Source organism: Melozone crissalis, unplaced genomic scaffold (genome assembly GCF_028551555.1).
Source record: "Melozone crissalis strain CALT ecotype California unplaced genomic scaffold, PUWL_Pcris_2 ptg000132l_1, whole genome shotgun sequence".
Classification (NCBI taxonomy): Eukaryota; Metazoa; Chordata; class Aves; order Passeriformes; family Passerellidae; genus Melozone; species Melozone crissalis.
The window spans coordinates 3,049,058-3,337,415 of record NW_026535905.1 but is presented as its reverse complement, the minus strand read 5'-3'; positions in this window follow the sequence as shown (position 1 = coordinate 3,337,415).

Below are 288,358 nucleotides of genomic sequence, written 5' to 3'. Positions count from 1 at the left end.
AAAACTTCAAGTTGAAGGAGCGTATAAAAAACAGGAAAAGATAATAAATAAGAAAACCTAAGAAACTCACCCTTTGCTTGACAATAGAGGTATAAAATTGAGGCCAGTTTTGCTGCCAACTAAAAAAGTGCAGCAGCTTATGAAAAGCAGGATCTTTTTCCAAATTCAAAGCACAAATAGATACTTCTCCACACGACAAGTTTAATAAGAAGTACCCTGTTATCTGCATTACATACAAAAGGAAGGATAGCCTGCTCATTAATTGTGGAAGAATAAGTCACAATATTTGCAATACTTATTGTGTCTATCACTCAGTCTGGAAAGGACATTTTTAGCATCTCATCACAGATTTTCTGCAAGGAAGTACACTGACACATTTACTTGTACAGGCAATATCCTGGGCAACAAAGAAAACAAACAGCAGACAGGATAAATCAGAACTAAGTTCAGGTCTGGAAAATATGCTTACAATAATGAATGCTGTGCTTGAAACAGATTAATCTGAAGGACTCCTTTACAGGGTACTAGAAAGAAAATATTGGAGAACTGTATGAAATCAGTAACATTTAATAAAAATATTTTTTTGGTTTATTTTCTAATGTGTTGATATATTTAAAGACCACATATGTAGTAATCATTAAGTAAGGGTGACTATTATGTGAGATATGAGATATCCAACTCCATGATGGAGGTTGTGGAGTCTCCCTCCTTCAAGATGATCACTGAGGACAGGCAGATTGCTCTGCAATAAACTTTGTAACTTCCATAGTTTTCCAGATCTCATACAAGTAATGTTGAAAAAAGTAATGAGAAAATGTGATGTTCAATATAATTTTTACTTTTCAATATAATTTTTACTTCTCAATCCCTTTTAGCTGTATAATGCTTGCCAATTGAGGAATAGTGCAGAGGGGAAGTACTTGATGGCATTGCCAACTCAAAATCACAATTCTCTTCTGAGATTTGCTGTTGTAACATTGAGGACTGAACATGTTTTTATTCCACCAATGAAAAATCAGCCTTTTTATAAAAATCTGAGTTATGAAGGAAGGTCACTGAGACGGTTTAAGCCACCAAAAACAGCTGTCAAGGCAGAAAGACAAGGTAGAGAATAAAAAAAAATAAAAGTCAGAAAAAGCCCTCCGCATATAAAGAAAAAAAGAAAGATAAGAAAAAAAGAGATACAGCTCAAAATAAGAAAATGGGTAAAACATGGCTTAAAGCTGAAGAAAGTAGTAAAAGTGTGAGCAGATTTTGCTACTGTAGGGATTTAGAAAAACCAAAAGAGCCTGATTTGATAGAATAGAAATAGATTTTAAGACAGAAAAGGCAAACCTTGCAGCAGTTCCTAATACAGCATTTGCCTCTGCCATAAACCTGATCTTTGCCTGAAGCAGAGGCAGATTTTCAAAGCCAGAGGGGAAAAAGGAAGGGAAAGATGGAGGAATTAAGGCCCTACATTTCAGAGCATTTCAAAGCAGTGCTCATCATCTCCTTGCCACAAAGTTCTTCTGTTAGCACCCTCTACTTCTGTCACAGAAACCCCACCACAGCCCAAACTATGTAATACAAACTTTTTCATATATTCACACTATTTTATAATTTCATGTAATTGATATAGGTTCAGAGGATAGCCTTCTCTAAATATATCAGAACTGTTAATTGCTCTGGAGCAGAATCCAGACTGCATGAGACCTGCTGAGATGGTGGTAATTCATTCAGCAAACTTCTCTGATCTATTCATTATGGATTAACTGTTTGGAAACTCCTTATAAAATATTATCAAGCTTTAGGTAAAATAAGCACTTCCTTAGGACAGCAATGCAAACACAGCACTTCTTGTGCAGTAATTTCAGATCCTTTAAAATATCAACCCAAACCACTAAGAAAAAATTAAATGCGTGGAATGGAAGCCATTACTGGGGCAGGGCAGGATGGGTTGAGGCAATGCAAAATCTGAAGGATTTGTTGCAGTGCTGGGATCTACAAGCTTTATCTTCTAAAGCTGTGCCCTATTTCCTTCCCAATTTTCCATCTGTCCTTTCAATACCTTTCTTCTTTCCCCAGAGAAATGAGAAAACGAGGTTTATCTGCTGGAGAGCTGGAGGATGCTTGCTTGGTTTTGATAATTTTACTGTTCAAAGAATCACAAAATGGTTTGGGTTGGAAGGAACCTCAAAATCTGTCCTGTTCCAGCCCTCTGCCATGGGCAGGGATGTGGCATTCACATTCCCTGAACAAGATTCCTTCGCCCAGGATTTTTCTCCTGGGAAGCTGAGATGCCTCAGAGAAAGGGAAAGCAATTCTTATCTCATTTGCTTCTCCTGTGTTGTGCTGATGCGGAATGTGTTTGGAGATTGTTCACCCACAGGCGATTGTTCCATTGGATTCTGTGTGAGTTGTTTTCACTCTTTGGCCAATCAGGGCCAAGCTGTGTCAGGACTCTGGAGAGAGTCAGGAGTTTTCATTATTATCTTTTTAGCATTCTGTAATTGTCCTTTCTGTATTCTTTAGTATAGCATTCTTTAATATAATATAGTATAATAAAGTCATAAATTAACCTTCTGAGAACATGGAGTCAAATTCATCGTTCTCTCCTCTCATTGGGGCTGCCTGAATTTACAATACAGAGACAACTTCCACCATCCCAGGTGGCTCCAAGCTCTCTCCAGCCTGGTCTTGGGCACTTCCAGGGATCCAGGGGCAGCCACAGCTGCTCTGGGCACCCTGTGCCAGGGCCTGCCCACCCTCGCAGGGAAGAATTTCTATTCTCTACCTGCCCTCTGTCAGTCACTATGAGTGACTCAAAGATGAAATTCCTTCCTGTCTGACAAGACTGTTTCCCTCAAAACAAAATAAAATACAACACACAGCTTCACACACAAATATGCTTTCACACACACAGCTAAAAACAAAACAACCAAACACTTCTTGAAATATTTGCTCATTCTCTGGAAAATTTTGAAAACTAAGAAATGGTAAGCCAGAAACACCTTTTCCAAGCAAGATTTACAGACATACTGAAAATGAATGTGGAAATTTTCTAGTCAGCAAAATACTATGGAAATAGCCAAGTATTTGAAACTGCAATTAATGCTGGCAAACACTGCTTTAAAAGCAGCACATTCACTAACCCATGCGTAGGTTACCTTTCTGTTCTTCCTGAAATTACTATATTAAAATAATGTCATTTACAAGACTTTGAAAAAGCTGAAAATCTATTAAAATATGAATAATAAATCTTAGTCACCATTTTCTGTTGTACAGAATAGAGCTGGTTTCAGAAGAAAATGTAAAGTCATAAAGTTCTGTTTCTGACAGTGATCTGAGGGTATTTTGAGATTAGTTTGCAGAGATGTCACATATAGCTGTGAATTACATATGTGGCAATTTAGTGCTTCAATTTACTTGAGCTCTATAATACAGTGATTCCATAGTTATTGTTTCTAAGAAAAAAAAAGAACTACATGTATTTTTTTATGATGGATGAGGTCAGATTATGAATTTAATATCAGTTCAAGGAAATACCCTGCCAAATTATAAATCCTAATGAGAGACAGAAGAACTACTAAAGGAGCAGACACAAAATTCTCACAAGATTCCTCCATTTTCATAGAGAAGTGATTTGACTTGCTTTGATAAATTCCTAATGCAGTGTGGAAATGGGTTTACCAGGCACAGAATGAGCACATCATCTGGTTACCTGCAAAACTCACTGGGAATCCCATTTAATGTGTGTTTTCAAGTCTCAGTGAAATTAAATGTCTGTTAGCTTAAAGGGTCAAATAAGTGAGCAATGTCAACATGATTTTCATTTTTATTTTCATTTGTGTACGAGCTCACTCCTGAATTCCTTCTGTTCTGGGCCTGAACAGGTATTAGTTAATCCCTGCTGATTGTACTGCAAACAATCCCACTGATGGAAGGGGAATGAATAACAACAGGTAAATCCTCTTTCTGAAACACAAATCAAGCTTGTCACAGGAAGAGTAAGGAGGTTTATTTTAAAGATTTATATGTGATCAACTTCAAAGAGCTTCAGGGTACTTGGAAAATGTAAAGGATGGAAAACACCTGCTGCACTTTTGTAAAACATGGCCTCATTTCTATTTCTAAATCCATTTGCATTCTCTGCTGCACTGATCTCCTGTGAGCAGAAAAATGTCAGTTTGGTATCAGGCATTGAAGCTCCTGCTTACCTGGATGAAATGTGTCCAGAAGCCTCCCTGGCATGGGGAAGAGAAGAAAAAGTACAGGCAAGGAGAAATGACTGAAGCTCACCTTCCTCCTTTGCCACAGATTGCTTGTGCCTCATGGGGTTAGATTAATTTTCTACCTGTCCTGTGTATTAATATCTACATTTCAGTGGTTTGGTTCCAGGTGAAAGAGGTAACTAAAAAAGCAAGTTGCAGGGCCGTGACTCTCTAAATATTGTATGAGTAAAATCAAAATCAGTCCCCTTAGAAATAAGAATAAAAAATATTCTACCAGTTATAAAAGTCAGGTAGAAATAACCAACAGGAAATACTAAGCCCAGTGGGAGCCTTTTTTGGTTTTCTGTCTCAGAGATGGCTGCCAGGACATCTTTTTATAAAGAGTTTGCTGTGATGCTGTGTAAAGCTGTGCCAATACCTCATAGGACTGAGGTGCCATCTCACCTAGAATTCTAGTGAGATTTAACAACAAACTTCTCAGGACCGGCAGTTTTGGAAGCAAACAGAAAACCTTCATCAGTTATCTGAATTTTCAGGCCTAGGAAAGAGAAAACATGTTTGAAGCTAAACATTCCCTGTCTTCATGCTTGGACTTTCTTTTAATGTGCTCCAGAGTCGGCTCCTGGTTTTTCCAAACCCCAGGCAGTTTTCTGTGGAAAAGGGATGAAAATATTTCTCTACACCCCTGGAATGCTTTATGTACCACCTCTTGTGCAAAGGTCTCAATAAGAGGTATTATATGGAATACAGGAAGCTAGTTTATGTGTGTTTAGTTGTTTAGACTTTTCAAATACAGCACTGATTTATTTAATTTAAAAATTATGGGCACGATGAAGTGGTGTAATTTTATACACATGTTGCACCATTACACAATGTTACTCTTAAAAATCTTGGTTTGTAGGATGTGTTCATCCATGTTTAGCTTTTGATTTTTTTAATGGGTATCCTTCCTTAAGGTTTATAGTTATTCATATATTTTCTTTTCCTCCACATAGCAGTCTAAACTGAATTTAAAACACTTGGAAAAACCAGCTGCCTAATTATTAAAACAACTCACTTGTTTTTATCTATTCTAACCTCTCATAATGCTGAAGGCAAATGTTCCCTGTGCTTCCATGGGAGCAGAGTTTAAATTCAGAAGAGCACACTGGAAAAATTCCACTCCATTTGGGTGTTGTTCTACAGTATCTTTGTCACATACCAAATGGATTTATCTCGTCTACAACATGAATTATACAACCTCCATGTACAACAGGGTCACCAGTGATATAACTTGGGGCAAAGAAAAGGTTTAGGAAAGTCATCAGAACAAAAAGATGGGGAAAAGGTTCAAATGGCACAGGCTGGCTGGAGTCACAACATTTTGAGGCACCTTTGGCTGAGTGGCAATTCATCTGCATGCCATTGTGAGAAACAACTGCTCACGTTGAAAATTTAAAAATGTCTATTAAACCTTGACAAAAATACAACAATGGACAACATAAGGAAAAAGCTGCGGCACTGGGAACTGCCCTTGTGAAAAGCACATGGCCAGTTCATCTTCAAGGTGGATGCTCAGTCTTTTATACCCCTGGGGTTGCATTAGCCAGCCCTGGCCCCTCCCAGAGTCTGTCACTCAGCTCTTCTGTGCCATTTATCAGTGCAAACTGCTTTCTTGTCACTGGATTGGGGGTCAGGTGTTTCCATGCTCACCCCCTGAGCACCCCCAAGCTTTTCCATTCCCACTGCCCCCTGCCAGGGACACCTGTGCAGCTTCTTTGTACCTGTCCTGGACAGCCCAGGCTGTGTGATGGCAACAATACAGGGGAAAGGGAGCTATGGGGAGAACAGAGGGCATCTAAACCACAATAACATAACCATACATCACTAAAGCTTTTCTTAATGTTCACACAATAGTTATCTTTTAATTGTGAGAGCCAATCATCTCATTATTCATCTATAACACCAGAGTGCTTTATTTTCTCTGCTTTTGACAGTGGTATTGGTGCAGCACACTGCTGTTCATTTGCCCCCAGGTGTGAGAACACTGCCCACAGGTGAGACAGTGAGCTCCAGCACCCCTCCACACCCAGAGGATGGATTCCTATCAGTAAGACCAGCATGGCAACAGGTACAAAATGCTGATCTCTAAGTTAGAAAGTTCAGAAAAGGTTAAAGGCTGAATGGCACATAAATAAGCTGGTTTTTTCCTCACTCCCTTGACCTATGTGGTCAGAGCTCCACAGGTCTATAATACAGCTGCATGTCCTCTAACTGAGCTGTGAATCTCAGCATCTATAAATAATAATATTCAACCACATTGAATAGTCAATAAGAGTATGAGAGCAAAGCAGGTTCTAATACTGCATGAGCTGTATATTAGTCTGTGAATTATCCCACAGATCCCTTCCAGTCTTTATTACAAGTAACTCTATAAAAGTTTCTGTCAAGATAAATTTCCATTTATTTACATCTGATCCTTTATATATTTTACATGGTGATGAGAACTAGACCTGTTATTCACACATTGGATGCTCAAATATGTAACATTAACTGAAATTCTTTAATGCTGTTGTACATGTGACACTTCTGAAGGAAATATATGTATGTACTGGGAGAAACTACAGGGATCACAACACATTTGAATTTCTGTTTTGATTTATGAACCTTTGTCTACAAGAGCAGTCCCACAAGTACTTACTAATCCATAGCTAATGTGAGAAATCAAATAGTACATATGAGTGAAATGGGAATTTGCAGTGATTTTCAGCCATATACAAATATGCACTTCATTAACCATGACCTGCATTTATTTCAAGGGGGTAAAACCCTCCCAATTTATGCAAAGCACCTCCCTTCTGCAACTTTTGCCTTTAATTTCAGAAAGAGTGTTGTTGATGGGAGAAACACAGGTTTACAACAGCTCATGTCCTGTCTTCTGTTTTTTCTGCAAAATCAGGTTTGCTTTAAAAAAATGAGGTTTGCTTTATCCTTCCTCTGGACAGCAATGCTCATGAGGTCATCTACAGTGGCTGAAGGATCATCTCATGGCAGTAATAAGTGTAAGACAAAAGATGATTCAGATGTAGGAGGTTGCCTCCCTGGATGATAAAAATACTGCCAATTTCTAAATCAGGTTTAATTTACCTCCCTCTTACCCTGAAATAGAAGAATGCAGAATAAGAATCTAACTTGGAACTAAAATAGCCTCAAGGTTAGGCTGGTTTTTACCATGGAGGGCAGCCTGTAAATGCATCCTGTGAGAGTGCCAAGATTGCACAAAGTCAGTGCAATATTTATAGAATTTTGAAATATTTCTTCTATGGAATTTTGAAATTCCTTCTTCCCCAGTGGTAGTACACCTCTGGGTTGCAACTGCTCTCTGCAGTCATCGTGGATATGCTCCATTGCTGACATCAAAACAAGAACCTCAAACTATCTATCTATCTATCTATCTATCTATCTATCTATCTATCATCTATCTATCTATCTATTTATCTGAACTAAGATTTTTAAACCTCTCCTCCTAATCATCACAATCAGAGAATCAAATGATTCTATATTAGAAAATCTGCAATATATTGCAGGTGACTAATGATGAAGATTGCCAGAAAACACCAAGTGTTGCCTGCCTGACAGGAAGGGAAGATGAACAAATGACTATTGAACTTCTCTTACACCGTCTTGACCCCTGTTAATCTGCTTCTAGATAAAATACAGTAGAGAATATAGAGCACTATAAAAATAAATTCAAATACATAGTCCAGTTCTAAATATGCAGGATTTATCATCATATATAATTTGTAGCAAAACTTCTCTATCAATTCTGATTGTACTTTGTGAGAGGAATGAGACATACTGATATTGATTTGTGACTGGACTGTTTTGTGTGTGCACAGAATCAAAAGTTTGAAATTGAAAAGAATTATCTTCAATTTGGAGCCATTTAGTCAACACTTTTTCCCACTGTTGGAATCTCTTTTGCTGCAGAACTTATTTATTTTGTAAGTAAATTATGAATTGGCTCAACCACGTCCTTTCTATCATCACAGTAGTTTGCCAAACCCAGGAGGTTGATCAAACATAGAAAAACTCTTAAAACAAAAAGATTCAAAATATTTTTTAGGGTAACTATTAAATGATATATTTAGGGTAACTAAATATTTAGGGTAACTATAAACTGATATATTATAAACAATATTTAGGGTAACTATAAAACAATAAGCTCCTAGGAAGAGTCTGTAACCATTACCACATTTCTGCATTGTCCAGAACTGGGAAAACTTCAACTATTTTGGGAATATTTTAAAATAACAGGAAAGCTAAAACCACATTATCTGTCCTGGGACTGTTCCTTGTAGTTCTATACCCCACGAAATATGTAAACTTCGAGGCCAATAACTGATCTGCTTATCAAAAAATGTCTTTAATTTATCTTATTTTCCATTTATTCTCTCATTATATTATATAGATTAAATTTTTTTTGTGTAATATACACTTTTTTTTTTTTTTGCATTTGTCAGCTGGAACTTTATAGGAAGATAAATTTACAGATATCTGTAAAACTCCCATGAGACCGAAGGGGGTTTTTATGTAGGACCAAGGAAGGCTTCCTTCTGAAAAGGATTAATGTATGAAACTCTACAAGTCTCCCAGCTCCTCAAAGTCATGTTGTTAATGAAAAGATCTTCAGGGTAAAGCAACAGCAACAACAACAACCCTCCTCTTTTCTTAGAATTTATCATTTAACACAAGCAATCATAAAACCTGAAGGGAGCTTTGGGAAATACAAGTTTAAGTGCCTTGGAGTGAATGAGCTGAAAACATTTTATGTGGTGGCTGCAAAAATATCAATTGAGGCATATAAATTGTCTAAAATACACATTAAAGAAATGCTCTAAGTAGCCATATCCAGAGCAGGAATTACAAGTTGGCTGAATTCAGGCAGAATGTGTAAGGTTATGGATGAAGCACTCTGTAAGGTGCAGGAATCAATGAGCTAAGCAGTTAATGTACTGTTGGCCTCATGAATATGAAGTCTGGGAAGAGGGTGGATTAAATAAACTTGATGGAGAAAGAAATTTGCTAGGAATTATATACTCTGATATACTGAACCATGGAAATCAATGAAGTACTACCCAGGCAATGAAGACAACTGATACAGTTCCAAGCAAAAAACCTGGTGTAATTGGGTGAGCATTAATACAAACCTTGATGGGGAGAAATAAATGGCAAGAGGTAGCAAGCAGCACCAAAAAAACCCCCCAAAAAAGCTAAGGAATAGTGAGGAAGTATAAAGCATTATCTGGGCTGATTGTGAAACATAGCTGGGTGATAAGAGGGTCATCTGGCATGCTGAGGAGGCAAAAAGGGATCTGAGAACAGGAAGCTAATGAGCACCGTAGATCACACAGGCTAAGAAGATAAATGGAGAGGTGATAGTACAGGCAGCCAGGGAGAGCATTAGCATAAAGAGGTGATAAAAGTATGCAGTTGGGAAGGGAGACTGTAAAAATCCAAAGATAAATCTGGCAATAAACAAGTACCAATATACTTGCCTGGGAAAAAAAAAAAAAGGAAGGAGAAAATCCTTCCATGTGCACAGACCTCAAAGGACTCGAGCATTTTATGAAGATCACAATGGTTCCAATTCAATATTGTCAACAGATCAGTCAGGCCTTGATTTAAGCAGAAACAGGTCCTGCTATGAGCAGCAGATCTGTAAAAAGCCATAATGCCAGAAAGAAGCCACAGCTGGTTGATGTCTGGGAATATTTAGGCTCCTCTGCAGATTGGGCCAGGTGTGATCTCAGCTGTTCTGCAGCCAGTCCAGAAATAACCCTGTTCATCTCTGTTTTAACTGTGGAAGCTGAACGTGAAATGGCATTTTAAATAACCAGGTGGTTAAAACTGTTATAAAGTCCTTGCTGCATTTTGAGAGCTTGAAAGTCATTGCAGCAGATTTGTTGGAGCACGATTTTTTCATCTAATATCAAAAGTACCATGCTTTACAGAGGAAATCCACATATGAAAATCAACCCAACCATCTCCCCATTCCAACAGACAAATGTTGAATCCCACTTACAAGAGAAATTAATAAATCACTCAGAAAAAAGAAACAAACAAACAAACCAAAACAAATAAACAAACAAAACCAACAGACAAACCCATACCGAAATGTAGCCCATTGGAAATAATCACTTTAGTCTGAATCAAATGCTGAAGTTTAAGAAGCTGTATTAAATTGCATTATTATAAAGTCAAGTTCCATCCTGTTGCATATTGTGCTATGTGGGATTGAAATTAAATAAGAATAAATAATATACCACTCAACGACCAGTCTAGTTACTCTCTCATCTGTACACAGTAAATCTTCCAAAAACTTATTCTTGCAAGCCAAAGAGTATCTCTGTTGGGCGTTTGGTCCTATTGGGTGTTTGGTCAGATTAGGGGAACCAGCACAGCTGGTAGTGAAATTATCTTTCCTGCTGTCATACTACTCGTAGAGATGTCTGTGGAGTGATTTAAATTCAAACATTCCCCACAACACTAAGTCCATTCCAGATGATTAAACTCACAACAACTGATAGTGAGACATAAACTATGTTGATTGAAGTAGATCTTTGAGACTTTTTGAGTATGAGTAAACATATATTTCCTTACTGTAGCATGATATGTGAAGCAGAAAGGACTGGATTAAAGGAAAAATTCACCTGTTCCAGAGTTTATGACCTGATCATGCCCAAGGATGCTCAGAAAGGTGAAGTGGAATTGGACATGGGATGCACCAATCACTCTTGACCATGAGCTCCATTCACTGGCCAATGTGAGCCATGAATTCCTTTTATTGATTGGAAACTCAGTTGTGAGGAATGTGTATGTATTCACAACTGGAGTATTTCTGAGCTATCAGCCCTGGTCTGATTCTCCCTCCTTTTGTACAGAAAGTACAAGACATTTGCTGTTGAAATCATGGCAAAATTCCCAATAACTTGGATGGAGAAAAGGTAGGTCAAACTGAATATTTGAAAGGACCCCTACAACAAATACTTTAGTAAACTTTGCACCATTTTGTGGATCAGTTTTTAAGCATATAATCATGTAGGTAACATTTTGTCATTTACAGGAAGAGTTTGAACACCTGGAGGCAGTTATTTGAAAAATAAAAAGTCATGCTAAGGCAGGACATGTAAAATTATTCACATCAGCAAGAATTCTGTATTTTATTTTCTCTAACTTTTGGAGATCTGAAGTACATCTTCAATGTGCACTGTCACCATTTGCTATTCATCAATTACTTAGCTTTTGCAACAGTTGTAATTCACTCCAAGGGTTATGCTTTTTTTTATGCCTGTCGAGATACCACAGGTCAGAATTTTCCTTTGCAGGAAACATTGACTGTAGCAAGCATATACAATTTTATTTCATTTGAATGTGTGCATTTATACAAGCTAAGCCTTGAGATAAATTTAAAGATGGCCTTGGTTGTTTTTTTCATTTCATTTTGTATTACCATTTGGATAGTTCAGCTTCTCCTTGTGCTATTTATTTGATTTTAAGACATAGATAAAGATGATGAAGGCCTTGTGAGAGTGAGTTCGCTCAGGCTGTTCCTTTAGGTACAAGCAAACTGGGTATATGGTTTCTCCAATTACATTCAGCCAGTGCTGTGGAGCATCTGCACAAGATATTTTAGGTCCTGACTGATTATTCTGCCACACTGACAAAGGATATTTCTTACCTTAGACAGACCAGTTCCACTGAACATGCACCAGCAGTTTTCAGCAGAAACGGAGCTGGTGAATGAGGCCACTGGATTGTTTTATTTTTCTTTACTTAATAAATCCATATGTAATACTGGAAAAATCAACTGCTGGTGCATGCCAGCTAATACATGGGATCATTTCCATTTAAGTGCTGAATCAGGTATTACCCACCAAAACTGTTAAAATGTCACTGGTATCACTATAATCAGCACTCAGGATCAGTAATGAGAATAAGGAACAGGTGAAAAATTAGTGCTTAAAGTAACAAATGTCTCCCTGCACCTCACATTCTGGTTTTGGGATTATTCTGCTGCAGGATACAGAATCAGACCGATCTTTGAGAATGGTTTTATGGGTCATTGACATAAAAAGCTAAAGTCTGTGAAAGCAATGTGCTGATGGATATTTTCCCATTTTCTGACTTGACAGAGATTGTACTGCTTTGTTTTTTTAATTGGAAATTGGATATATTTTTCTGCCATTAGAATATCCACCAGCATATGTCCAACAAGGCAGAAGAGGTAAAATGGCAATGACTTTGAAGACAGAATTTCAATTTGGACGTAGCTCTTTTCCACTTTAATGATTTTTTTTAAAGAAAGTGCAGAGAATAGGATTTAATCATTCAGGACTGTTATATGAAAGTGATGGTGACTTCTAAAGCAGTTCACCTCATAATAAAGCATCAGGAAAAGTATTTGTATGCACTAGAAGGTAGAAGCTGATGAAGCACTGGGAAAGTCACAAGTCTTTTACTCTCCAGAGGTAAATTCATAAAGAGTGCCTATCAGCAAACAGGGCAGTAACTCTGCCAGCTTCTCCCATTTGTGTTGGGAGTGACAGAAACTGATGAGATGCATTTGGTAATTAGGAATGCAATTTCAGTTTTAACAGGCTTATGAGTATTTGATATTAAATGCCTGAAACATTGGCAATGCTACATCTTTCTGTGTGATTATGTCACAAGCCTGAAGGAATCTAAATCACCTATTATTCCCAGAGCACTTAGTCAAATTTTATGGGGTTTTCCACTAGAAAGTTAGGTGCCAACATTTTCAGCATTGAGTTTTTCATATTCAGTGCCTCTAGGTGTTGCAAGGGATGTTTTTAAGTGGACAGCTGTCACATCAGGATTTTTCTCCTGGGAAGGTGAGAAGCCTCAGAGAAAAGGAAAAAAATTCTTATCTCATTTGCTTCTCCTGTTTTGTGCTCATGTGGAATGTGTTTGGAGATTGTTCACCCACAGGTGATTGTTCCATTGGATTCTGTGTGAGTTGTTTTCACTCTTTGGCCAATCAGGGCCAAGCTGTGTCAGGACTCTGGAAAGAGTCAGGAGTTTTCATTATTATTTGTTTAGCATTCTGTAAGTATCCTTTCTGTATTCTTTCATATAGTTTAGTACAGTATTCTTTACTATAATATTGTATAATAAAATAATAAATTAGCCTTCTGAGAACATGGAGTCAGATTCATCATTCCTTCCTGCCACGAGGGCACCCCAAAAATAAAATAGACAGTTATTCCAGGAAAGGAGAGGTGATTGCAATTTGAATGTGTTCATTCCATCTGTAAGTGATAGGACAAGGATGTGATATCCCTGCCCTTTTAACCATCACTGCTTCTCCACTTGTAGCTATGGAAGTGCACTGGCTTAAGCTGAGATATATAATGAATTTCACTAAAAAACAGCAGAGATAATTACTTGTTACACTTGTTACTGTGTTCACAGGGGTCTTAAAATGAGGGAAGAGATGAGGATCTGACTCCATGTTTCAGAAGGCTTGATTTATTATTTTATTTATTATTATGATATATGTTACATTAAAACTATACTAAAAGAATAGAAGAAAGGATTTCATCAGAAGGCTGGCTAAGAATAGAATAGCAAGAATGATAACAAAGGCTTGTGTCTCAGACAGAGAGTCCAAGCCAGCTGAGTGTGATTGGCCATTAATTACAAACATCCAACAAATCACAGATGCACCTGTTGCATTCCACAGCAGCAGATAATCATTGTTTACATTTTGTTCCTGAGGCCTCTCAGCTTCTCATGAGGAAAAATCCTAAGGAAAGGCTTTTTCATAAAGGATGTCTGCTATATACACTGGTAGACAACTATCCATAAAATCATTAAGTGGGTGTCACTTTCTTAATTTTATATGTTAGCCATGGATAGTCAAGTTTTATTTTTTGTGGGTGGTAGGCAGAGGGGGAAGTCAAAAAGAGAGGTTTTGCATGCCAGATTGTTACAGAGAATTCTTACTGATGGGAACAGAAAGAAAGAACAATCACCTTGCAAACAAAAATTTAGACAAAGTCAGTATTATTATCAGATTTCCAGGCACTTCAGGCAGTGTCAATGAACACCAAATCCAAACTCTCTGGCAGGTGCCCATCCATCAAGTTAAAGGAGGAACTCCTGTAGCTGGGAAATAAATACACTGAGTCCATATCTAAGGGTATATTTCTATAAGGACACATATCTATTTATCTGCAAGGCCTTGAAGGGAAATTGTGTGGGGAGCAGCTGAGGGCACTGGGCCTGTTCAGCCTGGAGGAGACTGAAGGGAGTCCTCACTGCATTTACAGCTGCCTCATGATGGAAGAGGTGGGGCAGGCCCTGATCTCTTCTCTGTGGTGACAGTGACAGGACCTGAAGTTGTGAGGTTACACCATTAAGGCTCACGGAAACTCTGATCTGACATAGGAGAACAACTCTTCAAACACTGTTTTCTCATTTTCCTCTTCAAATTGTGGCTTTTTGTGTGGGATTCAACTGACATTTATTAAAATGTTCTCAGCGGGTGAAGTGACAAAATATTCCGTGGCAACTGCTGGCTCGGTGTCAGGTCAGCTCTTAAACTGTGAGGAGCTAATCAATGCTGCTCCAGCATTACAATTAAAAAGGTGGAGGAGGCAATATTGCTACAAATTTTCACTTATATGATCCTAGTGAGAGGGAACAAATTTAACTTTCATCTCCCTCCCCATTTTCTCAATTCCTTTGAAATACGAAAATGCTCCTATTTTTCGAGCAGAGACTGCTCCCTATTTGTCTGTTTTTTCATGCAACTTTGGAACTCTCCAATGACTCTGATGTCATTGCGACCATTTTTCTCCTTTTCCACATGAACTTCATATTCTATTGCCTCATGGTTGAAAGACATTTGTAAAGTAATGTAATTATCTACTGATGTCTAAAGGTTTCCCCTTTGAGGAGGATCCCTTCTGCACCTGAACCATCCTAGTGCTGGTTTCAGAGTGCAAACCTCCCAGAAAATTCTGCCCCAGAACACACTTTTTATTTGAAATCATCACCATTACTTTTCACACACATAAGAGCAACTTCTGGTTACCAAAACCAGAGTTTAGTTTTTCCTGCTCCCAATGCCATGTCTTAGATGGGTCTGGACAACAAGTTTGAAACTATTATTTTAAGTTTGGAAGACAGAAGGTGGTGCTAATAAATATAATTGAAGAGAAGGTTAGGATTTTCATTGAATTTTGTTCTTTAAAATTTATTTTGGCAAAAAATAGCAAGGAATAAAAGACAGTCTATGTAGTCACACATTTGTCACTATTCCAAGATGGGAAAGAGGATATGATATTGGAATATCAGCAAATCCAGCCTTCCAGTTAGAAAAGGATTGCTAAGCATCACATAAGATACAAATCCAGGTTTCTTTAGAACAAAAAAAATGCAACTTTATTCTGAGTTCTTCAAGGTAGCCAACAACCTTACCGGGAGTAACAACATGTGCCACTGCTGTTTGTAGTGCTCAGCACACGGGCTGAACAGGACAGCTCACAAATAATGGAGGTAACAGCTCTGCTAATGGCATTTTGTCAAACAGAACATGACACAGCCCTGCAAAACCTTTGTCACAATTTGACCTAACAGGATCTGACAGGATTTGCTCCAGCACTTTTCAATCTGGTGTCAAACCACACCTGAGACTGTCGCTGCCCTGTGCAGGGATCTGGGCTGGCTGGGTGTGATCACAAGGCTGATTCCCTGCTACCACACTGATATTGAACACAAAAATTTTAAGTCTAAATTAATATTGACTTAATATTAAATTAATATTAAATCAATATTACTGACTGAATATTAAGCTGGACTTCACACTGGTGATCAGGGCCAGTTTAGTGATCCCAAACACTTATACAACTGGGAAAGTAGAGGAAAAACATTTTACCTGCTTAGGGTTTGGATTAGTGGGGCTTTTTTGCTGCTTGTTGCCTTCACAGTGACAGCTCTGAAACAAGAGTGTCAGCATAAGCACAGCTTAGGTTTGTGAGCAGCAGGACTAAGTGTCAATCCTTCCAAACAGAGTACTGTTAACCTAAGGCAAGAGATTCAGAACATCAAACCTCCTGATCCAGGCCAGCATTAGTGTGAAGAGACCAGTTTCCCTCTCAATGTCATCCAGAGATTTTTTCTTTCTTTGATCTTAATACATGACATTTATACACAGCCTGTCCTTTGGGTCTGAATCCTGCCAGAAAAGGATTCAGGATTCTACAGCAAAGGCAGGCAAACCCTGTAATCCCCCACTTAAAAGATTTTTCTGAGCCTTTGCCAGGGAAGGATAACATTCATAGGAAAATGCTGAACTCCACAAGTACAGGGGAAGCTCAACCTATGTTCAGATGTCTATCAAAAACAAAGGGAAGGGGGTAATTTTGGCTACTGATCCTGTGCAGAAGCTGTGCTGACAATGGGCCTGAGTGTTTGCATGATGAGAGGAATCGGGAGCCTTGCCAGCAAACCCTGACAGCTCCTCTGCAGGGAACAGGCCCTCAGTGAGGAAGGAGCAATTCCACCAGAAGGAATTTGTGTTCTCTGTTGCCAATGCTTGTGGCTCTCCTCCCACAGTGCATGGACTCAGTCATTTACAAACACTTCCACAACAGAAAATTACAGACATATATATTAACATATGCACTTAATATTTTCTAATGAGGGTGAAAGCATTACAGATGAAACTCCCATTCTTCCAGAGATGAAAATGACAGGTCTACATCTACATTTCAGTTCCTAGCCCATTTATATTTGCATTTACAGCAATAAAGAGGCATATAATAAACCACTCTGTGATGTACACTAGCTCCCATGCGTTAACTTCTGCTCTTATATTCAGAGTTAGTAGCAGAAAACATAAAATCTCTTACTTTTTGCTGCTGTGGGAAGAGCTTACTTTCTTAGAGCCAAACTTCAAACCTTCTTCTCCCAGAAAATAAATTGCTCATCTACCTGATTGTTTCACTAGGTTGGCTTTGTGCCTCACATTCCCTTGAATAATTAATTTCATAAAGTAACCTGCTGCATGTTCACCTCACTAATGTGCATTTTTCAGTTCCCATCGTAAAGGATCATTTCAGTGAATGATGGGTAAGAATTACATGGAGAGAATGCCACATCACAAGAGAATAAAGATAAACAAAACTTTTATAAAGAACACCATCATTTATATTAATTAAATTCTGCCTCACTTCCCAAACCTTTAGTGTAATTTCTCTAAATTCTGCACTGGAGCTTGCCCCTAGGACTTTAATTTTGGACAAGATGAAGGAAAAAGCCACAAGGGTACTGGATAATTTTAACCTTTAAAAGTGTTTTGTTTATTCACTTTGCCACACGGTATTTCAGCCTGGCTCCCCGCTTTGGCATGGGTATTCCCCTTAACTCCTCTCCCTTTCCCTTCTGCCAAAACCGAAGAAAAAAAAGGTGACATAACTGGAGGCACCAGTGTTGAAGATTGCAATGCAAGATGTTTTCCATTACCATCTGTATGGCAGATTATCTTTTTCAAGTGGGCAGTTTGCTTTATTTCCTTGAGTGACCACATTCACACCTCCCTCGGGAGGGGACATTGCTGATAACAGCTATTGAATGTCACTGCATGGCTGATAAGAACTACAACATCTCACTGGGAGATGTGAGTCCAGAGGGAGGAGCCAAGCATTGCTACCTGGATATAATCTGGAGATTCTGGAACACCAGCACAGCTTCTCCACAGGATTCCGCAGAGGAACAGCAGCTGCCTCTTCTCCCATTGGGTCTTCAGAGGAAGAATACATCCTTCTCTACAGGATCCCTTCTCCAACAGAACCACCCTTGACACTGCAGGAGGGCTGCAGCCACATTTCCAATGGGACTGCTGCCAACACCCCAAAGGGCGTCAGGTTGGGTTCTGACTCTGTTCTAGTGTACTGCACTGTTTATTTTATCCTTTTATTTTTTCTTTTCCCTATTAGAGAACTGTTATTTCCTGCTCCCATATTTTTGCCTGAGAGCCCCTTAATTTAAAATTTATAGCAATTTGGACGGGTGGGGAGGGTTTACATTCTCCATTTCAGGGGAGGCTCCTGCCTTCCTTAACAGACTCCTGTCTTTGCAAACCAAGACAACCAGCTCTCAGGTGGATGCAGAGCAAGACCTTACTCCCCTTGTTAAAGACCATGGAAAAAATTCCCTGAAATTCAGTAAAATACACTGCAGTGCCAAAGCTGCCATTATCATCAGAGCTTGGGAGCAGCAGGGCTGCCACAGTGGGAGCTCAATCAGCTGGGAGCTGATTTATCACCAGGGTTTGTCCTCTCTGAACTGTATTTATTGGCATCACTGACTGGGGTTCTGCTGGCTATAATGCAAATCTGCACAGGGAATTCTGATCCCCGTCTTAGTTGCCATTCACGTGTATCAGCATCACCCAGTGCCTTTACCTTGTTGTAATGCATTGAACAGCACCAACACCAGTTGTGACTGTGGTCATTGTGTTTGCTTCTGAAAGTGCACTAGAAACCAGAAATCTGTGCACTTTCAGGGTTTTTTTTTTCCTTTATGCAACAGTAAAGGTTTTGCAAAAAGATGCTTCTGAAATAGAAGGTTAATAAAAGGACAGAAAAAAAAATTAAAACTGCAATAAATACATCTCATGTCACTTTCACTGCTGAAAGATAATAAATTTTAAAACATAAAGTGGCCAAAACACCTATCAGTGTGCTCAGTTACTGGGGTGCTACTGGTGCCTACAGGGGGACACTACAAATGCAGAGCCTGATGCTGGAAATAGGAAAATACCCACCTGAAAAATAACATAATAAAAGTAGCTCAGTTCCCAGATGGCATGGACACAGCCATCATCCAAACCAAAATGGGAATCAACACAGGTGGGACAAAAATCCTCATGAGCCAACATGAAATTCATGATTATCCATTCCCCACATTGGAGTTTAACAATATCCAACTAGTGGAAATCATTTTGCTTGCCATAGGATTCCAGATGAAATAAGGATTCCAGGCAGAAATTGGCCTTGTGTTCATGAATAAGTCATTCTGACAGAAGTTATTGATTTATGGGTTCAAGCACACCGTGCCAGCCCATCACAATGCACACACAGCCCTCCTTTAATAATTTACAACACTGATGTTTGGAGTCTGGGCTCCCCAGCTGCTAATGCCTTTCTCACAGTGGGGTAGAACGGATGCTCTCAGTTTTCTGAACTGTAAACTCCAACAGATTATGATGTGTCCATGTGAAAAATTAGAGATATCAAAATTTGGATTTTTATGTGCACACTGCAGCACCTTAAGAGGTTTTAGTAGACAATATATTGTGCCATTATACCTAAAAATGTTGTTCAAGATTTCTCCTATTGCTGCAAAATTTTGAAATCTTTAACACAACACTTTTCTTGAAACTCCCCTCCCAAAAATACCCACAAAAACACAAACCCAAAAATCCTGCCAAAAAAAAACACCACCAAAAAATTCCTTTGAAAAGAAACAAAAACTCAGGAAAAACCCAACCTCACACATATTCATTTTAAAGTACTGGTTTTGGAAAAGACAATTCATAGCAGCTGGGGATATGTTTAATTGAAAGAATTATGATAGGAGAAAAGGGGCAGGAAAGATCCCTTAATGCCTGTCTCTTTCTCTTTCCCAGTGAAAATCTCTGTTCCTTTAAAATCTTTCAAGAGCATATATACCCTCCATAATTCTACTTCCAGAGGTAACCTTTATGTTTAAGAGTTGAAAAAATTGCTATTTCTGTAAGATTTCATCATCTAAGCAGAACTATAATTTTACTGTCAAAGTAGCTGTAGAGTACATGGAGCATCAGGAATAAAACAGAAGGTTAAAAACTCTATTTCCTCAGGCTGTTCAAATACAGAAAATGAATTAGGTGCCCAGTTATTCCTGAGGTAAGGGAGGACACATGAACCATTTGTCTAATCTTACTCTTATTTTATGCTTTTAGCAGATCAACATCTTCCTCAAATATTTTTTTTTTGGTTGTAGTCAGGATTTCCTCAATGCAACAAATCAGTTTATCCAAACCATTACCAGATAGCTCAGAGTCCCCATAAAACTGGTGTTGGACTGCAACACTAATAGAAACCTGTCTGTTACTTATGATACACCTGATCATTCACAGAGCTCTCCTCACTGCTTTCTCCTCCTCTGTGTTTTGCAATGCATTTTTGTGTGATTTTGAACAGTTCTATCATGGTCATTTAATGCATTAAAGAAAATATTGCCATTTAAATATAAATCTATAGCATTACTTTGCTAAAGTTCATTTCATAATAAAAAAATGCATTTTCCTAACTTCTTTGGCTGCCAGAGTTTGTTTTATTCCTATAAGCAAACAGCCCTGACAGTGGAAGATCTATGAAATCATTTTTTACTATGGAATAATACTGGACACTTGGAAGCACTAGATAATCTTTATATATCTCTTGACTCAGTTCTAGCTTAAAATGGGGAAATGATTTTTGTGGTTTTATATTTTAATCAAAGCATAAAAGATAAAAGCTACTCAGTTTGACAGAAGAAATTGGCAGCAACTCATGTCTGACTCTTCTTAGAATGACCTACCCTGCTGACAAAAACAATTAAAATAATATCACTGTTAGCTCAGTGCAAAAGCCTTCATCCTGTGAGAAACAAATGGAGACAAATGAAAGATTAAAGTAGCCCACAGGTGACTTTAATTCACAGTCACAGCTGATATTGGTGAGTTTTTGGTACTTTCATCACCTGTGTGCTCCAACTTCCCCACTCCATTAAACAGCTGGAAAAGAGTTATTTGGGAATGCCAAGCAACAGGCAGAGTTTGAGAAATGAGAATAAGTAAAGAAACTCAGGGAGAGATAGATACATCAGCAGGAGACCCAGGTCACTGCAAGGAGGTCAGCACATGATTCACACTGATGCTGCTCAGGAATGGTGCACAGCCAGCCTGTGGTTTTCCTTGTAAGCAACTCACCTGAATAAACACACGGGACACTCTTTTTATTTTCTACTGCTGATGCATTACATCTGTGCTAGGAATACCTGTATACCTGGAGGTTATATATAAATACAAATTATTCCTCAGGCAGAGGAATATTGGTGATATTTTTGCCCAACGTCCGGGAAAAATGATGAGGAGGACTCCATCTTCTCAGAACACTAATTAATTACTTTATTATACTGTATTATTCTATACTATATTACATTATGTTACATTACATCTAAACTAAATCTGCCAAGAGATTCCACTGCCCAGAATCTCGTGACTGTCAATCCACAGTCCCAACACACACACCTGGATTCCATTGGTCAGTGAATCAAAACACTCACACCAGAATCCAATTACCAATTCCCTTCAGGTAAGCAATCTTCCTCAATGCATTCCATTTGTGAACAACACAGGAGGAGTAAATGAGATAAGAATTGTTTTTTCTTTCTCTGAGGTTCAGAGAATGTGAATTCCAGAAATATCCTTGGGAAGTTGTGCCTTGCTTTTCTCTGTGAAGAGAAATGGGGCTACAGAGGAATAATCCAAGAAGCAAGGAATTGTCTCTCCCCATAGTTTAACTTCCCTCAAGAAGTTTCTTCTGAACAGCGCTAGAAGTGAGTGGCTTTTTCTACTTTCGTATGTACCAGCCTGAGTGATTTTTGGTGATCCTATTGCTTTCTAGTCTCTCCAGGTTCTTCTCTTGATAGTCAACACCTCTTGATAGTCAATACAATTCCATCTGCCTTGTTGCCTGACCAGTATGCAAATAAAGATTTACAAAAGTAATCCATCTTTTGATAAAAGTTTGCACAGTTAAAAAAGATGCTGTGCTTAAGGATGAGAGTAGCAGCTGAGGGGCACTCTGTGCAAGGAGCTGAGTGAACTTCAGCTTAGATAAAAACTCCAGTCTGCCAACTTTACTGCCTTTAAAACACACTTTCTAAGAATAATTTAAGAAGGTCCTCCAGAGCAGCTTGTAGGTTTATACAGATTATGAAATTAAAAACTTGTGCCATTTTTGATACGAAAAATAAAATATTGATTAATTTTGTTTAGTAAAATTGTGTAGAGTTATGTAAGATAATAAGAGTTGCAGGAACTCCACTGTGGCACACAGAGTAACCCAGTAGCTACTGAGTGCAAATATGATGGAGCATGCACCTGTGAAATGCTGACTCCTGTCACATTTCTTTGAGAAACCTCAACCCTCAGTGTGCTTCATGTTGATAATCACATCTGAAATGCCACAGTGTGGGCAACTGCCCTGTAATACATCACTTTTCTGTTTAGTCAGAAAGTGATAAAAAAGAGTACAGAAAAATAATAGATGAGACATTTCATCTTTAGCTCTTCTTTATAGAGGGGAGAAGAACCTGTGAGGGCTCCCAAGCCATCTGTTATCTGAGCATGTCAGATTGTTACAGGTGAGAGACAGTTTACTTTTTAATACCAGAAGAAATTTATAGGAATTCTGACAGAAATGCTGTTCAAAACATATGGGAGTGTCCATAATACACCTGTTTTAACTCTCAGCACTCATTACATTGTGGATTTAATCATTTGTCCATTACTAGTCTTTTAAGCTGCAAGACAATCATCAGATGTGTTTCAGTGAAAGATGGGCAAGTCAAAATGATCCAACCTTGAATAAATTCTTGAATAATCCAAGAAGCAAGGAATTTTCTCTCCCCGTAGTTTAACTTCTGTCAAGAAGTGATGGGAGGTAACAGAAACAGAAGTTTCTTCTGAATAGCACTAAAAGTGAGTGGCTTTTTCTACTTTCAGGTGTACCAACCTGAGTCAATTCCTTTTGCCTTGTTGCCACACCAATATGCAAATAAAGCTTTACAAAAGTCGTCCAGCTTTTGATAAAAGTTTGCACAGTTTAAAGACGATGTGCTTAAGGATGAGAGCACAAATTACACATTTTACGTAACCAATAAATAAAATCTGAAAACATTATCTAAAATACCAAAATATCACTGTACTACCATTTTCTTCAACATATTCATCAGCAGGTTGAGGGACATCGTCCCTCTCCTTCTTCTTAACACTGGTGAGGCCATGACCAAAGGACTGTGTTCAGTTCTGGGCTCCCCAGTAGAACAGAGACATGGACACACTGCAGAGAGTCCAGTGAGGTGCAACAGAGGATGAAGGTGTCACATTCATATTTTCTGAAAAATCCCTTTTCCCAGGGTTTTTCTCCTGGGAAGCTGAGAAGACTCAGAGAAAAGGAAAACAATTCTTATCTCATTTGCTTCTCCTGTGTTGTGCTCATGTGGAATGTGTTTGGAGATTGTTCACCCACAGGTGATTGTTCCATTGGATTCTGCTGTGAGTTGTTTTCACTCTTTGGCCAATCAGGGCCAAGCTGTGTTGGGACTCTGGAAAGAGTCAGGAGTTCTCATTACTAACTTTTTAGCCTTCTGTAAGTATCCTTTCTGTATTCTTTAGTATAGTATAGTATTCTTTAATATAATATAGTGTCAAAAAATAATAGATTAGCCTTCTGAGAACATGGAGTCAGATTCATCATTCCTTCTTTCATGGAGGCACCCCACAAATAGAATATGAAGTCACTGGAGCCTCTGTGCACTCAGGCTCAGGGTGATTTATCCCTGTCTCTAAACAGCTGAGGGGAGGCTAAAAAGGAGTAATACACTACTAGAAATGAATTTATCATCTCTTCCCAATAGTACCTGAGCACATAAAAAGAAATGTGAGATTTGTTTATTGAGTAAAATTCTTCCAATGATTTCCAATTTCAAATCTGTCATTGAGTAATTTGTATCTACAACTTAGATTAGTAGGATATTTAAATGCAATTAAATTGAAATCAGGTTAATTCTATGAAATATTTTAAATTAAATGTAACACTTGACATGGGTATCACCATTAAGAAAAAAAAATTAAATTGAAAATATTACTGTGATGCTAACAGATCTATTATAACTAACAATCCCTACTTACCCCTGTTTTAACACAGGACAAGGCGTACTCTATTACTATCTATTGATTAAAGAGGGAGTCTAGAAAACTATCTTAAGTCATTTCACCTTTAGATGGCTACTGTAACATGTGGTGAGATTTCTTCTGTCCTTAGAATAGAAAGTTGCTTTGTGCATTGTCAAGTCATATCCTGTCACTGTCATATTTTATGAAAAATCCTCTTTGCCCAGGATTCTTCTCCTGGGATGCTGAGAAGACTCAGAAAAGAATGAAAACAATAATTATGATTGCTGCTCCTGTCTTTGCTGATTTGGAATGCGATCTGGAGATTATTTACCACCCCGTCATTGTTTGATTGGTTTCATGTGAATTGTTTTCATTTAATGACCAATCACAGCCAGCTGTGTCAGACTCTGAGGAGTCAGTCACGAGTTTTTCATTAGCATTCTTGTTAAGCCTTCTGTCTGTATCCTTTCTCTTTCTGTAGTATAGTTTTACTATAACATTCTTTAATATAACTACATAAAATAATAACTCAATAATAATAAAATAAATAAAACAGCCTTCTGAGAACATGGAGTCAGATTCTCAATCTCTCACCTCGTCCTGGGGACCCCTGCAAACACCACAATATCCTCCTTTCCTTCAAGCATTTTCCTGCTCCTCTCCCATAATTATCTTCTCAAGTGCCTTTCTGACAGAAACCACTGCTGAACTTGTTCCTCACCAGTAAACCCCCTCTGCATCACCTCAGATAAGATACTGGAGGTGTCATTTCCTCCTGTAAACTCACTCAGCCCAGAAATCCATTTACACTTGTAAAGTCTCCAAGTACTTTAAGCATAGACACGCACTTAGAAATCATAAAAGCTTAAAGAAGTGTGGGCTGAAGAGATCTCTGGAGGGCATCTTGTCCAACTCCTCATTCAAATGAGGCAGTGAGGAGTTGGAGAGGGTTTAGGAGGTGATCATTCACTAGAAACAGCTCCCACAGACTAGCAGAACCCCTTTATAACACCATGAATTTAGGGTTCCCAGCCTCTCCAGCCAGCAGTAATTCTGGCAAAGTGGTGTTTTAGCATCTACAGTAATTACTGCCAGTGGGTGCAAACCACTGATTCAGCAGTTGCACAGATTAATCTTTTCCAGATTCTGTGGTATTGTAGGAAATGTTCCTTTTAACTGCCCTAGACAATGATCAAGTCTCTGACCTTTCATTCCCACATATGGGAGGAAGGCCTGCAAATAGGCAAGGAGGTACCTATTTTCATGAATATTTAAGGTTAAAATTCCAACATCATCAGGCAAACTTTCTTTCCTTAATTTGTATTGTGGAAGGAAATGCTATATGCAATTCCCTTTTAGATTTAGATAGAAACTTGGAAATATGAAAATTTTGTATACAAATAGGGAAGAATTTGTTAGAGCATGAAACAGGCAGACAGACACACAGTTACATACCACAATAATGTCTCTAAACCATTATGTTCCTACATAAGAATGTTCACTAGCTATGATTAGGAAAAAAAATAAATAAAATAATTTTGTCCTTCTGTTAGCAAGCAAAAAGGCATTCACCACCCCGAGCAATTTGGAAGGAGCATTAAGGAATAGTTAGCAGTCCATTTTCAGCATCATACCTGGAGGTTTCCATTAGTTATACTGCTATTGTTCTCAAGAGATGCATAACTGATTGTCTAATTGCTGAGGCAATGTCTTGAAAAATTACTTATTAAGCAGAAAATATGCCAATAGTAATTCCATGCTCACAAAAAAACAATGTGAAAAATATTTCAAAAAAAGCAATTACGTAACTGTCTCCAAATTGCCATCATTATTCATTCCTATCAGAAAGCTCGTTCTTTCACAGAAATCCTCAGAAAAGAAAAAGTGTTTGCACCTCAAATTACTGCTTATTAATGTCTGGTGAAAAAAGGTGAGCTGGAGAGACTTGCATTTGAATTTCTCCTGTACTAAAGGTTCTGGCAAGTCACATGGTGAATGCCAACATGACCCTTTGCAGCAGTTTGCAAAGCTGAACTGGCTCAAATATGAGAATATTGCTCTACATGGGTGGTTCAAACCCAGTGTCACAGCTGAGAATGACAGATTGGAGCTCCTTGTTAATGAATTTTTCTGCTTGTAACACCTCAACAGGCTCAGGTATATCCCACTCATGTGGACATGCTCTGTGTCTGACATGCTAGTTTGTAAAAGGTTAATTTTATTTTTCTTAGGTGAAGGATATTGCAGGGACAAAAAAAAAAAAAAAAAGAACTCCAAGGTATTCAGTAAACAATAGTGGGAACATAAGCAACCCTAGACTACAAAACTTTTATTCTGATGAGAACCTATTCACAAAGACCATTGGTGACTGATTTTTAATGGAGTATCCTTTTTTATTTAGTCTATAAACCTGAACACAAGCCACAGGAACTCCACAATACAAATGCATGGTCAGATGTAGTGAGCTAGATGAATATTAGATAAAATTGCTAATTTGTCATTAGTTTTGTTTAAATGTAAATCTACCTGGCCTCTCTCCTCAGCTGATTAAGAACTTTTTCAAGGGTCAGGTAAAGGACCAGAGCACCTGTGTGCAATCCAGCATTCACTGTATTATTCCAGGTTAAATTTACTGGAGGAAAACCACAAACACCTTCAAATGCAGTGTAGCTCCCATTACTGACCCAAATATATTCGTCCCTCTCAGATGAGACAAAGGCTTACAAAAATTTGGAGTCCTGAAGAATTAAAATCTTATATATAGTAATGAATTGACCACAGCCTTCAAATATCAAACTAATTATCTAGCACATTACAGAATTGGTCCTATTGCAAAGTTTTCCTCAAAAAATTTTATTTTTTACTTAAGACTCCCCTGACATGTAGTGGTAGAAAGAGAAGGATGTGCTGGATTTGTTACATGAGCACTTTTATTCCAAAACTTTATATATATATATAGATGGATTGAGCATGAAAAATCTAAATATTTGCAAATGCTACAGAATTATGCAAACAACAATGAGGTTTTACTCTTTTGTGTGTGTATAGAGAAATTTTGCCTTTGTGGAATTTTGGGGTTTGCTTGTTTGGCCGGTTCTTTGGTGGGTTCTAGGTTGTTTTGTTGGGTTTTTTGGGGGGTATTTTTTTGTTTTCTTTTTTTTTTTAAGATCACAGATCCAGCTGTAGATATCTTGCAACACTGAGCAACCCCAATACCCAGTTTCCAGTCTATGCTGGTGTTGCCAGCAGTAGGCAAGATTCGCATTCACAAAAATTGAAATAAACCCAAACAAATGATAAAAAATGATTTAGGGAAGATGTAAAAGCTGACAGGAAGCACATCAGTAGCTGTTCCACTCAGCCAGACTCAGCAGAGCAAATGGAAATCCAAGAGCAAGACATCCCCCTGAACTGCATCTTTATGCCAACCCCTCCAAATGATCACAGTAGTCCCACATTAATTGACTCTGAAAATTACTAAACTGTATGCAATGAGCCAACTTCTAGCAGAGACCACAAAAGCTTTTGTCTCAGCTTTCATGTGAATTAAAGCACATTAAAGGTGAGTATTTGTATGTTCACTTCTTCTGCAGGTTTTATAATAAAATCTCTGCCTTCCAAAAGGAAGAAATATTATTTAATCTTTTGAGGGCATTAAAATTCAAAGCAAACAGCAAATTCACATTTGCACAGTTAAGAACCTACAGAACTAATGTGAAGTATTCTCCTGCTGACACTCCTATGCCATGAGATTCCATAATGAACTAAAGTGCGTATTTTGTACTCTAATTGTTAACATAGGTGTGAGCCATTGACATCCATCTTCAACCTAAAGTATTGTTTGCTTTTGACTCCCATGAAAACTATAGACAGAAAAGAAATCCTCAGAAATAGGGAAGGAAATGTAATTGGAGTCCTTTTTACATATTTAATCTATGTGTGAGGTACATTTTGGGGAAAAAATGGGAATTTATGAGCAATCTTGGGACGGTGTTCAGAGGGGCTCATGCATGAGGGAAGAGACGAGGATCTGACTCCATGTTTCAGAAGGCTTGATTTATTATTTTATGATATATATTACATTAAAACTATACTAAAAGAATAGAAGAAAAGATTTCATCAGAAGGCTGGCTAAGAATAGAAAGGAATGATAACAAAGGTTTGTGGCTCGGCTCTCTGTCTGAGCCAGCTGGACTGTGATTGGCCATTAATTAGAAACAACCCCATGAGACCAATCACAGATGCACCTGTTGCATTCCACAGCAGCAGATAATAATTGTTTACATTTTGTTCCTGAGGCCTCCCAGCTTCTCAGGAGGAAAAATCTTAAAGAATGGATTTTTCATAAAAGTTGTCTGCGACAGAGTCTTACTCCCTGTATCACTTCATTATATGGATAATGCAGAACTCCTAACTCTTTTTCCAGTACAAGGAGAATATAAAGATGCTGTATATCATCCTCACATCTTAGTGCAGAACTGCCCAGCCCCAAACACTTCTCATCCTCAGCCTAAGATCATTGAACACAGCTTGGCCTCAAACAACTCCACACTTTGGAATAATGCAGATGTCCACTCTGGTGTTAAAGGGGAACTGAGCTCTTTGACAGCACTGCTGCCAACTGAGACTGGTCAGAGACAGGTTTGACAAGTCATCACTCAGCTACCAGCTCTCTGAAAATCCCCAAAACGTTGAGGTTTTGATTACAGTGTCTGTGAGCTACTCTCACTGAGACTGAGGGAGAAATTCATCACACACTGAGAGGATTGAAGGCACTCAAGATCTTGCTGTTTATCCTCCCCCAAAGCAGCACCAGCTATACTTGCAATTCTTCCTGACATTTATTTTTCTAACCTGTTCTCAAAAGCCTTCCAAGTTGGCACCAAGGCTGCATATTTTCTAGCAGGTCATTATACAAGCCTTTCATTTTAGTGGTTCTTCCCCCTGCAATTGCCTAATGTGAGTTTTTCTAGCCCCCAACTGGAGTCACTGCTTTGCAAACACCTGATAAGTAGGGAAAACATTCTTCTTTTATATGTCCACATGCAGAAGGTTCTGTACTTACTGCACCCCACACCAATAACTCTGTTTTTAGAGCAGAGAAACACCTAGAAGACCACACTGTCACACCAACACACAGCTACCATAATATTTTTCTTTCCAATGGCAGTCAGTGACAAATGGGTTAGAAAAAATAATGTAAAAACTGACATGGGAAGAGAGACCTTCTTTGTAGATTTCTCCGAAACTTCAGCAGCTGCAGCCCAGACATTCCTGACATTAATTTCAAGATTTTTACATTTTTCCAACCTGATAAAGGTTTTGGTTTACCAAACATCCTTTGGAAGGTCTGCAGCTTAGTTACTCATTGCACAAATAAGAAAAGTGGAATAATCATCCCATAATCACTTTTTCTGTACCACTGAAGATTTCCTATTTTCTATCGCATTTTAATTACAACACCCTCAGGTCATTTTGTCAGTCCTCATAATTAGTGGTTTCCAGACCATTATTCTTTTTCAGACTCAAGTGTTCTCTGTCCATATTGAAATGCCACACCCCAAACCATAATGCTGGCACACAGGATGAAGTGGTGCTGGGTGCTGGCTCATTTTTGATACATTATTTGTGTTTCAGAGTAAAACCTTGCATTTTTTCTGTAGTTATTGACATCCTTTAAACGTTTTTAGACTTTACTTTAAAATTGGCAAAATTAATTTGAATTTTTACTCACTCTTCCAGTGTACCTGCAGCCCTTAAAATGAAATGACCAGAAGCTATGATCTATCAGCTAAAAACTGACTACAGTATTGATTGGTCTGAAATCCAAGAACTCCAAGAAACTTCTCTTAATACATTCTTCTGTTTTCATAATAAATCTCCAGGAACTATTCTCCATATGTTTTTCAAGACAGCTTTGTATCCACCTTGGCATATTTCAAATTATATTTAGACTATGGATCCCTGGGTGCTTTATGAGAATGTCAGATGAGAAGATTTACTAAAATTGTTTTCATTACTTACTAAAGGGTAAAAATTCATGCAAACAGAACTGCAGTTTTGACACTCTCCTTTGTCTACAGCACTTGTTAATGTGTTGTAGAGGGAAACTGGATCAATTGACCTAAATCCATAACAATTATTCACCTCCTTGTTTTTTGGTAATGTTGGTAATGATAACTTATTTTTCAACCTTTTTTTTTAGAAATAACCTGAAGCTAATCAACCCACAACTCCCAATATTTGCCCCCCTCTCCAGCTCTCTTCAAAGATCAAAAGCAAATTCTCCCTTTGCCAATCCTCTGGTTACTCATTTATTCTCCAAACTGCTTTTAGAGATCATTGGCACCTCTTAAGTACCCAGAATGAAGTTTACTGGGTGCAGATGTTTAAAAGCCTCTAAATTATAATTAGAAAATGTTAATGGATTCTGTGCTGAGGGCTTGTGTGTTTTTCAGTGGCTGCCTCTGTGTAACAGCCTAATTATGGCTTGTGGTTTTTTGCCCCTAAACTTAGGAAAAATGGTGAAAATGCTTTGGCCACACCAGCACATGGATTTGCTGTTTATGCCCTTCTGAATATCTTCTGGATACCTTACCAACCTTTTTCTTAGTACTAACCTACTTGCAATTCTCAGTGTCCCTCAGTGACTGTGTGTCCTTTTGTGCTTTGGCTTTTCTCACTGGTTATTTTTATGCTTTCTCCTGTCACTTCTCAAAGTGACTGTGCATGTACATATGCAATACACTTGTGTATTTGTTAGATTTCTTCATGCCCACTCCCAGAATAAAATCTTTTAGCTGGACAAAAGCTGCTTTGCCAATTCAAAAACAAAATCCCCTAAACAACACAATAAACCCAAGTTTCGGCTCTTTCAGATTCAAAATAGAAGTTAATTTTATTTTTCCTTTGATACCTCAGGCTGGAAGGACTAATTTTCAGATTTTACTGTTTAATTCCATTTGGATTCTATTCCCAGATTTCTGCTACAGAATGGGACACAACTTAGACACTTAATAAAATATTAGATGCTTAAGCAAAATATTTTGACAGCATCAAACCAACTGGGGTTTTTTTTTAGGTCTTTTTAAAGCCATAATTACTATATTGGTAGTAAATATACCCCTGGAGGACAAAAATAACTTTTTTCTTACTTGCCCCACAGAGTTTCAAAATAAGGACAAAGAATCACAGTGAGGATATGTCAGAGTTGTGTTGGCATTATTACACCATCTCACACTGGAACAAGATAACTGAGGTAAGAAATTATAAAAAGACATAAAAACATGAGTGCCAAAGAGAAGGTGAGTAGGGAAAAACTGATCTTGGCTCCTTCCTCAGAAGAGCTACTGACCATAGACCAATCCAGGTTAATGGCAAAGCAGGGAAAACAAGAGAAAAACCTGCTTTTTGTGCATTCACCTGAGCTGGGGAATCCCTTCCAAAGAAGGGATGGAAGCTTCCAAAGGATGCTGGAAGCTTACAAAGACTCCAGCAGGGATTGTGCAAGGTTTTGAACAAAAAGTTCGGTGAGGATTGCAACAAACACAGAAACCACTGTGTCCTCTGGAAGAATTTGCTTAAAATCAGCTGCAAGCAGGGAGCAATAAATATGAGTGCTTCATTCCTCTGCTTCGCCTAAATAATTAATTTTTGGCTGAAACATGATGCTGAGGTAGGTATCCAAATATCACACAAATTTCAACATTTTTTCTTCTAAACACACATTTTTCTTCAGCACCTACTTTATAACATTTAATCTCCTGCCAATCATTTCTTGCCTGCATGTGACAACTTCCTTTTTAAGCCACCAAAGTTGGTGCTATTTTTCCCATTCTTTCCCATTCTGCCAAACATATTCATATCAAGGTGAATTCATGAAGCTTGTTTTCCTGATTTTGTATTCTAGAAATAGATTTTCATATGATTAGTAGTCTGTAAACTCTAATTTAAACTTTTCTTATTATTAGGACAGTCATTCCTTTTTCACTACTGTATTTCCTAATTTCTGAGAAAGTTTTTAGATAATTTTATGACAGTTCTTGAAGTGAAGGCCATGAACAAGGTCTGAGATCTCTGCTACATGGTTGCCTAGTTACTTAAAGCCCATTAGGAACAACTTACCTTGAACTCCTTTATTAAATTTGGTTGAAACAGGTAGAATCTAGAAGTGATTACAGCAAAGGAAGCACATGGGTATGTCTTGTTCCTTCAGAAAAGCAACCCCACATTGCACATTAATTAGCTGCAGTACAAAGCAAGTTTTATCTTTAACTCTGGGTAATTGGCCAGTAAAAGAAAAACAGAAAGAGTTTATGCTTCTTTCATAAAAATAACTAGTACTACATGCATTGTGCGAGAGTGAATATTTTGCTAGGGAATTGGGGTTTTTTGTTTATTATTTAATAGCTTTTTTCATTATTGAAGTATATAGATGTTTGTGTCAATGGGCAAACAGTTTCTGCATAACTTCATCTTTCTACAAATTCCCTGTTCTTGTCCCAATAAAAATGGAACACCAGAACTAATAAATACGGTTTTATTTTCATGCCTCCAGCATTTTCAGAAGCTTTACATCTCAAGCTGGACCAACACAACAAGAAAATCCCCTGCACTGGTAAAATCCATAGCAAAGAAAAATTTTCTGTCCAACAGCCTCTTACTTTTACAGGAAGATGATTATGAGGAGAATAATTAAAACATCACATTTACTTTTTGTGTCTCCTTATACCCAATAAAAGAATCCTTGCTCTTTTAATCACTTCTCCACCAAAATCTACATGGCAAACCCTTCCATTAATTTGCTCCAGTGCAAATAAATAGATAGAGAACATTTACTTGATTTTTTGTGGGATTGGGGAAATTTTTTTGCCTTTTTTTGTTATAAAGGTAGTGGAACAGATTATTAGAGATAGGACTTCAAATACACATCACCTGGCACAGCTTTGCATGCACAGGCTGACCTATAACAGCAGAGTTTTCTTGTATTATTTATCACAACCTCAAATTCTTGATTTTCCGATCTTAATAGACATTTCCTATTTACATAAGCAGGAATTGAAATAGTAAGGATAAACTGAACATTTTCTCTAAAAAGAGAAAATCCTTCTCTTCTTCCCTTTCTAGGTCATCTCCCCATTATTGCTCATCAAGAATTAGAATTAAGGCCATATGTACAACTATGCTGCAATGCCACACATGAAAATCGCTGTGAAAATACGTGATTAATCACTGCATGATTCAAGGTGGAAAGTGAGTCTCAAATGAACAACAGGAAAATATTTTAAGATGTGTATTGTAGCACCCTAGCACCCCTTGAACTGAGCCCCATGTCCTCAGCACTTCCACCTCGTGTCACCACAGAAGAAAGTTTCACAGGCTGCAGCCATGGTAAAGCTTTTCTTCATTTGTTTGTGAATTATCCTTGTGCAAGAGCTGACAGAAATTCTGTTTACTCTTGATAGTCACCATAACTCTACCCAAATCTTCCTCACTCACCTTCCCTCCCCAGTGGAGGTTCTGTACTAATACAGAAGGAAAAGGCTCAGGTACTGTACTAGACTATACTATATTACATACTATATTACTCATTATTAATATAGTACATACAATATTATTTATTATTAATATGTTTATTATATGACTTTATTGTTATTATTATTACATTACTATATACTAATACTGTAGTAGAGATCTTGAGTGATCCCCATTACTTACTTACATTTCTTACACGTAGGAAAAAAATTTAAAATTACAAGTATACAATTTTTTTCTTACTTTTAAAAATTTGTTTTTAAAATTATTTATTTTATTTATTCCCACTCTCCCACCACAGGCAGAAATAAGCCAATCAATTCAGGAATGATGGTCAAGGAGAAGGAACCCGGGCACACACTCAGCACATCCACACACACAACTGATAAAACCACTACTAATAATTCTCTCTAATGGAGAATGCAAACCAACAGCTCTGGAACACACAAGAACATGAAGTGATTATCTGAAAAAATCCTTCAAGGATTTAAAAACACTGCACTAGAAAGTGCCATATTTGCATTTTCTTAGCAGCACATCAATAGGGATTTCTTTTTCCTTCCCTTTTCCCCAACTAATCCAGGCAAACTTAATTGGACTTAGATTGATTTAAAAAGCAGCTTTGACTTACTTGTCTACTGATCTTCTGCTTTAAAATGTTTTGATCTGGAAAACATACAATGATATTTATTTCTTATCCTATCTTTAAGAGCCTGATTTTGCTGGATTTCAACTGAATAACATGACAAGTTGGAAAGCATTTTGAATTTAGGTCCCCGTTGGCTTTAGGTTATATTTGTTCTATCCTATGAAGTCTGGTACTTTCAGATTCTAATCCATCCCATCAATAAGGCAGTTTCTATTCTTTTTTTTTCTCATTCTTTCCTCTTTTGTGAGTAAATAACTCACTCACTAAATTACTTTAACTGGAATATGGCTAACTCTTACTTCCTTCCCAAAATTCCTGAAAACCATTTTGATGGAAATGTTTACAAAGCGCATTCATAAATGAACCCTTTCAGCTCCTACTATACATTTTACATAATAAATTCTGGCATCTTCAATAAAGTTCTGCAATCTAAATTAGTTTTTTTAATTAGGTTACCACCTGGAAGCCTCTCTAGAGAATTCCAGTAGCCCTGGAGAAAAAAAATAAGTATTTCAGATCTTGTTAAATATATATTTACTACACCATTGTTTCTGGTTTTTAGTGCTTAAGATATTCTTGAATTTTGTATCTCAAGACCTATCAACAGATTAAAAGTATCATGATGAACATCTTTCATCCTTACTCCTGAAACAGAGGGTATTTAATTTTCCTCATTGTATATAAAACCGAGAAGGCTACAGCACGTTTCTTGACTATACATGATAGGCAAAACTTGAGGTTCTCTCAGATTAAAGTTTAATGGTACAATTTGTTTGATTAGGACATCCATGCCAGCACCTTGACAAATTATACTTCTTTCCCTGGCCATTACCAAAAAAATTCTCAACAGAACTGAAATTACTGGGTGTCAGTGTTGTGTATCTCATTTAAAAACAGGCTGAGAAGCCTCAAAGATTCAGAATATTTTCCATTTCAGTTATTTTCAAAGAGAGATGCAAAGAGTATCCTCAGCTTGTTCAAAGTTTTTGTTTTGAAATAAATATAAGAAATTGAAATCAAAACTGAATGCCTTTCAATGCTTTATAGGAAAGATTCACGTGAAATAATTATTTTCAATCTGTTGCCTTGCAGATGTGTGACATGTGGATTTTTTCTTCTCTACAAAATACACAACACAGGAGCATGGAATGGGAGCACTGTCTCTTAATTTAGAAAGACACTGAGCTAAGGATGATCCTCCTTCAGAGTTGGTGCTTTCACATTTCAGTTCAACAAACACCAATGCTATTCTTGCATAATTTTGGGATTTAATCTCTGACTCATTTCCCATGTGTAAAATGAAAAGAAATTTGTGAGCAAAAATTACTTTTTCAACTTAGTTACTAATTATTTTGGCACAAGAAACTTTCATTATTCCTTTAACAATCTGATTTTGGCTATTACACAATACTTGAGTACATGCTTGAAGAAATAAATGTCTTTAAACATTTATTTCAACATATATAATCTAATAGCCTGAAGATTTAATCAGGTTCTTAAAATACTCCTATACCTTAAAATGTTTTCATGTAGGGCTGTATTTACATAAATGTTGTGGGCTCCAAGTCCCTCTGATTCATTCATTCAGTTTGGAATTTATCTATCCCTGAACTTGAATCTTGACAAATTTGCAGCTGAATCTGTGAGTGGCACCTCCACAACTGCAAAATGGTTGTTCCAGTATGGTCAGGTCATCTAGGGAGGCTTCCATCAGAAATGTCTCACCTCTTTGGAAAGTTCCAACTATCTGGTACCATAGGCTGTCTAACAACAGGAGTCATAGGCAGAAAATGTTACACAGCTTTAGAAATTCCTTAAAAAACAACATTTTTTTCTTCCTCTAGTCTTTGCCTCTTTAATTAAAAGAGTGTCAGAATTCTATACAGAATTGAGACACAATTATTCTCAAAAAAAAAAAAAAAAATCTGAGTTATCAACCTTTCGACATTTTACCATGAGAGTAAACTCAGCCACCCTACACAGAGATGGAGAAAGATTTGGTTACTGAAGCAGAAATTGATTTAATATAACAGTCAGGATCCTTCCTTCTGTCCTGGCTCACTTCTTTGCTCAGTAATTTGGGACACTATATATATTTTTCTCATCTGTAACCTGCTTTTACCTGGAGCTTTGAGTTAAGATAACTTCCACTTGTGTTTTTTTTCCCCCGACCTCCTCTTCAGCTAATAACACCATTTAAAACCAGCTAATGGAAGCTGGAGAAAGCCTGCCACTTGACATTTTCAGTGCTGCAGAAGAAAATTAAACTCTGCAGTGGTGACTAAAAGAATTGACTTGCTATTTCATTGTCTGCTCCTTGCCAACCTGACAATCTTCCTGTTTCAACCCCACTTCAGGAAAACTTCTCTTATAAAAGATATGAATTCAACATTAAACGAATTGCCTTCAATCCTTGAATCCTTTGAATCTTTCTGTTCCAGGTTCAGTTTGGATAAACAACACAGCACCTGTGGCACTGACTGTGCACAGCTGAATTAATTCTGTTAACACTGTAGATTCTAATGGGGCAGGGTTGGCTGGATTCCTGCCAGACAAAGAGCAGTAAATTCCTAAACTGGAAGGTGATGGCATTTGGATTAGCCTTGCTCACTCTCCTTGGAAACTCCAACCCACAGCAACTCTTCAGATCAGGTTTTTCAGGTCAGAACGCAGAGGCAGATTGTTCAGCTGCCTAGTAGGGTGACAAATTATTTTCCTAGGCTGTGAACATTTTCATAGACTGCAGAGAGAGAAATTTAAGGTCTTCTAAGGTCTAAATAAATACCCATTTCAGAGCAGGCACTTAAAGCATATACCACGAAGTGGGGGACCAACTTTGGGCTGAGATTAATGCCCAATTTCAGCGTCACAGAGTGCAGAGGCTTGAACCAGAGAGCTGAATGCTGTAACCACTGGAACACCAGCAAATCTTCCATGGCATGCACAGAAACCCTTAACAGCAGAGATGGGGAGCATTGGAGAGTGAGATTTCTTGTCCAAACAAGAAGAAAGGCATCCAATTCAGCCATTTATCCGACGCTGTCTGAAGGAGCATTTACACTTGTTCTGTTTATGGCCCATATTTCAGAGCACTCAACAGCTTAGTGATAAGGATGCTCATTGAATTTTCAGAATTGAATATATAGTCTCTGGTCCAAATCAGCTACAGAAGACTCTTCAGTCTCAGCAAATATCTGCATTTCAAACCAACTCTTTATTCTAATACTTAATATCTCTTTTTTCTTTCATCTGCTGTTTATTCCATCTCCCTAGCTCTTTAAAAAAATGCAATTCACTGGAAGATTTTCAACTTTAAACACCTACAGATCAGTGTCCATAGCCAACAACTACAGAATAGCTGATAAGCAGAGAACACTTCTTCTCCACTCTGAAGAGACAGTACTGCTGATTTCCAAACTACTTTGATTTCCAAAGATCTGATATAGATTTTTGTGTCTTGTTTATGTGAACCAAATCAATGCATTGTATAAAAACACAGGTATAATACTTGAATCATGCAATTACTCCAAATTTTCTTGTTCAGAATTGTGCTGACAGCCAGAGTATACACCAGCTAATAGCATTTAAACTGATGAGAACTATATAGTAGTAAGAGAGCTAAGAATCTTTAGGATTTAGAAAATCTCCATAAGTTAACCTTAGGCAAGAGAGACTGAAGAGGCAGTGCCTAATCACTCACCCCTGGCAGTACTATGACAAAACAAACATTAAACTTTTTATTTATTTATCAAGGGGAAAAAAAAAAGGTAATGCCATTTTCTCATAATCACTTCAGAGGAAGGATTTACAGAGTATCGGGGGAAAAAAGAAACAAACATAAAAACTTTTGGGTTTTAGATTAACTAAGAACCCAATAGCGACAAATGCCAAGGTGGAACACCAAGTAGCTGCTGTAAATCTTCAGAAATTAAAAAGTTCCACAGGAGAGTTTACTTTTATTCCATGGACATCTAAAAATTAAAACAAAGTTTTCTTTTCCTTAAGACCACCTATTTTTTAGTCCATCACTTTTCAAATAGCTTTGATTTATTTTTTCCTTACATTTTTCAGTCCCTTTTTGCTCATTCTCACAGGCAGCCTCTTTCTATTGTGTGCCATTATTCCATTTCCTTACAATTTTCCCAGAGAAAAAATACTCCTCTATACACAGAATTTATTTCAGAAACAGTAAACAGTGTAACATTCAACTTCCAAGTCACACAGGTAAGTGAACAGCGTGACTGGCAAAGGAAGAATAAAAATCAAGGCTGTATTTTAAAAAGTGTTCAGTCTGGAAGACAGTGGCTGTAACTGGACATATCTTGGAGTCAAGAGCCAAAAACATTTCTTACAGCTGTTGATGACAGAAAGTGAACATATGGAGCAAGTGAGGAGAAAAACACAGGAGGAATGAAGAATACTCGGGAAGTTAAATCATGTTAGAAGAAGTAATTTATCAAATTCTCCATCAGCGTACCCTTCCTGCAAGGACTCAGGATGGAGATCTTGATAACTTTTTGTAAAAGTTGAAGAAAAGCAAAAATAGGTTGAAGCCACTAGGGGCTGAGAAGTAAAAGAAAATAAAACCAGTACTTGCTGTCCAGCCTAGGCGTGAATGGTTGTCATCCTGACCACAAGTGAGTTTTAAGAGTTAAAAGGCAAAAGTCAGATGCCACTAAACCCCTACAACTTCTGCTGACAGAGATTCTCTTTGCTGGATAAAACCACAGCCCTTTATTGGTAGATCAATAACATGGATATTTAAACAACTCACAACCCCATTCCAAGGGGAGAAATGGTATGCATTAAAAAAAGATTGAGTTATTCCTCCAGTTAGAAGTTTACAGTGAAGTTAAATGAATGTTATGTCATGTCCTCATTTTCCACCAGACACAAAAACCCCATACCATCTTCACGAACAAATAAATAATAAGGAAAAAACCCCTAATTAATCAGGACCAAATTAAGAGTGTCAAGTATGAAACACATAGATCTGCAAGCAACAAAAAGTTCAATGCTTAATCACTTTTTCTAGTGCCCAGGTAGAATTTGTATCTGACAGAGCAGCTCCCTAAGCTTCTTGTACCAATCAAATGTACACCAAGGTCAGTACCCAGCGTTGTAGCACTCCAAGGAAGATTGAGTGGAAAGTCCTGAATTATAAACAGCAGGTGAGAATATGCAAACATCAGGAACCACAATCAGCTGAGGCAAGATAATTTGTTGAGGAAGACAGATGTTCCCAAGAGGAGAAAAGGACCTGAGCCTCATTTGGCTCACCTGGCTGCATTCGTTTTTAAGTCTGAGTGGCCCCAGACCATCCAGGACTTGGCTGCATAACTAAAAATAATTTTGAAATGAGCTAAACACTTACTGTTCACACACATCTCAGAAAGATTTACCGAGCACAGAGGGAAGCTAAATCACCAACAGGGAAACTGAAATATTATCAATTATCACCCCGTGAGATGTGATCCTTCACTCAAGTTCTGATGATATTCTATAAAGGCATTAAGATGCAGAACTGGCATGAACCAAGAGGAGCCCACAGCAGCACCTTGGTTTGAATAACCATCCTAAGAACCAGAAACCAAGAAGTCAAAATAAATCTTGCTACTACACTTCCTAATCAAACCAAGTATTTAACATGAACAACAGAGTTTTTCCCAGCACCTTTTCTAGACAAAAATAAAAGTTCTAGGTGTGTCTGCCAAAGGCAGTGATAAAGAACCTGTGATTTATCCCTTCTATCAGTCACTGCAGCTGATGAATCACTGTGACACATAGCAAAACACTGACTGCAAAGAAAGAAACCTCTCAAGGCCCCAGCAGCATTTTTTTCTGAGCCAGATGAAGTTTGTTGTTGTTGAAGTATTTTAACTTGGAATTCCAGGTAAATAAAAAAACCCAACAAATAAAAAGCAAGCAGACAAAAATCCCCACCTGGAACAAACCAAAAATAAATGATTAATCATTTTAATGAGACTGTAATTCCATTGCTATGTCAATGGAATAATTAATAAATTTATAAATTTAATAAAAATTGAAAGACATACTAATTCAAGTTAAATGGAAAGTAGAATTACACCATTCAAGCAGTGAGATACTTTGGAAGCCATTTTACTGCTATGCAACTTAATATTGGACAGGAAATCTAAAACTTTTGGGGCAAATGATCCAAAGAAAAGAAGATGGTGGTATTTATATAGAAATTTTCATATTGAAGGGGATATATATCCATATGGCACATGAATGTCTGAAGTCCAATAACTCTTGGAAAGAAATTATAAACACTCTAAAGGGCATAATTAAAAATTACATTCCTTTAACCTTAGAGCTGTGTATTTCTGTTTGCAGAGCATTTATAGACATTTACAGATCTATTGGGAAATTCCAGGATATAAATTCAAAGGCAGTATCAGTATCAGATGGATGGTCACTGGATCTGAATGCAACTAAGATTTGTTGTATAGACCTTGCTGATTCCTTTCAGCTCTGCAGATGGGGAATATGCATTAGAAGTTAGCAATTCACAGCCATGTTTTGATGCTTAGAAATTGATCATTAAATATTATTTCCCTTTTCCACCAAAAAACTCACCCCAATATATTTAGAAGCCAATAAAAGGAAAGAAGAGGACTACAGGTATTCTTTGCAAATACAAGTACATTAAGCACAGCAAATTGTTAGCTACCAGAACAAAAACCAATTTCTGCTTGTTTCAAGATGAATATATAAAATTAAAATGAGAAGGTTTCACATAACTCTAAACCATTTGTTCAATAGGATAACATCAAAACAAAAATGTATTTTTAGGGGGAGAAATAGGACTCCATCACTTTGTTATACAGCACCACAATACAAATCTGCAGAGTGAAGAGTGATCATAATTACCATTGTGATAACACAAGCATCAAAATTCCTTGACTCTCTCCTCTCAGTCCTGCTCCTTCACTGCATGAAGTTGAGTGATTTTACAACCAAAGGAAATCAACAAAAAAAAAGGGACATTCCAAAGGGGAACATGACTTGGGAATGCAGGCAAAGAAGGAAAGTACAAGTAGTTATCCTGGATTAATGGAAAGGAAAATCAGAGCCAGTATTAATGGCTGAATTAAAACAAGCAGTGCCAAAAACCACATCTGAGAACTGAGTATCAACCAGGGAATTTAGGTCTGTGACTGAAATGAGAAATTTAAACATATAAATAGAGGATGGCCATCTTCTTAACACATTTACTGGCTAATGGTATTCAGAAAATTAAGTATACAAAGAGAAGAAAACATATAACATCAATTAATAAATTTTGTTATGTTCTGTTTGCTTCAGTCCTGGGCAGTTCTGCTACACCTCTTGCATCTCTTTCCATGAGTAAAGTGGAAAGCATTAGCTTTAAATCACTGCAAGACACACATAATTACTTAATTCTATGCTGAAGGATCATGTGTGACAGTGATACAGCAGTCCCTGTGAAATACTAGAGAATCTCCTTAGTATTTCAAAGGAACAAAAAAATTGCTGCCTTATAATCCACATTTGCAGAAGATTTATTAGAAATCTGAATTGAAGTCAAGCCTTTTAGTGGTCTCCATTTTCTGGCTGGTAAATCTAATGGCAGGATAGACTTTCCAAATGCAATAATATTGATCTGGGCAATGCAGCACCAGTAAATTAAAGTCAGCTTTAAAAAAAAATCTCTCCATGCCAGCTATATCAGAGGCATGTGCAATGAAAGGCTGCAGAGAAGATATCTGAAGTCACACAGAAGAAACTACAATGAAAATGGAAATACTCAAAACCTCAGAAATGTTATTTGCTTCAATAAAAACATTATTTCTCAAGTTTCTGAAAATGCACACAAGGGCATCCTCTGATAATTGCCAATTTCTGTGTAAGTGGTAGTAGTTTGTACAGCTTTATCTCTCTTCTATTTTGCATAACTTGAGGGGAATCACAGTGTTTTAACCATTTTGATTGACAGATTTTTTTATTTGTTAGCTGCAATCACTCTTCCACCTATTCTGCAAGGCTAAAGCACCTAACAATTTTTTTTGCTAGTGCTCCCAGGTTGACTTAAATCAACCAAAATATACCATATTATCCCAAAATGGCCTGTAGACATCGATAATCACTGAGTTCTCACCACCCTTTGCTCCAGGTACAGGTGCCTATCATCAAACCTGCTTATTTAAACCTGTTTTGTGACACTCCATTTCCAGCACGTTGTTCCGTAAGGAAAGAGAAGACAACAGCTACACACAGTCAATTCTGTTGCTTGAACTATAAGATACTTCGATAATAGAGGTATCAGCATAATATGCAAACTTAGGCAAAAAAAATCCTAAGCTGAAAAGTCATGATTTACACATGGTTTATGCAGCAAAAAGTTTCTATCCTCTCATGTATGAAGAATTAGACTTTAGCAGCCATGCAGTAACGATGTCATGATTTTTCCAGTGTGGATGGCATTCTAGGATAGCTAAGGTTTTACCCTGTCCTTGCACGCATATGAATATTTTATATACCTACCTATACACAAGCACCCATCCCTCAGTAACATTCTTCCTACAAACTGGAACATCTTGGTTAGGAGCTCGAGCAAGCTCAATTTACCCCCTATTTAGGGAACACAATCTAGGGACATGGAAAGTTATCTGAAAAGCAATCAAAAAGTGGCCTCTGAGAAAGGTGGATACCACAAGCAGAGGCTTAGTTCTGCATTTAAAATTTAAATATATGCATTCAAATACAAGCATGCCACAACGCAGTACCAGCCAGAGAGGAGTTTCACACCCATGTATACCCTCAGGAATGTCCCCACTGAAATACTGCCTGAAGACAGAAGTAATTTTCACAGCAATGCAGTCACTGCAGCTTCAAATTGTGTTCTTTATATTCTATAAAGCATATTTGGCATTAATGTAAATCTAACCTTGAAGAAGGTATAATGGTGGCCTAAGGAAAAGGACACCCAATGCTGCCTCAGTGCTCTGCTCACACTGTTCTTCCTCTGCAGAATTATGTTTAACACTGCCACAATGAAAGGATGCACTGCTTCTACTGCTCTCTCCCTTCTGCAGCCCTACACAAGACTTAATGAAATAAAGTAGTTTTTCTCCCCAAAGTCTCTTGGCACTATTGAAAATATAGCTTCTTTCAAGTACTTTGGTTGGATTTAGCACATTAACTGCAGTTACCTGTTCCTTCTGTAGCACAGAGGTGACAGCATTGCAAGGTAACAACACCCTGAGGAACAAGACAGGTATAAGCAGGTAAAATAAGATACATTCTTTTGTTTGACCTTTCCTCTTCATAGCAAGAAGTGGGTGGGTAGCTTTTAACCCCTCTCCACCTTTGCCCATACATAAATTCCCTTCTATTATTTCCCCCACACCTATTTTTTGGTTTTTTGCCCTTGAAAGATTTTTCTTGGTGATGAATGAGCTAAGAGAGACTGAAAACATGAGCTGAAATAAGCATTCAAAACCACCAAATGTTGATGCAAAAAAGGGTTCCAAATCTTGATTCAGAACTCAACTTGCTCATATTTTCCTCACATCAGACTTTGAGCAAAGTTCATCTTTAAGCCAAAACCTTTGCAAACAAAAAAGGTCTCATATGGGCAATTTTGGAATTGATTAAAAGCAAATAGTTTGCAATAGAATCTCAGTTGTGCAACTCCTTACCACAAGATATTGTTAGGTTTAACTAGATTAAAAATTATTGAGTATTCCTGTTACCCATTTATAAGTATTAAAAAGAGATGGCAGGACTTTGAGAAGATTAAAATTACATGCTTTGGGGCTTAGGCTAAATTTAATGGGGATTTAGCAGAATCCCCCTCGGTGAACAGGTAGTTTACAGCATCTTTCCAAAGGTTTTCTTGTGCTTCCTTGTGAAAGCAGCTTATACTCAGCTGTCTCAGGGGCAGGCATTTCATAGGAGACTTGCTGATTTTTATATCAAATGGCAAGTTTTGGGTATCAAAAATGGGAATGGCTATGGCTCTTTCAGATATCAGGGGTTGCTGAACAGGGGACCCTGAGCAGGGGATGCCTGTACAGACAGAATAAAGATCAGGGTAATGTTCAGGCTGCTAAAAATACCTGTAGCAACCCATGTGAGAGAAATAACTTGTGTGGTGAAAGTTCCACTTAGCAATAAGGATTGTAATATTTATTTTAAGCCTACAGTGACGTGCAGAGTTTTGCCAGTGAGCCAGAAGCCAAGGAAAGGTCTGAGTCACAAAAATGTATCGGGAAACTGAGGTAGCCAAGACAGGGTAAACAAACTGATTCCATTTGTTCAGGAATTCTGGTAATTGCAGTTTCTGGCTAATCCACAGATAGCTAAAACAGGATTGAACTGCATGGACAGTGATAGAGGAGATGTGTAAAGCTGGCTGGGTGTGGCAGTCACTGCCCAGGGTGTGGCTAGGCTTTGGTCAGTGGGTCCTGCATCACAGAATGGTTTGGGTTGGAAAGAACCTTAAATATCATCAAGTTCCAACCCTCTGCCAAGGGCAGGGATGCTTTTCAAGACACCAGGTTGCTCAGAGCCCCATCCTGCCTGGCCTTGAACACTTCCAGGGATGGGGCAGCTCAACAGGGAAGAATTTCTTCCTAAGATCTAGCCTAAAACTATGTTTTTAAAGCCATTACCTCTTGTCCTAACACTCATTTGTGATCCTATCACTTATTTTTATGTTCTTTTACCATTATTTTCCCTTTCCTTTCTCTCCTATTAAATTGTCTTTATCACAAGCCACAGTTTTACCCTTCTCCCATTCTCACCTCACTGTGGGGGAGTGAGTGAGCAGCTGTGCAGTGCTGAGCTGCCTGCTGGGTTAAACCACAATGGGGTCCTTGTATTCCAGCCACATTATCAGGCAGACACTTCTCCAGGGGGATTTCCTGGCCATTTAAATGTCATTGTTTCATTGCACAGTGGGGGGACATTCCTTTCAAACATGAAGGATAAGAGCTGTGGTTATTAAACAGAAATTCACCGGCTGCACCCTCCATACACAAAGACTCCCAGTACAGTGAAAGCACATTTGAAGTTGTGCTTCAGCCGCAACCAAGGAATGGCTTTTAAAGCTACTTCAGGAGATGGTGACAGCCTTGATGCAAATCCAGACAACCCAGCACTGGCCACAAAAGCATCCCCTGGCCCATGGTCTGCTGTTGAGTGACATCCAAAAGAGCCATGGGGCTTCCTTCCCCTTTTTGGTGCAGAAAAGCTGTGGGACAGTGTCAGACCCCAGGGAACACCACAGCAGTGCCAGCACTAACAGCACTCCGTCTGTCCCCAGTAGCTAAACTGTCTCTAATAATTTTGCCATGATACTAAACTTGCTGCTGATGTTGGAAAGAGATTGGATTTAGATACAGATCTCATGGTGCAATTGCAGGATAATAAGAATGCATAAAATGCGCAGCAGCCACTAAAGCATCCTTTTAATCAACTAGTCAGGCACAAAATTCACATCACATTTATGCTTCTGGGCTTCTCCTGTGCAATACAGTGACTCTGCATAACACAAGCTGAGAATCAGAGCCCTGTATTTTTGTTTTCTGTGCACTAAAGCATGGTTTATTAAAAGGCACTTCAACTCTGAACCCCTCACAAAACCTTGGTGCTGAGGGTAAACATCAGATATTTATTCCTAATGACCACAGATATTTGAGGAAGCAATAATACAAATCTAAAAAAAAAAGAGCTTTGGTCTCCCCTTAGCAGCATTTAATTAACTTACCTTCCAAAGCCCAGCTCCACTCCTTCTAGGTTTTTGTTTTATTCTCAAGCAAACAATTACTGTTTTGCCCAATTACTGGGTGTGATAGCTGGGTTTACTCTCTGCAGTCACTGCTGAGTGCCTCAACCTCCTGATCTTTAGCTCTGGCTGTTGTCTCAGCAAGTGCCTACAAAAATAGAAATAAAATAATTTTTGCACAGAAATTTTTGATCACTACTATGTAAATCATTATTCATTAGTTAGCAACATACTGTTAATGCTCTTTTTTTTCCCCAAAAAACTCATTTTAGACCTTTCCATCGCTGGTTGGCTGGAGATCAGCAGACACTACCACAGAACTGGTCAATAATGGTGACCAATTTGTCCAAAATATCAAGTGATTCATCAAAATTATGAGTATTTTAATAGGATTTTAAGGCAAATAAAATACATATTTTAGAATGGAAGTAAAGAAAAGTTCAAGTAGCTACAAAAATTATTCTTCTGTTGTACTAATATTTGTTGTACTAGAAGTTTGACAACCAAGAGAGAGGTTTTGTATCATTAAATAAGTTTGATTAATAAAGATGAAAACCTTGCAGTCAAGATTAAATTAAATACTTCAATTTATCTCAGATTTTCTTAAGGTCACATTTACTAATGGAAAGTACTTGTAAATGCTGACATAGAACTTGTGTTATTTCTTCATCAATTTGAATTTGCAGCTTTCTGCTTAGCATTTTCTGGCTGAAAAGTTGAGCCCAGCTCTAACAACTGGTTAATTTAGTAATGAGAAATGCCTGACTCATATCTTGACGAATTGCTCAGTTGCCTTGTGCACTGTGACAAATAGACAATTTCTCATATATATCTCTCTGATACAAGCACATTACAGTTGGCTCCTCTCTGAATATACCCTGGTGTACAAAGAGGAAAGAAGAGACATTTCTGAATATGTCACAAGGAAAATTTTTGGCTTTTAATGTCAATGTAGAATTCAGTTTCCCCCATGTGTCACTGGAAGCCCTGGTTTGTCACGTTCACATTTTCTGAAAATCCCTTCACCCAGGATTTTTCTCCTGGGAAGCTGAGATGCCTCAGAGAAAAGGAAAACAATTCTTATCTCATTTGCTTCTCCTGTGTTGTGCTCATGTGGAATGTGTTTGGAGATTGTTTAACCACAGGTGATTGTTCCATTGGATTCTGCTGGGAGTTGTTTTCACTCTTTGGCCAATCAGGGCCAAGCTGTGTTGTGGAAAGAGTCAGGAGTTTTCATTATTATCTTTTTAGCCTTCTGTAAGTATCCTTTCTGTATTCTTTAGTATTGTTTAATATAGTATTCTTTACTATAATATAATAAAATAATAAATTAGCCTTCTGAGAACATGGAGTCAGATTCTCCATTCCTTCCTGCCAGGGGGGTCCCAGCAAATACAATACTGGTAGAAAGTTCAAACACGAGAAAAATGCCACACGCACTTTGTACTGAGAGTGACTGGAATGTGTTTGTTCAGAGATTTTATGGAATTTTTATCCTTTAGGATACTCCAAGCTGCCTGTGGCCCTGAGCAAGCCCTTGCACTGGGCACCAGGGTGGAACCACACAACCTCAAGAGGCTTCTACCAACCTCACAGCTCTGCACTTCTCTTTGGTCCATACACTCCCCCAGTAGAAAATGTTACAGGTTTGAAATCTCATCTGTTCCTCCCCCAGAGCATTTAACAGCTCTTGGACAGTCTTGAGATGACACTGAACAGATGCCAGAGAGCACATTGTCACCCTCACAAATGTGAACTTGAATTCCTATTCCACAGAATAATTTTCCTGCTTTCTGGTACTCCTATAGCACCATGATCCTTGAATTCTTGGCTGCACTGTGATCCAGTTTCAATAAAAACTGTGGAAGCTATTCCCAACCAATGTGTTCTCTAACACCTTACTCTGCCACCTTCCTGCAGCTATTTAACAAGTATTCAAGAGATGGACAAACAATTAATAGTTTCTACTCTGAAAGAGGATTGTCAGACAGCTACAACATCTAGATTATTTAAATTTCTACCTCTGGGAAGCACCTGAGTCTCCCTGGTTTTTTTTTTTTGTTTTTTTTTTTTTTTTTTTTGTTTCGGTTTTTTGAGACATATGTATGCTGTATAATTTGATGCTTGTTTGTGTTTTCAATAATTTACACACTGTCTCTCACTGAAGAAACTATATTGCACTATCTCCACTTCCACTCATTTGCTGTGGTGTTATGAAGCTCATTTTAGACACTCAGGAATTTCCCACTCAACTGAATAAAGATTTATACACATTGTAAATCTCACTTTAATGACAAGTAAATAGAGGTCAGGTATGGACATATTTTGTTTTAACATGATGGCACCTTTAATACTTAAAATAATTATTGTCTGAGCTGCTTAAACTCTTAATAATGATATTTAAAAATGTAAATCCATTTCATAAAGCTTGAGCCGCAATTTAAAAATGTCTACAAATTGTACATGGCCACAGCTAGGGTTTTTCTTTAATAAAAGGGAAGTCAGAAGTCACTTCAGGTTGGTTTAGGGAGTTGTTTTGGATTGGGGAAATTCAAGGCTAAGGGGAAATTCAAGGCTATAGAGTAATGCAGGCTGGATGGATTTTCTTTCTATTCTCATCTCTATGTACTCAAACAAATATCCCAAACAAAACAAAGAAAAAACGTAGCAAAACCAAACTTACTTCTGCAGACAGCATCTATGAGCAAGGGTCACACAGCAGCAGCTGTAAATATTCTGGTAACAGATTTTTCTATCATTTCACTGTGCTCATGTCTCTTCCGTTGTCTGGAACTCAGGCTCTTGGGGTAGTCCTGCCTTGTTCTGTTTTATTCACATGTCTTCTACCACACTGCAGCTGAAATGCAGCTATCAGGTGTTCTCACAGTTTACACATATTCTGTCAGCTCTCTAGAAAGGATCTGTGCACCTGATCCAACATCAAGAAACTTTCAGGTAAAGCTGGCTTGGAGGAAAATAAAGGACATGAGTGAATCACTCTGTCACAAAGCTCTGCTAATAAACATGGACTTTCAAAATCAGTGCTAATTTCAGCAAAAGTTTCTTTTAAAATACAACCAGGTGACATGTAAACACATTGGAGTGAACCAATTCAGACACCCAGAAGTGAAACATTTCAATTTTTGTTTTGAATTTTTTTCTGACTGTTAGAATTATAGTATGAAAAGGGATACCTAAGAGTCACCTCTAACTGCCCCTACCATAATATTTCAATCAATCCTAAATAATTTCCATTTTCCCCTCTGGAAAGAGCACTCTCATAAAGACCTCATGCTGGCAGATTACTTCTATACTAAAGTCTGTTACAGCATTGTAAAACTTTTTGCATTCACAGAATGTGAGAAAACTAAACCCTTTGCTGGTACCTGCATCAGCAAAGGTTTATTCCTTGAGTGTGTTTGTCATTCCATGACTAAAACATGATTTAGGAATTCTTGGTGCTAAATATCCACTAAGAAAATGATATTCTTTAGAACCTCTCACTACTGCCATGTCCATGCATATACATTCAAGTATCCCTCATACATAGCCCCTATTTTTTTTATTTATTTTTTAAAGTTTTTAGAGGCTGCTTTCATTTCCTTTCTCCTCTCACACAAGGATCAGTAATTGTACTATTTTTACTCTATTCTCACTCCAGTCACTTCTGCTCTGAGTGTTCATGTCTCATCTTGTCTCTTTAGATTTCACATTCCTGAGTGCATGGTCTGTACCTCACTTTACATCAAATTTTAAGAGATTAAAATGCGGATCTTCTCTAGGCACCAATAATTTGCTCTGTGCTTTTCTGAAACACAAATTCCATATGCAAGATGCTTCAGCCAGACAACATAAAACTCAAACAAGGTGAATAAACTCAGGCTATGAGCTTAAGGCAATTATGAGAACTGCAAATAACAAAAGGAACATTCTATTAATAGCACCATCCAGAGAGAAAGACACAGTACCTGGAAAAGTCTGCAGTTTTAACAGCCAAATGGAGTCTGACACAGCAGCAAAATATCAGCCAAATAAGCAATGAGCAGCTAATTTGTTAGGCATGCTTAGCCCACCAAAAGGATGATTGATGACAAGAAGCAATGCCAACTGCTTACACTGAATACCAGGAACAGCAAACCCTGGCAGCTCAACATTCTTAGGTTTTTATTTTATATTTATGGTTGTTAAAGTGACGCACCAGACACAGACCTGAATGCAATATCAAGCTTTGCTTATTTACTAGGCAGTGCATCAAATAAATTCTTCAAACATTCTGCTGCTCTATTGGTAACATCTTTGGTTTTCTGAGGAAGCGAAGGGAGACGACCACATCCTTATTGATCAGCATCGAACTCCGATTTATTGATCCCACTTACACACTTTTATAGTGGTGTTAATTAAGCTTATACATATTACAAAACCCGAGCTCATCATTGGCCACACCAACCCCTACTTTGTTGCTGAAACCTGTGATTTTCTTGTTGAGACCAATACTTGTTTTTTTCATCCTGCTATTGACTTGTTATTTATCATTCAAGGCCTCCATGTTTTCCACCATGCCTTTCTCACCACTTCCTCAAGGACGTTGTGTTTACTGTTGTTAAGGGAAAAGCCTGAGAACTTGCTGCTTACAGCTGCCTTTTACTTTTTAACCAGCTGTATATGTTCATGGCCTTTTTTCCTTCAAGCCATGTCTGAGCAAAATTCTCCAACAGTTTTCTTTTACTTTTTTAAGAGCTGTGGCTGAACCTCAAGCACTCAAGCAAGTTCCAGATAGGGTGGGCAAATACTGCTACAATACTGTGGTTTGGCTTTGCACCATCCATTTTTAACTCCCTCACTGGAAATAGGGAGCATTTTACAAGAAGAAGGATTATTAACAACTATTTCACAACAAATTTCACTTTTGAAATGAAAAAGTAAATTCAAACTCTAATACTTCTAATAACTTCAATTCATTCTAAGGAGTTCATGCTTTCCTTCCCATCCTCCTAATTTTGGGATGTGGATGTAAACCAGGTTAGCATAAGCCCTTTTAGGCCTCTGTTATTCACATTCTGTCCAAATAATCTTTAAGAAATCTGAATTCATAACATCTCAGGCACTGCAGTGACATATGTGCTCTGAATCCTCCACCAGCTATTATGTCAGGTCAAGACATCCCTTTTCCCATTGGACAGTTCTGCTGACATTTGTCACCTCCATCTGCCCTTTAGCCCATCTCTGTCCAATCTGGTTCTAAATGCCTCATTTGTAGCACTGAGATCAGCACTGTCCCATCTCATTTCCAGCCAGCTCCTGGATCTGGATGACATTTCCCTTCAGACAAAGCAAACACCAATGTAGCCACTTGCAAATCCTTTTGGCAGCTCCACTTTATCTACCCAGAGAAAAATTCTCATGTCCTCGAGATACTGGGAGCTTTTTCAGCAGATTTTACTGTTTCAGTGGATGAACACAGATGACCAGGTGTACATGATGCTGCCCTGTGCAGCTTCTTCCTTGCTGAACCTTGGCCAGAACCCTGCTCTGATTTTCCGAACTTTTGAAAGGAGCAATTTTGACTGTTTGGAAGCTGAGCTTTTCTGAAATTACAGTATTGTTGCCTGGTATAGGGCAGGTCATGCTGGTGGGAGTGGGAACTTCTGCTGTAAGTAGATCAAACAAAAATTTCTAAGCCAAAAGGAATAAAAGCAACCTCTGAGCTCACAACCATTAAGAACCAAATGAAAAGCCTGACCATGATTTCCTGTAAGTTCAGCAGTTCCCTCAAATCCTTTTATTGAGAAAGGGCAGAGCAATCCCCCCAGCCTGGGAGGTTGGATGCAGCAGGAAGGGAGGGAGAGAGACCATGGGCATTGTTGGGTAGGCTCAGATGTTCCAGTGATCAGGGAATGAAGGTAAATGGATTGTTTGATTGATTGATTGACTGCCTGTCACTCCTGACCCATCAGCCACAGCAGGGCCATTGTTAAGAAAATAAACAATCACAGACTTTTCCATCCCTCATTCCCAACTTGGTTCAGAATCCCTAAACTTTTTAGGTTTGGGAAGACCTTTAAAATGAAGCCCAGCTGTGGTGGTTTTCACAGGGGTCCCAGGATGAGGGAAGAGACGAGAATCCTGACTCCTTGTTTCAGAAGGTTGATTTATTATTTTATCATCTATATTATATTAAAAGAATAAGATATATTAAAACCATACAAAAAGAAGAGAAGAAAGGCTTTCATCTCTTCTTTTTGTATGGTTTTAATAGAAGGCTTGCAAGGAAAGGAAAGAATGGAATGATAATAAAATCTTGTGACTGACCACACAGTCCAAGCCAGCTGGGCTGTGATTGGCCATTAATTAGAAACAACCACATGAGACCAATCACAGATGCACCTGTTGCATTCCACAGCAGCACATAATTATTGTTTAAATTTCATTTCTGAGGCCTCTCAGCTTCTCAGGACTAAAAATCCTAAGGAAATTATTTTTCACAAAATGTGTCTGTGACACCCAATCATTCACCCAAGACAGCCAAAGCCATCACAAAACCTTGTCCCCGAGTGCTACACCCACACAGGAAATCTGCACTTTAGGACTCCTGAAAGATAAACTGATAGAATTAATGAAACTACCATGCACCAAAAATTACATGAGAAAATAAGAAATAGCAAGTCAGTAATTAAGGTAGCATAATCAAATATTTAATAGAGCTCAACATACTTGAAGGTTTCCAAGAGTGCCCATACATCTTTTGGAACAGCAGAGTAACTCCAAAACTTGCACCGTTGCCAAGTATTTTTCATTGAAACCTGCCCACCATCAGACATTTCAGTGATGAGTGTGCCACATTTTCTTGTGAAAAATGAAAATTATTACTGAGACAAACATACATATTTTAGTGGAAATAATATTTTAGAAAAACACAGAATGAAATAGTGTTGTAGCAATATTAGTTAAAAATCTGAAATTTGGACAGAAATATGGCCTTCTGCAGGAGAGGAGAGGAGAGGGGAGAAGGGAAAGGGAAAAGAAATCAACAAGTATATTAAATGCAACAACCAGTGTTTGTTTAAAAAACCAGCTGTGGTACATCTGAACCACTCTTTTCCACCAGAAAGAACTGCAATTTACTCCTGCTAAAAACCTGGCCCAGAACACATTGAGGTGTAACATCAACAGCAAACCAGCTGAACTTTCAGAGTACACATCAGTAATTCCATACCCACTCTGGAACACAATAATTCTCCATTAACTTCAACTGATATTGGATTAAAGCCCCAAGTCCTACGTTTCCTCACTGAAACCTTCAGCTGTAAAATTTTTCCCTCTGAGAGATTTTTATCAGTTAAAAGCTTAGAGGACAAATTATGTGCCCCTCCACAGACACATTCTGAGCACAGGCAATTCAAGAATATCTACATTACCTTGTATAAAAGCCTAAAGGAGAAACTCTATCTCATGGAGCACATCCTTGAATCTGAACCTGAAATGAGGGAAGTGGAAAGACAAACTTCCACCGCAGATTCAAGAGGGTTTGATCTGCAGCCTTGGAAGGAGCTTGGATTGATATAAAAATAAAGTACACAGATATTAAGCAGAAAAATCATAAACTTATGTTTCTATAGTTATAGGTAAGAATATACCTTAAGTAACTAAAAACTATATTGAGTAAGAGTGTGAAAGGTCTATGGTATAGTAAGGTGATTGTATACAGTAAATTAAGAGTTTAGAAGTTATAATAAAAACATGTGTGTAAGTACAACAACACCCCGTTAGATAAAAGTATTCACAGTACAGCAAAATTAAATAAAGGTGATAAGTTTAAAAAGCAAAATAAACTTCATAGCATCTGTCTGTTAAGTTAGAAAGTTATATATTTTCTTATAACAAAAAAACTTGTTACTAGTTTAAGCTATAACCAACTACTTACTCCTCTAAAATCTCAACTAATCTCTAAAACTGTTTATCTGAACAATAAATCATTCTTAATCTAACAATAATCCCATCCCTTCATTAAAAACAGCAACAATAATACTCAAATATCCAGTTGCTAACTGCTGCTCTTGCACTTGATGCCAATGCTTTTCCCAGCTTTTCCCCATTATGCTGCATGCCTGAATATCCTATTTATATGTTGCAGAACTTGTTTTACATTGGTACATTACTGCTTTCAATCTGGATCCATTCTGGAATCCAGAACTGAAAAATAATGAGATTTCTAACAGATCAATAAACACTACTGACATGCAGTATTTTTGTCTGAGACTGAGCAACAAATCCCTTAGTTTTTAATGTAAAATGTTAGGCTTTTCTTATTTTTCTTTGAATGAGGTGTAAAAATTGTTGGATTTGGGTTGTTTCTTTCATAATGCTACTTTTTTTTACCTCCTGACACTTCTCTGGCTTTCAGAAAATTATGAATTACTTCCAGTTAACACACATATATACATATATTAGATGGAAAGCAAAAAAGCAAAAATTCTACTCATGCACCTCAGGAAATACAGAATTCATAGAATACCACACAAAGTTTAACTTCTATTTCTACATTCATACCTATGAAGTGAAAAAGAAACAGAACGAAATTTTTCCCTTGCTACCCTTTAACTCTGTACATCATGAAACAGATTTCATTACCCTTTTGGTATAAAACGGCATTTTTAAGATGACGAAATATAGTGTTGCACACAAATTTGCAAATGCACTCATTGCTACATGACCCAGCCCAGACACAGCCCCTAAATACAGAACCTCAAGGGCCAAATTCTTTCAGGTACTACAGAGGGCAGGAAAAGGATTTAGCAGAACATACAGAGGTGACATTGCTGCAAACCTCTTTGAGCCTTTTCTATCCAGTGTACATTAAAAATTAATTTTGCACTGATCAGAATGACAACCTGGAGCTTTATTGTATCCTAGACGGTTCAGTTTCCCACCTGGAAGATAATTGACTCAATAAGGTATGAAAGGACTTGTAGGAAAAAATAATAAAGTAATGCAGGCTAATCAATAAGAAAGTTTGAAGCATAAGGCTTTAGGATGTTACATTTAACAGTCTAGCAATGATTTTTCTCAGTTTGAAAAACCCAGCACTAATTCAGTTTTAATCTCTAATTACCATTCAGACTGGAAAATCAGATCACCTAAAGCAGCCCCACATCACAAATGCCCAAGTCAGACCATAACCAAAATTACAGCAATTTTTTTCTCCCATTTTGTATAATAGCAAGGACCCTAAATCAGGCAGGAACACAGAGGTTAGCCCTTGTGACACCCAACAATTCTCAGGGCTCCACTAATAAATCCAAAATGATCATTTAGGGCACTGTTGAAAATCCACAGGAATAGCAGCCCTCCACTTGTACAACACAGGCTGCCTCAGAATTGGTCAGTGGAAGCAATTGTGATAACTAATCAAAACAAAACCACAAAAAACCAATACAAGATTAAGAGGAACCCAAAACAAATCAAAACAAACAAACAATGCCAGAAACCAACCAACCCCCAACAAAATCAACTAAACCAATCCAAATCAACCAATCAAAAACCCCCAAACAAACCATGACCAAAGAACAACACAAAAACCCTTACCAAACCCAAAATCTATAAACAAAAAAAAAAAAAAACCCACAAAACCAAAACCAACCAAACAAAAAACACACCAAACAGCAACAAAACAAATGCCAAAGGCCCTCAAACAGCAGAAAAGCCCCAAACAGTTTTGTTTTCCCAATGGAACAGCCCTGCCAGTGTTCAGGACCAGGCTGGATGGGGCTCTGAGTGAGCTGGCCTAGGGTAAAACGTCCCTGCCCATGGCAGGGGGTTGGAACTTGGTGCTCTTTAAGGTCCCTTCCAAGCCAAACCATCCTATGATTTTTAAAGGCTCAATAAAGTTGTTAAATACATATCATTTACTACCAGTCATGGAGCAAGAGAGTGAAGTTACACTTGGGAGAGAAAGCATAGTAGGTTTTTTCCTCACTACCCAAATCTAGTTTAATCTGCAACAAATTAGAACCCCAGAATCATTTGGATTGGAAAAGACCTTTATGATCACTATGGCCAACCTTAGCCAAGCCCATCACTAAACCATGTTCACAGGTGCCACATTTACACATCTTTTAGATGTCTCCAGGGACAAGGACTCAGCCACTTCCCTGGGCAGAACATTCAACTGCTGATAACTTTCTCAAAGTTAAGCCTGTTTTGGCAATGACTGTAAGTAAAGTGATGTAACTCTGTTTATCTCAGCTCGTGACCTCTCATCCTTTTTTTCTCCCGTCCTGGTGATTAGCTTCTATGTGAGAAGCTGGGAGGGAATTTGGTTCTTAATCATGGTTAACTCATCACAAGAGCATGTGTGATGTCTGCAACAAGAAGTCCACAAAAAAAGAGCAAGTTAAAAACAAAAAGAAATTAAATTAGGATTTTAAGAACACAAAGCACAGTTCTAGGCTGATGATTTGCTGCCCACTAAACAGAAAGAGAAAATGTTCCTTGTCTGAGGAAGCAGCCAGCACATCTATTTTGTGCTGTACTAAATATAACATTACAGCTAATCTGTCCAATTTATAGCACCAAGATAGCTTTTCTTGCTTCTTGTCTGGGCTATTAAAACATATCACCATAATAAAATAATATCTATAGGAGTGTTGTGGTCTAACCTCAGCTGGCAAGGAAGCCCCACACAGCCACTCAATCGCTCTCCCACAGTGGGATGGGGGAGAGAAGTAGAAAAGTGAGAAAACTCATGGGTTGGGAGGAAGACAGTTTAATAGATAAAGCAAACGTCATGCCCACAAGCATAGTAAGGAATTCATTCCCTAATTCCCATGGGCAGGCAGGTGCTCAGCAATCACTCTTAATTTGCCTCTTTCTTATTCTCCTGGTTTTATATGCTGAGCATGAGGCCCTATGTTTGGGGTGTCCCTTGTCACCTGTCCTGGCTGTGTCCCCTCCCAATATCTTGTGTTTAGCAGTCTGTGGTCACCTTAAAGTCTTTCCTGAGAGGACTTTTGTCCCCTTCTGTTTTATATATCATGAGTTCTATTATCATTATAGTGCAAGGATTCCATATCACCAGAGCTTCAACCCTCCTCAATGTTTCTCATAGGCTTCTCCTTTAAGCACTGACTGTTCCTGGTCCTTGCAGTAGTCATCTGACTCCAGTTCCCACCAATCCACTCTTTTATACCACTTATTCTTATTTGCAACAGGTATTGCCTGTTATCATCTGGCCTGCTCCTAGTCTTTAGTAATTGGTTCCAGCTGCAACTCACTGGGGGATAAGATTACATTCTACATTGCCTTCATTTACCCATACTGTGTCCCCCTACAATTCCCCCTTTTTCTTTCAACCACAGAGTTGCAGCATTTCCAGAAGTACATATTTAACATTATGACATATTTGTACATTTCATTTAAAACTAGGAGTTATACAAGCATTCAAACAGCATATTAAAGCATAGATATATATTTCAACATGTTAGTGCGGTTCTATAGCTTTTCCCAGTTTATAAAACACTTATCTTTAATGTCCTTTACACTCATATTTAACAAACACAAATAGCTGTAATTGATACATTTTGCCATTAGTTTAGTACTCTAATCTTATTTCCCCGAATCCACGGGGTTATATGGTTTAGTCCTGACTCCATGGGTAGTCCCAAATCCACTGAGCAATAAAGTTTAGTATTTTTTTTTCCAAATCACGAGGTCATTTCCTGAATCACGACAGTCATATAGTTTAGTATTTAAATCCATGGGTCCTGAATCACATCGGGGTCACCACTAGTTGTCTTATATATCAAGAGTTCTATTATCATTATAGTGCAAGGATTCCATATTGCCAGAGTTTCATACATCCTCAATATTTCTCATAGGTTTCTCCTCTAAGCACTGACTGGTCCTTGCAGTAGTCATCAGACTTCTCTAACCCTAGTTCCCACCAATCCACTCTTTCGTACCACTTGTTCTTACTTGCTACAGGTGTTGGCTGTTATCATCCAGCCTGCTCCTAACCTTTAGAAATTGGCTCCAGCTGCAACTTGTTGGGGGATAAGATTACGTTCTACATTACCTTCATTTACCCACACTGTGTCCCCCTACATCCTTCTGCTTTGCAGAATCCCTAGCAAGGAGCCACAAGTAGGTTGCAGGGGTCCTGGGACCAAATACTCCCTGACAGACAGGTAGTGCTGAAAAAACATTTTTCTTGTCTTCCAAATTACTGACACCCTGTCAGCACTTGTCCTTAGCCAAGAAAGAATCCCACTCAAGTTTCTTTCCAATTTTGGTGTTGCCTAGGAATGAGGGCTGTCTGCCCAAGGACTGAGGCAGCTGGCCTGGCGGAAGCAATAAAGGACTCTCATCATGAGCATACTCCTTAGCTATTTGTCCCTGAACCCCATTTTTTTCCAACAAATGTCTCTGAGACTAACTCTGGGCTCTGTCAGACCTTGATCTCTGCTGGAGCTGCCTCTGGAGAATGTCCAAAGCCAGTTTGGAAAAGTCTTTTCCAGGCATATGTGTGTGCTGAATACATAAATCCTGCCAAAACACTGCATCTCCTTGAACTCCTCTGATGTCAGGCAGGAGGGATGGAACCCTGATTGTTCTGACACAGAAAAACAGTTCTCATTTTATAAAAGCTTGGAATATCTTCCTTTGGAGGTTAAGAGAAGTCACTCAGTCCTTTTACAGATGCTCTAATGAATCTCCAGGGTGATTTATGTTAAGGTAGGATAGAATTGGCCAATCTTGGGTTGTTTGCTCCCCAACCCAGCTGTGTGAAGAAGGCCAAAAAAAAAAAAACAAAAAGAAAAGCAGAGCAAACCTCAGCTTCCCTCAAACCTATTCATTTTTCATGTAATATTTTTATATATTAGGATTTCCTGAAAGTTCTACAGACATTTTCATGTTATTTCTGAGACTGCTGAAGAGGTAATGAAACTTCACCAATCTGAGCTTTGTTCCTTGTACTGAGCAGTGTCAGAAGGGGGGTACCAAGCTGAGGCCAGGATCACAAAAGGGAGGAAAACACTTTCACTGGAAGTCAAGATGTTTTAGAGGTCCCATGACTCAGCTATTTGTTGGATCTAAACTCCTATTCTCACAGAATAAATTCTCTTAGGAAGTCTGGCCTGTCCCACCTGGATGTGCCCTTGTCATTAGAAAAAGCCCCTCAGATTCCTCCAGTCATGGATGAAAATCACACCCACCTGTACCTGGGGCAGGAGTAAATTTTTATTCTTCTGCTGAAAGTCACAATGACCCAATGGACATGGAAGCTGTTGATCCACATTTCAGGGAGTGCCAGCAGAAGAAGCTTTTGGAAAACCTGATACAACTCTCAAGGTTCAGCAACAAAAGACAAGTCTGATATAACTTTTGTCACAAAAACTTCCTTTAACCGTTGTCATTATTCTCTATTTAATTGCTATTTCTGGCATTAATTATTGAACTACAGTAAGGTTACTAATTACAATGTTTTAATCCAAAATCCCTTTCTGTGAAGAGTCATCTGAATCTCTCCTTTCCATCTGACAACACAACATTTTTTCTTTGAACTTCTGCTCACTTGGGATAGATTCTTTAGAATCTTAGTTCTTTCAACCCTTTTATTTTTTTCATTGGTTATGTGGGTTTTGTTTGTTTTTTTCTTCTTTGAAATTATTTCCTTTTATAGGATAGAATAAATCAAATAAAAGCAAAGTGGATTACAGATAGAAGTTGTATGAACCAAACATCCAAATAATCTCTTATTATCATTTTTTTCCCTTTTCACTAAACTAAGATCAGAGGATGGCAAAAGGACGTGAAATACAAAGGATGTGACTCTGTCTGCAAATTTCTATCCCAGAGTTTGGAAAGACATTTAAAAACATTTTTAAAAGTTCTCCAAATGAGGATTATATCCAGAAGCATTATAATATCTCAATATTCATATCTCTAGGTAGACGTAAGTGTCAAGATGTTGGGAAATCTGCAGATTTTGTTCTTTTTCTGCTTTCAGAAAAATGCTACTGCCAAATTTTCAATTTGAAGAATTTGTGTCAATACAAAAAGGTGTTTAATTCTGTTCTCACATGAAATATTGCAAAACCTCAGTCTTTCTGCCATTTATCTGTAAGATTATAGCACAGAGGTACTATTTAATTGTAAAGATGCTGTAAAACATGAAACAAAGCAGGTGACTATTTAGTCTCTAGTTTTATAAAAACATATTTATAGAACACGTTTTAGTTAATCAGTGTGGGAACTTATGTAGATCTTGTCTATCTTATTCAAGGCACCAAACCTCATTGGATTTTTGGTGGACTGTTTTCCTCCTGTGGTCTGGTGCAGAACCTAATCTAGACTCTTTTGATTATTAGTTGTTGATATTCTGTGCCTTCTGTTTTCAGTTTTTATTACCTTTCCTGTGAGCTCTTCATGAATTTAGACAAGAAGTTACTTGAAGCAGAAATATCCAGGCCTGGCATAAAATGAGTCATGGCTGAAAACTTTCTATGTAATAGAAATACAACTGGAAATAAGCCATGCTAACAAAAATAGATTGTCCCCACTGTGCCTATTTTTTTTTTTTTTCTTCACTGTGGTCATCCCAGTGTCTTCCCAGAACATGAAATTCCAGAATTAGTAGTATGTACAATTCTATTTTGTGTTTTTCCTATCATCAGATATTATGTGGCAGTTTTGTTCATTTTTTTCCCTTGGAGAGAGGCAAAATTGCAGAAATTGCAGAGGCTGTGGCCTATGCAGTTGAATTGCTCTGGGTAGTATGATAGCATGGTCAGAATTCTGTTAAACACTGACAGTTTTTGAAATAACCAAAGAAATAAACTTTGTGACAAATACAGATCCAATAAGTAGAACTGAAGTTCCATTAAAATTTCATTAGACTAGTCAGCCATATTCTTCACACTCCATTCCTTGTCTTCGTGGGCTAAATCAGATGTTAATGCACATACATTTCTGACAGATTTTGATTACTTTGCTTCTTTTTAGAGATTAAATCTGACAAGCCAGCAGACCCATTCTATGGCTGGGGATAGAGAGGTGGCAATAACAGGAATTATTTCAGGCAGGGAAGCTGTGTTAATATTGAAGAGAAGTTTTCAAATAAAGCAGAAATTAGTGAAGTGCATTAAGAAATCCTTTAAAGTCTCAAAGCACTGTGTCTTTTCCATTTCAATAAAATCACAGTAAATTTCTGCAAAGAGCTTAATGACAGAACCATTTGCTGTTGTAGTGGCTGTAAAGAAAAATTACTTCATGAACATGAAGGAACAACAAAATGTTGCAACACTAGCTGTTAATATAAAAGCCTGTTTTTCCCAGGCCAGGAATGTAAGTCTTGTTTATCAACATTACAATTTATAAACTCTTGCACCACCTTATTACAAATAAATAATCACACCGAAGAACAATTCCATTAATTTCCTGAAATAAGCTTGCAAAGCTGAGTGCACAAAAGCTAAGGAACATTAAAATTTATGTTGTCTTTTGTTCCTATATTTCTCCTACAGCCATTTTCCACTAAGTAAACTGAAAATGAAAATTGCATTATGTGGAAAAACACTCATGCCCTCAAGAAGGGTCAGTAGGGAGATTTGCCTTCACTGTGGAGATCCATGTGCTTTTTTTATTCCCTGCCTGATATCCTGAGGATGAAATATGCTTTGATAGCATAGCTTTCAAATGATTAGTGGTAAGATGGGCTGTCTTGGCTAAAATCTTCCAAAATATTTTTAGCCTAGAGTGGACATTTAGCATGCAAAAATGTCAGTTTTAGTATTTTAGGCTCGTCAAACAAAGTTCTGCTTGCCAAAATCAAGACCTTGGTTTTAGTAGATAACCTTGATCATGCCATGGTTGGGATGGTGGAGAACAGGTCAGATTCTGGAGGTTAGTCCTGGTCCTGGAGACATCCCCTTCCCTACCCATGTACAACAGTCATTACAATTGCAGCCTTTTGTCACATTCATTTCTTAAAAGTAAAAGGAAGGATTAATTACTGCCTAAGAGCTCTGTTATACTCCCTTTAAAAGGCCTAATTGAAAGCACATAAAATTCAAGAGAAAAGCTTGAAATTACTTTGTTGCCCATTTTTACAGAGAAAAGAGGCACGTCCCTGTACAGCCTGGAGAGAGCTTTGAACTCCTTAGCATACATATTAGAAAATTAGGGGAGAAATTACTTTGTATTCATGGCAAAATAATCTTCTGACCAAACCCACTCAGTCCCATCCTCCTTTTCCTTTTCCTTCCTTCAGGAAATTGCAGAGGAGACATCCAGCTATCCAAGGCAGGATGTCTCCTCTGCAATTTCCTGAATTCCCAGTTTGAGTCTGCACTGGGGGAGGGTGAAACCCACAGCTATGGACCATTGCCTGAGGAGGTTATTTCTCGGGGTTTTGCTGCTCAGAGTGACCCCGAGATGTGTTAGAAAGCCTCTTTTCCCAGCCCACTGTCGAAGAAGGAGTCAAAACTTTTCAGGTCTTGGTCTCAAGGTTGCTTATTGTTTCTTATCTATAAAATTCTTTCTCTGGTGTGCTGAGGTCAGCTCAGCAGGACAGACAGAGGCACTCTGGCCATCCCCCAGGACAGTGTTATCTTTTTATACTAAAAAACTACATGTACAATATTTATGGATACTTCCCAATACTTATCACCTATGTTAGACAGTGAGCTTCTACTCTAAACCAATCTAAAAGTGGCACCATCCCAGCAGAAGATGGAGGCCAAGGAGAAGAAGGAGAAAGGCTGGGCACACCCAGACTCCTCCATCTTGCCTCCTGAACCCCCATTCTAAAACCCCAAAAAATCTATTTTTCACCCTGCTACAAACTAATTATTATTCTACTTATACTTTTGTGGCCTGAAGATCCTCATATAAGATTGGTAATTTGCTCCATGGGTCATAAACAAAACCACAGGCATCTTGGGCTCTGCGCCAAGGTTTCTGAGCCCCCTGGCAGGGGTTTGGGCAATCCAGGACAGCCAGAGGGATATCCTGAATTCCAACGGTTGTTTTCCATTTCTTCATGCCCATAAGACACTGGAGTATCCCACAGAGGGGAAATGCAAGTTCCCTCTCTGTTTTAGGGAAGGGCATAGTTCTTGAGGAGCAGGTTCTGTACTTCCATTCCTGCCAGCTTTGCTGTCCTTGCTCCATTGAGGGAAGTTTATTTCTCCATTTGGCTTTCCACAGCTGGCCCGCATTTCAACCTAGATAAACTGATCCCCTACAAAGACAATATCTAGAGGTAGCAAAATTTTCTGCTGACTCTTGGCCCAGATGTTCAGCTTCCAGCTGCTTACGATTGCTGAATAGGTTTTGATTCATAAACAGGCAGTATTGACAGTAATCCCTCACAAAGCCATTCCTTCATATCAGGCATTTGCAGCACATAAATTCTATTCTCCGAGGAAAATACATTATGTTTTCTCCTTTTATATACTCAGAAACACTGCATACAGTACATAATACCATTCCCTCATAAAGAAATTTAACAAAAAGGAACACACAGCCATGACCTGCTTCCATCAAGGTGTGCAAATGCATCAGACTTGCACATCACTGGAGATATTGTCAGAATGGCAATAACAGTAAAAATTGCACTGACTTGTCCCTTGAATAGATGGATTTCTTTTTTTTTTCCCCTTCAGGTTTCATGTGATCAACACTGTCTATCCAGGAAGTTTGCTGATTCTCAGCAGGACTTAAACAACAATTTATTAAGCTACTTCTGTAAATTCTGCTGGCTACTCAAAAAGAACCTTTAGTCTTCTTTGTATATCAAGACATTGAGCTTCTAAATCACTGACACTCAGCTGATACCTGAATCACACACCTACGGAAAGAGGTGTAGAGGAGTCAAATATTCAAATAGGAAAAAGAGATATCACTGATTGATTAACCTGGTCAAATTTAAAGATGGTCAATGGACAAAAGACAAATGGATGCTTTTTCCATTGCAGTGATGTGCTACTGTCAGACTTTTGTTAAACATTTAAAAAAAAAACATAGATTGCAGATATTGTTAATGCAACAGTACCTGGTCAGTGAAAAAAACAGTGCATAACCCAGTTGGTAAACACTTACACTGATGTATATTTATAAAGGTACTTATGACCATGTGCTAAAAGAAAACACAGTTTTGCCAGCTGATAAATACACCTGATGAGTGTGTGTTTTGTCTGTGTGGAGCATGAACAAACAAAACAAGGAACAATTAAACTGCAATTTTTAAATAAAGAAAATATACTTTTCCGCTAGGTAAAAAGTCAAGAGGCTCATCCATTTTCATGCCAACTAATTTTTTGTCCTCTCTTGTAAAAGGGCAGGGGTTCATTCCTGTATAAAGATTGAACCTAAGCATGTGTAAGTAAAAAGAGCAGATTGTAATTGGCTTCAGGTAACTTTGAAAGAGATAAAAGCACTACAGATAAAATTATTTTAAACTATTTGCAAAATATGGAGGTGAAAGAAACCTAAATGCATAGAATCAAATGTACTTTAAGCTTGGTTTCGTTCTTTACTAGTCACTTCTGATTTTGTAACAAAACTCCTCCCTCTCTTAGGACAGGATGCATCTTTACACCAATAACTCAGACCATGAAATAACCAGAAAGGGCAGTGCAGGGGTTTCCAGACAGTCCTTCTACACCAAGAAACAGTTTAGTGAATTAAGTACATGTTCTGCTACCAAGATGCATGTTCCCAGCTAACAAAACTGTTGTGAACCTCTTTCTTATCCATCACTTGAAGTCTTCTAGAAATTTTATATGATAAACTACACATATACAAAATCACTTGACACAACTGTTTTGTTTTGTTTTGTTTTGTTTTGTTTTGTTTTGTTTTGTTTTGCTTTGTTTTGTTTTGTTTTAAAGAAAAAAAGAGAAATACATTATTTATGAGGTCCAGCTGTAGGGACAGTTAAGCAGTTTCCTTTAGGTTGACTCAGCAGGGAATCTGATGCTGAGTCACACTCATGGAGTGACTGCCCGGGAACATTTGCAGCAATGATCAGAAGGTTTTATAACACCAAAGCTCAGAAAGACATCCCTTAAAACATCACCTGTCCTTAAAAAGGACATTGTATTTCATCACTGGGACTCCAACTAAACCCCAGAACTTCAACAGATTTTTTTAAAAGCCCATGTGGTCAAGAAATCTGTGTTCACATTATGTATTGCCTGAAATCTTTTAGATTGCAATCAAACCATTTCCACTTGGTTTAGTTTTATAGTTTTGTTTTGGTTTTTCTGTGGTAGATATTTTGTCTTTCCTTTCCATACCTGTTTTTTTATGCTAATTGCCTATTCCAGTCTGCCCAGGCAGAGCAGGGGGACCATCTCTGCTCCTCTCAGTACCAACCTTGTTCTCAATTTTGCTAGTTCTCCTTTATGTGTATTGGGCAGGATGGCTTGGCCACCTTGTACTTACCTTATTCTTTATTTGGCACCTTTTTTATCATGTGGGTGTCTTCAAGTTTTATACCTTTAGTCATCACATGCTGGAAGAGCTTTACAGAAAATAATCGTGTTGTTGGTGTGCTGTTAGACTTTTTAGTGTGTTTATACCTGAGTTCAAGGCCAGCTAATTTTTTTTTTTTAACCTGATTAATGAATTTTTGGTTTGAAATTGTCACAGTGCCCTGCTTTGGCTACACCAGTCTTCTCTGTTTACAGCAAATAAAATGTGTATTAGATAACATGGGAAACCTGAAGGCAAACCTCCTCCAGTGATGTACCATGTCCAAATTCTTTCAGCTTGGACATCCTCTTCTTTGAGTGAGTAATGAAGGTAATGACTCAGCCAGATTTACTTAAAATAACTTCTGTAACTCCACATAAAACCTGTGTCTCTATTTGCGGTGTGTTTGCCTGCACTCTGTCTAATACCTGCTGTCACTTTTCCTCCCTCTCCTGAGAGTCCTTGGATTAACAAATGCCACCTTGTGCCTGTGTTGGCTCGAGAGGTCAGACTGCAGAACAGCACCTGCACTAAGGAGAAATGAAACAACCCAAACTGGTCACTGCTGCATCAGAATAACAGCCAGGAGACATGGATTTTACTCCTGGCTCTATCAATATCAGTTTGTATGGCTTTAAGCAGATAATTCTCTCTTCTGCTCTTTCAGCTTTCTTATCTACAATAAAAAAAAAAAAAAAAGTTTGTTTTTTGAGTTACGTCCATGAAATTAAAGCATTGAAAATAATGTGTGGAAACTAAATATGGCCAACCATTCTGAGGTTTATTTGAATTTATTGTCTTTCCCATGCCAACCAGTGTGAAAAAAGATCTGCAGATCTAAACAGAAAAGTATTAAGGTTCAGTACTGTAGGACAGTTTCATTGTCAATGTTGACTTTCCTGTTTTCTTTTACTTTGGAAGAGAGGAAAATAGGTTCCCTTTGTGCTTTGTAATTTTTCATTTAAACCTAATTGCTAAATTATTCCATGTTGGCTTAAAACTTGGACTAAAAACAACCTTTAATTGTCATGCCAGCAAAAAATAATTAAAAAAAAAACCAAATAAATATATTTGGTGGACAAATATATTGCAAATTCATTTGTTTATTTATTTATTTATTTTGTCTGTCAGTTGGTTGCTTATTTATTGAAATAAGGAGCTTAACAGAACCAAGGCCTATGTTATAATTTTATCTAATTACACTTATGTTTCACTAGCTTCTAAATGATGCCCTATATTTCAGATTTCAGTGCTTGTGGTAGATTCAGGAATCCATAAATATAATTTTCTGGCTGACATCACGCAAAAGACTCACAATAAATGAGGATTAAAAGCATGGCTCTGATGAATGCCCATGTAGCAAAGAGATCTTTGAGGAAAATAGGTGTGTTTCCATAGAAAAATGATTTTTTATGGCATCTCTTAGCAGAGTGGGTGCCACTCACGTCAGCCTGGCCTGGTGGGAGGTGTCTGCCCAGGGCAAGGGAGTTGGAATGAGGTGGCCTTTAAAGGACCTTCCAACCCAATCCATTCTGTTGGATTTCTTTGTTACAGACAGCAGAGACTTGAATAAGCCACAAAATGGAAGTAACATCAATGTTTTGGTTTGGGAGAAGTGTCCCTGGTAGCCTTTGCTGTCTGTCCCATGCTTTGAACATGACAGACACATTGTGTGCCATCTAAATCTACTAGCTGTAGAGTAGTTTGCTGTATTTAGGTCCCAGGACATCATTAATTGGGACTGACTGAATTCAGCTGAGTAGATTAGGTTGTCAATGAAAGCAGATCTCTCAAGTTGATATGGTAAATACGAGGTCTTGGCAGCATGTGAAGAGCAGCCACAAAATTTTGAGCTTCTACACTAGCCTTAATCTTGCATAAATCTGTCACTCTTCCATATACCAAAACTTTTCCCTGCTTTAGTTTCAATATTTTCTTATTCATACAGAAATACCATTCATTTTGAGTGTATGGGATAAATTTCTTATATTGTTAACAGCTTTTCTGAAAACATGTCAGTCTTGGTGATTAGATTATGTACAGCAAATGAATACGTTCTTTTTTTAGCTCCAGAACCATCACTATTAAATGGGTATTGTCACTACATACAAATGACCAAAATAAATGTGTAGTGACCATCTGGAAAGCTCATTTCACAATCTGAATTTCCAGTGTTGGAAAATCTCAACCCATCTGCTCTATATTTCTTACCTCAGCTAAGCATGCAATGGACTTTACCTGCTAAGAAATTTAATTTTGTCTTTAAATTGTGTTTCTCCACTATGGCAGGTTATAAGAACACCTTGAGAGAAAGAACAGGATTCTGGAAAAAAAAAAGAATCCACTCAACAGACTGCTTTTTTAAGGAAAACACATTTATTTTTACCAGTCCAAGTAATTTGAAGGGAAAAGCAATAAGAGCCACACAAGATGTGTGCTGCTGTCTATAGATTATCTGAAAGAATGGATCTGTGAAAAGTGACTGTCATTCTGTCATTTTCCACAGTCCTTAAACCTTTTAAGTCAGGTAATGACTTAATTGTATAAATTTATGCTCAGATTTCACACAGTAGTGCTGGATTTTTAGATCGACTTGGGGTATCTTTGAGATTATACCATAGAGGAGGTATACTCTTCTCCAAAGTTTTTCTATATTTAATATCATTGTTTGAATTAAAAAAAAAAAAGAAAAAACCTTTTTTTTAAAATTCAAACAATGATATTAAGTATAGAAGAAGTGTGGAGAAAAGTATAGCTCTAAATCGAGTGTAATCTATAAGAATGTCTGCTTTAATCTCTCAATGCTTGTATTTCTTTAATATCTGCGTGCTTTTTTACAGCAGACAATGTAGCAAATTGGTAAGTAATCAAAACCTGGTATGTTTCTGGAAAGCCAGAATATATTCAAAAAGTGCTTTTTTCCAAGATGGAATCTGAAATAATCAGTGAGAATTTTTCATGCTGTAGTTTATTTACTTGCTGATGGATAGTAAAGTTCTCACAAACCTCCTTAAAAATGTTTCTTACAAATGATGCTGTCATCCTCCCAGACCTTGATGCAAGAACTGATTCAAAGACCTCTACTAGACAAGGTTTCCAATGAGAAATACATTTCCCGACTGCATTCTAAACTTTGGGAAGAGGAGACTACAAGCAAAAAAAAAAATATCTGTCATGTTTTTGAGCTTGCAGAAATGTTGCTTGCCTGCTTAAGAAAAGCTTTCCTGGAGATGGCAGATTGGCTGCAGAAGACTTTGGGGGAAACCAGGGTGATCATAGCTGTTGTTATCACATATTGTCAATTCTACTCTGAATAATCCAGTAGTAATTTTATATTATTGCAGGAGGAATTCTCACTAACTTCAGTATGTTCAGACTCTCTCCCTCTGAAAACAAAGGGCTAAAAAGGATAACTTAGGGAAACATTTTCTGTGACGGTGTTCACAGGGGTTTTTGGTTGAGGGAAGAGACGAAGGCTTGATTCCATGTTTCAGAAGGCTGATTTATTATTTTATGATATATATTACATTAAAACTATACTAAAAGAAGAGAAGAAAGGATTTCATCAGAAGGCTAGCTAAGAATAGAATAGCAAAGAGTGGTAACAAAGGTTTGTGACTCGGACTCTGTCTCCGAGCCAGCTGACTGTGATTGGCCATTAATTAGAAACAACCACATGAGACCAATCCCAGATGCACCTGTTGCATTCCACAGCAGCAGATAATCATTGTTTACATTTTGTTCCTGAGGCCTTTCAGCTTCTCAGGAGGAAGAAAAATCCTAAGGAAAGGATTTTTCATAAAAGATGTCTGCGACAATTTCCCTTAGAAGTTCAGTGAGTTTTCATTGTAAAAAATCTTCAGCTTCCAGAGTAAAAAATCTTCCAATGCACATGCCAAACCTACATTCTTCCTCCTCAAGCCTGTGAATGTGCAACATATTCACAGATAAGTTACAGAAACCTCCTAGATGCCCAGCTCCTCTAAAAACTTACACTTATCAAGTTGTTGGTTGTCCTCCACTCTGTAATTGACTTGGCTAAAGGTAAAATCAGGAATTATTGCCCCCTTTGAGTTTTTCAGCATTTTCACTTCCAGCTGATACATACAAAAAGTTGAAATTCTCTGAAGTGCAGGAGGAAAGCATAAGTCATCTTGAGTTAGCTGATCTTCTCCCAAAGTTCACAAGATGCTGACTGTGCAGGAATCCCATTCTTCTGTGGTAATAAATTCTATTTCTCAGAAAGCCAGAGAAGAAAAATGCAGTAAGGAACATAAACTAGAACCTAAATGGTGAAATACTTTTCTTTCTTTCACTACTTTGGGTGTTCAGCATGAACTGTAGCTCATGATGGTCAGCTCCAATGTATCAATATTACTGGGTGTTTATTCAACACATGGAATTTCATCTTGGATTATAAAGGACCAGAAATCAAATGCATGAGAGTAATCCAGATGGGAAATAGGATATATCTTTCTCAATATTCTTGCTGCAGTAACAATACAATCGGAGAAGAGAAAAACTTTAATTTTATATTGGTAAATTGGTAATATTGGGCACAGTTACCTGCAGCTTCTTTGTGGAGGGCCAGTGCTGCCTCTGTAGAGACTAAAATTGTTCTGGGGTTGGTTCCAGCCACTCAATAGACAGCAGAAACTCCTGAAGTTTATTCACAACTCTTCCTGGCTTGAGAAAACATCTTCAGTAAAGATGAAGCAGATTAGAACCTACATAATACAGCACAGCTTATTTTATGGGGAAGGAGTTTAAAAATCACAGATGTTAACCAATCATTTTTTGATGCTGAATTGATTGGAAATTTGATTAAAAGCTGCAGAGTGCTTGCTGAGTGGAGAAGCATTATAGCACCCATGGAACATGGATCCCAGAAATGACACATTAATCTGCATAAAGCCTCCACGTATGTGTGCTTGGCAGGATGAGACCAAGCTGTTCTGCTCAGGGCTTGACTGACTTGGATTTCCACAAATACCCAGAACCATCTCAGAGGCTGTGAAATGCCTTTCTGTGAGCTTGGCTAATGGAACTCTGTCCCCCTCTTCAGTTGAATTTGGATTAGTACTTTTTACTGCAGGTAATCACTTGCAAAGTGTATCCTACTTCCATTTTGAAGTAGGAGCAAATAGCATTGAATAATTCTAATTTTAGTGTGAAATATGCCTGTTCTGAACTACCCTGACAGCCACAGCAACTGAGGCAGAACTGCTTTTCTCTTTTTTTAGACTCGAGGATGCAAGAGGATTCTTGAGAACTGAAGGACAGGCAGCTGAGAGATACTCAAAAATCATTTAGTGGTGAGTGTATAAACCCACGCTTCTATCACTGAAAGAAGATGTGGAGGTTTTTCATTTGCTAAGGTGTAATTTATACATTAGTATTAGCTTTGAATAAATGTACTTTGAATAGAAGCTGTCCAATTTTTACAGATTATATTCTGGAAGTCAACTACTATTTAAATTACCTCCAATGTCTTACAATAACAAAAGCCAATGCTATCCATCCATCCATCCATCCATCCATCCATCCATCCATCCATCCATCTCTTCCTATTTTCTTTTTCTTTATATACTTCCTACAGGAATGCTGTGCCCTGCAGCCCAACAAGCTTGGCTGAAAGAGAGGACTAAGACAAAAACCCCACATCCAAATATTTGCTCAGATGGTACAGAAGGCTTGGGCTACAGAACATTGGGGCCGGTTTGTGAAGAAACTGAATTTATACCCAGTAAATCAGAAAGAATCTGAAGAGTTTACCTAAAGCCAAGTAATCCCTCAATTTATGACAACAATTCTTGGAATTGTAATTAGAAAATAGTATTTGTGTTTTATCCTTTCCTGGAAGGTTATTTGTGGTTATCGAGAATAACCTGATGACAAAAGGTGATGACAAATCTGAGCAGGGATCAATAGGTGAAAAACATTCATAATAGCTAAAAGTACAACGAATTAATTTTCCATGGAAGAGATGTGCTAAAGGTGATTTCTCACTGACAGGGACAGAGGTGGATTGGTCTAGTGTTGCCTGCACTATATTTTTTTCAGTGTTTTAAAGAGAAACTTTATTCATAAAGAAATAATTGCTTTGTGTGCCATTTCTTCAAGAAACCAGTGAGAAGATTGGTACAGATATTATGAATTGCACCTCCAAGCTCATCTAAGCCTGAATGCATTGACACTACTGACAACTCTACCCCTTCTTTGATAGAATGAGTCTCACAATTCCAGGACAAATTCATTCATTTCCTCTGTTATCTCTGCCTCCCCTGTCATCACTCCTTCCCGAGTCCAAGGGGAAAGGTTTTCACTGGCAGGTGAGAGCATCTTATTTAAACTCCTCTCTGGCTGTCATAGCTGCTGCTCAAGGCTCTTCCTGCAGCAGCCTTGGATCCTTCCAGCTTTTCCTTAACACCCCTGATTGCACTCAGAGCCACTCTTGAGTTATTCTGCCACCTGCATCACTTACGTGCATCTTACAAATTTCTCACATAAAATTTACATTCCTGCCATGACTTCTGAGCCTTCCCCAGGCACTGCAGACAAGCTGGTCCCTTTTTCCAGCGTATCCTGAGCTTCATGGAAGCACTGCCAGCAGCTCGAGCTTTCTGCCTACGTGAGCTGGCAAGGCTGCCAAAGTCACTTCTGCGCTGCTTTCTATCAGATTTTCTGAGTTCATCTCAAACATAAAATAAACTCTACCAATCACATGGTCCTGCACCCCGTGTCAGTTGTCTAGAAATTGGGAATTTTAGCTTATGGGTATAATATCATGGGATATCATTACCTTATCACTGAAAATAATTATTTTCAGTCCAAAACTGGTTTCTGTGTCTTCAACTTCATTAACATGTTGTATGAGGGAATGGTAGAAATAGAAAAGATATTTTCTTTTCCTTTTGTTGTGAGTAAAGTATAATATCTAATTCTTACTCCCTGCATGTGTTATTCACCTACCTTTCTGTGGTCATCAATTGTTGTGGTTTTGTTGAGGGTCCCCAGGATGAGGTGAGAGATGAGAATTGACTCCAAGTTCTCAGAAGGCTGATTTATTATTTTATGATATTATATTATATTAAAAGAAAATTTTATACTAAAACTATATTAAAGAAAGAGAAAGAAGACATCAGAGGGCTAGCAAAGAGTGAATAATAAAAGCTCCTGACTGACCTGAGTCCCGACACAGCTGGCTGTGATTGGTCGTTAAGTTAAAACAATTCACATGCTGGGTAAACAATTCTCCAAATCACATTCCAGAGGAGCAAAACACAGAGAAGCTGAGGCTTCTCATCTTGCCAGGAGAAGAAATCCTGGAGAAGGGATTTTTCATAAAATATCACAGTGACGCCTTTCTATCCACTGACTGAAGGTTATAGGACACTAGAAGTTTTGGAACTTACAAATCTCAGTAAAAACCCAATCAAATTTCTTAAACTTTTTCACATTTGGTGTTAAAAGATCTCCACAGAATCTGGTGGGATCATAAATCCCTCCCAGGGCTGAACAAAGTAGTTTTAACACCTCCAAATTAATCGGTTGGCAATTAAAAACCTATCCAAAGTTCCAGAGCTCTGACATGTTTTCTTGCTTGTCTCAGAGAACAAAACTGCTAAATCTTACTAGAAACATCTTCTCTTTCCCTTCTGTGTTAGGGGAGCAGAGAATCCTTGTGGAAATGGGCACCTGGGAGGGAATATTCCCAACCTCATACTAAATCTTTGAAGATATACAGAAGCCTGGCAAAAAGCCCTCACTTATTCCTTTAATCATTAGTAAACACAAAACACAACAACACTTCTTTAAGAGCTTTAAATCAATTTCTTGGATATCTTTTCACTTGTACCCCAGAAAAGCAACGTCATGGAAGTGATTTTCCTGTTACCTCAGCAGTTGCTGGAGATATTTAAGGTAATCACGTAAGAACACTCAGATATCATCCTTGGTTCAGCTATGTGAAATAACACTAACACAATCACTGACATGACATCAGAAGATTCAAAGAAAAGCAGGAAAATTAAATGTGGTGAGTCTAAAAACACTTAGAGACAAAGGCAGTCACAGAAGCACCAATAAATAAAATATGGGTCCTAAATAACTCTCAGAGTCAATTATTTTCATGTATCAAATATCACTGTACAAACTTGGGTGCAAAAGTCTGCACTGAGTTCTTGCTGAATAAATCATTAAAAGGATCTGAACTTCTGCACGAGAAACAAAACTAATTTCTCAAGAAAATAGCTTTGTTGAAAGCCCTGTGTTTTCATAAATATTTATTCTTCACTCCTCAGTGAGCACAGTATTCAAATGTGAGGAATTCACAAGATAAGTAAATAGATAGATTTGAATATTCTGATCCATATGGGGATTCCACCTCCCCCAGTTTAGTAGGCGTTTTATAAGCACCTCCGTAACAGGCTGCTGACAACAGTTAACAATTAATTGAATCACAGAAACAGCCACAAAAGATGCTCAGTGTGATATTCACTCAAATAAAAAAGATTTATGAATTTCTTGACTTGAGTTTTGGGGATTCAGCATCTTCATCTAACAAATACTCATTTTCTTGTTTTACACTCTTGATCATCCAAGTTTTCCCTGCTCTGTTCTAAGGAAAAAAGTAACTGTAGCCAAACTGGTTTTGAGATTTTATTACTCTGATGATGGACATTGTTCATTTCTCTGGGAACACAAACACAAAACAATGTCAGTTTATATTCCTGATTTCCAGTGTCCCAAATCTATATCAGTACTAAATTCATAGTATTCACCTTTAAGTCTAGCAAGTAAACGAATGTAAAACCTTTCTAGGTCCCAAAACAAGCTGTGAAAAATTTGTTGGCTCCCCATCCAAAGTAAGCTATTGAACAGACTAAAGCTGGAAGGAAAAATACAATACAGGCTTGTCTTTATTGAGCCTTTTATTAGATGCTTTTATCTAGCAGATGCTTCTGTAGTTAATAATATGCTTTATTTCTGTCTGATTTTAAAGAACCATGGTGCAAATGATTGCACCTCTTTTGACATGTTAGAATTATAGACAGGTTCAAGTATATTTACTTTTTAAATTCTGGCAGAATAATATCACTGCAGATTACAGAACTCTGAATGGCTTCAGCATTGCACTGCTTTCCTCTTCACACACAAGATTCAAATAGTTTAACTTTTATTTAAGAATCTATATTTCACTGCAAGAAACCAGCTTGGAACTTGTAGACCTAATGGCACTTATGGATCTATGGAAGTAAGGTCAGAGGATCTCAAACACGTGCTTCTTTTAGAAATAAATATAGAAAAAAACAATTATAACACTGCAAGTTACAGTGGCAGAACCTGTGCTTGCCTCTCCCAGATTCCTTATATTGGCTGTAAAAACTGAGCCAAATAGGGGCAGAGGGAGAGGTCGTTTCATAGAATCACAGAATGGTTTGGGTTTGAAGGGACCTTAAAGATAATCCACTTCCAACACCCCTCCATGGTCAGGGAACCTTTCACTAGACCTGGTTGCTCAAGGCCTCCCCCACACAGCATTTTTTTTTTTCCTACCAGCACCTCTTGCATGAATTTAGCAACACCAAACAACCTGACAGCACAGCTGATCACAGCTCTGTGCCAGCCCTGGGGGAAGAGATCATGGCACAGAGAATCTGGAGCATCTACACCACCAGCAGCCAGGAGATACCTGCAATGTTTTCTATTTGCTCTGCACTTCTATCCTACAGAAGCTGAATAAATATCATTCAAGTACCTTAACAAGAGGAACAGACCCACTGAACAATCAGTGCAACAGTGGAGATTTAGAAGTAAGCCACCAGCCATAGGGCAGGTCCGAGAAAACACCACAAAAGCAGCAAGCAGGGTCAGATCAGCACAGAATCGAGTGTCACACACAGAGCAGAGCTCAAACAAACACTGGAACCAAGTGCTGAGCTAAAATTCAGCGCCTGGACAAAGGGAGTTCATGGGTGTGGGGAGGCTGCCCAGGGTCCCAGAGCCTGCTGGTGCAGACAGAGCTCTGGCAGCACTGCCTAAAGACCTGTGTGACAGATTTCAGCCTCAAGGCAGGAGCAGTGAAACAAGATAGACCTTTCAGGTTGAGTTACAGAGCATCATTCAGGCAGGAACACTGCATCACCTTTCCTCTAGCTTTTTTAATAACCCCTGGTTTTTCAAGAGACTCTACTCCTCAGTATGTGTGGCTTCTGAAATGCTTGCCCAATTATCTGGGGAAAGACTGAAGCAGGATGCTAATTATGAAAAAAAAGATGGTTCTGAACTGTGAAGAGTCTTGTGTGAAGCCATGAGGTTTGCTAATAAAGTTTTGCAACAGCTGCTCTGTGAATGACTGTGGCAAGAGATGTGTAGAAACAGATCCCTGGCTGGGTGCAACAGTTGAATTCTAAGTGTTTGTTGCTCTTTCTGAAACATTTCAAATTATGCATCACTGTGTTTAGCTCTTGCTTCTTTGCTTGCCTCTCTTTGCCTAAAATGGTGTTCCTTTCCTCAGGAGAGCTTGATGAGTATTCCTAATTTACAGGATTTTATTGCCTTGAAATTGGTCGTCTTGCTTTGGTAGTTACTTAACACTTAAGTTGCTTCATTTTTGAGTTTGGGGTCTGTGTATTTTAGTGTAACATCTCTGAAATTACTCAATCTTACATGAACAATTCAAGAAATCTTATCAGAATTGTATTTGTCCTAAAACTTGATGCAGTTATGACTGACAGGTAGAATGAGGTGCTGGAATAGACAGGCATTAAATGCCTCAGTACTTCCTGGGACAGTTGTGACTTAAATACAATCATTTAAAAATGCTGTGGGAAAACATGTTGTATTGATTTAACCAGGATTGCCATCAGCTGCTCTTATTTCTGATTCAGTTTCACAGAGGAAATGCTCAGGAACCTCATTGAAATGCCTCATCCGTCCTGGAAAAGTGTTTCTGTTTCTGGACATGGCCAAGGAAAATTGAGAGGAACAGAAAAGATGTGGGAAAAGATAGTTGCAGGCAGATGGTGTTAGTGGAAAGGTGGGTGACATCTGTCTTGTTTTCATCCCCAGGGAGACACATACGGCTCTTATAACCTTTTACTTGCATTAGAAACAGCTCAGATCCTTATCTCAAGACACTCATCTAAGAAACAGGATGAGCACCTCATGTGCCAGATCTGAAAACAACCAGAAAGTGGAATTGCAGGGTAATCCCCTGTGAGAGATGAATCCAGCTCCATGTGGGTATGAGTGTGGTGAATGTACACAGGTCTCCATCAGAAATATTTTTCTGGGATAGATATTTAAATCTGATTTAGTTGTACAGAGTTTCCATGTGAAGTTGTGTGTTTCTCCTCTAAAAATAGAGTATCCATATGCTCTGATGATTTTTGCTGGTATGTGCTTATCTGATAAGAGCTTATCTGTACTGTTTGGGATAAAATCCTCAAAGCTTTTCAGACCAGAACCTTAAGGGTTTGAAGAGATACAGGATGATGTATTGCTTAGCTAGGAATTAAGCTATGAACTTATTTTTATTATTTTTAAAAAATTGGTCTATGTGGTCCTTGCTGCTGCTTTTTTGCCTCTGTCACTCTCTCTCTGTCTGTCAAATCAACACATTATTTTTATTAAGATATACATTTTGCATTTAAGATATGTAGAAGATAAGTATTTAAGATATAATTATCTTTAAAATAGAATATATGTATTTAATTCTATAATTTTATAGAATTTAATACAATTATTCTTTTAAATAGGTTCTCAGGGCAAATTCTGATCCACCATGCCAGTGTAAATCCATGTTAGTGGCAGGGGATGCTTCAGTCCTGCACTACTGGAATCCCATTAACAGCAAGGAGCTTTGCAGTGGTGCTCTGAGGGATAAGGGATTTTCAGGAGTTCTCCACACAGGTATTTGGGCTCACTAAGTGTGTCAGGGAGACGTACAAGAGAATAAACCTGATTCTTTCTGGAGTATCCATGAGAGGTTTTACAGCTCTCGGTCGCAGTTACTGGATGCACTTTTTGCTCCTTTAAGTGGCTCTGGCTCAGTGTCAGGGCAGGATTTCACCATTTCCCTCTGTTTAGGGAGCTTTCCAGTGGGGAAAGCCTCTGGAGGAAGGCTGGGACTGGCTTTTCCCAGACAGCTGGAGGAAAAGGAAGTTTTTGGAGTGCAGAGGTGGGCACAGAACAGCAGGAGATACATAACCCACAGCACAGATCAGGAAATGCTGACAAAGGTGGAGCTGACAAATAACCAGACTTTGTGTAGCAGAAAATATATTTTTTTCTGAGTGACCAGAGATGAATTTTGGTGCAGTTCTGGATCCCATTGAAAAGAGATTGGCCTGAGACCAAGCTTAAATGAAAGAAATTTGGACCTGCAAAGAAAGAGTGCTCAGGTGGAATCAATCATTTTTATTTCTATTCTGCTGCTTCTTTAGTTTCTTCCACTTCAGAAAGTTTTACACTTGTTTTTACTCCCAAACTATTTTTTTTCAAGTGTATTAATGATGGCTTTTATGTATTTCTTAAGATGAAATGCTCTAGACAGTCTTGCATCAAAGTGCTGCCTTCCTAGGATCCAATAGAATAGAGTAAGGTAGTGAGTGCATGAGACAGAGTTATAAAAGTCTTGAGAAGGGTGAACCTGGTAAAAAATGGGCATAGCAGAGTCTGTTCAGAGACCCATAGAGCCTGGGAAATAAGGAATAAGTATTGATGGGGCTGCAGAACTGGATTATTTAGGATAGAGCAGATGGTTGGCTTGCCTGGAGATCTGTGCTGATGGACAGACACAGGCTCTGCAGGAAAGGCAAGGAACACAGAGAGCACAGCCTCAGCCCCCAAGAGAAAGAGCTGCTCAGGTGTGGGGAGCTGTTCTGGAAAATAGCCTCAGGATTAGGGCAGAGCCAGGCAGGGAAAATTTGGGCAGGGGATTTTACAGACATGGTCAGGGGGAAGAAGAGGATAAACTCCATGGAACTGGAGATTTTGTCCTGCCAGTTACTGAAAGGGGAGTGTGGAAGGGTGCAAATAGCTCAGGAGGCTCCTGAAGGGAGTCAGAATTGGCCTTTTAAAATGGATTGGAATCATAAAATCATCAAGAGTGTGAAAGACCTCCAAGATGAAGTCCTTCAAGAGTCAGGTGTAGGTGTCTGATGATGTAGTAAAGAGATAATCCCTGGTGTCTAATTCATAGACTGAGAAGCAGTAAGACCATTATGATACCTCCATCTGGTCATAAAGGATTCATTTTTCTTCAGAAATTTTCCTCCCCTGAACCTTTGCATTAGATATATATAAATATTTATTTCTTACGCTATATTTTGTAGATATTAATTTGCTGCTGCTTATATTTATTTAAACTGAAGTAAATAACATTGTAAGGGCTTGTAATCATGCTAAAGATATTTAATCTGTCCTTTGGAGTAAAGTCATTGGATCAAGAGGAAGAACTAATATATCTTGCCTTCTTTTCCTGATTATTTTATCAAATTTACATTATTGGTTTCTCTGGGTCTGGATTGAAGGCACTTGATACGGTAGTTCATGTTCAGACTCAAGTGTTTATTATTTCTTAGTAGAACAGTCTCACAGCTATGTGTTTGGTAGCTTTTCATTAGCAAGGCACAAAATGGCTGTTTCTTGTTATGAGGTCTTTTAAGACTAAAGTATCCAATTAAGAACTGACACCTGGATTATTTTCCCTTTTAACCAAATGATTGATCCCAAGTAGCCCACAATGAAGACTTTCCTATCCAATTACAAAATGCCACCCAAACCCATGAAGAAGAAGGTAAAGAACAACTTGCTTTTTTAAAAAAACTTCTATCTTGCTTCATATTTATTTCTAGATTTTAAAATCTCAAACTCTAACTTTTCCACCCTGTGATATTACACACTTCTAACCAACTCCACACCCTTAATCCCAGTTCTATTAACCAATTTTGGAAGCCTTCTTCACAGCCTCAAGTCAAATGCAGTGTTCTCTTGTGGGTCTGTGCCTTTAAGCACAGAAAGTCTGAAATTCTCAGCATCCAGGATTCCAACAATACATAACTTAAGAAAAAAAATGAAACTGCCAACATTCACTGCACTTTTGTGTGTTTATCCAATTGATGTTGCTTGTCTTTCTGAACCTTTAAAAATTAACTCAGTATAAACATATGGCCCATGTACATGGCCACTTGAGACAGTTCAGAAGGCAGTAGCTCATTTCATTAATCTTTAAAAATCAACAAATTAAATCCAGACTAGTAAAAGAGTTATGCAGATGTTCTTGACATGACAATGCAGTCCAGCTGATTAGTGGTGCAACCAAGGACACCAAAAGGCTTTTAAGAGCTCAGCTTTGCACTGGTTGGGGATAAAACATCAACTCTTATATGCTACTAATCTTTACAGTTAGAAAGAAATAATGCACTCAGGAAATGCTCATATATGACCTTTTCCTCATACTGCATTCATTCAAATACTGATATTTAAGTTATTAGCCTGAAATACCTTTAGGAAAATACCCGTGGGCTGAACAGAATAGCCTTCCCTGGGAATCTTAACATCTCCATCTGCTGTAGTAAATTCATGTTTCTGATGATCATCAGCCAAAGAAGCAGAACACAGATTATTGTTTTAACCAAAAAATGGTGATTGTAGACTGCAGCAGAGTTCTTAGCCAGCTGTAGTTTACTTGTGTGCTCTGATCACATGTTTTTCTTTAGTCTTGGAAAATGTACGATAATATTCATGCTCTCTCTCCCAGTGTTTGGCAGCTATAAGCATAATTCAGATATTTTGCTAATGGTATTTAAAGCTTGAAGAAGAATATGGGTCATTAGTGGTATATATTCCTGAAAGGAAATATACCAATCATTATATATATCATTATATCATTCAATATACCAAAATATACCAATCATTATTGGTATATATTCCTTAAAGGAACAAAAATCATTCCAGTTTCAACTTATGCTCTTGGTGTTTGACTGTGAAACCTCACATGATCATCAGCACAGGATTCCTTTCCAAAAATTAATAAAATCTGCGGTAATTCTTTTGAATGTTCGTTGTTTGACTGTTCATCTCTGTAGTCTTTAAACACATCTAATGGTTAGTGTTGGAAACAAAATGTATCCTTAGTGTTCTGTACTAAAACAGAGAAGAAAGGAACAAGATAAGTCACTGTTGCTGATGTACAGAGTACTCAGATCCCCTCTTCAAAACATTTTGGGCTAAAAATCTGAGAGAAGATGACAGCTCCTTCTGCAAAAACAAGATCTCACCATTTATGCTTGAACATCTTTGAGAAGGCTGGAGATGCAGTAATCTGCCTGAAAGCAGGTTTCTATAATCTCCCTACTACCAAAGGAAGAAAAGAGGTGGATAAGCTTTAGATACAAGATTTAGCTTTAGACACAAGACTGGGAATCAGGATGTCTGAAAAACTTTGAACAAAGAGACAAGATCCCTGAGGAGGGTGAAACACCCCAGCTGAATCTGTGAGAGACCAGAGCACAAAGGAAAACAATGGAGCAGTGACTTGCAATCTTTATATGCACACATTTGAGAGAATCTTCAGTTTTGTGAATGTATACTGAACATCACTGCTGATGCAGATGCAAGTCTAAGGATACTGCAGACTTTACAGTCTTTGATTTTTTTGGAGAAGTGAGTGGATCATAACTTAAAATTTCTGATAATTGTCTCCATCAGCATCCAAAGCACTAATATTCTACAATATTCTATGAGAATGGGACAAAGTTGTCATGCACTTCTGCTCAAGATATTTTGTATTGCAGCTGTTGCACTTGCAGAACCAGCAATATCCTTCATCCACAATGCAGTTTGTCTTCCTGACTACAAAAATACTGATATTTATCCTGCATTTTCATTTGTTTCAAAATTAGAGGGGATGGAAATCAACTGTTATCACACCATAAGATATGTGTTAAAGTAAGATCCATAGGTCTGCATTGCTTTGTGAAGTATTTCACTTTCACAAAGTGGTACTTGTACCTGCCCAAACTTAAATGCTGCCCAAATGAGGATAGCTATGCCACATTTTTAGAGGTTTCAGCAGAATATCACTGCTTAATCTAAATAAAAGTGCCAGAATTAATGTTATTCTTATGAAATATGGTGCCAGGAGACTTACAGTAAAACCTGACAATTCTCTGACTCCTCTAGATGAAGTAAAAAAAAAAAAAAATCTTTATGGATGATGATTAAATGAAAGAAGTGCCTTTGGATTCAAAACAGTGTAATGTTATGTTGGTCATTAAAGTGAACTGCTGTTTTCCTTTCATTTTTATGACAGAATTGAAAAGCACTTGAAAGATACTGATCTTAATGGATGAAAGAGTGTATATGATCCTTTGCAAGTGGCAATTTGCAGGAGTGAGTGCTGAGTTCATGGATGTACAGGGAGTGGGATTTATTCCATCTGATTTTAGACATCCACAGTGAGATGTGTATGAGTGAGTTACTTCTACAGCCAATGGAGAGAGACAGACTCTTCCTGGAAAGAGTTCCTGTGTGTTATTCTCTTCAGGAAAATATTCCCTCTGTTAGGGAATTCAGAGAATGTGCCTGCTGTGCAGACAGGCTCTCAAAGGCAGCCTCTGATGTGGGGCTTATTCTGGTCTGGCAGGCTGAAAGAACACAATCATAGAAAGATTTAAGGAAAAGGGACTTTTCAACGAAGGACTGACAAAGTTAAATCAATTTGCTCAGGGTTTTATCCAGTCAGATTCTGAAAATTTTCAAGGACAGAGGTCCCACAACCGCTTGGGTTGATTTAATCCTTAACCATCATCACACCTAAGCATTTTTTCCATTATGTCCAATCTGAATTTCCCTTTTTGTAACTCTTCTGGTGTTGACCCTTTAGGTTCTGGTCTCTCCTCATCACATTCTTCATCATATTTGTCTTGTGCTGCTTCCAGCACAGAATGTCTGTCATCAACACAGGCTTCATTCCAAGGGACATCCAGGCTTCTTGTTTGGTGCCCTCCATCAGGATGCATTTCCTGCATCTTCCTCCCACTTTTTCCTGTTTTCACCACTGGGAACTGTGAAGTTCATCCCTCTTTGTGTATATTTTTCCAAATGGTTATCCAGCTATGTGAGGACAAACTTTGATGTGCCAAATTTGCCAGGGCATCTGGTTATTCTGCATTCCAACACAGAACAGCCCATTCCAGTAGAACATTAATCCACTTTTATGTTCCAGACATGTGTGTTGGAGATGTTCTAACCTGTATCAGTTGATGAGCAGATGCAGATTTCACAAAGGTGTATATTTACACAGCTTGGATGTGAATTTTCCTTCTGTGTATAGAATCCCTTTCCAGGGTTGTTACTCCATAGAATTGATGATTTGATACTCTTGGTTTATTATTAAAAATTTGTTGATCTTATGGACAGACCTCAGATTCAGAGATCTGAGAGTTGTGCTCTGATCTGTGGCTAAATCCTTGATTTCTTGTTGCATTAGTTGGCCTTTACCTTGATCACTCCAGATAAATTTTTACCTCATTATCCAGGACAGTGGCATTTCTCTGATGGCATTATTGAAAATGTGCTTGTATCGCCTAAAGTGGCTGAAGCAACTGTTTAATTTTTTATTTAAAAGCCTTGTATCATTAATCTTAATTTTCTGCTGATGGTAGATTGAAACTTTCTGTGTTGTGAAATTATGCTATTATTCCCATGGCCAGAAGCACACAAAATATCACTTAGGAAGCCTGACATTGGCATTGAAGCTTTAGAAATTTTATCACATCCTTGAGTTTTACAGAACCTGGGTAAATATAATTGACAGTAAGACTGAAGATTATTCAAATAGATGGATATTTGTCCAAGTGTGTGGAAGACTTGTGATGATCAAATGTCTCTATTATATGCACTCCATTTTCTGGAAATATGTGGTTGCTCTTTGACTCCCTCTGCATTTCCCCATTTTTCTAACCTTTGTTATTCTGAACTAGTGATATTAATTAAAGAAAATGAAATAACTCTTGCACACTTGATTATAATTCAGTTGTGGTGACTTGGCCCTTAAAATCAGATGGTACTAAGAGTTTAGAAATGACATTTCCTGTTCAAGATGAGCACCAGCTGTAGCTTGGACATGGATTTCAAGCCACAAAGATGTTCAAGTCTGTGGGTTTAGTTTCCTTGTCTATCATCACTCTATATTTAGAGATGTATTTTAGAGATGCCTCTCTAAAGCATGTTTTCTCTTTTGTAAATTGCATCCTATTTCTGTTCCCCTGCACCCCCCTCATTCTGTACAATTACTGTATTTTAATCTGGCTGTGTGATGCATTCTGTTCTGAACAGGGACCATCATTTATTACAGATATTTTCTGCAGTGTCTGTAAATTAGATAATTATTCTCACCAAGCTTTCCAAAAGAAGTCAAGTCGGTTTCTGCTCAGCAGTTTGAGTGCATTCTGAGTAATTCAGCACTGTCCAAATAATTACCTCTCTTTAGAGTTCTGAGTGGTAGAACAATAGCTAAAAGAAACTGTGAACTTCTTTTCCCAGAAAAGCAATTCCTAAAGAAGCAGTTTAAATCTTATGGGGTTTTCCTGCTGAGTCTCACCAGATTAGTAGGATTTAGGTCCAACACTGAAAAGGAAGATTGGTAGTCCAGGCTCTCAACTCCTTGAAAAATTTTGGAGTGATGTATGGACACCTGGCACTCCTAAACTCTTGGTAATCAGAACAACAATTTCTGTTTTTTGAATGGAATAATCACTGGAAATCCCACACTCTGAACAAGCAGACATCATTCAGAACCAGCAGTTATTTCTAACTTTGGTGTTAAACTTTAGAGCTGGGTCAATCATCTGTTTCCTGTTTTCTGTTTTTCTATCAGCATCTCCATGCATAATTCTACCTAATAGTCTTTCTAACTGAATCCCTTGTAAAAATTCACCCATGCCATTCCTTTTATTTTTTTTCTCTCAGGAAAGATTTTCTGTGGGCTTTTCATTTGTTCCATTTTTCTTTCTTTCTCTTTCTAATAGGCAGTGTTACCATTACAGTAATTTCAATGTAGAATAGGGACCCTCAGTTTAAGCAGGACTTCAGATTTCATCTTCATTGCTTGTGGTCACAAAAGGTTTAGGACAGCAAAGAATTCCATGCCTTTGTAAGATCTCACTGAATTAAAAATATCAGTCTGCTATGACACAGACATGGTTATGTGGAAATAGAACTGCATTCTGGAAGTATCCATTAAATTCCATTAACTCTTTCTTTCCTTGCAGGATGTCTTTACCATGCTTGTCTCAGTTGGGAAATGATGTCTTGGGAAGAAATCTGATCTTGTCAATATTCATTAGAGACATGTTCAACAAGAGGACAGTTCAGAAATTCATACCAAAATTTCTGATTGACCAGTGCTATCTAGTTTTTGAAAAATCAAAGCAATAGAAGTTTTTGACTCTGCCACTTCATATTTCAGAAAACAGTGCTGTAAAGGGATAGGTATATTCTGGCAAAATTGTATTTCTGGAATCATATATGAAAAATTATTTTGGTGGAGGGGCCAAGCCAGTAAGGCTGCTATGTTCCAAACCAACAGAAATGTCTGTTCATGAAAGAAAATAAAACTCAACTCTTCTCTTGCCTTGTTATTACACAGTTCAGAGCTGGCAGCTGAAGGCAAATGAGTAATCACCTCTGATGATAAAGACATAATTCCAAGCTTATGCATAGTAATGTTAACCTTATTTTTCTGAAAACATTAAAGAGAATATACCAGAATAATGCATTAACACCACATTCACAAGATGCTTTCAGTCACATCTGTAGTAAAAAGCTGTCAGGCACATGTAGGTGTGATATTTTTACTGTTTTTTTGAACTATGACTGGATTGGACAGCTCTGCTTTGAGTATGAGAATAAGGTGTGTTATGAAGATTTAAATTTGATCCAAGTTAATCAAGAGTGTTATAAATCAGAGGGCTTTTCAAGAAATGTACTTAGCTTACATAAACCCCTGTGCTGCCCTGCTGGAAGAGGAGGTAACACGAAACCAAATTTGACTAATTTGGGGCAGCAGAGCTTGGTTTGACTCTCAATTTACTCATGGTATTGGTATGAAACTATTATCCCTAAAGCATAATACTTTGATGTTCCTTGCCATGAGTCCTCATGTTAGAACTGAGTGGATGGTCTAAATAGGGGCTGATTTATTGCTGAGAAGTTGATAGAAATCCACTAAAAAATTCATATGAGCTTTTGAGTTGTCAAACAAGTCTTAGTCTGTGCTTCTTGTGTAGGAACTTCCTCCCCACCAGGGCTGAACAGTCTCTGGGGTCCCTTGATGGTCCAGTTACAAAGACCTTTCTTGGCCTTGGTCTTTCGAGAAAATCAGAGAAAGTAACAAACCTTGACAACCCTTCATCTTTCTGCCAAATTATTCTCCCTCTCATATTAAATGCCATCTATTGTTTGCTCCTTCAGAGGTGATTTAAACTAACATGATTGCATGGAAGGCTTTGCAAAGCCTTTTTTTAGCCTGTAAGGATGTGATGCTATTTATGAGTCAAAGCAGGCTACATTTACTTGTCAGTGAGCCTGTGATTTATTTGGCAGGATTACTGGATTTTACTGATTTATCTGTTTATTTTGCTGCTGTCATAGAGTGCCCTTTAGTTAGTGATGGACTAATACATTCAGTTTTGTTTGCTTGCTTTTTCCTCATTAGTAAACAGCTCCAGACACTCTTAATTTGCTTAAGCCATATGCTTTCCAGAGGCTTTGGCCATTCATCTGTGATGAGAGTTGTGATGCACAGTGTGCTGTGCACAGCTTACCTTGTGCTGTCCCAGGTGGATCAAGTGTTAACAGAGACATTTTCCTTTTTCCTCCCTTATTTCACAAACAGCACCATTAATTTCTGTGTGTACATTCCTGCTGCAAGTCTACCAACAGCTGAAGCAGAAGCTGCTTGCCAGCCATGTGGGAGTGAGGAAGGCTGCGAGTTATTTTAACTCGTTATTGGTCACCTTGAATTTTATGACAGCAGGTTTTTTTGTACGTGTTTTTAAAGCAAAGAAACAAAACCCCCAGCTCTTCCAAAATTAAAAATGCACTGAAAATAGGAAGCTACAGAGCTTTCTGGAACAGCCTGGTGGATTTAGCAAGAATATTACAATCAACTTTTACAGATCTGTACATAAATTATAGAGATGAAAATCCTAAGTTCCATAGATATAATTGTAAAAACCCTATAGAATTTAAATGAAAATCAGTCTTTTAAAATTTGCTTTTTTAACCAACCTATAAATTGTTAAAAGGAGAATGTGGTTCTAGGTTAAAGTCTTTAAGGAGGCTCTGATAGTTTCTAATATTCTAATCAGATTCCAAGAGATGACCCCAATTCTGCAGTCTTCCACACATGATTGGACTCATTGACAGCAATGGATTTGTTCCAAAAATGCAAATCCTATGCTTTACATCATGGGACATTATAGGAAAGCTCTCTAATATAAATTATTATCTTACTTTAGAGTGTAAGCCATTCCTAGTTCAGATTCTTATATTCCTAGGGCAGAATCTACAGGTGTGTTTGGTGCATGGCTGCCAGGGTAGCCTGTCCATCTGAGTTTGTGTCAGGAATTCCAACACAGCTTTAGAGCTGATCAAATTCCTTCACCAGGAGAACAAGGAATAGTCCCAGGAGGAATTATGCCACTCTGGGAAAACGTCCATACATCCCTTTATTCTCTGAATTCTGGTTGTACTCATAGTTGTAGATCACCTGTGCAGGTGTGAATGATTGTTGGACAAGGGCTCTGTAACACCCACATCCTCTGATAAAAATCCCTTTTCCCAGGATTCTCCTGGGAAGCTGAAAAGCCTCAGAGAAAAGGAAAACAATTCTTATCTCAGTTGCTTCTCTTGTGTTGTGCTCATGCGGAATGTGTTTGGAGATTGTTCACCCACAGGTGATTGATCCATTGGATTCTGCTGGGAGTTGTTTTCACTCTTTGGCCAATCAAGGCCAAGCTGTGTCAGGACTCTGGAAAGTCAGGAGTTTTCATTATTATCTTTTTAGCATTCTGTAAGTATCCTTTCTGTATTCTTTAGTATAGTATTCTTCAATATAATAGAGTATTATAAAATAATAAATTAGCCTTCTGAGAACATGGAATCAGATTCATCATTCCTGCCTGCCACAGGAGTCCCTGCAAATACAATAGGCCCCCTCTCTGAGAGGTAAGGGCAGGCACAGCCATAAATATTCCTGTCCATCATGATGGGATAAAAAGACTGGAGGGTGCTGGCAATCCAGGATCTACAAGAAAAGCATGAACTGCCCAAAAATAAAAACAGAGAGATTGTGCTTTTTTCAGTACTAAGACCCAGCCTATGACCCTTCCTACTACTGACTGTACAGTGATGTTCACCACTGCCATTTTACTTTAGGGTTCTTAATGAATAATTAAATTAAGACCTTTGATGTGATTTTCATTTTGATCTGTGTTAAATTTAAAATCTGAACGATATGCAGCAGCGATCTCGTTTGCTCAACCAGCAACAATCACCTCAAATGCAATTCCTGAGACCAAAGTCTTCCCACCTTCTTGTTCTTATCTTGTTCAGGAAGATGTTTTTTATTCACCCTCAAATTCAGACCTAAGCCCTTTTGTGCTTCAGGACTGTGTTGCAGCTGGTTTCACTTCTTTTGGAGAGAAGCTTATCACAGAGACAGGACTTGTGTTTTGCTTCCAGTCAGATGACTGTGCTGTAACACAATACACTGCACATGAGATTTTAAAGCACTTCCACACCAAGCCTGTCTCTGCCTTCTTTTTAGTGCCTGTCAAAATAGTACTCCTGCAAGCCTTCTGTTTTACAGAGGGTGAAAAAAAAACAAACCCCTAGAACAGCAGAAACCAGCAATCTCTGTATTCCAGCAAAAAGAAGAGAAATTGCTTTGAGATTGCAATGTAATTTCAGGCTCTGAAAATGAAATTGGCTTCATGGAGGAAGAAAGGGAGGGGAAAAAAATGGAAAAGAAAAAGAACTGCTACTGAAACATTTCCTCTCTGTCTCTTTTGGCTTTAATTGCTTCTCTCTTTTCTGGCCTGATTGCTTTTAATGTGAAGTATATGTTTAATGTTGAATAGTGGAAACATAAGTTGTTTGCCTGAAATCAGTTGCATTTTAAAGGGAGATGTCATCTCTCCTCCCCCTTATCTTCATGTTTCTGTATATGCTTTTGAACTCCAGGATAAATCAGAGGGAAGAAATCATACACTAGGAAGAGATTCACCTTAATGGTGATTCTAATGGTAGGAACAGCTGTTTGTTAAACAGAATTTTGAAAGATTAACAAAGAATGGGCACATTTTGAAAAGCAATCAAGTTGTTTTTCTGGCCACCATTATTGATCCTGGGCATGTTTTTAGACTGTCCCAATTGTCAAGGAAAACATTAATTTAACACACTTAGTCGAACAGCTCCCATTTTATTTATTTATTTATTTTTCATTTAGGGCTGTATTGGTTATCAAGGGATACATAAAGTGATGGAGGAATTTCACAATTCCTAGGAAGGGTCAACTGAAATGGCATTGTGCCTGGCCATGGGATCGAACATCCATCATTGATACTGTGAAGAAAATGAACTCTGTTCTACCCCAAGGGGGTTGATGTTCTTTAAAAGGTCCCTCCCAACCCAAACTATTCTGTCATTCTTTAAATATATTTTACTTTATTTACATCATTAGTAATTCATTCTTCACATTATCAATTATTATATTAGTTCTTATTTTAATCCACAAGTTCTACCTGTCTTTGATTCTGTCCCCCATCCCACCAGGCCAGGGGATTGAGGAAATGAGCAAGGGGTTGAGTGGTACATAGTTACCAGCTGGGGTCAAACAACATCAAACTGTCAAACTAGCATTAATAAAATCACTTCAGTTTCAGAGAAAAGAAAAAGGAAAGCCTCAGTTTTTAAAAGCAGTGAAAGAATTTTAAGTATATTTCTGTAGCATTTACATTCTCTGATAAAATCCCTTCACCCAGGATTTTTCTTCTGGGAAGCTGAAAAGCCTTAGAGAAAAACGAAAACAATTCTTATCTCATTTGCTTCTCCTGTGTTGTGCTCATGTGGAATGTGTTTGGAGATTGTTCACCCACAGGTGATTGTTCCATTGGATTCTGCTGTGAGTTGTTTTCACTCTTTGGCCAATCAGGGCCAAGCTGTGTCAGGACTCTGGAGAGAGTCACAAGTTTTCATTATTATCTTTTTAGTATTCAGTAAGTATCCTTTCTGTATTCTTTAGTATTCTTTACTATAATATAGTATAATAAAATAATAAATTAGCCTTCTAAGGACATGGAGTCAGAGTCATCATTTCTTCCTGCCATGGGGGTCCTCCCAAAATACAATAAATCTCTCTGTTTTTCATGGTCTTATCAGTAAAAATATTATGAATTCTGGTTGTTAAGAACGTGTCCTGTTATCAAAAGTGAGAAAGGAAGACATGTTAGCAGTACTGAAATGCACAGAAGGGTTACTACACATCAGGAACCTCCCTCTTCTCCATGACCATAGATCAGCTGAAAAACAAGAGGCTTAAAATTCTGTCTGGGCAGGTTTATGTCGAACTGGAGGGAAACTTTCCTAGTGGCTCCTGGTGAAGACCATGAAATGGTTAATAGATTACCTGAAAGAACTACATAATTTCCATCACTCTAAACACTGAAGGCCAGGGAAGATAAATATTAATCAGAAATGGCGACTCTTTGATTGACTGGGGTTTGAGTCAAAGGCATAATGACTTGATGCTGCTTTCATCCTTTTTTTTTTTTACATTTATTGTCTAATAATCTATAAATGACCATGGATTAAATCAGTCATTTTTTTTTCCCCTTGGGCCTAGTAAAACCCCTTATAAACAGGGGTGCCCTTTGAGAGAAAAAAAAGAAATTAAGCAATGAAAACAATTTTTAAATTAAAAAAAGAACCTGAAACTTAAGGAGATTAGACAAAACAATCACTCAAAGTGCTCACTTCTTCCCCCTGACACTGGAAAGATCCCAAATGACCAGCTTAGAGTTAGACATTGATGCTGTCAAAGCCTAAACTCAACTGAAATCCATCTCCTCCCCTGCCTAAATCCCCAAAGCCTGACTTCAATAACCAGGCTCAGTCTATCTAACACAAATCAGAAATGCAAAGCTCTTCCCAATATGAAATGCCAGTCATTTTCTTTTCAAATAACATAACTTGATTAGTGTGGCCATCTGTAAAAATGAATAGAAGACTTGGTTGAATTCTCACCTTTTCCTGGAAAAGGTCCAAACACAGATCAATCTTTTCTCAGAAGAGAACTCAAGAGAAAGCAGACTAAATTACCTCCATAGGAAAAAAAAAAATCAATATTTATGAAGTCTGTACATTTCAGCAATGAAGTCTGAATCCTTTTTTTTTTCCTAATGGATGGAAAAGAAAATTTCAGGATGTCAGTTTTGAAAGGACAGAGGTAATTGCTGGCAGCCCTGATTTTCACACACAAATTCTGGAAGGGAATGTGTCCTTCTTGCTGACAACTTTAAGTTGTTCCCTAGTTAAAAAGAGGCATTTTTCAAGCTATTCTTTGGCACATGTTGCAGAAAGCCCAGCTGCCTAGGGTCAGCATTCTCTATTCCATCCATGGATAAGTTTCAGGCACATAAATATTTCATGAGATTTTTGAGATGTCTGAAAATCCTGCCTTATGTCTTTTAAGGTAGAAAACCCACAACAAAATCCAAGTTAAAAAAAAATCACACACACAAAAAAAAACCTGGAGTATCTTTAAACTTCCTGAAAAAACTCCAACTAACAACCTGTTGTCTTGCTCTGCTGTGTGCTTTCAATGGTGCCACATTTGAGTCTAATTTTGGGGGTTAGATTTTCTCATTAGTTAATAACATCCATTCATAACAATTTGTGTGATTATAACTTGACTTTATTATCTTTATAGCACCCTGAGTCACTTGGCAAAAAGGAGTTTTATAAATACAGCTCATTACATTGACATGCTTTTTTAATTTTCCATTTTCCTCTTAGAAATGCAGTATTAAAATACAGCAAACAGTGAATTCTGAGGAGAATGGGAGGTACATCTATTAAATCAGCTTCTCAGAAAGAGAGAAGCCTTCCTGATATCTGGTTATTTTTGGTTTTTATTACATCTAGAAAATTCAGTAGAAGTTTATCAGTGTTTGTAGCCATATTTACATACATACAGTTTTCTTTAAATCCACATGAACACTTTTCTCTTTAAGTCCTCAAAGACATGCAGCAATTAAATGGCATCTGGTCTGATTTAATTGTCACTAATAAGGATTATTTTATCGAGAGAGTACAACAAGATAAACCAACCTCCTGTAAGTTCATGAACTTTTTTGGGGTGCGATTTTGTCAAGTTGCACACAGCTCAAGCTAGGCTGATCTCTGTACCCAAGCTAATGAATTTGAGGGTAATCTTGCCTCAAATTCACCACTGTCACCCTATTTCAGGCAATGACATTTAGTTGTCACATTAGTGTCTGCAAGTATAAGGAATTATCATGTTTCTTGACAGTATTAATAATCTGTAATTTAATTCCTTCAATTTATATCAAGAAGCAAACAACAATGCAGTCTGTGAACCCTAAGGTTTAATCAGTGGGAGCTGATCTGAGTGAACAAAGCTTTTACTTTCATCTCTGGACTCAACCAGATCCAAGCTGTTTTCCTGACCTAATCTTGGACCTTCCAAAAAACCACACTGAGAAACTGGGGTGCTGCAGCCACCAGACAGATTTGTCATTCAGTTGAGGTTTGCTTTGCATTCTACTTTTAGTCAAAGCCAGTGTTTTGTTTTGAAACAAAAAGAAATGTTGAATAAAGGTAATTTCAATCAAGGAATGTCCTTACTTGCGAAGTCCTGGGACGTGCTGCAGGAGTGGACAAGACATCCATATTAAAGCTTGGGTACACAATATTAGAGTCAAACTCTAGTTCTGATCTCTAACATACCTAACATTAATGGAATAACCTTTTTCTCTCAGGCCAGCATAAACCACTGTGTGAAAACTGATCTTACCTGAGTCTGGATGTCACTAAAACATCAGGATATTTCTCACTTCAGACCAAAATCCCACTAAACCACAATTGTTTGCAGTAGTGGCTAAAGCAGGTGCCTAAGAAAGAGTGATAGAACAGGACCAGCTTATACCAAGATTTCTATGCATCTATCCTTCCAGACCCAGGTATTTACACAGGTTCCCCCACTAGCTTTGCGTTTGGCAATTGTCAATGGATTTCTCTTCCACAGACTGCTCTAGACACACCTTCAGGTCATCTAAACCTTTCCAATCCAACACATCCTTACTTAAAAAAAAACCCACCAAAGGCATCCTTTGGGTACTGTGAGTTAATTCCTCCTGCAAAATGAGTTTTGCTGTAAGTGTTGGGAAACATGAGGTTTCATTTAGGATTATTAATTTTGGAAAAAAGTCCTCTAAAAACATGAAAACCTGAAAAAAATAAGTTAGATCTGTGTTTTGCATGTTTCATGTTACTAGAACCCTTTACAGAAGGCAATGATAACCCAGGTTCCTGTTAATAAATCCCTTGGGGCGAATCAGAGTCAAACAACATCAAATGAAGAGTGTTTGTAAATACACACGTAGGGCTTATTGCAGAATAATTTAGTTGCCCAGGAAAATAGGCATGCAGCCATTTTGGTTGTCATTATCTATAGTACTGTGACAATATAAAAACATTAAAAAATCACTTAATAATATGCATAAGAAAGAGAAGGAAAGGACAACAATGTGAAGACCTCACCACTCAAACACCTCATAATGAGGTTTGGTTGCTGAACAATCATGGTCATGGTGTTGATCACAGACTGGATCCTTTGGGTAGCAACAAAAAGTTCCCAGTAAAATCCCCAGTGCAGACGAGCTACTCAGTTTATATTTACTCAGATTCAGGTAAGAACACCCAGGTACCTGCCCTTGGGTAGGGTGCTTCAGCTGGGTGATGTTGTGTTGTGGGTCAGGGACACCTGGAGGATGGAATGTTGTGATCAGGGACACCTGGAGGATGGAATATTATGGATCAGGGGACATTTCAGGAATCTTTGATGCCTTCTAATTCCATACAGCTGCCCATCACATCTGGGCCCATCATGGCCCCTCAGCAGAGTGAGCACCTTCAGGCCACCTATGAATGTCCCAGGATCTCCTCCTCCCCAGGGGAGTTACCACAACTGAGTTCTCAGATAAGGACAAGGAGACAGTTCCTGCCTCACAGGGCTCCCCTCTGTCCTTATCTCATCCATCACCAGCTGCAGCCTGGGCTGGGCTGTGCTCACTCTCGGGTTCTCTGCAGAGCAGCAGCTTCCTCTGATTGTTTGAGCCATCAGCATCCCAGGCTCTCTTCCAGGATAATTTCTGGATACATTCTTCTCCCTAGATCTGGGCCTGGACAGTAATATCCCCTTTATCTTGTCCCCAGCTCCTGTCATAGCCCAAATTCCAGTCAGGAGGTGTATTTGGGGAGGGGTGGCTTTGGTGGTCACAGATGAGCAGCTCTTTCCTTGCAGTTTGCCAGTGAGCAAAAATCCTCTGATGATTTTAGCAACGTTTCAGCCACTAATGATTTCAGTCTCTCAAATGTCTTCTACAGACAGGACAATAGACTTTTAATAAGTTTTTCACATTTTCACATAGACATCCATTGAGGATTCAATAGAGACGCTTCTATTCTGACAAAAATGTCCTTTATGCTAGCAAAATAGCCTCCACCACTTTCTTCACTGCTGCAAGAGCTACATGTGATTCAGCAGATTCGGAGCCTGGTTACATCATTTAACATCTGTGTCTCTATCTCACTGGCAAGGTCAATTTGCTTCTGCAAATAGATTTCCCTCAGCTACAAGGGGCAGTCAGTTCATTAGTTCCCAGGGGTTTAGTTCTTCTTGCTTTTCCTTCTCTCTGACACAATTCCAATTGGGGATGCTATTAAGCATTGTAAAAAAGTTAACATTCTGCTGTGTATGGACAGCAGCACTCAATTTTTATCTATCTTTTGGGTCTTTTTGTTCTGAAGTCCTCATTGTAGTCATACTGTCTACATGGTATAAAGCCAACTTTTGAATGAGTTCCAATTTTTTAAAATATTTTTGAGCATTGATTGAAGGCCAGATTGATCTTCTATGCTGCTGATGGGCTGCACCTTTGTAGACCACAGAGAAATCTAATTTCCAAAAGATTTCCAAAAGGAAATCCCTTCTTTTAGGTTTACATTGAGATTTTAATTTTATGTTTACATGGATATTTTAATTTTATATTTATGTTGACATTTAAATTTTATATTTACCTTGACTTTTAAAACAAATTTTTTTCTTTACTACTAGAATTGAAGCAGCACTGCCAAATTTCATTCTTCAGTATATTTCTTTTCTGTGGCTAACACTGGTAATTGCAAGAGGAATTTAAAAAATGTATTGTAGTTTATTGGTTCAATGTTTGTTAATTTTTCCCTCAGGTGAAGTGTATAGTGGATCAAAAACCTTTTAGCAAAAATACTAATTCAGTATTGCAGCTTAAAAAGATCAGTCTAGAACTGACATATTATTCCAGTATTATAGATTATATCCTTGAAAACTAGTTGTCTATGCAAGTCAAAACCATACCAAATTAAAAAATAATATGGTTAAGATTTTTTTGAGCAGGAACAATTTATTTAAACAGACATCTGGCATTTAAAATAAATAAAGGAGAAAATCCACGTGACATTATTTGAATTTATCACCATTTGTTTGTTCTTTGTAAATGTTTTTCAAACTGAAATTGCATAAAACCATTGATTTCATAGATATTTGTAGGAATACCTCTAACTTTTTGTTCCAAGGAAATCCTTGGAATACATCTCCTTAGCAAAGCAAATGTGGAAATAGTGTATAAGATGTTAACAAGAGATCAAGAGCAATATGAAATGAGTACATGGCATTTAATCTTTTCCCTTGTAACTTGGTTTCCTGACATAACTCCACCAACTTCAATGAAACTACATCAAAACACAACAGCTGGCTCCAGGCAAGTGAATTTAAAGCCCTTTCAGAGCAGGGGCAATGGGAGTCCTCCCTTTTCAAAACATCAAACACCCAATAAAACAGAAGGGATAAATCTCCTGCTGCTCCGGTCCCATAACTCACAGCGACAGCTCGGGTCAAGGAACAGCTCAGTTGCATTAATGCAGCAGTAGTGATAAAATAGTGATAAATCTTCAGCAGCAGCCAGAGCTGAGGTGTTTGGGATGAAGACAAAACACATAGAGCTGCCTCAGGTCAGCACCAGGTGGGGTTGGCAAACCCCTTTCATTCCTGAGAGCACTGAATAGAGATGTTCAAGGCAGGTCTGGAACCTGCAAGGCCTTTGTGCTAATCTGGGTTGATAAGGTTTGCCAGGGTCCAGCTAATTGCATAACTAGAGTGCTGTGCCCAGTTCTGGCCCCTCAGTTTGGGAAGGACTTTGAGATGTTTGAGCCCATCCAGAGGAGGCAACGAGGCTGGAGAGGGGCTGGGAACACAAACCCTGTGAGGAACCCCTGAGGGAGCTGGGGGTGCTCAGCCTGGAGAAAAGGAGACTCAGGGGTGCCCCCATCACTCTGCACAGCTCCTGAAAGGGGCCTGTGCTCAGCTGGGGCTGGGCTCTGTCTGCAGCAGCACTGACACAACCAGAGCACACAGCCTCGAGCCGCACCAAGGGAAATACAGGTTGGATAGCAAGGAAAAGTTTCTCATGGAAAGAGTGATAAAGTTCTGGAATGTTCTGTCCGGGGAGGTGGTGGAGTCCCCATCCCTGGGTGTGTTTAACAAAGCCTGGATGTGGCACTGGGTGACAGGGTTTAGTTGAGGTGTTGGAGTGAGCTGGGATGTACTGGATGATCTTGAAGGTCTCTTCCAACCTGGTCATTCTGTGAATTCAGTGAATTAATTCCATGTGTTTGCATTGTTTTGCCAGTGCCAATGGGATAACCCACCAGAGCTCATGTGTGAAAACACATGGAATTAGCAGGAGCCTGGAAAACCTTATTAGCCCAGATCTGCAGCACTTGGGTCTGCTCAGAAGATACTTCAATCCTCCTCTTTCTTGGCAGCATGCAAAACAATCCCAAAAACTGAGCACAATATGGATAGGAGGTAATGTCTTTAACTGGGAGGTTGCATGTGGCTGAAAACCTAATTAAAATCAAGTGAATTTTTCAATAAAAATGCTGTTACATGTAAAAGACTTAGACAAGCACCGAGGAAGGTTAAGACAAGATGATTATAGAAGTGCTTCTGTGATTCTTCACTCTGGAAACTGGGCTTCAGTCTACTGATTACCTCTTGGGAAATCTCTCAAACACCTGTCTGATCTCATTAATAAACATTTTAATTTATTCACACGTCTTGACTGCAAACAGAATCTTTCTTTTTAATGGTCACAGTGCTGAGTCTGTACAGTCCTAGAAAATGAGGCAGGTAAGGAACACAAATTAATAATCTCTTCCAGTAGTATCAACTCCATGTGCTTGTTCAAATAAACACTCGAAAAGTCTTGGGACAAACTTGTGCACAGTGAAAAACCAACATGATAAATCATGCAGGGGTTATTCTTCTGAAAAGCCACAATATTCTGCACTTGATTAATTTACTGAAAATGCTGAGAAAGGGAATAATATCTGCTGGGCAGTGTTTTCAGTGGGGCCCATAGAAGATAGCTCTTCACCAATGCAAATCTGTGCAGATCAGCTGTGTGAAGCCTTGACCATTATTATAAAGGGGGTGTGTTTACTACTTTGGGGCTTTAAAATGTATCCCATTTTAAGAGGAAATTTTTAAAAGGATATATATTTATTATAATTTTTTTTTTTTTTTGCATAACAGATTTACCAATACAAATACAGTTCGAATTTGAAGTAAGACACCTATGGGTTATGTGCCATCTACAGAATGACACCAAATGTTGTCAAACTGGGATTGTTTTCTCCTGTTTTTTCCTTGATCATTATTTCAGTTGTGTTCCCTGACATGGGTAGGAGAATGGTCAGGGAAGCACTGAGAGGAGCTGTTAAAAGAGCTTTTCTGTGAAGGCTGAAACATCAGGCAGGGTAACAAAATCCTGGAGGGGTGAAGGGGAACGTGGTCCTGTTCAAAGGTCTGAGAGCTCTTCCTGCTTTGGATGCATTCCTTCAACCTCCTTCAAGACATTTCCTTGCCATTGGATTTCATTTCATTATTAAATTTAGTAGCATGTCCAGCCTTCTACCTTTCAGAGGAGAAGAACTTTTTTATCCCTTGTGTTTTCCTCGTGTCATGATACAAGCATTCCAATAATTGGGGTCTTTCTACTCCCCACTACCCCTGATCCACTCACTTTGAACCTGAAGGTTTTGTTTCAAAAACCCTACAAAGTTCTGTGGAGCTTGGCAAATAAAACCCATCATCCTCTGAGCCATGCCATGGACCACAGCATTTTGGAAAATGCCCTCAGACACATGGTGTGGTTTTTGGGATTCTCCTGTGCAGGGCCAGGATTTGGATTCCATGATCCTTGCGGGCTCCTTCCAACTCAGCGTATTTTTGGTTCTATGGTTTTCTCTCCACTCTTGAGCTTGATCTCCTTTTAAAGTATTCCAAAAGTGGAAATGTACCTGGCTTTCTGTCCTGTGCCTTGTTGGCGTGGATGTATCCCAGTGTGTGATTAACACATGTGATATGGACGTTCTGGTTTTAATGTGGACTGAATTTACAAAACTCTTCATAAATATTACAAAACTGGAGGACTGCTGGCACTCAGGGGGGGAGGATTTAAAATATTATCCTTCTGGCTTTATTTTTTGTAAAAGAATGTGATTTTCTAAGCAAGGCATATGTAAAATTGAAAGTACAGCCGCTTGTTAGTTCTTCTTGAGGACCTCCAACATGTCTGGTTTTAGGGAATAGGAAGGTAGCCAAAATTTGCTGAGAAGAGGATATCCTCAGTAGACAAAATGCTTTTGCCATTTGTAATTTTATTCTGAACTTTATTTAATTTCCTAAAGTTGAGAGATTTGAGAACAAAGTTCATTGAGTCTTTCTGCACAATGAAGGGAGATTGTCAATGTTAATGGCAGGGTAAATGCAAGATTTCATGGTGCTTTTTCCCTGAAAGAATTCCACACTTGTCTGAGATCCAAGGGCAGTGCTTTCTGGATCCAGCTCCTAATAGAGGCCTTGAATAACACAGAGTAATATTTTTTTGCTCTTTTTTCCTCATTTTCCTACATTTGCCATGAAACTCTTCTGACAGAATGAGAACATGATACTCTGGGTTTTTGATGGAGACACAGACACCTGAAACACAGACCTCAGTCCTGACACCATCAGGGTGTGTCAGAGCATTATCTGACACAATTCTGTACCCAGTGATGTGTTTTGTGGTGTCACCACAGCTGTTTTAGAAGTTTCTGAAAACACATTGAAAATAAATAAATGGATTGACTAGAAGTATCCTTATCCCTCATCATAATGAAGGCCTCTAGTTCATGTATCCAGAACTTTCTGCTGTTTCTACTCAAGGTCAAGTTGTTCTGACTGAATTAAAGGACCAACAGCCTCTGTAGGGAATGTCACATCAGTCAAGCATTAAAGAAAAAAAAAAAAAGGAAAATAACAAAGCCACATTGAGGTAAAATGTAGATGAAATAGAGATTAATCAAATAACAAATATAGTCTCTTATCCTAAGGCATTTAAGAAGTCCATTGGATCCTGTTTGGCAGGACAAACATCTGACTTAAAATTGATTTCTGTTCACAAAAAAATCTTTTCCAAAAACATTGCATTTTCCTAGGGTTGATGCTGCATTTCTCATTACTATATTTCCACAGATCTGCAGTACCCCTGAAATTTCCTTTTCTCCATTCATCTTTCCTGCTTTGGTGTTAATTTGTATTTCCTTCCATTACTGACCCTGTCACTTTGCTTCCACTCCAGACTCCCATTGTTCTGCTCAAACTATTTATATTCCAGTCCTTGGTTGCACTTCAGTCCATGACTTATTTCTGAATTAGTTACAATCCCAGACACATTATTCAATCTACTCCTTTCTTTTCTCAGCATCTTATCTCTCTATCAGAATTCATCCTCCCACTTAGGTTTTCATCAGACACATAGGTCAAGGATGGCTGATTTTTATTCACAGCACACAACTCAAAAATATGAAATGACACTTTTTCACCTACTTCAATTTTTTTTTTTTTTCATAATTAACACACATTCTGTCTCCAACAAAAAGACATTATTATGTGTGCTGACAAATTCCTCTGGATAGTCATGAACTGGGCAGGAAATATTCTTACCAGTCAAGTGTATTTTGGCATTTCTGCTTCCAGCTAAACGAGAAATGCAGATGTATTTTATGGGTACCTGCTGGAAAGGGGCTCCATTGGGTTTGCACCTCACCAACACACACTAGTTTGCTATGTGACCCTGAAAAAATTTGGGGGAGATTTTATTTCATCCATTCTCTTTTCTTTGTGCTGAATGGTGACAAGGTGGAATAAGTTATATTCTGTTAGTCCTCATGGGTGTGTATAGGGGGTCAAAATAATGCATTTTTTTGTATTTTATAGGAAGTACTTTCCCAGGACCAACTTGAAAGGTTAATGCATGCATCCAGTGTCTGATCTTTAGTAAAATGAGAATAAAAAAGCATGAAATACTGAGATTAATAAGCTTTGGAACAGTCCTTACAAAGAAGACACTTAAGAATTATTTTAATGCTGCATTTTGTACCAACCTGAACATAATCAGTTTTCGTTCTGCATGTTTTCCTTTTAACTGACCTTTGTGTCTATTTTCCAGGACATTGTTTAGCCTGGTTTATTCTGTCTGGCTTTATAAATGGATCTGTTGTGTGGTAAAGTCTCAAATGGGGGTGTTTTTTTGGGTTTTTTTTTTTTTGTTTTTTTTCTTCAGAAATGTAGACAAATTATGCCCAGTGCTTTTACCTTCAATGGGTTCAACAAAATCAATTCAGTTGTATTAGTAATGTACTTTCCAACACTCAGCAGCCATCTAGGTCTGAATTTTAATAAAGCTAACACACTCTGTATTGGCTGCTGCATGAGTAGTAGTGTTATGTTGCACTTATATAATAATAATTCTATTTACTAGGCAAGATACAAATGAAACACCCAGAATGTAATAACATTAAAAAAAAAAAAAATAGAAGTCAAGATACTTTTTCAAGCACCATTACACTTGAAAATTAAGTGAGCTGCAATGCTTTGTTTTACTTTTGTCTCTTCCCAGGCAGAGGTCCTGCCTCCTTAGGTAGGGAGCTACAATAAGTTTAGTTACTCAGTATTGATGTGAGTTGCTGCACTGAATACATGATGATGTGTAACCAAGACAATCTCTAGACACACTCTCTACCATTTTCTGTACTATACAGCATATGGGAGGATGTAAATCTGGAATTATCAGCCAGCTAGCAATGAAACAGCAAAATCTGGGGCCTCTTCCTACTGCTTGTGCAGGTACAGAACAGGTAATTCCAGTACACCACTCCCTCATTCAGATCCTCCAGGGACTCAATTTCACCACTAGCTGGAAGCTTTTTCCAAAAAAATCAACAGCACAAATTGCTGGATGACTGGAGAACATGAAGAACAACTTCTTTTGTGCTAATGAAGCATCTCACTGCTGAAAACAGTAATTTAGCACTCACTGAAGGTGGAAGTATTGGCAGGACAATGAATGTGTATGCTAAGCTAAACTAAATATCTCTGGGAGGATGTTTATATACTTATCCACTTTGCTAGGCTTAATGCAGTTATTGAAGGAGGTCTGTTTGTGAGATTTTGTTTTATTTCACAGGTTTTCACAGAGATGCTGAGCTTAGATACCTGATTTAGTGGTGGCTTGGCAGTGCTGGGTTCATGGTTGGACTCAAAGATCTTGGAGGTCTTTCCCAACCTAAATAATTCTATGATTTTAAAATTTATTGAAGTGATTTATAGTATTGTAAAACCCTGGACCCAAGTCACTGTCAGATGGAACAATCTACATCCCCCTGCTTTCTCTTGTCTTTGTTGTTGCGTTTATTATCCCAGATTAGTTATTCACAAATACATTGGGCACCCTGCAGTCAGAACAAACACTCATTTTCTCTCTCTGACAAAGCTTTATAAACAACAACCCCCCCTCACTTGAGAGTTCTAATGAACAGTGTACTCTTAAGAGGAAAGACATCATTATTTTGCCTTGTTGCCAATGCTACATAATTAACATACCCCAGAGTGATGTCACACTGCTGTGAAATACCTTGAAGTGATACATCATTCCTCAGTTAAAACTGTACCCCAAGAAATGCTATAAAAGAAACAGAAGTCCTACAACATTCCTTCTCATCCTAACTTAGAACAGAGACTTTCCGCACTTCAGCTTTTTTCCTGACATCAAAGCGTAAATTGTGCAGGTTTTAATTAATTTCTCATGCAAAACCCCACCACGTTTGCAGTGCATGTATTATTTCCCCTCTGCTGGTGTTCCTAGAGCCCTGATTCTGTTCCTGATTCTCTCCCTGGCATGTATTGTGTGCAGAATGGGGCTCCTGTGAATTGTCACAGTTTCAGTTGAGTGAAGATGTAATAATGTGCTTCTTCTGAGAGTTTTGTCGAGGGCCTCTGCTAACGCTGTGGGAAAGCATCAAAAACACAAATTGGAGATGAGTGCTCAATGACTCTTTGCAAAGCTCGCTCATCAAATGTGCTTTCCTCTTTATTAGCACTGCAAATGCTTTGAGTGTGGAAAACTCATTTTGTGCATTGCTACAGAAAAGCTTAGTTGAAAATGGACTATGAAATATGCCAGTAATTTTTTCAGTTGAAATAGGAGGAAAATGCGCTTTATAATTACAGAATCACAGAGTAATTTAGGTCGGCAAATATGCCCAACATCATCAAGTCCAGCCTTTGACCCATCCCCACCTTGTCATGCAGACCAGAGCACTGAGTACCATGTCCTGTCATTCCTTGAACAATCCTAAGTTGGGATGGGGATTCCAAACCTCCCTGGGCAGGATCCAATGCCTGACCACCCTTTCAGAGAAGAAATTCCTCCTAATTTCCAACCTGAGCCTTCCCTTGCACAGCCTGAGGCCATTTCTTCCTGTCCTGTCACAGATTTCCTGTGTAAATTTATTTCTGATCATTTTGTGAGTGCCCAATTCAGGTTCCTTGAGGCTTGAATTCAAGGAGCCTGAGCACTCACAAATTCATAGCAGATGTAGTTGTTTGAAATATAAGTTTAAGAATTGTAACCATTACATGCCCAAAGACAAGGAATACTGCTATCACATGACCATTAAATTCTTCCATTTATTTGCAAATTATGGAGCTTGTAAAAACTGTTTTTGTATTGCTTTGTGTCTGACCTTCCCAGTAAGCTTCAATTTTCAGCAAAATCTCCCTTTTTCTGATCACAGTGTCCCATGTGAAGGTACATACTCTGTGTTCTAATAAGGATTGAGCTGAACTTCATCCTTAGCAGAGCAATCGATAGGATGGTTCTACTCTATCCAACTTCTTAATTTGAAAGGCAGAAAAACAAAGGCTGGGTTTATAGTATGTCAATTTATTTGTCCATTAGATTTGGGTGGAATTGGTCAACAGCCTCAAAAAACACTGAACTAATAAAGCAAACACTCAGAAAGTCACGTGTGCTTATGGCTTGCAAACCACTCTACAAACCCACAGCTGCACCCCCAGCCAGGGCTAATCTATTTATCAATATTGCTTCTGTGAAATTATGCTAATTTTTGTCTTTTGAGATCTGAGATCTTTGATAATTTCTGTTAGAAATCCTGTGTTGTTGGATTTATTGTACTTTAATCAACATTCAGCTTTCCTTAAATTCACTAGGGTAGTACTGAAAAGGAAAAGCAGGAGATAAATGAATTGTGGTTTCTGCAGTTCTGTTAGAGAATTTTAAGAAAGGGTTTGGGCTGATTTATTGGCTATTGAGTAACACAACAGAAAATATTCATCATCCTTCAATCTAAGGTCACAAGATGTTCTCAAAGATCTAAAATCACAGTAACAATTGAGGACTTAAATTTACTGCAAATGAATTGTAACATCTAAGGATCAAGAGATAAAAGGGGAAAAAACCACAATGTTTAAGGGATACCAGAAGGTGGATAACACTTGTAATGTCAAATGAACAGGCTGGGATAAAGAACTTGATTCTTAGAGGCTATTTCAGAATTAATAATAATAATAACAATAATAACAATAACAATAATAATAATAATAAATTTATTTTATTTTTATTTTATTTTTATGTTATTTTTATTATTGTCATGATGATAAGCATTGGTGGATCAATTAAAGTTTCAAATTTCACTTGCTGGATGGTATTTTGTATAGAAACACAGGTTAATTAAACTTATAAAAGGTCACATTTAATACCATTGATCATGGAACCTTAGAACCACAGAGTGGTTTGGGCTGGAAGGGACCTTCAAGACCATCTTGTTCCAATCCCCTGCCATGGGCAGGGACACCTTCCACTGTCCCAGGTTGCTCCAAGCCCTGTCCAGCCTGGCCTTGAACACTTCCAGGGATCCAGGGGCAGCCACAGCTTCTCTGGGCAACCTGGTCCAGAGCCTCACCACCCTAAGAGTAAAGAATTCCTAATAAAATAAACAGACCATTCTTATTAGAGAGAGATAAGGCTGACAAAATTAGCTAAATGTTAGTAGTGATAGAGTGAGCTCAAAAGGAGAATATGCCATGATGTAAAAACAGGTATTAAACTTCACTGGGGATGACTGATATCTCTTTTAAGTTAAAAGAAAGCAAAACAGAGCTTTAAAAAATTATAGGAAAGGAAAGATCTGCAGTTTTGTTAGAATTTTATGTGAGGAAACAGCGGGACTATAAAGAGGGCATTGACAGTACAAATGGGAATAATGAAGCAGTATTGAGGAAGAATATTAAGATAAACATAAAAGGTTCTTTAAATACAATAGAAGACAGAGATAGGAAACAAAATAGTAAGGAATTGAAGGAGAAAACAAAGCATAGCAGCACAAATAGATAAAAATGAACAGGCAAGTGAACCACATCTTTTCTAGGAGAGTATCTTCAGCACAGTTGTGCAGACATGGATTCCCACCTGCTTTCAGGAACAAAATGAAACAATCTGAGCATAGAATAAGAAAAGGACAGACCTCATAATCATCCTGTGTGTAAAAGATTTCATTCAAAGGCAGAGAGTTCACAGTACATTGTTTGGGGGATTTTTTCCAGATTTAGTCAGTGATGGCTCTAAAAGGCCAATCCCTCTCGAAGTCACCACTTCATAAATATACACATGTGGAAGAACCTGCTGAAGGAAGGAAACAGAAATGCAATGGCTAAGCCGTAAAGTTTATAGCTTTGGGGGCTAGTTAGATATGGTTTAATTGAAATCTGAGGACTTCTTGTCAATGTCAACAAAGATGCATTGCTTGATTCAGTCCCTTAAACTTTGTTTTGCATTTTCTGCATTTCCTTTTGAAGCAGCTGCTGTTGACCACTAGTGGATATTCTTCCTTCACTATATTAATCACATTTCTTTTTTTTTTAAGTGCCATTAGAACTAAAATCAGAACCCAACTCCTGAGATATAAAAGTTCTTTTACAGCAGACAGTAGTTGTGAACTTTTTGTTCCCTGGTTTTGTGAGGCTAATAGGCAAGATCCAGGGCATTGCTTCCTTCTTAATGTGCTGATTTTTCTGGATGATGGAAGAAGCAGGAGGAGGCATGACATTTGCAGTTTATAATTACACATACTTGGGTCCTTTCCTTCTCATAATAGTAAGTGATAAAACCAGAGCACGTTCTTTCCTCTCGGTGCCTATTCTGTACATAATGCATCTGTATTATGTGATAATCAGCACATCTCCCTCTTCATTACAATATATACAGCCAGGAGTTGCAGGAGTTCACACACTCTGCTATATTCAATTCATTGCCTTGTGGAACCCTCAGAAGTGCTGCAAAGTTTGGCCACTGGCACTCTTAGGAGTAAATATTGCCCTGAGAGGGAGATGTGCTGACTACTCAGGAAAGGAAAAGCGCATTTAAAAGAAGCAAATACCATCACAGAAGGCTGCAGTGAAATAACTTTTAAGCATTTGATTAGGGGCCTCCAAAGCCAAAGAAGTTTAGAAGAAACAGCAAGGGCAGCTAATAACCTTAATTCAGTGCTATCCTGGCAAAGGTTGGCAATACACTTGATACTGAAGGAAATATGGTGGAAGGTTGCTGAGTGAGCAAGCATGCTAATGGAGATACATAAACTGCATTAACTGATGGGACTGGGGAGGGGAAATCTGCCTGAGTTTTTAATATACAAACTCTATTAACTGCTGTGTTTCAGAAGAAATAATATATTCAACAATTTTCTCTCTCTCGCTGTCCCCCACAGTGAGGAGGGTGGTCCAGTGGTGTGCTGGGACAGGAATCAAAAAGAGGCTTGAACATGGTTTCAAACTGTTTTCAGAGAAATCAATGCCTTTATATTGTGCAAAAATCGAAGTAATGTAAGAAAAACTTAAGAAAAGCAAATATTTCAGAGGTAAGGGATCACTCAGAAAGGGTGACATGGCCCAATGCAGAAACAATTAAGAAAATAAAATCTAGCTTTTATTTCTGCCTCTACCACTACACTTCCATGTCACTATTGGCATGTTGCTTCATCTGACTGCTCTCCCCAACAGCACTTCTCAAAATGGGCTGAGAGTACTGCAGGGATGGGCTGGTTCTTATAATGTATTTGCATTTATATAAATAATAAAAAAATCATGTTCACCAATAGATTTGGCAGCCAAGAACGTTTGGCTTTCAAATAAATACATAAACAAAAAGATTACATAAACCTGAGTCAAAAGTGGTGGCTCCTGTAACAGAAAAAATGAGCTTGTGCATCACACTTACAGAGAATGCAGGGAGGTCACAGATGCTAGTAAGCCAAAAGATTTTAAGAAAGCACACATAATGCTGCCCTGAGCATCTCACTGCAGAGGAATCAGGGCAGGAGATTACTCAGGAAAACTCTGCATCCTGTCACACCAGACTGCACAGAGTTTTCCTGATAAATGATTGGTGTGAACAAGAGAAGCTCTTTTCTACCCGTGCCCCTTTCTTTGGTACTCTTATATTTGAATACAGACACTTGAGTCTGAGAAAAGGGGATTTTCTTTTCACTGAACTCTGCAGAAAGTCACTGACTTGATAAAGAGCATATAAAATCTTCATTGTACCCTTGTGTCCCACCTGTAATGTACAGACACTGAGTGCAGACCACAGGAGGAAAACTAACTGTTGTTCCCTGGTTGTTGTTCTGACACCTCTGTGTCTTTGTTTGAAAAGACAGGTGTCTGCTAAGGAAGGCAGGAGCCTCCCCTGAAGTGGAAAATATAAACCCCCTCCCTCTGAATTATGATAATTTTGAAATTAAGGGGTTCTCAGGCAAAGATAAGGGAGTGGGAATAACAGTTCTTTATAAGGGAAGAAAATGATAATAAAATAAAAAATGCAGTAATGCAAAACAACACTGCCAGAGTCAGACCATGCCCTGTCCCCTGTGTGTCAGGGCGGTGTCCCAGCCCCATCCCAGGGGGGCTCAGCCCTCCTGCAGTGCCAGCTGTGGCTCTGCTGCAGCAGGGATCCTGCACAAGGGGGGAGTTTTCCTCTGCAGCTCCAGGGCTGCTGCAGATGGGCCTGGGCTCCCTCTGGCACTGCAGGGCAGCAGAAAGCTGCTCCTCTGGCAATGCAGGGGGCAAAGGCTGCTGGGGTGTCCCAAACCTCAGATTGGATCCAGGTAGGAATGCTTGGCTCCTCCCCTGGGCGGAGCATCTCCCCATGGGATGATGGAATCTGATCAGCCAGGCAGGGACACTCACTGGTTCATGAACAGAAGATAATTAATGATTAATGGCCCATGAACAGAAGAGATCATCTGGAAAGAGGATTGGCTGTGGGAGAGATAAAGGAAACTGCCCAATGAACAGAAGAGAACTGCCCCACCTCTGACAGATGGTGATAGAATACACAACCCCATCTACATCTTCCAACCTAAGACACTCTGGCACCAGGGCTGTCAGTAAAACCTGAACAAGTTGCAAATGCACCATCAGAGCCATAAACAAAGTCTCTGCCTGCTCATGCTGGCAAATGAACCACGTGGTTTCACTTCAGTGCAGGCTCCACAATGTGTCCCCTTGGACAAAGGCAGCCTGCAGTCCCTGTGACAGCGCCTGTACCTGGGTTACACATCACACCAACACCATTTCACATCATTTTCTTCCTAGCAGGCATTGATGGTCCTTCAAATGCTTCTGATCCTATCTGAAATTAAATGCTGGGCATTCTGTGCCAGCCTTGTGGGAGATGGAATTTTTTTCTTAAAATCAGTGCTTATCAGTCACAGACATACTTTCTCCTTTTCATCTGATGTCATTGGATACATCCCAAAAATTAGTGCATTGTGGTGAGAAACAGAAATTTTATTTCATTTTCCATGCAATGATGCAAGAAAGCTCTGATCAACTAAAGGATAAAGGTTAGAAAAATAGCAATTAATGGAGAAACCTCCAGCTCCATGAGAACAGAGAAATACTAAACTACATTTTGCTAAGCATGTAGCAAAAGCAAAAAATAAAAAATAATTAAAGAATAAAAAAAAGGTGATGTGATAAGATGACTCATTTTGGCCACAGATACTGCAAACAGTGGGGGAATTTAATTGCCTTGCAATTAAAGGGTGAAGGCAGAGAGAGGGCAATAGCTTCTATTAGGCAGGAAGACAGCTCGACCAGCAATTAATCATTCCTGAAAAACAAAGACTTTTGAAATACTCTGATCATTTGTAGATGGCTGCAGGAGAATTAAAGTGTGAATGTGGGAAAATTCATATAGGCTGTAACAATGCCAGAGTTCCCCTAAAGACTGGAGTGTCTATCATACCATAAGAGACAGATAAGATAATAATATAAAAACTTCCAGTTGATTCCATAGCAGAGTCATTTTGCCATTGTAGTCCTATAAATAAGAGTTAGAAATGTATTAAATTCCCCTTCTTTTTTTCCCCCTTCACTTTGTTAGCAAAACAGAGAATTCTCTACAGACACTACTAACAGCAAATACTGCTAAATGAAATGTGATACATTTGAGGCCATTTCCCTGGTAAATAACTCGGGAAGATATCCAAATAGAATCAGTGATTTGTTCGAGATATAGCACCCTCACAAAAAACACCACTTCTAGCAAAATATTTTTTGCTGTTGATAGAGTGAAGGAGGAAAACTGAAGCAGGGCGATGAGAGAGTATCTGCTCAGTACAGGAATAAACCAAACCCTCCCTGCAATTCACAGAAAGCTGTTTCCCAGGTCATAGTGGGTACTGCAATGAGAAGAAATCCCAGTGAAAACATCATTTATTACATCATGCATTATCCCAACATCTTCTTATAACAGATTAATAGATAAAGTGGCTAATCTTGTATTCTTTTTGATTGTGTTTGATTATCCAGACATATTTCATGTAATGAAAGTGGGTCTGTGATAATTGGAGTTTTGCTGTACTGACATCTGACCTTTATTAAGGTATATTAGTAAAGTGGATTCCTTGCCAGCAACCTTTAGTACAGCAGAAAATTTGAAAAAAAAAATCACTAAGAGCTTAAGAAAAAGAGAGTTTGTGCTTATCCTCCTCAAAATTTACTTCATAAAATGTAACATTGCTGAAAACACCCTGCCCTGCACAGCAAACTGCTGGAGCCTCATTGTCAGGGAGCAGGGGGGAGCAAGGGCAATTCTCTCACTCTGTCACCCTAAAGGTTTCTCCCCTCACCTTCTTTTCACTCTGTCCTTCCCGTGTTTATGACATAATATGGGCTCCCTCTGGTGCCTAATTGAACACCTGCAAATTCCCAAAGCTTTTAATCAAAGGCTGGAGCCTGATGGGCTGAATCATCTGCCTGGATCCAGGGGACTGTGACATCCCTCTGCATTTCAGTGTGTGCAGGAATCCCATCACAAACTTATACCAGCGACAAATCTGACAGAAAGGCACCTATTTAGCCCAAAGTTTTTATTCTGATATTTTCTAACCTTTACACACCATCCACTGCAGCTGAGCAATGCAAGGCTGGAATTAGATTTCACATGAGGACAATGAATTTTGCAAAGCCATTTTCCTGATCCAGGGATGGAAGAGGGAATTGTCAGGGCCATGTGTCTGCTCTCAGGGTGGGATTCGTGGGGAGATCCTGTTGAGAGCCAGGAGCTGGACTTGGATGATCCTTGTGGGTCCTTCCCAGCTCAGAATATTCTATGATTCTATGCAAAAAGCCACTGTAGCACTCTGGAATGTTTCGATTTGATTTATTTCAGAGGAGAGACAAGGTCTCTTTTAAAGATGAGTTCAAGTTCAAAAGGAAGCAAGGCTAGACTGAAGTTTCAGGGATTTCTGAGGCAGAATGCAGAAGTTCATGGAAATCACTGCTGGTCCTCTCATTCCTCAGCATTTAATAGGGCAGACTTTAGATATTAGATAATATCTAATTACATTAATATCTTTAGATAATAGGGCCTTTTTTATATATTCTTTGTGCCTGCAAGCCCCTCCTAACCATGTTTTTGGTTATAACCACAGAAACAGTGCTTCCTAACAGCTGTCACAGAGTGAATGCAGGCAAAAAAAGTAAGCAAAAAATGTTATTTTAAATGAAGAGAGAGTAATGAGTTTTCTTTAATGTAATGCAATTTCACAGACAAAAAATTTTCTATTTTAAGCCACCCTGAAGGTCTCTCACTATTTTCCCCACGTTGCAGGAGCACAGAGATGTCTGCGATGAAGACAGGGCATGTCCTTTGGAGTAAACCTTTTAAGGATGAACATCCCGACATATGAGCTTACCAGCAGTTCTCTGTGTCTTTTGGCTGGATAATAAGGGAACCATAGGAAAAAAAAAGGAATAATATCTCATTTTGAGCATCATTCCAGAAATGTACCATTTTTCTTATTGCATCAGCATTATTACAACAATTACAACAATGTAAGGCATTGTTTAATGCTGGTAATCCACTGTAATATGTTTCATTACACTTTTTCCTAGGAATTTAATAAAAATTTTTGAAGGCACAACAAGAGTTAACTTTATTTTTGGTTTTAACCTAAGGACTATCAATATGTAGCTGCATTCCACAATATGGTTGGGGTTTTCAGTAGCATAAATGTTTTTATTTCTACTTTTGCATTTGAAAATGCAATGGTACAGTAAATCCTACAAGTATTAAATCACAGTCTCTCACATTGCCAGGCTGCATTCAAGGGTTTGGTCAGGCTGAGAGAGTTGGGGTTGTTCAGCCTGGAGAGGAGGAGGCTTCAGGGAGACATCTGAGCACCTTTCAGTTCCTGAAGTGGTGACAGGAGAACTGGAGAGGGACTTTGGACAAGGGCTTGGAGAGCCTGGAGAAGTGGGGACAGCTTCAAACTGACAGAGAGTGGGGTTAGATGGGATATTGGGAATAAGTTCTTCCCTGTGAGGATGGTGAGGCCTTGGCACTGGGTACCCAGATAGAACTGTAGAATGGTAGAATTGTACAATTCCCACCCCTGGAAGTGTCCAAGGCCAGCTTGGACAGGGCTTGGAGCACCTGGGACAGAGTAAAGTGTTCCTGCCCATGGCAGGGGCTTGGAATTGGATGATCTTTAAGGTCCCTTTTAACCCAAATCATTCTATGATTCTAAGACTGCTCCATAAATTAATAATTTCCTGGAAGGACATTGGAATTGTCTTGAAAGTGGTGACTCAGATGATTATAATCTCATTTATAAATAGTCACATACTTTACAGAGTCTCTAAAGTCACCTACTAGAGAGTTGGTGTACTCAATCCTTTCCCAGTCTCACTCATTTTCCTGCTGTGAGATGATCTCTTTTTATACCCCACTGTCTAAATTATACAAACTTCATGAGTTTTATTTTAGCAAATACAATGAATTAATAATTTCTTCATCTCACCTTCAAGAACCAATAATAATAATTAATGTTGCTTTTGCACCTTTAGTTTTCTCCACTTTTTAAATAATTTTTTGACAGAATTTTTTCTAAATGTCTTTTATTTATTAGGTATTAATAATTATCAGCTACAAGCTTTTAAAAAATATTTTTATTAGCTATGGCTGTTTCTATATTTTCAACACACTTTTTCCAGTTTCCAAAAATTTTCTTGTGTAAATTCATTGCTTTCTTGAAAGCAATTAAGGAGCAAGTGGACTGTTCCCATTTTAAGTGTGTAAGGGAAAAATTAATGGAAATGCTTTGTTATTTCTGAATTGAGGACATCAGAAATGCATCTTTCAGGAAAAACTCTTGATACTTTCACAGTATTGAGAGAAATTAATGTGCAAAAATTGTACAATTTTTTTCTGCTTGCAAAATGCAGACCTCTTAACAAAGGGTCAATATTTGAAAAAAAAAAAATTTTTGCAAGGAGCAAGTGATTCATAAATATGACTATGAACAGTACAGTGGTACCATAGAATCAGAGGATGTTTTTGGGTTGGAAGAGCTTCTCATTCCACCAGACCAGGTTCCTCCAAGCCCTGTCCAACCTGGCCTTGTATGTTCTCATTGCTCCAGGAGCAGCCACCTTGCTCTTCTCCCTGATTTGTTTAGTGACAGGAATCAAGATCTTTGTTCTTAGAAATAGTGAAATCATTAAATGATCCATTATGTTTTCAGACTTCCTTACATCTGACACTCAATCTCAAGCAGCTGAAAAAATGTGTGTGCATAAAACACAGGAGGTTTTACAGAAATAATTGCTGTCTTTGCCATTTCAGGAATAAAAAAAAAAAAAAAAACAAACTGTCTCATTCTGCAAGAAGCCTCAGTTAATCTTTTTGAAGAGAACAGATTGAACTGCTTAACATCTCTTTCCACTGCAGCCCTATCACTGCATGAAAAGGTGTCAGCCATTTAAAAGCACAGCAAATATGAGATTTAGTCATGGGCTATGGACTCTCTTTCTTCTCTCCATTTTCCTTATGATGGTAGGAGAGATCCCAGGCAGTTTGTTCCACATACACAATCTTCAGCTAAATGTGGGTGTGTCACATTCATATTTTCTGAAAAAATCCCTTCGCCCAGGATTTTTCTCCTGGGAAGATGAGAACCCTCAGAGAAAAGGAAAACAATTCTTATCTCATTTGCTTCTCCTGTGTTGTGCTCATGTGGAATGTGTTTGGAGATTGTTTACCCACAGGTGATTGTTCCATTGGATTCTGCTGGGAGTTGTTTTCACTCTTTGACCAACTGGGGCCAAGCTGAGGGGAGACTTTGGAGAGAGTAATGACTTTTCATGATCTTTTTAGCCATCAGTCTGTATCTTTTCTCTATTCTTTAGTATAGCATAGTATTCTTTAATATAATATAGTATTATAAAATAATAAATTAGCCTTCTGAGAACATAGAGTCAGATTCATCATTCCTTCATGCCACAGGGCACCCCACAAATACAATACGTGTGTATGAAATAAATTTTTTTTTATGGATTAAAAAATACTATTTCATACCAAAAAGAATGAGTAATTAGGAGAATATAATCTTTGGTATTTTTTTTTCTTTAGGTGGGTCACAAGTTTTTCTTGGGAAAGGAGATGGATGTTGTTTTATCTGCACAAACTTTGTAAGAAAGCTTCATCAGTCAGGATCTTTCACAATTAAAGATACTGAAGAACTGCAGTCAGCTGTAATTTAGGGTTGTGTGGCTAGATACTTGTACAATAATGCAACAGAGTGACTTGGAAGTGGTGGAGTCACCATATATATAATAATTATGTTCTGTGTGAACTCCTTGCCTTTAACAAAGCACTGAGCCTGGAAGAAAATTTCCATTAGTAATTGGTAAGGCCAATATGTGATAATTGTCAGAGCCTTCCAGAACAAAAGGCTTCATGCCCACATCCAAGTCTGCTTGGGACAACACCCACACAGGGCCAGCACTATGCAGATATTCAGTAACAAATATTGCCAAAAAACATTGTTTTTTAAATTTTACATTCAATTTTCTTCAAAAGCGGAAGCAAGAGCTTTTGAACAATGACATTTTTAGAGGCAAAATCCCAAGCTAAGAGCATTACTCCTGGCATGCAGTTCAAGGTGGTTTTAAGAGAATAGATTTTTTTCCCCCTTTTGTGATTAATTTGCATTGCTGGGTGCTTTGAGCTGTGAAAACAAGGTCACTTTGTGGTGGCTTGGTGGAGCGAATCAGTCTTGGTGTAATAAATGATGGAACTGAAGGACACAATAACACTTAAAAGGTCAAATCAAAGAAACCATGGATGTTACCTTGAAAATTTGATAAAGCAGGGCCTGTTCATGAGGCAACAATGGGATTGGAAAACAAGGAAGAATCAGTTTGAAATTTCCTCAGAGACTGTTCTTTCAACATGGGTTCTCCACCCTATGTCAAACAGCAGGATAATGAAAGGGAAGCACAACAATCACAATACTACTAAATCCTTGTCTTATTAAAGAAGAGAAAATGAGAAAGGAAAAACTAAACTAAATATGAAAATGGTTTTCATAAGTTGCCATAGAATTACTTCCTTCACTCAAACACACCCAGTATTCAATTCCCTATTGGAATTAATATTGATTTCTAATTAAAGCTAAAGGTGACATATTCAAATTGAAAAAATTCAGGTTTGGGCCACCAGATATTCCATACATTTTTGGAAATGGCCAGATGGGTCATGGTGAGGTTTTGTTCAATGTGGTTTCTGTTTCTTTGGCTTGTTTTAATCAGAGATAACCTAAACAGTTAAAAATAATTTTTAAAAAATTATGCACATGGCAAAAAGTATGTACTTAAATAAATGCGAATCAAAGAAAGTGGATAAATTCACTTGCAATAGAGTCTCTTGAGATACACAATATATTGAATAGCAAGAATGTAAATACTTCTCATTTAACCAAATTCAATATATTTTTTCTGTGGAAATACATATGCAAAATCACTTTGATATTTAATGAGAGGAGCTGTTCCTATTTAAGACTATAAATATCTTTTTCAGGTTCCCATTAAAATCAGACAGCTTTTCTAAGGGAGTAATCTTCATAGCTTTGCTTGTCTTGCCTTTGATACTGAAGTGTTAGCAATGGTAAAAATTTGGAAACTGGCAGGGAAACTGCTCCTTGGCTGTTTCTTTTTGGTGCCACTTTGAGGATCCTTTGTTCATTGTATCCTGGTCACTGCTTCTTTCCTCAAAACAGCTGAGGTATAAGAAAGACAGTCTAAAACAGTCTGAGAAATTAGGAGAATAATACTGAACTTTGGAGATGGAACTTTTCTTCAGAGGCTGAAGAGAAGAAAAATATATTTATTTCCTGCTTTCATCTTTTACTGGCATAAGTCTTTTACAGATGCTGTTGGTGGCCTCATTAGTTTAAGAAATTTGTTAATAGAGGTGCCAGTCTTTATTCCAGAAAGCCCTGGAACATCTTTCTTCTTCTATGAGCATTTTCTGATTTTCTGAGATTTCTTAAAGGATAAAAAAACTGGCAGGAGTTAAAGCTGTTTCTTTATATATATATATATGTATTTGTTTTAGGGGAATGGCTTTAAGCTGAAAAAGGGTAGATTTAGATCACATTTAGGAAGAATAAAGACACAGAGGTTGCCCAGAGAAGCTGTGGATGCCTCATTTCTTAAAGCATTCAAGGCCAGGTTGGAAGGGCTTGGAGCAACCTGGGGACGGTTGAAGGTGTCCCTGCCCATGGCAGGGGGTTGGAACTAAATGATCTTCAAGTTCCCCTTAAAACCAAATATTCTGTGATTCTGTATTACTTTTAAATTAATTCTGAGTAGTTTAGATACTATTTTTTAAAAGTATTGACCTTTTTGCTTCCCAGTTTCTGGAGACATAATTTATTTTTTGGAGATTTCTTAATAAGTTTTGTAATCAACTCCCTAGAAGTCAATCCTTTGATAAGTATATTGAAATGGATGAATATTTTAACTATGATTACAGCCTTACTGTGTTGTGCCTAACCAAACTGCCATTTAAATAGCTGTGCTCTAAAGAATCTTTTTTTTTTTATCTTAAACATTTTTCTCCAAAGTCACACTTACACTTCAAGCTCTGTATGAGAGGGATGTGCTGCTGAAAATATTCCAAATGCCTCATCATTAGCTCCAAACTGGAGGAGATTTCCCCCCTTATTTGGAAAAGAAGATAGAGAGGAAATTCTCTTTCAGGAGAGGGTGGCTGGATTGGATTGGCTGTGTGCCATTTCTAGATCATATTTTTCACAGAGATTGTGGGAGGAATTATCTCTGTACTCCATATAAAGGGGAATGTCATGCTTCTTTGGGAAGAATCTCCTTATACTCCATATCAAGGGGAATGCCATGGTGTTGGGGAAGAATCTCCATACTCCATATAAAGGGGAATGTCGTGCTGTTTGGGAAGAATCTCCTTATACTCCATATCAGGGGAATTTCATGCTGTTTGGGAAGGAGGGCCCACTGGCTCTGTGCCCTAAAGCCAAAGCTCCCACCTCTGAAGCCCAGAGATGTGATGTCCACAGGGATGCTGCTTTTGGCAGGTATTGAGTTGATTTTCTTCATAGCAGCCTGTTGGGTGCTGTGGTTGGGATTTGTGACCAGAACAATGTGGATAATTCAGGAATCTTTTCCCTTTGCTGGGCAGTGTTCAGACAGAGCCAAGGCCTTATCTGCTCCTCATCCCACCCCACCAGAGAGGAGCTGGGGGTGCACAAGGGTCCAGGAGGGGACACAGCCAGGACAACCATCCCAATTCCTCAAGGGATGTCCCAGATCATATGGCCTTGTGCTCAGCATGTTTTATTTGCTTTTATATTTGTTTATTTTATTTCTTAATCTTGTGTTTCTTTCAGCCCCGTTTTCTCACTTTTACCCTTCCAATTCCCCCTCCCTTTCTGATGGAGACCTTATCTGCCTGGGTTAAACCACAGCAAGTTACATGAAATCAATTCTTCTGAACACTCCCCTCAACATCAAGATTATCAAAGCTCTGATCTAAATGAAGAGATGGATGTGGAGGCTGTGCCTGCAGATTCTGGAGCTCACAACTGAGGGCTGATGCTCTTTTGCATCCTTTTTCTCTTTGCCTGAAGATCTAAATCTTATCTTATACCTACACGGTAAACACAAGTCTTTGTGCAACCAAGAGTTTTCATTTTATAAACTTGTCCCCATTCTTTATGAAAGGAAAACAGAGACCTCCTAGGGGCAAGTCTTATTAAACTGAACACTTTACTTTCTAAATAAAGCCATTAAAAAACACATCAAATATGGGAAGGTGCTAGAGATTTCTTTTTCCTTTGAATTTTGAATTTTAGTCAGGATGAGGCATGTTTGCATCAGTTTTGCAGAATTAATACAGCTTTCTTCTGTGTCAATACAGTCTAGCACCCAAGCTATAGGAATTCCTGTGCTGCTTCCAACAGAGCTTTTTAAATCCATTTTTTCTATACTGACATCAACGCCAACATATGTCACAGCTGAAGCAATGTTGAGTTTAGACATCAAAACTCTGTGCTCCTGTAACGTGGAAAAAATGGTGAGAGAACTTCAGGGTGCCTTAAAATAGAGAAAATTCCTGTGGCCTCCAGGCTTGCTTTTTAACTATGGGAATTAACAGTGAGTCACTGTTGGGTGTAAGAAACAGGTGTTTAAATGCATGCTGCATTTTGTGTCAGCTTTTAAACTACATCATGGTAGGGATTCATGAACTGGGACATGAATATCTGCAAGAGAAGCAATATAAATTAAAAAAAAAAAGGATTATACATGGCTGAGTGTTTACTCTGTGAAGTTTTAGAAACTGTAGCCATAAAAAGCAACCAGACCTGGTATTTTATTACATACAATAAACTTGTTAATGTATTCCATGTCTTTGTCTTAGACAGCTATTGGGTATCTACGGGACAACATAACAAATGTCAGCAAAATAAATAACTCTAATAAGAATTGCTCTCTAATCACTAGTTGAGCATATATATATATATATATATATATATATATATATATTTAGTTTCTGCTCTTATTTAATTTGTGTGTTTACTTGCTTTGTTTGACAGAATACTGTCCTGTATCTCCACTTTCCTTCTGTTTATGGAGCTCCCTCTTGATGTTATGTGTTCCTTCTTTATCTGTTTTGGTCTGGCACTGATGCTACACATTCACAGGAAGACTGGGACATTCAGTGAAGGAAGTTCTGAATTGAGGTGACACCTTTGACTGCCCTTTCACCTGGCAAAAGGAGAGCAACAACACTGAAAAGAACAGGACCAACATTTTCCCCTTGGAAATACTTCCCTTCTATAGAAGAAGTAAAATGGATCCTGTACTCACTCAGTAGTTTTTTTGTACTTTTCCTGGTTTTAACCCAACAGTTTTTTCCCTTCCTTCCAATTCCACCCTGACATTTTAGAATTGAACTTTGTTCTTTTTTCATCAACACCAAAGATGTAGGAAGGGGAGACAGAACAGAGTTTCCTTGTTCTGCTTCTTTTCTCCCAGTAAAAATGAGATGGGGTGTTGACCCAGTGTATTTTCAGCCATCTAACAGCTAAACCTGAATTAGAAATTAGGAATGTGGAAATTAGGAAATTAGGTCAGGAAAGATTATTGTTTAATTTGAGTGTGCCTGTTTTTTCTCTACATGCCCCAGTGATGATGTAGAAATTCCAGATTTTCATTTAAGATGTCCTAGGTAAGTTAAATCACATGAGCTTCTGCTGCTGTGGCTTGACAATCCATACTGATGTTTTTGTCTTAGCAGTCCTTAGATGGTTTTGGGGGAAAAAAAGAAAAAAAAAATGTTAGAATGCTGTAACTTGAGATTTTTCTTTTTTCTCAGAAAGAATGCAGAATTTGGTGTTCTAGTCTTTTGACACAGTGGTTCACTCTTTCCTGGCTCAGATTCTGCTGGAAGAACAGGAGAAGCATTTGGGGGAAGGGAACCTCGGGATGCAGGTCATCCAGCTGTACTCAGGTTTAAGAATCATTTAATCTGTTTTGTCTTGCTTTAATGGGAATGAAACAAATGAATCACCTTGACTCTTTTATTTTTTTTCATTTAGGAGAAATGGGCGCTTCTGACCTATTTTCAATGTCTGGTTTAAGCTGCTATTATATGAAATATCTGGTTTCTCTCCATTGACACAGAGGGCCTCAGGCATATCCTTTCACTTTTTCCATGTCTCAATATGACCATATTATGTTTCTTGTCCCTTTTCTTCTCTTGCATAAGTAGTCTGTGCTGTTTTCCACTCTAGGGGCTGCTTTCCAATGTATTTTGCCTGAGTTTAAAACAAAGTTTCTCTGTAATACAAGCAAAGGAGATGAAGAACCTTCCTTTCTGTTGCAAGGTTAAAATACTTCTGAACTTCATAAATCTCTGCTGTTGCCTGTGCAGCAGAATTACACAGAATAGAAACTTTCATGTCTGGGCTTTTTTCAGATTATCTTTCTGATATTATGAGGATGTCTCACAGTATGATCTCAAACTGAAAGATGTTAAAGGAAAAAACAGATGAGAGAACTATTTCTCTCTTTAAAAAGAGCTACATGTATACCCAGATGTATAAAAATGTCAAACAACGTGTTCTTGTGTGGAATATGTTTAAATATGTCGTTATAATTATCTTTCTGAAGTGATGCCATTAGTTAAAAAATCAATGCTCTGAAGTAATACTTTTAGGGAGAGTTGTTCAGTTGGAAGCTTGTTCTCCTAGATGAGACCTTTACTCAACATCCATCATTCAAAGGATATTTGAGGAAAGCAGATCTATCTCTCATCTGCTCTGCTTTTATTAGAAAGAATGAAGAGATACTTTTTCAAGTTGTTCCACAAAAGCAGACTAATTAAAAGGCATGGTTACACACAGTATTTCAAATTTCTCAATTAAAATGACCTTTATTTTTTGCTCTCCTCAGGTACAATAACTACTCTAGAAAAAAGACTATTTCAGTCTGAGATGTTAAGGTTGAGGGACTGAGCTGGACATGATCCATGTTTTCCAATGAAGTCACATTGTTTTATACAATACAGTTTTCAGGAGATGGGAGAGATACAATAAAAAAAGAAAACAAGAAGTTTTTGTACCCTCACAAGGTGTTTGCCTGGTTGGATAGGGAGGCTTTGGATGACTTCTTTCCAGGCTTCTTCCTTTATACATAATATAAACATTGGTCTATTGAATCTAAAAAAAAAAATAAATAAATTTATAAGATTTTGTCACTTTACCACAGCTGCCAGCCTGCTATACACAGTCCTTTCCTGGCAATTCCCTGAGGCTAAGGTGAGGAGTGTGTTTGCAGAACTCTGGGTGAAGAGGGAAGAAAAAGAAGGAAGAAGAAGAAGACAAATAAGAAGATGAAGACGAAGAAGGAGAAGACAAAGAAAACGACCAAGAAGAAGAAGATGAAGAAGATGAAGAAGACGAAGAAGACAACGAAGAAGAAGAAGATGAAGAAGATGAAGAAGATGAAGAAGAAGAAGAAGAAGACGAAGAAGATCAAGAAGACCAAGAAGAAGAAGACGACGACGAAGAAGAAGAAGAAGAAGAAGAAGAAGAAGACGAAAAAGAAGACGAAGGAGAAGAAGAAGAAGATGAAGGAGAAGAAAAAGAAGAAGACGACAAAGACGAAGAAGAAGAAGAAGACGACAAAGACGACGAAGATGATGATGATGAAGAAGACGAAAAAGAAGAAGAAGAAGAAGAAGAAGAAGAAGATGAAGAAGATGAAGAAGAAGACGAAGAAGAGACTGTATCTGCATGTCCTTGGAAGGTATTGTGAGCTTTGCCTGAGAGAGGGATGCCCCTTAAATCCTGACTGGTGGCGAAGATGTGGAGGAAAGCCTGCTTTCTCAGGAGATCTGTGTTTAACACTTGCACTGACAGGTTTTATATGTCTCCCAGTTCAGGAGATTCATATTTAGACAATCCCTCAAGGATCTGGATTCCATGCCAGGTACCTAAAATTTGCAATGTCAGACTTGAGGCATAAAAATCTTTTTGTGTTTGTGCCCCATGAGTCTCTCCTGACTGTCCCACTGGAGTTGGTGCAGGCCTTCCTTGCCCCATTTTCTTGTTATGGTTTCTGAGATTCTGATTGGAATACAAAATGTATTATTTCTTGTTGAAAAAAAAGACTAAACAATATTTTCAGGAATGTGTTAGAAGGTTAACTTATGGTTCTAAAATCTAAGAGGAGTAGGAAAAAGACTAGGAGCTACTTTGGTTTAGTGGAAGGTGTCCCTGCCCATGCCCATGGGGTTGAAACAAGATGGTCTTTAAGCTCCCTTCCAACCCAATGCATTCTATGATTTAGTGAATTTATATATTTTATTTTCCCCCCACCACCTTGGAGTTTTCCCTGTTCATTTTTACAGCTTTGACACTGTTTTCCCAAATGCTTATTTCATACTACATGTTTTCACAATAACTTTGCATTTACTCTAATTAAGTCTTTATTGATTTGACACAAACCAACAACTGCATTTTATTCTGGAAGTCAGCTGAAAAATGTATTTCATCTACTAAACACAGATAATACACTTGTGAGTGCAGCTGGCATGTAATAAACTCTATTATCATTTTTCTACCTCTTCAAACACAGTATCAATCACATATTGATATTTGCAGTCAGAGATTCTGATTGATAGGCTGCATATAAATGTCTTTGCAGTACAATGAACCAAACACCAGCTACACTTAGATGCATTTTAATAAGGGTTTCACATTAAGAGAAATCTTTGATGTGGAAATTATTTTTCATTTGAAATTCATCCTCTTAACCTCTTCTGAACAGCATTATATTTTATTGAAATAGGAGCATTACTGTAATATAGAGGTGCAGAGAGTCCAGGAACCTTCCCAAAACTACTGTCCTTCAGGTACAGGACTCCACATTTTCCTGAAATACTTATCTGGGCACATGGATGGGCACACAATCCTTATATCACTTAAAACCTATCTCTACTTTGCAGAGAATTTGGTTCTCTGCAAAGTTATAAAATACCATTTATTCAGTCCATGCTGGATTTTGGATGCCATGTTTTAATTTTTAAATTTGCTAGAATATAACTTATTCATGTTATTATTTTCTGTCCATATTGTTTGCAAATACTTTCCTTCCTTTCCAATTGTATTTATTCATCCCAACAGCAAACCCACCAACATTTCAAGGCAATCTAGACAGGATACCTGCACAGTACAAAAAAAGGAAAATGACAGTAGGGAAATTGCTTTACTTGAAAGAGGAAAGGCTTCTGGATTCCAAGCTATTAACCTAACATAACTTATGGCTGTGAAAACAGTGGAAGAAGAATTTCTCCCTCCTCCATATTCTTCTTGTCCCACCCCCATTTGCAGAACGATTCTTCCCATTCAGGCTTTGTACCTGAATGCTTCTGCTAATAGAATAATCAGTTTCATAGACATTGTTGATTAAATTAAATACTTATAAATATTTAAAGCACTTTGCATAATATCCAGAGATAAAAAAGGAGAAAATTAATGGTAAACTCCTTCCTATGAGGTTTTGGGTGGTTTTTTTTGCCCATTATCCATCTGGTGATGGGGAGGTTTAGAAGAAGTTGTCATAGTAACAAGGGCAACATAACTTTTAGAAACTGCAACTACTACATTATAATAATGGAGCAATTTTCACAGCCTTGTATTTTTCTATTCCAGGTTGTGCCTGAGCTAAATCTCATGCTGGCAAGATTTAAGGTGCATTGTGGGTTTGTTTTGGTTGGTTGGTTGAGGTTTTTTCCCCCAGGGTTTTTAAGAGGTTCACAGACAGAATGAGAACATTTAATTCCTATCCCTGAAACAGGATTACTGCTCCACAAACAACTCCTCCCTTGAGTACTGTGTATGTCACCAAGGTACCAAGGCTCCCTTCCCATTCCATGCTCAGCATCTGTCCTCCTGAGTAGGAAACCACCTACACAGTGGGAAATGGCAAGGAAAAGGATGTGTTTGAGCTCCCACCCCTTCTGGGGCCATAGATCCATACATGCAGTGCTGGATTCATCCCTGAGAACAGCAGATATTTAGGAGAAGGACCAAAGTTAAAAGTTAAACCAGTCCAGGCTCCTTGGAGAGTTTTGGTAATCACATATCCTCTGAACAGAGAGAGGAACACAGCTCTCTCCCGCAATTCTCCTGGGAAGCTGTGAGAAAACTTAGAAAAAACAATTCTTATCTTCATTTGCCACACCTGTTGTTGTGCACATGTGGAATGTGTTATGGAGATTGTTTAGCAAAGGGTGGTTTCCTCATTGGACACTGGTGATGGTGTTGGGGTTCATTGACCAACTGGATCCATGTGTGTCATGACTGGTAAGGGCAATGGGTTTTCCTCAATAGTATAGTGTGGTGACAATAAAGCTATTGATCAGTCTTCTGCAAGCATGGAGTCAATGCTCATCATTCCCCATTCAGGGGCTCACTGCTACAATAGAGAGTCAAGAAAGTATTTACAGAAAATAAATTCTGGCTCTGTCTGTGCTGAGCCACCTGCAGATCTGCTGCTTCTCATCAGTGCTTACAGTGCTGGGAAGCAGAACTCTGGAGAAAACCTGACTGGGACATTTCAGGAAGCTCCTGGGTTAGAGGGAAGAGCTCCAGGGTGAATTGGCTTCCTCTGACAGCAGCTGCCTAAATCCTAAATCAGGAAAGAAAAGTTTTCCTTTTTTTTTTTTTAATTTTTTATTTGCTTGCTTAATCAGAAGACTGTTGGGGAAGGCGTATCTTATAAAAATAGCCAACAGAAATAGGGCAAGAAGTCAGGCTGCATGGACAACTGTTTTGGGAATTCAGCTAGGAGGAGAAATCCTTCCTGCTTGGAATACCTCTGGCTCTTGGGTGTGAAACAAAAGCACAGTCCCAGCTGCAATTCTGCTCCCTCTTAGCTGTGCCCAAGCTGCTGCTGACACTGGGTTTGCTTTTGGCTGCTGGTCCTGCAGCTCTGCCTGCAGTGTCACCCATTTGCCACCTGCTATCCTCAATATTCTGCGCAAGTCCAGCATCCCTCCTAGCATGGAAAAAGGAGCAGAGTTTTGTTCCAACAACATTTCATATTTATCCATTAAAATGAGTAAAATACTTAGTTTGGAACTGGGTAGATGTTGGTACTTAAGGGTTTGTGAGTTGGAGAGAGAGAAGCTGAAATCACTTAGTGATTCTCTCCTTGTCTTAAATGTTCCCTGCCTGTCCCTGAGTTGAATGTGTTATCCCAATTTTCCTGTGTTCTTCTAGGCCTCTCTAAGTGATGAGTTCCCAAACTCCATGCAGCATCCATGACACATGGTTACCTCACAGGGCTGAGTATAAACTCTTAAGCCAGTCTATATACAAACTGTTAAATAAAAGGAATGAACCCCAGTCATTCTGGGTTAAAGAGACGATAGAAAACTACTGTATCATACATATAACTGTAGACCATGTCTGGATTTTATTGTTGTTCTCAATATAAAATAAAACTGCTCAGCATTAATAGGATCCCTGTGGATTCAGCTTCTCAGAGACTTTTTAAGAACTCAATTCTCAAGAATTTAGATCAGGAGTGACTGCTAGTCACTAGGGAGGGCAAGCAATAAAATGATAGACTCCTTTTTAAAAATTGTTTGTCCACAGTGCATATACCCAGATGCCTTTTCCATTTTTTAATATCTTTTCCCTCTCCTCTTTGCAGCCTGGTTTGTATTCATTGTGCAAGGCAACAGAGATGAAAATCATTCCTCATATATGCACTGAGTGAAACAAGAAGTATGAAGGTACAGAAGTCAACACATCCAACACGTATCACAAATACCAAACAGGGGCTGGCACAAACCTGTCAGCTCCTGAGGTGTGCTTTTGAGTGCCTCAAATACATACTGCATGTACATATTTGATTTTTTTTGTATATATTTGATATTTATTTACATGCATATATTTGCTACTGCATGTAGCACTACTTCCATAGGGAATGCTGGACCTCTCCTGAGTGAGCCACAGCATCCAAATGCAACAGGAACCTGGATCCAGGCACTGCAAAGCTGGAACTCCTGAGCTATTTATTTAGTTCAGCTTGCTGCCCTGATCAGGACACATCTGTGCATTCTTTAAATTGCAAACACAGACCAGCTTTCCAGGGAGGTCATAGCAAGGCCATAATTAGCTCATTAAGCAAATTGTTCCACTATCTGATCAGGTTTTTAGTTCAGTATTTCCATTAGGTTGTCTAATATCTTAATGGAAAGGATAAAATTATCGCTGGTATCAGTCAGGGACATGCTGCCTGCAGTCAACAAAACTATGGAGAATTACAAATAAATTTGAGTCTGGCCTGTTAGCTGCATCCTTTTCTTACATTTTTTGCCCTCCCTGTGTGTTTATTTCATTGGAAATGTTTGAGATTCAGTCTGTCATGCAGGAACAGCGTTGAAGAGGGATATGTTCATGCTGTGGTTAAGCAAAGCAGATTTTACTCTGGTGGGAGAGAAACATAATTAGATGATGAAAAGACAACGAGGACCAAAGTAAGGATGAGAAGAAGTGAATTTATATGTTGGTTTGTGCTACATGCTGAGATCACAGAATCACAGAATGGTTTGAGTTGGAAGGAGCCTAAAAGACATCTCATTCCAAGTCCTTGTAATGGGCCGGGAACTTCCACTAGACTGGGTTGCTCCAAGCCCCATCCAACCTGGCCTTGGCCACTTTCAGGATGGAGAAAGCATTTACAGCTTCTCTGGGCAATCCTCACAGTAAAGAATTTCTTACTAAGATCTAATCTAACTCAGAGGCTTTGATTCCTACATCTACTTTATGCTACTCAAGAGGCAGGACCCTGCCTTGATTCCACTGCGTGACTCAAAACCATCTTTTTTATTTTATTTTTTAATTCATCAGATAATAAGTTAGAGCTTGATTTAGAGATAAATTACAGACTCCCTCTGATGTTGATGAATGCCCCCAGAGGATTTGTGCTGCAGCTGGTGTGCACTATTTTCCCAGCCACTTAGGCAGTGAGGCAGGAAATGTGGGATGTCATCTGCTAGGGATTGAGATAGTGAGAGGATTTAAATTCTTGTATGGATCAGGACTTTATTGCTTGTACTGTAGGTTCAATCCCAAATAGCATAATACACAAAACCTAGGAAAATGACTTTTCTGTCCACTTTATAGCTATGAAGTGGAAGACTGAGGGGAATAAAGGAATGCTCCTAGTGAATGAAACCAAAGGTTCATTCGTTCCACTCCCTTGTTTCTCACAATTACCAGTAAGATTAATTCAAGGCTGAGACACTCAGAATTAAACATCTAAACCCATGGAGATTCAGTTCATAGGTGCTGGGTGACCAGCATGGGCATGTCACAGGATCTATGGGGCTGCTGTTGATCCTTCAGGAGGATCAATAGAAAGCAGCCAGTACTCACAGGACATCTGAGCCAGCACTAACCTGTGTTTAGATGATTGAATTACACCCTCCAGAGTTTGGGGAGTTGTTTATCTCATCCCGTGAAGTGCCTGTGATGTGGGAGCTGAATTCCCCTCCACATTTCAGTGATGACAGCACTGGTGGAAGTGCACACACAAATGTCAGCATTTACATCTCAGTGTCTTCCTTTGCAAGACTAGTCCCAGTCTGGGGCATTTTAAACAACATTTCAACATTTTAAAAAATGTTTAAAAAACATTTCACAACTTTATAAAAGAAAGCTTATATCCATGGATATTCTAAACAAAATACCCTCTCAGTGAGGACTCACAGATTTTGGCAATCTGGCTTTCCAAAACAGATGTTGAATCCAAATATTCATGCCTAATAGGTCCTGGAGGACCTAATTTCCTGGTATTTTGCTATTCTTTTTCAAACATTAATCTATATTTTTGGCCTCTGTACCATTCTGTGGCAATTATTTCTACATTTTTAGCGTTAATTTATTTAAAACCTGTTGTTTGTTAATGCCTTTGGGCACTCATCTGTGTCAATGAATTAGCATTTCCCTACTCATTTTCTTTCATGTTGTTCATAGTTTTATAACCTTCTGCTTAAGTCTCTCTTTTATTTTTTTTTTTTTTTTTGACTGAGGCATCCTAATTTATTTAATTTCTTATCTTGAAAAGCACCACACACCTCCAGCCATTTTGTTGCCTTTTCTGGATCTTGTTTAGACCACCCTGGTAAACAAATAATTTGGCTATGGTGAATATGGATGACATGTAAAACATGCATGAGTCATTGCCTGAACTCCTGAGAGGTCTGGGTTTCACGTAGGGGATCTTTGCCAGCTCAGTAAAGAGTTTAGGGGCCAGATGCCTCCAAGTCCACCACTGTAGATGAGTTTTGTTTTTATTCCTGGCCCCAAACAACTGATTTAGACCATGGAGAAGATGGGGCAGACATCCTCAAGTTCTCACTGCTTCCCCGACAATGTGGCCAGAGCAAAATTCTTTTCTTACTTACAGTATTTGAAAGCAAGAAGAAACAAAACCCAAACCAAATCACACAAAAAGCAAAAAAAGCAGAGTATAAAAGGTGCATGAGCTGGAGAGGCTCTTCAAATAGATTTAGAAAGGGTTAAGGAAAATGTCCCACTGGCTCTGTTGGCCAGGAGTGCTTAGTGAGCCACAGAATCTCAGAGCATGTGTACCGTGGCACAAAAGTAAGAAGCAAATAATCAATTGTGTGCTTTATCAGCGTGGTATTCAATTAAATTTCAATTAAGAAGGAAGAAATTGCAGCAGTCATTATCTAAGCTGTGGCCAGGCCCTTACACCAAATGTCAAGATATCCTTGTCAATTTGCAAACAGTTCAGATAAGGATTAAAATTCTCCAGACTGCACAGGAGGCCACTGTGAGCATTCTTAATGGTCTCTCTGTCCTTGCCTTGGAAACACTTCCAGTTTCTTGTTTACCAAAGTTAATACCTCTCTTTTGAAAAAATAATTCAATAAAACCTTTCTTAATAGAAATTTAAAACGAAAAAAGTAAGAGTGAGATATTATCTGGAATATACGATTGCTAAACCAGAATAATTCTGTCTTTAGCATGCTAAAAATCACATTATTACTCAATAGGTATTATTTTTAAAGACAAGAAGATGCCAGCTTGATGGCAAGCACCTCCAATCCAATATCCATACTTATCACTTCAACAACCAAGCTCTAAAGAAGCAATTTATCTCTATTTCTTGGTTTGAATTCCTGCATAAGGCATAAGAAAAAGACAAACATCTGAGTAAGTGATGTTATTTTGTTTGATTAAGGATTAGAACTAAGAGATTCCTGAATTTCAGGCTCAGATAACTGACCTTTACCTCTCAAGGTAGAATATATAAAAGCATTTATAAAAGATATGTATAAAAGAATTTATAAAATTTTTTTGACTAATTTTGTCTTCCTTTGTGACTGCAGTAGTCCCACCAAAGCAATAGAAGATGAAAACTAATTTCCATTTGTGACAAACAGAATGTAGAATAATGGAAATCATCTGTGCTGTATTGTGTCTAGATAAGAGATATTCCAGTCACTAGAGAAATAAAGAACAGAAATAAAACAGATTTTCATCCCATTCCCCATAGGTGGAGTCTTTAGTTTTCCATCAGGTAGCAAACCTTCTTGCTTTTGGCAGATTTTGACCTCTCAGGTTCCTCCCTTTGAAGTACCACAGCTTGTGGCAGCCCTTGGAGTGCACAAATGTGAGCTTTCATTGCCTGTGCTTCTCCCTCAATTGTAATGTATTTTAAAATCCACCTCACCTTGCTTTTTCAAGCTCTTCCTGTAACAAAAATGCAGGGAGCAAACTTGAGTCGTGTGTTTTTCCCATGATAGCAGCATGCTGTTCCTCCTCTATTGAGAGCTGTGCCCATATACACTAAACAAATTGCTCTGCTACATGTGTCTTTCTTGACTATGATTCTTTTTGGATAATTCCCCTGTTGAGAGCTGGAAGGATACCACAGTAACTTGGATTTTTGTGTTAGATTTCTTTCCTTGCATGTCTTTTGTGCACAGACCGGATATGCATTTCTCTTGTTCTTGTTCTTTCTTTTCATGGCTGTCACTACCTTTTCACTTGCTAAGGGACATCTCTCTCCCCAGCTGGATTTTCTTTCCTTTTATCACTTTTCTTGTGTGATTACAATCCACTGATCCTTTGGCATATTGTCCGGCGTCAGCAGACCAGGATATATTAGAGGCTGTTAAACAGATAGAATTTAAGCTCGGGATTAAAGCGTGATTTGATAAGTGCCATTTCTCTCTTCCAAGTGGATAATGATTTATTGATTTATGGTTTTTATTCACTACAAAATCAGGGTTATTTTTGTACCTGCAGGTAAAAGCTATGGGCTACTTACTGAGCTCTGGAGGCCTTGCTGCCAAATTCAATCTCCTCCCTATTTTATGCAGGAATAGAAGGGGTGCTGTGTCTCACTGAAGATACAGAAGTAAATCTAGAGGGATTCACATCCTTCAGGGATAGTCACTTCCATAATTTTGGGGAGCACCATAACTTTAAGCACAGCAGTTATTACATCACATGGTGGAATGGGAATCCCACTTGAAGGAGGGAGGATTTTCCCTCCAGAACACAGACATTGCTATTGGCAGTGCAGGCAGGCTCCTTGGAGAGCTGCCTTTCCACTGCTTTGCAGCTGGGGATATATTTGTTTTTAATTATTATTTTGCTCTAGCCTGTGTCACAATGCAGAATGCAAAGTGCTGTTGACTAACACCACCTGGGAGGCAAATCAAGCTAAGAGAATAGAGTATAAATACAATTAAACCTATAGCTCAAATCTGTATATTGCAATAATTTTTTGGGCAGAATAAAAAAAAAAAAAAAAAGTAAGTTTCACCTTTCAGAATTTATTCTGTGGAACAACTCAAGCTATTTGAAGAATAGCTGAAAATTTAATTTTTTTTCTTTAATAAACTTTTACTCTGCTTGCAAGAAAAGACCAAACCCAGAGATTTGCACAGATATTTAAGAGTTTTATTTTGGGCCTGGATAATGCCAGTGGAGAGCTGTGCAAGAGACACCACAGCTGGAGAGAGAACATGCCTTTCTTCCCTGAAAAGCATCTGCCTTGTTCAAAACACTGGGATTTCCCCCTAAAAACATTCCATGTGGGATCAGATCACCTCTCCAATAGCTCAGGATCTTTTCTGTGACCATGGCCCATAGTGGATGCTTAAAAAAGACTAAAACACCAGAACAAATGTAGTACTGCTTTTTCAGAACACATTCCCAAGATTCAGACACCTACATCTTGGGGATTTTGCGACCCAGAAGAGCTGTCTCAACCAGAGACAGATTTTTCTTGCACTGATGATTCCATTAACTTCTTAAATGTCTGTGACTTTTTCATATCACCAAAATTCTGTGACAAGATATTGCTGAGGATGACAAAAATGTCATGTTACCTTTTTTCATTTTCAGCCAGTTTCTCATCTCACTACACAAACCTGCCCTAGTTTATAAGGGGAAAAAAGTAGACATTTTTTCCTGTTTAATTTGTTTTCATTCTTCCATTGACACAACAGACTGAGCCTCAGAGACAATGTGCAAAACCAGCCATGTGGAACAACAGCATTTTCCTCATCATTGCCTACACCCCATTTGATAAAATTGTAATTTTTGAGTCTTATGAGCCATGGGTTAAATAGAATTAGATGAGTCTGAACACGAGGATGTTTGTAGAGCTCAAGTGGGAGAAGAGAAGGTGAAGTGGTGATAAGGAAGGGAAGAAAGAGAAGAGTGAGAGGATGTTGTGGTTTCACCCCAGCCAGCAGGCAAGCCCCTCACAACCCCTCCCTCACTCCTCCACCAGAGGGGCTGGGGAGAGCTTGTTACTATTCCCACCAACATTTGGCACAAAAAAATTATCTCCATCTTCCAAAGATGCTGGTGGAATTTTCCAGCCCTGAATTCCTTGAACTTTGTGTATTGTCAAGCACATGGGGCTTCAAACTTGGTGGTTCAGATTCCTGTCTTGTTACCTATTCCCACCAACTTTTGGCACAAAAAAATTGTCTTCATCTTCCAGGTACGCTGGATTTTCTAGCCCTGAATTCCTTGAACTTTGTGTATTAGCAAGCACATGTCACTTCAAACTTCGTGGTTCAAATTCCTGTCTAGTTACTATTCCCACCAACTTTTGGCACAAAAAATTATCTCCGTCTTCCAAGGATGCTAGTAAAATTTTCCAGCCCTGAATTCCTTGAATTTTGCCTTCATGTATTGTCAAGCACATGTGGCTTCAAACTCGGTGGCTCAGGTTCCTGTCTTGTTACTATTCCCACCAATATTTGACACAAAAAATTGTCTCCATCTTCTAAGGATGCTGGTAGAATTTTCCAGCCCCGAATTCCTTGAACTTCATGTACTGTCAAGCACATGTGGCTTCAAACTTGCTTGTTCGGGTTCCTGTCTTTTTACTATTCCTACCAACACTCCTGTGAGCCTTGTTCCTTCTCTAAACATTTGGCCCCTCATGGCTGCTGAGGGGAAGAAACAACAGCAAAAGTTGGGAGAGGAGGTGTAAACACCCTCCTCTATCTCTCCCTCAGACAGCAATAACAAAATTTCAGGATATTTCAATATCTCTGTCAACCACAGCCACCCACTCACCCCTTGGGTCTGGCCCCACACTTTGGAAACGTTTTCTTTGTGTGAAATATAAAAAAAGCCCTCCCTCATCCTTCTCAAGGTCTTTTTTTTTGTGCAGCCACAGAAAGCTAAACAATGCCCAAGTGGGAGAGGGGATGTGAACTGGGGGCTCCTTGTGGCAATAATTAGCCAACAACCAGAATTTCTTGGGTGGTCTCTGCCCCCAGTGGTCACTAGGGTGAGCACATAATGAGCTGTGACTGCCACAGGCCTGGGGCAAACATCTGAAACTGAAAACAGACTGCAGAGACCAGCTGGAATCATAACCTACAAATTTCTATTTAATCTCTTTCCATTTTTTTATCATGTGGGAATGTGGGGCTCTTTTTACCACTTTTTTAAGCAGGACAGAGTAATATTGTTTTTAATTGACTTGATATCTCCCACAGACACAGAATGACCCCAGTGTCTAACCCTGAAAGCATTTTTCAAGAATAACTTTCAGGAACATATGTTAGAAATTGAGACATACTCTGAAGGAAGCAAGTGAGAGAAAAAGAGTTCAGAAAATAGAAGCAGATCATTGTAGTACTATAGTAACACACTTCATTTTTAATTTACTCATTTGTGTGTGATTTTAAACAATTTGATGCTGAGAGATTCCACAGCAAAACAAAACATTTTTGTTATTTTTACTAACAAAATTTACTAACAGCTGCTGAGTCCTGGATATTTTTGAAGGTCAGGTGGTCATTTAGTTGTTTAACTATAAGCTCAGAGATACAATTTAGTGTGATAAAAACACACTGCAGGATCTTATGCTTTGTGACTCTTGTAAGATAGCTCCCTACTTAAAATTATCATGTGGAATTCATATTTATCCATGCACATGAGTTATTCACACTGTGGATTTGTCCTTTCTGCCCTTTCAGCCTCCTTTCAGTCATGGAGATGACTGACCTAGAACTTCCCTCACTGTCACCCATGTGTTCCTGCTGTAGAGTTCTAGAGAGCCAAAAAATACAATTTCACACTTCATGGAAAGGGAGGAATGGAGGAATAATTGAAACTCTATGTATAGATAGCCACGTGTACTCTTTTGTTGAAACTATGGAAGAAGTGAAACCCAAAATTATTCTGCATTTCCTGCTTCTTGGAGTCTACATGGCTGTGATCATCTGGATTTTCCTGAACCATTTTTAAAATGATGTGTGGGATCTTTGTGCTTTCCTTCTAAAGGGTGAGGAGAGATTTTTGGCTGTAAATCCAAACCAGTGCTTTATTCTCTTTTTTTGTACTTGTGTGGTATTTTCTGGGTTCCCCAGAAGGAGGAGGAATTGATGAATCTGACACCATGTTCTTGGAAGGCTAATTTATTATTTTATGATATTATATTATATTATAAAATGCTATACTAAACTATACTAAAGAATAGAGAAAGGACACAGACAGAAGGCTAAAAGATAATAATGAAAACTCGTGACACCTTCCAGAGTCCTGACACAGCTGGACTGTGATTGGTCATTAAGTAAAAACAATTCACATGTTTATAAACAATCTCCAACCACATTCCAAAGCAGCAAAACACAGGAGAAGCACATGAGATAGTATTGTTTTCCTTTTTCTCTGAGGCTTCTCAGCTTCCCAGGGGAAAAATCCTGGGCAAAGAGGATTTTTCAGAAAATATGAATGTGACATTCATGCAGTGATTTATATGAACTTGACTGGAGGGAAAGCTTTCTTAGACACAGAAATATAGGATAAAAAGAATGTAGAAATAGGATAAATATGGGATAAATAGGATAAACACAGGATATAGGATAGAAGGTAGAAAGGGATATGCAGCCAGGTCCAGCTTCCTACCATCCTGTTTAACAGTGGTAAGTGAACCACCGGAAAGTGAAGAGCTCAGCTTGAGGCCCAGAGAGCATTTCTTAAAACCCAGAGATTCAGCAGGAATATTCCACATGCCATTTCTCTTTCTTCTCCACCCTTCCTCCTCTGCCACACAGACAGGCCATTATCTGTCTCCTCAGGCAATAGAACAATCCAATTGCCATGAGGACAAAAGCCTTCAAACCTTAATGTGATGGTGTTCAAGGGATCCAAGGATGAGGGAAGAGACGAGGATCTGACTCCATGTTTCAGAAGGCTTGATTTGTTATTTTATGGTATATATTATATTAAAACTATACTAAAAGAATAGAAGAAAGGATTTCATCAGAAGGCTGGCTAAGAATAGAAAAGGAATGGAATAACAACAAAAGCTTCTGTCTCGGACAGAGAGTCCGAGCCAGCTGACTGTGATTGGCCTTAATTAGAAACAACCACGAGACCAATCACAGATGCACCTGTTGCATTCCACAGCAGCAGATAACCATTGTTTACATTTTGTTCCTGAGGCCTTTCAGCTTCTCAGGAGGAAAAATCCTAAGGAAAGGATTTTTCAGAAAATATCATGGCTACACCTTAAAGCCTGCAATTTGCCTGAGGAAGAGGAGAATGAGCAGAAAATGTCAGACACACCAGTGATGTCTTGGTCTTGGTGTCCCTTTGGCTTCAGTGAGCTCCCAGGCAATTGTTAATATATTTCCAAGCAGAAAGGAGCCTTAGGACCCAGCCCTCAGAGACTGAATGCTTTGGGCACAACTCTCCCTTTTCCAGTGCTTTGAAAGGCTGGCAGCAAAGCTCAGCTCAGGTAGAAGAAATCACACTGCAGAAATATTTCTCACCTGGATAAATCATTCTTTTCTCCCTGTATGACTTTTTTTTTTTGCAATGAAACAGCCTCACAGCACTTTGCCCATCTGTGCTATGGAAATCTCTTTTGACCTTGCAGAGTGGCCTGGCCATCCATCATGTCAGGGCTGAGCTACCTGCAAGGAGAGCACTGGGGACTGTCACCTGCCCCAGTGACTGCAAAACCAGAGAAGAGCCCACCCTCAGCTCTCCCCATGGCAGATACATCCCCTTCTCTGCCAGCCCTTAGGCTTTTCCCATCACTTTCTCCAGATTTATTTCTCATGGTTCAGTGGAAAAGCAAAAGTAAGCATACACACAGGGTCTTATTTACCTTTAGGTGAATATCTCTAGCATCCATCTTGGTAGCAAAGAAAATCTCAATTCTGCCACCTCTGCCTTTTTCCTGTTTTATAAGACCACATATTCACATTTCAGAGCTAAAGAGAGGCTGATTTGCTCTTTCCTACAAACTTTGCCTCACCAGAATATTTCACATCAACTTTAACACTCAGGCAACAAAAAGTAATGGGTAACAAGATGGTGACTTAATCCAGCATCTGTTCAAGTCCATGGTCACCTTTCCTTTAGATCAAGACTTAAATCCTTATTCCTAAAAGCAGCTTTGACACTTAATCCTTGGAGAGGAAAAAAAAGAAAGGGAATGAGTCAAATACAATAAAACCTTGACATTTTTGTATTTGAAGGACACATGAACATGAATGCAAAAGCTCTGCTTGACCTATGCAGTGGCTTTGCAAGGAAGCTGTGAGGAGAAGGTAAATAGGATCAATCCATCCTTTTGGAAAGTTAAATCTAAGGCTGAAAAGAAGGAGAAATATAGTTCAAATTTCAGAGGAAATACAGAAAAGGCAGAGGGGTGACCTAATAGTCCCCTTTTCTCATAATAGTTGCAAGTTTTTTGGGGTTTTTTCGTGTTTTGGTTTTTGTTGGTTTTGTTTTGGTTTGGTTTTTTTTGGGTTTTGTGTTTTTTTGTTCTTCTTTTTTTGGTTTTGGGTTTTTTTTGTGGACTTTTTTTTTCTTTGATTTAGTTTTTTTTTGCTTGGTTAGTTGGTTGGTTGGTTGGATGGTTTTTTGGGGTTTTTTTTTAGGTTTATTTGCATGGGATTTTTTGTTTGTTTTGTTTTTGTTGCAATGAGTAAAGGCCTCATCCTCTGATTCTGTAGAATGGCTCTTTAGCCTACCCTGTTTCTGGTGACACTCCCATTATGCCCATGGCTTACACAAAATCTGCAGCTCGTGCTGCAGATGGCTTCACAGCAGTGCTTGCTGCAGGATGTTCTCAGTGCAAAAAGATATTTAAAAAAAAGTTTTTCACATTAGAACAAGTAAAACTGTCTTTTACAAGTCATTGCTAGCACAGGCTGGCAGTGTTCCTCACCCACCCAACCTTTAGTTCTGTTCAGTGTGCAAGGTCAGATCCCTTTGTGCCTCTGAGCTTGGCAGAAATTTTGCATGAATGCAGATGTCTACAAAAAAAAGGAGTTTGTTGGCAGGATCAGGACCTTTTGAATAATTCTGAAACAACAACACAGCTGGAATGAAGAGCCTGACACGTGTTCTGTGGCTGTGGTGGTCATTGATTGCTTTTGGTTTTACACAGAAAACAAAAACATCTGAGGTCATTCTCCCCATCCCTCCCCCTACACATTGCTGTGCTATCCTTGCTCAAAACCAGTAGATATCCAAGTGTTTTACCTTAAAACCCTGGACTCCAGAGTCATGGTAACACACAGCCTTTCCTTTTCTGCCTATAACTACTTCTATAAATAGATAGCCAGATGACTTCTAGATTTCAAACCTTCTAGGAAAAATTAAACTCATGAATACTGAAGCTTGAAAACCACAGAAAATATAAGGAGCTTCCTGCTTTCTAAAAACCACATCAATAAATGTTGTCCTTCCTAGTTTTTGCTGCCTCTTTTTAGCATTGCAATATTTAAGTTGAGCTGCTAACCTGTGAACAGCGCAGGTCAGCAGGAAGGGAACTGGCCTTGCCTGATGGGAGAGTGCACCAATGTCTGAAAGCTGGCATTTAGAGTAGAATTAATCTCATTTAATAAAATTTATATTTGGAAGGTGTCCCTGTCCATGGCAGGGGGTTTGGAATTAGATGATCTATGGAGGCCCCTTTCAAACCATTCTGTGGCTCTATGATTTGATTCTATGATATATAAAAGTAAGATGTCTTACTTTTATATATCACAGAATGTAAGATATAAGATATATAAAAGTAAGACAAGCATTTAAATCCTCATCTCAACTGTTCTAGACTTTCATATCAGTTAGGCTGAGCTGCCTCCTGCAAATGTGTGCTGCTGTCCTTTGACTAAAGCCAGTGTTTAAACAAGCTGCTCACGCAGTTAAATGCAAGAGAGTTAAATGCACTCTCATTTGTGTGGATAAATGGCTTCCATCCACAGGCTATGACTACACTGTAGAGTGACATAACAATAATAAGCTACCTTCAAACAAATGGGTTTTATCAGTGTCATTTTAACTATTTGCACTTCCTGAAAAAAAAAAAAAAAAGGAAAAGGTTTTGGCTTCTTCATGAAAGATAAAGTTTTTGAATTATTTATATTGGTGACTATACTACTCTTTAATATATGATATTTCCCTTCAGGACAGGAAAAAAGAAGAGGCAGCTGAGGACCAAAGGTCCTTTAACCTTAACCTAAACCTGAGGTTTCCTTTAACCAAAGGAAAATGTATCTGGCTCAGAGAAGTATTTAATGGGCTGTGAACTCTCAGATGCAGGGGTCAACTTCTTGTTTTGCATTTGTGCTGTGTGTGAAACACTGGATTCTTAATCCATGACCAATTCCAAGTAGTATTATAGTAACAATGTATAATCAGAATGTTTCTCCCTATAAAAAATAATTGAACATAGTTCATGGAAATGAGACATTGTCTGAATAGATAAACATGTCAGGTTTGTTACCATGTATGAAATCAGGGAAGTAATTTATCTCTACCTTAGGTTTGGTGTAATACCATCTTTTTCTGTTGGAGATTGACTTAAGCTCCCTGCTAGAAAAAAAAAAAAAAAAACAGGATGCAAATCTTATCCAGAGAACCTTAAAATTAGGAAGAAACAACCTAATATGAAGAATTTATTATTTGTTGCTTCCTACAGTTCTGCTGAAGATTTTTCTGAAGACCACAATTAAAACAAGCCCCAGCTAAGTGCCAGAAGCCTCTTTTGTGTTTGTCCACTCTCAGAAGTGACTCATGTCCCAGCCTGCCCAGGAGTGTGTGCTGAAACACAGCTCCTCCATTATTCAGATTATATCAGCTCAACCTTCGGCTTTGCTAACAAAGGAGGTGGCAAATGTCTCTCCCGTTCCCATTAAAATCTTCTCCTGCAATTGCCTCAGTGTGTGTGTCAGTAGATATAATTAGCAGATTGCAGAAATTCATTAATTATGAGAGTTAACTTTTCACTTTCACCCATCACTGAACATCTTTTGTTCCTTAGCCCTGGCTTTTGTAAAACTGAAGTTATTTTCCAAGGGTGTGTGGCTTTTAACATGACTGTGTCCTCTGTTTAGCTGCTATAGCACACCAAGCATGTGGAACCTTTTAACAAGGAGTTTTTAATGAATCCCTGGAATAAACCCTCAAAAACAATATTTCAGTGTGTGAGTATTATATTTACTGCAGCAACAAAACCATTAAAAAAAAAAGCAAATATTTCCTATTACATTTTAAACAATCTTTAACCACAGCCATTTGCTGACAGGCAAATTTGGATAACCGGTGTTTTCTGCAATGCTGTGAACGAATTATTTCAGACTTTTGGATGATTTTCTAGAAAGATGTGTTAAAATGCTGGTAATTTGAACACCAGCAAGCAGTTTGCCTCCTCCTCTCAACTTTTTAAATAAATGCCATCACCTATTCTGTATTGCCCTCAGCTTCTCACACTTGTGTCAGAAGGAAATGAGAGATTTTAGCACAGCCAACAAGTTCAGTGCAAAGTGGAGAGGGGCAGAATTTCCCTCAGGTCTTCATCCCAGTGAAGGTTCAGGGCACTGCGTGGTTGTAATCAGTCACTTGTCTTCCTGAATTACTTTATTCACAACCATGGGCAGCTCTGTGATGTCTTCTTTTTCTAGCATCAGATGAATATTATGTGGCAGGAAAGCAAAATTAGAAAAGGGGCAGTAAGAAAAGTAAGGACAGAGGATTTACACCCAGAGTTTCTGCTTGTATGACTTGTTGCTGGCTTTATTCAATATATATTTCAATTATCAGTATTACTTCCCTATGGCCTTGTCCTGACTGTTTTAAGAGCTAGATGAGCTGATATTTGAAAAGAAATTTCTGCCATTTTCGCAGTATTGAAGGCTGCAAAGGAATTCCTGCATTGAAACTGCTTCTTCCCTTCTCCCAACCCTCAGTTTTAATTGATTTATTTGGTTTGGTGATTGCAGAACCACCCCTACCCTGGCTGAGGCATCTCCCTCTCCTGGTTTCTGGCTCATAGAGAGGATGAGGAGGATTTGGGTGACAGACCTGAGGTTTTTAAGGCAAAAGAATGAAGACTGGTGGTTTCAGACCCAGGAGTCAAAGCCCCTTTTCTGCTGCTAATGATCTGTCTGGGACACAGTCAATTATCTCTGTATTTCAGCCAGAGCCACTCCATGACTTTTAAGGTGAAATGGAAATCCCTAAACTAGGAATAGCTGTAATCACCAAAGTCTGAAAAAACTTTTTACATTTTGGAAGGTTCTTTCAAGGCTTTGTCAAAGCCTTGTAAGAATCAGGACAGGAACAAAAGTGCTAAGTCCTTTTCATATTTGAATTTGGAATGATTTTTATATCCCTGAACCCACAGAGAATTTGAAAAAGATACTGACGGACAGGTCAGCTTTCAAAAAAGGATAAAAAGCTAAACTGTCTTGTACAGCCATAGGAATCTTCAGCTCTAGGCTGCAGAGTGAGAAGTCTAACATCCAGTAAGTAGAAAATAATATTAAAGTTATTTTAGCAGGTCAATCTAGCTAGCAGGTCAATCTGTATGAATTTCTGTGCATTCACACACACACACACCCCTGAATATTTACTAAATCTGAATTTGAGACAGTTGGTGGGTCAGCTTTTGAAGATGGCTGCAAACAATCATTCCTGATCAAGTTAAAGCTTCAATTGTCCTTGCATTCTCTGTCAATAAGTGATAGAAAATGTCTGTGTAACAGCAGGGTCAGAAAGGAATAAAATGGTGCCACTTTTCTGGTTAGAGAAGTCTAGAATGAGAAATTGCCCTTTTTATGGTTCTATATACTATATATTTGGCTTCTGACTAAGCCAAGCAGCAATCCTGCAACCATCTGGAATTTCTCCATACTACCAGAATTTGTGGCAGCAGAAAATACCCTGAAAACAAAGAAAACTAAAATATCTCCCCACTTTCTGTTTTCTTTCTTGGTCACCAATAAAGGGCTGATTATGAGCAGGCTGCAGAGGCTGGTCCCAGTTAGTATATATGCATTTATACAGGATGGATATTATGGGAACTCACCAGGATGAGGTAGAATAAACTATGATTTGCTTTTGGAAGATGTGCATAAAAAACTGAAAAAGGATTTAAACACAGTTTTCCTGCAGTCTGGTTTAGCTGTCCTCTAACTCTGTAGGAAACATTTGGCTTCCCAGTTTGGTGAACTTAATTAATTTTTTTTTTTTTGCCTAAACCGTTAGGAAATACAGTTTAAAATTTAAAGAACTCTGTGAGTGAGTCAGAGCTACAATTTTAAAAAGAAAATTGTTGAAGTAATCTTGGCCACCGCTCTAGCAGACTTTGCAGTTCAGGTGATTTTGTAGATTAATTTACTACTTCAGACTTTGGAATTTTCCCCGAAGACCTTCAACACTGACAGAGTTTTTATGACCACTGTCACTGCAGATTTAGGATATAGTCCAGCATCTATTAATTCAGTGGAAAAACTGCCTTTCACTCAGAAAACACTGACTCAGAAATCTGCACTTACTTGGAACTACAGACTATTGTAGTTTGTGTGGTTCTGAACAGTTCTGTCATAAGTGCAAATGATACAAGTTTATGTGCATCTAGTTCAACTATACCAGTGGAGTTAAAGTGTCACAGACATCTTTTCATGAAAAATCCTTTCATTAGGATTTTTCCTCCTGAGAAGCTGAAAGACCTCAGGAACAAAATGTAAACAATGATTATCTGCTGCTGTGGAATGCAACAGGTGCATCTGTGATTGGTCTCATGTGGTTGTTTCTAATTAATGGCCAATCACAGTCAGCTGGCTCAGACTCTCTGTCCAAGACAGAAGCTTTTGTTATTCTTTCCTTTCTATTCTTAGCTTAGCCAGCCTTCTGATGAGAACCTTTTCTTCTATTCTTTTAGTATAGTTTTAATGTAATATCTATTATAAAATAATAAATCAGCCTTCTGAAACATGGAGTCAGATCCTCGTCTCTTCCCTCAACCTGAGACCCCTGTGAACACTGCCACATTAAAGAAGTAAGAACAGCATCTGAAAAGGGCATTTGTGGCATGTTTTTTAGCAGTTTCACCTTTGTTGCCAAAGGCCTGCAGCTCCATGAATTAAGGTGACTTAAAGCTCCTTGCCAGGCTGCAGACACAGGATAACTGCGCCCATCCATCAGCCTGCTGATACAGGCGAGGCAAGGAGGACTGGCTGCTTAACAGATTGCATTGCTCATTTAATTTATAAAGCCTTGACCTTAACTGCTTCCAGAAAGCAGCTTCTGCTCCTACCACAGGCAGGGGTTTGTTCCTTCCAGCAGGTTCCCTTCCACCCCAGCATTAATTCCAAGGAGATTTTCAAGTGGAATCCAAGACGTCCTCTTTGGATGATGCTTGTTAAATCACAGCTGAGAGTGGCATAAACACTGACCTGGACAGAAGGCTGAGTTTATATCCTTGTCACATTCCAGTCTTTTTCAGCATGATTAAAAGGTTGTAAAGCCTTTATTCTGAAGAAAGGAACACTCCCATCCTCTTTAAACCCCTCCTGAGAGGTGGCTGCTCCCACTGAATCTGCCTCCACTGCTGCTTGCAGTGGCATTCAGCTCTCAGCCAACCAGTAAATACAGTTTTGTAAATATTTATCATGTCTACAGTGTAAATGCTTTTCTTAAAATAAAAATCAAATGTGTTTTCTTGCTTGTTTTTCCTCGCAAATAATTTGAGTTTGGAGAGCTGTTTAGCACTTAAGTACTGCCAAAGAGAAAACAATTTTTGTTCTGAGTATGCAAAGACATGATTTTGAGCAGGAATTTTCTCTCTTCAAAATGCTAATTAAACAAAACAATGAATTTCGATAAATAAGTACATCTACAAGTTCCTGGCCTCAGGGAAGTGTCACCACAGCATATATTGTTTGCAAGAACGAGTATCTCACACAAACACTTTCCCCTATTAAAAGACACAATGCTTGTATTTCAAATTAAAACAGCTGTGAGGGGCTGTTTGTGTGTGTTTGTGCATGAGAGTGTTTTTCAGATGAGGTCTGAAAATAGATAGAGAGTCAATTAAGTGGAAAAAGACAGGGAGATGGATGCTGTTGAGAGGAAGATGTGCAGTGCAACTTGGTTGGAATTGGCAAACCCAAAAAAGTCTGGAGAGGTTGCTTCCCCAGCTGTGCCTCCATGAGCGTCTTTTCCATTTGCAGCCATAAGTGAGATCAGATATTTACTGGAAGTGGTTCATAAAATCCTTTAGAAATGGTCTGTATCTGTCTTATAATTCCAATATCTTTCCTTTCCCTGAAGGTCAGACCCGTGTTTGCTCACGTGGAGGTTTTTATTTGAAACCTGGCATAGTGGGCACATCTCCAGCCACAGAATGCAACAGAGAAACAGCAGGATAAAAACCTCCCTGCATGGAACCAGAGAGACTTAAATCCCGTAAAACAAAGTTAGTTTAACTTGGTTAGTTTAACTGAGATATTTAATTTTATTATAGCAAATTAATTAATTTAAAATTAAATTAAATCAACTCCATTTAGTAAATGGACTTGATTTTCGTAGATTTTATTGTGGTGGATGTAGGACACCCCAAGGAACTGTACAACCATTGCCATTAAAGGAATTCCTTCAGGTTGATGTGACACCAACAGCAGCACACAGAACACTGAGAGCCATAAAATAATTGCATGTTTAGTTATTTATTTTCAAGTTAACATCCTGGTTTTGTTCCACAGAATCACAGAAGCATTTAGGTTGGAAAAGGACATCTTGAGTGACTCACCCCATCTAACACAGGCATCCAGTCCCATAAATTCCATAAAAATACAAATGTTAACACCTTAAAATGAGCCAGTGCTTCTGCATTCTTCTATTCCCTCATAAGAAGCAGGTTAATATTTATTCAGAACTTTTCTATACACCTTTCATTAATATTCATTAGCTTTTGCATCACTTAATTCTTTGTACTAACAGGGGATATAAATATTATATATATATATACATGTAAATAAAAATGTATATACAATAGTAATAGATATACACAATAGAAATATATATATACAATAGAAACATATATACAATAAAAATACATATACATGTATTTATATATACACATGTAAATAGAAAAAGAGAAAGCCTTTAACAGACGTAGAAAAAACCCCTAGTGTTATTATTCTCATTAAAATATTTTCTCATTCCCTTCCTGAACTATCATTATCACCTTCTGACAAGACTGTACACTGTACTTTATCAAATACCATTGTTATTATTATTATTATTATCAAAATATATAGCCATAAAGGCCTACATGTAACACTTTTTATCTTATTTGTGAGAGGAGGAGGAAATATCATGGGAATCTCATGGTTTCTAAGGCACAAACTTCTTCTGGATATCCCTGATGTCTCACAGACTGAAGAAGGAAAATGAATTGTGACGGTGATCGCAGGGGTCCGAGGATGAGGGAGGAAATGAGGATCTGACTCCATGTTTCAGAAGGCTTGATTTGTTATTTTATGATGTATATTACATTAAAACTATACTAAAAGAAGAGAAGAAAGGATTTCATCAGAAGGCTGGCTAAGAATAGAAAAGGAATGGAACGATAACAAAAGCTTCTGTCTTGGACAGAGAGTCTGAGCCAGCTGACTGTGATTGGCCTTAATTAGAAACAACCACATGAGACCAATCACAGATGCACCTGTTGCATTCCACAGCAGCAGATAACCATTGTTTACATTTTGTTCCTGAGGCCTTTCAGCTTCTCAGGAGGAAAAATCCTAAGGAAAGGATTTTTCATAAAATGTGTCTGTAATATCAAATATGTTGGTGTCCCTTGGTGTGACAAAGGACAGGCTCCTCACGGTGCTGTAGAGAAACGCTGTCACCACTCTGCTAATAAATTGCCATGATTTAAACTTCTCAGAGCAGGACTCTCCAGGCCTTAATGGAGAGTGTGTGGGGTTGATGCAGGACCCATACCAGAGCTGTCACAGCCTGACCTCTCCTGCCACCACAGCACTGGGCTCTGACTGCACCCTGCACGCTCCAGATGGATTCTTCTCCCTCTCCTGCTCCCTGCCAGATCTGGACTCCAGAGATGCTGAATGTCAGCACACATTTTAGCTCCTGACAGCAGTGTGAAAAGGGGATGTAAAACCCGCTTTAAAATATTTCCATGGGTGGCAAAAAAAAAAAAAAGTAGTGGCTTGGTGAGAGGTCAGAGGAAAGAAAAGGAGTGTTTGTCTCCCTGGGGCTGGGTGAGGTCCAGCGCTTGTCATGAGCGCAGAGCACTGAGGACAGATGGGTGCCCAGTGACCCATCCCAGATGGTGCTGGGCTCCACCAGCCCCATGGACAGGTACCTGTGTACAGCTGGTGCTGACTGGCATCTCCGGACAGTCTGCACAGAGGAGCTGAGGTCTGAGCCACCTGCAGAGCCTGAGCTGTGCTCTCACCCTGCTGCAACAAGGCTGAAATCACCTGGCAAGAAAATCTTCCCTTATGCTACCTAAATATGGATTTTGTACCTTGTGTTTCCAATATCTTCCCTGAGTAGTAAACCCTTCAGAAAATATGATGAATTTTATATTTTTGCAAAAGCTCCACATTTCCAGCAATGCATATATGTATATTTATTAAATAAGCAGCTCTGAGAGATCCAGAGTTACAACTGGTTGAATTTTACAATTAGCTCCCAATTCCACTTTATATATTTCAAAAAGAAAACCCAGCATATCCTTATTATATTGTCATGGGGAAAAAAGCACACAAAACCCCCCAACTAATCAACCAACTTCTAAAAAAAAAACCCCAAAATAGTTTTTAAGTATTTCTAAATTATTTATAAATTTATTTATAAATTATTAAAAACCAAAAGGTTTTTAAGTATTTCTAAATTATTTTCATATACTTTACCTTAATTCACCTGTTATGAAGGAAGCTGTTAAAGGATAAATTTTGCATTAAAAGTCAGACTGTTTTTGGCACAGACAACATCAGTACTGAGGCAAAACAGATTATTATCTGAGTGATGAGTAGAAGATTAGGAGGAGCCAGAATAGATTTGACATGAAAAAATCATGTCAAACCAATCTGAACTCCCTCTGTGACAAGCCAACAGAGCTTGGGGATGGAGAGGAGCAGTGGATATCATGAATCTTGGCTTTAGAAATGCTTTTGATGTAGAATTCTCATCAGCAACCAAGGTCTAGATAAAATTAACAGGTAAAAAAAAATAAAAATAAAAAGTAACTGCAGCCATGGTACAGATGCTGATGGGAAGAGACACTGAAGGAGGTTCTGCAATGATCTCTTCCAGGTCAATCTCTGTCAGTGTTTTTGTTAAATCTAATGAGCCACACACAGGAAATATATTTTGGAAGACAGGCTTAGAATTCAAATTCCTAGAGATGCAAACAGATAAAAATGAAATTCAATTAATTTCATGGGGACAAATGTACTAGTTTGCATGCAGGTGGGAGTAATTAGCTTCACAGACAGAAATCAGGGAACAATCAGCAATTCTTCTAAAGTCAGCCTTGGGATTCTGGCTGGTCACAGGTGGAAAGCAAGGCAATGATGCTGTGCTGTTGCAGGTACCTTCCCTTTTACTCAGCAACTCACAGGGTTTTAGCTGAGCTCAGATTTGTACAAAACACTCCTGGAGAAAGGAGGAGTCTGTAGGAGATCCGTGGAAAATCTGAGCTGGGAAAAAAAACTGATAGAAAAGGATTAAACATGTTTTTTTAGTGTGAAGAGATGATGGAGAGAGCAGCTTTTAATTAAAAGAGAGGCTGCTGCTTAATGAATTCTTCATGGCTATAAACTGTAGCAAAACAGATTCATTTAGATTAGAGGAATATATTCCTAGCAGTGTGGAGAGGCAGCACGTATTTATTGATTTCTCCTGGGTAGTATCATGGTTGTCCTTCTGCACATTGACTTCTGCTGGCCTTCAGCTCATGAGTGGTTCATGAGGTTGGGACACAGCTGGGGAACCCATCAGGGATTTCACTGCTTGGTTTTTGTGTAAAGCCCATGGATGAGCCAGATTTACCAGCAAACAGCATTTCTGCAGCAAAATCCATACTTCTATAACTCAGAGCGCCACTCAAGTCAGCATGGCTGTGTTTAGGCTCATTCCAGGTGTTTAAGGCTCCTTAAAGGCATTTTAGGAATAACTTCCTTCTTTTTATTGTAGAACTAATGCATATTAGTGCTGTCCATGCTGTGCGGTCTTAAAGCAGGCACTACTTATTTTTAATTTTTACTTTTAATTTTTAAATTTTGCTTCAAGAGCAGAACCAGCTTGAACAGGGAGCTGAACATAGGGACAAAGGCAAAAAGATGTCAAATAAGTGAAAGTGGAGGGAGGACTCATTGAAATTGCTGAATGAGGTTGAGAGAGTAACACAGAAGGGTTAAAATGGAGCTGTGACTTCAGGAGTGTGTGAAAATATTATAACTAATGCAAATTTAGACAGCAATGATCTGCCAGGCTAATCTTGTTCTTACATCTTACTTGCACTCACGTGTCACATCCTGCCTTCAGCCAGGTTGATGTTACCTGCTGAATTAACAAACTGTCACAGACACATTTTATGAAAAATCCTTTTCTTAGGATTTTTCCTCCTGAGAAGCTGAAAGGCCTCAGGAACAAAATGCAAACAATGATTATCTGCTGCTGTGGAATGCAACAGGTGCATCTGTGATTGGTCTCATGTGGTTGTTTCTTTTTGTCATTCATTCTTTCTTTTTCTATTCTTAGCTAGCTTTCTGATTAAATCCTTTCTTCTCTTCTTTTAGTATAGTTTTAATGTAATATATATCATAAAATAATAAATCAAGCCTTCTGAAACATGGAGTCAGATCCTCATCTCTTCCCTCATCCTCGGACCCCTGTGAACATGGTCACACCAAACAGGTCTCACAAAGGTCAGCCAGGTTTGGGAAGTGTTGGAGTCCTGCAGTGAATGTGACACATGAACACACACTTGAATTGAAGCAAATTCAGCTGTGGGATAGCTAATCTCACACTTCTGCACAGTATTTAATGTATTCTGTTCACAGGAGAGAAGGGATGTGCTTTTAATGAAACACAAATGTCAAAAATGCAACACTGAAACACTATTTTAGATGTTGCTGAAAGTGTAGGAAATACTGGTGGCACGGCCATGTCAAATCATATCAACCTTTTCTTACATTATTTATTCCAAATAATAATGATAAAATCATGAAAGATATGAAGCTACTGCTGATTTTTCTCTCTGAAAAGAAAACAACCCCAAACCCACATTACAGCTAACCAGAATAGGGGAATAGTGCCAGAGAGGTGGAGAAGGGGAGGTTGGATGTTATTTAATTGCTTGGCTAAAGGAGCTTTCAGGCCACTTTTCAGGCTTTAGGCACCTAAATGCAATGTCTAAAATATAATCACTAAAATAATCATAAAAATATAATCACTACCATTTACAAATATAGTTGCTGTATCTGCCAGCCATGGTCAGTGAGAAGATGCTGGCACATCTTTGTGTGGAGCCTTGTGGAGCTCGTGGTGTAACCTCTGAGTGCACAGGGAGAAAACAGGAATGCTTTAACTTGGATCTGAGTTATCCAGAGTGGATTTGGAATTAATCTCTCTCTCTCTTTCTCTCTCCCCCTCTCTATCTACCTAAGAAGATCCCTGCCTTCCTACCTACCTCAGCTGTGTGGTGTTTGTTTGCCTACAGGGCTTAAACCACATCACATCCAAATCCAAGACATTTTCTTTTCACAATTCCAATATAAAATCAAGTCTGTTGCTTTCTTTTATAGAACTCAGACAATTATTTCAATTTATAAATGTCTTTTTATGCATTTGTTCTTCCCTTTAAATACCTACAAATTGTGACTTTTTATCAGCCATGATCGGACCTGTGTTGTCTCAATGAGTAAAGTCTTAGTAGAGGATATACCTGGATTTTTTATGGCACACTGAGCGTCTCCAACCATCTCACACTGCAATCAGACTCCTAAAATACAATTTCTTGTGGCACCCATCATGGGACCCCTCCTTCAGTAGAGTAACTAACATTGTCACTGCTAATTTCAGCCTAATTTCTACTTACCTCAGTTTTAATTTACAAATGCCTTAAATGCTTTTGCCCTCAAAGGGTGAAAGCATTGGCTGGAATCTTTCAATTACCTTTTCCTTTCATTGAAATGAAGAGCACAAAAGCATCATAGTGACTCTGAAGATAAATATATTCATTGAAATTATAATTAAAAATTATATCACTGCAGGGTTTTTTCTGTCCTAGCTATCCATCTCCCCTGTAAATACATTTATTTTCATTTTAAAAGCTAGTTTGTGTATATGTATGCATATTTATTTACATATGTATTATTTTTTGTAAATATTTTTTAAAAAATAAAAATACAAAAAGGTGCCTTTTACTGTTATGGTCTCAATGGTTTATTCATATGCCTTTTAGCACAGCAGGAAAATATTTTTTTTCCGTATTAATTCTTCACCCTAAATCCTGCAAATATTGGTAAACCTTAACTGCTGCGGGCTTCCCAGTCCTGTACAATTTACTATATGTTGCCAGAGCACTAAGCACTTTCTACAGCCCAAAATATCTCCAAAAGTACAAATATTTCTTATTTATGATCTGCAGATATGAACCAAACACAGGCTTAAAACATGTTTTTAGTCTCCTTATACTGGTATTTATTTTAAAACTGCATCTCCCTTTATACCTTGCCTGTTTGAAATAGTGTTTATTCTTTAAATGGTCACTGTAACCACGATGATGGTCAATTGCGGGGAGGCAGCAGTGCTGTGACAATCTCATTTTTGGTGCTTTTTCCCCCTCATTTTGAGGAGGAAAGGGCAGGAAATCAATGCAAGACAGATATGGCATGAAACCCACTGTGCATTTGCATTATGAACCTGTAACCTCTGAGACTTAGGAAGTAATACTGAAAGAATAGCCAGAGAGGAAACTGGTGGAAAAGTTTCTATTTTTCATCTGGTTCCAGGCTTTTTGTCTACTTGGAGATAAATAGCTCTGCCTTGGAAGAAAAGTGCCTTTTATTAAAAAATAAAAAGGGGAAAAAAGGAGCTTTATTTTCCTTCTGAGGATCTAATGGAGAGAAACAGCATATTAAAATGTTATTTTATAAAGTGCTGTCCTGGCAGGATGCTCCTAAATAGTCATGGGTGTCTCTCATCGTTATTATTAGGCCTTGAGAAGAAAAGCTCAGTTATTTTTGCTTTTCAATATTCTTACATTAGCTCATAAACAAAGAGCTCATAAACAAAAAAAATCCTTATTTTTACTAAATGACACACAAGGTAAGTATGAAGCCATGTATCCAAAACTCTGTTAGAATTTCAAAGGGGAAAATGCAGTTTTTTACAGACAGGTGCCAATTCAGTGTTCTAGTCAGATATCAGCTGTTATTTAATGAATGGCTTTATTAAATATGCATTACTGATTACTTTACCATTTCTATTTGGTTTTTTTTGGCATTTTTATGCATTTTTCAGTTATGATCACAGAGATTTCAAAAGGTTATCCATAAAACTTCCAAGAGGTTGAATCTGTCACAGTCCCATCCATAGCCAAACTTGGCAGGTGTTTATAATCTGGGATTTGCCTTCCTGCTTCACTCTTCCATCCTGGAAAAAAAAAAAAAAAAAAGTGATGCTGGGTCCAAAACAGCTTTTGGAGATGTTTGGATGTGAGTCCACGCTGACTCTTTAGGAATCTTTATAGCCAAGGGCAGCAGGTTCCCACCTCAGTAAGAGAAATTTCAGTACAGACTTTTCCAGCTCCTGCCCAGGATGGTGGCACAAAATTGGTTCCTGATATGAAAATGTAAATTGAAGCCTGTTAAACAAGGAACAAATCAGTTCTATACATATTAAACAGTCTCTACACTACCAGGTATGTCAAGCAAAGGATTTCCTTGCTAAAAGCATCAGGGTCTGACTGGCAGCAAAATGTAGCTCTAGATTTTAATAATTTTGCAGAAAAGATGGATAGCAAGATTACAGAATGTTCTTGTTTCAAGAAATCTGTGTAACAGTCAGGGAATATTTATTTTCATGCTGGTGGTTCAGTGGAGGAGAGTCTATAAATCTCATTTTAGTTTTCCCATTTAAACCCTTACACAGCCTGTAAACCTTATCTGTGATATTTCTGTAAGGTAAAGAAGTCAACACAGCCAATGAGAAACCCAGGGAAGGATCCTAAATTGGCAGGAATAATTGGGTTATGAAATTTCTGGGTTCTTCACATCATTCCCTGTGTATTCAGAGATGAGGACAGCATCTCCTTTGACATATGTATTTTCATTTCTTAACTTAAACATGAACCAATTAAAATGTCACAGCTTGCAGAGAGCAAGTTTGTAAAAGAGTTGATAATGAAGGTTTACTTGCTTTTCATATTCTGCCCAATCAATACTAAATTTATATTGGTGTGACCCTGCTTGGGTACATTAGGGATGTTGCCCAACTGAATAAAATAATTTGGTGGTCTTTGGGTGATTGCTTGTGAAAAAGAAAGTGAAAATTCTCTACAGAGAGAAAGAGAGATGGCAATGCCAAGGCAGGAAACTAAGATCAGGTGAAGAGGATCATCAAAAAGTTTTGGTATCTTCAAATATTAACATTGTAGTATGGAATTTTAAGGAAGAACTTCTGTGGGAAATGGGCCTCCATTGGTGCTAGAAAAGCACTCAGGAAATAATCAGATGCACAGACACTCTGCATCTTGAGCTGCACGTGGCCCCACAGATATTTCTATTGTTATGTCTCAGCCAACACTAAGAAGGGAGGCCTCTAATAATTCATCCTCATTATGATATCAAACCAGATGTTTCCAGCTGCAGAAGCCCTGCCATGCATCCCTCTCCTTGCTCTCTCACAGCCCTGGTTCCAGCAGCACTGAGGCTGCCTGACCCCTCTCATGACACCACGAGGTCCTGGGTTTGATAAGGCAATGTTGGAACCCTGGATGCTGAGGATTCCAGAATTTCTGTGCTGACAGGCACTGACCCCCAGCTGAACACTGCACTGACCTGGGGCTGTGGAGAAGCTTCCAAAATGGAATGATAGAACTGGGATTGTGGGTGCGGAGCTTGAATAGAAGTGTGTAACATCACAGGGTAGAAAACATAGAATTTAAGGTTTTATAATATAGTAATATATATAAAACAAGATAGAGGTTGTAGGGCAGAGGCTGGTCCTTCTTCTTCACCTTCACCTTTACCTTTATGGGTTTGGAGGGTATTTTGTAATTGGACAGAAAAGTCCACATTGAGGGCCAAGAGGGATTAGTTATTGGGTTAAAAGTGAAAAGAATTCAGGTGTCAATTCTTAATTGGATAGTTTAGCCTTAAAAGACCTTGTAGGGACAGATGTGGGGCCATTTTGTGTCTTGTTAGTGAAATACTGCAGAACTTGTGAGACTGTAATATAGATAAGAAATAATAAACACCTGAGTCTGAACAAGAAGAATCATCTTGAGCACTTTCAATCCCAATCTTGACAGAAAAAGAAGCCAAGAACCGGCAAGGCAAAGCAGTCCGTGAAAAGTTTACACAATATCTTCTTTTTTTTTTCAGCCCTGCAGCTCTGCCTTAGCACAGCTTTGCATAGAACTAGAGCTGCACCCCCTTTGAAAGAGCCTAAATTAACAACAGAAAAAGTCAAGAGAAATTTTGCATTTTGGGGAAATGGCTGAGCTTTTGTTCTGTGGTGAAATAAAAGAAGGATTTTTTTGTTTGTTTGTTTTGGTCATGGTTCCACACAGCAGAAACCTGATCTGCAGAAGTACAGCCTCTTTGTAAATACTGTGACATAATTTACACAAAGAGAATGTTTCTAAGTTATTTTGAATATATTGTCAAAAACTGTCTCCACTGCATATCACAAGAGAGCAGAAAAAAAATCACTCAACTGAAAATACTCAATAACTGACAGCTGCCCATAGGCTGAATTCTTTAAATAAATAAATAAAATATAAAACACCTTGCATCACCTGAACAGCGCATGACATGTCCTATTTCTAATTAAAATTTCCACTCAGAGTCCACAGAAAGTAAATGAGATTTGGGCATTCCTTAGGCCTTTATAAAGGCTCCTGTTCAATTTATTAAATGCAGCTAATAAGTTTTTTTTAAACAAAGGCTCTTCTGCTGTCTTGTTACTTTAGATTATTAGCAACACACATCGTGTCCAAGTGCAGTGCAGCTTGAAGACCTGCATTAAGTGCCTGGATGGCTGCTGGGAAGGCTTGGATGGAGCTCATGGACAGAAAGATCAGGAGAAATTGCTCTGACAGCAGAGCAAAGTTGGGAGGAGTGTTTTGTTGTGTGTCACTCAGTTCTTCATCACCGCATTTGCCAGTTTCTTTTTGTTATGCTCCAAAGCCAACCAACCACCCCACAGCACGATGTGGACATGGAGCAGTCAGTGTCACATTCCTATTTTCTGAAAAATCCCTTCGCCCAGGATTGTCCTCCTGGGAAGCTGGGAAGCCTCAGAGAAAAGGAAAACAATTCTTATCTCATTTGCTTCTCCTGTGTTGTGCTCATGTGCAATGTGTTTGGAGATTGTTCACCCACAGGTGATTGTTCCATTGGATTCTGCTGGGAGTTGTTTTCACTCTTTGGCCAATCAGGGCCAAGCTGTGTCAGGACTCTGGAGAGAGTCAGGAGTTTTCATTATTATCTTTTTAGCCTTGTGTAAGTATCCTTTCTGTATTCTCTAGCGTAGTATTCTTTAATATAATATAGTATCATAAAATAATAAATTAACATAAAATCAGATTCATTGTTCCTTCCAGCCACGGGGGTCCCTGCAAATACAATAAGTCAGTGTCTCACATCTCTCAGGTCTCTCTGTCCCAGCTGAGTCTCTCTCATAGTTCTCTTTTACTTCTATCTATGATTTTACAAGGCTAGCAAGGCCCTTCTTTTACAAGGTTTTACCTATATGCAACAGCTGATTGGAGAAGATTAAATAAAGCCATCCTCAGTGATTGTTAATAGTTGAAGAAGAAGAGTAAAAAGTTAAGCAAGGAAATGTTTTTGCCTGCATAAAATACCTGTCCCTGTAAATTAGTATTTGAAATGGAATTCTCTTCACAAGACATAGGCCTCAGATATCTGGAATACTTTAAATAACCCTGGGAAGCATTAAAACAGGAGGATGTCCCTTTCCCTGCAATAGAAAAATAGCATTCCCCTGGGTGCTGATGATTCCTGAACACACACAGTAATCATGAGAATAAAACTGGATTTTCAGAGTTCCTTGACTGCATTTCTTCTCTAACAATTGAGCAGCTGTTTCGTGGGTGAAATGTTAGGGTAAAAGCTTGTGAGTATGAAATTTAGTGAGGAACAGGAGAAATCTGAATTAGAACAATTTTTTCATGAGTGAATAATTACCGCTCAGTTTGCAGTCCTCAATTCCAATGTGACTTCCAGAGAAAAGTCTGACCTTGCTTTTTGACTCTCAAGCTTTCCTTTAAAATAAATTTTAAAAAAACCCAAAAACAATCAGGAAACAAAAAAGAACCCCTACAATGCCAACAAAAACAAAAACCCCAAGACCCCAAAAAGCTGAGGAAAATACAGGACTAATATACCATCAAGTGATATAATCCCTTTCATTAAACTAGTCAGCTTTTTTACTACTTTTTACTTTTTTTTTTTTTAACTTTTTACTACTCCAGGTCCAAATTCAAATTCCTTTCTCTGCTTACTACAAAATGTTTCCAGTTTCGTATTCATCTTTCATATTCATATGTGGATTGTACATTCATTTAACCCCATAAGTCCATCACCTAACATTGTCCTTTCACTTGAGCAGTTTTCACACGCCTTTTTTTTTAATCTCTCTCTTCCTTGCATGTATTGCTTATTCCTTAATTTCTTTTCTGTCAAGCCAGCCAGATTTTTAATAGGTTTTGTAAGTTGATTCCACATCTCCCACCTTATCCTAATGTGTCCTCTTGTCCCAGTTTGATCTTGGATAAGTGCAGCCATAACAGCAACAGCTTTAAACTGAAATAGGGTAAATTTATATTGGATCTTAGGAAGGAATTCTTCCCTGTGAGGGTGGCACAGGGTTTCCAGATCATGGACAGATATCCTTGTTAGTCAGTGGAATATTGGAAGTACCCTAAAATTGTAAATTCTACACACTGTCACAACAGATCTTAGGTGAAACAAACAAACCTCTGTTTTCATAGACAGAGCATCAGTGATGAATTCAGACACAATTCCTAATTCTTTGATGTCTGGGGGTGCAGAGATGAACCCACCGCTCATTTCAGTAAGGAAGAATAAGGAATTTAAATAGACTCATTTGGGTTTGAAAGCATTCACTGCTAGAATCATAAAATAGTTTAATTTAGGAGGGAACTCAAAGTTACCCACCTGCCCCCGACTCAGAGTCTATCAGAGCATGATATTCTTGCAAATTTTCTTTTCCTGCAGAGTTGTATGAGCTCAGTTATTACTGATGAGAATTCTACTCATCAAAACATTCAAGCTTCAATATTCACTGAATTCACTAAAATGGATTTCAGATAGCATAATGGAAAATCTGCAATTCCTGCTGTGTTGCCTTGCTATATAAACCAAACTGCTAAGTAATAGAAATAATGCTCCATGCTTACAAACCTCATCAGAAGAAAAAAAAAAAAGAGAGAGAAAAAATAACAAATATCTGCTATAAACTATTTGTAAGGGATCTTCAAACCAAGAATTATTCACTAAAGTAATTTGTGAATAATTTCACATAATGAGTAAATATTCACAGAACACCAACAGGAAAGACAGCAAAATTCATCAAATAAAATTATTTGCTGCAAATCACTCATAAAACTGCCTCTGAATAAAACTTCCAAAGCATTTGCTCTGCTGTATATCATTCAAACAGCTTTATATCACTGATTACTCCATTCTAGTCCAGATTTCCTTACATTTAAAGTATCTCTTAAAAAATGCTATGGAAAAATGAAGCTATTTTAAATGAAATCTCTGCTCTGAACATGTTCTGTTTCCATTAATTACCAGATTACTCTCAATGAAAATTTAGGTTTTCTGAGTTTCTTTGTAAATGATAGAAAAATGTGAAAAGCTGAGCACTGAGGTTGAGGAGAATATCAGGAAACTCCATGAGGAAAACAAACACTGGGAACAGCAAAATGCGGACTCATTTCACCTAAACTTACCCAAAAATATTTTTCCCTCACCCTTCTGTCATCAGAGAAGAGACAAATGACGCTGCTGAAGTTGAAGCAGTACTAAAGGTCTGAGTTGACTTCTGTTGATTTCTGACTGGTCTTTATGTTCTTTCATTAAATAGAGAGCATCAGAAAATTAAATAAATATCAAATAATTAAACAAGTAAATAAAATTTAATTTAAAATTAAAAAATTTAATTTTTTTTAAAATCTATTAAATATTTATATTCTATATAAATAATTAAGTAAATAAAATTAAAATAAAAAACTGCTCATGGAGAATGAGCCACATGGAAAGTTTGGAGCAGGTAGGCTTCCCTCATCAGCAGACCTGTTTTGCTATTTCAGTTCTGCAGTCCCATCAGTGCCTGGGATTCCAGGAAAATGGCACAGAACATAATTATGGGCCTCTGTAGGAACCAACTCTGGAAAACTCTGTCCTGTTCAGAGGAATTTAAATGGATGCAAACTTGATGAGAATTTACTGAGGTCAAATTAGTGCTCTTGAAAGTAATCCAGTGCACATCTGTTTAAATATTCCAAAAAAATTTCCCTTTATTTCTACTTTTAGAGCTCTGTTCAAGTGACCTGATGAGGCCAAATGAGGAAACCCAGAGATAGGGAAAGCTTTTCTTGGAAACAGTCTGAATCCAACCTTTGATTCAGTGAAAGTAGGCTGAGAATGTGTGTCAAGGAAGGCATTTATGCATCACCATTTTTGTCAATCTCTTTGTGCTATATTTTCACTCCTAATTAGTGCATTTTCACTGGGAAGTCTGCATGCAAAATGACTGCTCATGATGTGTTTGAAAAAAAAAGGAAAAAAGATAAAGAAAAGAAAAAAAGATAACAAGGACCTGGAGAACATACAGGGGAAAACAGAAAATAAGAAAATGAAAAAAAAGGAAAAACAGTGAAAAAAGAAAATAAAAACCTGTGGCAGAGGTGGTGTTGGAAAGGAACAAGAGATCAAAGAGGAAATGTTTGAAAGGTTCACAAATCACAGGGAAGTGGAGTCATAGAGAAGTGATCAGAGAAGCAGAACATAGATTTTTTCATAAAATAGTATTTAAAACACTCTGATATTGAAAATTGGTAGCAATCTTATTTTCTTAATGTGCTTCAGTCCATGTTTTCCATATGAAACTTCCATTCAGTATCTCAGTTAACCACAGAGAATTTTGATAGAATTTTTCCACTTTTCTACAAACTGTAATCCCTGACAAGCCTCAGACTTGGATTAACAATAACATTGAGTCCATCATTAGATTTAGTCTATACGGTAATATTTAGAGCCTGACTAAGCAGAGTCCTGGTAGCAATGCAGATAAAGGCTGATTTTTAGGTAAATAAGTCCTTTTACATTAATACTTCAGTTACCTCATGGCTTGGTCACTCAAAGAATATTCATGGCTAAAAGTTCATTGGTACAAATGAGGAATCAGCACTTTCAGCACTGATAGTTGTACCTCTAACCTCAGTTCATGGAAAAACAAGAAGTTGCTTTTGAGTGACAAAATGTTAAAAGGATATCCACTGCCCTTTTCTGAAAAAATACTCAGTGGAATAAATGATAAATCTTGCAATAGAATAAACCCAGGACATCTGTATATTAAATTAAAAATATGGAGCATCATGCAATTGCAAGTCTAGATCTGCAGTGATGTTGTAATTTTTTAACCCCCACTAAAATATTGAAGCATTGTGTGGAAAAGAAAATTCCTAACCAAAGAACATTATTAAAAATGATACTTTAAAAAAGAGGAGTGGGATAAGGAAAGGAAAAAGGGAAAGAGAAAGAGACTTGCCCTTAGATTCTGTGAAAGAGAAGGGGTGAAATGAGTCCACAAAGAGGAGTGTCTGCTCCCTGCTTTGCCCACAGGCTGGGAAATTGCAGTGCAGGGCGAGTTACTCTAAAGAGCAGTGATTAAATGGGTATTTCTGACCCACAGCATCCTTCAGCCCAGCCTGAATCCAGCCCAGCCCTCACTGCTGCAGTGCCCAGCCCAGCTGGTGACCTCCTGCACCTCCCATTGGCAATTCCTCACCAGAGAGAATGGCTGTGAGCTGGTTCATTTTCACCAATAAACTGCTCTTGGCTGATGACTGTCTCACAGCTAGATGTGATATTTAATGCTAAAATCATGATTCATAATGAAGTGCTCTATCAGCCCTTAGCTGCCCTGCAGTCTCCACTCCAATAGTGTTCCCAAATCACTGTGTGATTGGTTTCCTTTCACCCCCCCATAAACAATGTGCAAATCCTGTAATATTATTTTTTTTTCTATTACTTTGATTCCCCTGAGGTCACAAAACTCCTTCCACATTCACTGTGTGGGTATCTTCAGCTTGTTTTTTTTCCTTCATGGCCTTGGCAGCATATTTCAAAATCTCATTCCTGCGTTGCCTTGGTTTGTCAGCAGTGAAGGTCTGCACACAGAGAGTACATAAAGCAGGCTGTTACTGCTGTTATTATTATCTCTATTACTGCTTTAGTGGCTTCCTAAACTGGTGTGCTCTTTTCAGGGCAGCTAAGGCAGCAAAGCTCCGGGGAAAGGCTCAGAAGCAGGGCTGGAATGGTTTTCCATCTTTGCTCGTGCTCATTTCCTCACCCCATCTCATAATGCCATTGCTTCTCCACTTAGCAGCAGCATTAGGGAACATCACAGCTGCCCCACCAGGAGTTTACATCTTAAAGCATTTGGGGTGCAGGTGAGATGGTGCTGGCTGCTGGAGATTGCAGCTGCCTTTTCAAATTCAGCTGTCTTTTGTCTCTCTCCTCAGTGGGTGCTGTGAAAATCCTCTGGGATCCCAGCTACAATATTGCTCATCTGTGGCTTTAGCACGTGTGTTTTCATAATCAGATTTGATATAATTTATTGAGCCAGCCCTCAATCGCCTGCAATTCACCTAAATCACTGTCTTTTCTCTCCTTTTATTGCTTCAAACTTGTGTTATTCCTCCTTTTTACTTAAAATTTCAGGATGGCACGGACTAAGTGACAAACATTTTTATAATGGTGTGCTGTGTGAAAAGTTTCATTATTTTGGCATTTTTATTATAATAAATTCTTTACCTTCCATTTTTTCAGCTGTTTATTTTCTTGGGAGACCAATGCTTTTAACAGCTTTATTGTTTTTCCTTTATAGAGTGCAGATTAATGCCTTCTTTTTTTTTCCTAAAGCAGTAATCACATAACTCACTTTCACTTTACTGATGCTGTCACTGATGGTGTGGTGCTGTAAGCAAATATTTCCCAGTCTTCTGCCTTTGGTCTGCAGCCTGCTTACACCTCAGTGTCACTTTAGAATTATCTGGGAAATTCTCTTGTGTACAAACTGTTACACAGCCTTAAGCACTCCTGTTTTTATTATTCCACATTACTGCTTCAAAAGGAGGTTAGGTTATTCATGCTAAACTCCTTAAGCCTTAAAGTCATTTAAGAGCAACCTGCAGGGCTTCTCTGCTATTGTTTTGCATTTGATTTGATTTTGATTTCAGCAAGTGAATGTCCTCTGCCATTGCAGTGTCCAACATTCCTGGCTCCATCAGCTGCAACCCAAAATCTCTGCCACAAGGTACAAAACGCCTCTTGGAGAGGTAAAGGGAAAGGCATCACACAGACCAGTTCAGAGGTGGGAGGCAAGAAAACCTGTTCAGAATTCCCCACCAGCATGACCTGAATGTGCTTTGAAATCTAAGTGTCGTTCAGCTCTGTGAGTCTCAGGAGCTCCTGTGGTTTTTCTTCATCTGGGTACCTGCATTATTTGCTAGTGTCTCCCCTTGTGCCAGTTGCGTCCTGCAGAGATCAATTCATAGCTGGAACAGGGAAGATGTACTCGAACTGCCCTCAAGCTGCATGGGGTCCACAGGCAGCATTTGCCCATCCTTCCTCTCTCGTGTTATCCCACCCCTGAGAGCACGGGGCTGTGCAGCAGCAGTTATCTTCTCAGCAGCAGGCTCTGATTTCTCTGGCTGGATGCACTCTCAGTCTTTGGTTCTTCCACTTCTGGCAGCTCCCTGGGCCCTGCACAGCTCAGGTGCATTAACTCTTTCCACCTCCCCTTGTTCTCCACAGTGCTCACCTCTGCAAACCCCACCAGTGGCACATTGCTGCATTGTGGTTCACGAAGGCCATATTTTATTTTTACTTCTTAACTGAGACAGCTCACAGAATAAGAGACCCACACAGTCTAGACCTGTCATATTTCCATCAGGGTTTTGCTAGACATGTGCTTTGAGATTGATGTGCACACATTCGGAGACTCTGAGGTCGGCAGCTCAGCTGGGCCTGATTGCCCATATGAGCTGCCAGATGCCTGGAAATCCCAGAAAATGAGCCAAAACACTCACAGATCTAGAGAGGAAAACATAGAGAAAAACATGGCATGTACAGATCTGCTGGACATATGGCTGCCCCACATGGGGTTGGATTGACAGGTTTGCTATATTAGCAAGGCATTATCGGCATAAGTGCTGGTCAACCAAAATAAGCTCAGTCAGAACCAGTTCCTAAATTCACTCTCTGTTCTTGCAAGAGATTTTGTATTTGTTGCAGGAATATTGTGGATTTCTTACAGCTTTTACACTGTAACCTTTATACATCTCATCTTTTCCTTCTACCGAGACATATTGTGTTTTGCCACTGGATTTCTCAGCAACAGAGTCCCTGATTATTCATATTGCCTTTATTTTGCCCATGCCCTATTCTGAATCAAACAACATGGCACAGTGAACAGGGAAACTTAAATATAGAGCTTTACTTGAAGCAGAGACTGTGTTGATGCCCATGTATGATAACTGAAACTCGTGACTGTCAGATTACAGCTGTTTGTATCATGTCCCTAGGGAAAACTGAAAGGGGCAATGAGAGTTGTTGCTCAAGTGATCTTCAGGAGGATGACGTGACATCTCTCCAAATTTGGCTCCCTGGGTTCAGGCCTCGTTGCTTGAAGTTCCTCAGGCCAAGAGGAAATTCAGAGCATTCACCTTTTAGATTTCCATGTTGCAGCATGCACCATCCACAGAGCATCTCTGTGAGTGTCACCATGGTTACCTTGAGTGCAGTTGATTTTCTGATGCTAACACAGAATTCTGTGCCCAGTACACAGGGGAAATGAAATCAGAAGTATTTGAGGTGTGGCACTGAGGAATCTCACCTCCAGTGCATCCATGACCACACCAATGGATTGTCCTACTCTTTAATAAGCATGAACCAGATTTAGAGTTGATGGATAAATTAAAAACCTTTTTTTCTTTTTTGAGAATCAGCTACATCACAAACCTGTAAGGTTCTCCTGCTTTTTAACACAGGATGCACACTCTGTCTCCTTCTTTTTATAACAGAAAGAAAACACTGACAGTGTAGGGCAGGTTTGAGGAGAAGAAAAGAGAAATTACTTTATCCTGCAAGGAACAACACAATCTGGATCACAGCATCCTGCAAAATTATTTATCAGTGTTCTGCCCAGTTTGGAGGATATTTTTTATTTCCACAGGAAAATGATATAAAAAATAATAGTGGATGCCATGAAGTAAAGGTTTTAGTAGATTGAAAATGGAAATGCTGGTTTCTTGCACATCCTTAATTGCAGATCTCCTACATGGTTTTAGGAGCCATTTTATTCTTTATATTGTCACCTTCTGTTTCTTGAGTTATACAGCGTATAATATAAGTTAGGCTTTTTTATATCACCTCAGGAACACGTGTGAACTTTATACATATCACAAAGAATTAATTAGGATCCTGAAGGCTGAAGGAAAGTTATTTCATATCCTTAAGAATCAGGTGCTCTTTTTACATTTTACATCTAACAGAATGTGTGCCAGTTTTTCTGGTTAGAAAAGTGGAGCAGAGCTCAGCACAGTCCTGTGCACATTTGACTGTGTGTATTATTCATAGAGCCACCAAAGGAGCAGCAGCCAGGAAAGTGGAAGGGCTTGATAGAATTTTGTTACTGGATACAAGGAAGAGAATTCATCCTCATGAAACAGGGAGCCAAAAAAGGTAATAAGAGAGAAAAATATAAAGAAAATTAAAGAACTGCTATTTCTCAATATATGGCTTTTCTTTGTTTCTAGCTAGAAATATAAATCCATGTGGAGCCAAAATATCTTGTGGCTTTCTTGTCACCCTTTTCCCCATAAATAAATTTATGTGGGGCACTGTTTTCCACTGATTTCTCCCTTCATAGTACTTACTCGACTGTTTTAGCCAAAGCACTTTGACCTGTGGAATACTGGAGAGTTTCAACAGAAGGTCAAAACAGATTTAATTTCATGAAATGTCCCTGGCAAATACTATTACAGTGCCACTAATTTTACATGAAAGACGGAGTCAATTCTTGGTGAAACAACATATTGGCCTAAATTACCTGTTTCTCTTAATTAACTAAATAGTTGGCCTAGGATGGCTGCCTCAGCTGGATATGTCTGTGATATAAATGTCAGCACTCAAAATTCTTGAAAATATCTGTGCTTGACCCATGACTCATCTGTGTGCCATGTGTCACAAATTAAATCTCCCCTTCTGATTATGGGGCCAATATGCACAGTATTTTTCTGAATTAATAATTTGTCAGGAAAAAATAATAAGAAGAAATGAGAAAAAACACAGTGTACTCCATTTGTTATAAGGAGAACCATGTAATTCCTGAATATATCAGATATTTACATGTTTGAATATTTGTTAGATAAATAAACTCCTTTAATCATCAAGAAACAAATCTAATTTTTCCAAAGTGAAATATTAACCTCCTACTTATGTATTTTGCATTTATTTCTTATAAATATTTAAAAGAAATGCTAAAATATTATTTTCAGTCAGCAAAATGTATTTTATTTTGAAGGCATTGAAAAAAAGGTTTTAATACCTCTCTTTCTCTTGTTTCCTTCTCATCTGTGAGGATGGATGAGAATTTACAAAATATTTCCATCAAGTTACAAAGAGAGGCAAAACTAAGCAAGGTTGAAATAGAGGTCATTTCTTAAAGACAACTTGGAAATACTCAATTCTCTCCACTCCCTGCTCCATGCCAAAAATATCCTTGAAGAAACGCTCATTTCCTTTTCTGATTTAGGCCACCTTTTTATACTGCAGTTTTGTTTTCTGCATCCCAAAGCCTCTGAGAACCCAAGTGGGTGTTTTGGGGCCTAAGACACAACTTCCCCTTCATTCAATTAAAGGTTGATGTGTGTCACTGATGATGGCTTTCCACCTCCATCAAACTTCTGATGGAAAGCCAATGTTTTCAGGAACTCAATCAAACTTTAATTGCAAGGTCACAGTCCAAGAAGTTGCCAATCCCATGGAAATCTTTCGCAAGGACCTCTACAATATTTGTAGGGAAATGCTCCAATGAAGGAGAGGAATGATGTATTTGACTTTATTTATTAGGAAGTCAATTATTATATTATATTCTGTTACGTTATATTATATTACATTATATTATATTACATTATATTATGTTATGTTATGTTATGTTATGTTACGTTGCATTATATTACATTACATTACATTACATTATATTATATTATATTACATTACATTACATTACATTATATTATATAATATTATATTATATTATATTATATTATATTATATTATATTATATTATTTGCTAAGCACTCAACTGCATACTATTGTATAGAATTTTGTGACTGTTAACTGATAGACTTGATACACACACATAGTTGGTCTTGATAGGCCAAGGAAATTAAACACTATTAATTTTGGTAAACAATTTTTATATTGTATTTTACTTTTGTACGACACAGGCACAGCAAATAAGATAAGAATTGCTTTTTCTTTCTCTGAGGTTCAGAGAATGCGAAACCCAGAAATTTTCTTGGGAAGAATTGTGCCGTGCTATTCTCTGTGAAGAGAAATGTGGTGACAGACCTCTTTGGAAATATCAATAAAACAGAGCATTGCAAATTTGGATGGATGAACTTAGACATTCCTTAGGCATTGTGTGGTGTGTAGATGTGGCACTTGGGGACCTGGATTAATGGTGAGCTTGGTAGTGCTGGTTAATGGTTAGACCCAATGATCTTGGAGGTGTTTTCCAGCATTACTGATTCTGTGCTTCTTTGGCATCAGAAAAGAAATAAAAGATTTTAAACATGTAAGCTTCAGATTTAGTGACTAAATTACGCCACATTTTCCCTTTCTCTTAATTAAAAAGACAGCATTTGTTCTATGATATTTTAAATACATCTGTCTGGCAGGGCATGGTTTGGTTTATTTATATGCTTAAAAGCATTGCATTACTGGTAGTAATTATAGAAATCTATTAGATTTCTGACCTCCTAAAAATAACTAGCTGTCTCCTTCCCGAAAGAAATTCAGAAATGCTAGTAAAAATGAAGATGCCCTAAAGAAAATAATCGCAAAATTTTCAGAACCTCTTTCTTGCAAGCTGACTTCTTTTTTATTTTTATACATTTAAGAATTGATTTTGATTATTCAAATTCAGTTCAATCACTTTAATTTTGTTAATTCTCCTGTGGAGTAAGAGAAATACTTATTCTTTTAGTGGAGTCTTTAAGTGGGATATAAATAGTGAGTTCTTGGAAATAAAAGTCAATTTAGATCTTTAGTGAGGATACAACAAAAATTCTGAAATGTAAAAACATGGCAGAAAAATTTCCATGTATTTCTTTCCACTTTTTTATCATCTTTTAAAATGATTGATATTCTGCAAAGCACTGAGTTTTATTTTGAAGTTGTTTAGTGATAGCTGAGGCATTGCTTAAAGCAAAAGTTCATTAACATCAAAAATTCATTAGGAAGAAAAAAAAATTTTCAAAATCCACTTTCACTTCTTCAAATGTATTTGTTAAAAGCAGAGGAAAAAGTTTGACTGAAAAAAACCCCTATAAAGTCATAGCGAAATAAAATTGTAGGGAATGGGAAATGGACACGATCAATAATGTGAATTTCAGTGGTTGAGTTTTGGATCAAAAGAGAAAAAGTGGCCTGTAAGTCAGTGAAAATCAAATGTGAGTGTAAAAACCCCTTGGAAATCGATTGGAGGAGGAGACCACTGAGCAATCAAAGTCAAGAACATGCCTTGGATCCATGGCTGCTGGGAGGGAAAGAACATTTAAGAGTAACTCAGTATGGGAGCTGGTGAGAGGAGATTTTTGGTCACCAGTTTGAGGAACAGAACTGATTTAACAATGATCAGAAAAAGTGGAAGTCCCTGAAATTTTTCAAGGCCGGTCTGGACAGGGTTCTGAAAAACCTGATCTAGTGGAAGTTGTCCCTGTCCATGACAGGGCTTGGAACTGGAAGATCTTTAAAGTCTCTTCCAACCCACACAATTCTGATTGAATGACTCTGTGGCTGGGGGAAAAACATGGTCAGTTTGAGTGCTTGGTTTTATTAAAATGAACAGGAATTTCAAGCATGGTGTAAAATAAAAAATGTCAATGGGAATATGCCCAAGGCCATGGGTCTATAACACTCTGTGTGTGTCTAGCTGTATCACACAGAGTGATTTTTAACAGGAACATAAGAAATCTATTATTTTGTACAGTAAAGCTGTATTTTCCTTTCTCTTGCTTCCCTCCACATTAATGATAAATACCTGTAAGATCCTGTCAGTGTTTAGAGTCACTGCTCAGCTGGTGAAAGCCGTGTTTCTGATAGACTGATTAGTAACTGAGCAGTTAATTGAATGTTTGGACCTGAAGACAGAGTCTGAAACTTGTGTTTATCTCTACTCAGGAGATTTTTATACAGTTGCTAAACTCAGGAGTTAATAAACAGTTGAAACCTTTTTGATGTTTCTAAGACTGTTTCCTGTATTATAAAGCAGCACAGGGATCTTGTCTAAACTGGTGTTTCTAAAGTGAAGCAATGAAGGTAAATCCCAGCCATCCCAGACCACAGACAATTGAAATAAAATATTCTGTTGCTGTGGCAAGAACTCGCAGAAGCTTAGCCAGAGAATAATGAAGTACTGTTAAATTATCTGCTTTATAAACACTGAACACAAACCTAACCCACTTAATTGGCTTTATATCATTAATTTCAAAGACCCAAATAGTTTTATCTGGCTACCCTTTGAGTTTCTTTCCTAATATCGATAGAGAATTTTGCACTGAAATGTGCAGCAAAAGCATGGAACCTGTCTCTAGTGCAGTGTGATTTTAAGGTGTTAGGAAACATTTGGGCAATTGAGTTCAGTTTCAGGGGACAGGATGCAAATTTTGGACATATTCTAAATATTTTAAAATATTTATTCTAAATATTTTATATGCTACAAAACAACTTTTAGGAGTCTTGGTTCAGTGCGATGTCCCTCTATCAACTATTTTTGGAAGATTGGCTCTGATCTAAGAGTCAGAAAATGATCACACCTGTGGTTGGTAAATTTTCTTTTATACCAGACAAAAAAAAAAAAAAAAGTCATTAGATAAGATTTCTTCCATCATAGAAGTTACATCTACCAAAAGCACTGCATGTGTTTATGCAGCAACTGAGGAGGGTCCAGTCTGCGATCCATGGGCACTGTCTGGTAAATAAAATGAAGATAATATATTAGTATCACGATTTAAAAAGCACAAAACAACAATAAAGTAATTTTTTTTGGTCAGAATTGGTTATCATTGGGCATGATGTGGATGACATGAGTGTATTACTCACTCTTACCCATCACTCCAGGTAGGGTCTCACAAGAGCAGAGTAGGGCAGGGAAAGTTAAAAGTTTTGGTTTTGTTTAAGTCTCAAAAAATATACTATAAAAAAGATTATGAAAATTAGATCTATGAGAATGAGATGGGTAAGAAGGGGAGAAGCATCTTCTTCATGTTGGGATTCCCATCCTCAGGCTCAGGAGCTCAGGCTTTAGAAAACAGGTCAGATGTCTTAAGGTCTGTGATAAAATTGTTAGTTAACACAGCAAAGTGACAAAGAAAAACAAATCATGGTCAAAATGTCTTTATTTGCTAATTTTTTTGCATCAGAGGAAAATCAAAGCCTTTCTATAAAGCATCAGACGTGATCAAGATGTAGCTATTACTTATGCATGAATTCTTCTGAACTTTAAGGTTTGCGATTAACTTGCTTGTAAGAGTCTAAACCCTCTGTCAGCTTCTACTTGGCCTCATAACACATAACAGTGTTTTTAGCAGGAACATAAGAAATCTATTATTTTGTACAGTAAAACTGTGTTTTTCTTTCTCTTGCTTCCCTCCACAAAAATGATAAATACCTGTAAGATCCTGCCAGTGTTTAGACTCACTGCTCAGCTGGTGAAATCCGTGTTTCTGATAGACTGATTAGTAACTGAGCAGTTAATTGAATGTTTAGACCTGAAGACAGAGTCTGAAACTTGTGTTAACAAAGCAGATTAGCAGGTATTCCTCCTCTTTTTTTCCCCATCTCACAGTATTTTTACACCTCAGAGCTTCACTTCTTGGGGGCTATGAGTCCATCAGAACTCAAGCAGAAGCCTGGCTGGTGCAGCTTTGCAGTTTCAAAGGAGGAAAGCTGTGAGCAAACTCTATTCTCAGTTAATTATTCAGCAGAGTATCTTGGGCAGCACTGCTGACCCTGGTGCTACCGAGCCATGCCTCCTGTGTGACAGGCAAAATTGTATTTCTAATCACTTCTGGGTACCAAAGGACACGTGGCATGTCTTGCAGGAGGGAGATGATGAGCTCTGTTGTCCTGGCTGGCTTCCAGTTGGAAAAGCTTCATCCACTGAATACAAATCCACAGGGTAATTTCAAGTACAGCTCCTTCTCCCTTCAAATGTCACGCTGGGAGTTACTCTGAGCTTTGAACAGCTGCCATGTGCCTCTGTGGAGATGGATGCTGAGGAATATATAGAATCATTTTAAGGCTCTGGGGAATAATAAAAAAATCAGTATTAAGCTGCCTATGTACTTAGATGGATGAGAAGAAGGGCAGAGAGGGACAAAAAGATTTCTGATTATGGTAGGAATGAGAGTGGAAAATGCATCAAGTACTGAATAAGGCTAGCTAATGAAATATTCTATAGTATAATGTAAATTGCAGTGATTGGGGACAGCTGATTCCTCAAAATGTTGGTTTTTCTTTTCTTTTATTTTTTAGAAATTAGATTAATTTTTAAGTATTCAGAAGTCATCCATAAATGATCACACTGACTCACAGTTTATTGATATTTTTAACTCAAATCTTGGGAGAGAAAATGTCCTATTTCTTTTAGAGTGATGACTTTGTGCTTAAGGACATCAATATCTGGATTGCACCAGGCACGTCTTCAAAAGGATGAATAAAACTTGGGAAAGACCCAAAATCCCAGAAAAAGAATGAAAAAAGGAGTTGAAGTTTGTGTATAATGGACAGTTGCACATGAAATGCACTGCTTCAGAACAGATTTTTGTCCAAGATGAGCCAGAATTGGCTGCTTTGATTCTGCAAACTCAGGGCCTCTATCAGGGTGTGGTGTTGGTTGCAGCCGTCTCCAAACAGGACATTTCACATCTCTGGGCCTCAGGTGGCACTGAAGCCATCCTCCCAACCTCAGGTTTCTCTGGGTTGATGCAAGACATCATCCCAGAGCAGAAAAAAACACTGTAAAAATGGTTTAAATTTTAAATTTAAAAATGGACACAGAAGGTTGTGCTGCTAACAGACTTGGGGGATGTGGGGAGGTGAGACACGTTATGCTGAGTGAATTATTGGTTGCTAAGGACATCAAATTCCTTACTTGGATCAAAGATCCATGGAAAGGCTTGGGTTGGAAGGGATCTTAAAAGTCACTTAATTCCAAACTTCTGTCATGGGCAGGTTGCCAGCCTCTAGACCAGGTCCTGTCCAACCTGGCCTTGAACACTTCCAGGGATGGGGCATCCAAAACTGCACTGCATCCTCTATATAACCACATGATCACCATCTCACAGGAGCCTAAAAATCAAAGTACTTGTGTACAAGCAACTAAGAAATTAGTCTCTGCACTCATAAATTATTTTAATTTTACAGATGGGATTGAAAATCAAGGAAAATAAGATCTGAATGAAATATATGGAGTCTCCTTCTCTGGAGATATTCAGAACCTGCCTGGACATGAGCCTTTGCAAGCTGAACTAGATGAACCAGCTTCAGCAGAAAATTCAGTGCAGATGATTTTTAGGGATCCCTTTCAGTCCCAACCATTCTGTGATTATGTGAGACTTATGAAACTATTTTTACTGTTTTGATTTTCAAAATTTTATGTCTTGCTTCTGGAAGTTATTTCCTCTGAGAAAACATCATTTATTTTGGCTTTGCACAAAACACAAGGGAAAGAAAAAATAACTTCAACTCTGTGTTTAGTCCTACCATCAGTATCCTACACAGGTAAAAGACTATAATAGGAATGTGCTTTGTAACAGGCTTTGAACATTCAGATTTTATATTTAACATCACCATTTCAGCCAGATAAGAAATATTAGATTAGGATTTAAAACACAGGATACCCAGAAGTTTGATCACAATTTTCTGTTCTAAGAAACCCAACAAAAACACAACCTTCAGTTAATGCCTCACATTGAAGACAAGGTAAACAAAGCAAACAGAAATGCTTGCAAAGGACAGATTTCCCAATAAAGTCCAGAATTCCTGGAATCCTGCTCTGATAAGGAATGCTGAACACAGTTCTCCTGCAAATACAATGGTTGCCCATGGTCTGTGTCCATGGTTTTATGCTTTTTTTGCGTAAATCAGGCCATGATCATCCCCATATGAAACCTGGAGTGTGCTGAGCATTTCCATTACAAATCCTTACTGAACTGCAGAGTCCTTCTGAAATCACTGGGACAAAATAAAGAACACTGAATGAACTTAGAAGTTTCCAAAATTCTCAACAAAGTGTCTCGGTGCAGACACCAGACCACTGGCAATGAAGTGAGTTTATTCAATCAATAAATACCCATTTGATAAAAAGGGTGCAACATTGGAAGTTATTTTGCTAGAAGGTTAAATAGGTTTTAAAATATTTAAAGACTTCTTTGAAGCAAGGACATTGTTCCTAAAATGGTTTATTTATTTTCCTCTTTTTTTCTCATCAAAAAGCATCTACTGTATTAATTCCACAATTTCAGCGTCTGGAGATTGCTTGTGTGAATTCCCAATTTCCAACCACAGTCTCCTTGGAGACAACAGTTTTATTTATGTATTTGTATTTCATTCAGAAAGCCTTGGATTCTGAGGCAAATGTCAGAATGGTGACATCTCTGAGTGAGATGGCTGGGGAGGGAGAACTGAGGCATAAATAAAATATTTCATATCTATCAATTTATCTATGAGTGCACTAAACAGAGTTTTACTGCAGAGTTTTACTGCAAGGGTAACCTTGTCCTGTTCCATTATATCTTTATGTGAATATAGAGATGTGTACATATGTGGAGATATAAACACCCACATACATAAAATGAGTATTTAAAGATCTTGGAGGATTGCAGAGTGGGCAATGCCATATTTCTAATTTCTAGGCAGCTCAAAGAATGTAAATCAGGTATAGGAGTTGTGGATCTTTTTTTTTTTTTTCTTTTATGTAAAAATCAAGGGCTGCCCAGAGCAATATGGTGTGAAAAACCAGTCCAGTACCTCCATGGGCGCTGCTAATTTAAAGGATTTCTACTTTGTTGTTAGAGGATGTACCCAAAAATTCCATCACAAACCTGTCTCCCAAGTGCCTAATATGAAATAAGGGGAATGCCTTGACTTTCTAGAAAAAAATACAGATTGTGGAAATGCAGCTGATAAATGTGGTTTATTCTGCCCACTCCAGACAGATAGAAAAGCAGAAGGCTTGGTTGACGAACAGTGTGACTTAATATAGGAATTAAATCAATAATTTGAGGAGAACCAGGAGAAATAGAATAAACTGATAGAAAAGCATTGCTGAAAATATAATTTCAAGGATATTCCACCATATATCTAGTCCAGGACTCATTAGTTGTCCTGTCTCCTCTGCCAGCTTCTCTTTTTAATATATGTATGAAAATCACTTTTGCTTACAGTTTACTGAAAATAAATAAAATTGATAGAAACGCATCTTTATAGCAACTTTAATATATTTTCAAGCACGCAGATCACATTTGAGTGACAGATGATAAGCTGCATGCCTGATTTCTACCAACAATTAGCTTGGGCAAATAAAGTAATTGCATATGCTGGTTCTGACAGAACAATTTATTTTTTCCCTTCTGTGCAATCATGATGCAGTTGTGGGGCCAGTTTTGATTTAATGCAGGACCTGCTTGCTATTCTAGTCTTGTACTCTTCCTAAAACTAGAGAGATGTATTTTGGCTGGTCCCTTGCCACTTCCATGATTAACTTGATTAAATGGAATAATTTCATAGCATTTCACTTAACAGAGGGAATCTATTGGTGCTTGTGCAATCATAATGTGCAATGCTGGACATTTACACCCCCTAAAAAACCCCAGTGCTGTACTGAAATATGCTGGATTAATATTGTTAAAAGCAATTTATGTAATTTAAAATGATACAGAAGACTTTTTTTTTTTTAATTGAGTGTGTACAGGGAGGGGAGTGATTGGTTAGATATTCTCCCAAATGTTGGCTTTTCAGAGTTTCTTTTGAAATGGAAACCTAATTCTAGCAAGAGTTTTGTGGCTGGCAGTAAAACTCTCCAATTTGTGGCGCGTTTCCTTCACAGAATGTATCTCTCAGGAGCAGCACTGCAATCAGTACTTTGCCACAGTTATGCATCTTAAATCCTACTTGCAAATATGAGAAAGGTCCTCCCCTTTTTAATGCCTGTCTTTGACTTCTCTTCTGCAAAGGCGGCTTCCTAGAACTAATTTTCAGCTAATCCAAAAAATTTCCATTGAGATGAACAGCTTCTCCTGTGGTACAGAGCAATTGGAGGTGGAACATATCACTCTGACCCAGGCTGAGCAGAGACATAAACCTGAATTTCCTACATGGAGTGCTCATCATTCCCCACCTCACACACACATATTCCCTCCTAATTAAAATCCTTGCATTTCCCACTGGAAAATAACAGTGTGAAAACATTGAAAATGCTTGGTGTTTTGCTTGAGGATGTCTCAAAGCCAAACAGAAATTTGAATGGTTTTGTGAGAAATAATTTTCATTTATTGCTAAATGAGCGCTTCTTGTTGGAAGGTGTCACTTGGGCTGGTGTTTATAATGTGATCTTTTTTTGGGGCACATTTTGCCACCACAACTTGTAAACATCTGAAAGGGAGCTGTCAGCTGATATCAGTTATCCAATTCCTTTTGCCACCAATAATGGAAATAGGTAACTCCATACAGGGATTTACCCTGTCCTGAGACAGTTGTCTAAAATAGAGGGAATAAACTGGTCTCTGGATCCCTTTTCCTTGACTGAAAATGACCCCTAGGCAATTATCTGTAATATCTAAATTTAGGACTCTATCATACCCTTATCCATTAGAATTTTGGTTTTTTACAAAGCTCTGAATAAGGAAACAAGAGACTCAGGTTTCATATTTTCATATAAATATATTTATATTATATATAAATTTATATAATATAAATTATATATATAGGTGTATATATATAATTTATAAATTATATATATAATTTAATATATAAAAGATTTAAAATATTAAGTCTTGGGTAAACTCATTCCGATGTATGCTCCACTATTTGATTCTTATTTTCTCGTTTGCTTTCTTTGTTAACAAATGGGATGGGAAAAAGGAAAAAGTATCTTAAAAAATATAGTTTGGACTTGATCTTTAAAGACATATTTTAGAGTGGAAAGGACCCACAAGTTAGCTGATATTTATACATTTTTATTAATTTAAAAGTTTCGCAGCCAGTTATGCTAATCACCCACGACCTTTCTATTATCCATGGAGAGAGAGATGGAAATTTGTGAAAACAGTGCATGTAATCTATAGCACATGCATTTAAATCTAAGTGAAATTAATCCAATCTTAAAAGATAAAAACCTTTAAAATTTCCTGATTTTTGTTTCTTACACTCAATTGTTTCATTGCTACAGTCCATTTGAGCTACTGTGTCTTTAGTTATTATTTACTCCTTCTTCAATGGATGCAAGTTGCCTTCAGGGATCCAGTGGGTTAAAAATAATTGTGAAATCGCAAGAACTTGAAGCTCTTTCATTTAGGACATAAGAGACAACAAAATTAAAGCACCTTTTGCCTACTGAGCAGGAACTTGTCTTCATTAAGTGAACAGAAGCTCTGAAGATGAATTCAAGACAGAGTGCTTCCCCTGGGCCTGACAAAAGCAGAGGAAGAACAATTAGGATTAATGTGAATAATATGAATATACCAGCAAGAGCAGGCAACCTGCTGCTGTCTGGGGTACAAGTGTGCAAAGTTCCCCATCAATAAAATGCAGCCTCTGCTGTGGCACCAGGAGGAATTTGTGTCCTTTGTCACGGCAGAGACTCCCAAGTCAACACAGCAGAAAATTTCCTCTGAGCACTCTTTTGCTGTGGGTACTTGCTGGCTCACAGAGAGGAAAATGAACATATCCAGAGCACAGACAACTCCCACTGGGCCAACAAGGAGGAAAATATTATTTCCCACTGGAACTGAAAATGAACACAAGCTTCATCACTGTCTGGTTCAAATGCAAAAATAACTTTTTTTCCTCCTTGCATAATGGGAATATACTAAATACCAGACTGGTAAACCCTTAGAAAACTATGCAAAAAGAAGAAGACCCTTTACAGAGCTGAAAATAATAAGGAAAAGGCAGAAGAAATGCTAGTGAAGGGGGTAAAGCAGGCAAGGAGTGAAGGGAGTTAAACTTCAGGCAAATGAGTTTGGCAGCAGGAAATAAAAATAATGAAAAATATAAAATAATATAAAAATAATATAAAAATATAATTAAAATAATATAACTACAGAAAAATTAACTTCTTGGACAGAGATGCAAGTGTAAATGTGCCTTACATTGCATGGGGGACATCCACAGGATTTTGTTCTTAGGTTGTTGGTGAAGAACAACTCAGGTAAATGCTGTCTGCTTAAATAACCATGAAGAACCCTTAGAGCTGGGAAAAACCCAGACATCTCTGCTATTGCCTTCACATTTGCTGTGCAGAAATTTTGAGGGGATGAATTTATTTAAAAGGGTAGGAGATTTTTTGTACCTGTGGTGGTCAAGGTCAAAAAATTATCAGAGGAGACTAATTTTTTTTTTTTTTTTGGCAAGCTTTTGGAAATTCAGGAATTCTTGAGGTCTCCCAGAGAAGTTTCTATGTAAAGATGTTTGCATGGTGGCTGTTCTCTCTCTCTCTTACCTCTTCAACATTACCAGAAGCATTTCTCCTCACACAGCCTGACACTCACTTTGGGATAAGTGGCTTTCATACCCCTTTAGGCACGATCTTGGCCACTGAAGGAACAGAACTGACAGAATGAAAATCAAATGAGGGCTGGTTTGGCACAGCTGGTGAGCAGAAGAGTCCCATCGGGGAGGAATGGCATGGTCTGCATCCATCCCAGTGAAGTGGAGCGTGCTTGGGAAGATTCCCTGGCACTGGAGCACCATCATTTACTGCAGTAATGTTTCCTGGCATGATTTTGGCCAATTCCAACAAGCTCTTTCCCTGAACAATTCCTGGATGTGGGTTGGCAGCTGGAGCCCCAGAGCCACTCCAGCAGGCAGTTTGCACACAGACACCCTGCTCCAGAGCCTGAACAGTTTGGGAGGGAAGATAAGAGATGTCCTGGACCAGTTGGCCTCCTTGCTTTAAGATATCTCTGGGTACATTTAATTTGCAGATGTAGATGTAGCCCTAGGGAAAGTTGTTTCCACATGTAGAAAACAGAGTAAAGAGACAGAAACAGAGTAAAAATCTTGGCTGGAAAATGTTTCCTCAGAGGAAGACATACTCAAGGTAATGTTCCATTTGAGATGACATTATTGCACTGCTTATTTTAAAACCTCGAAGTCTGGTCAAGTGTTCCATAAAAAAAAAACCAAAAAAACCTAAAAAAATAAACCATTGTGAAATCAGTTCAGGCAGTTTTGCCGTTGTTTTTCTAAAATGGAAACTGATTTCTGGAAGATGGCATTACTTGGAAGGTATCGCAGTGCACATTGATTTTATCTCCTCAGAGTTGAAGATATTCTTCTGCACATCTTATCACACCAATAAGACAGAAGTGAAATAAAAATCATGCATGTTTACAAAAAGGGATTGAAATATAAATATGCCTGCATTTGGTGTAGAAAATTTAATGGGGTTCACTGAGGAGAGTAAAGTGAATATAGCAGCCTGGAAAAGCAGACAGACAAAGCAGACAAAAGGAACAGACTGTACCCAGCAGTCCTGAGAAAACCGACAAACAGCTCTCCCAAAATAAATAGCCAGTGCTGTATATCATGATCTCATGGGAGTAATTACTGCAGCTGACTTGTATTCTATTAAAAACTTTTGCATCCAAACCGTATCTGTCACTTCTGAGCCTGCACTGGGCGCGTGAAGGACACGCTCAGCCCCTGGAACAAACTCTGGGGGGTTTGGTGGAGGCTCCAAAGGAGGCAAAAAGGAAAATTCCCGAGGTGTGGTGAGCTCAGGAACTTCTCTCCTGTGGGAACTCAGCGCATCCCTCTGGGTGTCCAGAGTTGCTGAGGACCCCACTGGGGGGCTCGGAGACCCTGGCATGCTGCCCAGAGCACCTGCAGGTTTGATTTTGACCCTTGGAGCAAGTCACCAGCTTTGTATGAGGATGTGAAAGTCACAGGTCTGAACAGTCTAATAACAAAATAATCACAGGGTGAAAATGTAGATTTTTTGGTGTGGGGGATATGGGGACAAGATGGAGGAATCAGGGCATGTCTAGCCCTTCTTTCTTCTTCTTGTTCTCCATTTTCTGCAGTGATGTTGGCATTTTGGGATTGGTTCAGAGTAGAAGTGCACTGTCTAACACAGGTGATAGGTATTGGGAATTAGGTGTAAATATGATATACGTAGTTTGTAGTATAAAAAGACGATACCGCCTCGGGGGCGAGCAGATCTCAGCTGGGCAGAAAGAAAATTTTATAGATAAGAATTAATAAACAACCTGAAGACCGAAAAGCGAAGAGTCCAGACTCGTTCTTCAGTTGCGCGGGCTGAAGCAGAGACATCCTGCACATCTCAGGGCGGTGAACATCAACAGCAACCCGAGACTCTAGTCCCATTCTGTTCCCTGAAAACCCACAAAGGAGTGAGGGGATCCTGTGAGCATCCATGAAAATGAGCCTGGAACAGGGACTGTGCCATTAACACATGGATAGCAGGTGGCTTTCCCTAGACTCTTTCATCAAGGAGCAAAGAAAGGAGCTCCAACAGTCACGGCAACTTGAAAGTTTCTGTTTTATATCATATAAAGTTGACTTTACACCCTGCTATTCTTCAATATTGACCACAGGGTTGCTTTTCTGAAGCGAATTAAAATAATAGGAAAATATAGATTACTGAGGGGAGAATATCTCAAGGGAAACAAAACTGTCAATAGGCATATCTTTAAAAATGTTTGCACCACTTAAATAAGACAGCATAGTTGAAGGTTTGGAAGTATTCTGGGACATTTATCAGAGGATAATGATTTTCTGAAGGAAACAGGCATGAGGCATTACTCTATTTCTGGTCACCATGATATTAAAATGGTATTATATCACTTACAAATGTGTGGTGAAAGCAACAAAACTAATTTGCTGTAAGGACTTTATTGCATTTATTTCCATTGGAGTCATTTAAGAGGAATTAAAGAGAAAGAGAGGTTAAATATAAGAGTCAATTGCTTTCTGGAGCACACAGCTGCCATGAGATAGGTGTCAGACATCATGCCAAAGAACCATCCAGGTAAGTTTGGACATGGAGAAAGGGGCATGTAATGAAATGTCAATGGAAATCAGTGGTCTGAGACACAAAATCAAATTATGCATATTAGTGTGTGTTCTGACCATATCAGTGTATGCATTTGTAATTTGTATTAATATTTTTAGTAAATATCCCCAGGAAAACACTCAAGGAAACACCTCATTTTCCAGAATGTTCTTTGCTTATAATTTATTAATTACTTATTTTGGGTGAAGAAGAGGAAATGCCAGGACAGAATTTGTAATGAACCTTCTGTAGACACTCACAGGGGTTTGACCCAGAGCTCGTGGGAGGTTTAAGTGTTAGGACACCTGAATAAAAAGAGGATCAGATGGACTGGCTCCTGTCCACTGCCCATGTACATTCACAATGAGTTTATTATTGGCAGGGTGACCTTTGAAAATGGTTTCTTTAGGAAAAAAGCAAACAAAAAAGCTGAGGTAGAGCAACAGCTGGGCCAGACCTACCTGTACAGCTGGAAATGCCAAAAGTGCACTCAGAATTATTGCTTAGCTGTCATTTATGTCTTTTGAGCTCTCCATGTTGCCTCATAACTAATGGAAGGGGAAAATGAATGTTTTAATAACAATACAGCATAAATAACCACTATTCTTAGTCCTGATGAAGAGAAAGAAAATGTAGGATAAATCCTGTTATTATTTTATATTCTTAATCACATTTTGAGCTGTAGAGTTCTCAATATTCCTCCTGGGATAACATGGTTAAAGACAACAAAATGCTCTCAATTATTATTTATAAATTATTTACAAAAGAATACAATTCAAAAAAATTAGGGAATGCAAATAACCTAAAGGCTTTTATGTTTTCCTCACGAAGAGCTTTCAGTTGGGATTAGTCCTTTGGGACACAGTGTTCTGCTTCTTCTTCTTTTGAAAAGCAAATTTAAAGCATAATATTTTATTTATTTATTTTACTCTATCTTTTCAAAGCAGTAAGGGTGCGTTAAAAACACCATGATATCCTTGACAACTGGGTATGTTACACACAGAGACAAAGAAATCACTCATGTCAGGAAATCTGTGTACTTCTTGGTCTATCATCAGTGTACAAAATTGCTTTTGGAAGGGCAAGCTGTATTCTCCAAGTCAATGAATGAGTGAGCACAGCTGAGTGGGTCGGCCCCCAGAATTCTAGAACTTTTCATCAAAGGGCTATTGTTCCCCTTCCAGCTTCCAAAACAATGCCTCCAAATGAATGACTCAACATCACATTCTGGAAGCACTGGGGTGGTTTTTGTGATGCAGGTTCAGCCCAGATTGTATTTCCAGCAGGTATTGGAAAAGCTCAGATAAAATTAAACAACCGTCATTAATACAGGAATGAAGGTCAGCTTTTTCATCCTAAATTTTTATGTGAAAGAGGACTATCACATACACCTATTTTTGGTTATTTTGACATCATAAGGGTTTGGGGTTTTTTATTATTATTTTGGAGGTGACCAAGGCAGAGAAAAGGAAAGGTCAAGGTGAGCAGAGGACAAGGCTGTTGGGAGCAGGGGTTCACCAGATGCTACAGAGTTCTCTGTGTGTGTTCAGGTGTGTGTGTGTTGTCATTTTATTGCAGAATTTCTGTGCTTTCTTGCTGATGTCTCATGGGCATCTCTTCACAGCACTGACTCTCCCTTCTTCACAGCACAGCTAACAAGCTCCAGCTTTCTTCACCTAGCTAACTTACTGTTTTTTAGCACTTATCTTCATTAAACACAGCTGTGGTCTGTTAAAAGCAAAGCTGTTCCTAATCTTTAGTGATTAGTACACCTACAACTCCTCAGAAGTGAGATTACCTTCTGCACTATCTTTATTTTCTTACATTCTATCCCTCTACATGTGGGCCTAAATGAGGGGAGTGGGACTCCAGGGGCTCTCCCAAATGCAGTTTATTCCATCCAAGGTGTCACAGCAGTGCAGGGTGGTGGGTGACAGAGCTGTGCCCACAGCTGTCAGCTCCAGCTGCAGGCAGCCCTGCAGACCCTGAGTTTGGGTTACATTGCATTATAGACTTTTCTCTGCTGAGCATCTTCATACAGTAGAACCAATCTATACCTTAACTTTTACCTATAGCCTATCATAACTACTGTAATTACCATATTCATGTCACTGTTCTCTAATCACTAACAGTCAGTACATTGCAGTTTAAGCCAGAAGTTGTTTTTCAGTTTTCTTGCAGCGGAAAATTCTGAGACCTTTTTTCTACTTGCAACATTTGCTGCCTTGTTTGCCTGTGCTCTCTTTGTGCTTGGTAAAAACATCTTCTTGTTTGGGGTGGGTTTATCCTTTGCTCTAAGCCATAAAACCCCTTCTAACCAACACAGCCTTTGCCTCCTTGGTTATCCAGTGAGACTGGCTCAGCAATTCTTTTCTTCTGTATCAAAACTTGCTTCCATCTCTATTCCTTCATCAGACTCTACATTCAAAAATCTTTATGCCAAGCACACATGTCTGTGAGAGTTTCTTGTCAAGCTTCCATCCTTCCCAACAGTGGGTTTGTTGGGAACACACGCTCAGCCTCCCCTCTGGCTGCACAAGGGGCAGGGAATTGTCCCTGGCTCTTTTGGGCAGGGATGTGAGGATGCTCCTGGTGCAGAAAATCTTCTGCTTTTTGTCTTTTGTGAACTGGGAAAGAAAAATTCCCCAGGGTTTGAAGCCTTTTAGAGGTGAAGTCCCCCACAACACAGAAGCATAAAAATTTATTAGAAGGAAGTTCAGATGCTGGCCTGTAATCCACTTTAAGAAAGACCCACCTCCATCTAGTTTCTTAAAATCACAATATTTTCCCAGCATTTTCAGCCATTATAATATATACCTTTTCTTTGAGTTGCATTGATAGTCATTCTTTAAATATAAGCCTCTTTCATGAAAAATTCAAAACAAATTGATCTCATCTTTCTCACTTTCCAATCCCAGTTGCTATATTTTTCTGTTCAACAATATGATTTATGCATATTCATTGGCACAAGTCAGAGTCTCAGTTAAATGTCAAAAATGCACCACTTTGAAATGCTCTAACCATTTTGCATTGTGTTCTGCCATCTCAGAAAAAAAACAAAAAGACTCTACACAGGAGTTCTGGAACTGCATTAAAATGTATGTATAATTCATGTATAAATTTACTATATAAAGAATATAGCTTAATAGGTCAAGATCCTGTTAAAAAATGCAGTTTGTATTAATCTTTGACATCCTGTACCTCCTTGACAGCAGAACAAAGCTGCACAGAATATTTTGCCTCCTTTTATGCAACAGTATGATAACCACTGAGGTTTAACACTCTGGCTTCCTGCCCTGCATATGACTCCTGATTATTTTTGCACCTCCAAAACTTTCAGTGGCCAAGTGATCTCTGGTAATTTTGCTTTCTGATGGCTTTGTGCCTTGGCAACCACCCAAATTAAATCTAAAGTGTTCATCTTTGCACTCTTCACTTAAATTTAGATGTCTAAATGAGCAATCTCCTGATAAAAACCTATTCAGCCAGTAGTGAGTTAAATCATGTGTTGTCCTTTGTCCACTGCTGATTTGAGGATTAAATATTTTCCTTACTTGAAAAATATATCAGAATGGCATCTTTATTTCATATATTTTCTGCTGAACCTGAGTATCATTTTTCCTTTCAGTTCACAAGTTATATCAGAGTAGTGGATGCTTTGAAAGAAGTCTGTGTACTTAAAGAACAGCAGCATTATCAGGGTCTCAAAGGTGATACCATAAAATTCTGATTCTTTTCTGTAAATTAATTCAGCAGAATTTTTTAAGCCACTGATAGGGGGAAACATCCTAAAATATTTTGGTTTGCAAAGGTATATCTGTATGGTGACCGGTATGACAGAACCTTGCCCTGAGAATGTTCTTTGTTTTTTCCATACCTGTTACTTCCTTTTTATTAGAAGTTCTTTGGACTGAAAGTATAGCAGTCTACCATGAATATGTAATACTGATGATGTACTTAACTCTCACATATTTTATTATTAATATATCTAAAATGTTTGGGTATAAACCATCCTTCATATTGCAGGTGTTCATTGTCTTCATCAGGAGAAAAGTTTCATTGTGAGTCTACTTTATTGGTCTAGTTTGGTTCAGAGTTTAGATTTTGGAGCTTGTTTTTCAGAATTCATTATCTCTTTTTACAAACTCTAAAGCACATATGTTAGAAAATACTTATGCAGCATTTTTAGATTGTGATTTAAACTCTGTGAGCTAGAATATCTCTGATCGGACCCAAAATACATTCCACACCACTTTCCAGATTAGGCAGAACCAACACTGAGATTTTTTTCCAGGACAGATTCTCCAGCTGCATCATTTCCTGCTATCTGCTTCTCTGATAGAGTCTTAAAAAAAATCATGGGATTTAAAGACACACTGGAAATCCATCCTAGTGATGAAATTTCATCGCACAATATGATACTCACTTATCTTCTAACTTCATTTACTGCCATTCCAAATAAAGAAAAATACAAAACAAAGGACCCCACATTTCAAGAGAAACCACAAAACTGCAAAGAAGTAAGCTGAATTATCATCCAAAAATTTAATAGAATAAGACAAGAAGGTAGCAAGTGCAAAGAAACCTGACAATCTAATTTGCAATTACATCAAAGACCCCAGTGCCTAAAATTTGATGTACAACATATGTAAATCGATCAGGTTTCCTCTTAAAGTTCAGTGCTAAAATAGATTTTTTAGTCACTCAGGTTTTTTTTCCGCTTTTTCAGTAGAGGAGTACTCAGATCAAGAGAGATGTGTAGGTACCTTATTCCCAAAATGCTGCTTCTTTGCCACAGGAAAACAATGTGCAGAAACTCATGAATTAATTTTCTGTACTGTGTTAAAATACAAATAAATTTGTCCACAATTCTGCATGTAAAGAGCACTAAAACTGCCTAAGAACAAAATTCAGATTTCTAACAGATTTTTCTTCCAAGTTAATCTGCCCATGGAGGAGCCCAGGGTGGAGCAGACACCCACAGCAGGCCTTGGAGAACCCCTAATGGAGCAGATGATTTTTGGGGGTTTTTTGGGTATTTTCCTGAAGGAAACTGCCCTGTGAAGAGCTCCTGCTGGAATAGATTTTTGTGAAGGACTGCAGCCCTTGGAGAGTCCCAGGAGAACTGTGAGAGTTAAGATTCATCATCACCAGCTGTAACGTCCCCTCCTCACTCCCGAGGCTGTCCAGTGCCAGAGAGGAGCCAAGTGAGCAAGGGAAGTTGAGCTTGGAAGGAAAAGTGTTGTTTTAACATTTGTATTTTAGTTTCTTGCCACCTTAATTAATAATTAAAAATGCCATAATTGAATAATTATTTTTATTGGCAATAAATTAAATTATTTCCCTCCCATTCTAGCCTGTTTTTTCCCACAATAATAATTGGAAAGCTATCTCCCAATATTTGGATCAGCCCACAAGATTTCTCATTGGATTTTTTCCATCTGCCCCATGGAGGGGAAAGGGTAGAGGAGTCTGGCTGGAACGCAAAGCTTGTTACTGTCATATTTTCTGAAAAATCCCTTCACCAGGATTTCTTCTCCTGGGAAGCTTGGAAGCCTCATAGAAAAAGGAAAACAATGTTGTCTCATTTGCTTCTCCTGTGTTTTGCTGCTTTGGAATGTGGTTGGATATTGTTTACCATCAGATGAATGTTTGATTGGTTCCATGTGAATTGTTTTAACTTAATGGCCAATCACAGCCAGCTGTGTTGGACTCTGAGGAGTCAGTCACGAGTTTTCATTATTCATTCTTGTTAAGCCTTCTGTCTGTATCCTTCTCTTTCTTTAGTGTAGTTTTAGTATAGCGTTCTTTAATATAATGTAATATCATAAAATAATAAATTAGCCTTTTGAGAACATGGAGTCAGATTCTCATCTCTCACCTCATCCTGGGGACCCTCACAAACAGCACAAAGGCTAACACTGCATGTGTCAGGTAAGATGGGTTCTCCCCATTATATCACTTTATATTTATCTGGGTTGAACTTCATTTGACATTTTATTGCCAAGATACTCTGGCCTCTAAAGCCCTCCTCAAATTCTTCACAGCCTGTCCTGTTCCTAAGTGCGTCATAAAATGGTGGGTCATCATAATTCACATCATATTATCACCACACAGATCATCCCTCTTCTGTGGGTCATTTCTTGACAGAATAAACAGAGCAAGTTCCAGGACAGGTCCTGCCCAGCTGCTGTGATAACCATCCTGCATTGCAAGATGTGACCTTTTGCTGTTATCCTTGAATTCCTGCTTTTTCACCAGAGATTAATGCATGTGTGGGTCTTCCCTCTCATCCCATGATACTCTGTGTTCTGGCAGCCTATTCAAAAGGCTTTGATAAAATTTTGTAGGAAATTAAAACAGACTGTACAGCTCCTGCCACTTTATCCCTTATGTTCCTCGACCTCTTTAAATAGCACCATCAACAGAAGCCATGATTACTCTTCTCAAATAAAAAATAATTTAAATATTCAAGGGTCTATTCTATAATATTTTTACTGTTACTAATAATTTTCCCAGTGGACAGCTTAGGTTTAAAGGACTGTTATTCCCTGAGCACATCTGTAAATTTTCTAAGAACTCCTATTCCATCCCCTGTGTTTTTGTCTTCATATACCACAAGGTTTAAAGTGAGACATTAAATGTACTATACTGTCACTGTGATATTTTATGAAAAATCCTTTCTCCAGGATTTCTTCTCCTGGCAAGATGAGAATCCTCAGCTTCTCCATGTTTTGCTCCTCTGGAATGTGATTTGGAGAGTTGTTTACCCAGCATGTGAATTGTTTTTAATTAATGTCCAATCACAGTCCAGCTGTGTCAGATTCTCTGGTCAGTCATGAGTTTTTATTATTCATTCTTGTTAAGCTTTCTGATATCTCCTTTCTCTTTCTTTAGTATAGTTTTAGTATATCTTTTTAATATAACATAACATAATAACATAATAACATAACACAACATAATATAACATAACATATATAATATATAACATGATATACATCACATAACATAACATAACATCACATAACATAACATAATATAATATATCAGCCTTCTGAGAACTTGGAGTCAATTTTCATCTCTCACCTCATCCTGGGACCCACAACACCACAACAATTGGTGACCCCACTATACTATACGTATAGTATATTTATTTAATCTATGCATTCCTGTAGAACTCTAGAGGCAATATCATCTGGTCCTGGCAATTTGTTAATGTTCATTATTTTTATTTGTTTTACAGTCTCTTTCACTGTTGCTTTGCTATGTAATTAATGTTGGAGTGATCACAGCACTTCTGCGCAGCCTGATAATCCCATGGTGTGTTCTGCTCCAGAAACATTTTCCCTGCCTGTCTGCACAGTGCAGGAGATGATTCTCAAAACATCACAATGGATTTGCACAAATAGCGTTGTGTTCTTTCTTTAATTCTATGTATTAATGGTTGTGGGATATCTGACTTCCATTCCATCCTTTCCTGGTCAGGGTTAAACTTCAAATTTCCAATATTTCAGCCCCTCTGTTTTAGGTATTTGAGAAGACAGTCTTTTGAGCCTCCTGCTGAAACTGCTAGGCTTTAGAGAACAACTAAATATTCATTGGGCAAAAGACTCTGTGATCCTGGTGATTAGGGTATTCATGTGGCAGGGGAGACTGAGTTCCTGACATTCTAATGAATATTTACATAATTTTGTGTGAAGAATTCACTGAAGCAGAAACAGCAAGTTGCCTGATCACTTACCTATAGAATCATAATTTTCTCGCCTTTCAGCTCAATTAATTTTTAATTGAGCCTCACAAAGAGGGACAGCCTCAGGAGGGGAACTTTCTTCACAGAATGTGCCAGCACTCTGAAAATTCACCTAATGTTAGCTCTCTCAAAAACTGAAGAAATTTAAATCTATTCCTTAGACTTTCTCAGGGTGCTGGGCCTTGGGAGGTCATCACCTCTTCTTTCCTCTGGTCATATTTTTTAAAAAAAACATGTATTTTGTTGAAAATTTCCTGGAGGAGGTTCAGCATTTTGCATAACAAATGGAAGATGCTATTAAATTACAAGTTATTCCTTATATTTTTTTATACGATGGTCCCTGGCTGGATGTGATGGTTTCCCGTCTTGGTTTTTAGCATTCCTGGTACAAATTGTCAAGTTTTTTTTTTCTGCAAAACTCTGCTCAGTTTATTCAGAAGGTGCATTTTTAGGAATTTAGGGAAATAGCAGCATCCAAAGATTTTTAAATGACAGCATTGGTCTACATAGGATTTGGTAAGTTAATGTCTCTCTGTGCTTTTTGGTATTTCATTTTGGTTCTTTTACTTGCTGTTATGAGGCTTCTTCTAAGAACTGGCAACAAATGCAATGGAAAGACTCACAGAAAATAATGGAACATTTTAAACAACTAAAAATGGCCTTGGAGTAGAAATATTACCTACTTACAAATACTACAAATTCCTCTGGGAATTTGGTTGAGGAGTTTAATTTTGTAAGCTAATAATACCATGTTGAAGTACCTTGGGGTACTTCAACATGGTATTATTACTTCAACATGGTATTATTAACTTGCAAAATTAAACTCCTCAACCAAATTCCCAGAGCAGGTGAAATGTCAGGATTTCAACTTCTCAGCCTCGTGTAAACCAAGACAAAATATAGAAAAACTATTGTTACATAAGGGCTCACCCGTGCTCCAGATTACAGGTACTGTATTTGCCATATTCCATGTACACCAGTGCTGCCATTTAAAAGTTGAGAAGCTCTCCTTTCCCTAGATTCCTAAAAATACACCTGCATAAACTGAGCAGAGCTTTGCAGAAACCCAGAGAATTTGTACCACAGGTATTTGTGGGGCAGGGAAGCTGGGAGTTCCTGAATTTCCCTGAGATTACCAAGAGTACAAAGTATTCATGACAAAAAATGACAAATGGTAGCTACTGTGTGTGCTTTGAGGCCTGAAATTCTGTACTAAGTCCTTCTGTTACCTACAGTGCCAAATCCAAATTCAAATATTTGATTTAGGTCCATTCCTTACCTGTTTTTTTTTTTGTTGTTTGTTAGTTTGGGGTGGGTTTTTTATATATTTTTTTGTTTTTACTGTTGCTTTCTTTTGACAAGAGAGGGAATAGCTCCCTTTCATGGGGCTTTTCTCACTGGTGGTTCATCAGTGATCCCAAATCCAGAGTCCTGCTGTGCTGTAAACATAAACTAGGGATTTTGCTGCGGCTTGAGATACTGAAATGAACTGAGCTAATGAAGCAGAGGGAATTCAAAAAATGTCTGACTGCAGAGACAGCATGTTCATGAGACTGTCAAATATTTATATTCATGCATTAATTGCCTCAGATGAGCTGCTCACCTGTTTGAGCTGTTACCCAGACACCTGTACCAGCTTCTTGCAGTGATGTCTAGGCAGTGCCCTTCTCACAGGTCTTAAAATGATGAACTCGTGCTTCTTAATGATTTTCCATTCAGCCTTGGGTTTAATCACAGGTAAATTAATGTAGTACACACTGATGTGACTGGAGCTTGTTTCCAACTGCACCCTCTCACTGCTGAAGTCAGGTGTCATCTGGCAAAAAATGTAAAGTCGTGGCAGAAATCCAACATGCAGAGAGGGAAGGGAAACAGAAAATCTGTTTATCACTTCAGACTGCATGTATAGTGATTTTGCCTCTCAGGGTAAAAACTATTAGTACAAGTGGTTATTTCTGAAGAGGAGAGGAGTAGTGAGAAGAGCAGGTTTATTTTACACAGGGTTTGGAGGGTCTTTACTCTCTTACTGCAAGAAAAAAGAGAAACAAGGTACATCTTGTACTATATTGCCTTCAATAAGTGGCTAATTATCTTCAATATTGTTAAGCCCAAGACAAAATAGAAGGAGAGAAAACCACAACAAAATACAAGAGATGGCATCTGGGATTGGTTCAGTTAGCTCTGAAATTAATTTTTCCCTGTGGCACACTGCGCATCACGTCTGACACAAGACTCAAAGGCCTCAACCCAATAAATGAGATTTGAGCTGGTCTTTGACCCATAATTTCAAATTTTCAGTCTTGAACATTACTGGTTTATCTCACCCTGTGTTCCAGCACATTTTGCATTGCCCAAGCCCACACGGAATTTCCTTCCAAAGGAGGATTTCTACTTCCTGACTAGCCCAAGGATCCCCATGCCATAACTCTTGTAAGTGCATGGAAAAAACATGGTTTTGGTTCCTGTGTGCCCCAGAAAACGTAGCAGTGGCTGCTTTTCCAGGGCAGGCTCACTGGCACAGCAGGGATGGGGCAGCAGATCAGCAGCCAGCAGAAGCTGGGAAGATCTCAGCTCAGTCGTCTCTGCTTCACAGGACTTAACTCCCCACTCCTTGTGGTTCTGGCAAGTAGGTCAGCCAAGAGATTCAAGGCTGCTCGGAGGGAGGGCAGGACGTCTCAGCAGTGCCAGATGAAAAACCTTGCAGTGCACAGAGAAAGAGAATTCAGAATTCACTGGACTGGAAAGAGAACATGAAAACAATGGCAGCTCCAACAGCAAAGATGGGGATGTCCTCTGGGAGGACAGGGAGGCTTCAGCTCCACTTCCAAAGCTCTTTATGTGATTGTTCCCAGCTATGTTTAGATGTAAAATGCATCTCCTGTTAGCAGGGATTGAGACCTCAGTGTTTCTGGCCATGGTCACCAGTAAGTTCTGTAAGCATTAAAGTACCCTTTGAAGTGGGAATTAAAATGATCCCAAGGACTCTGGGTCAATCCTCCCTCATAAAAGTTGTATTAGGCTCACTAATGTCTCCAGATATTGAAATAAAGAGCACCAGTACAAGTTATCCCCTCTACAGCTTTCATCCCTCACAACAGATGCTCCCTTCAACCAGCTCTTGGCAACAATATCATCCCTATTTATCATCTTCAGACTTTCTTTTTCCAAATCACTCCAGCAGAATCTACAGAAGGTTCACAGAGAAGACACAGCTGGTGTCTCAGCTGCCTGACTCCTCAATGGCCTGAGCCAAAGGCAGAGCAGCCTGCCAGCTCTCTGGAGCCAGGGCTGCCTTCCTGTTCACTAGCAGATTTATGCAAATATCCTGGCACTGGTCTAAAAATACCTGGATTTAGTCAGGGGAGGCAGGGAAGTGTAGAAAGCTCATACCCTGCTCTCCCACCATCATCTGCCTGTGCCATGTGTTGGAGTTTCAGCCACACAGTTAAGCCAGGGCTATGCTGATACCTGGGCACAGGTTTATTTCCTGACCAAAAAAAAAAAAAAAAAAAACCCAAAAAACCCAAAAATAACCTTCCAAGCCACTCAACAGGAACACAGGTTCTCTGTCAGAGAGGAAGAATTTCACTCTTTGCTTGCTGCTCACAAGTGAACCCTGAGCTTGTGCCTGCAGCCAGCCAAGAGGGATCAATGCCCTGGGAGAGGACAGGGAAGCTGCTGTGCCATTGTCACCACTAGAAATGAAGGGATGGGACAAATTTCAAGCTAAGAATGATTTATTGCTCAGATAAACATCAGTCTCAAAGGCTGTGAGATTTTTTGGAGGAGCAAGCAGTCAGCCATATGTCAAAGTAGTCACAAGTTTCTTCATTACAAGGCAATATAGAACTTTCAATACTAATGGACAGTTGCCACAGGGTTTATTTTACTTTTCTAACCTATCACCTTTACTTCTGCTGCGCTGCAGGTATTTTATCCAATGGTTTCTCTCTCACTTGCACACATAACTTTTAAACTCTTCACTTCATACACTCACATTACTATACTATAGACCCTTCACCATCTTACCCAATACAGTTTCTCACTTACCTAAGGCATATTCTTACTTACAACTGTATAAATATAACTTTATTATTTTTCTGCTTAATGTCTGTGTATTGTATTATTACATCAATCCAAGCTTCTTCCAAGGGTGAAGGTCAAACCCTTCAGTTTCTGTGGTTTTTCCAACTCCCACACTGCTGTGCTTGTGTTTCCTGAGGGATAATTCAGAATTCCAGGTAGAAATCCTGAGATGTGCAGAAACTGAGCTGCAGCTCCTTGGAGATGAATGGCTCACTATAGCTCTGGTCAGCCATAAGTAATTTTAGTAAATAGACTGATAATTTGATTTAAATTATTGATAGTCATAGGGAACAGACTGAAATATTCTTGGTTTTGGATTTTTGGTGTAACTGTTTGGGGAAGACATGAGAGCTGTTCCACAGGATGATACAATTGGCTCATGGTTGATCTTTATATAAGCTATAAGTTACGTGATGGCTTGGACTATATGCTTTGCATTTAGCAATTAATCTTAAAGTTTATGGTTTTTGCTGAATTTTAAGGATGGAAATCTTAAGACTTGTGTCAGATAATAAAGCTTCTAATATTAAATCAAATTATAACTCTTATCCCCAAAGAAATGAAGTTTTGCTCATTTTGTTTATCTCCATAAGTGAGTAAACAGGCTGTAGACCTGGATATTAGCAGAAAACAAGATTATGCCCCAGTCACCCACATCTAGAGGAGATGATTGAGAATAAGGAACAATGCACGTGTCTCTTCCTTGCTGACAGGTTTGTAAGTGGAAGAAGTAATGGACAACACCACAGTGAGTTGGTGAAATCATTTTACCCATTTTGCACTCTGCCAATATAGCTTAGAAACCTTTTTCAGGCTACAGTTCAAGGAAAAAATTCTGACCAAACGTTACAACAACAGACATCAACAATTTCAGGGGTGAAACTATTGCATTTGTACAAAGGTACATTTGAAATTTATTATCTGGAGTTCAATGTATAAAATGTCACTAAAGAAACCAATCTCTTAATTCATTAAAAACCCATCAAATCAATAAATTCTTCATAAATCCCTATGAATACAGTAATGTTTGGAGGTTGTGAGGGACATGTCTTTTACAGAGCCCACAACTGGTCACTAGATCTGAAACTTAACCTGAAGACTCCCTCATCCAAGGAGAATTTCCTTATTGCTTGCATACAAATACACTTATTCTGTGAAAAACCTGGATATTATTTATTACCCTGTGGCAGGCAAGGGAGGAGCTGTGACCAGGACAGTATTTCTAAACTTCAGCATTTCAGTGAAATTTAGGGGTTGTCACAGATCTCCCCTCCCACTGACACTGAAGGCATTTTCCAGCAGGTGCTCTTTGGTTTCCTACCAAGAGCAAGGAACTGTCCCCACTTCCCATGGGTTGCATCTCTGTAGTTCTTTCTGCAATCATGACAGCCCACAAACTCCTATTTACATGGCACATGGCAGCTTTGCCTGTTCTGAGCCTAACAACTCTCTGCAGAGCAGCTTTGAATTAAAAAAAAAGTTCAATTAAAAAAAAGTTCAATTCTTTTGTCTGGGTTCACCCAAAAATACTGAATTCTGCATAACCTAATTTTTACCCTGCAGGTAGCAGTCATTCCCCTGAAATGCACCTTTTGAGTTTACATTATCATCTGTGTTTCTTTTCCTAGAAACAGCACAAAAAGCAGCAGGAATTTCTGTGAGATATATTGAGGGGTATCCTGCTGTTCTATGAAGTGCTTCCATGAAGGCCTGTTATTTCCAGAGCACCATAAGTGAATAAAAAACCTTGAAAACACACACACAGACCTGGCACCTGCTGGGAGAAACTGATAGTATGGTTCAGCCAAGGGATGAGAAGTCAGATATAAGAGCTCACATTTTATACACCAGGCAAATGCAACACTTTTATATATATTTTTTTTTCTAATGGCACATTACAGTTCTGTCCATATTTTTTTTTGTCTTCTACTGGTTTTTGTTGGTTATTTTTCCTTTAAGAAGATGATGAAATCTGATGAGGAAGAGAGCCATGAATTTTTATCATGAAAAAAATCCACCTCCCCTTTCATCCCATATTGTGGATTTCCTGACCTCTCCAGAGAAAATGCTTTTACCTGATTTCCATGCAGCAGAATTTCTGAACCATTCATTCTGAAAGCCCTGCACATCCCACATCATCTGTTCCCTCCTTGTTGCATACATAAACTCATCAGATATGAGAGGAGATGAATGCAATTTGAGTGAGAGCGTTGCAGAGCAATCTCCTAAATGCTGAGAGAGAAATGCAAGGCTTCACTTCTGATTGGAAAGGTTTTCTGGTTGGGATCTCTAATTGATTAACTTTGCTCTCAATGTGTGTTTTGGTTTTAAGAAGAATGGAGTGATCCAGCTAAGCAATACTGTGGATATTTAACTTTACAGAAAAATGCACTATGTTTTTTTGGGTTTTTTTTGGTTTTTTTTTTTTTTGATCTTTAAGCAATGAAATTCTCTCACAGTAAAGTAAATAGTTTGCTTAAAGGGGAGTTAACTAAACAGCATAGGACATAAATAATGGAGATATTTGGTTTATAGGGTAGAATCAATTTCTGCTTTTCAAGTATGGATCAAATCTATACTCACTAGTCATTATTTAAGGGAAATTCTGTGAAGCCTTGTTGGGATGCCCTCAGTCCCTTTGTTCCTTGGCACACGTGGGTGTGCACAGCACAAGGATTCTGCTTTTAAGGACAGGAGGCCATGAGTTCTACCCACGCTGTGTTTCAGAGTGTAGTTACAGTTATTTCAGTGAAATAGCTCCTGGCTGGTTTCTGAGTAGGTAATAGAGAGAAGCGGCTTTGGAAAATGGCAAGAACACTGCAAATTTTCAAGAGGAGGTTTTTATTATTGCCTGATCAAGGAGACTGATGAGTACCCTCGTGCAAGTCTTATTTCAATTTTACAGAAAGGGATATCACACCTTTTTATAATGTTCTTTGAGACATTTTGATGAAAAAAGCTCTGTAAGAGCCAAGCAGAATTGCTGATATTACAAGTGGACCACATGCAGAAACAAATCCTATTCTCTTGAATTTAAAAGATTGTGTTCAATCACTTTGTTTCTCTCCCTCATTGTGCTGTGTATATTGTACTCTTTGCTTATTACAGCAGTAAAGCCATGCTGAGATTTGCTTCCTGCAGAAATACTTCCCTGTTCAGAACACATTTGAGCTACTTGAGAATAGTCAGGTAATTATCTACCTGTTTGCTTTCTCTATAGGAAAACCTTATCACTGTGGCCCCTGGAGTGTGGCCTTTCTCACTATTGGTACTTACATTTGAGTTCCTGCTTTCAATGCAGAGGTGAAAACCAAAAATACCTGAAACAGGCTGTTCTCAGTGCTTGTCACAGAGCAGAAAATGGACTTACACGAGATAAAAGCTGTTTGGAGGTTAACAGATTAACTGTGCCCTCGGAGATGTGCAGAAAAATTAAATTATTTTTATTTGGAGCTAATCTGGATAAGGCAGAACTCCTTATCATAATAGAGACACTTATGCAATCTGAAAGGCTTTAAAAAGCTATTTTAACAGGTGGCTGCATAGTGACAAATGGGCAGTCACAACATCGGTGGCATCAGCCTTTGTTTTGATAGGGCAACTGCAGCTGTAATATCCTTCAAAAACTCCCCTTAATTGATCTAAATGGTGCAACATCCTCTATAGAGAGGGGAAAGTGTTAATTAAATATTTAGCTTTAGAACCAAGAAACCTGTAATTTACTTTTTCACCTTTTCTTTCCATTTCTTAGATGATGTTGTCATAACACTGGAAGTGGAATTTATTCAGGGGCTAGGTCAATAGCCATGAGTACAAAGAAGAGAAGCAAAGGCTTCTCCCTAAATAAACAGAAAGATTTGAAACCATCTGCACATTCAAACACCAGGGAAGTACAACAGTAGCCAATGAAGGTAAATCTAATAAGAACAATATTGATTCTTGGATATTATTTCTATTATTGTTAGATTAAAATTAGTGAAGAACTCCCCTCTTAACATTTCCCGAAGTACTAAAAACAATGATCACGTTACGCTTGAAAACCAGCTAGAGCTGTTCCAGTGAGAGCAGAAAAATCCATTTACTTCACACCTCCTTGAATGCTCTTAGTGCCATAGCAGATCCGTGTGTGAGGGGGAAGAAGGAGTTTCTGTTTTAATTGAGCTGGATGTTGGCTTTCTCAGGGAGGTTTGATGAGTCCTCAGGAGGGAGAGTCCTCAGTCAGAAACCTGCTGGTGAGAGGCTTTCCATGCTCTGACAAGTGCAGGGAAGGACATGTTAATCTTATGGGTATTACATTTTTTGACTCTCTGAAATGAAGGGAACTGTTTTAACATTGGCTTTAAATGCACTGTGATAATGCTGGCTTTGAATGAAGGGAGCTTTGCATTTGTCAGTGATTTCTGGGGGGAGAATATTCCCCTCATTAAAGTATAAGCACATATTTCAAAGATTTTGAATCAAAAGAAATAAAGTAGTAACCTTTTTGCACTCCTCCTTTTCATAAAACTAATTAAGAGCTGACTCCTATCACACCAAACAAAATAAAAATGACAAATATTTAGAAAGTTATTTCTGCAGAAATTTTCATTCCGAATTTCAGGTGCAGTAACCAGCAGCCTTTGGTTAGAGCTGCCCAGCAGCGTTTCTTATTGCCTGATTATAATCTCTCAACCATGTTTTCTACATTTTCTCATGAAATTATAGAAACATTTAGGTTGAAAAGCCTTCTAAGTTCACCAAGTCAAACCATTCCCCCAGCACTGCAAAGGTCACCACTAAAACATGTCCCCAAGTGCCACATCCACACTGCTTTAAATAATTCTGGGGTTCTATGGAGCCAGGATTCAAATCTATTTGCTTACTTGGTTTATTGCACATGGCTTTCACATCCACCTTCAGAAATGCAAAAGTTAAGTGTTTAAAGGCAATTTATCATAATTTATTTTCTGCACTGGGGACAGAGATAGGTGTCATACAGTGCAGTGTCATTTAGACAGAAATCATGATTTTCATATGAGAATTGCCCCCTTCCTCACCCCTTGAAAAATGTCCTTTTATTTCTTCAGATTTCTGTCTGAAAGAAATGAAAAACACACATTACTTCTCTCTTCTGAATAATCTGAAGTCCATGAAAAAAAGCAGAATTATGTCTCCCACATGTATGAGACGCCTGGAATCCCCCTGTCAAGAAATATGCAAGTACCTCAATTATCAAGATGAATCAGAAAAAATTTTAAAGCTATACCTCCAATTTGGTCTTCTGGGAATGGAAGATAAAGTGCATCTGTAGGACACTCAAATGTAGCTTTGTTGTTCCTATTGAAAGGGAAAAGTCAGGTACAGTACAGAGGAAGGGTGCATCTGGATTAAAAAAAAACCCTTTACAAACCAAACCCAAAAATCCTCCAAATAAATAAAATAAAAATAGACTAAAACCCCACAATAAACAAAAATATAGCAGAACCAGGAAAGTAAACCCTCCTAGCAGTTCGGGGAGGCCACAAAAATGTGTCAGCTTCCATAAGCTAATTAATTGAAATTTTTAATTGAAATTTTTAAAGGTATACCTCTATTTTGGGCTTCTGGGAATGGAAGATAAAGTGCATCAGTACATAGATAAGGACATTCAAATGTAGCCTTTTTGTTCCTATTAGAAGGGAAAACCCAGGTAGATACAGAGGAAGGGTGCATCTGGATTAAAAAAAACCTAAACAACAAATCAAACCCAAAAATCCTCCAAATAAATAAAATAAATAAAATAAAAATAGACTAAAGGCCCACATTAAATAAAAAGATAGCAAAATCAGGAAAGTAAACCCTCCTAACAGTTCGAGGAAGCAACAAAAAAGTGTCAGCTCCCATAAACTAATTAATTGAAATTTTTAATTGAAATTTTTAAAGGCATACCTCTATTTTGGGCTTCTGGGAATGGAAGATAAAATGCATCTGTACATAGAAAAGGACACTCAAATGTAGCTTTGTTGTTCCTATTGAAAGGGAAAACCCAGCTACAATACAGAGGAAGGCTGCATGTGGATTAAAAAAACCCCTAAACAAACCAAACCCAAAAATCCTCCAACATGCCATCAAATAAAAACAGACCAAAACCCCACAAAAAATAAAAAGATAGCAAAACCAGGAAAGTAAACCCTCCTAACAGTTCAGGGAAGCCAAAAAAAAAAAAAAAAAGTGTCATTTCCCATGAACTAATTAATAGAAATTTGGGTGACCTTTAGATTCCCTGCAGCCTTAGGAGGGTCTGGCTTGCTGCCATGGGAATGAGTCACTCCAGCCCTGTGGGTATAATTAGAGCTGCCACCAGGCAAACCATCCCAAACCTTTACTCATCTCTTGCCTAAAACTATCATCCTCCAGCAGCAGGTTTGGAGATGTGTATCATCGCTCTCCAGCTCCCCCAAACTCTCCCTCAAACTCTGCCGTTTGAAATCTGAGTGCAGCCTGAATCGGGTAGCGACAGACCTTTGAAACCCCAGCAAGTAAATGGCTTTTAGCCACGTGAAAATTCAGTTTTGTTGTGACTCAGAGGAATGAAGAGTCAGCAGGGAAATGCTGGCTATGATTCCTTTTGCTCCTCCAGTTGGGTTTCCTTTTGCCAAGACTGAAGGACTGGCAGATTCCTCCTTGTCACAGCCATATTTTATGAAAAATCCTTTCATTAGGATATTTTCTCCTGAGAAGCTGGGAAGCTTCAGCTTCTCCATGTTTTGCTGCTTTGGAATGTGATTTGGAGAATTGTTTACCGAGCATGTGAGATTGTTTTAAGTTGATGACCAATGACCGCCACCTATGTTGAGGCTGTGAACAGTCACAAGATTTTATTATCATTCCATTCCTTTCTATTCCTTTCGAGCCTTCTGATGAAATCCTTTCTTCTATTCTTTTAGTATAGTTTTAATACATCATTTTCTTTTAATATAATATATATCATAAAATAATAAATCAGCCTTCTGAAACATTGAATGGAGATTCTCATCTCTTCCCTCATCCTGGGACCCCTGTGAACACCACAACACCTCCTCACAAGATCCCTGTTCATGTCTAGAATTTGCCAACCTTCCCTGCTGTTCCTGAAAATGGAAAATAATCTGTCTGTACCAGTAAATTTTGGAAAACAAAAAGTACAGTAATTGTCTGGCCTCTCCAATGATTATTCAGTGGCACAAACTGCCCCTGTGTTTTCACCTAAATCATAAGCTCACTTGGGATTTTGGGATACAATTAATGAAGGATGAGTGAATAACAATATTTAAAACTTATAGTTCAGCTCTAAGTATTTGTGGCAGACATGAAATTTTCCATTACCTCTCAAATGCATCTTGTATGAACAAGAAAAGCAGGGAGCATGGGAGGTTTCTTATCATTTCTGCTTAACTTTCACAGGAAAAATCTGCCCAAAACTGAGAATCTCCAGGCTGCCTTTCTTAACAGATGTTTTTGACTAGGCACTGGTTTTGGAGGGAGTGAGGTGTTTTAGAGGGCTACTTGAACATACCCTAATTAATACAGTAAATTAATACAGTAAATTTCTCCATGCCAGTTCCAAATTCAACATTATACCTACTTTATGATGAATTATTGCCAGTCATATCCACTGGTGAAAGGGGAGCACAGTGGTGGTGACTACTCTGTGCTGCAAGATGTAAAAAAATGAATCTGTGCCCTCTGCAGGGCAAAGGGGCTGAGCTTGTAGCCCAGGGCATCACTGAGATTTCACTGCTCTCAATTCCAAATTTCAGCATGTTTTGGCCTCTGGAGACAACCCACTTAGCTGTTTTCTCATCTGAGGCATGCATAATAATAATTGTAGTAAAACCCCCCTCCCTTTAGTATTTTTTGTGTAAGAAGTAGAAAAATCTTATTTATTGGAGACTTGGAGATAAATTTTAGTCCCAAACAATGTATTACTACCCTTGGTTCAGGTAAACAAATCACAAAGCCAGCAAAACCTGACTGTAGATTAATGAAACTGGTTCCATCTTCAGTTTCAAACAGAAACAAATAAAATCAGGACAAACAAAGCTAGGGGTTTTCTGTGTGTTTAAAGCCTCTTGAATACAGAAATAACAAACTCAAAGCTCTCAAGGCTGAAGTGAATGAGATTTATTTTGCTTCTCCAACCACAAAGGGATCCTTTTCTGCCTCCTGGCTTGAAAACCTCCTGGTCATGAGTGTGGGTTCATCTTCTTTGGTCCTGACATTTCTCTGGTTTTGCCTGAGGAGCTGGAGCAGGGTGAAGTCATTTAGGGTTTGTTCTTGTTCCATTTGTTTTCTTTTAAACTGAGAGGGACTTTGGGCACTTGAAAGAAGACACCACTGTTGCCTAGCAGTCACTTCTGATATTCTTGTTCTACCTTTTTATTACTTATTTCTTTTCCTCCAGCGATGCCATCTACGTTATGTTGTACCTCAAATTCACACTTGTTCACATATTTGAAGAAAGATTCCGTAGTTGCTTGGGGTTTTGTTGTATTTTTTTCTTTTTTTGGGTCTTTTTTTCTCTTTTTTGTGTTTGTTATTGTTGTTTTGGAGTTTTTTTATTATTACTTTGTTACTTTGTTTGGTGTTTTTTCTTTGGTTTTTTTTTTTTTTTTTTTTTTTTTTTAGTTTTGGGGGGTTTCGTGTTGTGTTTTTGGTGGTTCTGTTTCTTTGATTTTTTTTGTGGTTTTTTGGCAGGGATATGAATCACATCCTCTGAATGGGATTCTCCTATTTATGTATATACACACACATTCATGTATAGTCACGTGCATACATATCCACATTCATTTTAAAATGAGAACTGGAAGTAATAATTGCTTTTCTTGAAACAATATAAGAAGACCACCTAGTTATCCATGACAAGCATTGTCTGGAAATTGCACAAATAATAAAGTGTGGATCTAAAATGAAATCTTTCTATATTGCAATTTTTATATTTTACTCAGAAAGAACTAAAGAAATAATCCTTTATGACCCAGGTAAAAATACCAATAAAATTGTCAACGGCATTAATTTTCTTTTTTTTTCACTGAAAATAGTCAGGAATAATTTATTTTCCTTCTGTCATGGCCCAAGTGTGTAAACAATATAAGACCAAGATCCCAAATGAGAACCTTGTACGTACAGCATCTATTTTTCTGTTTAATGTTCAGATGTGATCTCAAGGGACTTTCTCACTGTTTAGAAATTGATAGAGGTCCATCAATATTCTGTTGGAACTGGACTAGGCTTGTGTTTAATCTGCTATATTGCTGATATTTATGTGAGATGCAGAATTGACTTATTGCCTGTTAATTGTGTGCTGTTAACCAATCAACAAACAACTTTGATCTTGATTTGTTTGAATTTGTACATGGAAGTGTTGCTTTTTCCCTGTGACCCTGATCCATAGGAGAAAGAATCATTGAACCTATGTTCTAATTTTCAGAATTTAGACATCTCTAATTTTTAGAGATGTCTGTTGAGGAAATTGGGCTCCCTTCCAGGAGGGAATGGGACCTCCTGGTTCTGGGTGGAGATTTATGTCCTGCATTGGCTGCCTGACCCCCATGGGTATGGAAAGAACCTTCAGGCACCAAATCTTGAGGAAAATGCCCCAATCAAGTGGCTGGACCAGCTATGGAGTTTTTGTTTTAGGCTGGCCTTTTTTCTGGGCTGGAAGAAGCTGTTGCCCTCTAATTGGAATCCACAGCCTTTAATTTAGAAAAAGGAACTATTTGAAGACAACTACAGCCTTCATTTGCTGAATAGCTCAGTAGTCAGAGGCTTTGATCAGAAGCTGAAAAAGTTTGGATCCCAAATCTACTTACGAGCACTTGGACATATTATTTTATGCAAATCACTTTATTATCAAAACTCTGGAATCCCATGTGCTGGTAGACACTTTATTAACACTTATAAAAATGAATTAAGGAATGCTTGGGAATATTCCTGACGTTGGAAGATGACTGTAGATATGCTTTAATTGCTCATCTCTGGCACTGTTTTGGTCCATAGTTTGTCTGGAAATTGGCAGTTTGGGAGGAGGAAAAGGGTTTATTTAGGTGATTTGTGGTGAGGCAATGATCCCAGGTGCATTTAACATCCCTGCATGCTCATAACCTCTCTGCCCCATCTGATTGACAAGAAATTCTGATTTTTTGTTGGAGTGCGCTGTGGGAAAACTGGGTGTTGTTCTGCACCATGGAATGCTGGCAAGCTACAAAAGCAGTGTTAAAAAACACGAACTAAGTGTCCCAGTCTCTGTAGGGGCAAATTTCATTAAACCAGATCACCTTCATGAGTTAAAATTTGCTAAAAAATATAGAGATTGGAAAATCACACCTGTATAGAGGTAAGGAAGGGAAACAACCTCACCTGCTGTCACTGAGAGAAACACAAACACAGCCTTGTGACAGCACAAACAGAGGGGATAAGCAAAGCCTCATTCTTATAGTCCATTCTACTAAAATAAAATAAATTTGTACAGAGAGTGATGAAGATTTGGGGTTGTTTGTTGGGGTTTTTTTTTGTTTAAAATAAATCCTACAATAAGTTCAGCACTTTTTATGCATACAGCTAGAGTCATCACTGGTTTCACAAGAGACAGAAACAGAAAGGAACCAGGAGAAGACAGCAGATCAGCCAGAGAAAAATCAGTGAGACAGCCTGCAAAGAGCATGGCAGCAGTGGGAGCTTTGACTTGAGAATTGAACCTGACAACAACAGGTCCACAACACCCCCCAAAAAAAGTCAGCAGCATGTTTAGCACCAGTTGACAGCCCTGCTGACATTTTACTGACCTGCCCCATTGGGGCCCCAGTGCACTGAATGTGCACTAAATGATCTTTTTACTTCTGGCAGATCAGCAGGGAACCAAAAAGTGAATTTGCTGAACGCTTGCTATTCTCTGTGGCAAAATCCATGGCTTCTCATGCCTCCCACCATAAACCTAAATTCATTTGAAAAACAAACAATACAGAAGAGGGAAAAACAGGCTCTTAATGCAAATTGCCTTGTACTAAGCAAATGAAGAGGCTAAGAACAAGTGATAACAGTGCAGACTCATGGCTTTGTCAAAAAAAAATTAGTCTTATTGGATGTCATTCACAGTAAAAAATTAAGACATTACAGGAATTTCTTTCTGGTTTGTGCAATTGTGGATTCTTAATCTTCAATTTTACGTCCATTTTCAGGTCATCAAATTCTCTTATCTTTGAATACCATGTAATAAAGTCACCAATTGACTTGGAACTTTTTGAAGTGTCATGTTGTCATCTCTCCCTCCTCCCTCCATCTAAGTTCCTTCTCACAGCCCCCACATCTTAGATCAAGACTTAATGATTTATGGTGAAACTACATACAATTGATTTTAGTTTTATGAAGCAAAAATCCCCCTGAGGTTTTTCTGGAAGGTTCATCCTGTAACACAAATCCCATTGTGTACCTGAAAGGTTCCATGTTGGTGAGCTACCATCCTATTAATCACAAGACACAAAATGCTTATTTCACAAACATTAAAATGAGATAGAAAGCAGACTTAGAGTTACAGCTATTTAATGAGGGACCACTCATATTGCACCTATTTAATGAGTTACCATTCATCAGCAGGGCTGTGGTAAATGATTTTGTGTACATATATTCTTAGGCCATGACATGTAGGAGATAATATACATTATTTCCTGTTATAGGACACCAGAGTAGTGTCACAGCAGGTTGCCATAGCTCAGCTGAGGCATCATAAGTTATTGAATAAAAATTAATGGTTATTATTGTCTGGTTTAGACAGCTGAGAGACTGCAAAGACACACTTTGAAGATCATGGGATTCAAAAGAAATAATGGGCAGCCAGTCATGGGATTTGCAAAAGAAATTCTATGTTAGGCAGTGAGAAGAAGAGTGTGTTAACATATTAAAAAAATATATGAGTCTATCTATATATTAATTTCATGACTTTCTATTGCTATGAGTAACAAATTATGCTGAAAAACACACGTAGAAAAATGATAAATCATTCCATATTTTTCTGTGAAATTTCATACAAGTTAATTAATGGGACTTCATTTTTCTCTGGTCAGATGATACATTGCAGAGAGGCCAAGTAAAATTTTCATTTTACATCTCTGTTTTGCAACAGCAGCCATTTCTATACTAAATATTTTATTTATTCAAAGGCTAACTAATGCTTTTCTTTTGTTTGTCTATGAACAGATAAATTAAAGTCTAAGTGCCCAGATAACCTGTTGGTCACACCTCACATGCAGGAGGGAAAATCTCTGTGGATGATGAAATAATCCTGGCTGTGATTTGTCTACAGCAGTGTTTTCCTCAAAAAAGCCAAGGGCAGACAACAGGATTTTCTCTTTAAAAGATGCCTCAATTGAAATACTTAATCAAAGTACAAACAAGCCAGAAATAGAGTGATCCATTTCTGTCCAAAATCTGTTAAAAATTAAAAACACTGAAGAAAATAGATGAACCCCATCTATAAGGCCAGTGGTAGCAGACATGGCTGAGGTTCTGTAGTCAGACAAGGTGCTTTTAAAATGTGTAATGGTTTCTGTATTTTATCCAGGTGTTGGACACTCAGACATTTTGTAGAACTCTCATATTCAAATGTACTTATGAAGTTCAAGCAGGTACACTAAAGAAAGATAAGATTACATTTTTCATTCTGGCCCAGAGGACAAAGTATGTGTTTCAACATGGATATTTGGAGATAAAAAATGAGCAACCCTTTTTTGAGAGGAGTCCTAAGATGTTTTATTGATGACCAGTGCAGGCACCTCTATGACTATTCACATCTTCAGTTCCTTTCACTGTGTTTCACTGAAACATTCCATATGACCAAAGCCTCACTCTAAGTGTCCCAAGAAGTTATTCTGTATGTAAATCCTGGCTTCTAACAGATGTCAGGCCATTTGAAAAAGCTGGAGATTATGGAGATATCTGAATTAATTTAATTTGCCAATTATGGGCAGTATAACTCATTGTTAAATTCCAAATTATTATTATTTACTGTGCCAGTGTGTAAAAATGCTGTCACAAGTGATCATCATCTAAATAATCAAAGCAGGTTTCAAGAAAGGAGTAACTCAGACAAGCTCAGGACAGAAATTCTTGGTTATAGCAGTAAGATAAATGGGCCTGGATATGGGTTTGTCCACACCCAGGGGCAAGATTTTTGGCCAAACAAACATATTTTTGGAAATGCTTGGTATAGAACAAAATTCCTGTGTGCAACATGAACATGCTCCCCTGAAGGGATTTGTTTTTCTTGTTTTCAGGGAGGAGAGAGGTTTTAGCCAGATGGACGTCAGCTCAGCCATGCCTCCTGCTCCTGCCATCAGAGCCAGGTACCATGGACAGTTCCCTGCCAAACAGCAGAGAAACACCCACAGACTCGGGGTGAAACCACACAGAACTCTGCTGAAAGGTCTTAGCTTTGGCTGTGGTTCAACTCTTATCAGTGTTCTGGAGGATTTGAGATGATTTTTCTTTGAAAGTGCCCGTGGTTGTGTATTAGAAAAAGGTTCTGCCCCCAGAGGGTGGCTGGGCCCTGCCCAGGCTCCCCAGGGCCGTGGTCACAGCACCAGCCTGGCAGAGCTCAGGGGGTGTTGGGACAGTGCTCTGGGCACAGGGGGTGACTCTGGGGATGGGGCTGTGCAGGGTCAGGAGCTGGAGATGATCCCTGGGAGTCCCTTCCAGGTCATCTTGTTCTGTAACTCTGTGTGATCTGGAAGAAGAGGTCCCATGAGATCCCCTCTGTCCCCATGATGGAGAGGAAGACAGTAAAACACACTAAGTCTTTTTCTAGACCTGAATACCCTGATTACCCTGATTATTGCAACTAATATCCAGTCTGAAATCAGATTAAATTAAATAAATAGAGAAACAGAAAAATTTTTGTAATACAATTTTTTGGTAATATTATTTTAGAAATGAAAGAACTGTGACCTTGAGGGGAGACTGCCAATATCAGTCATACCTAAGGCAATGGCAAATGTGGAAGGAAGGAAGGAAGGAAGGAAGGAAGGAAGGAAGGAAGGAAGGAAGGAAGGAAGGAAGGAAAGGAAGGAAAGGAAGGAAGGAAAGGAAGGAAGGAAAGGAAGGAAGGAAAGGAAGGAAGGAAGGAAAGGAAGGAAGGAAGGAAAGGAAGGAAGGAAGGAAGGGAGGGAGGGAGGGAGGGAGGGACCGACCTCCTTGAATGTGCCTGGCACATCACCCTCAGCCCAGGGAGCACTCACTGCCAGTGTCTGACTGCACAAAACTAAACACTTCTCATCATTGAAATAAAGAAAGTCAGAGCTAGACTGAGCACAGAGCTGCCTCTCAGTGAAGAGGAACTATTTCTGAAAGATTGTCCTGCCTGGACTTTCTCAAAGTACTGTTGACTTTGTGTTTCTTGTCATACATACTCTGATTTCTGCATGTACAAATAGGATAGAGCTGAGTGCTTACACTTTTCACAAGAAAGGGTTTAAAAGTATATTAGCAATCCAATTTATCAGAATTTGTTTTTCCTACAGTGCAATCCATGATTTACAATTTAAGTCCCTGTGCCATGTAGACTTATGTCTCAAAGGAAATAAAAAGTGTCTTGACCATAATGGCTTACTGTTTGCAAGATTCACCTCTGAAATTCAAAGCTCTTTCCTTTATTGAAAGTACTGATGGTTTATTTCAAGGTGTCTCCATATTAAACAGCAAAGAAATTACAAACAGTCCAATTCCCTTAATAACAAGAGGAAGAAAGTAGTGCTGACATTAATTCCCAACTTAACTGATTAAATGAAATCTTGCAAATTTTATGAGTTTTACCCTAAAACAAAGCAGGCAGATTTTAATGAAGCATCTCCTTCACTAATGGCTGTGCATTCGAAGCATATTAAAGAAGGAGATGGTTCTGTAGCAAAATTAGATTAATTTCCAGTGATAAAGTAAATGGAAATGAAATGAAGTGAAGGATACCTTTGTCTTTTAGTGTGTGAAACTTCAGTAGACTGACATTTCCTGACATATTGCAAACATTGTGTTGGCATGAAACACTGGGATCACAAATGCTTGATGATGATTTGCAACTTTATTTTTTAATATATAAATATTTAACTTTGGTGATACTAATGTCACTGACAAGTCCCAAACATGCCATTCCTGGCCAGCATCTGTCAAACTGTTAGATAACAGTCTCATTCAATGAAGATTTTTTAGTTTACTAATACAACATTTCCTTGAGCTTCAGTAACTGCCTCAATAGAAATTTTATCTAAATTTCCAGATCTCCTTCTTTTGATATTTGACCATTATCGTTTGCCCTATGCACTACTATATGGACAACACTTTATCTCTTCCTCTTTTTTTTATTTTTTTCCCTGCAGTTACCTTTATAAATTCTTACAGTTAACTTGTTGCTCTTGAGCTTTGTATTCCCTCTTTTCCCAAGATCTAAAAATTACATTTTCTTCAGCATCCTGTGCTTGCTATTTTCTAGATCTCTGGGATCATTTTTACTTCTTTTCTCTCTCCTTCCAGCTGTTCACAATTATTTTAAAGTGTGTTGTGTAACACTAAGGAGAGCATTTCAGCCAAAGCCACTGAGTAGATTAGAAGGATTACTGACATTACCACATACGTCTTGCAAGATACAATTTTTGCTTTCATATGACCTAAATTGTTTTGGATCTCATCCCTTCTTTTCTTCATTTTACAGATGCAAAACCTAGATACTGATAGGCTATGTGAATCACCCCATTTCACATAGGAAATTCTGAGATATTGGAATTGAGTACACACATGCTTAGTCTGGGAGAAATGTTATATTCCGAGGGCCATATCTGGGGTTTCATACAGTGCTATTTCCCTCTGCTTTTCAACAATTTCACTTTCTAAGGTTTTTTTAACCTTTTCACCACTGCCAAACATTTTCTATATGTTTTGATTGCCCTTTTTATCTGTACTAAAATTCTCAGAGGGATTAATCTCTGTCACTTGTTACATGAACCTCACCCAAAATGGACTCAAGCATTACCTGTTTGATCACCTTTTCCAGCTTTTGCCTATTTTAGAGTTATTTTTACACAGAATCATACAATATTTTGGGTTGGAAGGGGCCTTAAAGATCATCCTATTCCAAATCATCTGCCATAGGAAATCCCTGTTTTAATTCTGAAGCATAACAGAAGAACAAATTCTGATAAACTGAATTACTGATGTACTTCTGAACCTCTGATTCTGAAGTATGTAAGGGCTCATTCCTCTCCTATTTCTACATGTAGAAATACCCTGCCATGAGCAGAAAAGGAGGAAATTGGATTCTCCTGTTTGGATATTTGGAAATTACCTACCATACTCCTGCAAAGAGCAGAAGATGTTTTTCACATTTCATTGTTACCATCTGCCACTTTACAGGCATTGACTTTAGTGGGGTTATTTTTGCTTTATTTGAGTGCAGAAAAATAAGGGAAACTTTATTGTTCACAATAAAAAAAAGAGATCATATGATAAAAAATTTACAAGACAAAGTGGGCATGAAAGACAGAGTAAGTGATTGTTGCTAATCTAGTTATTTTACCTGCAAAAGCAAAACTGGACTAAATTTGGGGTATATTTTTTTCAGCCTCAGAAATGTTTTTAGCCCATTAACAAGTGATGAAATTTCACAGCAAAGAGATATCTTGGTAAATTGTGAGGGAAGGATGCTGTGGAAAACATGAAAAATTTGATACTATTCTTAGCTCATAATGAAAGTCCATATATTGGTAAACTTGGATCTGCTCAGGATGAGAGATTTGAGAAATTTGGTGCAGGACAAGTGTCCCCTGTGTCCTCCTGTGACACAGGCCATGAGAGCACAGCAGTGTTTACATGGACAGGAAGCTCTCAGCTTGGAAAAAACAGGTCAGTGATCAGAAATTGTTGAATTTAGAGAAAAAAAAATCCTTCACCCTGCTCTGAAGTCTGATCTTCCAACATGCAGTCAACTCTGCTCCTAATTCATGGGGGTTTAAGTTGTGGAAAGGCTTTTGAGCATATTGGTCTTATTGACTTCTTCCAGATTATTTTTATTCTAAATGTGTGGTTGTTGGCATTTCCTGGATATTTAGTTCCTTGCAAAATTGTGGTTTCAATGACCAGGTGATTCTGACCTAAGCAGGATTTTAGGACAAGATTCTGGAGAGAGAGCAGTATGAAATATCTCAGGAACTTACTGTTAAAAGGTTTTTTGTTTGTTTGTTTTGGGTTGGGTTTTTGTAAATATTCACAAAATGAAATACGAGCACTTAAAAATAATTAGATCTATTTTTCTTTTGTAGTCTAATCATGGTAATTGAAGGTTAGCCTTCTTTCTCTCTGTATTTTCCTAGGCCGTAATCCATTTTGGGATTCTGTTATGGCACATGAAATGGATCATCTGCACCAGATGAAGTGCCTTCCATTTCCCCCCATAATGTTCTCAAAGAAGACTGATGAATTGTTTCCTCAGAAACAATTACAAAGAGGGAAATCCATCAACAGTCAAGACTGACCTGTTTTTTCCACCAAAGTTTTTTTCTAAGTCAGTTTGACTTTATTTGTAGAGTTTTGAACATCTTTTCTTGTGGACATTTATTGACAGAGTCTCCAGTAAAACCAAATTAGTCAAGACAGCCAATTTTGAAGGCAGTGTTTGACATGGGTTAAGAAAGCCAATATCAAATTGATGATTCCTTACATTTATTTTGTCTTCATTGCTAAAAAAAGGTTAGTCATTCTTAATTATTAAATATTAAATATATTTTAAAACAATATGTAGTTAATCTTACTAGAATGGAGTTGCTCTCATTTCCATGAGACAAAAAGCAAAATAAAATAATAATTTAAAGGAATTTTCATTTTTGTAGAAGGAGAGTTTTAGGCTGTTTTATACCTCCAAAAGTCTGCAGACCTTGCTTTGTGAGAACAACTTGTTCTTCTAGAGGTACCTCAGGTTTTGGCAAATTTCTTTGCACAGTTTCCCGTACAGTTCTGCCAGCCAGCCAGGAGTACATGTTCTACAAATTCCCTTACAAGCTGTTGTTGTAATTATTTACTTAATTGCATCTATTTTATATCTCTTGCTCACAGCACCTAAATAGAGCCAGGATTTTCTTTTCAATGGAACATGGAGCAGGGAAATGCCAAACTGTTGTATTCCTCTGTGCCTTGAAGGAAGACAAATCCCAGTGAAAGGAGCTCCATGTATTCTAGTGACAGCTGACATCAGTGTAATGCACATAAACCATGCTGTGATAACCATTAAATCTCTGTATTTCTTCAATATTTCAGGAAAAAACCCCAATTTTTAAACCACATAACAAACTCCCCATGTGGAAGATGCTTTGGCATCCTGACAGAAAGAAGGTGAAGAAAATGAGTGGCAAAAATGAAATGCAGTGGCATGATGTAAAGTAGTAAGTTCAGAAGTGATTATTTTTCCTTTTCTCCAGTTCTGCAATGAATCTTTTGCTAAAATGCAAGGTAAATTTGAATTTAAATTAAAATTAAATTTTTCTTAGTTCATGTGTTTGGAAAATCAAAAGTTTATTAATTCCTTAGATCACGTGTTTTCTACAGGTAAAGTAATTTCCAAGTTTAGGGATTTAGGTGATAGAAATAGAACATATAGAAAACATTAATATAGTCTAAATCATTCTGAATATCTCTGAAAATTGAAGAACAAAGTTCTTCAGCAATTTCATTTTGCTTGGATTTCAAGATGATAACAGATTATGTCTTTACTATTGATTTGTTTTTGGCCAAAACAATTACATTCTCTCCAAAATTCTTGCCACTAATCTTGCCACAAGATTTTCTCTCACTGTTTTAATGAGCATTTTCTTCCTGTGTGACATATTGTGGTGAATCTCCAGAGCACTGCTAAGAGCACTTGTGACTTCAGGAGAATGAATTATTATTGACATAGTAAATGCAAAATATTCATATATATGCACTGTGATATAAGCACATTGCCTGTTCTGGACCTGGTTGTCAGCACAGTGACAAGAGGGTGATCCATGGTAAATATTGGAAAGATATTCAACAAAAAAATGCTATACCTGGCAATAGATAGAATCTACACATCTGAATTTTTACAGGGCTGAGAATGGGACCAAGTCAATTAAAAAGAGAATTATAACACTGTACTTGAGTGACTCAATTAATTTTCATGGCTTTCCTGGCAGCACAGCTGCAAGGTGAGAGCAAGACACAGAACCAAAGATTTTGCTGCCAGCAGTGTGGCTGAGCTCAGTGGTGCAGAGTTTCACTGTGTGTTCGTTGGTGCCACACTGGGAGAGCTTTTTCTTTTTCCAGAGGATATTTACTCTTGTCTTTCTGACATGTCAAGACTATTGTTCGTGTTCTAAAAGTTCTCAAAGAAAGCAAAAATAGAGGATGGCAGAAGGTAACATTTCCTCTCTAGGATTTAACCTTATTTAAAAACTCCTCACTGTCCACCTTTGTTTCAGACATCAGAATGAAATCTCAGCTGCTTCTCAAGTTTCTGTTTACAGCCAAAAATGAAAAGACAGTGGAGGTTTGATAACATGCTTTATTTGTCCATTTTAGCAAGTATTAAAAGCCATTCTTTTTTCCATTGTTTAGAAATACAACCCAAACCAGTATTCCAGAGATAAAAGTCCACATGCCAGGTGTCCGGAATTAACTGCAGTGGATACCACCCAGCTTTGTGGGTAACACTTAATCTCCTGTGCTGGTTTTGTCTAGGACAGAGTTAATTTTCTTCATAGCTGAGACATTTCTGGAACTATTGTTTGTATGACAATGTCTCTCAACCAAACCCTTCAAAGGTTATGTCCACAGATTAGTTTAAGCTCATATGTGTGCTTTTATCTTCTCTCCCTTTTAATTTATTTTTTTTTTTAAAGTGCCTAATAATTTGAGTTTTAAGCCTTTGTGCGATAATGCAGTTAAAACTCAAACCACAGTTTAGGTCACACTGCAAAAAGAGCAAACTAATCACAAAATACTCATCTCATTACTCCCTCTGACAGGTCATTTAATAGAACTAGCAGGGAAAAAATAATTTTACAAGTAAGAAAAAATTAACGAAAGAACACATCTCAGGATTCCCTGGGAAAACACAGATGAAGACATTTAGAAATTTTCTCTAGGGATTTTAAGACCATAATTAGCTGAAGTTGTTTCAATCTGTCAGACTAACTGTATCATGAGCATTAGCCCCTCTCTTATAATTGTGACTGGACTCACAGAAGCAGATTTTTTTAGACTCAGTCATATTCCCAGGAGGATTCAGTTAGATCAAAATGAAGCAGACTCATGCCCTCAATGGGCTTAATTAGAAAGCATAAATGCTCTTCAGCATGGATTAAATACCTGCCTGTTCTTGCCCATATATTTCGATTTTGTACTTTGTGGAAATTCCTCTGATGCTTTTGTTTCAGCATTCCTCAACTTCCAGGCATGTCTTTCTAAAAATCGAATATTTCTTAGCATAGTGTTGTCCTAAATATTGTGGATATTGATTGTGGCATGGATAGAGCCTGTGGCCTCATAGGAAAGTGGATGATTCAATGTCTGAATGCAGAGAAGCCAGAAAAAAAAACAACTGCAGGAGCAGAATGGACACTGTCAATATGACAGGACCTAAACCACTCTCTTGAAAACTGTGAAAATTAAGGTTTTCACACAGATATTAATTGTTGTCCTAAAGGACTGCATCTCTGCAGCTTCATTATATGTAAAATATGTTCCTGGTCAGGTATTTTCATGAATACGAATGCATTTCACATGTTTTCATCAGGCTCAGAGAGGGAGATGTTAAATAAAAAGCGCCACAGGTCTCAGGAGAGCTCTGTGGTAATTCCAGAGCTTCACAACCCCAATAATGAGTCTGCAGGGAACCTCCTTTTGCCTCAGAGAGAATCCATAACTTTTGAGTACTCCTGTAATTGTAAGTACCTCAAAACTCAACACCTATGAATAAAACGCCTTCAGTGCCTTGTCTTTGCAGTAAAGTAGTTCAGCAGAAAGTACTCCCACATATGTGCTGGGAAGTCTTAAACTGCAATTTATCTGTATTTGGGAACATAAACAGACCAAGAAGGGAATAAACACAGAAACAGGACTCTAATGTACTCATTCCATCAGCTAATTCTTTCTGAAAAGGGGGTGTTAGGTAAAAGAAGCAGGGTGGGACCCAATGGGAAAACTAGAGTGAAGATTCTGTGCCCCATAAAGAGTGAATCTCTCTGAGGGTTATGGAATGCAGGGATGAGCTCAGCTCATGTAAAATTCCTGATGAATTGAGCGCAGTTATTTGTGGCTCATCCACAGGGCTTGATTTGTGACAGTGATCTTTCACCCAAGCATGGATGTTATTCAGCTGTGGCTGGTTAGATCTGTAATTGACAAAATCCTCTGCTAAAAGAATCTCTTATCTGTTCTTCCTGTTATTTGTTTTGATAGGTATATAGGCTGATTTTTTTTTTTGGCTGTGTTCATGTTTATTTGCATAAGTGTGATCGTTTTAAGTTTTTACTGGTTCTGTTTAGCCATTGCCTTATGCCTTATTTTCATATCAATACTGTCCAGTTTGAAGCTTTCAGATATTTTAAATCAGATTATTATTATTTTATTTTATTTTATTTTATTTTATTTTATTTTATTTTCCTGGTACATGCTCCTAACATTCCTTATATTCCCAGTTCTTAGTTTTCACAAAGCCCTCAAAGTAATAGAACGAAGCCAGATTCTATTCTAATTTATTAATTTTTTTACTGAAATGAGTTGCCATGTTTTAAACTGCTTTTAATTCTAACAAAACTCATCTTGCCTTAAAGATTTCATCTAATGTCATCCATTAGCAGATGGATGGGACTCCATCCATTGGAGCCCCTTTAGGCACTGGAAGGTCCTGGAAGGTCTCCATGGAGCTTTCTCCTCTCCAGGCTGAGCCACAACTCTCAGTTTGTCTTTACATGAGAGACGCTCCAGCCCTTGGAAAATCTTCATTTCACTGCTGTTTTTATTAACTTGAAACCAGGGGTAAGATATTTGGGTGAAAATGGTAATCACAGGTTTAAACTCTTACCTATTAAATACATAATTCATCCTATTTTTGGTCAAGGTGGTAAATCTGCCTATAAGTGGCTGAAGGAGGATGTGGTAGAAATATTGTCCATTCTTTGCAAAGCAACTCAGTCATGGGGGAGCCTGCCTAGGAGTATGTGGAACAAGACTCTGAGTTAAAAAAGGATTCACAGCAACAGGAGTGGCCAAAATAATGCCAAATTCCTAGAAACTGGCAGAGGCCTGGAAGGACAGCCTGGTTCAACACAGCAGAGGCTGAGAAAATATCATTTCACTTGAAATTATATTTGAAAAATATATTTCAAGTGAAATGATATTTTCATAAGATATCTTTTTCTGTAAAATATATATAATGAAAATAGTGGATTATTTTTTTTTATTTTCTGGATTCTATTTTTCTGGAATAAAGAAACCTGGGATTTGAAACATTTGCCAAAACTGTTTCTACATTGGTCTTGTAATTTCTCAGCATGCGAACCTATGAATCTTGTAGAATTTATATTTAATTCTTCTTCTACCACCATCTCCTACCACTAATGAGCAGGTCCTGAAATAGGGTTTCAGTAATTTTCTTTAAGAAATACTGCAACACAGGCAGATTGGATGTATATTTTTGTGGTTGAATGTTGTTATGGAGGTCTGGCCAGCTATTTGGAAGAGATTTTTAAGATATTTGCACATCAGAAAAAGAGAAACAGGAAATGGAAAAATGAAACAACAAAATTAAACCAACCAAACCAAAAAATACCTCGCAGATGTTAGGAATTATGTACCTTTAAAACAATATTTGTCTGTGTTTAACTGGCAGTGTCTGATATAAGAACACAATTTTTCCTGGAACTTTAGCCATTAATAATTTCTTCAGTGTATTCCTGAAGTGAAAACAATACAGACTTCATGAAGAGAACAATTGTTCTTTGTAGATGAAGGGTAAACTACCAGTGTAGAATTGCTTCCTACACAATGGGAGAAGTGAGAGATTATAAAATATGCCTCCTGTCAAGCAGACAGCCTTAAAGCTTTTTTTTTGCTCTAAATGAATCCCTTGAATTGATAGTTCAGGAGCATGGTTTGTGCTTCACAGGGCTCAGCTCAGTTATAAAACAGGCAGATCCCTCCTGTTTATGCAGAAAATCTGGAGAATGCAATTTTTCAAAGCATTTCTCAATAAATGATGCCACGCTTGTGATACACTGAAGCTCAGTGTTCATGTGGTGGTAAATACTCACCCCAAAAGAGCATCCAGGTTCTGGTTTGTTAACATTTTAGAGCAGGTGGAAGGAGGAAAATCAGGAGGAAAAAAATAATCAGAACAACAAAGTGTAATTTTTCAAGTCTAAATAGAAAAGTTAAAGGACTTGGTATCACGAGCAAATACCAGGCTGACTTTTTTTACTTACCAATTTTTATTGATGTTATTGTAATATCTTCTAATTCCCACTGATCATACGTTGCTGGTCGTTAAAGATAGAACTGAAACAAAACTCCAGGGCATTAGGAAGCTTTAAATTAAGTGTGCCTCATAATTTGAAATGAACCTGTTTTTCAAGAAATAAAAATATTTTAAAATGGGACTTATTTGAGGCTAATATGAAGTAATTATTTGGAGATGGTGGAGTCACTGACCCTGGAGGTGTTTAAGAAAAGATTTCAAAAGTAGAAATGGAGGTATTTGGTTATAAGTTGGACTCAATGGTCTCTGAGGTCTTTTCCAAACTAATTGATTCTATGATACTGCAATTTCTGAACATTTAAAAAAATATTATTTACTTACTGGCAGCCTGCTTTAATCTGGGGAAAACAGAATCGACATATCCAGCACCAGAAGATCAAATCCCTAAATTTTTACCTCTTCAGTGTCAGAGGTCATTGACAGCTGAATACAGGGCCTGGGTTTACCCCCTGATCTGAAAAGCACAGAAATCCACTGGAAATGCTGCTGATTTTGTATATATGGTTAGTGGATTCTCACATCCTCAATTTATGTAACTTTTTGCTTATGTAACTTGTTGCAAATGAAATAAATACTATTAAGAGTAAGAGTAATAGTAATAATAATAGTAATAATGATAGTGGTAATAATAATAGTAATATGATGATGATGATGATGATGATGATGATGATGATAATAATAATAATAATAGTAGTAATAATAATAATTACCCAGTACTGATGAGTAGGTCCAATTTTAGCTGGATTTTAAAGACTATTTGTCCTGCAGATTTTACTGCAAAGGCAGAAGTGATTAGAAGAGCATGTGATGGATATGTTACTGAGCATGTGATGGATGTGTTATTGAGCATGTGATGGATATGTTATCAAGCTCATTTTCAGAAGACTGGGATCCAATTATTGATGTTTTCCTTAAGGTAAACCAAGGGGAAAAGTTGTAATATTCGAGGGATGGACAAATTAATTGATAACTAATCCCCCATCAGTTCATAGAAATTACCGTCACTGCCTCACTCTTTCTGAGGGTGGCCATGTCTCAATAAAGCTGTCCTTGGGTCTGAGGTGTATTTCCAAGAGGTGTGACTCAAAGAGCAGAACGTTGCTTTGTTCTCCCTGCGTGCGTTGTGCTCACCATAATGAGGCTAAAGCTGCTGGGTAACATTTATAGCTCAGAAATAACAAGAGTAATCAGCAGTGCATGCAGCCCCAGGCTAGATGGAAGTGAGGGCTTCACCTTACCAGTCCCAGCTTTAGAGAGAAACCACAGTCCTTCCCTCTGCAGCAATTTCTATTCAATAAAGCCCAGGGTGCCCAATGTAATGGAAATTTCTCAGGGCCTAAGCCCCAGCTGAGTGCAGAAAGCATCTTTCAGATAAAGCTGGTTCATAAAACAGAATAATCAGACAGCTGAGAAAACATCCTGCAATATGAGTTGATAGTGTTCGAGGATTTGGTGCTATAAAATGATCTGTATCAGTGCATCCCTTCTTCCAGATAATTGGGGGGCTATAATACTACAATATACTCCAAAACAGAGTTAATATATAGTACTACAGTGTAAATTTCTTTGAAATACCAATTTTTCCTTGTTCCCCCTTCCCTAGAATTTGATTTTTCCCTTTGCGCAAATCAGTACGTATTTTGTTGAATTTATATTTGTGTTTCAAAGTTTTGCCATTGCTCAGCATTTATGGCACATGTTTCTCTTAAAGTGGGGAAAAACCCCCAAACCTTATTAATCTTCAAAAGTGTCAATTACATATAGACTGGTGCTGGTATTTATAAGTGTTAAATAATACATGCATAGAAAAGATTATTTAATTGCCTTAAATAACTAAACTGTGTCAACACACTTCAGGCAAGCTCCTTCTCATCTAACTGAAGGGAACAGTCTCAAAATCAACCTGAGTACATACAATAGTCAATGTATAGCTTTTATTCATAACAGAATATTAAAAAAGAATCAAAACAAGTTCTGACAGAGAGAGGATGATGAAAGCAGTGCTGTGTACAGATATTTCCTATCACAGTGATTCTTTTATTTTAGCCTGGACTGAAAACACATGACTGGCAGGCTTGTTCTGAATTCTCTGCTCCTTGAGTCACGGCCGTGATTTCACTTTGGGTAATGAAATATAAAATTTACAGATAGGGATATTGGATAAGAGACATTTGCCAAGACATCAAACAAGGAAAGGGAGGTTGCCAGCATGGCCCATAGATTGCTGCTGCATTTGGTCTCCAGGAGACAGAAAATGAATTTATTTGCTTCTGCATCTGCATCATGATGTGAGCAAGGCCACCAGCTCAGGCTCCAGTTCAAACTTCCCAAACCCATGAATCTGTGAAATTCATAGGACTCCAGCCTTACGGCCAAGCAGCAAAGTGCTCTGTGGTTTGGGGTTTGTTTTGTGTTGAGAGTTTTTTACAGATTGAAGAGTTTTTGTTAGACAATGGCCATATTCAGCCGATGCACGATCCAGCCTACTTGTACTAATGGACAATGGTCACGTACACAGGCAATGAATAATGGACGTATTCAGAAATGGGGTCGGTATATCCTTGAAAGAGATACAAGAAGAAGAATCATCAGGACTCAGCAAATTTGTCAGCAAGGTTGGAAAAGTTAGAAAAAACTAAATCATGGGTGGGCCAGACAAGCACAGCAAGACACGTGAAAAATTAGGTGACCCAATCAGCATTCTAATTGAGACGTGTGAACAGCCAGGATTAACCAATCATGTATTAGCTAGACACACATGGACAGGAGAGATTTATTATAAATATAGTCTTTTTAAGGATAATAAATTTGGCTTCACTGGATCATGTCGGTCATGGTGTGCTGTCCCTGAACCTCCGCGTCCTGCAGTTTTGTTGTGTTTTGTTCTTTGCCTGTGGATCTCCATCCCCTTCCCAGAAGTTGTGCTGCCTGTTGTAAGGCTGGATAGGACCTGGAAGATGCTCATCTCGGGATCCTGACAGGACAGTGTGGAGCCCTCTGTACCCTGTGCAGAATAAACATGGACACATGCAGCTGCTTTAGAGAATGCTGATCCTTCTGGCTTGTCCCCATAAAGGAGGCACAGAGATGGTATCTGCTTTTTCATCTGTGCTCTCTGTGATGTGCCTTGTGCATCTGCTGATTTACGCAGAGCCTGGCAGAGGGAAGGTTTAATTGTACTCTGGGCTTTGTGTTTCTGAATGATAGCTACCTAAATATTGAGGACACAGCAGTTGCTTGAATGCCTTGTGTATCTGTTTAGGTAGAGAGTAAGAGATAAGTAGTTTTGGAAACAGCCAGTTGGAAATTATTTCTTGTTATTTATGGAGGAATGGTGTTTTCTGAAGGAAACATATGTCTTACTCTCTTATCTTTAGTTTCTCTTTTCTTCATCCTTCCCAGGAACTTTAAAATTATTTTGGGGTACCCCTGGTATCATTAAAGAAGGTGTCCACATCCCAACTGAGTGATGAGCTGTCCATCAGTTGTAATTTTCTTCCTTTGTCTCCTCAATGGCAATAGAAAAGACAAATGAAGAAACATTAAGGTGTGTAAAAACTGCTAAGCAAATGAATGAATTTTACTAATTCCAGATGCAAAGTGAACTGTGAAGATAACTCATATGAGCTCATGACAATGTGGTGATCAGAAGAGTTTGGGAAAGTTGTTCTTGGCCTTAATAAATGAAGATCAACCACAACAGCAATTAACCTTCAGCTGCTGTGAGTTCTGTGGTATCAGTGGTGACATGGATCCCCAGGTGATTGTGATCTCCTGAGAGATGTTTAGACTCACCTGTGGCTCTTTGCAACCATTTAGTGTTATTTAGGCATTGACGGAACTTGAGTCCAGTGGAAATTCACAGTTAATGTGTAATTTACCAGTGCATTCTCACAACTTATGTCAGAAGATCCTGTAAATTAATTCAGCATTTTAAGAAATACTTTTCTGTAATGATAGCTGAACAAATGATAGCAGCAACAACCCAAAAAAGATAAGGAACTTTAGGGGTTTTTTGCTTAGCCCTAAGGCAACATCTCTGTGTTAAGCTGAGACTGAAGGTAGAGGATTTGCTCCCTGAGGTTTTACCAAAAGCACCAAGTGGAAGAAGAAAATCTGGTACTAACTGGTACCTCAGCTTTTAACAAAATCCAATGATTTCCCAATCAGTTTCTCCATCTTTCCTTCTCACAGAGAGCAGCCAACCAGTCAGCTCTGTGCAGCCAGGTATTAATTAAATAATTAATTAATTCCTCTGACTATCAGCCACTGTCTCCTGGTGACTGCTGGGGAGTGCCAGGATCCTTTTCCAGAGATGCCAAACTGCTGCTATGCTGTGCTTTGGACCTGCTGGTAATTGTGGGATTCACATTCTCTGAACCTGGGAGAAGCAAAGAGAATGATCAAAACAGCTCTTATCTCATTTGCTGCTCCTATTTGTGCACGAGTGGAATGCAATATGGAAGATTGTTTACCTGAAGTGATTTGGTGATTGGATCCTGGTGTGAGTGGTTTGTTTTCCTGACCAGTCTCTGCAAGCTGTGTCCTCACTGCTGGTCAGGAGACAGTCACGAGATTTTTGTTCAGTTGAGTTCTTGTTCAGTTTCAGTTTAGATGTAATGTAATATAGTATAGAATAATAGAATAATAAAGTAATAGAAAATAAAGTAATTAATTAGCCTTCCGATATCATGGAGTCCTGCTCATCATTCTTACCACACACCGGGGGCTTGCCTGCATTTACTATAGGTAATGTTAGAAAATTGTGCAATAATGTATATAATTTATAATATAATTTATAATATATCAAATGACTGCCTCATCTTCCCTGCATTCCAGAAAAGCAGGGGAGGGTGGGAGAGTGACAAACACACCGAGAATGGGATGTACACAGGATCTCCAAGCCCGTCAGGGACAGGGTTACAACTCAGTCTAATTGTTGAGGCTGTTTCAAGGTACAGAATCAGTTCATAATTCACTCAGTCAGTTCATTACTGACTGAAAATATTGACTGAAATAACTACCCAAACTCAACAAAGCTTCTCATTCCACACCACTGCTGCAAGTTTGAATATCTCAATATTGCTACCTGTGTTACAGCAACACTTGGCTAACTCTCTACTTTGTCACTGAATATTTCAGTAATTGTAAAAAAGAAATGTTTCTCTGTGCTTTGTACTCGGTGGAAAAAGGGACACAGAGGATAAGTGGGTTGCTAAGGTTAATTATATTTTATATGTTTTCACTGAATGCAATTTAATTTGGCATCACCCAGAGGAAAGAAGAAAGGACAATAATCAGTCATGGAGCATAGCTAAGAATATTCAGCTTTTTATTCTGCATATTGAAAACTCAGTTGGTCTGTGAGAAATCACATTTCTCTGTGACCCAAAGGACATCATAAATAAAATAAAATCAGGTTATCTTCTATTTTTTAATAATGCTCACAGGGAGAAAGGAGGAGAGGATCCAGGATAGGATTTTTTTTGCTGTATTACAATTTCTGACATCAATTTTGTCCTAATACATTCAATAAGTATAAAAATTGAAATATGATCTATAAGAAGATGCATAGTTTATTTAAAACAGCTGAGGACATGTAATTTTCTTTAAACTTAAATAATTGAACAATGTCTTTTGCCATGAGTGAAAGCAGAGGAATAATGCACACTCCACTGTACCAAAGAGTTAATGCTGTCAAAGTTAATTTTGTGCTTTTCAGATTGCAGGGATGTAAAGCCAGAGCTGGGAAGGACAGATAATTTTTATGCCAAATTAAGGATGACTCTGAAACCTAGTGACCTTTAAATGGGATGTGGAAATCAAGGATAATTGAGTGGCATGTCTGCTAATTATTTAAAGGAATTAATAATTCTGAAAGAGAGAACTGGCTCTGACCTGGTCTACAACTGGAGGGGCACATAGACAATTCTGAGGATCCCTCATCTGCCTTGTGACCTCTACATGAGGTATTCTAAATTCAGCCTAAGATATTTTGGGATAAATTAGAGTACTGGGAATTATGGAAGAGGTCAACCTGTAATTGTGAGGCAGAGTGGCTCAGAGCTGCCACTGAACCAGCAGATGTTGAGTAACTGGGGATAGGGGAGGTCCTGACTGAGGTGTGAATGGGAGACACCTTGCCCACAAAGCTCTGGGGCAGCAGGACATCTCTCTGCATCCTAGGAGTGCCCCTCATTTGCTGTTAACACTGATCCAGATTTCTGCCTACAGGTAGGGGCAAAATGTGAGGAGGAGTTATGGCTCTGTTGGTGGGCAGAGATTTGTCTGAGCAGATATTTACCCTGATTTTATATATACCTATGTCTGAGTTCCACATCCAAGGCTCCTTTTACAAGCAATACTGTGGAGGAGGCATTCTGTGCAAAATTACCACAGTCTTGAGGCAGATGTGGAAATAGTTCAGAATAATTAATCAAAACAAGTGCTAATTTATCTCTATATGTGCAAAACCCCCCCGTGATCTGATCAGAGTTTTGAAGATATGGAACAGTGTGTGAGATTGGTTTTGCAGAAATCACAGATATCATACAAGGACCTTGATAATATGAACAGAGATCTGCCTGGGATATGCAGGAAAAACTCTGCAGACTACTGAAAAATATAAGTATTTTTATTTACTTTCTTGACATTTTCATTTCAAACAGAGACTTTTGCTTGTCCAATATAATATAATATAATATAATTAATATAATATAAGCCTTCTAAGAACATGGAGTCAGATTCTCATCTCTCACCTCGTCCTGGGGACCCTTCACAAATTCAACACATTTCAACACCTAACTTTCAATGTCTTAGCCTGGAAGTTGATCTGCATCTATAACTTACACATTTAGCCTTCTGGAAACTCAGTTAACAGAATTTCTTGTCCTTACTATCACACATAAAGGGGATGAGAAGGAGTGCTTGTATTCTCTGTGAGGAGGGGACCTATGTACGTAATATTCACAAACACACCAAATATATTGCAGCAAATGCTATGAATGTAAAGCTACCCACAGGTCAGACATGTGAAACAAAACCTGAAGAATGAAGAGCCTGTGTGTCTCAGCAGAATTTTTCATGCCTGTAATCTTTGTGGGTGTCCTTGGGGGACCACCTGAACCAACCTGAGTCCTCCAGGAGGGCGATGGGGTGCAGAAAAGTGAAGTGGCCTGAAGCAGAGCGCAAAACCCAGCCCTGTAATTGGATCCCTCACCCAAAGCACACAAAATCAATATGCACACTGTACAGAAGGGTAACAAGTCTCTTTCATCTCATCCTAGCAAACCTTTCTCTGTCTGAAAGCAAAGGAACACAGCACCAAAGAGCTTTAATGAATAACTGCAGAGTGTGGCTCTGTCTTTTCTTATCAGTTGCTGTCACAGAGGACTATAATTTATTTTTTTTTAATGTATTACCAAGGCCCGGGATTCATATTTCTGTTTCAAATTTCTTTTATCTTAAAGCTTCCAAGTAGATATATTTGATTCGTAAATTCATTCAGAGAAGACTTTGGTTGTCTCATGCTTCAGTAGCAGTACATGTTATTTGTTCAGCAGGAACAAATAGTTCTTGTAGACTGAAATTCAGTAACTCACCTTAAGGACTTCAGAGAAAAATATTGAAAGTTAGATTGTGTGACCTGAGGTGGGATTGGACTGCCTCTGCTCATATACAGCACTTTTTGCACTTAAATCTTTGTCCCAAAGAAGATATGTCCAAAACTCCTGTCTCCTGAATTTCGCTAAATCACTGGGATATGCAGTGGGATTTCAGCCATTACATATCAACCATCAATTCCTCTTTTTTGAATGACTGAAGCACATATTCTTGGGTTAGTGTGGGGCAGACAAGTTTTATTGCTCATTATTGGGAAATGTTGCCTGTGAAAGCTGTGCTGGCTTCATTACTGAAGACACAGGATTCTGCTGTGGGAACAGATCTCTAAACTGGAATCTTACATTTTGAATATTTTTTTTTAGCCATAACAGAGGAAGAGAACCACTGACCTCTGTCCCCAGTTAAAGACAGTTATCAAAGCCAAAACTGAATTATACAATTCAACTTCCTCTGCTCACTTACTCTCAAATTTCCTTTTCCTCCCTCCCCACGTGCTTCTGATTTTGTTTCTTTTCTTTCCTCTTTTCTATTTTGCTTGGACATTAAGTGCATTGATCTTAAAACCATTATTGTGTGATGGATTTAATACCCTGAAAGTGGACTCTACTGTTTATTAAAAATCTTTGTTTTCTCCTCCCAAGAAATGCTGAGCATGCTACAAGCTTAGCATTGTCTATTTAGGGAGATTTATTTTATTTTTTTTCCCCCCCAGGCAAGCAAAAGAAAAATGTTCCCTCATTTCTCCTGGCCTCTCCTGGATATCGAACATGGAACATGGCTGAGACTCAAAAGTTGTGTTGTGAAATTTGGCATTTTTTCACCATAGGGAAAACCCCCCAGACAATAGCATCACTATATATTAAAAGGCACAACATGTTTTTAAAGGCCATAGGTACAGGTTTTCCATTTGAATTTCCTCTCTCTGGTCCTTCATGTGCACCCGGAGAGAATTACACCACACAGTGCAACAAAGCATGAATTTCTTATCAGAAAAATGTTGTTTTATTGCAATGAATTTCACTGAATGCAAAGCACAGATTCTCTCTCACTTTAGGGCTTGAGAAAGAATCTACTGATTCATTTATGGCAGCAGAGTTACTGAAAGATTATGATTTATTTACTGATTTGAAGTTTAGGTATCAGTGAACAGAAATAATTCTTTTTAAGGTTATTCTGAATGTAGTTTTATTTGCCCAACTTGAGAAAGAGAAATGACTGGGGAAGACAATCCTTTAAGGACTTCATTTTGCAGGTAGTAAAATGAGTTCTAATATTAAAATTGTCATAATGATAATTAACATGATAAAACGTTTTAATGAAGGGGAAAGAAACGAATAGCTGTGCTCCAAAATGCTGCTGCAACAAGATGGATATTGCTGATGTTGTCAAGGATTTGTTTTATAATGGTGAGCTGTGTCTCCTCTTTCATTAGCATGAAACAGAAGTTTAAAATGACAAATGCTCACCAGTAGATTTTCTTTTATATAAGACAGGATGAAGGTAAAAAAAATAAATCTAATTTTGGTCTAAATTCTTGAAGCAGGCTGAAAAGGGGGTGACTGGTGTAGTTAAACCCCAGGATAAAGCCCTAAGAAATCTGTCTCAGTGTGCCACTTGAAGAGTCTTTCTAACACTGGTATTAGAATTTCCCCTCTTTCTGTATTGATCTATTTTGTGAAAAGATTTTTTTTTTCTGCAGTGCTTCTCCATATGGTCCACAAATTTATTGAAGCAGGACCTTCTGTCACTATATAAGTTCAATATTTAAGATAACAGGATTAATAAGTGCAATTATGGGCACACACACAACTTTGTTGCAGGAATATTTTTGCAATGTGATCTTCCCTGAATGGGAGGAATCACCCTCAAATTATCTGAATCTTCAAATTATTCATGGGGAAAATTCCTGCAAAAAAATTATCAGTGGTGGCTGCTTGGGCCAGAGGAGTTATGAGATCTTGAAATAAGAAGGCAGATTAGATAAAGTAAGATCCAAATTAGACAGGGATCTAAATGAATATAGCTTATGCTCCACTTAATGAAGGGAAACAGGGTGCAAATCCTCCTTCCCCATTCCAGATGTTTATAATAGCACTCCAAAAATCCCCGCATCTCTCTTTTCAAAGGGAAAACCTTTGAGGGACAAGTTCAGATTTAAAAGTGTGTGTTTGATCCCTTTTGGTCAGGTGAGTGCTGTTCCAAACGGGAACTGCAGGCCTGGTGCCAACAAAGGCAAAGAGTGTTTGAATTCTGAGGTCATCCCCATCCTTCCCAAGTCATTGGGATGACAGAAAAAAATTCAAGTATCCTTTCATGGATTTAAATCAAGTCTTCTTTGGACTCAGCCTGTCTCAAGGCAGCTCTGGTCCTTACATTATTAAGACATGATGGTAGAGCTTTTAGATACAAAGCCTGTGAAAAATGGCAGATAAGGGTTGGACAGATAAGCCACCTCCTGAAAGATAAAGACACAGTCTCTGCTAGAAGAACATCAAAAATAGACCTCAAATTATTCACAAAGAAAATCTGGAATAAATTTAGACAGAAATCGATTTTTGCAATAACAATTATAAGAAATCTATCTTCTGGAGCTGAGACTTTACCACATGTACCGAGAAGAGATTTGTCACTCCTTTGTAAGAATTAAAAGCATCCCTGAAGTTCAGCAGACATAATTGAAAGTTTAAATTAAATTGCAAAGTTAGAAACAGTCATGAACGACTGTAATTTAAAAGTAAATTTAAATTAAGTTGGGACAAGGCACAAATGTGTTTGGATTTAAAAAAAAGATTGAAAATTTGCTGCTAAAAAAGAAAACATATTAATCAAAACAAAAAATTAAAAGACCTACAGTAGAAGACTAGACAACATGATCTGGAGGGAGAATGAGAAGGATACCATCTAGGTCATAATATTAATCTAGATCATGGAGAATTTAAAAAGTTAAAAGAGGAACCTTGAATGTGAACTATACTTAATTCAAAACCATTGAAGCAAGTGAAGTGCATGGGTAATGTAGCAGTAATGAAGTCTGCAATGTGCAAAGACACTAATTGCAGTATTCTTTGCTAATTAAAGAAACTATAATTATTGCAAAAGGCTTTAGAAAACTATCTTGTTACAGCACTAAGACAATGTCATGTAAATGACTTCCCCTGTGTACACAGAGGTGGAATTCCACTTCCCCATGCACCAGTCATGGATGCCCTTTACTAATTAAATAAACAGAATATGAGCTGGTGATCAAATGCCTTTATAAAAGAAAGGCAGGGATTTTTTTTTCTGTTTTTTTTTTTTTTTTCTCTGATTTGTGATCGCTAAATCACTTGAGCTGAAAGAACAACTCAACTGGCCCAACTCACAGATACAGGCCTGTAGTTTCTTTCCTCCTTCTATGTATCATTCCCATTTGTATTTGGATTGATGTAAAGAAAAGTTTAGGAACTTATAATAGACCTTGAAAATTTTCATATATTTTCTTATTGTTTCTTCCTCAAGCCCTTTTTCTTCAGAGAGGAAACCATGTCTCCATTTTCAACTGCTTCCTTCTATGTTGCTGCAATTAAATCATAATCAGCATAATGCACTTTTGTTATTAACATCAGCAGTATCATCCAGAAAAGGGAAGTAGGGGGAAAAAAGTTTTCATTCTTACTTTCACTCTGTGCTTAGCTCAGTCTATTGAATCAATGTGATTGACGTGGGATATGCTCATAACCCTTTTAATTAGTTGATGAAGGCCAGATGACGTAAAGGTCACTTGTGGGACACAGCATTAATGTCACTCTCTTCCTTGGAGTGAGTGACAAACAATTATCTCCATGCTAGGATTTAATTGGATTGATATCCAGCTTCCCAGCACTGGCAGCTGCCCCCAGGATGAATATTTTTTGATATATGCAATTACATGCCGTCATGAGATTGCTGGCGATTAATGTCAGCCCTTCAGAACTGTCACCCAGAAAAGGAAATAAAGGCAGACGTTACTGCTCAGGCCTGAACAGATAATGATGGCCCTGGAGCCTTCAGTGTGGCTTTCTGATAAAAGCACAGTTTCTTGAGCTACCTCAGGGTAATGGTGTTGTGGATTTAAAGGCAGCCTGTTTTATTAGGAGTCCATTTGTTGTATTAGAAATCTCAGCAGGAAACTCCTCACTCTTTTGGAAAAAGGTGTCAGAGGAGCTAAAGAGAAGTAAATGAGAACTTAATTGAGCACACGAGAGTCACTTAGAAGCTTGGCAATGAAAGAGAGACAATGGGATCCAGCAGGAGAAATGCCTTTTGTTTCCAGAGTTTGAGCAAGACAGATGAGAGCAACGGTGGCTATCGTTAACTAATGATGTGCAACCACGGTGCAGTGAGCAGTTGATTACCTTGGCTGGGAATGTAATCCCTGTCACAGATAATCAGCGACAGTCTTTTAGAGGAACCAGGCTGGAGGCTTAATTTCAGAAAAATTTCCATGATCTCCCTGGACAGGGTGTCCTGGGGAACATTTGCCCACGCGATGTTCACAGGACAGGCTTATTAGGTTAAAACTTCTGCTGGCCTGGGAATTGCACAGTTTTTCTTTTGCTTCAGAATCTGGCACTTACTGAGTGCTGGAAAGCTGTGGCTGGAAAGCCAGAATACATCCAAATAAAGTTGATGCCTGCACAACTTCCAGATGTCCTCTCCTCCCACTCCATCCTCTTTTTCCTCTTTTCTGGGACTCAGGTACATCAGCAGATCCCAACCAAGCTTTGTGCAGATTCAGGGAAACTCATTTAGTTCTATGGCCTAAATTTATTGCTGGCATTGCTATTTTTGTCTTCTCCAGAGAAAAGTGGAAGCACTGCATGAATCAGATTTGGTTTTCCAGTTGCCAAATAGACACAGAGTGTTAAAGTCTTCTATTAACCTGTTCCAATTTTCCACTTCAGTTCTTTGAGATTGTCTTCATGCAACTTCATTCTTTCTTTTCATAATTTAGGCATATGGAACTACCTGTGGTTTTCACTGTGTTCTCCAACATTTTAATTTATTCTCTGTGTAATCTCAGTTTTTCAGGGTTTTTTTTTTTTTTTTTTTTTTTCAGCTTTTGAGTGAAAAGTGGAAACCGTAATTCTGGAAAATTTCTTGTCAATAGAAACAGAGTTCATGTCCCTCTTTCTTCTCAACTGGCAATTCTTTGTAAAACTAAACCCATTTGATTACTGGGAGTTTATTTAGATCTGGTGATTTGAAATGATCCTTAATTATTTTAGAAATAATTTTACCAAGGTATTTGTCTTGTAACTGTAGCTACCCATCCCATCAGAGGCTGAGACAATACACAGGCAAGAACTGGTATATTTGGAAACAAATGGAATGTCAAACCCCTGTAGACAAGTGTCAACCCCCTTTCACACTTGCCTTATGAAATATAAGGGAAAATCAACTTTCTGGATTGTTTTATTTTTATTTTCATATATTTGTATATAAAACAAAGTGAAATGTTCAATTGCAATCCACTCCACCACTGCCATGTCCTTCATAAGCCAATTTTTTTTGTCTTGTTGGCCAAGATACTAAGTTAGTTTGGTGACCTCTTCCTCAAAGTTGATTGATATTAATTATTTTACCTTTCTTTAATATTAATTCAACCCCTTGTCTGCTGCTCCATTATTTTGCCCAAGATCAGTATCAGACTACAAAACCAAAATTACCTGTGTCATTTATCCTTTATAAAATGTTGCTAACTTCAGTTCTTTCTTGTCTATATCTCTATCTCAACTTTAAGAAAAATAGTTACCTTCTAGTAATATTATCTTTTTTAATTACTTGATAAATAATGTCAGAAACACATTAAAGGTTATGTAGCTACTTGAAGAGGTGGACAAAGTTAAACTGAAAAGAGAGATTTTTTAGAATAAACCCTGTACCTATTTCAAAAGTTAAACAGAGCAAACTATGTATATTCCACACTACCAGTTCCTGTTACATCAAAAACAATTATGAAAAAACAGCAATTCTTTGTAAACACTCAAGAAATTTCAAGATTTTTGTCATGCTAAGATGTCTAATGAATCATTGTATACCAGACAAACAATGAGCAAGTGAAGATTCAGGTGATGAAAAGCCCTAACCACCAACCAATTAGACTGGATTGCTGTGCAATTAAAGTTTTGAATTCTTACAAACTGTAAATACATTCTCAAAGAGGCAAATGCCATTTGGGCACCCTATTCAGATGAAAAAAAAAAAAGAGCACAAAACCCTGACAAACAAAGCTTTTCAAAGATAATTTTAATAAGCACAACACAAATCAGACTCACCAGGAGCAAACTCACTCATGTTAGTCAATAAGAACTCTGAACTGGGGAAGATGATAAAAATGCACCTCATTGATTTTTCCAGGTTTAATTAATCATCATTTTGTGACACAATGCTGTTTGCATGGAGTGATATAACAGCTGGTGCTCTCTGTCTTCTGGAGCTTCCTGAAGGTACCAGTCTCCAGGACAAGCTTTGTCACATTTTAGGATGGGAAATTAAGAACTATTGGTGTGATCTGAAATACCTGAGGCTGATGAAGGAATTGGAGGCATAACCTGATTTGAGAGACAATCACTTTCACTGCCATATAACTTATTTTTTTTTCTTTATGCTTAAGAAGTCAAGGACAGTCACATTTTCAAAGTGATTAAAAACTTTACACTGCAACTCCTAGGAATTAGCATACCTAAATTATGTAACAGATGTCCTGGAAATATTCCAGATGCCATTTAATCTTCAAGACATCTATTCAACATTCTGTGTCCACAGTATTAGAGCAAGTGATCTAATATGCTATGATAAAAATAAACAAAACTTACAAAACAAACAACTTTACTGCTTTAAACTATATTGCAACTCAGATTCTTATTTCTAAAGAAAACCCAGCAGTTTAAATTTGAAACTAGCTAACATTTGCTGCTGCTGCTGTTTTTTATTTGCTTTATTTGCTTTTTAGAATGAGATCGACACAGCAAACGCAAGAAAGATAATCCACAGCTAAAAATCTCATTATTTATTAAATATATTACAAAGATGTTCAGTATAGCATATACAGAGTGTCCAGGCAATTTGGCTGCACAATTATTTATTTTTGGAGTCAGCATAGCTGACCCATAAGTGTGAGGCACTTTGGTTTCCACTCTTAATACCATGTTACTGGGGAAATACATCACTGTGTAAACAACACTCTGTGTAATTATTTTGAATGAAATCCACCAATTTCTTACCTCAAAACATGTGTATCCACTGCCAAGCACCTCAATGGGAAGTGTGCATTTACATTTGGAGGCAAGACAAAAGCCCTGTGTTTTACTTGTAGCTGAAGAAATGTCAGTGTTTCAGAGATTGTTTCTGCACATATGTTCAGCTTAGCCCCCAAAAGTTATTTTCAACAAGGTTTGGTTTGTATGAGTAGGACAAGAATTGAGAGAATCCCATTACTTCCCAGAAAACACAGAAATTCAAGCAGATCTCCCTGGCTTGTACCATCAAAGAACCTACTGGCAATGACATCTGTGTGTATCAGGTACCTGGCTTTCCTTGAATATTTATAGTGAGACAAGATGTTCCCATCCATTTTTAGATACTTGGAAAAAAAATCCATCCCTCAAGGGGAAAAGAGAGAATTAAGAGCTGGGGTTGTGTAATTACACATAATAGCTTTGACTCCAAGTGAGGCACATTGATCCACACTGGCTCAAGACCTATCCACCAATATTTATCTTAACTTGTCTAATGCAGAGCCTGGAGATATTTTTGTTACATTTGTCATTATTTCAAAGTGTTGGCATGAATTTTAATGCTTATTAAAATCAGGTATCAATAGTGACAGAGCAGCCAAGAGAAGTTTCTTGTCCAGGTGGGAAAAACAGAACAGTGATTGTGTCACTCAAATTAGCTGCTCTCAGCCAATGTTTTGCATATTCTTGACAATACAATGACATTTGTTTGACAATGCACATCTCAGGCTTTCTGTCATCTTTCTGTTGCACATCTTCCACTCGCTGCTCACTTATTTCTCATCATTTGCTCTCAAAGTGTAGGAGATAAGTAGGAAGTCTTCAAAGCCCTAAACCACAAATATCTTTAGCAACCAGCATAAAATACGAGGCAAAAAACCACACTCTATAAACCTGCAGACTCACTTTAAACCTAATAAAGAATTTTTAATGTATTTAATATATTCGTCATATACCTATTCCATTCTTTCTGCTCAGGTGTGTTCTGCATTTTCCTCTCCTGAGCCTTTGCAAAGAAACAGCAGGAACTTTTTCTCCTCAAAACAACACCTGATGAAAAACTAATGCTACACAATTTGTTTATAGAAAATAGATAGCAGTTCATGCCAGAATATAGGGGTGTTTTTCTCCTGGGAAAAAGTTTTAAAATCTCTTAGATATCAGTAGCAGACATATACTATAAATTATCACACAAAGGTCATGAAATTGAGAAACTTTTCCTAATTAACAATGTCTGAAGAAGAAGGGGGTGAGGCTGGGTGGGTTTGTAGCAGCCGACCAAAGCTAATCATCTGTGCAGAGGATGAAAAGCTGTTCAATTCTTCTGGGAATATCAGTTAGCTAAATTTTGTAGCTAAATTTTGCTAAATGCAAACAGTGATCCAAGTAGGTCTGTAAATTAAAATGTCTGTGTAAACCAGGCTTGATTAGAATAAACTATTTAGATTAATGGGCTATACCAAAAAAGCTTGTTAGTGTTTCTAATTTTGCCATATCTATTAATCAGAGGTGACTGCTTTCTGAACTACCACAAGTAAAATTCCATGCAAATTAGTTCAATTAAAAATTAATTAATCAGCTTGTTCATTTTTTTTTCCTTTTGTTTCCCCTTTTTTTTTTCCCTCATCAAAGTATCAAAATTAGACATAAACCTTCTTGTTTGGAGTCAAAATGCATCAGTGGTGCTATTTGCTTTTTTGTACCATGAATTCTCTGATACAAAAATGAGAGTGGAATCTGTGTGTCTCTGACCTCTGCGATTCTTTGAATTGCAAACAGAAATAATAACAGCAGAGAATGACAAAGCTATAAATTTGTATTGACCATAAAAAAAAGAGTAAAGTACAGTTTAATCCTAAATAAACATATTTAGTGAGCACATATAAGGAAAATAAGATAACTATCTTCAAGTATTATGTCCAGAAGAGATTCCTAATCCCCACAGATGATTTGGCTGGCTATTTTCAAATACATCTGCTGCAGATATAGCCTCTAAATATACCTATACTGGTAATTAAAAAGTGGCTCAAGGAACGACAGATAATTGTCCAGTTCTCAGTTTATATCCTATTTATGGCCAGTGGCAACTAGCAGATAACATTTTCAAAGGGTGTGAGTGGCAGAAAATACTAAAAACTGGTCATAACTGGCAATTTGGATATGGTCATCCAGTTTTGGGAGGGAGGAGGGCAGACTGAAGCATGTGGATATGATTTGTTTCGTGCTTTTTGGCTCCTGGGTTTAAAACCAAACCCTGATTGGTTTTACTTATACCACAGTTGCAGACAGTTCTGGAATTTTTTGTTTATTTGCTTGCTCTTGTTTCTTTTTGTGTTTTCTGCCAAATTTTTGCACTTCCTTTTTCAATAGACCAAGGTTACTTTATAGAACTTTTCTGAAAGCACAATTCTGTCTAAAAGACATTTTCCTGGCCCAACAGTCAGCTGCTGGTGTGACTCTGTCAGGCTCTGAGATGGCAAAGCTTTGCTAGCAGAACTTTTTGAATATCAATGTGGCAATCGGAGTTCTGGCAGATGCTGAAAAGCAGAGTACAGTGAGCACTTCTAAAGAGTTTGTAGAGTAGATAAAGGCTGAATATTCTATTGTTCCATAAAGCCATTATACTGCAAAATACTGACACAGTCCTTCTCCAGACAGACAAGGGTAAATTGCCATGGTTTGTTGTGTGCTCATTCAAAGTGAACAACTGCAGGGCCATAATTAAATTTGGCAACTTGGAAATTTTGGAGGATCAGATATGTCTGGAAAAAGGAGGATGGCTTATACTCCATGGAATTTTATTGCAGGGCAATCTCTCGTGCTGGAAAATGTGAAGTTCATTATGGTGTAGTTGTTCTCTGTTTTTTCCAGTAAAGGAAAGATCCAGAACAAAATGTGAGAATTGCAGAGGCAATGGTGCCGCTTTCAGAGATGTGGCGCTTTCAAAAATGCCTTAAAAAAAAAAAAACACAAAAAAACCCCAATCCAAACAAACAAAAGAAGAAACAGAAAAAAACCTCCAAAGTAAAACTCCTGCACAATTCTGTAGCTGAACATATAAAAGGTATAAGTGATGGAATAATCAGCTCTTTGAAGAATCTTAGTCTTGATGAAATGCAGTAAAAATTAGAATGAAAAAATCTGGATGTAATTTCAATCAAAGAAGGGAATGGAAGCTAAATTCAGTTAGGATAGACCTGGTCTAACATGACTTCTGAACTTTCAGGCAGAGAATTCATCTTGTAGTCTCTTATCCTGGTCATGGCCATTTATCTAATATACCCAAGTATTTAATCCCATTTATACAGTGTTCTGTACCAGATCAGGCTATTTGAACTATTTTATATTATATAATGATTTATAAAACAATGAAACCATATTCCTAATTTCTGACTTTCTAAAATACTAAGTGCAAAAGAGAGATCTGCACTTTGCTCCCTATAACATGAGGCCTACAAGATGGGAATTGTATTTTTTCCATAGCCACTACAGGTTCTTTCTGCATGGCAGTGGAGATTACCAAAGAAATTACACAACTGAAGGACAACTTCCCATTCTAAGACACAAATTTCTGCTGTATTTCCAGACTTCTGTGCAAGTACTTTATCAGTGTAGAGGAGGAAATTAATTCCAGTGTTTTCTATATCAAATATGACAAGTGCTAATAAGCTTGTCTGTTCACAACATTTGAGATTGCTCAGAAGTAGATTTTATTTAGAAAATGTACCAAACCAACACTTTGCTGGGAAAATGATTTGTACTAACAGATGGTGGGATGGTTTTTGTTGCTTTCTCCCCTCCTTTCAGGCTCTGTATTGAGCATGACAGACATTTCAAGGCCAAAAACCCCAAAGGTTTCACAAGCTTGTATGAAATATTAGCATGAAATGGAATTAAGTAGGACCCAAATCTGCTGTCACTGTCCTGACTCCTCTTGCCTGGAAGGTGGCCAGTGAAACAGCAGCAGTAGAAATAAATTCCTGTCTCAAGTGAGGTTGTTTTTCTGTGTGCATCTTGTGGAGTTTTCAGAGCAGATTTGGGCCGGTGCTGCTTCCCCATTTAACTTCTGGGCTGAATTCCACAGCAAAATAACAGCAGGAGTGATTTCCTCCCTGCCCACACTGCATTTGGCTTAACACCTTCCATGGGAGCTGCACCTGCCTTGTCCAGATTTAAACCTGGATTTGGCCTTGCCCTGAGTTTTGTGCCATCTCCATCTGCAAGGATGACTTTTAGCATCAGTGGGGCTGTACCAGGGCTCCTGCACACACAGGGCTTTTGGAAACGATGTCCTCAGCCCACCACTGAGGATAAAAGTTAATATCAAGGGTGGATTTGCTTTCCTCCTCTCCCCATAGAGCAATGATGTCAGAAAAAGATCTTATTTTTATATGCCTATTGCATATTTGTGTTTTCTGTAACTCTTATATAACATTTCTTTTCCATAGCTACAGATATAATCCATTCCATTATCTAAATCTCTCCTTCTGTAGAGCTTGTAACAATAAATAAACTTTGTGGTTTTGCCTGATCTGAATTGGATCTGTCACATCTGGAGGGCCAGTCTACTGCATTTTTGAAGAGCTTATTTTTTGTCTTTGGAGATGTACAAAGTAATAGAAAAATGTGTGTGAATGGTGAATGGCAAAATGCCTGGTCTGATTAAAACAGACCCACTGCACAGAAATTGCCCTGGCAAAACTCAGTCAAAAGGTTCAAAATTCAGTGAAGCTGGGGAATATGAAAGCTCTTAGCATTCTATAATGTACGAAAGCAATCAGTCTTTGTTAATACAGAAACAAGCATTTAAATAACTAGAATATTCAAAGGAATTTCGAAGGAAGGTCTTTGTTCCTTTTTTTTTAATTAAAAGAAGAAACAACTAAAGGGGAATTCATACTAAGAATTTTCTTCTTGCCCAATAGTGTACCCTAACTAGAAATATATAAAAATATATAGAAATATATAGAAGATGATGGAATGTAAAAGAGCATTGGAGACTTATATAAGTGAATATCAGCTAGGAAAAAAAAAGAATTCTTTTTTTTTATTCTTGAATCCATATATTTTTAATTTTTTCTCTGTCCAGGTTATATTCTATTTTCCAGCTTTACCTTGAAATTTGAAAGGTCAGATTACTATAGACTAAAACTTTGTTTTTAGCAACTAATTGTGCTTGTATTTTTTATTATTCTGGCCAGTGAACTTCTTTCTGTCATTTCCCATCCCATTTGGTTTGGTTTCTTTGCTAGCTCTGTTTTCATTTTTCGCTTTTCATGATTAAAATTTCACACTGGTTGGTGTCTGCTCTTATCTCAGTTGTCTACAGATTCCCCATGCTGTGGCCAAAAAGGCTTGCGAAAGAATGGGTGGATAACATTATTTTACAATAAATATTTTAAAAAAGAGTTATGTTTGACTCCCTGAGAGCCTGATCCATCTCACTGCTTTTTTGTCAGCAAGAATTTCTCTACAGGTCTCAATTAGCTTTAGATCACAGCTCACATCCATGCAATGATTTCCAAAACGATGAGGAAAAATAGATTTAAACTATTTATGACAGCTTAACAAGTCAGTTGATATATGCAGAATAAAAGTAGGGAACAAATTAAGACCAAACCCTGCCATTTAATAGTAAAATCAGTCAGTTCTTTTGGTCTTCAAAGTGCTGTTTATGTTGGCTTATACTTTAAAAATGCCCACATGAAATAGCAAAATTGTGCTCATGTTCTTCAGAGATGTAAATGGCTGAGAGGGAAGATGACTCCTGGTGAGGCAGAGTCAGAGCAAAGATAGAGAGTCTGAAATCCCCAATCCTGATTTTCAACCCTACTGCGTCAGCAAGTTATTTCCAGCATTCAATTCGAATTACAAAGGAAGCACTTGAGGCACAAATAAGGAATTCAACAGGGTAAAATAAAGTGTTTTCTGCATTCAGGAGAGCCTGCACACAACACAAAACTGACAATGAAGAAGTCATGTTAACTTACCAATTAATCCTAATGATTTCACTCTCTGTAAAAAGAGAAATACCAAGATCTAATGGAAGGAAAAAAAAAAATCAATAAATTAGTGTGAAGAGACATTTGTGAAGAAGCTGACTTAGCTGTATCTATCAATTCTATGCAATTTATAACTTGGTCCTCTTGAAGCTTTTCTTGTCTTTCAAGGCCTGAAGATGCCCACTGCCTGTGCAAACCTTCCCAAAATATTGTCTGCAATTAGGTGGTGGTGTCTCATTAATGAAAACTCACTACTTTATTGGAGTCTCTGGCTTTTCTGATCAGATTTATGACTGCTCATTTATATTTGACACATTGTTTTCTAGGTTGTTTTGAAAGACAAATACTTGCTAATCAAAGAAAAGGAAAATCTGCCAAGCACCAAGTGGAAGAATTGCTCAAAAGTTTAGGGGAAACTGTTCTTATTAGATCTGTCAAAAATTAAAGCCATGCAGCAAAAGATGTAAAGTTCTTTCAGTCTTTTGATGTCTTTGGGAGCTCTTGAAAGAGGGACCAAATTGCACTTCGGGATGGGTTTCAAAACTCAGTTTGCAGATCTGAATACATGAAGACAGTTCAAACACTCTTGTCTGCACTTCTGTTATTTGACTGACATTGCAATAAACTTATGAAAGTAGAGTCAGGCAGGAGACTGAAAACAGTGTTGATACAAGGAAATGGGAGGTTGTCAAAGAGCCCCAGCATTTGCTGTGGGCCTGAACATGGAAAGATAAATATTAATGTGTATATAGGACCATCTGTTTATAAAGTCCTAGCAAATGACTGGTGTGGTATTTGCTGGGTCCCCAGGATGAAGGAGGAATTGAGAATCTGACTCCATGTTCTTAGAAGGCTAATTTATTATTATGTGCTTATATTATATTATATACAATCTCCAAACCACATTCTAAAACAGAAAAACACAGGATAAGCAATCAGAAAATTATTGTTTTCATTTTTCTCTGAGGCTTCTCAGCTTCCCAGGAAAAGAAATCCTGGCAAAGGGATTTGTCAGAAAATATGACAGTGACAGACTGGGCTGTAACCAGTGCTGTTCCACAGAAAGAACTGGAAAACCAGCTAGACTTAGGCAAGGTATGCTCTTAATTAAATCTGTAAAACATCCTTGGACCACACAAATTATTTTATGGTCAAATAAAAAAACTGATCTGTTGAAAACTAACCCCATGCTTGACATACCAATTTTCAGGGCCTCCAACTTTTCCTCAAGCTGTAAAGTTTTTCCTACTGGCAAAAGAATAGGGTGGAGTGGAATACAGGGATATAGGGATATGTAAAGTAGGGACAGCATCCTTTCAACGCTTCCTGGTACTTAGACAAAGAAAAAAAGGGAATGTTACTGTGGAATCACAGCTTTAGCATCCCCACATACCATTTAAACATTTTTTTTGTGTTTCTGGGAACAATGTCAAGCAGTGGTATCATATTTATTGGTATCTGCTCAGCAGCATATGCAGTAGTCATGACTTCTACCTACAAAATTTCACTGCTTGCAAGTTTGTGGAAAACCTTCAGCAAGGAGAAGAGGAAGTCAAATATTAACTAGACACTAAAAGTTGATTTTTTTTTTCATTCTATTTAAAAAAAAGAAAATTGCTTTAAAAAGAAAAAGAACTTAATAAGTTCTTTCAGAAAATTCTAGATTATCCTGTTACCAAACAGGTACCTTCCAGCAGATGAAAAATGCTTGATGATTTCAGGTGCTGAGCTGGACTGCATTCCCAGGCTTAATAAAGTTACCTTTAAAAGCAGAAGGAAAATTAAAGATCTCTGGAAAGTGGAGAGTTTCTGTGAAAGGCTTTGTTGCATAAAAAGGTAAGTTACTGCTTATAGAATCTAACCAACCAAGCAATAAATGTAAGCAGCAAAATACCATGTGATAAAAATTGTAGCTGGATTTAGTGACCACTTATAAAAATATATTTTATCAAGAAATTAGAAGAAAACTCTTCAATTCTGTTTCTGAAGAACTGAGAAGTAGAGGTGATATTGAATTCTATCTGCCAATCTTTCCCTTACAGGTTGAGTTTTCAGAGCCCCTACAGCTGAACTTCTGACAAAATTGTTATCGTATTTTGAGTTTCCACAACAGCATTTTGTGTTAAGTAGACCAGGAATACACTGAGATAGGAGCAAAATTAAACCCTTATTTTGAAGGTACTGAGCTTTGGGACAGTAGAAAAAAAAACAACAGAGCAGCAGAAGCAGGTAAATATTGAGAGCGGCGTCCCTCTAATCCATTTTCCTGTTCCCATTGGTGGTGAACAGGAAAATATGTGTAAAAAAAATAGAATAAAACACTCACTGGGAAAGTTGCATGTTAATGTTAACTACTCACAGTACTTGCTTTTTTCCTTGAAGCCTAATGTGTAATTACATTCAGAAAATTTGTTTTAAACTTAGTGCAGCAACATCTGCTGTGACTTTGCTGCATCTCATAGAATTTCAGAAGTGCTCAGGTCCCCCAAAGTAGAATTTGGTTCCTGAAAGTGAGATTATTTCCTAAGAAACATAATGAAGTGCTGGCATAAATAACAAAATAACTGCAGAACTGTCAGCTTTGTGTCTCTCCTGGTCAGCTTGGATAACTATTATAACAATCTCTCTGCAGCTCTTTCAATAAAACCATGGAATATAAAAGCAGCATTAGTGGTGTTTGACTGTTTTTTAATCTCCAGAAAGAAGCCCAGGAAAGATTATGACAAGGATTATGTTAAATTCTTTTACATCAATTATAATTTAAAGATCTCATCTGTGTTTTTGTCTTAGTAATATTATGCAGTATTTTAAGGGTTATAAATTGTGGAGCTTTTAGCTTTTAAAAATATGTGTAGTAGGGTAATATTGAGAAGGGTGCGACAAATTTTGGGAATAAAAGAAATTATAAACAAATTGCCAGAAGAAAAAAAGTGGCAGAGGAAGAGGAGTAAAGGATTGGAAAATCATCTCAGGACAGAATTATGCAATGAGTCACTGAATTTCTGTTCCTAGAGGTCTCTGCTTTCCCCAAGTAGTTTGGAGAAATATTGGTGTGAGCTGTTGGTGATCTGCCTGTCTTTTACTGATAGAGCTGATGTGTCCCTTCAGGAGCACTGGGTGAGAGAAGTATGGCTCAGATAGAGTGCATGAACACAAAATTACATTTCCATGAACAGAGCCACATCACCTCACCCAGTTGTGTGCTGCCCATAAGAAGTACCCTTGCCTCAATGCCTGACTGAAATATGGATTTTATATCCAAATAAATCACAGCAATAATAAATAAATTACGGTATATATAATTCATTAACAAATAAATAAAATAAATCATAAATATATTACAACTATAGCTATTTATAAAAATTAAGCACATTTCATTATACCTGAAAGGATAGTAAAACTGGTGGTCTGCAAGTTATTTATTTCTTCTGTTTGCTACGTGAGGCAAAACATTATTTCTGCTTGTTTTTCTTTCCTTTGTTTCAACTTGCAGAGCTTTAAATCACGTAAACTTTAATATTTCATTTTAATGTAACATACAGAGGTCCACGAAACCAAAGGACTCTCACATTCTTTTTTCTCTAAGACAAGTAAATTTTATCATGTTTTATGCAGTAACCATAATTTTGAAGAGGAAGGATAAGCTAGGGAGGCACTCCTACAAAATATTCAGCAGTTTCCCATAATTATGGTGCTGGGTTCTGAAACAGTGCAGTGAGGCCATGGTGAAATGTGGTCTCTGGAAGACATCTGTTGAGTAAAAGTTTCTGGTTGCAGGGAACTAAAAAGACATGTTTGAAGGGTCTATGTTTGTTTCAGAAAGGCTTTGATGTCTTAAAATTCAGGCACTTCAGAAAACTCTCAATCCCAAAAATGCTTTAACAGTTAAATGAGGTTCAGGTTGTTAAAATAGTGAATATGTTATAATAGCAATTGACTTGAACATATCTTTCTAGAGATGCTGCAACTTTGTAATTAAAAGAAAAGGCAGAATTGTGGGGGGATATAATGTAAGAAAATAAAGGTAATGCAGAAGGTAATCTCACCCCTGAAGATTTTCATCTGTATTAATTACCAAAGATTAGGAACAGGCCTGCCCTTAACAGGCCACAGCTGTATCCAATAAGGATGAGTGCTATAAAAGAGCGGGTTAGCTGGGTGAGAAGGGAGCTGGAGTTTGTTGGTTGTGCTGTGAAGGAGGAGTCAGTGCTGTGAGGAGTGCCCATGAGAAACCACCAAGAAGGTATGGGGTTTTGCAATAAGATGACAACAGTTAATGGATCAAATTATTTCTTTTGTTAAACAGATGAGTTATACAGGCTTTAAGGCAGGCCAACCAGATAAGACCCAAGAAAACATATGCAGAATTTGTTTTGTTTAATGTAGCAGCATGGGGATATTGAATATTTTGGACAGGGTAGGCAAGGGATTCCTTCTGTGCTTGTGCACAAACACTGGAGGTTTCTTTTTTCCAAGTGATTATTCTCAATATTTATCTAGAATATTATCATTCTTCTTGTATCTCTCTTTCACAGAGAAATCTGCTTACAGAATCAAGAGTTCCACAGAGCCTCCTCTCTTACTGCCAATTGTTATTACCCCAATGGCAAACCATAGCCCTGGCTACTCAGGTGAATCTTTCCTGTGCTCTGAAGGTCGGAGTGCTGATCCAGATTTGCTGTTGTAATATATTCACACTCCAAAAGAGGTGAAAATGGGATGCAGTTTAATTGGAGATACCAATTCAATGTGCACTGAAATTAATGAGAATTAGCACTGATTGCATTGGATTGGGTCCTTTGAGTTTGGACCAACATTTAATTGTCATCACATGGACTTGTTATTGGTTTGACAGGTCTCCAGGGAAGGCAGCGCTGTGGGCAAGTGACACAGCTTCATATGAAACCTGGGTCGCAGAAAACCCCTCTGCTCTGCCCTGGTTGTGGAATTTGCGGTTCCACCATGTGTGGTTATTTGTGTCCATGCAGCAAATCAACTGTTGATAAAATAACTACAAAAGCTGGAGAAATGAGAATAAAACAAGCTTCTCACACAAGATATACATCAGATGCTTAGAAAGCACTCTGGGCTAAGAATAAAGCCTCAGATGAGAGATGTATTTATCATATTAAAAAAAAAAACAAAACAGATGGAACAAGAGAAGGCATGCAAATTCCTTTATGAAGTTCACATATTTGTTGAAAAACATCTCCTAGTGTCACATACCTCCAAATGAATAGTTTCTCTACAGAATACATGGAAATTAGGTTGAACAGCAGGACACTGAGACCTGCAGATGAGAAAAGAAACTACTCATAGCAATCAAACCCAAAGAAGAAGAAATCTGGAGGCATCTTCTCCAAGCTCAGTTTCTCAATATTAAATGAAATTTTATGGGGAAAAAAGCATAAGTTATGCAGGTTGAAAAGGGAGTGATAGTGACAGCTCCATTCAGGCACAATCCCTGGGCACCACTAGAGGCAGTTCACTGTTCAATGGGTACTGGATAGGCCCCAAGAGAATACAGCATGTTAAATGCATGGCCAGCCAGCCAGAAAACAAAATGACATAATTGTAATTAATTATACAGATCTAGAGGCCAAACCTCCTCTGATCTACTGGTCCCACTTCAAAATAAATGCCCAGAGAGGGTAATGTAGCTCCAGAGACTGCACCTATCACAGAGCAATGAAAATATTTCCAGAGTTCTTGTTCTATAGAAAAGGAATTGTAAAATTGCCATTAGTTACTTTGCGAGCAGTTTAGCAGCTCAAAATCAAAATATTTGGATTGGGAAAATAGTGATTGAACTCCCAAACTCCATGCTACAGTCACAAAGAGGCAATCGGTGAATTTCAAGGGTGACAGGTGTGAGTTTGATGAAAAGAAGGAACATTTGACACAAGGCCCTAATAAAAGGTAAAACCAATTGCCCTCTACTGCAGTAAAACAAAATGCAGAGATTTGGGAGATGGTTGCATTTCTGTATTGTTAGCAAAGGTATTTAGCATCAAATAACTCATCCCAGGCAAAAGGAAAAAAAAAAAAACCCCACAAAAACGGAAAAACTAAAAAATCTGTACTGGAAGAAAATAATGAATAGTTGTTTGGTGCTGTGAGTCAGTCTTGACTGATGTTACAGAGTAAGCTGAGACCAGCAGAGGCAGAGATTCCCCCACACCTGCACTCTCTAGGGGCTGCAGGGAACATCTGCCTCTGCACAGGTGTTGCAGCTCATGGGCTATTTGCTAATAGGTTCAGATCCAGTTTGATGGTGCTGAGGCTCCAAAACACATGAAATAACAATGGGGTCCTGAAACCAAATGTTTCAGAGTGCTCTAATAAAAACTGATTTAAAGCCATGGGACCTCTTTATTGATTACCTCAGCAGCCCAATGGTAAGGATTTGAATTGTGTCATTGGCAACAGCTTGTCACTTGATCTGACCCTTTGCTGTCCAGGTGCCAGAAAGTTCTTTCCTCTGGATCCATTCCACCTGCACTCTTCTTTTGGTACATGTCGCAGACATCTTTTATGAAAAATCCTTTCCTTAAGATTTTTTTCCTCCTGAGAAGCTGAGAAGCCTCAGGAACAAAATGTAAACAATGATTATCTGCTGCTGTGGAATGCAACAGGTGCATCTGTGGTTGGTCTCATGTGGTTGTTTCTAATTAATGGCCAATCACAGTCAGCTGGCTCGGACTGTCTATCCGAGACACAAGCCTTTGCTATCATTCCTTCCTATTCTATTCCTAGCTGGCCTTCTGATGAAATCCTTTCTTCCATTCTTTTAGTATAGTTTTAATATAATATATATCATAAAATAATAAATCAAGCCTTCTGAAACGTGGAGTCAGATGCTTGTCTCTTCCCTCATCGTCAACCCCTGTGAACACAGTCACAGGAACACCCAATGGTTTTATTGCCATAATCACCTGTAAATCAAGCACTGCTGGACAATGTCTTCATTTTGAGAAGATATTACCAGAAATATTTCAAATTAACAAGGGGGAAGGTAAGCAAAATAACTATTTTTGGAAAGTATTTAAAAACAATAGATAGAAAAGGAATTGATTGCATGAATAGAATCATGAATAGAATAGAAAAGACCTCTCAGAGTGTCAGGCCCAACAATTAACAAAACATTGCCAGCTCCACCCCTAAACCACGTCCCCAAGTGCCACACCTACACATTCTTTGCACACTTCCAGGGACAACAACTCCAACACTGCCCTGAGCAGCCTGTTCCAATGCTTGACCATGCTTTTAGGGAAGAAATTTTCCCTAATATGAAATCTAAACCTCCCTTGGCACAACTTGAGTCTTACTCCACTTGTCCAGTCACTTGTTACCTGGGAGAAGAGCCTGACCTCAGCTGGCTAAAGCCTCTTTCAGGTGGTTGTAGAGAGAAATGTGGTGCCCTCCAAGCCTCCTCTTCCCCAGGGTAAACAGCTCCCCATTCTTTTTCTCTTGTTAGCAACACTGTTGGTGGGATAGCTGTGCATTTGATGAATTTTGCTGTTTAAAATCCTGAAGAAGAAAATGTACATCCCCCATGATGATTTGTTTTATGCTTCCATCCTCCAAAATTTGCACACCGGTCCCAGATCCTGTTTTATACACTTTTTCTGGCAAGCTTGACCTGCTACTCACTGGTGTGGTATTTTAATGACCTCCAGGGAATAGCAGAGGTATTACATATAAAAAAGAGAAAAAGAAGCAGCAAAATAAATAACATGGTGAACTCTTGTCTTACCCCCAAAATCATTAAACTGCACCATCATATAGACTCCTAGTTGTTCAATACTCCTAGCATCTTCTAGATTTTTTTATATTGGATTTTTACTCACTTTACCATCCATTTATTCATACTTTGCCATCTTTATATGACTACGTGCTGTATACTGTGAAAATTTCCTCTCAGGAGGAACCTACCAACATTATATTATTTCCTACTGACACTGTTTTTTTCTTGTTGTGATGAATGACTGCCTTCTGAGAGAACAGAGGAAAAACTAGTATTTGTATTTTGTTTTTCAAAACTCACTTTTATTCTTTGCAGGTAGTCAATATTTCATATTAAGTTGTTATTGAAATAATACTATTTATTGAATTTTCAGGTGGAGCAAATAATATATTTTTGATAAAGATGGGAAGAATCTTAATTATGATCGCTAACATTCAATAAAAATAATAATTTCATCTTTAAAAATTGTAAATATTTTCCAGATAAATATATAAAACACCTGCGACATAGTTCAGTAGAAACTGTACATCCTGTAGAAAAATACTGGCTTGGATGGGAATAATTTTTCCCAGAAAACATTGGGTCAGTACTTTTAATTTATCAAACAGCTTTTTTTTTTGTTATGGTATTTTGCAATACATATCTAGACAGGGAAAAGAGATTTAACCCATGGAAAGTCTATCAAATGGGGATAGCTACCTGTTTATATTTAAGAAGGAATTAATGTGCTTAATACAGTCAATAAATATGCCTACATTCAGAGGTGGTTAAGTTTTGGGTTTGCTTTGCCCCTTCTCCTTGTTATTGGGAGAGAAGTTAGGCCTGTGTGGAAGTTCTCCAGCTTCATTATGAATCCCCACTGAATAAAAAAACCCTACAAGAAGTAATGGGATCCCAGGTGACACACGGCACTGCAAGAGTAAGTTAATACAACTCTGACTAGAGCTGATTTGTACCTGGTTGAGAGAGGGGATTTGTAAGTCTTCACAACCAAGTACCTAAACTCACCTAGTAGTACAAAAAAGTAAGAAAATGAGAAGGAAATAAGGAAATGAGAAGCAAAAGGAGTAAGAAAATGAGAAGGAAATGAGGAAACCCAGCTTATAACAGCTTTGTCAGAGCTTGAATCCACTGTCAAAGTATTGCAGATCAGTGGAGGCATATTAACTGTCTATGCATGTTTTTAGGTTGTAGATAACCTGAGAAAATTGGACTAAAGCTAAATTGAACTATCCCATGATAGTCTAGCTAACAGGACACACATGGACACCACTGTGGTTCAACTAGCCCAGGAATGGTTAAACTCAGAGAATTTGCTCATCTTTGGGACATTTAGTGACTACAAGCAAATGGTCTGGGAGGAAATGAGCTGCAGTGCAAAGGACCAAATAAGGCCAAAACTAAGTGACAGATGCAGCAAAAGCAGGGGAAAAATATCAAGAAGGAACACGGCACATTGAGGGGAAGATATGAGAGACGTGGCATGGATGCTGGAAAAAAAAAATCTTGGCCAAAGTGAAGGCCATCAAAAGGCCTGGATGCAATGAATTGCAGGGACATGCACCAGAGATGGCTAGAATTCATCCCCATTGGAATCCTGGAAACAGAAAAGAAGGAAATACGAACACACTGCAATGGAGATACCATCAAAGGAAATGCAATTGAAGGCAAAAAAACCAGAAAGAAAATTGGCAAATTCTGTGACAACAATGAAATGAAGTGGGATTCCATCAGGTGAAGGGCAAAGAACCAAAACATGCCAAAACTAAGCTCACAGATGTTGCAAGAGCAGAGGAAAAATATCAAAGAGGAAGACACAACTTGGAGGGGAAGATATGAGGGACATGGCACTGATACTTAAGAAAAGAAAAAAAAAAAATCTTGGCTAAACTCAAAACAACCAAAAGGCATGGCATACCATCAAGGGCAGGGACATGCACCAAAGACTGCCTAATTCATCCCCATTGAAATCACGAGATTCCATTTCCCTTCCCAAAAGGAAGTGAAATCTTGTGGAACACAAAAGAAAGGCTTACAAATACATTGGAAAGGAGACATGATCAAATGAAATCCAATTGAAAAAAACCTCAAAAAACCAGAAAATTTGCACATCTAGTGACTACAAGCAAATGGAGGAAATGAGGTGCAATGCAAAGGACCAAAACATGCCAAAACAAAGTTCACAGATGCAGCAAAAGCAGGGGAAAAATATCAAGGAGGAAGATGGCACTTTGAGGGGAAGACATAAGAGACATAGCATAGATACTTGTTGTCATCTTATTTTAAAAGTCCCATACCTTCTTGGTGATTGCTCATGGACATCTCCTTGTAGCACTGAGTTCTTTTTCTTCACAGCACAGCCAAAAACTCCAACTCACCTCACCCAGCTAACCCACTCTTTTATAGCACTCATCCCCTTATTGGACACAGCTGTGGCCTGTTAAGGGCAGGCCTGTTCCTAATCTTTGGTGATTAGTACAGCTGCAACTCCTCAGGTGTGAGACTACCATCTGCACTATTTTCTTACATTTTATCCCTCCACAGATACTGAAAAAAAAAAAAATCTTTGCCAAATGAAAGCCATCAAAAGCCACGGGATGCAATGAAGTGCAGGGACATGGACCAAAGCTTGCTAAAATTGATCCCCATTGGAATCCTGGAAACAGAAAAGAAGGACTTCCAAGCACTCTGGAATGGACATACCATCCATGGAAATGGAAGAAAGTGTCAGCCTTGGTGATCCTCCAAACTCGATGAGGCTTAAATGTATTCTACAAGCAACCCTGTGCTTTCAGAGCAATGGGCTCGATGATTGATTTTTGCTTTTTCCTTCCTTGACTCATGACTTTCTGAGAATGGCTTCCCTCTGGCCACCTTCCTAAATCAGTGTGAGACTCCAGCCCACTACAGTTTCTCAGAAGGGTTTTACATCTTGCTCATGACCCTGGGTCTTTTGTGAAAGTAGCCAGTATTGTGTTATCCAGTGGATTTTTAAGCCTGGCAGATCTGATAAACAGGCAGAGGGTTCTGAAAAGGAAAGGAACAGATTGGAAACCAGAGGCTTTTGTGTGCTCCTGAGGAAAACAACTTCTATCTGTGATGGGCCTGGGCTGAACAACTTACTGTCAGAAGAAGTGCTGAAATCCATACTTTTTAGGATAAGTATCCCTTTTTAAGAAAATGAAATGCTTATTTGTGGGAAAAGAACCCCAACCCCAGAAATCTGCCATCAGTCCTATGCTCGTGGATTTGTGCAGTGAGCTGCACACTGGCAATCTTTTGATAGTTTTACATGATTGTTTCTCAGAGGCTGTCAGAGTGCATCCAAGTGTTACTGTCACCCACTGGAGTGCCAGAGCAGAAAGATTTCCTGATTCCAAAGGTAAATATCACCTGTTATTGCAGGAAATCCTGCTGTCCAGCTGTGGCTTCTCCAAACATCAGCTTAAAACCAGGCTGGAGTCCTCTCGCTATTCTGACTCAATATCTCTAGCCATTCTTCCTTCCAAAGGTGGGATATCATCATTTTGGTTTCATCTTCCATTTTATCCCTGAATAATTCTTCTTACTTTTCCACTGCTGTTATTTTGTATTCCAAAAGACAACTTTGTAGGGTGCACCTGAACATATGCATGCTTTTAAACATCCTGCTTAATTGGGTATTTAACTAATTATGGGGCAAGGAGCCTGGAGGGTTTGCTTTACTAGTGAGGAGACAATACAAAATTTAAGCACCATGTACAAAAGTATTTTCTATCATGTTTTTCTTGTTATGGCAAGTAATGTCTTTACATTGAAATTGAAATGTATTCTACCACTAATGCAGTCATGAAAAGAGAGTGAGGACCATCAAAGGGGAAGAGGCACACATGTTGTTACTAAAATAATGAAGGCAAAATGAGAAAAAGCAAAAGAAATCAGTATTTTGAGATGCTACCAGCTGATACAGTAGAAGTATGCGATATAAATTCACTGTGATTTATGGGATAGGAACCCTTTTGCACAAAGTTATCAGACTAATAACCTGGTATGCAGTCTTCCTTGGAATAATAGAGAAAAGCATCTCCAAAAGAGGTCACAGTTGTCTTGGAGATCTGTCTCTGCACTGGATAAATCACTCTCTGGAGGTGATTTCCTGTCCCAAATAAAAACCAGGGAGCCTATTTCTTTACTTTTGACTACATGTTTTAAGATTTGGAAAGCTGAAAGTTCAGCAAAGCCCAACAGAAAGAGTTAATATTTGCCTATACCAGCCTTCCCAGTTGTCAATTTTTGGATCTTAAATGGTTTAAACTAATGACACCAGCTCTCAGTTTCCCTGGGAAAGTTAAAGTACAGGCAGGCAAGCTTAGACCCTAAAAGATTATTTCTATTTTCCACCAAATGCCTTCTTACATAATAGAGTATCTCACTGGGAGCATGTGTGGAAATGATCATCTTGTGCTTTTTGCCTGAGAGCACTGCAAGGGAATTTATGCCACTGCTCAATGTTCTGCTGCAAAAAACCTCATATTGCAGACAACTTATCAAGAGGAAACCCCCGAGTAAGACTTTTATAGCTCTGCTGGAGATTTGCCACCAACCTGCTCTAGCAATGGGATCCCACAGCAGAAGTATTCCCCATTCTGATTCTTTTCTTCTTTTCTGATTTTATCTATATCAAAGAAAAGGAAAAGCCCTGTAATGGACCACAGTGGGGAAAAAGTGGTTTCAATTTAATTATTCATAATGCAATTTTGTAGGAACTACATCATGTGTTAGCTAAATTCTTAACTGCTTTTAAAATGGAGACAAGGATATCATAAGTGCATCTGCTGGGGGTGTCTCTGTGGATGGGAGATGACTGAGAGCTCTGAGCTGATCCTGCATTCCTAGAAATACTTGCTTCATTACTTGAATGAGTTACCTCGAGCTGAGCTGATGTGATTCTCCATCTGTTTCTGCGCATTTACTGAACCAGTGCCACTGGACAGCAAGGAAGAGCTCTGTGTAATGTGAAAAACCCAAGGAAGTCAGAGCCTCAAGGTGCTGAGGAAGCTGGAGCTTCTCTGGCTTCAGTCAAAGACAAATTTGAAGGACAAAGTACAAGGTTTATATTCTCAATAAATGGGCCTAATTTTCAGCATCATCTCAGACTGACTGCTTCAGACATCATGTAACTGCTTCTGGCCTTCAAACTACAGGTGTAAAATGGGAATTGTAAAGATGATGATTGCTTTCCATCTCACTATTTTTTATCTGATTTCATTTTTGGACTAAGAGTTTCCTCTTTCTTGATATTTGTAGCCTTGCACACACATATATATTCCACAATACTTGTCATTACTTGTAAATTTATTGAATAAAGTTGGATTATTATTATTTAATATCCAATCCTGTGGGTTTTTTCAATATTTCTGTGAAAAAGATATCTGAGAAATATATGGGTGGACCACTTCTACTTAAAGCTTATGACTTAAATTCTGCTCAGCCTATATGTGTATGATAATTTAAATTTATTATGCATTTCTTGGAATAATGTCAGTAACATTGCAAAATATTATTTGTTATGCAGAATATGGGTGCAAATGCTGTGCCTCTAAATTGTCCTTTCAATAGATTTTATTTTGCAGTTACAATTAGTGTGTACACCTCAGATTTATTTGGTGCTTTCAGAAATCTTCAGATTGAGAGGTCCTTCTCATCTTTCCAAAAACTGCATTTGTCACTTTATCTCAGGGATATAAAATAGGAATTTCCCCATCAGCATCATCCAAACAAACACGTGAGCAGGTTGCTCAGCTGCAGCTCTCAACAGGGGTGGCAAAGCTGTGTTGCAGAGCTGTTGTGATTGCCACAGTACCAAAAGAGTCAAGTAGAGAACAGAACGTGTTTAACTGGCCCAGGACACTTCAGATGAGGAAATAAACTGTGTGGTCAGCATCTGTATCTTTTTCTACTGGGTTCTCTTTATTGATAAGCACAGGCAAGGCCACCGTGACTGCCTTGTCTGGACCAACATGAGCTGCAGGTTTTTGCTGCATTTAGATTTGTGTTCTGGAACTGTGTAGAGGGATGGGACATAAGTAAATAGAGGTAGTATAGAAAGCAATCTTACCCCCTAAAGAGTTGCAGCTGAGCCAATTATTAAGGATTACACCGTCAGCCAGTCAGAAGAGTGTTATAAAAGAGTGGATTGGGTGGTTCAGGGCATCTGGAGTCAGTTGGCTACTGTGAGGACAAGGAAGAGTCAGTGCCTGGAGGAGCTGCCTACGAGAAACATCAAGGAGGTACAAAACTCTGGCAACGTGGAACCCTTGCAATGTAATGATAATAGAACTCTTGCGCTATAATGACAACAGAACTGGTTTGTAGCAGAGATGTTCTTGTCATGGTCCTGTCTACTCACATCCTTGGAGGATAAAACCTTATTCAGTTGAGTGTTTTACTAGAAATATTGAATGTCTCATTGTCTTTCCAGGGAACATTCCTTCCTTTAAGGTCCCAGTCACCATCCTTAGAAGTGACATAACTCGGGTCTCAACGTGGGGAAGCTTAGATATTAAAAATATTGTGGCTTTTCCAAAGGATTCACTGCATAGGAAACGATAAACAGTGAATGCACAGAACTAACAAGCACAAGTCTAATGGTGAATTCTCACCTAGATTAAACATTGGCATAGTTAAGAGGCTAAAAATTGAGTAGGACAGATTGAAGCAGTGCAAAAGCAGAACAACAAATGGAGGTGCAGTGCCAGGCCTAATCTTGTCCACATTCTGTATTGACATGATGACCAAGAGGTGGGAACACTAAAAAAGAGTGTACAAATAAAAAAATGACTCTAGACTGGGAGTGCTGATCGATACTAACAAGGCACAAAACTGGATCAAAGTTGACCTTGAAAAATTGCACCAGTTCTTTTTCCAAATTACTTCTGAAGTCTTTTATGGGAATGGAAAAGGACATGTAAACCCTGGAGAGGCAGGGAGCCTAATTAACGTTGGGACTTTTAAAGTGCAGACTGAAAGCTTCCAAATACCAACCAGAGAGATAATATCAATAAAACACTAACCTGTGTGATGATCCATCACTGCTTAGAAAGCATTGCACTGGATGGATGACAGCAAAGAGGGAAAAAAGTGAGAGAATCAAATATATAGATAAACAGCACAAACTGGGGATGTCTGTGAGAGAACTGTTGAATGGGCACACAGAATCTATGAGTTTTGGTGTTGATTCCCTGGAAGCTTTGCAGGTAGGGGAAAAAACCAGAAAAAAATCTCCTAATATATCTGGTAACAGGTAGAAATGAAAATGTCTGAGTAATATAAAATAAATGGAAGAAACAGGAAATCAAGCTGAGACCACCAACTGGCATGGAAATTCTCAGTGCACATGGTTCCAGGTTGTGACTGTAATTGCAGTCAGTGTTAGTTTTGGGGATTTTTCTGTCATTTGTTCCTGCTTTCAAAGAAGCAGGTAAGAACCACCTGTGTGTATCATACTCAGCTAAAGCTGGCCAGAGGATAATTTGACTTTGCAGCAGCTTTCCAGATATAAATGTTTATATTCAATCTGCACTGGAATAAAACCTAATGCCCTGTTACATTTTCGCAAAATGAATTTGGTCTGGAGCACTGCATTATTAAATCAGAAAGGTTCTGTTAAAATCTGTGAATAAATGAAAACTATGTCATATGAGAAGTTTTATTGTGGGACAATACTCAAATAGGAGTCTTGAAAGAGACTTTTTGGGTTATCCAACTTCTGTGCTATCACAGTCAATGGGTTGTACAGCATAATTCAAAACAAAAAAGGTGCTCTGTTTTCAAAGAGTTATTCCAGACTGAGGATTTTATAATCATTATTTTAATATTTTGAAAGAGTCTTCTGATCTCAAACCTGCCTTATTTACCAGCCAATTCATCTTATTTATTCTTTTATCTGTATTCACCCTTAGATTTCCTGCCTCTCTGTTTTCTCATCAAGGGTGGCACCTCTTTGCTCTGCCAACCTGCACAAGCCAAGAGCTATTTATATCTTGTAAAACAGATAATTTATATCTTGTAAAACATCCATCAATTTAATGAAGTCACAAAAATCAGTTACAAATTTGGAGCTCCCAGAGTGGAGGGAGCTCCCAGAGCTCATGGTTTTGAAGGTTTAGCTTTTTTGTCTTTTTCCATGACCAAGAAACTTCCTTCCCTCGTGCCCAAGGAAATCAGAATGATTAAGGTAATTATGGGACTGTAGGATCCAAACCACTCCTAAAAAGGACAAATACCAGAAATATCAGCACACTGACAGCCTGACCTAAAGCTGCAGTGAATAAAAACTCTCTTGATCTACACAGGCTTTAGTTTGGCCTCCAACATACCCTTGTGTTTAAAGGTAATAATCAGGCACTCATGCATTTCCTTGGACGCCTGGCTGTGCAAAGACAGAGCAGAGCAAATGGGTGTCTTGAATTCCTATGGCTGGATCAAAAATGCCATGTCCTATGGTACAAAAAATGCCATATCCTATGGCGCAAAAAATGCCATATCCTATGGCAGAAAACAGGGATCCAGCAGGAACACGAGCTCCCAGAGCTGCTCAATGACAATGTGTGATATATTAATGCTTTTTAATGAGTTTCTGTCAGTGTCAATGTCTCTGCACTGCCCTGTAGATTTAAGTCCTATGTCTAGTAGAAATTCCTCTTTTAAAAATATCTATCACCTTTTTCTTATCTCACTCTCTAAGCACTTTGCTGCTGGGTCTGAGGGGTTTATATGCAAGTGTCTGCACTTCTCTAATGTTTGGCAAACTCCAGTTTTGCCTTGTGACAGAGACAAAATACTGAATTTATTTGCCACAGGTGACATGTAAATGTCTGCCTGACAATGATGTGACATCTTTCCAGAGATATTTATTTGGAGAAACAGTAGGCTGCTTTCCCACCCAAGGAAGCCCTGCTTATCTTGAAACATCCATAATGATCCTCCTTGTCATCATCACTGTCATCATTCTCATATCAGCACATGAAACCAATGCTCCAGCCACTTTATAGACTTCAGGTAAAGTGCTGCTCAATTTTTTAATCTGATATCTGATTATTTAGTGACACTGAACAGAAAAATAACCTCCCAGTGACTTTATCTGTGTATTTCTTCTGCTGGGGAGTGTTTCCTAGATGAGTTACAAACATATTCCCTGTTTTTCCTTGTCATTGCACTTCATTTTTGTTCACAATAAAATATTTCAAATTTTATATTAAATTTACATACTGCCTCAATCTAGCTGCTTGGGTAAAACCATGGAAAGAACCAACAGTTCTAGTCCCTTTCAAAGAATAAGGATATTTATAGTGGGAAATAACATCTTTTGCTGAGCCACCTGGTATAACTTGAAGAATAAGATGAGATCATGCACGTCCTTCTTTAGTTCTTCTTCTATCTTTCTTTTCTCTGTGTCTTCTGTATCTTTTTCATTGTTAAAAAATTCTCAGAAAATTTTAAAGTGTGGTATAGTAATTAATAAATAAGTAATAAGTTAGTCTACAAATCAAATTGCTGGGCAGTATTGTAGGCTCATATTATTATATCAAATTTGGATCTGAATTTTAAAAAACATCTTTTTAAAAACACATAATGAATGTGTTTGAGGGTCAAAAGGGGGACAACTGTGTTACTGCTAATAGGAAGTGAAAATGGAGGGGAAAACTATAATTTGTTAATGTAACCTAAAATGAAAATAACATGATTTCAGCAGGATCAGAAAACAAGTCAATGCCAAATAACTGTAGAGAATGAGAACTTTACCAATAGTGTGAGTCCTGTTATGGAGGCAATTTTACCTATGCTATGTTGTTAAGACAAATTTTACAAAATACACATATTATGCACTTTTAAAATTTTTCTAGTACTTGGTAAAATGTTTATTGATAGTAGTAACTTTTGAAGAATAAATGAAGCTGGAATGCTGATCACTTAAAAAAAAGAACTAATATGACAAAAATATCAGAAATACAATGTAGATTATATTATTATGATGATGTGGAAAGGTTAGAGTAAAAACTGGAGCTGACTAATTTCTGTGTTAACTAAAATAGTGATAAAATTTAGGGATTATTGCTTTCAAAGCACTGGGTAATACCCTGTCTAAGGGACCTGTCTCTTCCCTGAACCAGCACACTGTTTTAGAGCTTTGTACATTTTCCTAGGTCATTAACCAAATCTAAATTGAAGGCAAAGTGAACACTGTACAGGATTTCTTCCCTGCTGTTGGTTTCATGCCCTTTCACCCCAAAATCTCCTTGTGGAAACCAGAGCAGGGAGATATCTGTCACTGAACAATGGCATTGGAAACATCCCAGCTCTCTGAAACCTGTGGGACTTTTCCATGTGATCCACCTCATGGGCTCAGCATCCTTTCCTTCTCCTCTTTGTTGAGTTATTAAAAGATAAAGAAGAGCAGCTGCTGCTGTAGATGTAAAAAGTTGACAAATTTACAGTAGGTGATGCCACCTGTGCCTGCCTAATTTAATCACAGCCCAAACAATCTGCCATCCATTTACAGAGGGGATAATGTTCAAGAGCATCCCAAAATGACTCAGGAGCAGGAGGGTGAGGAGCAGTTTGCTCAAACACCCACTTGGCTGCAAAGGAAGTTTACAGAATGTGGCTGGTGGACATGAAAAAGCCTTTCCCTGCTTTTATGTAGAGTGGGGGAAAAAAATGTGGTAAACAGCTAACAAAAACACCGTCTCCAACACTTTGGTGCCAGATGGATTAATCTGCACAGTGTTATGTGAGCTCCTGCTGGTCCGTCTGCAGTGAATGCTCCTTGCCAGATTCCAGAGTGTTTGGGAGGCCAGGCCAGGGCAGGAAGAAGCTCCTTTTTTGTACAGGTGCCACATCTCATCCCATCTGGGTCACCAGAAACTGATGCCTTGGGAAGGCTGACCTAGAACAGAGGCTGGACAGAGATAAAGAATAAAGCAGGGATTTATTAAAAGGATCTCCTCAATGGATGCACCTTGGGCAGCACAAGAGCCCAGCCAGGGCTGCACCCAAGATGGACCAAAATGGTCACAAAATGGACAACTGGTCACGGGGTTTCTCACTTTCATAAGTTCTGCTCCATTTGCATATTGGAGTTCATTGTCCCATTCCAGCTTTAGCCCCTGCAGTCCCACCCTGCTTGTTTTTCTCTCTCCAGCCCACGGTGTTTGTGCTCCTGGGCCTGAGATTGGGATCATTTTTCCTTGGTCCCCAGCTGGAGCAGGAATTGTTTTGTCTCCCTATTCTGTGAAGAGAGCTCACCATCCCCCCATATGAAGCTCAGACCCATACACTAAAGCAGCACAGAATCTGAAAAATATAAAAGCAAAAACCTGAGGCATCAGTAGAAGTGTATTTTCTGCTGGTCCCTCATGGACTCACCTACAACAGCCTCCTCTCCACTTCTCCTACAGAATTTTGTCACTACAATTATGTTTGTTCGTCGCTCTGATTCTGTATGATGGCTGTGCTTCCAAATTCCAAATATCCATGCACTGTTAGGTTTATAATTTTGCAAAATTTCTTGTAAAATATTCAGCTCAACTTTAATAAAAAATCTTCACGGTCCAGAAAAGAAGACTAAATACACTTGAGACTCTTGCATTGCTTAACTTGTGGCAGGAAGGCAGCAGATGATGACTATGACCTGTTACTAAAAGTGTTTGTAGAAAAATACTTCAGACAAATCTAGGTATAATTTTCCTTGCTTTACAACATATCTTCATATTTAGGCAACAGTTGAAAGTTTTTTGTTTGACTTAGGGTTTTATTTTGGTTGTTTTGCTTTCTTTTCTAATTTTTTACCCCATGAACTACATCTCACCACAGAGAAAAATACAGGGAAGGTTTGGTTTTTTTTTTCTCCCAGTAGACAGAATTACTCTGCAATGAAATATGGATTTTTTGTTTTTGTTTTTTGTTTGGTTGGTTCGGTTTCTGTTTGTTTGGGTTTTTTGCATAATGGTCAAAAAATTCCAACTATTCTACTTTAATTTGTGATGAACCTCTCTAAAATTGATCCCACAGAATTATTTGGAGTTTTGTCATTTCTTTATCATAATGAGAATTAAGCAACCTTGTCTAGACATAAAATAAGCTGATTAAAAACTGATAAACATTTTTGAGAGATGCAGGTTTAGTAAGCTTTAATTTAAATAGATAAAAAATATCCTTTTCTTCTCAAACAGCTTTTTGGAAATGTTTGATGCTTGGGTTTCTGTTTATATTTTCTGTACTATTTTTTTCTCAGTGTTTCTTATTCTTATAATTTAAACTTCCAGGGCTCAATTGGATGGATCAAGACTTAAATCAGACTTTTAGTTTTGATTTGTATTTTATCTATCAATTATGAGGTTACAGAGAGATAAGGAAACACAAAAATATTTTTTTGTAATGCTGTATGATTACAAATACCTGTAGCTCCTCAGAGTTTGTGGAATCCTGTGAAAATAATCCGACTTTTTTGTTTTTACTATTTTAACTGAAAGTCCATCTGACCCAACCAGAAAAATTTATCTGTGTGGTTTTGACTACTATTTTGAAACTAGTTACACTTAAAGGCTAAAACTCAAAAAGATTATTCTCAGTAAACTAAGAACGTAATTAAAAATGTATATATATTACTTTAATTAATCTATAAATGACATTATATTTTTCTGCACTATTTCAATATTATTGTTTTTAATCTGTCATAAAGCATCATTTAATGAGTAAAATTATTCTAATGTATGGGCTATGTTACAAAAGCATCCTTTCTCTTTGAAACCCCTCTTTTCATAGTCCTACAGGCCCAGAAGTCTATTCCTAATGAATGAATAAACTAATTGAAGTAATTTCTTAATTCATTTCAGACCATCTTTCTTCAGGGGATATGATTATAAATGAGTAGATCTAAGACTAAGAAAAATAAAGAATCAGTAAAGTTATGCTTCAAAGGCCATTTACATCCCCTTGCGTATTTTTATGCTAATGTTTCATTTGTTTCCATTTTTCTATTTCCACTGAAAGCTAAAACCCATAAACAAAATCTTTGAAAAAATCTTAACAGGGAAATGTGTCAAAACATCAAAAAACCTTTGAAAAGGTTTTTGAAATCTGAAAGAACCTGAAACAGAAATTAAAGTTTAAAATGGCACAGTACTATTCAGTGATAGTAAGAGGTGTATGTTTGGAAAGGCTGAATCATGGGTTCTATTTATATATTATATAAATATATATATATAAATATTGAATATTGAACTGGACAGATTCTATCAAAACAAAATAGGAAAATTCAGAGGACCAAATGAGGAGAAAGGCAGGACTTTTATTTATGTTCAGATATTAAAGGAGTTGTCTCACAGTTTTTAATTTGCAAACAATGGTGATAACTTGGAGCTTAGCAAAGCTTTTTGTACACTTTGTTCTGTAAATATGCATTTGAGGGAAAGGTAAATCCAAAATATTCTGTAACACAATATCTGATTAATTAGCAATTTTTAATATTTTAAGAAATGGGGAGAGGAAAAGTAAAGGGAGAATTTTTCCCCCAACTTTTTGAAATTAAAGGATTTGCCTTTTTTCCATGTGACTATTTTGCAGGCTACATTTGTTTAAATCTATTATATCTTGAGAAAAAGAAAATCATCCAAAAATGAAAAAAAGAGAAAAACACCCTCTGTGAAATGCAAATTTTTAGACTTTACCAGTGTTCTTTTGTCAATTAAAGACATTAAAAATCACTTTAACATAAAACATTAAAAACAAATTTCTGTAATCTTACTTTGGTTTAAGCTGAAAAATCTTTTTCGTTTTCACTATCAAATTAAATTAATATACCAGATCAGCACAGTACTTTGGTTTTTGTTCTCTTCAATCAAGGTCTTGGATGTCAGGTCATTAACTTCATGACGTGAACTTTTGCCAAGCAATGGTATTTTCTGAATTGCCATGGAGAAAAGGATGGGAAGCAGGCTTTGGTTAGAACCCCTGAGAAGCAATTATAACCCCCGGGTTATAAACTCTGAGAAGCAATTTTGCTGAACCTCCTCACCCACTCAGAGCAGCTGTCTCAGGAAAAGTTTTTCACATTAGGGGTCAAACTGGTTCTCCTGCTTTAGTGCACTTAAAGCCTACTCAACTTAAAATCCTTCTGTGATACATCAACTTAAAATGCTGATGTGATGTATCTGGAATTCAGGCGTGTGGTGTAAAGAAGAGAAGGACCTGTGTGGTGCAGGTTGCTCAAACCTCAGACGCTCATTCTTTATTCAGGGTGTGATAGCTCTGTCCCCACTCTCTGAGTCAGTCACAGAGAGTGGTTACACAGTAGGAGCAGAGAAAAATCTTCAATTCTTTCTGAGAATATTTATCATTTCCATGTCTTGGAAGGATCAGTACATATGATGGCATGTGCTATTGTTAGTGTTCAAAACCACATAATCACGGAGCGATTATATGCGGTGCTTTTTATTTTAGAGCGCTGGGAATCGGGGTATTACCCAAATCTGATTCCGACCATACATCCAAGATGATCATGTTTTTATACTCTATCGTTATATAACTTTCATGTTAATTATTAAACTCATATTGTTCTATTGTATACATAGATTTAGTCCCCTCTGAATTTCCAGCAGAGTTTCTCATTATAATTCTTATGGTTATATAATAATTATATTTAATTACTAAACAATCATCACATCTAACAATTATATCATTTATCACACTGCTTACGCAGGTGCAGTTGATCTGGGAAAACACAAAGCCTAACATTTTAGATTCTATCTTCAACTTTTTCCAGGGCTCCACTATCACTATAAGGAGAGAGATTAGTTTTGCTTTCATATCCAGTTAAGATGTGCTGAAATCTGGATTATTTTTATTTAAAACCTTTAAACAACGTAGAAGCTGTGCAGTTATCCTGACAAAGAGTAGCAGCAAACTGGGGCTGCAAACTCCTCTTTGCACAGTCCAGCTCCTGGCATGCTGCACAGGCTAATGAGAAAAATAACAGAAGCTTCACAATTATTTTCCTCCTCTCTGGCACTGGCTGGGAGCAGAGTTAATTGTTATTCTTTCTCCAGGGTAACTGTCAGCCCTTAACTCGTGACTGAAGTCGCTACTCCCTGAGATAATGGAAACAAACAGGCACCAGAGTTTACAGAAATTGGTATTTGTCAAGCGCTCGTAGGCACTTCACCTGGTGCCTGCTGGGAGCAGAGAGATGAGGAAGAGGCTGCTTTGTTAACCTCATTTTCTCTGCTGAGTGGACTGCAGGCAGGCGTGTGTTTTAAAAATCCCTGTCAAGGCTCGAGTTCTCACGTGTCTGTACCTCATCTGCCGCGAGCCCTGCTGCTCTCAGGCGCCTTTTGCTGGCTGCTGTCCGTTTATCCCATTGACCTGGCCAGGGCTCTGCAGGATGCCAGGTCAGAGTTCCCCCACAGCCCAACACCACCTTAAAATTCAGGAGTGTCTCCAAATACCCTCATACGTCTGTTTGCACCCTTAGGAGAAAACAGGAAAAGTTTTCGGAGATCTGCTCTGAATTAATCCCACTTAACTTCAAGCTTGTGATCTGATCACCTCATTGCTCATGGCTTTCTCTGTACGCAATGAAAGGAGCTGAAAACTCCAAAGGAAAACAAAAATTCCTGTATTAACTGTCATGGGTCTTCTGTCTCTTTTGATATCATTGTGTGATCCTGAATTAGAAAATTAATCACCACTACAGAGTGGCTGGGACAGTGAATTTTCTGTCATGCATTATTTTTTTTGCTTTTATTTCTATTCTTAGTCTCTAAATAACCCTGACTCCTATTTCCATGGTCTGCTAAATTACTGTAATTGTCACTACCTCATGTTGTAGTGTTATAAAAATGCACAATATATGCTTGTATGTATAACCATGCAATTTTCTAATCAGCTGTAGTCAGACATGGCTTCAAATGGTGAACCCAAAAATAATTTTAATATTTGAGAACAGAATTATTTTTCTTAATGATTTCAACTCAGATTGTAATTTCTCCATTAGCGGAAGCTTCTTCCTAGCTGTGTCTCTTTGAAAATCTACTGAATACAATTTATGGGTTAGCAAACACAGATTTGTAATTTGCACTAGGTAATAAGTATTAAAATAATGATTATGTACAAGTAAGTTTCCAAAAAAATGACTTTCTGTTTGTTTCTCCTGATTCTGTAATATATATTCCCTGTAATATATATTCCCACTGTATTTCTCCCTTGGGGCTGTTTTGCAATGATTAATTCTTCAGATCTCTCAGTAGCATTTAAGGATATAATGCCTTTCCTTATTTGATGATCTATTTAAGTTTGTCAAAGACTTTACTTTTTTCAGTATATTTTATTCTTCATCTTTTTACTCCCTTGTTTTACATCAGAAAATGTTGTGATAGAATTACTTTAGGAAATAAATTACAGATAGAACACAAACTGCTGCCTTTTTGTGGATTGCAGAGAGAGGTACAAAAAGGTGACAAATTGTCTTTTTCATAATGACATTTTCAGCAGAGCTGAAGACCAGAACAGCACAGATCTGACCAGTGGGTAAATATATTTTGCATAACAGATCAAACAATTCTTGACCATTTTGAGTGGAAACAGTCACTTGCATGGTGACCTTAATCCTCATAATTAATAAAAATTAAAATGTAATTAGCTCTGAGCAATGAATAGCTGATTTAAAAAAAAAAAATGCCCAAATAGAGTAACCTAGTATTTAGTATAATAGGTATTTGTAGAATGGCTCACTCTGATTTTTTATCTCACATTCTCCTATCTCTATGATTTGCCACTAATTAAGTAGAAATTATTTCATTTTTTGGTTTACAGTAAACTTTACTAGCAAAAGTTAGAGACCAGTGCATTGTGTAAAGTGCTCAGCTTAGATGATTATATTTGCAACAATTCAGAAGAGAATATTTCAGGTGTATAAACACAAGAGTTGCCTTAGGTGTTAGATTTTGAGTCCCTGTGCCCTGATTGAAGGAAGGTTCCTGGTTAAAGGCTGGGGGAGTGGAGGTCATGGATTGTGACCGTGTTCACAGGGGTTTTTGGATTGGGGAAGAGATGAGGATTTGACTCCATGTTTCACAAGGCTTGATTTTTTATTTTATCATATATATTACCTTAAAACTATACTAATCTAATAGAAGAAAAGGTTTCATCAGAAGGCTGGCTAAGAATAGAATAGCAAAGAATGATAACAAAGGTTTGTGGCTCAGCTCTCTGTCCGAGCCAGCTGGGCTGTGATTGGCCATTAATTAGAAACAACCACATGAAACCAATCACAGATGCACCTGTTGCATTCCACAGCAGCAGATAATAATTGTTTACATTTTGTTCCTGAGGCCTGTCAGCTTCTCAGGAGAAAAAATCCTAAGGAAAGGATTTTTCATAAAAGTTGTCTGTGACAATGGATCTGGTATGTTCTAGTGAGGTCAAAAAGAGAACCAGGTTAGGGATATTTGGTCAACTCCAGGGGTTGACTGAGACACTTGGACTGAGGAGAAAGTAGGAAGAGAGTTGTAATCATCAGCATAAAATATTTCAGAAGAAGGAGTTAACAATAATGTATCGTTCCTCTGTAGAATCAGAGAATCATGAAATCATAGAATGGCTTGGGTTGGAAGGGATCTTAAGGATCATCCAGTTCCAATCTTGCTGACAGGGCAGGGACACCTTCCACTATCCCAGGTTGCTCCAAGCCCCATCCAACATGGCCATGGAAACTTCCAAAGACATCTGGGGCAGCCACAGCTTCTCTGGGCACCCTGTGCCAGGGACTCACTACCCTCACAGTAAAGAATTTTTTTCCTAATATATAAGGCAACCCTATCTTTTAGTCCAAACCCATTACCCCTTTCTTCTGTCACTCCATGTTCTTGCAAAAAGTCCCTCTCCAACTTTCTTGAAGGTTCTTTTCAGGCACTGAGGGGACACAATTGGGTCAGCTTGGAGCTTCTGTTCTCCAGGCTGAGCAACCCCAACCCTCTCAACCCATCCTCACACCACAGCTGCTCCATCCCTCTGATTATGGGAAGAAATCACACAGGACTCCATTTCCTTCATGGTGGAAAAAGGCTAAAGGAAAAAGTTATTCACAAAACTCATTTAATACAGTTTTACAAATCTTGTGTGGGACTCCAATTGGTTGGTAGTTTTCTTGCCAATTACTTTATTGGTTAGTAACAAGCTGTTATTCTGTATTGATTGGTCACTCAAACTCTTGGTGTCTGTGTGCAGGGACAGTTGTTTGTTTTATTTTTCTGTCTAATGGTGTAAAACTGGTTTAGTTTATTGGTGTAAAAATAGCTTTCATTTTTCTATCTAATGGTGTAAAACCAGTTTATACAGGTGCAAGTTGTTTTTTATCCAGGGATAGATTGTTATATTAACAAATTGCCCACAACAGGATTGCTTTCATGTTGGAGAATTTTGCTCAGACATGGCTTGAAGGAAAAAAGGCCATGAACATATACAGCTGGTTAAAAAATAAAAGGCAGCTGTAAGCAGCAAGTTCTCAGGCTTTTCCCTTAACAACAGTAAACACCACGTCTTTGAGGAAGTGGTGAGAAAGGCATGGTGGAAAACATGGAGGCCTTGAATGATAAATAACAAGTCAATAACAGGATGAGAAAAACAAGTATTGGTCTCAACAAGAAAACCACAGGTTTCGGCAACAAAGGAGGGGTTGGTGTGTAATCTGTGGCCAATGATGAGCTCGGGTTTTGCAATATATATGAACTTGGTTAGCACTACTATAAAAGTGTGTAAGTGGGATCAATAAATCGGAGTTCGATGCTGATCAATAAGGATGTGGTCGACTCCCTTCGCTTCCTCACTTTCAAATGGGAACTTGCAAAATTCTAGCTCTGACAAGGCCATCACTGACTCCAGGAGACCAGGCTTGATTTTGTGAAGCCTTTCTTTATGACTTTTATACCATCTGATGACCTTGGTGCCTGCTCTGGATTCACTCCAGCAGCTCCAGGTCCTCCCTGTGCTGGGCCCCAGAGCTGGAGGAGCTCTGCAGGTGGGGTTGAGGGCAGAATCCCCTCCCTTGACCTGCCCATTCATCCTTGGATGCAGCCCAGGACACACCCGGGGCTCTCCGGGCTGGGAGGGAATGTGGCTGGGCCATGTCCACCCACCAGCACCCAAATCCTTCCTCCTAGGGCTGCTCCACCTGGTCACCCCCAGCCCAGTGCAGAACCTCACCCTGGCCCTGCTGAACCTCATGAGAATCCCAGAAGTTTCATTTCCAAACAGCAGCAGGCTGGTTTATGAAGCAAAGGCGGCTTACATCCCCAACTGTTTAGATTCGAAGCCATGCAAAAGTCAACTGATGTGAAGAATTATAGGTTTTAGTCAGGGTTTTGGTTTTTCAGTTTTTCTGGGTAGTGTATGTGCAATATTCCCCACCAGCCACTGCACAATATTTATAAACCGATTCTGTCATTAAAGATATTTTAGATTTGTCTCCAGATGTGCTGTTTTCCTACTCAAAAAGCATCCTTACTTAGATGAAACACATTTATGAAAGAAATCAAATGCCACTAGGGGAGTTCTCTATATGAGCCATGACTCCTAAGGCTCCAGGTCTTCAACACATAAATTTTAATTGGCTTATGTTGCCTTGTGTTGCCAAGAGCTTTCTGCTGACATAAAGATCAAAATTTTTTTTAAACTCTGGACTTATCCCCAAATGTAAAAGCATTATTTGAGTTTAGTGTTCAGAATCCAAAACACAAACAAATAAAATGCTACCACAAAACTTTAAAAGAGCCAGATCAGTACAAATCTTTTTATTGTGTCAAAGTCATTTTTATTCTGGTGGTTTTTTTGTTGTTGGGGTTTTTTTAACTACATGCTGCCTGAAATATACCAGTAAACACAGGAGGATGAAAAGATTTAGCTTAATTATAAAAAGATAATGATAAATGACATAATAGAGTAAATGATAAATTGCAAAATAATATAACAAATCAATTACAAAAGATAGCCAACTTTTTTAATTACAGTGGAAAGAAAAATTAGGGGATTTTCATAAGAACATACACAGATTTAAATTTCCGAAGGGAAAGCCTTTAAAAGGATTAGATGTGCATGCTCACAGGTGGATTAACTGCTATGAATATAAAATGTCAGCTCTGTTCCAAGTCTGAATTACCAAGAATATTGAACAAATCCTCTTGTCCCTTAACACAGAAAGGAGTCTGAAAGCATAAATTTTAGCAAGAACCTAAAGAACAAACACAGCTCAGAGAGTAATTAATTACAGAAATGGGATCATCCAAGAATTCCCTCTGTACATCTTACAGGAAAAGATGATAGAAGAGTTTTCATAGACCATATCCAGTTCAAAAATCAACCTCTCTGGGAAGCAGGGGAGTCTATTACATTTTAATAGTCTAGACAGACAAAAATAAGTGAAGATAATATTGCAGCAAATTCCCAGAGAAGGAAATTTTGAGGAAAACACTCAATTTCTCCTGGGCTTTAGCGCTGAAGTTCTTCAATGTGTGAACCCATCTGAAGAAGGAAGCACAAAAAGACATTCAGGGACAGACAGAGGGATAAAGCAGTAAGGAAAATCAGAATTCACAGCTGAAGGAAGCAAGACACAGACCCTACCACACCCTGCACCCTTTTGGAGCCAATGTGGAGATTATTGCATCAATGTCTTTGCTCTGTCCCCTTGCTAAGCACAAGTGCAAGGCAAAATACCAAGGACTCTGAAAAAAAAGGTGATTTTCCAAGGATTTTCTTGCAAATCCAACAATTCTGACAATGAATCATCTGATCTTTACAATTTTAAGACAACACCATTAAGAATCTGTTTTACCCCATGTAATTTATTCAGAGATTCTCCTGAACAAAGGTTTAAAATAAAAGTAGCAGCCATGGAATATCCCATTTAGATTTTGACCCATAACTCTACAAAACATACTCTTAGATTAATCATGTGTGTGCTCTGCTTGTTCTCCTGATAAATAATTCCTCAATCTTGTTTCCCCATCATTTTTGGCATTTCTACTCTGATTTATGGACTGTATTGTATTGTCACAGTCACTGGAGCTTTTGAAGGAAAGAGGCAGAGAACTGAAATATTGCTCTTACAGTCAGGAAGCAGATCCTGAAAAAAAAAATGCATGAAGCTTAAAAAGGAAACTGAGTTTTTTGGGTATTTTCCCCCCTTCTGATTTCTTGAGCCCTAAAGCATGACAATTCCAAAGTTTTCTTTAAACTCCTTAATGACATGATTCCAGAAGCTATGGCTGTTAATTGCCAGATTCACAATAAAAATCACAAAACACAGCAACCCAAAATAATAGATTTCACTTTCTCTCCACAAATTTGTGTGATCTAGTGGAGGTAAGAAGGGAAAAAAGGAGTTTTCATTTCACTTAAATAACAGTTTAACAACTTGTGAAAATCAGCTGAAACTGTTGGAGAAAGCATGAAATGAACATTTCCAGAATACAAAGACAGAGAGAATTTTTGTATTATAACAATTACTGCATATCACAGGAAATGAGATATTTTGTCCCAGCAGAGAGCAATCTGATTGTGTAAGGCACTCAAGGTGGCAAGAGTGATAACAAAACCTCTCATTAAATAAAATAAAATAAAACCTCTCACCTCTCAACAAATTAGCAACTGCAATATAATATCAGCTCATCTGCAGCACCAAGGCTGCAGAAGCTGAAGTACAAATACACATGCACATTAGATTTACCATTAGCATTGCTTTCACTGACTTCCCTTTCTAAATCACAGGACACCTCTGTATTCAACTCAGTTGGATGCAGAAACAGAAAAATAGCAGAATACACTCCTGAAATCCCCTTTAACTCCTTAATCACAGAATTTCAGTGAGGAAACTGAGGTGGGAAAAGAAAGCCACCAGGTTATTCAGATATGATTTGTGAAACTACTTTGGCTGTCTCTCTTCATCTATGTTATCCACAAACCTTCCAGGTGTTCCAGGTGCATCCATTCCATGATCTTACCAAGCACAGAGGTGAGGCTGACTGGTGAAAAATTCCAAGGTCCTTCTTTTAACCATTTCTAAAAAATGTTGGGATGTTTGGTCAGTCAGAGGAAAAAGCTGCCCAGAGAAATGGTGGAAACACCACCCCTGGAAATATTCAAAAGGCATGTGTATATTGTATTTGCTGGGAAATGCCCCGATGAAGGCAGGAATGATGGATCTGACTCCACGTTCTCAGAAGGATAATTTATTATTTTGTGATACCATATTATATTAAAGAATACTATACTATACTATACTATACTATACTACACTACAGAATACAGCAAGGATACTTACAGAATGATAAGAATAAAAAGATAATAATGAAACTCATGACTCTCTCCAGAGTCCCAACACAATTTGGCCCCTATTGGCCAAAGAGTGAAAACAACTCACTCAGAATCCAATGGAACAATCACCTGTGGGTGAACAATCTCCAAACACATTTCACATGAGCACAACACAGGAGAAGCAAATGAGATAAGAATTGTTTTCCTTTTCTCTGAGGCTTTTCAGCTTCTCAGGAGAAAATTCCTGGGCGAAGGGATTATTTTCAGAGAATGTGAATGCCACACATGTATGAGTGTGGCATTTGGGAATATGGTTCAGTGATAAATGTGGTGGTGCTCATTCATTGGGAGGTGGAGGTACAACCTCTTCTGTTTTTCTTTTCTGACTAATGCATTAGTAAGAAACATGGCTCCACTTTGGGGTACAGACCCTGTTTATCCAAATGTGTCAATACATTAAAAAATATTTTTTCCTTCTGTTTTTCTCCCAGATCCTAATTCCACAGCCTTTTTCTGTATGTTGCCTTGTCTGGTTTGGAGCAGATCAGCTAATTTCATCTGCTGCTAAGTATATGTGCATTGGTTATATCTGCAATTCTAAAATCTGAATTGTTGTGAGGGACCTCAAGTGGTCATTAATTCATCCTGCTGCTCAGGAATGCCTAATACACAGCCAACTCCCTGCCTGTGAGCCTGCACTGGATGGTGTCAGTCCCTGAATTTTCTCTTTTTAAAATGAACCTTATGATGTTACTGTCTGTCTGTTCATCAAGCTTAATGATGTTCATCTGATTGCGTTTTCCTTAGATTTTCCTTGGACTCCTTGGCACTACAGATTTGCATGAAAGTTACGTGAAAAAGAGAGAGAAGTTTCCAAACGAGTTCTCTGCTTTCTATTTTGTGAAATTTTATGGAAAATACAGTTTTTGGCAAAGGAAAAATAAATCATTTTCAGGAGGACTGGGGGCAAGGTACTGGGGAATTCAGGGTGCATTAGGGTGCATCCCACTGCCCCCAACAAGAGAGCAGGACACAATTCAGAGAAGAAACCCCATTTCTACATGAACTCTGCCATCTCACAAGTGGCAATTTTTCCTGAGAGACAATGGGACCAAGCCCTACACTCTCTCCATGTAAGCATCATCATTAATGCAAAGGATAAGGAGTAATGATTATTGCTGGTTTGTCACAGAAAGCAAACCACACTAAGTGATACCATGGACACAGCGATATAATTTGGCACACAATAGAACATAACACACATCCAGATGGCCACTGACAAAGAGAAGGTTTTAAATACAGCCAGGAAAATCCCAGCCTCACTCCCATGAAGATGTGATTGAAGCCCCTGATTTCTGAATGCTCATGGAGCACTGGAAAGGGGAACAAAACACTCTCAATATCCTTATCATTTCTCATTAGCAGCAGGAAACTAACAGAACCCTGCCACAGCATTTATCCTACATAATAATTGTAATTCTGATGGTGGGACATTTTAACTGCAGAAAAAAAATGCTGCCCCTAGAGACAGTCAACCAAAAATGTACCACTAATAAACATAGTGGTCCGAATGATAATTTGTTATCAGCTTACAGCTATAATGAACATTTTGCTGTTAATGGATGGTGCTCCATCCATTAACAGCAAAGTGGAATATATAAAGTAAGGACTCAAAGGGAGGTTTTACATTTCAGAAAGCAAGCTCTGCTCATGCTGCTCTAAAGCCATAGCAGAGCTATCCAGTGCTGTGAAGTCACAGAGATGATTGAGATAGAGATAGCTATTTAGAAAGCCAATCCAGGAAGCTGCAAGCATACTTTAATTCCACCTAAATATTATTTTAGTTACTGCCAGTTATTGCAAATATAAACTAATGTTCTTTTTACTTGTATCAGCTAAAGAAATATCATGATAGATTACAGGAGTTATAGAAAACAGCAGACTTGTTCTGGCTTTGCTGTAACAGCAATTCAAATCACAAGCCAGCATCAGTATTTTTCCTGCTGGAGTCTGAAGGCACATAAATATTAAAATGTAATTTGAAATTTCTGGCCAGGTCCCAGAACAGTATTGTTTATGCAGTGTTTGACAGTGCTATTCAAATAAATCAAGTAACAAATGTGTCATGATTACTGTTAAAGTGGAAACTGCAGCACTAACAACTATTAAGATAAATGATGCCATGCGTGGAAAGTATTTTATGGGTTCTCTGTCTCTGTGCATGGGTGTGCAGGATGCACAATCAGCTGTCTCCCAGGAAAATTAAAACTGCATCCAGGGATGAATATTGCAAACAACCAGCAATGACAGCGTATTCACTTATTGTGCATGGGATAAAATTGACTTCTGCTGTGATATTTCACTAAATCTTTGCTGCTTTTGGGTAAGCTTAGAGTTTGGGGGGTTTTGTCTTATTATTATTTTTTTCCTTAACAGACAGACAGAAAGAATTTTGACAGTAATCAGAGAAATACAAGGAGTTACTATAGCCAGCTGTCTGTTTCTTTTTGTAGCAGCATGTTGTTGGGAGATATTAAATTGTAATCAAACGTAGAATTTAATCTCCAGCAAAAAGAAGGCTGGAATTAGAGGTTTAGGGAGGGACTGATCACGTTCAAGGCCACATCTCCACAATGTGGATGTCTACAGCTGAGCCATTCAATTCTGTATATTGTCATGTGAGAGACAGGCATTTTTAGAGAAATCATCTGGCCCATTTGAGATGTCTATATTTAGCCAATGTCACTGTGACACAGACTGAGCATCTCTGAGTGCCTGTGAGCAATGTTTGCAGTGGTGTCACATTATCTCCATTCAAGGCCTGCACCATGGTGTGTTGTTCTGGTGTCTCTGGCTACCTGAAACCAATGGGACATGGGAACATAATTATTTTGTTAGCTGTACAAGGAGCTTAGAAACGTCTGGCTAAATGTTCTCACCTTCTAGTGGTAGCAGGAAAATGTCTGAGCCCAGACAGTGTAAATTGATGCACATTTCAACCAGTGGGCAAACTTAAATGCAGGAGCCTGACATGAATAAAAATAAAAAGTTGATGAGGATCACAGACCAATAAGCACAGGCACATCTTTTATTGTTGTTGGTAAAAGATGTCAAGCTCTGAAGTCTTTAACCCGACTCTGCAGGGTGTCAGAACTTGTCTGAGATCACCCTGGCTTGCTCTGATTTGTGGTTGTTTCTCTGTAGTAACAAATATCAGAGTCCCTTGAATGAGGAATTGTGGTCTAGTTTAGCTTTAGTTTGGAATGATGACAAGCAAAATCAATAAACTGAAGACAACACCAGAGTAAAGGGTTGTCCAGATTGAGAATGCACTTCTACAACAATTTAAATTGTATTATTAATTAAGCTTTACCATAATTATATATGTAATTACACAGCCAAAATTAACTAGATTGTTAAAACTTCAATTGAGATAACAATAAATTCATAGCTCCATATATATGGTGCACTCTCTTTTGGCCATAACAAAACTTTTGGTATAACAAGATACTAATGAGCTTGGGTAATTAGCTACCAACAGCAGGTTTAAAATCAGCTTGTTCTATCCTTACTTTTAGCTTTGCAAATATTAATGAGACTAACATTCTCATCAGAAAAATTGATTAGTGTACAAAGTCCACTGGCAAAGTCTTTGATTAGGACATTGATGACGCAGTACATTGATTAAAGAGCCCTTGATGGCATTTGCATTCATCTATAGTTCCTTTGGTCAAAAAAGGTGAGAGTTATGTTTTAAAACTGATTTTGTAACCTAAGAGATCAAGGTCCTGGTTGATATGAAGAAGATGTTTCTCTCAGAGCCAGCAGCAGATCTCAGATGCTAGTCTGGATACGCTGCAGGAATGACACAACATTTGTACCCATAGAAGAAATTTCAGTTAAAGGCTCATTTTACTAAAAGTAGAGAGAATAAATGAGTGCACAGCTCATCCTCAGTGTCTCTACCTGTTGCCATGGTTCTATCCACATACCAAAAATCCATGACCACTCACAGTGGAATTGCCACACACCTGATCAGCTGAGCTCAGAGAAACCAGGGACAAACTTGTTAAATATGCTGAAAAATGTGTAGAAGAAGGAAAGACACATATAACCTTTCTGAAGAGTTTGAATACCATGCTTGTAAATAAAACTCTTGTACCACTTCACCACATTTAGCTAAATGCACCTATTAAGGTTTTAATTAAAGCTGATGGAGCATGTACAGAAAAAAGTGAAAGAAAATTCGGACTTGAAGAAACATTCAAAAATTTAAGTAGGCATTTGAGACCAGATGGGAGACTGGGGAAGGCCATTGCCAATAGACCTGACAATCCAGCAGAAAAAGGTGAAAGCTGATATTTGGCCTGCTTAGAAAACTTATTTGCCAAGACAGAACTTCTTTATGGGTGGGAAATCAAATCCAGTGGTGTAAGATGTCCCAAGCCTGAGCATGAGTTTCCCCTGCTCTGTGCACTAAGTCTGGAAATGTTTGTGATCTTTCTACGCTGTAATTGATATGATGTTTTACCCTGTCTTAGGCAACTAACTCACTTTATGGAAATGAATGGGGAATAGATCAAACAAACACTTTGTACAACAAATTCAGTTAGTTTGGTATTCACAAAGTATCCCTCAGTCACCAATAAGGCCAAACAAGAGGAAAAGACTGATTTCAAACATGATCATGTCATTTTTGATGTCTGGAATCAGTTGCTCAGGGCTCTTTAAAGCAGTCACTTGTGTTTTAGAGTAATGATTAATCAGAATATTTTAAAGGCTGATGGGTAATTCAGTATTTATAGGAAGCTTAGGTTTTGGTGCCCATTTTACAGCTCCCTGTCACAGGATTGATTATGGCTCACTGTAGCTGACCGGTGGAAATTAGTGTTGCTGTAAATTTTCAGCCAGCTAATCAGCAAAAATATCCAGGAAGAAAGTAAATTCATACACTACTTATTCATTATGAAATGAAAAATAATTATTTTTGTCTTGGCTGATTGCTTATTTTATATGTATGCATATGCAAAATAGAGAATCAGACATAACATTGTGTCCTCTCTGCTCTGCCACTTATTGTGAAATGTTTCTATTTTTCTTATCCTATAGCATAATTAAAATCAGTATAATATTTTCCTTTATGACTAGTCAACTATATTTTTCTACTCTTTTTAAACACCTTTTTTCTTCAGACTTATGAAAGAGCATAGGAGAACTATTTTTAATAGTTCCCCAAGTGTTTTCACCTCAAAATTTCATATGAGTGTGATAATTTCTTTTGTCCCTCTTTTGTTGTTTCTGAAATACCACAGAACTTAAACATGGAATTGCTTTTCTTGCCAACAAACATCATCAGAAAAGAGTCAGTTTGTGCATGCTGAGGGCTTTTATGTGGTGAGATGCCCAATTTTTTTACTGTTTTAGTTAATATGTTTCTTTTAAATATATAGATTGTTCTATATCCACTTTCTGTGAACAGAAAACAGCACTGCCTTTTGCTAATAATGGATATTTGGGAAATACAGCCTCTCATAAGATCCCTGAGGAATACAGAAGTAATTTTCAGTTCACTTAGAACCTGGGGAGAAACAGAATTTTCTCATTTGTGGGGAGAAAAAAGAAAAATAGAGTGGTTTATGTCCTTTCTAGGCTTTGCTATTGAAAGCCAGAAATGCACATGCCAGAAGAATTGCCAGTTTGTCCACAGATATAAAAGGTGTTTACCTGAATTATTAATTCACATACCAGTGAATTGTTGTGGTTTCATAGTGCAAACAGTCATTACAAGAAATGACAGCAAAAAGCTGAAAACAATAAGGCAGCTGGCCAATATTGCAAAGTTAGACTAGAATGTGAAAACCTTGTGCTGAAGGTTAATGTCACACCTTAATGAAATTTTTTTGAAGTTTATGACTGAAAAGTCCAGATGGTAAACCAACAGCTCAGGTGAAGAAATGAGCCCTCCTGATATCTTATAATAAACCCAACGTATGATTTAAAATAGCACCCAGATGAGTTTTCATTTCCAGCTCCGTCATAATTCCACACAATGAAAGATTTGATAATGTATAAAAGCGATTAAATGCAATGCTGATATCCTCAGAGTCATCCTTTTCCTTGTGATATTGAAAATATCTGTGGTATATTATGTATGGTTTTGTAAATGATATACATTTTTCATAGCTGCTTTCACTGGCAATTTTCTTCTTCTAATGGCTGTATAATTAAACAGTAATGGGATATTTAGGCTTATGTATATTCATGGGGAAGTAGTTATAACAAAAACCCCTATAATTAACTATGACCCCCCCCAAAACACACTTTTGTTTATGCACCAATTTTTATTTTTCATAGACCTTATTTTTCCCTGCAGATAATAATATTGAGAAGCAATATAGAATATGAACTTTTAAACCCACATGAGGTCTTTGTGGCTAAAGATTTGTTTTCAGCACAGTTTGTATTAACTCTGGCTACAGCAATGCCAGGGGCTTGGACTTGTGTATTTTCAATGATCTTGCTACACACATAAGGGGGCACATTATTGTCTAGTCCAAATATACAGAGTGGAAAAACTCAGGGAGATTCTTTTGATGCTTCCTTTACTGAGCCTGTGGTGCAAAATTAGCTTCTTCTGTATCATTTCCAGAATAATTAATTTAAGATTGTATCCACTCAAAATTTACATCTGCTCATAAGTGTTTTGTGGTCTACCAGCTCTTGAAATGTCCAGATCACTAGAAAATAGGATATTTCATGATTCCACTCCTTTCCAGTGCTCTGTGGAGGGTCATGAACTCCAGATAGGAGTTCATGGCCTCTTGGATTTTCTGAACTTAAAATATTAAACTAATTAAATTCAGGAGAATTTTGTCATTGACTTCAGGACATCCATTGACTTCTGTGATGCCAGCATTAACCCTCTGTCTTTTTTTGAATACTGTACCTGAATTTGTAGATGCAACCTTGAATTTCAAATACATTTTCATATCATAATTACAAATTTTCAACATTAGCAGGACAAACTAACAATCTGAGTAACTAATTTATTCTTTTCCATCTGTCTTGAAGTGCACTTATTGTTATTATCTTTATATTATTATGGTTTTACTTTGAAATTACTATTTCACAATTCTTGTTTTCAGGGTTTATTTCCTCGTACATTCATTTTTCGTGGATATTGTTGGCTCCTGCTGCCATAACATGACTGTCAAACTACAGCACTGGTCTCCGTGGGCACAAACCTTGTTACTTATTCCAACTCGACTCCCACAAAGGAACATTTGCTCAACCAGCACAAGCAGAGATAGACCAAAGTTTACCACACCTCGATCTGAACTGCTGCTTTCTTGAAACTTTGTGTGAGGAACCTCACACTCATAGAACACCTCTGAAAATGAATTTGTAAGCATGATAGACTATTATTGTATTCCTCCCAATCAAGGCAGGAATGATGAATCTGACTCCAAGTTCTCAGAAGGCTAATTTATTACTTTATTATATTAAAGAATACTATACTGCACTAAAGAATACAGAAAGGATACTTACAGAAGGCTACAAAGATAATAATGAAAACTCCTGACTCTCTCCAGAGTCCTGACACAGCTTGGCCCTGATTGGCCAAAGAGTGAAAACAACTCACAGCAGAATCCAATGGAACAATCACCTGTGGGTGAACAATCTCCAAACACATTCCACATGAGCACAACACAGGAGAAGCAAATGAGATAAGAATTGTTTTCCTTTTCTCTGAGGCTTTTCAGCTTCCCAGGAGAAAATCCTGGGCAAAGAAATTTTATCAGGGAATGTGAATGTCACAGACTATAGTCCTCAAAGATTTACTAGAGGTTGTAAATGTGAGAGGGTGTAAACATTTATGTTCTCTAAATATGTCTTTCTTGAGGTTAACAGAATGCTATTTCTTGAGTTTATTTTCTAGAAATAAAGGTTTGTCATATTGGAAATAGGTAGATATTCTGTAATGCCTCTTGTCTGACTTGAAACTAACCCAGATTGGAACTTTTCAGCTGAGGAAAAGACATGAGATTTGGCAAAGCTATAAATTATGGATGATGGAGGCAGAAAGAACGATGTGACATGTGGCAGAGGCTTGGAGAAAGGGAATAAATAACAATTGAGCATATTTTTTTTTCTGAAACCTAAAAAAAGTTGTTGTTTATATAAAACTTGGAGGTGAGAAATGCAGATGTGAGAAGTTACTGTCTTCATTCTACTTGTATGCAAATTGTGGAACTTCCTGCCTTTTCTTACAAATGTTTGCAGGCACTCAAAAGTGAACTGGATTTTTTTTTTAGAAACTCAGTCCTTTCAAACTTTTTAAAAAGAAATTACATTGCACTTCAGCACTGCATACGTGGATAGGATTATGGATGATCTTCTATTCTCATGTTTTCAGAGGCTTGTAAAACCTACAAACATGCTGAGAAACATGAGTGAGGACATAAGGTGTTTTTTTGGCTTGTTCCTGTTCTCTGACGTATTTCTAGGCTGTGATTTTCAGATATAATAGATGAATGAAGATTCTGCTGACTTTGAGGAGTCTTACATATATTCCTCTTGAATAAAAATTATGTTCCAGACTGCATAATGATATATTGAGGTTGAATTTTTGTTTGTGGGTTATATTGTATTTTTTGCTCTTTCTGTTAGGCAGGTTGCCTAAGAACTTCTGGTCAAAACATTTTCTTAACACTGGGTGAAAAAGCAACTTTGTGTTATACTTGTACATCTAGTTCTTTTAAAATGTGAGACTAGAAATGTATTGTCTTAATCACACTAAAAACTAGATTATTCTGGTCCTCATATTTCTCTCTGGTGTCCCACAGGACTTGTACTGAGCCTGAGATGTGAACTTTTGCTTCTCCAGCCAAAGGCCCTCAGGCTGACTTCTGTTGTCATGCATTATAGAAATCCGGCTGCCATGAGAAATCGTTTCCATGGACTTAGAGGTGAGGCTGTGGTGAGTTTTGGGATAGAAAATTCAGTGAGAACCTTTTCTATAAAAGAGATTGTGTGAAGTACCTACATTGCAACTCCTTCATCTTATCTTGGTGGCTTTTGAACAGGAATAGTTGGAGATCAGCTGAGGTTCATCTGAGGATTTATATTTCCTGTGGAACGTTTTTAACTGGAAAATTGGCAAAAGGGAAGCCAATTCCAGTAAGGTGAAGGTAATCCTGAGCTCAGAGATAGTCCTGTTTCTGGTTTTATAAAACTGTCCTTTTAAACATAGGGGTTTATTGTACGCACTATTATTCCCCAAAACACTGATGAAAGTCACAATAGCTTCACATTATACTGCATTTATTCCAGTAAAGTACAGCAAAGAGACAGAAATTATTATTGGCTTCTTTAGCCAACTTTCTACTATGTAAAGTCATTCTTTTTTTCCCCCTTTCTCATTCCTAATATCAGGACCTTAGAACATGAGGTTTATTTAAGGTGAAAGCAATATCAGGAGCCCAGAAAACCAAACCAGTATGTGAAATCAAATGTGATAAATTGCAAGGAAAAGGCTATGGTAGTAGTCTCTAACTCAGGAAAATTGAATTCTCAGGAAATATGATACAAATTAAGTTCCATCTATTGTACAGGCCTGAAAACCTGAAAAATAGGATCACAGCTGAAAAATTTATGTTAACAAAAAGCAATGCAGATGAGCTAATTTGGAATGAACAGTAAAATGGCCCCTGTAAAGTGCACTGTGACATATATAAGCAATTACAATAAATATGGAATTAAGTATGTATGCATTTTTGTATATAATTAGGAGTTTGGCTGTATGGTTAAGAACAAAAATTTTCAATAGTAATTTTTAATTGAGCCCAGAATTACTGTCACCATTTTATGCTGTTGGTTATCCTTTACTTTGTAAGAATTCTTCAAAGGAGCTCTTTTAAACCAATGCTTATTTAGTCAAATAGTAATAACTTATAGGAATGCTGGTCAATCAATAGGAAAAAAGGCACCAATTTTCACAGAGACAGTATTCATACTCTTTTTCTCTAGCTGTAATTGAAACTGACTGCTCTGTGTGGAACTGACTGCTCTTTCTTATTTGTAGAGAAATGATTCTTAACCTTAACAGCATGGTGGTAAAAATTATCTTATAAATCTGGGGAGTATTTTCATGGCATTTTTTTTTAATCAAAGGGGTAATGATATAACAACATATATATTGCAATCAAATAGTTCATATTCTCATCAAATGAGATGTACCTACAGCATGGACATGTGTGAAAAAGTCTTTCCAAGCATGTTTTGGATTTACATTTCATTACAAATTAACTATATTTTAGTATCCATGAACATCTTTCTGTACAGGTCTCCAAAAGATTTTCTAAAATATGAAAATGGGGGCTGTGAAAATTGGTGCTGGAATAAAGAAGTTTTCCAATCAAAAAAAAATCACTTTGAGAATACTTAATTCTCAAGAAGTACTTAAAGGATCTACAGATATGGGGAGATGGTGCAACTCAATGAAAAATTGTTTGCTGGTTCTTAATTTTGTTCTACTGGAAGCTTAAAGTATGGATATTTTGGATTTCTTCTTTCTGAGAATTGAGTGACTGAGGTCTTTTGTGTCATCTCCACATTTTTACAGACACTGCAAATGTAGAGGAAACAACTGCTCTCACCACACCTCTCTAAACTAAACTAAATTCAGCCTCCTCTGTCGAGAAATCTGGTGACAGTTCAAAATAATAATTCATCAGTGCCAGAAGTTACCATCAGATGGAGAGAAAAGACTATTTTAAGCATGTTAATGTGTCACTGTCATATTTTCTGGAAAAATCCTTTCACCAGGATTTCTTCTCCTGGGAAGCTGAGAAACCTCAGAGAAAAAGGAAAACAACATTATCTCATTTGCTTCTCCTGTGTTTTCCTCCTTTGGAATGTGGTTGGAGATTGTTTATCCAACATGTGAATTTTTAACTTAATGAACAATCACAGTCCAGCTGTGTTGGACTCTGGAAGGGGTCATGTGTTTTTAATTAGTATCTTGTTAAGCCTTCTGTAAATATTCTTTCTCTATTTTTTAGTATAGTTTTAGTATAGCATTCATTAATATAATATAAGAAAATAAAATAACGAATTAGCCTTCTAAGAACATGGAGTCAGATTCATCTTTCCTCCCTTTTGGGGAACCCCAAAAATACCACATTAGTGAGATTTTGATAACCATCTGAGCAGCTCCACTTCTGGTTGGGCATAAAATGTGACACCCAACCATCTCTGGTTTCAACATTTTGATCAAGTATTTTTTCACCATAGCTAAGCCACTTTTATTCCAATATTAAAAACAAGCAAAGAAGTCAGGGAGAAAAATGTTTTCACAGACTTTACAATCAGAATAGCAATATGTACAGATGTTTCCCTTTCAAAATAATTTGCAATTTGAGAGCTATTGAAGATGTCTGCTATTGATATAAATTGTAGGTGGATGCGTTCGTATCAAAAGTGTTACTATAAGAAGCCAGAAACAGAAATTATTGCGGGCCAGATAAAGACACAAAAATGCTATTCTGAAGAAAACTATTTCATCCTTAAAAGAATAATAAAGAATCCAGTGTCATTGGTTTTGTTCTCTCCACTTTGTTGCAAACTTTTTTTGTGTATGTATCTGTCTGTATCTTCAGACTTGCACAGTTGAGAATATAAATAAATAGATCTTCACATTTGTATGCACATACACACCAACACACGCATATTGTGTGTTCAACTTCCTTCTTTATAATGGTCTTCTTACTTTTAGGACATTTTATTTTGGCCATTTGAGATATTCAAGTTATGGATTTAGATATTTTTCTGAAAATTCTCCATGAAAAAATCAAAAGCCATCCTAAACCCTATACTCTATGAGATAATCAGGCTTTGACAGTGGTTGGAATCACTGCTGAGAAAAAATTCAAAGCTGTGTGCAATTGCTGGTGTAGAAACAGATGAACCCAATAATTCTATGTTCAAAAAAATGCTCTTTTTTTTTGTCAGCCCCATTTCCAATTGTCCACATTGGTTTCTGAAATCCATACCATACAAGGTATTATGCAGAACTTTTTTTGCTTCTTTGGGTTTTTTAGTTTGGTTGGTTGGCTTTGGGGTTTTTTTTGGTTTTTACGGGGCTTTTTGTATGGTCCTGAAGATTTATCATAATTCAGAAATTTACTTCAAAATTTAAGAAGTCTTTGGAGAAGCAGAACAACCTTTAACCCAGAAGTGCTAGAGGAGAACACAACTCACACAGTGACATTATGATACAAATCAGATTTTTCAAGCAGTGCACGAGGCTCACACAGTGGGAAGGCTGAGCTCTAACCCCTGAGGAATTTCTCAGTGAACAAATGAAAATAAAGATCAATTGTTCACTTTTCCTGTGGTGGAGATTCACACCAAGCCGTGCACAGAGCTGTAGAAGCAGCACAGTACATCAGATGTGAGTTACCCGTGTCATGCAGATAAGAGCGCCATAAATCTGGAGCTGAGAGGTAACAAAATGCCACGAGTGACAGATCACTGCAGCTATTCCAGCACTGCTGAGGACACGAAAAATGAGCAGCGGGAGGATTGAAGGGTGGATAATGCTCAAATGAACAACCAGAGCAGAAATGAAGGGTTCACATCAGTGAAAAATTCTTCTTTGTGCTGAGGAAATCCAAGTACCAGAGAGAGCTCAGAGATTCCCTGCTCTGCCCCAGACACTGCCTTGGGGATGGGACTGGATGGGGACAGGTCCCATCCAGGGTCACCTCCTTATCAATATCATTGATTACACCATCCATATCATCATATATGGATGGCTTTCGTTCTGAAACTGCCCACTAAAAGGTCAGTAATACCCAATTCCAGTGAAATCAAAACATATCAGATATTCTCTGAAAAATATATTTATTTCAGGAAAAGAATCGAGGAGTGCTCTGCGAAAGTTTCAAAACCCAACCCCAACCCAACTATGTTGGGGTACAACCAAAATCAAGCTATGTTTTTATTTTGATGAAATGGTTGGATTTGAGATTTTTAAGCAATTTAAGTAATAAGTTTTAAAAAGCAATAATTTAAGCAATTAATAATTTTTTAAGCAGTGTCAATATGCTTTCTCTGTGCTTTTGCTTTTCTAATTTTAACTCCTTTAGAATCAGGACAAAGCCTTAGTGTTTTCGTGCCTACTCTCACATTACTATTGTTAAAAGCATTTTTACTTGAAAATTTATCCACCACTACCAGCTGAAAGTAGAAATTATTTATTTCTTTTAGGATTTTTACAATAATGAAATAAAAAGACATAAACTTTGTGGAATAATTTTATTCCAGGTGTTCTTTTTCCGACTTTCTTAAAAATTTATTTCTTTTTCTAAGTTTTCAGTTAATTTTCCGTTCAAATTATAAAGTTAATTCTATACTTCTTATGACATTTTTATTGCCTGTGCTGTGGATGGAGGCCTTCAACTTGCTGACATCTGGAGCATGAGGTATGACTGAAAAATGCACAGGATTGACAGGAATTTCCACCTACATTATTTTCCATAAATGAAAATTTCTTCAGCAGGCATTGAACAAAATTGTTCTTCCAAAGATAATTTCATACATTATTTTACAGATAAGATGAACCAGGGAAGAGATAAAACAAGAAAAGCAGAGTTAAGGCTAAAGATAATAAAATACAGTTATCTAAAGCTTGTCTAAAGTTATCTAAAGTGATATTGCAATCTAAAGTTATCTAAAGTGATATCTAAAGCCTAACTCCTAATCACCTTTAAAAATCATGGATTATTCTGAATGACCCTACAAGAAGCAGGAAACAAAAAGAAGCCTATAGTGTGACACCTAAATTCCATTACATGGTGAGTCAAAACTTAAAAAAAAATATATTAGGGAAGCTCAAATTTGAAAATGTTGAACACTTATGATTTAATCTAAATAAATTTGTATTAAAGTTTTAAAACAATCTTAACTTTGTCCCATAGTGATAGAATTCAGATGTGCATGTATTGTTGTAAATCTATAAAAAATGCCTCTCATTTGACAACATGAATAAATGAATATTTCTTTTCAGAATTAACACATTAATTTGTGCCACTGGAATGTGAGTTTGCACTTCTCTATATTTTCTTCCAGGAAGAGTGGGACTCTATAATGGTTTCATAATTTATTGTTCCTTTTTGTATTAAGAAAAAATAAATAAGAAGTTGTGCCTTCATTTTCTTTTTTCTTTCTTTTTCTTTTTTTTAAACTTATATGAAATTATTAAGCAGACAATACCTGATGAGAGAAAGGTAAAATTGTCTCTAAGGAGCTGGGATAAACACAACGTGGGCCACAGATCAGAACTGATTTATCTGGCAAGCTGCATTCCCAGAGAGTTAATAGCCTGGAAGAGTTGGGTGGTATCAGAGTTATTTTAAAACCATCAAGGTCCTGCTTTTATTCTTTAATACTGATATTCAGTTTTTTGAGTCAGAAATGCAAAAACTGAGCACTGATGGAATTAAATCTGATTGTAATGAAAATTCATTCAGAACGTTCAGAATGATAGACTCTGGTGTGATCTCTAGATTACAGAGAATGTCTAGAGGAAAAAAAACCAAAAAACCAAACAATATTTTATATATAAAATATATAAAATATATAAAATATAGAAAATATAGAAAATATAAAACCTACTTGAAGACAAATCTTTTAAAATGCCACATGATGGTTTTTCTTTCTGGTTGCTGACTTCCAGCTCCCTTTGGCATCAGAGGGGCTCAGGGACCCCCCGGCTGCTCTTGCAGCCCAGAGCTCTGGGGGTGTGATGGAACCAAGAGATGTTCAAGGGAAAGCCTTGCTAGGAGCTTCAAAGCCAATTAATTAATCATCAACTGGAAAAGGGTCAAGTGGAAGATAAATGGGGCCTAAAACTCAGGAGATTTCCATCTAATCTCTGGCAAGTCCTGGTGCAAAGATAACATCCTGTGTTCATAAGCTTTGGGTGTGAAATGTTTTGTTTGAGCAAGAGAAAGACTGTCTGTGTAAAATAATGAAAGTAAAGACCCTCCTAAAGTCTGCTAGACTATTCCTCTGCTTTTTCAGGCTTGCTTCTGGCACTCTAAATTCTCTGGATTTATCCTTTTATTAGAGAAGAGATGATTGTTTTTTCAGGCAGACCGTTTGAGAATTGAAGCTAATCCAATTTAAATAGCCATGAAAATTTAAAGTAACCGTGAAACAAGCCAAGGTGGAGCTCCATGATCTTTTTGTACCTTTGTGCTCCCTCTCATTCGCACTCCTGCATTCTGAGTTCCACAGGTCAGAACAACTCTCATGTTAACAGCTCACACTGCCTGTCCAGAACACACATGTTTTTGTACAGGTTTGATATCTTCAGAAAGGTGATTTTCTCCAGTGGAAATCCTAAATTACATTTCCAAACAAACTGGTTTGGGTTCTGGATTTGTCTGTCTTTTATTATCAACTGTAGATAATATTTCGCCTTTAATTAGGAGCTTTGTTTTAGAAATCTAAGGTTTGGTGAGCCGGTCAACTGTTTTAATTGATAAGGTATATAATTTTTTGTTTTTAAGAGAATATCTACATGTATAGATAAAAATATCCCTGTATTCCCAGTGTCTAGAAATTATGTTCCTAAATTTGTACATAAGTACAACATTTGTAAGAAGTCTTAAGAAATCAGATAAAAGGTTGCAGTCTTTCTGCTGTCCTAAAGGAGTGAGAGGTACAAAAAACTTATTTATGATAATTAGCTCCAAATCTTTGTGGCTGGAGTCACCTTGCCTTGTTTCAGAGCCTGCATTGCAGAGGTCCCACTCTGAGCTCTCTGCCCACATCCACCAATGCATCTGACCAAACCAAATCAGCTAAGGCTGTGTGAGATCAATCCTTTCCTTAACTTAGCTAGGTTTTAGTTTTTAATACTCCCCTGGAGCTGTCTTTTCATAGGAAAATAAGGGAGCTTCTGCCTTGCATAGCTGCTTGGGAGGAGAGCTGAAAGTCCTTCTCCACTGTTTGTGCCAACAGGAGCCACGTCGTGGGACCATGGGGAGTCTCTTTCACCCTTCAAAACTTTTCAGAAAATAAAATAAATCTAATTTTTGCTTCCAGCATCTTTAGAATTGCTACAATGAAGGTTCTTCCTAATCCAATCTCCTGAGAGCACATTGCAGAATAGAGTTGAAATATAAGCATGAAATACAAACAACCAGGATATACAGAGTGACAGATTCAAGCTGACGTAGCCTCTGCCTTCCTTAGCAATAAACAGATTCACTCTATTTGTTTCTGTTTGGGACAGAAGTTTGAACTCTCAAAAATACCCACAGGACAGAAAGTTCAATTTTGTTTCTCATGTAATCCTGTCCTGAATTCTATTAGAGCCTCCTGAAGAGAATCCTTTTAATTGACTCCTTTTTGACAAGTCGTATAGTTTTAAATTAACATAATGCTCTCATGTTGCTCATTAAATAGGAGATATGATGGTAAAGTAGATGCAGCTAATTAGTAATGAATAAATTATTTATGGCTTCTTAAAAAGATGAGTGACCTGTAAGTTAACATTGTTGGAGAATTACTTTTTAATTGGATGTGATCTTGCTGCTCTTCACACTTCACCTCAAAGTTTTAAGCAGCCATTTCTTAATTCAAAGATCTGCAAGTTCACCTGCCAGAGGCACTGGGACAGGGCAAAATAAGGGTAAAATCTTGTGAACTCTCTGTGCTGGGATCACTGGAACCTCTCAGAGTTCTGCAATAAATAACTTGCACAATGAAATACAAACCCACCAAATCAGCAAATAAATTAATTGTATGTTCAACCTTAAGTCTGGGACACATTTACAAACTTAATTAAGTGCTGAAGTACTTAAATCTTTTTTTCTCCCAATAACAAGCAAAGAATTGCCATACTGAGGCAGGCTACAGCTTTTTCCTATCCCAGCATCCTGCTTGCCAACAGGATAGCTGGATTGAAACAGAAATAGTCATTATGCAGGCAGATTTTTCTCTGGGGACATTATCTTTGCAGTCAGCAGTTTATGGACTTTCTGCATGCCAGTTGATGCATCTGATTGTGTTCAGGACTCAAAAGGATGGACCAATTTTACATGAATTTGCAGAATCCTTTTCTAATCCATTTAAACTTCTATGGCAACTTCATGGCCACTTTCTACTTGTTTCTATGTAATTTGTTCCTACAATTTGAACAGAAAATCTCCTGAATATTTGTTTAACAATACATACATCCTCCATAAAAAGATGGGGATATACATTCTTGTGTAGTGACTAAAGATGTCTAAACACCAATAGTGATTTTTACTCACTGCTGCTGCTGCCCTACAGCCTTTTTACTTCTTCAGTTCAAAAATTATGTTCAAAATTTATAATGCATTTTTAATAATTAATAAAAATTTTTGCATAACTTTTAACATAATTATATTATATTAGAAAGAATGCTGAGTATGTTCAACATCCACCTCAAATTTTTTTCACAGAATCACAGAATGATTGGGAAAGGATCTTAAAGACCATTGAGTTCCCACCCACTGCCATGGGCAGGGAGACTTTTCATTGGACCAGGTTCCTCAAAGCCCCTTCCAGCCTGGCCCTGAACACTTGAACATTTCCAAAAATGGGACCTCCCTGGAATAGACACATATTTTTTACCTACACATATGCACATATATATGTATTTTAATTTTTTCTTTCTTTTTGTGCTAGTGCTGCCTAACAAATTCAATAGTTTTATTATTTTACCTGGCTATTCCAACAAAATGATTACACCAAACATAAGGACATCATTTCATTAAAATAGACCTGAGCTTTTGTAATGATTCATACTTTCTGTGGCTTGCAAAAATATTATCATTATTTTAAATATAGTTTCAAATCAGTATATAGAATTCCTGTATAGCAAACACAACGTAAGGATCATGTTTTTCTCAATAACTGCAATGTCTCAATCAAATCAGCTCAGAATCAGGAAAAAGAGCATACTGTAAGTATGTTTATTTTTCGTTTGAATTAAGTTATTGTCGCTATTAATATTTTAGACATGTCATAAATATTCCAGGAAGTTTTCTTTATATCTACAGACTCTGCAGCTGATGCATACATAATTCAAGGAGAAAAAAAAATATAGGTACTCAGGTATTTATTAGAATCACATAGTCAGATAATGTACATGGGCAATTTCTGTAAGAGTATTCTATAGGAAATATATCTTTTGCCCTTTACTAAATTACTCTACTTGATTTAATAATTAAAGCTGATGGAAAAAAATCTTTTGCAAATCTGAGCTTTGAAATATTTATTAGAATGGAAACAAAGCATCACAAGAGATAAATAAGTGAGATTGAGAGATGAGATTACTTGCTGGAGTCATGTTTGCAGAGTTCCTAATAGAAGGAATCTTTCTTCTTCCAATACATTGTGTTTTCACTAGAACCTGTTCCCTTCCTTATGGAATGTCTCATATATTAGACAGTTTTTCCTTCATACCACAACAAAATTGCAATGGATTCAGGGTTAATCACAGAGAGAACTTCTGGTTACTTGTGAAGCCAATTCTGCACCCACTTTCCAAGCCATGGCTTTGGCAGCCAGCTGTTCAAACAACCTTTTTTGTTTCATCCTCCAAAATACTTCAGAAATTAAAACATTTCCAGAATAATCAATGTCTCAGTCTTCACAAAAACAGAAATTAAAAAAGTTCCTGGTCTTTCAAGGTAACTTTTCCATCCATTATGATTGTGTGTGCTTTTCTTCCACTTTTGTTGTTCTTATTTTCTCAGTCGTGATAAGATTATTGCAACATCTGTCTTCTGGTACAGCTGTGATCTTTCCAGATGTGTTTTAGCCCTAGGGATTAACTCTTTTCTAGGGATTAACTGTTTTCTTAGCCTGGTTATCCTTTTAGAGGCATGAAAAGAGACCCATCAAGCCAACTCATCTTGAAATTTTCTTTTTTCCTTTGTGCATCTAAACATTTCTGTAATGAATATAACAATGGGCTTGAAAACAGAGGTCAGCTTTCTGCCTGACATTGCCTTGTTAAATGCCACCACTTAAACCATCTCCACCTGTCCCTCCCATCTTTCCCTGTGTTTTTTACATCCATTACAGGGAAACAGAGTTTTAAGTGTTATCACCCTGACCTCGATCTTATTGTCTCTGATCTTTTTAAGTAAGACATCAACATTCTTTCCTAGTGATCTGACTTAGCATCATGAAAGGTTATTTTCTCATTTGGTAGCTTTTCTATACCAAACAGGAGGTGATTTCCATCTAAACTCTAGTCAAGTGCACAAGTGTTGTACCTGGAAATACAGCAGGCTCCACCTGACTGGTTTAGTGCATCTGAGTGCCTAAAATATATTAAAGGGACTTGCCTAATGATATTCTTTAAAAAAGTGAAACTTTCCAATTTCCAGTTTTTCAACTGGTAATTTGTTGCAGACTGACCATTGAAAAATGCACAAGAAGTGAACACAGTTACCAGCTTCCAGGGGCATGAACAATTTTTCTAAGATTTATTTAAATGCAGTATTGCACACTGTCCTGGATTGCCAAGCAAATTGTATTCTATTTGCCATCTGGATGGCAGTTGTGTTCTGTTGACTGGGCAGTTTTCCTTATCTCTTCCACAACCACTCCTCCCTCCAAGGAGGAACATCTGCTGATAACAGCTATTGAATGTCCCTGCATGGCTGATAAGAACTACAGCATCCCATTGGGAGATGTGAGCCCAGAGGGAGGAGCCAAGCATTGCTACCCAGATATAATCTGGAGATTCTGGAACACCAGCACGGCATCTCTACTGGATTCCCCAGAGGAACAGCAGCTGTCTCTCCTTCCACTGGATCTTCAGAGGAAGAATACATCCTTCTCTACAGGATCCCTGCTCCAACAGAACCAGCCCTGACACTGCAGGAGGGCTGAGCCACAATTCCAATGAGACTGCCACCAACACCCTGACCCACGGGGTGTCAGGTTGGGTTCTGACTCTGTCAGTGTTGTTCTAGTTTACTGCATTGTTTATTTTATCCTTTTATTTTCTTCCCTATTAAAGAACTGTTATTTCCTGCTCCCATATTTTTGCCTGAGAGCCTCTTAATTTAAAATTTATAGCAATTCAGAGAGAGGGAGTTTACATTTTCCATTTCAGGAGAAGCTCCGGCCTTAGTGGACACCTGTCTTTTGAAACCAAAACACACACCAACCTTGGTTTGAATGGAGAAATAGACATTTTAGAAAGACACTTTTGGCAGAATAATTTTGGATTGAAAGTAAGTAAAGAAGAAAGACTTGGGTAAAGAACAAAAAAATAAATCGCTCCAAATAAACCCACTCATAACTGCAGGAAAGATTATTCAGCCATGTCCATTCTCTTCTCTTAAGATCACGCCATATTTTCTTTGGAAAACGGAACATTGTACCTTTATTTTATATTGTTTTGAACCCATATTAAAGCAGTACCATTTTTAAACTCACTTGAAACTTTATCCTGAGCCGATCAAACTTGACTCTGAGTCAATAAAAAGTGTGCCCCACTTGTCTTGTGACTGGAAAAACAAATTGCATTTCCCATAATGTGCTGCACCTGTCCTCTACAGAAAATGTGATGAATCACATCTCCAGATCTAAGGTGTAAAATGCATTTTGATCCCCAAATCTGAGGTGAGAACAAACCTGAAGGCATTTGAACCTCAAATCTCATGTTGCCTTTCCTGTGACACCGCAATACTGCACGATGTCAACATCCTTCTGAAATAAATTGTTACTTCAGTCCAACAAGTCAAGAAGTTTCTCTTCTATTTATTTTTTATACTGTTTAATAACTAATTTCACTCTATAAACAAGGCCAAAACACATCCTCATTTCCATCAAAAAGGTATTCAGAATTTTGTAATATATTGAAATCTAAACACTCCCTGTAGACAGAATATTCTTTTAACTGACTTCCAAATCCCATTTTTTTGTAAAATGTATGAAAATAGCGCAGTAGGTATGCCAAGTACAAGTAAGAAAAAATTAATAACTGTTCTGCCTGTACATAAAGAAATTAGTGTTTTCCTCTGACTTTTCCATGGATTTTACAATTACTTCTTTCATGGATTTTATGATGACTGCCCTTGGACATAAATCAGCTCACCCAAGCTACTTTTTGCATTGATATTTACAGTGATTTTCTTCCTGTATTTCCTTCACACTATACTAATATTTTACCATTAGATGCATAGCTAAAAGAGGAGCTTAGGATCTTATTACATTTTCTATTTCTCATTGTCTTTTAACAAAGTATTCCCCTCTGGCCACACAGAGCAAATCACACAAAGTGAATCTAGTAATTTTCTGAGCTGATTGCTCACTGTCTTACACCTTCAGGGAGATTTACAGCAAAGTAACATGAGACTAAACTTACTGGAGCTGCAGGGCACTCTTACATCTTCTTGTGTTTTCTAGCTCACTGCCTGAATTTCAGAATGCTGGGAAAAAAAATAATTCCCATTTTCCCATTTTTATCTCAGCTGTATATTCACTGCATGTCCTAACATTGATTGTAACAACTTTTTCATTCCTTTACAATGGGAAGTTTAATCATCTGCTGAATGAGACATTTCTGTTTCTTACAAGTTCTGCTTTTTTTAAAGGCACAAAGTTTTTCTATTCAAAGTTATTTCTCTATGTTTCCAATAAGGAGCTAAATTCAGGTGTCTTTTTACTTGTATCATCTCCTTCAGACAGATAGAACATGTCAAAAACCTGTCAACTTATCAGGGCTTAATAATTCTTATATTTTCAGAAGGACGTTTTCTTCTTTTTTTTCCCCCCAGAAATTATGCAATGACATTTTATCCTAAAACTAAATTTAAACAAATGAATCTGATGCAAAATATTTCATTTTCCCCCCAGATAGCCTATTTATTGATTTATTTTGACTTTCAGTTCACATGTGAAGGGCAGGGAGGAAACCAATCCCAAACCTCTGACTTTTGACTGTGAGAGAAGCATGAGCATGGTTGCAAGACAGAAAATAAATTTAATAAATTTATAAAACTATAATCTGGACCCAGATGCTCCAAGAACTGAGATAAAACTCTTCTGGGAGTTTTGGAAACAGCAGAAAGGGAAACCTCTGTTGTCATACTCTGTATTTAGAGTTGTCCAAGGGAGCAGTGGTTGCATTCCTGTTGCCAATACAGAAGCAGAGAAGATCTTCAAATATTATTTGCCCAATAAGATCTACCCCTCTGGGGAGAAAAAAAGAATGCAGCCATTATTTGCCTCTCTCTCTTGTACCTCTCATACTCAGTGAGCTAAATTCTGTTATTGGTTATAGTTAAGTGGAATAAGAGAATTTATTTAAAAGAATACACAAGCCATGATTTCAAATTTCTCACTCAGAACTAAGTGAATTTATCCATAGACTTCTTTTTCCCCCCCACTTTCCTTTCCAGAATTTTTTTTCTTTAAAACTCTGCTCACATCTCTATTTTTCTGGTGCAGTAACCATTTCAGAGCATTTCCTGGAGACCCTAATGTGTCTCTTGGCTTAGATGAGATTAACTTTCAGAGGGGTGAATCAGGAACATAAAGAGGAAGCTAAAACAAGGTTTGTTCAGTGAAATTTATTCACTAACATGGTGAGACACAGTCACAACAGGGAGAGAAGAGGCTGCCCAGCCTTTCCACCCTTGCAGACTTCTGCAAATCCAGGGAAGGTCAAATGGAGTTTGTGAGCTTTGGTTTCACCCTTTGTGGATGTTTGTCCTCATCACAAATTCCAAATGGAATTTCATTCAATTGAGTGGAAAAGCAGGAATAACAGACATCAAAAGCCTCAGTTAAAATGTGTTGGCAGCAGTTTCTGGGAACCTTGCAACACATCTGCACTGGCCCTTAGCAAGATTTTATCGTCAGGCTTTCAGTCTATTCCAGCCTAAAGCCTCATCAAATCAACAATTAAACAAGTTTCAAAGCTAGGAAAAAGATAAAAAAATATATAATTCACTGCACTAGGGAAATTAAATAATAAATTAAATAAATATATAATTCACTGCACTAGGGAAATGAAAAAAATAATAGAAAAAAACCTCAAGAAGAAGCAAAATCTATTCTTAAAAAATTTGTGCTTAGAAAACAAAGAGAGAAGAGGAAGAGGAAAGAGCACTAAAGAAATGCTGAATTCACTCTCTCAAGAAAAGTACCCAGACCAGACCAGACTGGCTTGTGGGAATTTTTATTAGTTCTGAAATTAGAAACAGGACACTGAGGTTGGGGAGAGGGGAGTGTCTCAAACCAGCTGCAACTCATTTTAATTAAGGGCTAATTAGCAAGTAGAGCCTGCTGGAAGTGGGAGAAGTCGATGTCCCTATATAATACAGAGCAGTTCACTAAAGCATTTCTTGAGCACTTAGGGACACTAGCAGAGGGGAGAAGAAAAGATAAATGTAGAAGATAAGATGTAGAAATGATTGAGTATTTTTGTAGGCATTTTCTTTCCAAAAGTCTGTATTTCTTCAGAGTTTCTTGTTCTGGTAGCAGAAAGAAGTTAAAGATGAATATCTAAAGAAGTCAGGTATGGAAATCAAACTGCCTAAATCTCTGCTTGAAGCTGATGAGATTTACTTTTTCCTTTTTTTTTTTTTTTTCCTTAGTTCCTGTGGTAGTTACTCAGAAAGTTGCAATTTGTTATGGTACGGAAATTTATTTTTTTAGTTTAGTAACTGAGAATGACAGTAGTATTCTCCTAATCCTGGGATATATTTGTGTTGCCTAGGTATTTATGATCTGTACCTCCTTACAAAGTATAAAGTAGATCAATGTTTGCAAAACCTGCTTTAATCTTCATTTATCTGAGTCTAATCTCTTTCACATGTGAGATCTTAATAGGTACCTCTGTGATATTTCCTGCTGCACTAAATTCAGTTTATCAGGGCTTTGAAAAAAGATAAGAAAAATTAACTAGGACAGTTTCACCACCTTATTTAGTCTTTTGAATTTTGCCAGAAAATAATTAGCTATTTTTGTGAGTAGTAACAGCAGAGGTATTCCCTGTCTAGAAAGGGCAGTGTGGTCTCACAGTGTGAGTTCTGTGCATCTTTAGAAAGAGAAATTCACTGAGGTTCAGCTGTTCTTTATAATTTCATGGACTTTTAGGAGGGTGGAGCCGGTGAGAAAAGGCTGCATTATTGAACAGCAGGGAATCCCTGGGAGTGTTCAGGGCCGGGTTGGAGGATGCCCTGAGCAACCTGGGCTGGTGCAAGGTGTCCCTGCCCAAGGCAGGGGGTGGGAAGGAAATGATCTTTGAGGTCGTTTCCAATCCAAACCATTCTCTGATTCTATGAATAAGAATTTTTAACCTTGATGTTATCCTGTCTGTCTGCAGACCAGCTGGGTGAAGTGCAACAACTCTGAGATTTCTTTTAATGGGGAAGATACTCCTGTATAAAACTTAAATCTCTCAGAGCTATGAATGGGTTTGCCAGTAATTAATAAGGCTTGGAACAAACAGATGGAAATAAGAAGGGTTTTAATGATTGAAAAATGCAGTTGTTGTGCTCACCTTGTTAATGAATGAGGTGTCAGAAAAGAGCATGAAAAAGGACATAAATCTTTTAAATTTTAATTCCTTGGAAAAGTAAATAAAAGGTGTTCTTGAAAGCCAGAATCAGGTGCGTGAGCAAAAGGAAGGTGACTTCCAATGGGAAGTCGGGATGTAAGTGTAAGTTGTGGGTAAGTTTTTGGGATTGTTTTTTGGATGTCATTTACCTTGACTTCATTAAATTTTTGCTATGTTCCTCCATAGCATCTTTTTTGTCTTTAATCTTAAGAAAAAACAAACCCCTAAAAACAACAGAACAGGAGCAATAACGAAAGAAAAACCTACCAAACAAATGTCCACAACCAAGTTATGAAGAAAATTTAATATGCAATTTGGGTAACAACATATTGTAGCTAAATGTGGGAATAGTGAAATATGATGAGATCAAGCATTCATATTAAACGCTATGCTTTTATAAATTCTATCATCAAAGAACCAAACAGAGGCATATAGTACTAATCCAAAGCATGATATATTTACTCCGAATTTGCCGATGACTTCTAAGTAATAACCAAATAAGAAGTAAAACTGCAGAATAAAGTGGCAACTACCATTTAGAATCACAAGAATGAATGTGGTGCCTACCAGTGAAATAAATCTGAAATCCAAATCTAAAACAAGAGAAGTGATCTGATAATTCAGATATAGAAGTTGTAGGCAGGTCCTGGCAGGACCTCAGAACTTGGAAAATTTCTTTGTCATTGTTTGTTTGCCTGGAAGGAAAAGGAGTTCTTATTTTCTAAAGCTGTGAAACTGTCTGTTTAGAAGATGTGCCTTCTCATTAACATGAAATTTCTTCAGTGCTGTAATGAAGGGTTGGCTTCTGGCTATGTTAATCTTAATTATAATTATTTTCGACATAATGCCTTTGTATCTGATGATTCTTGTCTTATCAAGCTGCATAGCAGATGCATAATCAAAAGGAAAAGTGCATCTAATGCTTGATTCATGGTAATTGCTTTGATTTCTTCATGATCTGAGTAAAATAACCTGTGTAATATAATGCATTTTTTTTTTCTCCTGGTTTACTGTATTAATTAGGAAACATCAAATAACTACAAAAACCTAATTACTTAAAGCTTATAGCTTCAAATAAATAACTTATTTGAATTGTTAGTTTGGGCAACCAAAATAAGAAATTTAGAATTGCATGCGACATTGTTGAATATGTGGAATTTCATAATTTTCTCTGTAAAAGGATATTTGGAGATCCCTCTCCTGTTTGTATTAGGGAGAAGTAAATTCATAGTAACATTATGCTCTGGAAGCATATTTGCCAACATCAATAAGTTAGTTAAGATATAGTGATTAATCTAATCTGACTTTTTTTTTTTCTAGAGTAACTTGAAAATCAGTATCGTAATCTCCTCTAAAGTTTTACATACATAAAATTTACATCACTCTTAGTAACATTTGCCTATTGTGGATCACCAGCTGATGGGCAGTGTGGTTGGGATATCCAGATCACTTCCAAAACCTGCACTGGGAGACTGAAGTTGAGTTCAAGCACCCTGAAAGGTGCTGCTAATACTTCCAGAAAAACAAAAATTTTGTTCTTTTTCAATTTTGTTTGCTTTAGCCTGATTTTGGCATAATCAGAACTACAAAAAGGAGAAAACCCAGTTTTCCTGACAGTTTGGTTGCCGATATTTT